We start from the raw sequence: 288,358 nt of genomic DNA on the forward strand, positions 1-288,358 counted from the left end.
ATGGTACGGTTATATAAGATCTTGTCTAGAAAAAATAAAACTGAGCAAAGTATACTGTATGTTCAGCACTATGTTTTAGGTCTTTGTTGTCATCAAATAATTCAGATAAAAGTTTACTTTGTTCCTCCTTTGAGTCTCATTGTATTCAAATAACCTAATCTCACAGAACAGATAACAAAAACAGTTGACAACAACTAAGCAGCAAGTCAGCTTTGAGAGCAAGTTATCACCTTAGTTTTTCCCTCTGAAAGTTGTAGAACTCTCAGGAAGAGTTCTGGCCTTGATCTGTCATCTCTGCTTATCTGTAGAGATGGAACAAATTTCTTCTTTCCTTTGAGGTACCAAGGAAGACTAGCTGAGATGTTTTGGCAGTGATGGGCATCCATTGCCTACCTTGTTATAATAATAATAACTGGTCAATGCATTCCATCCCCTCTCCACAGGACTGAAGGGGCACTGGAGGTTGGACAAGCACTGGTCACTTGACACTTAGTAATCTTTACCAGAGGCAGATGGCCCAAGGCCAGCCAAGGAAAAGGCACAGCTATGGTATTTATGAAAACAAGTAGTGAGTAATGCACCCCTCTGATGTAGGAAATCAACACAAATAACTTCAGATTCTCTGCATTTTATTAAGGCATCAGGTTTGTCAACAGACATGGAAACAAGAAAGTATGTGAGAGAAAATTCTGTTATAGAAATATTCAACTCAATAGAGCTTCAGATCAATGTCCATTTTAAAGAAATTGACCCTTGTTACTCTTAAAAGGTAATTAAAAGTAGGGCACTTATCGTTCAGCATAACTTTAATACCATTTCACCTCAACAAAATTGTTTTATGCAATTTATTATTCAATCCATTAAAAAAAACTGAAGCTGTGCCAAATGTCTTTTATAGTCTTTTATGTAAATAACAGTCCAAATAAGGTCTACACGTTGGTATATTTGGGCTTAATACTCATCTTTATTTCTTTTAGTTCATGGTTAAGGAGCCCTATTTTCCCCTCTGTTGTATAACCAGAGGAGGTTTCTAAGAAAATCAAAACATGAAATGTATACTGAAGTGTGGGAGAGGAAGAGTGCTGAAAAGAGAATGCATGAAAGATCTTTTTTATTATTATTATGAAAATGTGGCCTTAGCTTAGGCTTCTTCCCAACTAGCTCTTAAAATTTAACTCATTTATATTGATCAACATTCTACCACATAGCTAGTTATCTCTCTGCACTACTATATATGCAACTTCCTCCACATCTCCGGTGTCTCAGATTCTTTCCCAGCATTCCTATCTCTCTCCAGAAGTCCCACCTATCCTTTCCTGCCTAGCTATTGGCTGTTCAGCTCTTTATTAAACCAATTATAAGGTGCCTTAGACAGGTGAGGAAGGACAAGAGACATATTTTCACACACTGTACAAAAAGACAATTGCTGGTATTTTCCCCCTTTAGTGTAATAAAAAGTTTTCTCTAACATCAATAAACTATATACAATAAAAACAATTATCCGGTAAGAATTACATTGGCAATGTCCAGTCCATTTGTATTTGACAACTTTTGAAAAAGTACTCTATTGTCTATCCTAGCTTGGTGAACACACAATTTTGTACCTAAATCACTTCCTGTTATAACTTTTATTACCAACCTAAAAATACCTTTTTGAGTTTAAAACATTTCCTTAGATAAACAACTTCTTAACATTTACTAACTTTACATCTCTTTTGTGAGTTTCTTTTCTGACTTTGGTATCAAGAAAAACTGTAAAACTATAGCTATCTAGTCTTCAACCCCATCCATCAGAGCCCTGAGAAGGACCAATTATTATCCAAGTAAACAGGAAGTACAAATCAAGTCACCGAAGATGCATGTTAGTGGCAGAGTGCAGACTTGACCTCTGCAAGAGTATGAACTCAATCTAGCATTAGAAGGAAAAGAACGGAACACAAAAGCAGCAAGGGACCAACGGAACACATTTCCCACAAAGGAGCAATAAGGAGATGAACAAAGTTCTTAGCAGAGACACTGGAAGCCAGAAGATGACAGAAGAGCTTAGCTATAGAGAAAAATTTCACCTCACAAATGAAAAATTTCTGTAACAAATGTTATATTTTCAACTAGAAGTTTGTTTTTTCATTTTTTGAGATGATAATATAATTACATTTCTCTTTTCCTTCTCCTCCCTCCAGTTCCCCTTCAAATTCATGTATATACTTTTTTTGATTGCTATTGTATACATCTAGGTATACATATATATTCCTAACATAATGTGTTCAGGATGCATAATCTTACTTGTGTTTATGTTTTCAAGGGTGATCCTTTGGCACTGGACAACAAATTAGTGTACTTTTCCCTGGGAAAGGCTACTTCTCTCACTCCCAGCTTGCCTCAATTTCTTATCATTCTTTGTATAGTGTAGAGACCACTACCTAAAACCACAACCAACCAAACTACAGAGTTTTGGAGCCAAATTCCAACAGTTACATCTATAAAACACTCCCACAACTAAAGCTCAGGCAACATTGAAGAAGAGGGGCCAGAAAGATTGTAATGTCCAGAGGATCAGGAAGCTTGCGGTGAAATTGTGTTACCTAATAATAACAGAAGCCAAACCTGTAAGTACGTGTCATCAATATGACCACCCAAACATAAGCTGAACTTGAAGACACCAGTGATGAACATGCCAAACTGGATGGGAGAAAGCTTGTGAAGCCTCAACCCTACACAATGCAGACATATATTAAAAAAAATAGGAGAAGATATTTTTAAGCAAATGAGAAGTCAGAATTTTTTGTTACCAACATCATACTAAAAAAAAAATTAAGATTTGTTCTTCAAACATTAAACAAACTATACCCAAATGTAAACAAAATTATGTAAGGAGAAATGTTTAAAAGTTAAAATGAATATTAACTATGTAAAATTCATTAATAATAGAAATCTTGTGGGATTTAATATATTGAAACAATTTGTATACAATAATAAGATGTAAGGTGCTATGTAGTTGAGCAAACTAATTCTATAATCCTTGCACTTCCTGGAAGATTAAAAAATTACTAATTTCAAAAAATACTAATAAATCAAGAACATATATCAAAACGTCCATGGTAACCACCAAAAGACTAATGAGAGAATATGTAATGAGCTAAGGAAGGAAGCACAACAGAAATTATAGCTGTGAATATAATAATGAAGGAAAAGTTAGGACAAGGGAAATAAATAAAAGCAATACTAAGATAACAATATAAATCTAAACACAACTACAGAATACAATACACAAGTAGTTGATTATTAGGTTAAATGAAAGGAAACAAATATAAGCGTCTTCCAAGGGATATATTTTAAGTATAAAAATTCACTGATCTCAATATAAAAGAAAAGTGTAAGATTTATAAAAGCCACTGTAGTTATACTGATGGAACAAATCTACTTGAAAGTATGAAATAGAGACTGAAATTATAGCACAGAATAGATGCTGATAAGAGACTTTGGCATTTTCACCTAACTTCATGACAGCAAACTGTTGAGACAATGATTTATGACTATGTACTATGCTGGGAGATCCCAGACTCAGGAAATACAGGAAGCTGACTCAGCTAACAGACTGGTGGCCTCACTCTCTATAATCTTGAGCTGAAAACTGACAGGTGTGAATAAATTTATTTACCACTTTCAAGGGCAGACTGGGAACCTAGACCTGGCAGTACATTGACTCCCTATTACTACTCAATCTCGTTTTAAGGACAGCACCTCTAAAGACACACTTTTGATGGCATTAAATTCTGTTCTGTTCCTTAAATGGATGTAAAAGATTTTCCTTTATCAATGTGATGAAGATGTTTTCTTATTTTCCAGATAAATACCATAATGTATTAACTTCCCTGTAATCCATGTGGGAGAAAAACTTATAGAAATTAAGTTTAATGGATTGTTTTCAGTAAATCCTATTTGAAGGCAATGGCTTTTTGGTTACAAGATGATTCCTCAGGGCTATTAGCTCACAGGGCTTCTCTTAGCTACATCTTCATCTTCCATTCCTTATGCTGTTTTTTTGTTTGTTTGCTTGTTTGTTTGTTTATTTGTTTTGTTTTCCCTTGGGGACATTTGACCAATTGTTTAACATTCAGCTGTTTTGAGAGATGATAAGAAAGCAATTGAAATAAATAGTTCCCAGAGTAATAACTCAGTTTTCCAGATTTAGATTTCAAAATATAAAAGTGGAGAAGGCATCAGTTTGGAAAATGGGAGGTTGAAGGACTGTATCATGCATGCAAATGACTGACAGACTGGGTATCAACTTTGAAAAGGAGACTGTCACACAGGTGACAAAGGCAAGTACTGAAAGTACAGAAAATCTAAGGAAGGAAGAGTAGAGGAAGGAAGTCTGCTAGACACTCAGATGCATTTATTTTTGTCTCACAGGAGAGCTTTGGGTATATTACCTCATATTCAACATATAATTCCTAAAATGTCACTGTCACCTGTGTGAATACATAGTAAAAACTTAAAAGAGTTAGATGGTTCTTCTTCAGCAAGTATCCTCCAAAAAGAAGGAGCTGACAGACTGAAATTAGTAGGGAAAAACAACCATACAAGTTTAAAAATAAAGCAAATTGGAGTTATTTACTAAGTGGACAAGAGACTTTTCAAAGATTTAATTATGTCTTGAAGGCATTGTGTATTGAAGATGCCAGAAATATTGATTGATTCTGAGTCCATCAGGATTAAAACTACACTATATTTAGAAAGGCAGAGACATAGAGGATTCATTCTAGAAATAAATTAATTTCCAGAAAAGTTAAAGTATGAAAAATTTGGCATCACATACAGAATCTTTAACAACAAAAATAACAAACACAAAAATTAGTGGGAGATGTTGTAGTGAGATAGTCCTTCTGTAGCACTGACCACGCCCATTGGGGGGTGGAGCGATGGGCAGAGGTGACCTGAGGAAGGAGGTCGGAGGGGGCCAGGGAGGTGCTCTCTCTTTCTGGTGTGACTCGGACAGGAGAGGATCGGGTTGAATTTTCTGGTGTTCATCTGTCTAAGTTGTAAGTTATTTCTCCCTGAATAAACATCTATTCGGCCTATTTGTTTATCCTGATCCTTATTTACCGCAATAAGATGTGGCTTAGTTGGTAGAGTACATGCCTAGCATGCATAAGGCCCTGGGTTCAATGCCCAACACCACATAAATTGACTATAAAGGTACATACCTGTAATTCTGGAACTCCATAGGTGGCCACAGAAGGACCCAAAGTTCAAGGTCATCCTTGGATACTGAGTGAGTTTTAGGCTAGTCTAGGTTATATAAAACCTACCCTGTCTCAAAAATAATACTTAAAAATAAAATTATAGTAAGTGAACACCTAGTTAGTGTAAAGAGTGTTCAAAAGCTTAATATTATCATAAAATATGCATTATTCTCCCTTTGAAAGCAAAACAAGCTAGTGTTCACAGAAGACAAGTTTTAAAGCTTGCTTTCCAATGAACAGAGTTTACCCTCAAGATGTTTTGAAGTTTCTAGTTTGTCTGTGTGATCTTTCAACTAAACTGTTTCTATGAGATTTATGATGACTAATATTGTATTTTAGTGACATTTTATCCCAATAATCCAGGTTGTAGAAAATATTTTTTTCTTTCCTGAAAGTACAAGATGTTGCAGAAGCATGATTAGAGCAGGCTCTTGTATGAGCACACTTGTGTGGAGACCACCTTCCTGACTTCATGTGAAGTGATACATGTAACCACCAGACACTCCACTGTCTCCATCCATGCAATTTGTGCAATAATAACAACTGTCTTGTATAATTTAGAGACCACCCCCTGTGTGGCTTACTGACTAGCACAGTGAAATCAAAGTAACACCAGTTAATATTGCTACTGTTATGTGTGTATATACAAATGCCTGTTTCTTCGAGAAATCTTATTAATCAAAGAGAGATCAATACTTCCAACCTTTGAGGGGCTGGTAGTTTAATTGAGGAGAAAGGCAAACCAATACAATACACGAATTGCCTGGGCTAATTTAAAGGGAGTCATCAATACAATACATGAATTGCCTGGGCTAATTTAAAGGGAGTCATGCACGTGAGAAAAAGAATCAAAGTTAGGTGTTATTGTTTTGTTTTGGTTAGCTTTACCCAAGAAGACTCCAAAGACAAGTGCCTTCCTGTCTTGCAAAGTGACATGTGGTAGCTAAATACAGCAGCTCTTCCAGGGCATTTGTGCTATTGCCTGCTTCAAATATAATTTCTTGGAATGGTTCACATATGGCTGAAGTCACAGCTTCTATTAAAATCCCCTGAAGTCCTTCTTCCATTATCAGGAGATTTGGCTATTTGACTGTAGAGAGCAGAATCCTAGGATACCATTGGTTGTAGCTCATAGAGAGTAACAAGACACAAATGGGAAGGACCATTACAGTCTGACCCAAGGCTCATTTGAACACAGCCCTGACAGGCTGGCTGGCAGACAATGAACCACTATGGTCTTAGGTGGATCACTGTCTGAGGCTCTTTCAGTGGTTCTCACCCTGTGGGTCATGATCCCTTTGGCAAACCTCTACCTCCAATAATATTTACAATATGATTCATAACAGGAGCAACATTAGTTATGAAGTAACAATAAAAATAATTTTATGGTTAGAGTCATGACAACATGGGGAACTGTATTAAAGGGTTGCAGTATTAGAAAGGTTGAGAACAACTGCAATTGGAGAGACCAGGTGACTGTGCTACTCTAGCCCCCTGATTGGGTCATTGCAATACTCATCTACTTAGGCTTCCCACATTGGTCAGCATTCTAAATTTTGGACATTTCCTTTTGTGTTAAATTTTGGGTTTACTCAAATCACAAGTCAGTGCAATGGAACTCCACGTGCAGGAGAGTAGAATCATAGAATTGCTAGTTGGAGGGGAAGTAGAGTTCCACATCTGAGTATAAGTGCCTCCATGTCCCACTTAAAATACCTTAATTAGAGCAAGGCCATGCTATCGCAAAGCCACTAAAATCCACATTTGGAAGAAGAAATAGTAAAAATCTAAACTTCAGCTCCACTTGGACAAACTTACTCAGCATTCATAATATGTATTCCTTAGCTTTAGGTAGGTATTTTCCTTCCCTTTTAAACTATTAATAGAGCCTGGGATTATTGTTACTTACACAGATGATGCAAAACATTTTTCTCTGATTAACATAGTATGGCAAATTTGAAAAATGTAAAAATAAAGTTATAAAAAATGTAGCAATCCAATATTTCACTTTGGAATCATAAGTAAGAAATCCAGCTTTGAAGCTGCAGAGATGTATCAGGCTGTAAAACACCTGATGCTTTTTGAGAGGACCCTGGATCAGTTCCTAGCATCCACGTGGCAGCTCACAGACTTCTATATAATTTCAGTTCCAGGGACTCTATGCCTTCTTTTAGCCTCCAAGGGCACCAGGCATATATGTGGTACATAAACATACATGCAGGCAAGATAGTTACACATAGAAAATAGGAAGAAAGAAAGAAAGAAAGAAAGAAAGAAAGACAAGAAAGAAGACAGGAAGGAAGACAGAAAGGAAGGAAGGAAGACAGGAAGGAAAGAAGGAAGGAAGGAAAAAAGAAAGAAAGAGATACAGCCTTAGAGATAATGAAACAAGATTTAAAAAACAAATTTACCCTTGAAACCATGTTAAGGTTTGATTTTCTGTTTCACTTCAACAGATTAAAACAGAGTAAGAACAAAGTGTCCACTTGCAAGGAGGAAGGGATTCACATTTTGAGTACATGAAAAAATCTAATTTATCTTTTTCGGACTGGCTTTTCTTAGCCAGGGCTCGTTAGTAGTAATTTGTAACACTTTCTTTCCTCTAGAAAAGATTATGTCTCTTCTTTAAAGGTCATCTTAGTGACTGTGGGAACTCTACCCAGTGAAATAAACAAATACCCACTTCCTGCAACAAACCAATGAACCAACAAAGCCCAGGACATGCTATGAATACACTATTCATAATAATCTTGGAGACGGGTAAAAGCAATTCCAAGAACTGGTTGCAAGGAACAGTCATTTTTAGCACTCAAGGCTCAAATTTAAAGCAAAAATGTTTTCTAATATTCTTTTGACTTGAGGAAGCATCAAATAAGCTTTTTTTTTTCTTTTCTTTACTTTTTTCTTTCTTAGAAATAGGCTATGTTCTCGTATTCATGGATTCATTGAGGGCTTGGTTGTGTTGTTTTTAGTATGGTTATGTAAACCCTCTTGAATTGTAGAGATAAAAACATAAGTCTAAGATATGATAAAGACAAATAAAATTTCTATGTGTAGAACTCAAAAACCTAAGCACTATATTTGCTGAGTAGTTGTGACATAGCATACATTGGAAGTGTTCTGTTAATTCTTAGGGAGTATTAGTCATGAAATCACAATGCTGAGGAGTGGAGATAGAGTAGTGGAAAAACCCAGCTAGACTTGATTTCAGACTGTGCTGTTATTTTCTGTTTTGCAGAGTATTATTTTAAGCATTCAGAGTATTCTCTTGATTTATAACAGGATTTTTAGTTTACAGGGTTATGAAAATTAGAAATAACACAGTAACTCACTTGGGATAGGTATCAAGTAACTAGAATATGTATTGACATCACTTACACAGAGCACTTAAGATTGCATCTGAAGAGGGTCTGAACCACAGACCGACCAAGTGACTAGTCCAAGGAGGTACTAGAAAAAGGTAGCCATCCGTAATGCCCAGGGCTCCAAAATAACAATGAATGATTTTCTTTTTTTTAATTATTATTTATTTTATATAACCAAGTCCATTTAAATGAAAACAAACATTTATACACAATATTTGGGGATGTGGGTGTCATTCTTTCCAAACTACTTCCTGCTGGTAAGGGGCGCTGTCATGGGGATTCTAAGAAGATGCAGAAATCCTGCCTGTTGGGAAGTTCTGAGAAAGCAAGGGCTAAAGGTCTATTGTTTTTTTGTGTGTGTTTGCTTTTTAACTTTTTAATATAATCTCTATAACAGACCTTCAAATGTTTCATGAATGCATAAAGATCCACATCAAATTAAATGGCTATTTTCATATATACATTTCTCCACTCTATATTCGTGGACATTGAGTTTCTTGTATATATAACTTTGACATAGTATTTTGCTTCATAATTAGTTTAAGTTTTTAACTTTAATTATTAAATGATGTAAATGTTATATCATTACCCCACCATTGGCCACGGTTCCCAGTCCTGCTCAAATTCATGACTTCATTTTATTAAAGTATCATTTCATATATTATACATATGAATAAATATATAAATTCAACATGCTAATTGCATTTAGTGTTGCTTGTACATGATTTCACTGCTGACCAGTTGGTGTTAGGTAACTAAATGGGGGCTTATCTCCCAATCCCTGTAGTCACTAATTAGCTTTTCATCTAAGGCTGATGTCAACTAAAGGTAATTTTCTGCATGTGTATGAATATGACATGTATCTGTGGGTATATGTATGTGTGTGTATACATGTGGGACATGTGTGTGTGTTCAATGGACATGTACATGTGCATATGTGGACTACATTCCTCAATTGTTCATCACTGTATTTGCTGGAGTAGTCTTTTGATGAACTTGGAGCTTACCAATTCCATGTAGTCTAGCTTTTTCTAGAGATGCCCTGTCTCCACCTCCCTGGAGAGGCTACCTGGAATTTACTTGTGTCCTGAGTATCTGAATCCTAATCCTCACACTTGGGTGATAAATGCTTTATCCACCAAACCATCTCCCCAGTTCTCATGGTAAGTTTAAGTACAGGAAAATGTCAAGCTGAAATCCAGAGAATGGAAATCCAACGAAACACCAATAAAGAGCAGCAGTGTAGAGTGGCTGAGATGCAAGGATCTTAGGCTACAGTGCCCTGTTGCTATTTGTCATCATTTGAATTTATATCAGCATTAAGGCCTTCAAACTAGGAGGCTGCTTTGAGATAGAAGCAACAGATAAAGCAGTTTAGTGGTTTCCTAGGAACGAAAGGTTTAATCAAAGGAAAAATCAGCATGTCTTCACAAGCTGAAAAGGAACTCCCACACCTCATGTCAACAGTAGCACATGTTGGGACCAGCTGTCTAAGGAAGATGTCTGGTAGTTAAGACATACAAATATTTCTATGAATGTTATTACTCAACTTAAGAGTGGGGCATTTTGTGTTGGAGGGCCTGTGCCACTCTTCAATGCTCAACACTTTCCCCTACCTTTAGCACCAGTCATCTAAGGGGCAGAGACTCTTGCTGAAGACAAGGCAGTGATCTGTTGTGTGTCTTTCACACTGACCTGACACAGGGCATGCAAAATCTCACAAATGAAGGAGCTGCTACAGGAAGTGGCTGCTTACCTCAGTCACACCATGTACAAAGCCCCTTGGAAATGCAAATCCCCTGTGTGCATTTTCAGACATAGCTGAAGATAGACTTAATCATTGTAGACTTGATGCTGGGTTGATTCCTGAGCTTATTCTTTCTTTAGTATTGTTTCCTCTCCTGTGACTTTTCTTATCTTTGGTTTTCTCCTGTTGATTTCAGCCACAAACCTGAAGCATAGGGGCTGAGGAATCCTACTAAGGAGATAATAGATAACCCTACCTGTATTAGTTACTTGCCATTCTTACCATTGCAAAAAAGTACATGAAACAGAAACTTAAAGGAAGGGTTTGCTTTGATTTATACTCCCAAGGGATATAGCCCATTGTAGAAAGGAAATAAAGGCTGCAGGAGCAAAAGGCAGCTGGTCACATGGCATCCACCTTCAGGAACAGGAGAGTGATAAATACTGGTGTTCAGGGGCTCTTTTGCTTTCAACTTAGTCTTTGCACCCTTCACATGGGTTGGTGCCACCCACATTTAGGGTAAGTTTTTCTTTACGCTTCCATTAACCTAATCTAAATAATCCCTGATAGATTTGCCAAGAAATTCATTCCCGTGGTGATTCTGAACCCAACTAGACTGCCAATAAAGAATAACGGTTTTGTTTCCCTGTCCATCAGAACTAGGTGATTAGAACCTATTGCTGAAGACTCCATACTTTTTATTTGCGACATATAGAGAAATAAAGCTGTAATGGAGCTGGAAAACACATCCCTACTGACCAGCTTTCATAATGGCAGGAGGTACTCTAGAAAAGGCAGCATTGTTTTATCCATATGCTTACCCTATGATCTACAATATTAACTTGTCAAGCAAGATGTGCCTACTTGTACAATAGTGGCATGACTGTTGTAGTGGTTACCATCTACTTTCTGCTTAGATTATAGGCCCATTCCACAGGAGGAATGGATGTTTTGTATGATAACCTCAAACAAATACATATGGCTGAAAGTAATAGACTCTAGTGGGGGGTTATTACCACTGTTTAGCAGAATTAAAATAGCATAAAACTACATTCTAAATACCTATATTTGTATCCACAGGCAAATGCTATTCTCAGCCTAACTCATTTAAGTCTTTCTCATTAAAGACACAGTAAATGCAGACTTGTGGTTGTTCAAGGTGCTAAGATTAAGTGACCATTGACTACCCAGTCCTAAATAAAACACTTATATTTCCCTTTCTGTGGCTCAGAGGACATCGACTAAGGAAGAATAAAAAGAATACAAGAACAGAAAGATAGGCAATAGGACTCTAAAATTGATCTTATGGGCATGACAGACATTACAATCATGAACTCACAGCACCTGCCCTAACCAACAACCAGTTATGAGTGGGGGATGGGCCAAAGAAATCTATACTTCTCTGGTGAACTAGTGATTACTTATAGACTCTGGGAGAAAGGGAGTCAATGCTTCAGTTGTATACACACTAGTGAGTCCATAGAAATCGAAACCCACAGTCACACAGACATTCCTGATTAAACTCAGTGGGCCAAAAACTAGACAAAAAGACATGAATGTGATAAAGGAATTTGTAAGGAGGATGGGGGAGAGCCTGACAGATTGAAAGGTGGATAAGATAACAGAGGGTGAGAGTAATGACCACACATTAAATGCAGCTATCAAATTGTCAATCCATCATAAATATAACCACTGAAAAATGGCAGATGATTCTTACAGGGTGTACTAGAAACAAAGTTATAGTCAAGATAAACCTTCCTCCAAATATTTTCAGCTCCAAAGTAAATGATTTAGTTTCAGCAGTGTCTGAAATCTCCACCCACATCTAGTGTATTAAAACTCAATGTGGTGCAATGTATCTTAAAATTCATAAGTCAAACTTTCTCAGACACAGTATGAAATCCAAAAATTGGAAACCAACTCCAAGTACCAAATAATTACTCTTTTCACCATTTCATTTTACATTTGAGCATTTTAGTCGATCTTGCCTTTTGAATCCACTAATATAAAATTCTTAAATGGGAACTAAGATTTTTAGCCACTTTGTCTGTGCCAAGCACTTCCCTTCCTTTACTTAACTAATTCTGCCTGTTCTACAAAGAAGTTAGTTAACAAGAAGGCAATTGATTCTCCAAGAGTTGCTCCAAGATGGCATCTATCCTGTAAAGGTAGAATAGAGCTCAGATGCAAAACCAATAAAGAAGAGTGTAATCATATATCAAAATATTGGTTGGTTTATTATAAAGAAAACATATTGCCATTGTAAAAACTAATGGAAAATGTGAAAATATTAAAAATAAGACAAAATTAAAACTACTTTCACATTCCATAAATGAATACAACTTACATTTGAAGGTGTTCCCTTCTAGATATAAGCACAGTGTGACTTACAAGTTGGGGGATGGATATCTGCATGTGTGCATGTTTGTCAGTATGAAGATAGTTCCTGAGGTTTTTTGTTTTTATTTTCAGGTTTTATATGTTTATATATGTATTTGGAAAAGGCTATAGAGGTACAAATATTGATAACATAAGAAATCTTTCAGCAAAAAAAAAAAAAAGGTAACAGAAAAATCTAAAAGGCAGAAATAACTTGATATTGGTACAAAACAAAAATTTCTCATTGGTATTGCTTCAAAGGCATCAAGAAAAAGGCTCAATTATGGATTTAAAAATATACAGCTTTAAGAAACTTATTATTACAAAGCAAATGAATAGAAGACTCTTCCACAACAGAGACCCTGTACCAGCTACCTATTGTCCACACAAGATAGGGGTTTGGGGAATATATTGACAAGCAATTAATCAGGAATAATTCTTGCAGGAAGTAGGTGGAGCTCATGCACCCAAGTCTGAGAGCTAGAAAACAGCATAGGACTGACCTAACCCCCATGAATGTGGGACATAGGAGGACTAGGCTTTATCCCTAGTATACAAATGGACTTCGGGGGCCCATCCCACATAGAGGGATACTTTCTCAGCCTAGAAACAAGGGGAAGGGCCTAGGCCCTGCTCCAAATGATATGACAGACTTTGAAGACTCTCCATGGAAAACCTCACCCTCCCTGGGGAGCAAATAGAGAATGGCTGGGGTTTGGTGGCGATGACAGGGGAGGATGAGAATGTGAGGGAACTGGGATTGACATGTAAAACAACCTTGCTTCAAATTTAAATTAAAAAAGAAAAGTATTCTTTTTTGATACATAATATAATTAAAATATTTCTCCCTTTTCTTTCATCCATCCAAACTCTCCCATATACTCCTCCTGTCTTCTTTTTTCATTAACTGTTGTTACCTTTGTGTGTGTGTGTTAGGTAAGTACAACCTACTCAGTTTGTATAATATTACTTGTATGTATGCTTTCAATGCTAGTCATTTGGAACTAGATAGCCAATTGGTGTTGAATAGCCTCCTTGAGAAATAGTACCAGAAGTCAACAAGCCAGCTTCCAAAAGAGAGAAGCAAGCAACAGCTCTACCCATCTATGATTCCATAAATCATAACAATGATCAGCATGATATGTTAACCCTAAGGATAAAATAGTGGTACACATACCTTAGAGGTAACCAACAGCTCTCTAACTATCTGTTTCTAATTCATACACCAGACAAAAGAAATCTGATTAATATCTTCTTTTAAATTGATAGAAATTTATAACCAACATCTGGACATCCATATTCTTTTTTCTATATTAGTCAATTCCTGTCATCTTAGTTTGGGTTATAAAGAAATTCATCCTGAAATAGTAAATATTAAGATTCTTTTAAGTATCAGGACAACAGCACTGAAATAGAAATTTACACTTGACAGGTGTTGTATGTGACCTTTCTTAAAGTTTTATTACATAAGGAAAGTTGCAAATCCAAAGCTGGGACCTATAGAAGCCTAGAGAGAGCTCACTTTTTATAAATAGTGTAGCCTTATAATTCATAGTTTGAAAATTGTGCCAGGTTACATATAAGATCAGCAAGAGGCAAATAACTTATGAGTTATTGATAACACTCCTGAAAACAGTTGTTTTATAAGACCTATGACTCTTTTTTAAATTACCCCTCAAAATTAAATGAAAACTTTTGGTTAGAGAACATTTGGTTTCTCATATTGGTCACATTTTTATGTTTTATAGAATGTAGCTGCTTTTTTTAACAACTCTTACTAAAGTAGCATGCATACCTTTAATAACCATCAGCTATCTAGCTAGACTTAAATCTGTTCAACAAGAAGGAAGTTATATCTGATACTTACTGAAAAGCTAGCCAAAACCCCAGGGCTAGTGAAATTATGGATCTTGGAGAACCTTCAACTGCTGCTATACTAAACCAGCATGATCCCTAACTACATTATGAATATCTTCCCTTATACATGCAGATTAAATTTGCTCCACACCCCTCATCAAACAAACTTCTCTTTTCAATAGACAAAGACCATTGACAGAAAACTACAACTATTCAAAAGACAGAATTGTGTAAACTGCCTATTAAATTCTAGCAGCTCACTTACACTCTATATTCAGGAAAGGAATAGAAGACACAGAATGTCCAGAAAAAAAATAAAAATAAAAAGACTCCTGTACTTTTGCTTTTATTTGTGAAAGTTTGTCTTTGGTAGGACCTCATACTGCCATAGAACCCACAGCCATCAAGGAACAGCACCTTTAATTCTCTCTCTCTCTCTCTCTCTCTCTCTCTCTCTCTCTCTCTCTCGAGAAGTTTTATCAGAAAGGGAGGAAGGGGAAGGAAAAATAAAATGGTAAAGAGACACAGAGATAGAGCGAGAACAGAACAGAAGAGGGAGGCAGGAAAAGTCCTGTCTGCCCCAGGGGACTAACAGGAAAGAGCTCACCTTTAATTCTCTATCTGTGAATATTAGAAGTGGAAGGGACCTGAAAACTGAGAAGGCTAAAACAGAATTTCAGAGAAGTGAAAGTCAAATGATGGGTTTGCGTGGGGTATTATCCAAACACACATGGTTCAACCTAGTCTTTGGTTGCTAAAACATTTATACTAGGAAGACCTTGTTGCACCTAAATATATCACCTATATTTATTCCTATGTCTGTTTGCTAAGGCCACAAATAAGTCTAAAAAGAGCTAAAAGAGTCAAATATCCATTTATTATTTTTTTTTGTTTAAATGTACAGTATAGGCTTATTTGATTAAAGACTTTTTTCTCTTTTCATATTGAAAATAATTTTTATGCAATGTATTTTGATGATGGCTTCTCAACCCCAACCTCTTCTAGATTCTCCCCACCTCTCCATCCACCCAACCAACTCCTCCCAAAGCCTTCCCACTTCCCCAATCACTCATCCAACTCCTCCCAGATCCTTCCCACCTCCCCATCAACTCAATCAAGTCCTCCTAGATCCTTCCCACCCACCTACCCACCCATTATAATATATAAACATATGTTTATATTTTAATTGTTTTTCAAGAAACAAATAATTCTTTCCTGATCATTACATTCCTATTCTGGCAGAGAATATAGAAATGCCTACCACAGGAACTGAAATTTTATAATTTATTTTTAATTAAATTTTTTCATGTGATATATATTCTTTCAGTGAAATTCTTGCAATTATCAATCAAATTACTTTGATTCATTTTATGTTTTTGATAGCTGGGTCTGAGGGAAGTATTTTCATAGTGAGCATAAAACTGCAGAGAAATACAAGATTCCAAATATCTACTTTGAGTCACAGTGCCATGACAGACTTTGAAGAGTTTCGATGTACCAGGCATGTGCAACTCAGCCATTTTCCCCTGATGTTAGAAGGAGGTTTTAACATTTCCTGGAGAGCCAGATAAGTACTGACATCTTTACAGAGAGTCCAAATGAGTATAAAAACTTCCATATTTAGTGGAAAGTGAGAACACCATATAATGCACTGGGCTATTCATGGGAAATACCAGGGATCCTCACAGACAGCATCTGCCCCCAAAACAAACACATGTTCAGGACCTATCCAGTGCTGTTAGTGAATATGAACATGCTTTGAGGTCCTGACCTATTAATTAGCCTAGTCTATTAGTTTCGAGAAGTTGTTTGTTAGATGATCCCATGGTAATTGGTTTACCTATTTCTTAATTATTTCTGTTCAGTTTTACTTTATGTATTGAAAAGCTCTGTTATTGGACACACAAATGTGCATTTGTGTGATGTCATCCAGATATACTTGACATTTATTCTCATGAAGTACTCAAGCGGCACTCCATGCCTTTGGAAGCAATCTTCACCTTTAGTAAAATTCTTTGTAAAGCCGGTATCATTTTTATTTTGCTCCTTTCATACCCATCTCTTCCTTATGCCATTGCTTTTTACTCTCTGCTTCACTATAGTCCCATATTTAACTCTTATACTTTCTTAAACACATGTAGTTAATACTTTTATCTATTTGGCTATCTCTCATCATTAATGAATCTACTGTACAACATTACTGAAATGTCTGGATTATAGATCATTAAGTCATCAACTGTACTATTGGTTATTTCTCCATTTCATTAAAAAATTTCCCTTTATTTCTTCTTTTAGTTTGACACAATTTTAAAAAATACCCTTAGTCTATTTCCTGACTTAACAATGCCTCTTTATGTTTCTAGTTGTGGCTTAGCCCTTAAGGGGGTCCTCCTTACACTTTCAATACATTTATTGTACATACATTTCCATAAATCTCCACCTGGTCTTTTCTTTCTTTCATTTGCACCACTCTGTCTTTCTCTTTTTTTCCCCAGTGGCAGAAGCATAAAAATGTCACCAAGACAATTAAATCACAGGAACATAAATATAGCCTCACATAAGAAACCCTCTATTGGGAGGGGCTATGGCAGCTGGTCTAACACAGAAGCAGCCGCATTGAGAAAGGTTGTTTAAAGAAAATATTTTTAGTTTCTTTGGATTTCCATCTTGGTTTCTGGAACTGTGGCATCGTTGTACTCCATACCATATGTTGGGAATGTTTACATTTTGCAGCTGAGTTTCCAACTTAAGATAATTTTAAATTATCCCAGAGTCCTTAAGGGAGAGGTAGATAAAAACTAAACTTGTTGAAAAATACAGGAACTATATCTTTCCCAGCTCGTGGGCATAATTTTGATGCTCATACATACGTCCCAGCAGTGACTTGTAACTTTAAACAGTTTTTGCACTCTCTGGTAAGATAGCAACAGATGGACTATATTGGCCATTAAAATAACTCAAGTGCTGAAATAAAGCTGCAAAGTCACCTTGTTAGTGTGTGTCAGTCATATAAGATGATGATTCTATTGCAACACTGCTGTGCAAGCATGTGACACTTTGGCCACATTCAACAGTACATGGTTTAATTAATCTAAAGTGTTATAGGTTTAGAGTAATCTTGGACCTATTGCAGAATTAAATGGCAGAGAGATGAGGTATCTTATTTAAGTTGTAAAGCTAGAATTTGAAACCAGTGCTCTCTGAATCAGTGGTTTTCTCCTAACTGCAGATCTAGCATGGCTAAGGTTTTTGTCATGGGGCTTCTGTAGTGTTCATTAAGACACATGGAAATAATGACATTATCCAGAGGCAAGGATTTCATATTTTCCCCATTTTTCTTCATCGTTGTTGGTAGATTCTTGGAATTTAACTAGCTACAATGATGGTGTACAAAGATTACATTTCACAGATTGTCTTACTGTATGTGTTCCAATGTAACACAAAAATAAAACCCCCAGAGACAGATATTGGGGTTCAAGCCTCAAGCTGAAGATCAGAGAAGCAAAGCAGCCAAGATAGATGATCTTATGTTTACCCAGCTGAAATAGCAATCCTGTTTCCATGAATCCTCAGAAGCAAACACTATCAGTTCTTCTGTCCTCCTGCCTTTTATTCCTTTATCTGCCCAGCCATACTCTAATGATATGATTAAAGACCTATGATCCCAGGTGCTGAGATCACCTTTGTGTGAACTATTTCTTTTAGGACTGGATAGATTTCATGTAGTCAGTGTGACCTTGAACTAACAGAAATCTGTCTACCTATTAATCCTGAGTCCTGGGATTAAAAATGTATGCCACCATTGCATAGTCTCTATAACTAACTAGTATGACTTCTTTGCTATTTTGGTCTCCAGTGGCTTTAATAAACTATAAACAATATATCACCACATCCCAATGCAGTTTAGTTCAACCCAGTAAGATCATGTAGAGATTTTGAAAGCACTTCTGAGAAGGTCGCATGAAGAGCAAGGATTTCACCCATTTTCTTCCTTCCTTACTACACTTTACTTATTAGAATGAAAAATATAAAGTCTAGAATGCCAAAAGTTATATTTGCCTCCCTCAGGGAGGGTAGGGTGAAAGGTGGGAAAGAGTTGGACAGCATCAAGGAAATATAATACAACCCACAAAATTACTAAATCCATGTTTTTTTTTTCACACACAGAGGACAAACTTCTATCACTTTAGCCAGCTTATGAGCTAAGTCAAATCTACTCCTAATAAATTTTCTTTCTAAAATATTTCAGGATACAGGTTTATAATCTAGGTATCCATCTTACAACCATGAAAATGAAAAGAACACATTGCAGATGACAAAACAGCCAGATGTGAAATACTTGGATCTTAGAGGCTGTTATTGAGGCACTGAAGATCGCATACTTTTGTAATTTATTATAAGCTATAATATAAATTTTTGCTTTTTAAACAAAAACTATGTAGTTAGGGCACATAATTTGTATAGAAGTTGAGTCTCAAAAATATGTGGCAACATATATAATAAAATCCAATCTTCTTAGTCATATCTATATGAGCTTATGACATGATTTCTTATCCTTCCTACTGTCAAGTGCTACTTGGCCACTGTATACTCTCTGAAGCCATTGGGGCTGCCTTGCTATGTATCTCCTGGTTCTAGTACTTGTGTGACTTATCAAAAGAATGAGTTCATGGATTAACAATGCCTTAGTCCTTTTGGGTTCTTATAATAAAACTCTCTGGACTGCACAATTTATAGACTAGGAATGCATTCTTCATGATTCTGAGGCTGGCAGAAGGATATCTGTGTGTACTCATTTAGTGCAGAAAGGCACTAAACCCTATTTATAAGGCACAGATCCCATTAATAAGGACACAGGCTACATGGCCCAATCTAACCCTTTCTCCTCACATTGTTAGGGAAGTCCTGAGAGCATGGAAAAATGAAATAATGGTAAATAATGTTTCTCTGAGGTGAATATGTTGCTACATGTTGTTTTTACTGGCTACACTCTCTACACTACTGCCTTGCACAGAAACCCTTACAGTTGGAAAAATCCTAAATCATTATTAAAATTATCCATATCTCTTTTTTTTGTACTATCCATCACTTTTCCTTCTCTCTCCCATTCCCTCAGTTTCTCTTTCATTGTTAAAAGCAGACACCTCTGCATGCATTTCCTAAGCACTGGGCTTTAACAAGCTACTTTTAGCATTGGAAGAGAGCTGCTTTTTTATTTAGATGCATTTATTTTATTTGCTGTGTGTAATTCCTTGTCTGCATGTTTGTGTTTGTACCATGAGCATGTTTGGTACCCACATGGCCTGAGGAGGCACTAGATCTCTTAGAAATGGAGTTATATACAGTGTATGCTGGCAACTGAAACCAAGTTCTCTGCAGGAATAACAAGTTCTCTTAACCTCTGAGCTATCTTTCCAGCCCCAAGAGCTGTTTTAAATGTTCCATCCTCAGGGTCATCTCCTTGACTATTGGCCCTCGGAGATACTACATCTATAGAAAAGGCTGACTAGTTAAATGCTGTGGTATGTATCCTGTGTTTCAGTTGTTCTTGAATGTGATCATGCAATTATTGATTTTGGAAGCTGTAATGGATATTCTTGGTAATGAACATGACTACATCTGGAATTAATGAAAACACAAGTGGCTTAATACACCTGTGAAGGGCTTTTTTAATTAATTAAATCATTTAAAGTTAAAAGATCAACTTTTAATCTGGATCTTCTGAGGTAGAAAGCTCCACCTTGAAATTGGGCCACACCTACTGGCAGCCAATGTAAGGGATGTGGAAGAAGGAAGGAAGCTTGCTCTGCATTTTTGCCCACCCCCCATCTTTCTCTGTATGCCTCTGTCTCTCTCCTTCCCCCTCCTTTCTATGCTTGCTTTTTCTTGCTCTCATTACCACCATATCCATTTCTTTTACTTGCGTTACAACCTACTTCTTTGGGATTCTGATGTATACTGAATACCAGCTGAGACATCCAGCCTTGTGAATTGAACAGCTACTGGATTCTTGAACCTTCCTTTAGTAAACAGCCATTGTTGGTCTATCTGGACAACAGCCTGTAAGCCATTCTAATAAATTCCTTGTATAAATTCTATTCCACCAGAGAAGCCTGACTAATAAAAAATGTGGTGGTATATTGTTTATGATCGAATAAAACCACTGAAGATCAGCCATAGTAATTAACTATAGAACCTGCAGTGGTGGCCATAGGCAGATGGATTTCTGTGAATCCAAGATCATCCTTGGCTACACAAGAATGAGTCAGTCTAAAAGATTACCAGAGTTCATGCCTTTAATCCCAGAACTAGAGAGGTATGAAGGAAGAAGCAAAGGGTCTCATGAGAGATTGAGTTTCTAGTCAGGGAAGACCAGATCTCCATTTTTGCCTTGGTAGAGATAAGTGGTAGAGGCTGGCCTCTTTTCTTCTCTGATCTTCAGCTTGAACCCCAATAACTGTCTCTGGAATGTTAGTATTCATGTTACAACAGAATCCATGGCACAAGCTTCACATGTTTCTATGAGATATATCAGTTGTTGCTAAGGAAGCATTTCATTAACCTCTGTGACTAAGAACTGTTAGTTCAAGGGAGGGTTGCCCATGTTCCTCAGTATTTTTAGTTATATGACCCAACTGTTCTAAACTCTTGACATCTGAGATATTTTCTACTTCTTGACTTGCCATTTTCAACCTACATTTTACTGAAACTATGATTCCATACAGTTTTGCATATAAGAGAGGTAACATTGTTTTTATTTAAAGGTATTGCATAGTGTAACTTCTATCAGAAATATGAATCTATAAGAAAGAAATTATTAATAAATAATTCATTCTAACTGGAATTCCAGAATGCAAAGGACTGTATTCAATCAGCAAAACCACTTCTAGTTCTAGAATGGACATGTTTATAAGATGGTCAGAAAAGACAGAAATTAGAGAAAAAAGCAATAAATTACTTTGTATAAAAATAATTTTATGTTGGGAAAGCCTGATTATATAGAGTGTGGTGCTGGGTGATGCAGGAAATGAAAACAGATAAAACAAGAAGGAGCCAAAGGCATAGCAATAAGCTACAGTTCTGCTTAGAGTTATCAGACTACATAAATTCATTGGTAGGATGGAGAGTGATGAGCAATGTCCTTTCAGTCCCTAACCAGCAGCAAAGCTTAAGGAAAGCCATGTGATACTTAATCATGGAAGAAATGCTGACGCTCTCCAATGGGAGAAGCTGATCCAAAAAATGCCATGCATGCATTGGTACATGCTTAGCTTTTATAATGTGGAAAGAGAGGGTCAGGATCTCTTCAGGTAGCATCTTGAGCTAATATGTGTGTGGTGTGAAGAGAAAAAATCTGGTACCCCCAAATGTTTTTAAATAAACAATAAAATTAAATGACAGACTATTTCACCTACAGGAAGATCCATGCATTCATCTTACCAGGTAGCTGTTTTAATTTCTGAATCTGTCAGAAGAAATTTTAAGTACATTTTCTATATGTTTACAATCAATGAAAAGAAAGTATATCTTTTGAACATCCTCAGCAAAAGGCAGCTTTAGGATTGTGTACATTTTCTTTCTTAGTGAATTTTGAAAATGTATTTGACAAAGTTCTTTCCTGGTGAACAAGTGAACTATTAGAGTCTGTGTCTTCTCTCTGAAGTGTAATATCATGGAAGGGAGGGGAGAAGAGGGGGAGAGAGGGAGAGTATCAATATGTCACAATCAATAAGACTGGAAAGTTTCCAGACGCACTGGTTTGGAACTCAAAAGATAAATGAGAACCTCATTAGCTAAAGGAAACAAGTCTTAATTTTAAAATTAATAAAAATTTTTATCACTCATTACCTACTGGACTTAATAATATTATGGGATCACTTATGAGTCTTGATATCAGCCACTCACCGATTTCTTATTTTTATTTCCATTTTCCAGTTAAACACTTTGCATGTAAGCTCTATAGATAACAGGCACTGTGTAATTTAGGAAACAGAAATGGATGTTTAATGTTCCATTAAATTAGAAATTGAAGCTGTGTGATTTGGGCTATGCCATCCAGAAATAATAGAACCCAGAGAGATTATAGGCACATTTTACTTAGCGATGAAAGATTTGCCCATGTTCCTAGGAGGAAACATCAATGTCTATCATCTGGGTATGTGTTGAATGTTGAATTAGAACTCTGTTACTGCCTGTGACTTCATATATGAGCATTACAATGGAATTGCTCTAGGATGATGTTTGCAGTGTTAAGTCTCAGGTAGCTAAAGGAACTTATGCTGAGGCTGTTGATGGGCAATTGGGTAGAAATTAAGAGAGCATGTGTCTGAAGATATAGAATCTTCATTCAAGTGCTTTAAGATTAGTCTCAAATATTTAAGTCTTTCATTTAATCTGAAGATCTCATAACTGAGTATAAAGTATTGCCTCATTTACACTCTCTTTATCTCTCCACTCCTTCCATGTCCCCTCTACCAATATTTCTCTCTTTCTCCTGGAGAGCAAACATTAAAATGGGGGCCATTCACATCGAAGCTATCACAAATATGGCAATAATAAGTTTTCATGTAGAACTTATATCCTCTACAACCACAGATTCTGAGCTAAGTTTACAGCGCCAGGTGTAAGTTTTCTCCAGCTGATTGGAATTTAGGTGCAATTAGATAGCTGTTGATTACCCTAAGATGTAAGTGTCACCATTACCACACTTGAGGCAGTCCTATCATTGTTGAGATTTTCAGGATTTATAGCTAGGTTAGGATGTTGATTATTTTTTCTCTCTTGGCAGATTTCATTATACCCTCTGATACTATAAGAGCTATCTCTCAGGGAGGAGGCTTCCATTCTGTGACTGAAGGGTGTGTCTCTCCAAAAATAGTGTCTTACCCTCCTACTCTGAAGGCAATAAAAGAGAAACAGTGAGCTGGGCCCTGATCCCACCTCTGGGGAACTCCACTGCTATATGGCAATTCCCACAAGCAGTAAGCAGGTGAGAGAATTGCCTCCAGGCTATGCCCCTACCCCCACCACACACTGGACTCTGTCCCTCCAAGAATCACTCTGCCACCCAGGCCAATGCTCCCCATGGCAAGCTCCTCTCCATAACCCCAGCACACCACATCAGCACAGGTGCAAACCACACCAGTTGGCAAAACAGCTGAGTTACCTCCCAGCTAAACTGCCCCAAAGTCCAGACCCTAACTAAACCCAAGGCATACTCTGTGCTGCTCCCCATCCCATTCCTGCACTAGCAAGGCAGTTGGGCTATGCCACCACCTCTGGTGTTGTCCCCACCAGCCACCAAGCAGGCACCTGAACACCCATCTTTGTGGCCAGCCCTCCCCTGCAACTCTAACAGACTACATAGGTACAAGTGCAAATCACACCACTTGGAAGAACAGGCTCTGGCACAAGCCCCACCAGTTGGAAGAACAGATGAATAAACACTGGTATAAGAACACATTCAACAATCAAAAGAGCAATATGGTACTACCAGAACTCAGTGATCCTACAACAGCAAGGCCTAAACATTCAAATGTAGCTAAAACACAAGAAATTTAAGTTAAAAATAATTTATGAAGATGTTAGAGGCTCTTAAAGAGAAGAGAAAAAGAAAAATTCCCTTAAAGAAATTGAGGAAAAAACAAACAAAAAATTGGAGAAATCAATAAATGCCTTACAGAAAGCCAAGGAAGAGCACTCAGAAAGGTGAAAGAAATGGTTTAAGACCTCAAAATTGAAATAGACAAAATAAAGAAAACATAAACCAGAGGAATTCTGGAAATGGAAAATTTGGGGAAGTGAACAGAAACTACAGATGCAAGCATTACCAACAGAACGCAAGAGATGGAAGAATCTCAGGTGTTGCAGATACAATAGAGGGACTAGATTTATCAGTGAAAGAAAACGTTAAATCCCTTAAATTCCTAATGCAAAACATCCAGGAAATCTGGAACACCATGAAAAGACAAAACTTAATAGGAATGAAGAATAATAGGAATGAAAGAAAGAGAAGAATTTCAGTTCAAAAGAGCAGAAAACATATTCAACAAAATCAAAGAAGAAAACATTCTCAACCTACAGAAGGACATACCTGTAAAGTTATAAGGATCATTTTTCCTTTTTTATTTTTAATATTTTTCTTGTTTATATATCAATTCCATTTCCCTCTACCTCCCATCTTCCCATGCCCCCACCTCTTCATCCCCCCCATCCACTCCCCAGGGAGGGTGAGGCCTTCAATGATGGATCATCAAAGTCAGTCAATTCACTTGGAGGTAGAGTCTAGACCATCCCCTCCCCCCCGGGTCTCAAGGCTAAGGGAGTATCCCTCCATGGGAAATGGACTCCTGGAGTCCATTCCTGCACTGGGGATACATCCTGGTTCCATTGTCAGAGGTACCATGGACTTCCCAGGCCTCCTAACTGAGACCCACAAGGTCTGGGTCACTCCTATGCTGGTTTCCCAGCTATCAGACTAGGGTCCATGAGCTCTGCCTTGTTCAGGTCAGCTGTTTTTTCTGGTTTCTCCAGCCTGGAATTTACCTCTTTGCTCATCACTTCCCCTTCTCTACAGCTGGATTCCAGGAGTTTGGCTCAGTGTTTAGCTCTGGGTGTCTGCTTCTGCTTGGATCAGCTACTAGATGAGGGCTCTAGGATAGCATTTAAGGTAGTCATCAATCACATTATCAGGGAAGTTTAAGCACTATTGCTTAGATTGTTAGTTGGGATCATCCTTGTAGGTCTCTGGACATTTCCCTAATATGAGGTATCTCTTTAAAGCTATACTGACTTCCTCTATTATGGTATCTCTTTTGATTTTTTTCTAGTCTTTCCCGATTCAATATTACTGCAACCTCATGTTCTCCTCTCCCCTCCTCTTCTCTCCTTGTCTTTCTCCTTATTTCTTCTATCCTGCCTCCCAACCTGCTCCCAATTTGCTCAGGAGATCTTGTTCCTTGCTCTATGTCTAAAATCCATATACCACGTTCATCTCTTTGTGACTGGGTTACCTTACTCAAGAGGGTTTCTTCTAGTTCCATCCATTTGCCTGTGAATTTCAAGATTCCATTGTTTTGTTTTGTTTTTCTTGGAGCAGTACTACATTGTATAAATGTAACAAACTTTCTTTGTCCATTCTTCAGTTGAGGGAAATCTAGGTTGCTACCGGGTTCTGGCTATTACAAATCATGCTGCTATGAACATAGTTGAACAGTGTATTCCTCAGAGGGGGAAAAACAATGACATCAAATTGCAGGCAAATGGATGGAACAAGAAAATCAATCCTGAGTGAGATAACCAAGAAAGACAAACATGGTATGTACTCACTCATAAGTGGGTATTAGATATAAACAAAGAATAACCAGGCTACAATTCAGAACCCCAGAGCGCTAGGTGACAATGAGGACCCTAAGAGAGACATATGGATCATCCTAGGAAGAGGAAATAATGAGATCTCCTAGGTAAACTGGAGGTGAGGGAGTAGAGGGAGAGGGGTGACAGAATAGCAACATAAGAGATCCAGGTGGTCAATTTGGGAGCAGGACAGAGGGGAAGAGTAATGAAAGAGATATCTTGGAAGAGGGGGGCATTCTGGGGTTAATAATAAACACAGTGCCAGGGAAATTCACAGGAATCCTTAAGGATAACCACAGCTAAGATTTCTAGCAAAAGCTGAGAGGGTGCCTGAACTGGGCTTCCTCTGTCATCAGATTGGTGACTACTCTTAAATTGTCAACCTGGAACCTTCATCCAGGAAGTGATGGAAGCAGACACAGAGATCCACAGTGAAGCACTGACTCTGGGATTTCAGCCTTCATAATAGGGAAACCCACAGAGACAGCTGACCTGAGTTCCTAGAAGCTCATGGGCTCTGAACCAACAGCTGTCATGGGACAGACCTAGGCCCTCTGAATCTGGGCAATAGTTGTATAGCTTGGACTGTTTGTGCAGTCCCTAGCAGTGGGACCAGGACCTGTTCATGATGCATGAGACATCTCTTTGGAACCTATTCTCTATGGTGGTATGGATGCCTTGCCCAGCCTTGATGCAAAGGGGAAGAGGTTGGTCCTGCCTCAACTTGATATGCCATGCTTTGTTGACTCCTGTGGGAGCCTTTACCCCTTCTGAATAGAGATGGAGGATGAGTGGACTGGGTTGGAAGTAGAAGGGATATGGGAGGAGGGAATGAAAGGGGAGAACGGAGGGGAAACTGTGGTTGATAGGTGAAATAAATAAACAGATAAAGGAAAAAAAGAAATATCAACAGTTGATATTATTTTAAGGGTCTTCTTTAACCCTCTGATCAACAACTCAAAGGGATGTATCTTCTGCCCAGGGTTGAGATTTCTATTAGCTAGCCTATGGCTCCTGGGGTGGGGAGCACTATCCCACCACGTGAGGTAACTGTATTAAGGCTAAATACATGCAAGTATATGTGTATGTATTTTTAAGTACGCTCATAAAATAATGTTTCCCTATGCCTTCTTTAAACATCTGAAGTGTTATTTATCTGTCTAGTAGTCCTCTAGTCTTCCTCTATCCTCTGCTTTTTTTCTCTTCCCCCTCCTCCTTTACGTGTCCCCTGCATTTTCCTCTCTCCACTTCATAGCACCTGTATCCTGCATTGCGCTGCTCTAGAGTTCCTTCTCCCTTCCTCCTCAGTGTTCCCTTTTTACTTTCCACACTTCTACAGTTATGCCAATTTATCCACTGAAACCTAAAGATGTAGATCCACAAATAAGTGACCACATGCAATGTTTGCCCTTCTGAGTCTGAGTTACTTCATTCAGTATGACATTTTCCAAATCTGTTCATTTACCTGTGAGTTTTATGGTTTCATTTTTTTCTTTACTACTGTGTATAAGTTTATTGTGTATATATACCACATTTTCATTACACATTTATCAGTTGATGGATATCTAGGCTGCTTAAATTTCCTACCTATTGTGAACAGAGTGAACTTGGACTTGATTGATCAGGTATCACTGTAGACAGCTATCAAGTCATTTGGACATATGCAAGGAATGGCATAGCTCAGTCATATGATAGATCTACTTTTTAATTTTTGAGGTTTCTTCACACTAATTTTTATTTATGGAATATCTTTAAGTTTGTGTCTTTACACAGTTACCTAAATTCTCTAAGCTTTAGCTTCTTTATCTGACAGATGAATGTACTTTAAAGTTAACCTGAGGAGTTAGCATTGTAGAATAGAAATTACTTATCATAGACTCTCTAATGGGAGATGTCATTCTGTATATGTTTCTCATACTGGTTAATGAATAAAGCACTGTTGGCCAATAGGAAAGGAAGATAGGAGGGACTAGGAGACAAGGAGGAAAGAGGAAGTAGGAAGGAGGGGTCAAGATGGGTAAGAAGACCACGTGGAAATACATAGAAATGGGTTAATAATTAAGACAGAACTAGCCGATAAAAAACAAGTGCCTGGCCAACAGATTTGTATCAAATACAGTGTGTTAATTGGGGCTGGCATGGTGGCGGACAAGACCAGGCGGCGGGCAGAAAAACCATACTCCTTACAACTCTCTGTACTTACCACATCAGATAAATTATTAATAGTGTATTTCTTGTTTATAAGGTCTTCTCTGGCTTCATTACTACACAGCATACTTTATAACTAGCTTTAGTGTAAATGGAAGTCTGTCTGGAATGACTACTAATGTCCATGCCCTCTTTTGTCTCAGGAAACAACACCAAAACCCGTATGTGTAATATGTTGCAATTTGTTGACATAAGAATCCTTAAATATCAAAGCATTGTCATGATTGCATTCCTCCAGTGGGGTCTGTAATGAATCTATTTCCTGATTTTTTTTTTTTTTTTTTTTTTTTTTTTTTTTTTTGAGCCTCTAGAGGCCACTTCCCTTGGCTCAGGATTCTACATCCTTTTACCTCTACATGTCTCATCAGCTCTTTCTCTTTGGCTCTGACTCTGTCACCCCTCTTATAAGAATGTTGGGAAATGCACAGGGTCTACATAGAAAACCAAGAACAACATTATTCCCCTCTCAAATCTCTTATCTTAATAAACCAGTAAACATTATTTTTCTTAGCTGGCAAACAGTGTTACTGGCTCCAGAGATGAGTGCATGGGTGGCTTTGAAGGTTAAGTCATGACACTTACCATATCTGTGTTCTAAGTTTGTGTGACACTGGAGACTTACCTCTGTTTCATACTGCTTTCCTGGCTGCATGTTCATGTTCCTGTTACTTGGGCCATGTGGATAACACTTTAACTCTCCCTTCTATCTGGGTTATCAAATAACTATGTGGGATAACCATCACCAAGGCTTTTCTTTGTATATGAACTTCGCTTCAATCAGCTACATTCTCATTAACACCACAGACCTGACATTATTCACCAAAAATGCTTCTAAATCAAGCCACTAGTCATAACTGTCTTTATTTCTGTCACACTGTTATTTCCACTCAGTTATTTTATATCTATCGTCCCTTATTTTAAATCACAGAGGCAATAAAACTTTTATTGCTTCTCTCATGTCTGCATCTGTAGGATCTATATAACCTTACTTTCTCACTTGCCCAGAGCCAAATGGCTTTTCCAATCAGCAATGGTCTCACCAGAATCTGAGCTCCATGATGGCCTCTGGGACCACATCCAGTTACTGCAACACTAAGCCCTGTCTGTGATCTATCCTGTGGCATGCCTATGCTATCCTGTTGAACTTTGCAAGAGCTACTGGGAAAAGTTGTGCACCTAGCCAGAGCCATTTACTATTTCTTTAATTCTCCTTTGAAATGCCTCAAAAATCATTTTAACCTATCATGACTTTCCTCAAAACTCCAATCCTGTCCAATATTCCTCAGTCTGAAAATGTGACTCCTCCATTGATTTCCTTAAAAACTTTCAAATATACCTCACCCTACAGGAAAGCCACATCCATAGTCAACAGTACCTTCCTCCACATACAGAGTGTTCCATTTTCTCCTTCTCTTCCTAGACAAACCCTCCCCAGTGTTATCGGGTCACTAATAGCTCTCATCTCTATATTTTCTCTTTCTGCATTTCCAGTGCCATCCCCATTATTAATGAATGTTTTTGTTGTCTTGTTCCTTAGAAAAAAACTGTTCTCTTTAAAGCTTTCCCCATACATTCCTGTTATATAAGACTCTGGTCTGTTTGTTTTGTTAGCTCTTCTGATTTTACTGACATAGTTTCCTGGATTGTCATCTTTTGTTATGACTATCACATTACTGTTTGAGCCTCAAACTGTGCAAATGAGTTACAAATCAGTGCCTTTATCTCTCCCTTGAATGGAGGTCCTAGTAAGAAAGTTCCATCTAATCTTCTGTGGTCAGATGCTCCATGAACATGCTGGCGCTCAGCAAGTCTAAATTGATTTCTTCCTCCCTGTTCATTTTCTCTCTTACTAATTAATTCTCTATTTTATCTACCCTAGATAATGACATCCTCCTTTTACTTAAGGTAAAAACTTTAGTGATATATTAAACACTCTGATATACTTTATTTTCTCTTTCCAATTAAAAATAGTCACAAATTTTCACCAATTTTATCATGAATGCGTGTGAGTATGCCATCTCTGAACTTCACTTCTAAAACATCACTTATCTGCCACAGTCTCCTAATTATCACACTTTACTAAGACTTTAATCTCCTTCACTTCATCACTATGATGTAGAGCCAAATGCCTCAGACACAAATCTTCCTTGTAATTACAGATTTCAAAGGTTTTCCTTATCACAACTTCTCAAAGACTCTCCACTACTTCAGAAATGCTGAATTCTCTTGTCATATCTTTCAAAGGTTTCAATGTTATGATCATTTCCTACCTAAGCAGGTTCCCCTCAGCCACCCTTGTCTTGCAGTAGATGAATTACTTGTGATCCTAAAAAACCACTCCATTTCTTATTTTGTGTCTTTCATTATTTCTTCTAACTAAAATCCTCTTGATCTTTTACCATTACTCCTCAAATGAAAACAATATTACCAGGCATTGTGGCAATAGTAATCTCAGTTTTTAAGAAGGAAATACAGGAAGATTACCACATGTTTAAGGTCAACCTGACCTGTACAATGAACGCCAAACTACCCCAAAATACATGGAGAGATTATGCATCAAAAGAATAAATATATCCACATATAATTGAATAAATACCATACCTATCTTTCTGTACGCTATTAAATAACTGATTACCAACCTACAGTCCATAGATGCAGAGAGGTTTGATATAAGAGAAGAGACTGGGGGTAGGAGCATATGGATCTTCCTGGTATAATAGATGTTAGAGGTGGACCAGTGCTGGATAGGGACTAGAATAAGAGTATTAGGTGGGGAAGAGGAGGTGAGGTACAGCTGAAGGAGGCAATGCAAGGCAACTGTAGTTCAGGGGCATTGGAGGGAATGTAGTTGATATATAATACACAGTGATAGGAGATGTCATTCTGTAAATATGTTTCTCTCTTCAGAAGAGGAGGTGGAAAGAGTATAAGAGTATAAGAGGAGGTGGAAAGAGAATAAGAGCCAGAGATAATGGGAGACACCTGGAGCACAAGGCATTCTGTATCAACTGAGCCAAGTTCATATGAACTCAAAGAGAATGAAACAGCAAGCATAAAACCTATGTCGATTTGAACCAGATCCTCTGAGTATATATTATAGCTTTCAGTTTAATATTTTTATGGGACTCCTGAGTATGTAGATGAGTTGGTCTCTGATTCTTGTACTTGCTCTTGGGAATCTTTTCCTTCTGCCTTATCCAGCCTTGATGTGATGGGTTTTGCTTTATCATATTTTATTTTATTTTATTTATTTTCATATTTGGTTGGGTGTCAGGGTAACTGTAGCCTCATAAAAAGAGTTTAGCCATGTTCCTTCTATTTATTTCTATTGTGTGGAATAATTTGAGGAGTATTGGTATTAGATATTCTTTGAACATATTTGGCTATTATCTCTTAGATGTCTGTTATTTTCAAATGAAAGACAGAAAAGTAGTAGATCTTGAGGGAAGGGAAGATGGGGAGAAACTGGGAGGCGTAGAGAGAGAGACAAGTATAATTATGATATATTATATGAGAAAAGAATCTACTTCATAAAAGGAAAAAATGAATAAAAGTTACAGTAACAAAAAAATCAATATTAAACATCTCAGCCTTTTTCTCCTTAGTTATTGTTCTATACTTAGGCCTGTGCTTCATTCCTCACAAGTGCTATATAAAATTTGTTATTATTGGGACTGTTTTACAGTGAGGACACAGCCTTGTAGAAACTGAGGAAGTTGCTTATGTTCTATCACTAGTAGAACCGGGTTCTGAGCCCAGGTTTCCAAGGTGGTGAAGTCTGCCCTCCAGTATCTTGTACCAAACTGCTGCTCCTCTTGTTTGCTCACATGGGATCTTTCTCAGAGCTCACACTTCTTATACTTGATAGTTAATATGACAGATGCAATCTGCTGTCTATTGGTAAATTAAGAGCTTGCTGGTTCTCCTAGGTAACACTAAGCTACAGGTAACTGTCAACATGGGCCTGCTTTGACTCAGCCTCCTGTAGTAGACTAAACATATTCTGATCTCAAAGCTTGCTCTCTGCTATTATTATCATCAAGATCTCAGAACTAGAAGATATTAAGGTGATCTAAAATGAATAAAATAGCTGTGATGATGTCATTAATCCCAGAATATAAGATGAAGGACCAGAAGAAATATGAGTTATAGACTAGCCTGAATTACATAGTGAGATCCTGCCACAGAAAGAAAATAAAATAATCAAAGATATACTGTGGGTGGGTGGGATTTTTATGGACATTTATTTGTAGCTCATACTCGTGATCACAGGACCATTTAGATTGATAAAGCCATTTGAAAGCATTTGGGGGAATATATTTGGGTTATTTTCTTAGTTGTTTTAAGTTTTATTTGCCTTTGGAAGAAATGAGGACTGTTCCCCTTAACATAATTGGATTTACCAATTCTGTGATTCTACAATGGTATATATAAAATGAAGAATATTTAGTATAATTCATAAGATAAATTTTGAACTTTTAGTCTAAACTACAGCTATATTTACATGCTTTATAACAATCTCCCAGGAAGCCTGAGAGTGGGAGAAGCCTCAGATCTCAGATAGACATGAAATCAGAATGGAAAACAGTTATATTTTACAGTAGAATGGGCTACTGAGCCATACTTTCCAGTATTTGGGGTATATCAAAGCATTTTTAACTTATTTTGGAGTTAGAAAGTCACAAGCCAACTCTGTGTTAGAAGTATCTACATGTTAATAGTTTCCATGAAATCTAGCAGTTCATATGTGTCTGTAAGACTTTCATTTTTGTTTCAGTTTAGAAATACAAAGCTGATATATAATTGGATAGTTCAATTCTCTGCATGACTATTATCTAATAAAAATAGAATAGAACCACATATTTAACTTTAAATTTTCTACTAACTACATTAAAAGTGAAGCTAGGGATAAAAATCAATTTTAATAATATATTTTTATCTAACTCAGAAGATCTATATATTATTTTTCTAGTACTTGTTCAATATTACTAAAAAATTTATTATTTGTAAATATTGTCTTTAAAATCCAATGTTGTGTTTACCTATCTCAATTTGAATTAACCACATACTGAATGCTCAGTAATCACATATATCCAATGACTATCATATGAAATAGCTATACATTCTTATATTTATTTTATGTTTATTTGAATTAGTATTAAGTCTTACGGAAATATAATTATCTCTCACTATATTTGTGGTGTTTTGGAACTTTTTATAACTTGTTTTCCCTTCTGCTTAATAATATGTTTTGAAGCCATATATTACAAAATGAATTAAAGTTTAATTTAGAGAAATTATGTTTGAAGATTTTTATTTGTTTGGTTGGTTGTTTTATAGTATTGGTAACAAGGCCAGGACCGTATGCTTGGTAGTCAAGCACACTACTAACTGAGCCATATTCCCAGATGTGAAAATTATGCTATGAGTTTCTCAGGGTTGTCCTGATCTCTGGGAGTCTCATTTACATGGAAGTGTAGTATCACAATGAATAGGACACATTTCCAGTTGGAGAAACTGCTCATGTTTCAGTGGATCTTATTTTACCAACTCTTATGTCGCCCCTGTGCAGAGTAGTATGAAAGAGTTATTATAAATCTACAGAAAGCTTTGCTCCATCTAAGGGAGCAAGTGATTGACACAAGATCAAGTTTTGAACTCCTATTTTCTAAGTAAAGATCTTGCTTTCTAGTACAGAGAATTTGGAACATTTCTCCATTGTCTGATGCTAGCTTTCTTTTGTGTAATCTCTCCCTGTTTGGAGGCTGTTCAGTTCCTACTATTCACAGACAATGCCCTCTCTTAGTGCATGGTCTAATCCCTTTGGCTTTATTCTTACTGCTTACTCAGGTGTGAAGTGAGTGTTTGGGATGAAAGCTGACTCAGACACAGCCCAGCATGTTCTTTGTTGTAAATAACTAAGCATCCATGGCTCCTTGCTATTGTGTGTGTTATTGACTCTCCTTCCATCCAGAGCCTTGTTTACATCCCATACCCCCATTTCTTGATTTCAGCATCCCTGCAATGGGAGTTGACTAAGGAGTATAAGAATTAAAATTAGGGAAATAAATAATCACCCAAAATTGATGTGGTGGAAAAGCAACATATTCAAATTTCTCAGCCAAGATTTTTGTTTTTACCTCCCAAATTCTAGAGAATCTAGAAAGAGCAGCACCTTGCTTGAAATGCAAAACAGAAGAAATAGTTCTTTGACCCTAGATGAGCTCAAAGGACAGAAATCAAAACCTCAGAGGTCTTCTAGAAGTTTTACTTCACAGGATAGAAACTCATTTCAAATGAGGTTAGAAATCGAAGCAAGATGAAAGAAAGAAAAATAAGTATCTAAATTGGGACTTCTCAAATTTCCAGAAATATGCATGATAACAATTTGCTCAGAACATAAAAACTACAAGCAGTGTATGTAGGGTTGCAATTTTAGTGCCCAAAACTTTTGTCCATTTTAAAATGCAGCAATTTCAATGACATCCAAAGGACTGAGTGCTCAAACATGAATTGACAAGTCGCTTTGATCTTTCTAAATGTTTTCAAATGCTTCCAATTGCATAATTGAATAAATTAGAGGGATGCTGGTTATGTTTCTGAAGTATTTGGTCAATGCCAAACCAAGTACACCACTGAAGGAAAAGTAAAAGCCAGTCTAGTATCTTCAATTCTAATGAATTTGTGTTGTCATAAACTCATAATATATTGAAAATATAACTCAAAAATACATCTAATATTCTTAACATCTGCATACTAGAGCTTACTCTCTTGATCACATGGTAGATTGATAGAGGCAGCTCACTGTAACATAAAAGTCATAGAACAGAACATATCACTAGTTCATGACAAGAACAAAGGTTTAAAATTTAAAGTGTGATTTCTTCTCAATGCATGTCACCTTCACACTTTAAAGAATTAAAATTCTTCAGTAAAACTGTCTTAGCCAAGGTCTTCCTATAATTTTAATCACCAAGCCAGCAAATGTGTGACTCGTTAATATTTCTCTGGTTTCTTCCTCTTTGTAGCCAGAGTTGTAGTTGGGCATCACTGAGATATCCACAACCTCCCTCTAACATTCCTGAAAAAGCAACTTGGGACTGACAGTTGGCCCAAGAAAGGGGTCATCATCATCCCTCAAGTGTAACCAGGGTGAGAGACCTCTAGGCCCCAACATCTTCCTTTTTTTTTTTTATGCATATAGAGTATTTTTTATTTAATTTTATATAAAAAAGTCCAATTAAATGAAAACAAACATTTATACACAATATTTGGGAATTTGGGCGTCGTTCTTTCCAAACTACTTCCTGCTGGTAAGGGGCGCTGTCTTGGGGGATTCGAAGAAGATTCAGATATCCTAGCTGTAGTCTGTAGGGCTGTTTTGTCCAGCTGTTTGGAATGTAGGATCAGCTTGTACTCTGTTTCAGGCGGTCTGGTGTGATCAAACCACATTAGTCTGGAAGGAATCCACATCTTTTCATTTTCTGTGGAAACAAAAATAGAAATACTTTTCCCCAGTAACTTGTTCTTCAACTTAAATTTTGGAGTCAAAGCATTTTTTTTTTATTATTATTATTATTTTACATGTCGATCCCAGTTCCCTCTCCCTCCCTCCCTCCCTCCCCCCAAGCCCTCCCTCCCTCCTTCTCTCCCTTTTGCCCTCTCTACCCTCTCCCATGCACTCTAAACACCCTCCCCTCCCAACCCCCCACCACAATACAATATGTAGGGGAATGCCATCCAGTTGGGGTCATGTAGATCTGACAGGTCCTGTGAAGTAGGGACTAGGGATTCTCTCCTATCTCTAGAATAAGGCAGTTATCCCTCCATGGGGGATATGTTTGCAAAGTCCTTTTGTGCACCAGGGATACATCCTGGCTCCACTGTCTGAGGTCTCTTAGACTGCTCAGACCTTCTGGCTGAGACCCATATTCAGGGGGGTCCGAGTCAGACCCCTGTTGGCTTCCCAGCTATCAGTCTAGTGGCCCTTAGCTCCTCCTTGTTCAGGTAAGCTGTCTCTATGTACTTCTACCGCATGGTCTTGTCCTCTCCATCTGCTTCTGGGTTCTAGTTTGACTCAGTGTTTATGTATGGGTGTTTGCTCCTGTTTCCAACAGGACTCCATGGAGAAGTTAGTTGTTGATCTCACTCTCCGGGAAGGGCATTTATGATAGCCTTTCCACGGAAGCTGAGATTGTTAGTTGGGAGCAGTCTTGTAGTTCCCTCGACCTTTCTTTGTGTTCAACTTTATCTTCAAACCAATATTGGCTCCCTCTTTTATGTTCTCTCTCTCTGTCTCTGTCTCTCTCTCTCTTTCCTATTTTCCATTCCTAACCAGGCTCAATCCTCCTGGTCGCACATGCCTTCCTCTCCTCCCTCTCATTTTCTCCTACTTCTCTCTCCATTAGCTGTCCTCCCCCACTATACCTGAGGTCTGGGGGACTTGTCCCTTCCCAGTTCTGTGAGGGACTTTATATGAATCTCATAGAATACAACTTGTATCCTAGTTCCTCTGGTGATGTGAATTATAGGGTGGTGATCATTTGATCTAGTTCTAAAATCCATATATGAGTGAGTACATACTGTGTTTCTCTTTTTGTGACTGGGTTACCTCATTCAGTATGGTTTCTTCAAGTGCCATCCACTTGCCTGCGAATTTCAAGATACCATTTTTTTTTTTTCTGCAGAGTAGTATTCCATTGTGTAGATGCTCCTCATGGATACTTTATATTCCTGGAACCGAACAAACAACAGTAGAACTTTGCATATGGCCCTTTCACCCAGCATGATGTTTTACACATTGATTTGTGCTATGACAGCTCATAGAAGAACTTCACTTATCGGTGTGTCAAAATAGAAACAATCAAGAATTTGTGTAAAAATATTTATCTGAGTTTTCAGTCCTTGGTTTGTGGGTAGAATTGTTCAAATGCCTAGTGAGCCTATTGTAGGCTTTTAAAACAATGTTTACATGTTTGATTTTGGTCAAATTTATCTTTTTAGTGAGATGGTGGCCTGTGACAGTGCAAACATTAGCATACTAAGCTATCTAACCTAGCCATAGGTTGGACTTTCTGAGAAATCATCAAAGCATTCACAGAAGAACACTGGTTTATATCCCCATCAGTAGATAACAACTCCTCCTCCTCTTTTTGTTCCACACTTATCTTCAGTAGGTTTGTTGCTTTATATTCACCCCCAGAGGATTGCTTAATGCCTGTCTATTTGTGTAAGGATATAGTTTTTTACTCACTACCAATTCAAAAGCTAATTCTTCCTACAAGCCCCTGTCCAGCACACACACACACACAAACATGCACACACACATACACACCAGGGATAAAACTTCTGACTTGATTAAACTGCATCTTATCCTCATGGTATTCCCTCACTCTTCTCTTTTTGAATAGGAATATTCCCAGGTACCCTCTCACACTTATTGTACGTAACTTGGTATTTTTGTTTTTAATGTCCAGGGGCTTACAGCTAAACATTTCCTTGAGTCTCAGGAGACTTTTGGTGTAAATGCTAAAGAATACTGCAACTGCAGAGAAACTGAAGCATGGTATGTCACTACCAAATGTCCTGCTCAGTTTGCAGGAGCTTTGTTGAAACCTACATGCAGCATTGCAGAGAAATTTTGTTGTTGTTGTTGTTGTTGAACCCTCATGACCAAACTGCGCAGAATGTCAAATTAAGAATAAAGTATATGATAAATTACATATAGCTATGTACAGCTTTTGGAGAAAACAAACATGGGTGTGCATACTGCTCTGGCATTCGTTGGCTTTAGGATCCTCAGTTAGTGATTGTATGGAGGTTCTCATGTGTAAGATAAGGATCATAAAGAAAATTTTGTAGGATTGCTGTAAAAAGGTAAATTTAATCTTGTATGTAAAATGGCATGATTTTGTTCAATTTCTACAAAAATACATTATATATATATATATATATATATATATATATATATATATATGGCGTGAGATGCCTAGCACTGTAGGCATTAGATGATGACTGCTGTCAGTGCTCAGAGAGGAGAATTAGTTTACCAGGCACACCACATAAAAAAGTAAAGACTTTCTGACAGTGAGATTAGTTAGTACAGCTAGCGTGGAGAGGAAATATAGTACAATAACATGTCTAATAGTGATTTCTAAAATTTCATCCTAATAAAAATTAACTTACACACTTAAACACAGCTAATTCTAAAATCCCATCATTTAAAACCATGTGTCAAGTAATCCTTTCAATTATGCAGAACTTTTAATTTTGATTTTTAATTTTAAAGAGAGTTGTCATAGTAACTTCCAGCGCTGCTGGCAAATGGTACTAAAGAGATATGCAAACATTTTCATGGAGTTTTTCAATATAAGCTGAGAAAGCATTATACAATATTTAACAGAAATGCTACAAGTCATAGCAATGGAGAGTCCTCATGGAAAACTAAAATTGTGCTAGGTCAAAGGATTTAACTGGGGAGGATATATACACTTGGCCAAGAAAGCACTGTAACCAAACATTTCTGGAAATGTTAATGAATTGTTAGAATTAAACAATCACAAATCCATAAATAATAAAATGGAAGCAACAGTATGATGTTGGACACTTCTGTGTCATGTTGTCAGATCAGAATGTGCCTAGCTACTACCAGCTGGTGACTATAACACTGAGTTCCTGGTGCTTTATAACAAAACATTTGCTCTGGGGAAGGGTTGAAGCCCTCGGGTTGAAGCTGAGGCCAGGTTAAACAGACTGGAAGAAACTGTTCATAAGCCCAGCTCCAGACTATTTCCAGGAATGAGAAAGATTTCAGACATTTGTTGGTTAAACCTAGATAGGCAAGAAGGGTATGGTGGGATGCTGAACAGTGGAGCTTCTCCTACTCCCTTCTGCACTAGTGAAACAGCATGCCTAAAAGTGGGGATGTATTTCTCATAGCCATGAGTGCTAGGAAGTCCAGGATCACGGTCCTGCAATTGGGTTGTGTCTTTTCTTTTCTATCTTCACATTGCAGAAGGCAGAAGGCAAGACAGAGAGAGAGAGAGAGAGAGAGAGAGAGAGAGAGAGAGAGAGAGAGAGAGAGAGAGAGATTCACTGCCCAAGGCCTTTTCTCTGCAGCATTGTTCTATTCATGAAGGTGGAGCCATTAGGACCTAAACAGCTTTCCAAGTGTCCTTTTCAATTGTATTACATTGAGGATTAATTCAAACACATGACCTTGTGGAGACCCATCAAGAATATAACAAAGTCATTCACTTCTCAGAAACCTTAGCTTCATGGAGACTATTGATACCTGTTTCATAATATATTCTTCATGATTCCCCAAAGGTGAAAGTTCATAGCATTCTTACCTCATTTCTCATAGCATTTCATGAAGTTGTAATTCATAGCTATTTTCTGAAAACAAGACACAATTAGTTCAACTGTTGCATATATTTCTCTGGTTAAACTAAATGGCTCACAAGAACTTTTGCTTTAATGATGCAAAGATGTGTTTCACTCTTTTATGTTGCAGCTGTTTAACTCTGTGAAGCTGTGTTACTTTGCCTATCTAAAACACCAGATTGGTCTAATAAAGAGCTGAACAGTCAATAGCAAGTTAGGAAAAAGGATAAGAGGGCCTGAAAAACAGAGGAAGGAGGAACCTTAGAGAACTGAGGAGCAGGAAAGGAGGAGGACTCCAGGGGCAAACCACCAAGCTACACACAGCAGGCCACAGAGTAAGTAGTACGGAAAGGTATACAGAAATAGAGAAAGATAAAGGTCCAAAGGCAAAAGGTTGATGGGATGATTTAAGTTAAATTGGCTAGAAACAAGACAAGCTAAGGCCAGACATTCACAAGAAAAAAATAAGACTCCTTGTGGGTGATTTATTTGGGAGCTAGGTAGCAGGCTCCCCAAAGAATCAGAGTAAAGAATAAAATACAAACAACCACAAGTAAGGATGGGGGGGTGTGTATTGACAAGAATAGGAGGTAGATAAAAGAGGGTGTAGAAGTGAGAGTAATTAGAATACACTATATAGGGTATGGAATTGTTAAATGTCATCATTTATATAAAAATTGCAGTTAATACTTCTGGAGACATGGCTTACTGACTTTGAACACCAACTTCTCTTTCAGAGCACCTAGGGTCCATTCCCAGCACCCACATTCCTACTCAAAACTATCTGCAACTTCAGTTGCAGACCCTGTCTTCTGGTCTCCAACATCACTACATGCACACAATACACAGACATGCCTGCTGCAATAACACCCATACACCTAAAATAAAAATTACAAATCTCAAAATAGGCTTTCTTAAAAATTAAGCTTAAAATTAAAAACATCAATTAGAACTGACCCTGATGGCATGGGCACAGCAAAGTTGGTCCTGCCCTTCACCTGGCAGCAGGGGGTGTGGTTCCAACATTCTGGAATGACTAGCTTGGCTAATTAAATTAATTAATTAACCAATTTACTAAATTGTTAATTAGTATAGCATGACACAACAAGTGAAGAGAAATGGATAAAGACTCTGATATTTAGACAAGTTTTTCATATATGTGTCTTAGTTTAAGAACTACTTTATATATGGGACAGTACATCCCCAAAATTCCTAGCAAATGTTCATTTGTAGAGAAGCAAAAACTTCAATTTTCACTAGAATTACTGGACAGCATAAAGACAGTGCTGTGTTTATTCTCTAACTTTTCTGTATCTGTGTCTGATTGAGGAGAATGGATAGAGACAGGCATTTTGGTGGGCAGAGAGCAAGTGAGCACATCAGAGAAACATGTTTTCCAGCCATGGCAAATGGTTGCACCAGGCTGAAATCACCTTCCCAAATCAGTAGATCAATGACAATAGGGACACGGCACCAGTCCAGCTCTCTAGATCACAGATGTGGACTGCAAATGTCAAGTTAGCTGGGAGTGTTCTAAAATAACCTGGAATTGCTGCCGCAGAACAGACAAGATGGCAAGGCACAGAAGATCCTTAGGGTGTCGAAAAATAGTGTGTATCACAACGATGAGAGCATGCTGTCACTCGTTAGTCCGAATCTATGGAACCCACAACACCCAGAGAGAACAATGATAAACTAACCTGATGGGGAATGTGGGGAATGGTGGAGGCTTTGCATGCATGGTTAAGGCAGAGATTATACCAAACATCTCTATACCTTCCCTGGGCTTCTCTATGAATCTAAAACAGCTCCAGCAAACAAATCCTTTAACGTAGTAACTGTCGGGAGAGAGTGTCTTTAATGAGAATTTCTTAGCCTAAGCTTGTTTCTAAAACTCCAGTCTGACATCGTTAGTTTATACATCTTAATTTTTTAAATATTTTATTATTCTCTCATGTGTTATATACAGAGTACAGTTTCCCTCTCTCTACCCCTTCCACTTACCTCCACATCCAGATCCACTCCTCCTCCATTCCCTTAAAAAAAAAAAAAAAAAAAAAAAAAAAAAAGAGCTGCCCTTCCAAGGATACCAACTTAACATGACATAGCAAGTTACAATAACACTAGGCACAAACCCTCATATCAAGGCTGGACCAGGAAACCCAGCAGGAGGAAAAGGGTTCCAAGTGTGGGCAAGAATCAGAGACATCCCACACTCCCAGTGTTAGGAGACCCACAAGAACACACAGCTATATAACCATAATGGTATATGTAGAGGGCCTAGGTCAGACCCATGCAGGGTCCATGACTTTTGGTTCAATCTCTGCTAACCCCTACGAGCCTTGCTTACTTGATTTTGTGTGCTAGTAACTGGCCAACAGCTTTATATCAAATACAGGGTTTTTGTGTGTTATTTGGGGCTGGTACGGTTCTGGGACCAGACAGGCAGGGAAAACCTACTCTTAACATAATGGTGCCTTCAACGTGGCTAATAAAACTTAACAATTAAAACTTAACAAAAGTTTAAGAAAGGATTTTAGAAACAAAAGAACAAAGACAAGTAAGACTTCTTGGTAGCAACATTTATATGGTTGTACTCTGTTTTGCTAGAGACAAGCAGAGATTTGTTGCGGCTCCTTTAAGGGAGGTTTCCTGACTCAGCATAAGCGGCAGATCTCTGTGATTTCAAAGTAAACCTGATATACAGAGTTAATTCCAGGAGAGATAAAAGTTACACAGAGAAACCCTTTCTTAAAAAAATTAAAAAATAAAGATAATAGAAATAGAGTAATAAAAAAGCCACTTAAAGCTGGGAAGCACAAAAAAGAGTGTGGATACTATATGTTGTTCTGTTATCTTTAAATTATTTGACTGCCGAGGAAACAGCAACAACTGTTAAAATAAATGCTGCTGAATTAATCCAATTTATATATTTTAAAAATGCTTTGACTTCAAAATTTAAGTTCAAGGACAGGTTACTGGGGAAAAGGATTTCTATTTTTGTTTTCAAAGAAAATGAAAAGCTGTGGATTCCTTCTAGACTAACATGGTTTGATCAAGGAAGATCCCCTGAAGCATTGTCCCTGGGACAAGGCAGTCTTACAGAGAGCTACAGCCAAAATTTCTGCATCTTCTTAGGATCCCATGACAGCACCGTCTACAAGCAGGAAGCAGATTGGAAAGAATGATGCCCAAATTCCCAAATATTGTCTATAAGTGTTTGTTTTCATTCCTATGGGGTTGGTTATAAATGGTTAATGACCACAACCAATTTTTTAAAGGTAAAAAGGAGATTATGGTATAGATATGAATGCTTTGTTTTGGAATGGATTTTTATTTATTGATACAAATTTAAGGACAATTTTGTGATAAGTATATTTCTCCTCTTGTTTAGGTATTGTGTTTATATAGCTCATTCAATGTAGTACAGAGTATAGATAATTATCTATGATAATTAAAACTTAAAGTTAAGTTAGTTAGGTTTTTCAAGATACACAGAGATATATTTGAGATGGATAGGCATTCTTCAAACCTTTCAAAGACCTATAGAATATGGCATTTAAAATGGTTTAGGGTTTTACTTGACAGTGAGGCACAACTGCTCCTGGAAACACCACCTGTGTCAGAAAGGAAGATGGACATTGAAGAAACTCATTATTGAGTCTGCTTTCAATATGGCAAGACTAGCCATTTGGGCGAGATACTGCCCTTGTCTAGACTGTTTAACTTTATGCTGTATAAACTAGACATGCAGAACCCACAGAAAAGTGATTGGTGATTCAAGATGGACATTGCTACAGAATTCCTGCTTCATGGAAGAGTCTGACAGACAGGGGTGTGAGGGTGGTCAAATATATGTTTTATTTCTCATGTATGAAATGGTCAAAGAATAGATTAAGAAGAAAATTATCATATTTTGTTTTGATTCTCATTTGAAGAGACAGGAAGACCCTGTCTCATGATCTTTTATTCCACACATGAAGACCTATCACAAAAGTTTCTGTGTCCTCACCAGCCTGGTCCTGCTGCCACTTCCAGCCCCAAATGAACACACAAACACTATATTAATTATGAAATGTGGCTGATGACAAGGGCTTTTTATTGGCTAGCTCTTCTTAATTATTAATCCATTTCCATTAATCTAAGTGTTTCCACATGTTCTTATCTTATTGGGCAATGCCCTGTAAGTCCTCTCTTCCCAGGTTCTACATGACAATTCCTTCTATCTACCTATCCTAGAATTCTCCTAGCCCCTAGAACCACCTATATTCCTGCCCCCTTGACCACATTCTTTTATTCATCAACCAACAAGAGAAACATATATACAGAAAGACAATCCCCATCAAAGACCCAGATTCTTCCCATCCCAGAAGGAATGAAAATTTAAGAACTTTTACGGGCTAAAAGGAGTAATGAACACAGAGATGGTGATGAATGAGGATCTCACTAACATGAGCCTCCCCAGTAGAGTGAAAGGGAATAGTGCTTACACTGCTCTGAAAAAGGAACCTGACCCACTTCTAATAGCATCCTTGAAGTGATTAGTACCCTGCTGGGAAGCTGTACCTGGAACAAGATGACTCAAGCAGTAGCATCCATATACTGTATTATCAAAGAAAGGATGTTATGGACTATACAGGGCACTGAAGGATCTATGTCATCTTGTCTCAAAAAATCATTGACTTCTGCGCTACCCAGACCTATCCAGCAAGATATATTTCTAGTTGTGATACCATGGGTACATTGGAAGTAACTGCAATAGCTAAATGATGAGAATCCACACTCTCCCTCTCCCCTGACTACTGTGTTTGGGAACTAGGGAAATCATACCCTTCAAGTAGTTCACAGGTTTTCTGATTTTCCTTTTTCTTTTTCAATTTTGTTGTTGTTTTATTTTTCACCAGTTTAAGGAAGGTGACATATTCACAAAAAGATTTGCATTAGGTCTGAGGTCAAACTGTTGTATCAAAAGTTGCTTTAATTTTATTTGTGAAATAAAATAATTGTGATTGCATTGAGCCACACTTTTGTATAGCTCTTAGTACTGTTTATTGGAAATACAACCATGGTTGCCCCTGCATTCATCTACCTATAATACAGTCTCCACCACAGTCATGTCATAAATTTGTATACTCTATCTTAAAAAATCATGTTTCCTAATTCACTTTTTATGTTTTCTCTCATGAGCATTATTGAAATATCAGTCAATACCCTCTAGTCAACCAACACCAGGAACACACTTACAGTTAAACAAGTAAGATTTTTTTTTTTTTTTTTTGTTCGTTGCTTACTGATGAGCTATGGAGCATCTCAGGGACAGGATGTTGGAAATAATTTACTGCATGAGTAAGTGATATGTTAGATGATTTGACAAGTATCCAAGGAAGTAAGACTTTACTTTGTATTGAATGGTGTCGAGAAGTAGTAATTTTAATTATTTATTACAATTAACTTCATCCATAAGAAAGAAGGATTAGAACAAAGTAAATATGTAATTGGTTTAAAAATGAAAAGCTATCACTCAGTTGTCAAAACAGAGGAATACTTGGTCACACTCATGGTTTCAGTGACATATTTTTTTCTATAGTTATACATGATTATAGAGTAGTCTTATTTTACCTTGATTCGTTTTGTTCACAGTTCACAGTAACTAGACTGACACTGAATTTTTTTTTAAATAATTCATGTTTAGCAAGACAGCAAAGCCTGAAGTGCCAAACAATTTAAGCAATGCCAAACTCAAACTACAGTTCCTAGAATTTGTGAAGTTGGAAGTTTTTTGTTCAAGTTAGTTCCCACAGCTACTTATGAAATAACTCTGAGGCATAATACCAATTATAATTGTTCAGTCAATGGCTCAGACATATTACTGGCTAGCTCTCTCTTAAAAATTAATTTCAATTAATCTATGTATTGCCATGAGGCTGTGGCTTACTGGTAATGCTCCAGCATGTCACTCATTTAGCCACTACATGGTGCCTCTGACACTGCCTTCCTTTTATCTGCATCTTTGTTTGAATTTCCCACCTAGCTATATTCTGCCTGGTCATTGGCTGAAGCAGCTTTATTTGTTAATCAATAAAAATAACACATATTTGCAGCATACAGAAGGACATCCCATATCATCTCTCCCTTTTCTGACTAATTAAAAAGGAAGGTTTTTACTTTAACATAATAAAATTACATACAAAAACAGTTATCAAGCAAGAATTACAGTTACAATATTTAGTCTATTTGTATTTGGCAAAATTAAAGAAAATACTCTATCATCTAGCCTATCTTTGTGAACCTAAAGTTTTAGATCTAATTATCTTTTATCATAACTAAGGAAAATTGTAACAGTCTTCAACTCTATCAAAGACCCCCAAAAGACATAATATTAACTAAGTAAACTAGAAGTGCATCATAAGCAACTTTCAAAACTTTAGAAATGACAGAGATATCTGGTTGACCCAAAGTTCTTTTGTTACATTGGGGCATCCATCTTCAGCCTATAGGTCCATAGTATCTGGTAGAATTTTCAGTGAAGTAAGAAATTTTAAGATCTGTTCTGCCTTGTACTGGCAAAGTTAATCAGTTGCTTTCTTCTGTGCCCTGCAGAATGTCTGGCGGTTTCTTCTGTGAAGCAGAAACCCTAGAGAACAATCTCGAATTGTTTTAGCAAGTTCAGCAGTCACTTTCCTGTGGGTCCTGCATGTCCAATTTATATAACATGTAGTCAAGCAGTCCAGATAAGAGTAATTTCTTGCCCAAATGGCTAGTCTTGCTGCTAGCCTAATTGAAGGCAAACTCCATAAGGAGATATGCTTTTTTCTATGCATATCATTCTCTTGAAGTAATTGGTGCTGTCAGGAACAGACATTTTGCACTGTCAAAAAAAGTCTAAGTTCTTAAAATATTTTAAATGTCATATTCTGTAGTTATTGAAGTATTTGAAAATACCTATTCATCTGAAATGTATCTGCATATTTAGAAAACATAACTGTGACTATAAATTTGACTATTATATATGACTATCTATTAATCAATAGTTCTTAATTATAAATTACATTTTAATTGAACTGTATAAACATAATGCCTTAAATAAGAGTATAACAAAATTAACTTTAAATTTATATTAATAAACTAAAATCTATGCCATATAAAATATTCATTTTATATTATGTCTCCCTTTTCTTCCTCTAAATGAAAACAAACATTTATAAACAATATTTGGGATATTGGGTGTAGTTTTCTAGACTACTTCCTGCTGATTGTTGAGTACAGTGATCTTATGGGGATCCTGAGAAAATTTAGAATTACAGTTAAATCTTGGTTGTATTAGTTGCCAGTTGTCTTGCAGCTGTTTTAGATGTTGAACCACCTGGGCCATCCCTCTCTTTGGATAACTCTCGGGGGGGGGGGGTGTCTTACTTGATCAAACTATATTAGCCTGGAAGCGTCTCATCTTTTGTGGAAAGAAAAGCAGATTCTCTTTTCCAAAGCAATATATCCTAAGACCCAAATTTTGAAGTCAATATACTTTTAAAATATTTATGTTGGTTTAGCCTAGCAGCCCCCACAATCAAATGTCTCTCTGCAGTTAGCTCGTTAATAGTCAAAAATTAAAAGAAAACACAATATACATAATCCAGATTCTATGTATTTTCCATCTTTACATGGCACATTATATTTTTTTACTCTATTTATTCTTTAAGAACTTCAGTTTATGATCTTTAAATTATTATTTTTATCTATGACTCTATTTTTTTATCCTTCCTCTCTCTCAAGCCCATACACACTCATTAAAACCACTGTGGCCTGTCTAGAGGTCTTTTTTGTCTAATTCTTTTTTGTTTTTCTGTAATCCTTTTCTGACCAGTATTCTTAAAATGCTAAGTGGGCATTTCTAGAATTAAGGCAGTAGCTTTATCTGAGGGTTCCACGCTGCTCAGCTTTCCAACTTGGTAGGAGAACATACACTGGCAGCTCTGAGAGCCATGCTTTCTGCCCAAGCACCAGGGACTTCAGTGAGTCCATAAAACTATAATTTACAGCATACTGCTCACAACCCCCACTCAAGTGTTTGCTAGTAGGACCTCCTGAAATCATGAACCAGAAAGCTTTCTCTTAAAGGAGCCATACCTCTGCTTGCCTGTAGCAAACAGAGCCTACCCAAGAAATGCTGTTACAAAGAAGCCATGCTTGGCTCTGTTTTTCTATGTTTAGATTCCCTTTTTAAGCTTTTTTTCAGGTTTTATGTGGAAATTCTTGCCAAACATTTGGGTGCCACATATAGTTGGGAGTTTTCTATCTCTCCCATCTGTTCCTGTGGCCACTTATAAAAATAAAACTCTGAGATTTAATATCAATTACAATTGTTTGACCAATGGCTCAGACTTATTATTGGCTAGTTCTCTCTTAAAATTAACCCATTTCTATCAATCTATATAGTGACAGGAGGCATTGGTTTACTGGTAATTCTCCAGCAAAGCTTGGAGCTGCTTTTTTCTTTCTCAATATGTCAGCATATAATAGTTCAAGAGCAACACTATTCATAGTAAAAAACAAACGGCAAAAAATGAACAAACAACAGAAACCAGAAAGGTATAAGTAAACATATTTGAGACATCAAAGAAGAAATGACTAAAAATGAGATTAAAATATTATGTGTTAAGTCCTCAAAGTTTGCTGAAATCCCATCATTCAGGATTTCAAAAAAATGTTGTATGTCTGAGATGCTTCAAGAAAATGAGAAGGAATGATAAAGTAGTCCTGATGAAGTAGTTAAGTGTATTGTGTATCACCATCCATGGATGAGATAGGCATTATCTGAGCCCAGCCCTTGACTTGTGTGGCTGTAATAAATAAATGTTTATTGGAAAAAAATTATTTCTTGTCCATCATCACTTTCATTCATTTTTCTACAGCAGCTATAATGAACTAATATAGATGGGATGGACTAACCCCTGAGGAGACTATGAACCTTCATTATGTGACACAATTTACTCAGCAAGTGTAAATCTTGCTGGTCAGAGGATTAGGATTAATAACAACCTAATTTTAAATTTTTCAAAGTGACTGCCATTTAGTAGTTATTTGCACATAATCTTAGGTGGAAGTTCTCTTCTCAGGTTTTTATAATTTATTTTGTTTAAGGAAGTGGTTGGTCAATGTTAAATTTAAGAGTTGTTTCCATTCTTGTAAAACCCAAGCTACAAAATAGTCCAGGCAGAAGTAGTAATGTAAACTCTGTTTTTGTAATTAATCTTTTCTACCTGAAAATTATATGTAAATCTGAACTGGGTAGTTCAGTTCCCTAGATACAGCAAGCAGCTCAATATATCTAATGACAGAGAATGTAAAGAACTCTAATTTTAATACTCATCTCCTTTCCAAGTGCCCCAGTTTATTTGATGACTACATTAATTTACTAAGACTCCTGAATTTTCCATTAATTTTTGTCTTTCCTTTGTGCCCCAAGGCCAGTGAACTTTATGACTAAAGTCATGAAAATCAAAAGTACAATAGGTGGTGTCAAGGTCAAAGTAAGGAAGCATGAAATATGACCTAGAGTTATAACAAAGGTTTCTGATCAGTCTTTAATTCACCAGTAAAAAAAGCTGAGATTTCTGAATATATTCTGTTTCTTGCAGCCAAGTCTGACCCAAGAATGACTACTTCTTACCAATAAGCTGGTTCCCAGGTTTGGTCTCCCTTGATTGACTTTTTCTTACAGCTGACCAACTTCTAAATGCTTTGTTCAGAAAACAAGATGGTGGAACCAAAGCAAATTGAAATCACTTGTTACTCTGTGATTTAGTGGAAGTCCCATACATATATTTTGGAAATGTAGAGCTCTAGAAACAGGCTAGGCATTGGTGGTAAGAGTCTCTTTAATCCCAGCACTTGGGAGGCAGAGGCAGGTGGATCTCTATGAGTTAGTTCAAGGCCAGCCTGGTCTACAGAGTGAGTTCCAGGACAGGCTCCAAAACAATACAGAGAAACCCTGTCTTGAAAAACAGAAACAAACAAAAAAAACCCAACAAACAAGCAAAACAGGGCTCTATAAGTAGAACCTTAAGAGTTAGAGTGTAGTAATGTGATCTGAGTCTCCATGGGTCTGGGTAGAACTCACTACTGATTTTATGGTCTCAGTATGCTAAACCACTTTTTCTGCCTTTCCATGCCAACCAGTTCCCCTTTACCTTTCACCTGTGTGCATCTCAGACAGGAAGAATAATTTTTTTCCTTCTCCATTCTGCATATATTGCTTATACTCACTGTATGCTCCTGAAACAGATTCCTTACCAATATATCGCTTTCCAGGATCTGCTATTTACTTATAGGCAAGAACTATGAGTTATTCATCATGTGTCCTCAATGTCCAACACTGAAAAACAGTCTTTGCTAATTTTTGTTGAATTAATAAATTATCTATGATAAGGTATTTTTCTGAAACTAAAAGTTAGTACTTTTCTCAATAAGAAAAATAAACTAGCTCTTTTATTAGACATTAGATTTATAAATATTTTGTTTTACTTAAGGTACATATTTTGATATATTAAATAGCAACCATTTTTCCCTTATGACTTCAAGTTAGAACACAGTACAATTAGTCAGTCTTGCTTTGGTGACTATTACTGGTCAAATGGCAACTAGCTAATTTAATCTAATCATGTCATTGGCTAAAATAAGTAAATAGTATAAAAGGATGTTCAGTAATCTTTATCAATAGGTTTTATTTAGTAATTGAACAAGATGCTCATTGTCTAACAAAACTAAGTTGAGAGAAAATTGATAGATTATACTGAAGGGCAGGATGAAATTACAAAATAAGGGCTGCATTTCCTCTAATTGTGTCAATGCTAGAAGAACAAATTGTTCCTCAATTACAGTAACATAAATATATCTCATAAATAAAGATGTACAAGAATGTTCTGGACCTTTGCAGCTGCAACACACACAAATATTTCCCCCACAGAATGGAAAGGGAAATTCTGGGCACATCACATATAGCCTGGTTACGGGAGCTTGTATGATAAATTCAAATTAGTTGAATGCAACTCACTAAGATAAATAAGGGACGTAATTACTGTAATTTCAAATATATTTTTAAATAAAAGAAATTCTATTTCAGTCATTTGCAGTAGACATCCTACTTAGTGTTGATTTTAATGATTTAAAATAGTAGCCCTAGGGCTGCAACACTTGGATATGTTTAACAAAGTGAGTGATGTTCTAATGACCACTTGAGAAAAATAGCATCTCCTCCAGAATTTAATACCCAGTTGATCTGTCATCCCATTCACAATTAAGGCTCTGTGTTTACATGATTTAGATCCAGTAGGACTGTGAATAGAAATATGATATTGATTTTGTTGTGAGTCAAAGTTACCACATTGTGGAGAACAAAAAAAAAAAAAAACCTGCTCAAGTGCTTCCAGGTGTCACTGACTGTTGATTGCCAAATATGCCTAAAATCCCTTCCCCAAGCTCAGTATGATATAACTATCTCTCCTGACAATGTCCACCAATCCTTTTTAGTATAACATTTGCCAAATACTTTTTAAGCCAACTTCTAAACTTTCATATCATTAAAGAATTTACAAACCCATTGTTGAAACAGGAAATTATCTTATATAAAATAGATTGACATAAAGCAACAAGGAAAAAAGACATTCAATTATGTTATATTTAAACAAAGTGTGGGGAATATCTCAAACAGTTTTGAATTTGGACATTCTAACACTGTTGTAAGTAGGCACTGTATCTAGTGGGCATATTAGATGGGCAAAGGTTTCAATTTAATATTACATGAATATGAACAAACACAGTTCAAAGTATCATACATGTGACGGACATCTCTTTTCATTGTGCAGTATGCAACCTTCACAGGTCACACAGTTTTCACTGCATAACATAACAGCATTGTTGGAAATATGAAAAGACTTCATGTAATTGACTTTCAAATAAAAAATCACTAATAAAATTCAAAGATGGTAATTGCTTATAGATATAAATCAAATTCATCACGTCTATACCATCTACTAGCTATGTATTGCTGAGTAACATTTAAATTCCTCCATTCCTTCCTATGTAAAATGAGGACAAGTATAGCAGTACCAAACTCACATTTTTTAAAGCATAAGCAGGAGTTGCAAACATACATGTATTGATTATTTGCACAGATAAGCTCTGGGAAATAATTGGCTGATAACAACATTTAACTTGGGGAAGGGTGAAGTGATAAAGGGTGAGAAATAGAGAGATGAAGGGGATGCTTGCTATTTGGGAAATAATTTACTGTGGTTTTTCCACACATGTTCATTATGGCCATCACGCTTTTTTCTATCTTCTCTCTGGAACCCCTTTCCAGTCCTTAACAATTTCTACTGCTTTCAGGACATCCTTTGTCTGTTTGTCTTGTTTTGGTTTCAATGTCAACTTGATACAAATTAGAATCACTTGAGTAGGGAACCTCAACTGAGAAACTGTCTTGAACACCTTCATCGAAGTGAAAGACCTACCCCAAATGTGGTTGGTACTGTCTGACAGCATTAACTACCCAGCTCTTGGCTTCCATAGACAGCCACTGTGGGTTATTCTGATATCAGAGGCACCGAGCCTCAGGCACCAATCAATTATCAAATTCTCTGCCTCTCAGGTGGGAGGCAACTCTTGTTTCAACATAAGCTGACTTAACAACGTGTATGTAGTGTGTGTGTGTGTTTGTGTGTGTGTGTGTGTGTGTGTGTGTGTGTGTGTGTGTGTGTGTGTAAATATTCATTGTATTGGTTCTTTTACTCTACAGGAACATGACTGATACACTATATGAAAGAAATGTGATACTGTTTGAGTTGTTTCCTTTGTCAAATTTCTACAAAGCCATTTTAAATGTTCACTAAACTAATTAAAAGTAGGTAAGTTGTGCTTCTAGGGTTTCATCTTAACCTTGATTGACTGTCACATAGCATATGAATCTCTCCACCCATTATCTAAGAGCCTAATCATTGAAACTCAGACAGGCCAATAACTTAAATTGTCATGAGCACCAAACATTGTGAATTCTCTGCTCCACATTTTAGCCTTTCTAAGCCTAATGTGTCAGCTAATTAGGGCCTAAACAAACTTACTCTGAAGCTTCAGTTGGGAAATTTTCTTAAAGTTTTACATGAATATTTCAGTGAGAATTTCCTGGAAATTGCATTCCCATTGTTTTTTTTTTTTTTTTTTTTTTTTTCCCTCACCCATTCATTAGTCTCTCAAAGAGTCAAGATTTCAGGACATTAGCTGAGTGACCAGAATCATTTGGTACCCTGAAAATCTTAGCAAATTACTATTTGCTGTGCTGAAAAAAAATCATTTAAATCTATCTTACATTTTAAATAATCAGGAGAGAAGAAAATAAATTCATTTCTGAATAAGCTGTAAAGAAACTATTCTGCCAGAAACATGCAGAAAAATAGCAGAGCCAGCAGTTGAAAAAAAAATACATGCATGATAAAAAAATCAGACAATACAAAAGGCACAAATTGTGAGTAAATGACTGACCACAGGGGCTCCCAACATGACATTGAAAGTACCTGATCCTGATTAGTGTGCTTGTTTGAGAAACTATTGGTGTGTTAGTGTGCTGTAGTAGAGAATAAAAGTAATTGTAAACAATAGTGCCAGCCAATTACAGTTTCTATGCATTTTTATTTGTGAATCATTCATGCACATAATGTATATTGATCAAATCCAGCCACCATTCCCTCCTCTCCTGTTCTTCCCCTATTGTCATACTGCTTTTAGCTCCCAACTTTGTATGTTCAGTTGTTCAATACACTCTGATTTCTGTCTGTATGTAGATGTATGTACTGCTGTGTCTATGTACATGAATGTAAGATGGTCTAATAGAGCTTGGGTAGCCTCTCAGAGGCTGCATCCCTGGGGAAAATTGATTCATGCTCTTCCAAAAGCTTAGAGTTACACCTTGGCTATGGGTGGGACTTCATGACCTCATCCCCTTTCCATGTTGGGATTGTGACTGCCATTTTGTGCACATAGTCACAATCCTTATGAGTTCCTATGTGCAATGGCACTGTCATTTTTAATAAACAATATTTTTCAGCAGATGTTCACTACTACCAGCTCTTGCAGTTTTTCTACCCTCCTCCTCCCTGGTGATCCCGAACCTTGGGGTAGGACAGATAATTCATGTATCCTTTACAGCTGAGCACTCCACAGTCTCATCTCTGCACCTTGGCCAGAACAAGAAGGTAATTGGTTATTCCCATAAAATTTATGACACTCTTGTACCAGTGGGCATATCTTTCTCAGTCAGGCATTATTGTAGCACCCAGAGTTCACAACTGTGAATGTAAGAACATTTAAAATTATCTCCACACTGTGGTGATATATTGTTTATTACTTAATAAAGATTGCCTGGAAATCAGAATGTAAAGCTAGACACAGTCAAAGATGCCAGGCAGTGGTGGTACATACCTTTAATCCCACCAGCCACACTAGTTAGCCATAGAGATTGGGCAGTGGGTGGTTCATGCCTTTAATTACTTCACAAGAGAGGAATATAAGACAGGAGCATGACCTCAGAGCAGGCATTCATTCTTGGACAATTAGTTTCCAGCCACATTGAAGACAGGATCTCCCAGCCTTGGTAGACATAAGAGCTCTCTGGTGGCTTGGCTGCTTTGCTTTTCTGGTCTTAGCTTTAACCACAGTTAAAGCTGTCTCTGGGTTTTTATTATTTGTGCTACACCATCCATTTATTTTTCTGTTATTTCTCTAATTTTTTGAGATTCTAACATAATTACATAATCCCCCTTCTCTTTTTAACTATAAACACTCTCATATATCATTTCTTGCTCTTTTCAAATTTATCACCTCTTTTTCATCTCTCTCTCTCTCTCTCTCTCTATATATATATATATATATATATGTATGTATGTATATATGTATGTGTTCACACACACACACACACAAACACACACGCACGCACACACACACACACCCTGAAAAAAGATGGTTTGAATTTGAAAAACAATCAAGGAATAGTTTATGGGAGAGCTATATATGTTCTGTATGTACATACATATTCCTAAATATATAAGCATAACATTCTCAGTCTATATAATATTACTTACATGTATGTTTTTGTGATATTCTACTATGTAATGGAGACACTGAGGTTCTCAGGAGTTAAATAAGTTTTCTAAATTTACACATGTAGTAAATACTGTGTCTTGAATATAGATAATGTGATTATAGAATATATGACCCTATACTCCAGGCTTTAAACTGATGATGGGCTTGGGAACAACATCATCCCATCTCAGAGTTTCTCCTAAAAAGATTTGTATCAAGTTGCTGAGAATGCAGAGGGTAGAAAGCTTTCAGTATCAGTCTATTGGGATTGGAGTATCTAAAGTGAGTAGCCCATCCCATGTTTATTATCCCCTCTCTTGCTACTGAGACAAACCACCAAGAAATTTAGGGAAAGAAGAATTGGCTTTCCTCTTTCATTCAAATGTGGTCTACTCTTTGTTTCCCAGCACATGAAATGATGTTAACCACATTTAGGGTTAGCATCAGTTAATACATTTAGTTATCATCATTTACCACAGTTAATACAATGTAAGAATTCAACACAGCTATGATCAGAAAGTTGTCTTCAAGACCCTACAAGGTCTTTTCAAGTTGCCTATCAATAGAAATCCACACACAACCATTTTGAGCAAATCTACCCCAGTGAATCACATAGAATCGAGGTAAGAAATATCAGCCATTTCTTTATCCAAACAGGAAAATTCCAATATGAACTTTTAGCTTTAAAGCATTGTTTGCAGCCTGATTTTAGTTCAGCCTCTTCGTGTTTTCAACTGGTGTTGCTCCCAACACAAACTGCATTCATACCAAGGGCTTTAATCTCTGAAACAAATTTCTAAATGCTAACCACAAACTAAAACCCCACATCTACCTCTACTTACATTTATTAGGTGGTATATTATCTATTATTTGTTAAAGCTTGCCTGAAGATTCAGAAAGGAAGGTCAGCCACAAACCATAGAAGTGGGGCACATACCTTCAATCTCAGGACTCAGGATTAAGAGGTAGATGGTTCTCTGTTAGTTCAAGGCCACACTGACTTATAGAAACTGATCCAGTCCTAAAGAGAAACAGCTCACAAAAAGATGATCTTAATACTTGGGATAACACGCCTTTAATCCAAGGACTCATGAGAGGTATATAAGACAAGGACAGTGTCTCAGAGCTGTCATTCATTTGCTACTGACACTGAGGATAGGAATACAGTGAGTCTCAGTATTTTCCAGTCACATAGAGATTATATCAGTCTGGGATTTAAGCTTGAGGTTTGGTGGAGCCAAGATCACATTTCAGTCTGAGGTAGAGTGAAAGCTAGTCCTCAGCTGCTTTCTTTTTCTGATCTTCAATTTGAGGCTTGAACCCTAAGATCAGTCTCTGGGTCTTTTCTTTATTTTTGTTACAATGCATATTCTGTGAAGAAACAACCTCCTTATAATCTGTGTCAGGTTAGGCAAGTTCCAAAAATCTTTTCTACATTAAAAAAAATAAACATAGTCAATAGATAATCACACTTTCCCAGAAGCCAAAAGAAAAAGCAGGGAAAATATACTCACAATACCACCACCAACAACAAATCCAAAACAAACAAGAATTAACAATCAATGGTCCTTAATTTCCCCCAATATTAATGGTCTTAACTCACCTCTAAAAAGACACAGGTTAACAGAATAGAAACGTAGACAGAATCCATCCATCTGCTGCATACAAGAAGCATACCCACAACTTCAAAGACAAACACTGCCTTAGAGTAAAGGGTTGGGAAAAGATTTTCCAATCAAATGAACCCAAGAAACAAGTGGGTGTACTATCCTAATATCTAACAGCTTAGACTTCAAAGTAAAATCAATCAAAAGACATAAAGGCCATTTTGTATTTATTAAAGAAAAAATCCATCATGACAGTCTCAATTCTGAACATCTATGCCCCAAATACAAAAGCACCCACATTCGTAAAAGAAATATTACAAAAGCTCAAATCTCACATAAAACCTCACAGACTTATAGTGGGAGACTTCAACACCACACCCCCACCACTAGACAGGACCACCAGACAGAAACATAACAAAGAAACAAAAGAACTAAGAGAAGTTATGTCTCAATTGGGTTTAGCAGATATCTATACAACATTCCATCCAAACAGAAAAGAATATACCTTCTCATCTCCACGTGGAACCTTCTCTAAAATCCATATACTCAATAACATAGCAAACATCAACAGATACAAAAATATTGGACTAGCTCGACAACCCCCGTATCTTAGCAGACCACCATGCTTTAAAGTTAGAAGTCAACAACAACACAAAATTTACAAGTTCTATAAATTCATGGAAACTGAAAAATGTGCAATTGCACCATTCCTGGGTCAAGGAAAAACTAAAGACATTAAAGACTTCCTAGAATACAATGAGAATGAAGACAAAACATACCCAAACTTGCAGGATACTTTGAAATCAGGATTAAAAGGAAAGTTCATTGCACTAAGTGCCCATATGAAGAAAATGGAGGTTAGTCAAATTAGAAAATTAACAGCACAACTGAAACCTCTAGAACAAAAGGAAGGAAACTCACTGTGAGAAGTAGATGCCAGGAAATAATTACATTGAGGGCTTCAATCAACGGCTTCAATCAACGAAGTAGAAACTGGGAAAACAATACAAAGAATCAATGTAACTAAGAGTTGGTTCTTCAAGAACATCAACAAAATAGACAAACCTTTATCCAAACTAACCTAACAGCTGACAGAGAACATGCAAATTAGCAAAATCAGAAATTAAAGGGGGCACATAACAATGGACACTGAGGAAATCCAGAGAATCTTCAGGTCATACTTTGAAAATCTATACCCCACAAAAATTTGAAAATTCAAAGGAAAAGAACAAATTTCTGGATAGATATCACTTACCAAAATTAAATCAAGAAGAGATAAGCAATTTAAATAGACCTATAACCCCCAATGAAATAGAAGCAATCATTGAAAAAGTCTCCCAACCAAAAAAAAAAAAAAAAGCCCAAGGCCAGATGGATTCAGTGCAGAATTCTTCAAAGAGCTAATACCAATACTCCTCAGATTGTTCCACAAAACAGAAGTAGAAGAGTTTCATTGCCAAATTCTTTTTACAAGGCTATTATTACCATGGTACCCATGACACACAAAGACACAACTAAGAAAGACACAACCACGGAACAATATCCCTCTTGAACATTGATGCACAAATACTAAATAAAATTCTGGCAAATCGGATCCAAGAACACATCAGAGAAATCATCCACCATGACCAAGTAGGTGTCATTCTAGGGATTCAGGGATGGCTCAACATAGGAAAATCTATCAATGTGATCCACCATATAAAGAAACTGAAAAAGAATAACCATATGATAATCTCCCTAGATGCTGAAAAAGCCTTTGACAAAATCCAGCACCCCTTCATGGTAAAGGTCTTGGAGAGTTCAGGGATAACAGGAACATACCTTAACATAATAAAAGCAATATAAATTAAACTAAAAGCCAACATTGTAAGGAGTATGGGTTTTTCCTCCTGCCGCCAGTTTGTCCCGCTGCCGCGCCAGCCCCAAATAATACACAGAGACTCTGTATTAGATATTATACTGTTGGCCAGTTACTACTTTCTTATCGGCTAGTTCTGTCTTAAGTATTAACCCATTTGTGTTAATCTATGTATTTCCATGTGGTCTTCTTACCGGGAGCCGGCTGCCGCATACAGCTCTCTCCAGACTCTCCATCCTTTCCCCTCCTTCCTACTTCCTCTTCCTCCTTGTCTCCTAGTCCCTCCTATCTTCCTTTCCTATTGGCCAACAGTGCTTAATTTATTAACCAGTATGAGAAACATATACAGAATGACATCTCCCATCACAACATCAAACTAAATGGACAGAAAATCAATGTGATTCCTCTAAATTCAGGAACAAGACAAGGCTGTCCACTCTTTCCATATCGCTTCAATATTATACTTGAACTTCTAGCTAGAGCAATAAGACAACAAACGGAGAACAAGGGGATATAGATTAAAAGGAAGAAGTCAAATGTTCACTATTTGCAGACAATATGATAGTTTACATAAAATTCTACCAGGGAACTCTTACAGCTGATAAACACCTTCAGCAAACTTAAAAAAAAAAAATCAGTAGCCCTAGTGTTTGCAGATGATAAAGGGACTGAGAAAGAAATCAGAGAAACATTATCTTTTACAATAGCCACAAACAAAAAAATATCTTGGGGTAATGCTAACCAAAGAAGTGAAAGACCTGCATAGCAAGAACTTTGAGTCTCTCAAGAAAGAAATTAAGGAAGATACCAGAAAATGGAAAGAACTCTCATGCTCACAGATAGGCTGGGTCAACATAGTAAAACTGGCAATCTTGCCAGAAGCAGTCTACAGATTCAGTGCAATCCCCATCAAAATCCCAGCACAATTCTTCACGGAATTTGAAAGAACAATACTCAACTTTATATGGAAAAAAAATACCCAGAATAGCCAAAATAACCCAGTATAATAAAGGAACTTCTGGAGTCCCCACCATTCCAGACTTCAAGTTCAACTCTAAAGCTATAGTCCTAAAAACAGCTTGGTATTAGTGCAAAAATAGACAGGTAGACAAATGAAATAAAATTGAAAACCCTGATATTACCCCACACACCTAAGAACACCTGATTTTTTACAACATAGCTAAAATTTATACAATGGAAAAAAGAAAGCATCTTCAATAAATGGTGCTGGCATAACTGGAATAAGATGGTATCTCAGAGTTGTTTTGATTGCATTTCTCTGATGGCTAACGATGTTGAGCCCTTTTTAAAGTACTTTCAGCCATTTTGAATTCCTCTATTGAGACTTTTCTATTTAGCTCTGTACCCCCATTTTAATTGGATTATTTGGCATTTTGGTCACTAGTTTCTTGAGTTCTTTTTATAGTTTGGAGATCAACCCTCTGTCAGATGTGGGGTTGGTAAAGATCTTTTTCCATTCTGTTGGCTGCCATTTTGTCTTGTTGACTGTGGGTTTTGCCTTACAGAAACTTCTTAGTTTCAGGAGGTCCCATTTATTAATTGTTGATCTCAGTGTCTGTGCTACTGGTGTTATGTTCAGGAAGCAATCTCCTATACCAATTCATTCAATGGTACCTCCCAATTTCTCTTCTAAAATGTTCAGTGTGGCTGGATTATGTTTTGTGTATGGTGATAGATATGGATCTATCTTCCTTATGACAACATCCATTTATAACAGCACCATTTATTGAAGATGCTTTCTTTCTTCCATTGTATAATTTTAGCTACTTTGTAAAAAAAATCAGGCGTTCATAGGTGCGTGGGAAAAATATTGAATCTTGAAATTCCCTGGCAAATGGATGTAAGTAGCAGAAACAATTCTGAGTGAGGTAACCCAGTCACAATAGGAAGAACATGGTATGTACTCACTTATGTATGGATTTAGACATAGAGGAAAGGATCACCAACCTACAATCCACAGTGCCAGAGAAGCTAGGATATAAGGAGGATCCTAAGAGAGACATACATGATCTCTCACAGAAGGGGAAAGTGACAAGATATCCTGAGAAAAATGGAGCAGGAATGGGGAAGAGAAAAGGAATTAGGAAACAGAGAAGGGGAAAAGAGGAGAGGAGAGTAGGACATGAGAGAGCAGGAAGATTGAGTCTGGTGAAGACTGGAGCAGAGTAAGAAAAGAGATGCCATCATAGAGGGAGCCATTATAGGTGTGAAGAGAAAACTGGAACTAGGGAAATGTCCAGGGACCTACAAGGATGAACCAAACTAAAATCTAAGCAACAGTGGAGAGGCTACCATAAATACCCCTCCTCGATAAAGAGATTTATGACTACCTCATGTGCCATCCTAGAGCCCTCATCCACTAGCTGATGGAAGCAGAAAACACCCACAGCTAAACACTGAGCTGAACTACTGTAATCCAGTTGCAGAGAGAGAGAGAAATGATGAGCAAAGGGGTCAAGACCAGGCTGGAGAAACCCGAAGAAACAGCTGACCTGAACAAGAGTGAGCTCATGGACACCAGACTGATAGCTGGGAAACCAGCATGAGACATATCTGGACCCCCTGAATATGGGTCTCAGTTAGGAGGTCTGAAAAGTGTATAGTACCTCTGACAATGGAACCAAGATGTATCCCCAGTGCAGGAATGGACTTTGGGAGCCTATTTCCCATGGAGGAATAATCCTTTAACCTAGAAACATGGGGGAGACCCTAGACCCTACCCGCAAATGGTTTGAGAGACTTTGAGGATCCCTCATGGAAGGCTCACACTCCCTGGTAAGTGGATGGGGGATGGGATTGAGGAGATCTGTGGGTGGCATGGGAAGATGGAGGGGGAGGGAACTGAGATTGATATGTAAAATAAGAAAAAATATTTTAAAAATTAGTGACCCTTCCACTGCTTCTAAAGCAGACCGAATAATATCATAACATGAGAGATTTTATGATATTGAACAACAGCTCTAGTTAAAATAATTCATGTCATAATATCCTCTGAAATTACTGTCTACATTGAATTTTCTACACATACTTATGTAATACTCAAATGTAATGAGTAAGGTTTTCCTGCTGCCTGTCCCATTGCTCAGAGCCGTGGCACCAGGCCCAAATAACACACAGAGATGCTGTATTTGATATTATGCTGTTGGCCAGTTACTTGTTTCTGATTGGCTAGCTCTCTCTTAATTATTAACCCATTTCTATTAATCTAAGTATTTCCACGTGGTCTCATCTTACCGGAGAGTGGGGTTGAGACCTCTGTTATCTTGGGTCTCTACATGCTGACCCTCCTTACTCCTTCCTCTCTCCTCTTTGTCTCCTAGTCCCACCTATCTCGCTTTCCTATTGGCCAACAGTGCTTTATTCATTAACCAGTATGAGAAACATATCTACAGAATGGCATCTCCCATCACTCAAATGCACCTTGACACAGACTATAGACAGTTAACTTTCTATAAAAATGTGAATTCCCTTTTCACATGACACAACTCCCTGGCCAATAACTTCATTTCTTATACCCACACTGTATCCATATAGAATGAGGAGAAAGAAGTAGTGGGGTGGGAGTCTTCAACACCAGGATGAAAGCTGTCACTTCTGAACAAAGGTGATTAAGGTGCCAGTGTGCCTCTTCCATCCTTTCTTCAGCTTGGGCAGATGAAGACACTTGTGAACTTGTGGGAGACTGAGAAGGGCTATGATGACAAGAGATATGTCTTAGTCCATTCGTGCTGCTATAATAAACGCCTAAGAACAAGTGATTTATATAGAGTACAGACCAGAGATTAAAAATCCAAGGTGGGGTCCATAGTGTGTACCTTCTGAAGGAAGGAACTCTGTGGCCTCACAATGCAGAAGACAGAAGGGAAGAGTAATGGGTGCTGTCTTCAAAGCCTTCTTGTAAGGGTGCATAAATTCACTGTAAAATTTTAACAAGAGTTTCTACATGTGGAATCTAAATGGGATGTCTCCATCAAATCTCTTCTCAGAGCTCAGGGAATTGCAAGGAAAACTGGAAGATTGTTAAGAGACAGAGTGGATGAAGGACACCAGGAGAACAATGCCCTGTGAATGAACAAAGCAAGGTACATATAAACTCACAGAGACTGAGACAGAAAGCACAGGGCCAATGTGGGTCTGCACCAGGTCCTCTACATGTATATTATATATTTTATATTAGTATTTTTATGGAACTCCTGACAGAAAACAAATGGGTTTTTCATTCGTGAACCTGCTCTTGAGACTTTTCCTCTTATTAAGTTGCTATGCTCAACTTCAATATAATAGTTTTTGCTGTATTGTATCATATTGTTATCTCTTAGAAGTTTGTTATCTTCAAATAAGATTCAGAAAGAGGGTTGATCTGGAGGGAAAGAGAGGTGGGGAGGAAACTGGAGAAATAGAGGGAGGGGAAACTAATCAGAATGTGCTGTGTGAGGAAAGAATCTATTTTCTTTTTTTTAATTTATTATTTTACATGTCCATCCCAGTTCCCCCCTCCATCCCTCCCTTTCTTCCTCCCTCCCTCCTTCCCTCCCTCCCTCCCTCCCTCCCTCACTTTTACCCTCTCTGCCCTCTCACATGTACCCTAACCACACTCCCCTCCCATCCTCCCACCCCAATTCCATATGTAGAGCAATGCCATCCAGTTGGGGTCATGTAGATCTGACAGGTCATTTGAAGTAGGGACTAGGGCTTCTCTCCTGTCTCTAGGTTAAGGCAGTTATCCCTCCATGGGGGATGTGTTTGCAAGGTCCTTTTGTGCACCAGGGATATATCCTGGTTCCACTGTCTTAGAAAAGAATCTATTTTCAAAAAAAAAAAAAAAAAAAAAAAAAAAAAAGAAGAAGAAGAAAAGAAAAGGAAAATGAAAAAAAGAATATCTAAAACTCAAAGAATTTCTGATATATGAATTAGATGAAAAACTCATTTTAAAAAATGTAGGTCCATCTATGGGTCCATGAGTATATTTACATAAAAACCACTAGAATTAAGAGGATGGAGTGATGCTATAGTGTTTAAGATCACTTGTGTCCTTGAAAAGAACCAGGGTTCTCTTCCTGGCATCTATTAGACCACTCACACCTATCTATCTCTAAAGTGTCTAACACCCTCTCCTGGCCCCTGTGGACACCTGCATATACATGTCCATGCTGGCACATTTGCACATGTGTGTGTATGTGCACGGCGCGTGCATGCGCATAAACATTTCCACCTCTCCATGAGATGTTTTGTAGTGAATCTTTCCTTGTAACACAAAAATTAAAAGACTCAGAGACTGATATTGGGGTTCAAACTTCAAGCTGAAGATCAGAAAAGCAAGGCAGGTAGCCACTAACTCTCACCTCTCGCTCAGGATGAAAGGGTTGATCCCATGCAGGAGCTCTTCACCTAGTTTCAGACTCCTGCCTCTCCTCAGTGTGGCTGGGGAACAAATGCCTCATACTGACTCCTGATACTGACTTATATACCTCTCATGAATCCTATGATTAAAGGTGTGAGCTATACTTCTCCTTTAGACTGATTCACTCTTGTGTAGATCTGGTTGGCCTTGGACTCACAGTCCTAGGCTTAACAGTGTGTACCACCACCTCCTAGCTTCTGGCTGCTGGGATTAGAGATGTGTATCACCACTGTCTGATCTCTATAGCTTTGCTTTTCTGAATCCTCAGCCAAGCTTTAATTAATCATAAAAATATATCACTATGTTTCCACATCTGAACTTAACTATTTCATACACTTACAGTTTTGTCTTTTCCAGTATGCCATACATGTAGACTCACACAATAGCCTTTTTTAGCCAGCTTCTTCATCATGCCTAGTGCTTGTAACATCCACTCATGTTTTTGCTTTTATCCATCCCTAATTTGCTCTTCTAAGTGCTGTAAAGGATTCTGTCTTATGGAATACAATAGTTTATGCATTTTCTTTTTTTTATTTTTGTCTTTGTGCAAGATTTTATTAAATGTCTGTACAGGACAACATACAATCTCCAGATACAGCTGCCAAGACCCTGTTATGTTGTAGGCACTGGCTGGGGCATGGCAGGTGGTTCTGGCGTCCCACCCTTCTGCTCAGAGATGGGGGTGGTGGGCAAGATTTCCTCTTTAGTTTCCACAATGCTCAAATGATCAGGCAGAGGCTTCTTGGGGCCGATCTTACCACTTGAGTCCCAGAGCAGCATGATTTTCACTTTGATATCCAGCACACCCTGCCTGAGGAGCACATGGCAGACGGCAGTGTCAACATAGTAGTTAACAGGGTCTCCACTGTGGATCATCAGCCAATCCACAAACTTCATGTGTAGTGAGGTAGTCCTTCTGTAGCACTGACCACGCCCATTGGGGGGTGGAGCGATGGGCGGAGGTGACCTGAGGAAGGAGGTCGGAGGGGGCCAGGGAGGCGCTCTCTTTCTGGCGTGACTCGGACAGGAGAGGATCGGGTTGAATTTCCTGGTGTTCATCTGTCTAGGTTGTAAGTTATTTCTCCCTGAATAAACATCTATTCGGCCTATTTGTTTATCCTGACCCTTATTTACCACAATATTCATGGACTTGGCTCTCTGTCCTCATAGCTTCCCAGAAACCATGACTTCACAGCCCTTGGCCCCACTTTCCATAATGAATCGAAGCACAACATAACAGGCCCTTCGCACAGCAAGTCCTCCTAGGAGTTTGTAACGTAGAGACTCTGCCTGAGCAATGGCACACAGACCTCTTGTGGCCACCTTTTCTGCATAAAGCTCTACACTGCCCTCAGGGAAGCCGAACCTCTTCTTGCAGTTAACTCGATCCGATGACCCTTCTCACCAAGAACATTCTGTGTTCTGGTGGCTAAAATAATGATTTCTGTTCTGGTTAGTGTAACTTGGACTTCAACACCACAGTAGCCATCTTCAGCCAGTTCCCGAGTGAGAAACTCATTCAGTTCAGCTTTGAAAATTCCATCTGCCACAAACTTCCTTTTCTTGGAAATCTGCACCACCAGGCCGGATTTGCTGAAGAAGGCAGAGGCAGGTGGATCTGGAGTTTGAGGACAGCCTAGTTTATGTATTTTCAAGGTGACTGGGTTATTTCCACTTCCCAGTGCTTACAAAAACAGCAGCAAAATAATTGAAACATTTATATTCATTTTTTTATTTGAAAATAGTTTTCACTGATTTCTAACAAAACTACATTAAAAATTATAAACATATGCTTAACTGTTAGGAAAGCACCTTTTACAGTGTGGCTATTTTGACTTCTATTCTAATTTCTTTCCTGTTGCTGTGATTATAAACAGTTTGACCAGGAGAAATATAGAGGAGGAAGGCTTTATTTCACCTAACACTTACATACCACAGTGCATCACTGGGAGAAATCAGAGCAGGAACTTAAAGCAGAAACCATGAAAGGATTCTGCCTACTGGTTTGTCATGCTTAGCTAAATTTCCTATGTAGCCCAGGACCAACTTCCCAAGGACCATTGGCATCCACAGTGGGCTGGACTGTCCTTCATAAATTAACAATCAAGACAACCCCCCCCCCCAGAGATATTCCTACAGGCCAGCCAATCTGATAGAAGATTTTCTTCTCAGATTATTATAGACTGTTTTAACTTGGCAATGAAAGCAAACCGGCCAATCTTTTATTAGTACTGTAAGAGAATTCTAAGCTTTCAAAACATGTTACCACAATACCACATACAAAAATAATTCATAGTAATATTTACTTGTTATCATGTTTTTCTACTTTTAAAATATTTGTCTTGTTCTTTTTAGATTTTTTTTCCCTTGCTTTAATCTTCTGATGTTTTTTTATTTGATTGTATTTTATTGTGATCTGCTTTCATGGGACACAGAGACCCTCCTAACACCCACCATGGTTTTTTTTTTCCAAGAAAATGCTTCTTGGATGCTGCAACCTCCAACTTTCCTCACTTTCTAAGCTTCCTTCTCAGGATCCCCAGTAGCCAGTGTTCTCTTTTGACTGACTGCAAACTGTAATTGCTATTTCTCCAGACAGGGCCAGTGCAGGATTTGGCAATGTGATTTTTTTTTAAATGATAAAATTGGTGCCAGGCAGATGGCGAAGCACCCCTGCCTTCTTCATTTCAACATAATTCCTCAAGCGACAAGATTCAACACTCTGGATTCTTGAACCAATTTCTCTCTTCTCCCCCATGTTTTTCTACATGTATGTAAATGGACACTTTTGTTTGACTCTCTGAATAAAGGAATTAGTATTATTTTCTACAATCACAAGCTATATGAATCTCATAACTTTTAAGATAGTTTTCCAAATGTGAACTAGCAGCCTGTACACTCTGTCCCCTCTCAAACCTAGAAAGGTGTGTGTTTTATTTACTCAATGAACCCTGCTTCATGCCTGCAGGGTTGCCTCACTTACACTCATGACAATGTAATAAAGCTTAGGAGAGGAAATGAGATCAGTTTGCCTAGCCCCGTTTCACACAGCTACTAAGAAATGACTTGAAATTCAAATAAAGGTAGAAGTACTTCCCTAAAGTAGTCAATAAACATATATCAGATGATTTTTTTTAAATCTAGAAGACATTGGCTGTAATATTATCCTGTAGCAGTATTATGCAATACATATCTCCATGCATATGAATTCTTGGAATTGGATTGTTTGGGAAGGTCTTCTCTTCTTAACATGAGAAGAGAGAAGACTTCAATGAGAAAAATGGTACACACGCACACATAAGAAATGTTGCATTTGATCTTAGAGATACTCAGCTAACACTATAGCATCTAACTACATGGCATCTGAAGTACGGGCATGGACCCCGAATGCCAGTTGCGAACAGAAGTATGGACTTCTGTCAGATGATTCTATGAAAATGTCATTTATCAATGGTCCTCTTTCTGCAGGTTCTACCTTTATGGGTTTAACCAACCACAGGCAGGAAACATTCCTTAAACAATACAATATAACTAACACTTAGAGGATTTCTGATGTATGTATTCATTGTTATATGTGGTTGGGGAATGCTTAGGTATATGCAGAGCATGCTTATTGGTTATATACAAATAACAAAGCATCTGTAAAAAGAACTTGAGCATCTACAGACTTTTATTATGTGTGATAGGTTCCTGGTACCAATACATTGATGGTACTTTGGGGAATGACTAAGTTTGCATTTATGCAGGAACAGAGAATGTTTTTACATAGAGGTTTATTTTCTAAAAGAAGAGACACTTTTCTGGGGCTTGTCATCATGGAGAGTTGAGAACTGTGAAGTATATGAGTTCTCCCCAAAGGGAAATTTTACAGCGAAAAGCATAAAATGCAGTTATGAGAATACAGACAGGGTACATAGGTAGTCACCAATCATGTTAAAATAAGAGCAGCAGGTCCCAAAATTTTATAACATGGGATGAAATGTTCAAAGACTATATGCCTAATGTCTTTCATGTAAAAAATGAGAGACATTAAATTGAAAAAATAGAGAAAATCTTTAATTCTAACATTTTAATAAGAGAACTCAGACTATACAAATCATTCCAATTATAAAATAAAAAATAAAAGAACTATATTTACATATACTGTTATATCCCATGCTCAAACATATTAAACAATTTTCAAATTAGCAAATATGTTTAAAAAATAAAGCTTGTGATAGGTCATAAGACATAACTTTTGTGTATTGATAAAAGGTAGCAGTCTGACAGTGTTTCTTTATGGATATGTCTTCTATGACTTAATACTTTAATTTTATGAATTTTTCATAATTAAATAAGTCAAAATATGTTACTCAAAACTTCTATGTGAACTTACAGGAGGAAAAAAATGTAAAATAACATCATGAGATAAATGGTTAAATAAAGTGAGATACTTCACTTAATTAAATGAATGGTTGTCCCCAATATAATATTTATGAGGTAGCTTTATCACATTAGAAAATTCAACCATCTTAAATAAAAAAAAAGTTACATAGAGAAAGGGCTGAAATAAACTGAAAAATTATTATTTGTTGTATTAGAACTATGTACATTTTCCTTTCTGCCCAAATGCCATGCTTTTAATTTTCTACAATAAAGTGCATTATTATTATAATTGGAATGAAAAGTAAATTTTAATCCTGTATCCCTTGTTACACTAAAATCACTAAAATAAAAAAAAAATTAAAATTAAAAAGATCTAAGCCTAGCATAAAGTTGAAATGGTATCTGCACCTTTTCCATAAGCTATTATTTTTTCTTTTACTTTTTTCCATCTTTAGCAAGAAACCATTCCTAAGTTTGAGGTAACTTTCCATCATCTGGTCACTGCCTTCAGGGATGGAGAGAGCTCTATAGGTAGCTGGGCTATGATCAAAATCATGGGTCAGTCCCTACATAAATTTTTCATCTAACTTTATTTTCTGACAACAAATTCCACTCTCATGATGAAGAAAAATACCTAAAATTATCACCCACCACTACACTACCACTATGCACTAACACATTGTAAATTCACTGCTATGTTGTCATTTTAATGTTGACTTCATTACTACTTGTTATATAAAGAAAAACTGAGGCAAAAGAGAAAGTTAAATATTGTTTTTAAGGTACAGAGTAGCAGATCTGATACATGCACTAAATTTACTGAAACTAAATAATTTATTCTTAATCTCCATCTGAATATAACTTTAAAATATAACAGTTGTAGGATCTTAGCCCAACCAGGGAAGGATAAGTGCAGTGCTGGCCCATTCCCCAGACTCCCAGGATCCCAGAGACAATCACATACAGCGGAAGTCTAGTCAAGCAGGAACTCATTTACTGTCCCATAGCAAGCATCTATGTGTTGTCCTGAGGATCTCAGGTTGTCAAGCTTGGTAACAGACATTATCCACTGAGGCATTTGGTCAACCATGTTTTATGAAAATTCTTTTAATTAATATTCCCTAGTCCCACTTTGAGATTCTCTTTTTCTTCTTCTATAGTTAGTGGTTGATAAATATCGCAGGAACAAAACCAAACCAAAACAGCTGAATGATACACCAGGTTTGTGACCTGCAGTATGTTGTGGGACTCTTAAGTGATCCCCTGTGTCCTTTGGGGATTCACACATCTACCCAGAAATTTAATGATGCCAAAAAGAAGAAAATTACCTGAATATCTTATGCATATCTTATGCTATGCCTCGATGTACTCATCGCCGCTTACCAGACTGACCTACTTATATGGACTCACACCAATGTGAGATACACTGGAGAGGAAAAAATGCTACCAAACAAAAAACCCAAGAATCAGTTCATTTAGATTAGTCTGGGTTTAAAACAACAATAGTTGATTATTATAATAAGCAATACAATTTCCATCCTCACCATGACCATCTGAAATCTTTGTGCCTGTGTCCTTAGACCAGAAACCACTCAGCTTCTTGAACAATGGACTAGACAGAAACAGATTATGTCAGAGATGTTATTTCACAACGTTCATTTTCAGACTTAACTCCAGGTCTCTGCCAAGACTCTAATTGTGCATCTGTCCTCTATATATCCAAATTCAGAATGTGGTTCAGGAAATTACACTTCCAAACTACCCATCCCAACTCATAAGAAGGGTATATAAATAACATCCTCCCAACTGGTACAAGCCTTTGCAGAGCTTCTGTGTTTGTTGTGTCAGATACTTCCTCACACATAAGGCTTAGTTATATGGCTTGATTTGGCAATGGACTGTGAGCAGTTGTGACATATGCCACATCTAAGAATGACCTTTCAAAGTGATATCAAGTTTAAACACATCATCTTGGGTGTCCTTTCCTAGAAGAACACATTGTCTTCTTCCTCCCACTGGACTTGAAATAAAAACAAGTGCACGTAAAGCTATAGTTGACTCACATCTAACATAAAGCATAAGAGAATGGAGCTTTTATGATTGGAAATCACTGAGGTGTGGAACTCATTAATCAACACCGAAAATTACTTCTCCTTTTGTTTCAGCATTTCAGACTTGGGGTGTACTCTTGACAATGTAAAGTACCAATTTTATATGCTTACTCATAAAGATGTTCTCTCAGATGATGATATCATCTGAGTTTGATTATTCCTTATCAAACCTGAAATCCTGCTGATTACTTCTTAATTAAATACCTTTCTCTGTGTAATTGTTTGATTAAATTCTCAGAGTTTTATTATGAGTTACTATATTAAGTTTGTAATTCCTTACGAATTGAGAATCGATTGATGCCTCCTCTAAATCATCTACATAGCTTCTGCAATTCTCATTTGGAAAGCTTTGTTCTGAGGATGTGTTCCGCAATCAGTCTTCCTTTAAAATTATTAAATCATGAAAATAATCAATCTATATTTATTTTTAATAGCTAATTTCATTCTAACCTGTTCTGCATATAACTAATCTATACCTTAATTTTATGAATAGGTAATAAGAGATTAGAATATACTAACACTGAGTATTAATTTTCAAAAGCATCATTGGAGGTAAAAAGTAGAGAGTCATGGAAGAGTCTATTTTAAAAAACAGCTTTGTGTCATCTCTTTTTATTTCATAAAGAAAATTGGCATTGAAGAAATGTAGAATGAACTCAGAGGAGATAGTGTATTCATGGTCTACTGGAATTTCCATGGAATAAGCTGCAGAAAATTGGACATCAACAACTGGAAGAGGTGAGTGACAGATTAAATCTCTAATTTAAAAGCAGAGAAAATTAAAAAAAAAAACTTTCAAAGCAGAGCAGGAGAAAGTATGTCTAGCTTTTCAGGGATGGGTATAATCTGTAGAACATTCCCTTGACACTGCAGGGGAGTGATTGTAATATATTCAAGAAGAGAACCTTGAAAAACTGGCATTGTACTCTAAGTAATGGGCACCTTAAAGAGACCCAGAAGAGAGAAAGTAAGACAGACATTTAACTCTGCAACATCAGAACAGTGAATGGGAAAGTCTGCCCTCTTAAGCCCTTGACTGAAGAATGCTGAGATAATATCATAAGACTCCTGCTGGATGGCTTGGTGACTCAGATCATTTGTGAACTATGCTCCCTGGAAACCCAGAACAACCATCGAGAACTCATATCCTGAGATCTTTATGTCCCACCTACTCCCTTCCCTTCACAGTTATTCCTCCTCTATTACTGTATTCATAATGAGGAAACTCATCGATAGTGAATGTTTTTTGTGTACAGTTTTCTACTTTCAGGGGACACAGTGTATGATAAACAGCATACTACCAAAAAAAAAAAAAAAATGGTACTCACCCCTATTACAATTTAATCCCTTGTAAAAATTGTAAACACTTACACTAAAAGAGTGAGTGACTTTTAAAAGGCAAAAAAGAAACAAATAAAAAAAAAAGTCATTCAGTAGTTTAAGAGCAGAGGAACAAGTCATAAAAGAACATAAAAATCAATGCAACAAGACTCTCCAGAAAATACTAATCTCATGATAATGGCTTGCTAGGAGAATGAATTAGATAAATTCAAAGAAGTCAAAAGAAAGATTGTACATGTTCAAAAGAAAAAAGAAAGAAAACAAAAAAGAACACAAACAGCTAATGAATTCCAAGAGAATAGAAGCAGTTTAATGAAATAAGAAAGTCAATGTAGTACATGCAAGTATGACTCACATTCTAATTAAAAACACTAAAAATATAAGACAAAGATAGTATATTGAAAGCTCAAAGAGACAAACTTAATCCACATACAAAGTTAGGTCCATCAAAATAATTGAAGATTTCTCAACAGGAACCAGGCTGACTTGGAATATTATATTGCAGTTTCTAAAAGATAACTTCTGAGAGTCAGAAGATCAGGGAGTTTGCTATGAGATTGTGTCTCCCAGTAATATGAGAATCTATACCCATTAAGTATCACCACCATGACTACACAAACACGAGCTCAACAAAGATGACACCAATGGGCATGCCTCAGTGGATGGAGAAAAGCCCACAAGGCTTCAACCCTACACAAAGAACTGAAGACAACTGAGGAAAGCTGAAATATGGAAAGGTGATCTTCCCAGGGGAGAGCACACCAGTTGGTTGTCCAATGCCAAACAGTCAGTCTTAATATATACATTCAGTATATACATTCTTAAAATATACATTCAAGTAACTTTATATGGACTGGACAGATAATATTTAGGCAACACACACACACATACATATATGTATATATATACATACATACATACATACATACATACATACATGCATGCATCCAATAACAATTGGTGAAAAAGAGCCTATGCATCTGAAGGAGAACAGGGAGGGCTATGTGGGATGGTTTGGAGGGAAGCAAGAGAAGGAAGAAATGTGATTACAGTATAATTTTAAAACTAAAATTTTGACAAATGAGGAAATAAAAGATAACTGACAATCACAGTACTGTGTGCAGAAAAGCACATGTGCTTCTACAAGATCCCAAAGTAAACAAGTTCAAACTAATTGGGATTGAAAGATCTACAAGAAGGTGAGGTGAGATTGCCATTTCGACACATGGAGATGCTATAACCTGGTGGGTGACTAAATTAGTCCTCTGTTAAACAGAATGTATACAATAGAAAAGAACTGGGAAAAGAGGTAAGACATGCAGAAGCACAACGCAAGGAAGCATGCAGAGGCTTCTGGGACATGGAGGTCATTATCCCTGCTGGAATATAGACTGAATAAGAGACAGACTTCTGGATATATGCACCTGGGTTGTAGAGAGAACAAGCAATATATGTGTAGAGTATATTGATGAATGTTAATTCCATCTTTTGATAACCAGAAATCTATTACTGTGTTTAAATCAGAGGAGAAAATATACCATATTTTCTTTTCAACATAATTTAGATTCAAGGGACTGAGTATTTGGCTTAGTGATAAAATTGTTTGTCTAGTATGTTCAAAGCTTTGAGCTTACCCCACCCCCAGCACCCCCCCCACACACACACAGAGAAAGAGAGAGAGAGAGAGAGAGAGAGAATATTAATTAGGATTATTATAGTGACCAGGTAATAGAATTATATGTTAATCTTGTCACACAGTAACTGTGACTGGAACTTGGGTAATAATAGTGGGTAGGATAATTATGAGTTGATTTTGCATGATTCCCCAAATTAAATTTTGGCACACTTTCATGTTCAATGAATCAGTATATTATTAATGCACAGAATACATGCCACATAAAAAGACTGAAATGTCAGAGTGCTTAGGAGGGCCAGGGCCAGAGTGTGCAGAGCTGATCTTTGTGCTATGCCACGATGGCAGTGCAAAGGACTGTGCCAATAGTGCTAAATCAGGTGATGCAGAGAACCCATTGCAAGCTGAGAAATGGTGAAAAACTGAAAAAAAATTCTAGGATCCAGAGAGAGGCTGGTTCACCTAGGTGTGTGCAAGTCGAGTGAAAGAGCCATGAAGTTAAAGATTTTAAATTTCGATAAAAGACACATAAAATAGATATTCATAAATAGTTAAATGCAAGTACGCATATACAGGTGACCCCACCTTTCATCATCTAAAACAAACCTGTCTCCCCATTTGAAGCACCAGCATGGTACACTTGCTTATGAGAGAAGACACGTTTATGGAGTCCAGTGTGATTGACTCTGGTCTAGGTACACACATTATGGTGATGTGGAGTTTTGGATGGTTTTATGTCAACTTTTCACAAAGCTAATGTCATCTGAAAGAAGAGAACCTCAGTTGGGAAAAACTGCCTCCATAAGATCCAGCTGTAGGACATTTTCTTAATTAGTTATTGTGACTGAGAGAGCTCAATATATGTGTGTGAGTTTAGTGATACATTTGAAATATAAAACATTGACATTATTATGGATAAACACTTGCAAATGAATTAGCTAAACTAGCACCATATGTATTCGACCACCATTGTTTATTTAATAGAAACTACCTGTCATGAGGGAAGTACACATTGAAAATAAAAAAAAAAAAAACAATTAGGATAACTATTTCCATGTAATGGAATAAAATCAACAGACTAATTATATAAGTACTTATCTAACATAATATGGAAAGTGCCTGTGAAGTGAGCAATAGGTATGGTATTAAGTTAATAGAAACTCAGTGTCTTCATATATATATCCATCTGCTTCTGAAGCTTTACAAAAACCACCAGCTGTAATCTGTACTCCTCAAGCTTTGTGATATATACTTCAAGGAGCTATCACCTAAAAGATGTGTTACTAAGAATCTCTTAGTCATATCCATAGATAGAAAAGTCTATATTATCATTTTTCTGTTAACTTTATCTTGCTAGATTACACATTTACAGGAAGACTGAAAAAGCCTATTCTTTTTCACAAGATAACCACTTCACAAGTCAGGATTCATTTAATGGGTTGGAGAAATGATGCTAGAAGTTAAAGTCTATTTTCACTTTTAGCTTTCTCCATATGTTATGCACTTGTACCTATGTAGGAGTAATCATTCTTTGCTCAATTGTACTTTGAAAAGGCATTAAGCAAAATTCATTGCAAGGATAAGAATAAAGTATCAATTACTTTCCTTATTTACTCCCTAATAGTACCATCTCTGTAATCAGAATTACAGTTCCCATAAAACATTCAGAAACTGGAGAGACAAAATGCATCTTTGAGTTGATCTTGATCATTTCTGCACAATTCACTAATCAAAGAAAGGCTCAAAAGATAACTGGATTTGTGGGCTTGCCATTTGCTAGCTGTTTCAGAATAGCCAATTTTCATATTTGACTTCCTGATTTCTTTTCAGCCTTAAAAAATAAAATTATCTTTATAAAAGAAATCTGTATCAATATCTTCATCAATATCAAGCCAGTACTGACATGTAAGCTTCCTTCACATTGGCTACATTTCATGATGCTGTAAGATGCTACACAGGATGCTGGGGAAGAAAAAAGTCATCAACAATCCCACCCCGCTGTGAACTCTGCATGTAACAATGACCAATCCAGCAAGACATGCTCATTGAAACAACAGTTGTGGGGGTAGCCACCCACTTTTGAAAACTAAAGTTGAGGTCCACTTCACAGGAGAAAACTCAATACTAGTACTGTAATGAATGTGGCCAGGAACTCATGGCTGGGGAGTTCATAAGCCCTAGGGAAAATATACTACTACTATTTTGCTAAACTGACATGGTATCAAATTGCCTTTTAAAGATTTATCTTCATAAGATGAGAGCATCTCTAAGCCTCATCAGAGAAGTTCACTTTTGCAATTGAGCTGCAGTCCTCAACCCTCTTAATGCTAGTTATGGTGATCCCTCGACTATAAAATTATTTATTTTTGTTGCTACTTCATAACTGTAATTTTGGAACAGTTATGAGTTGTAATATAAATATTTGTGGTTTCTGATGGTCTTAGGTAACCCCTGTGAGAAGGCTGTTGCTCCCCAAAGGGGTCTCAACCCACAGGTTGAAAACCTCTATACTAGAAGGAAGTTAATTCAAAGATTCACAACTGGTTAAAGTACAGATAGCAAGCTACTGTGAAGTAACATCTGTATCACAATCTCTACCCCCAAAGCTTGGGGACCATTGTAAAAGCTGTGGTGGCAAGACTGTAGGCAAACTGTTATAAAACAGTGTCTTCTGGACATGAACTCATTCTAGTGGTTGTGTCTGCCTGTACTGGCTAAAGATAGTCTGAATTCTAGCACGGATGGTAGACACTCATGAAGCCCATCCTCACTGAGAATCTATTGGAAGTTGACAGCTACTTGGAGATAATGTTTTTTTCAGGGATGTGGCTCCCATTAGATTGTCATTGCTTTAATGGGTGGCTCTACACTAATGACACACAGGAAGCACTAATTGGGCCAAATAGATTTTAAAAAAAGGGGGGGGGGAGGCCACAAAGTCGGGATGGGAGGACTCTGGGAGGAGTTGGAGGGAGGACAGGGGTGAGTATGATCCAAACACATTGCATACATGTATGAAATTTTCAAAGAACAAATACAAAATATATATTTTTAAAAGGAAAGAGGGCCACTAACCTGAATCCCATGTGGGACACTGAGGTGTTTAAGATGATAAGATTTGAAAGTATTCAAGGACAGAGATTTTTTGTTCTTTACATGTTATCCATGCATATAACTGTCCTTTAAAACTCCTTTAAAGATGAATAAAATTCTAAAGAGCAATATTGGCTATGTAATTTATTGTTTCTAAGAGATCCAAATATTTCGAGGTCGTCAGTATAAAGTTTCTTATAATAGGACACTGTTAGCCTTTGAGCTGTGTGTCCTAAAATTTGTTAAACTTTGGACACTTTTTCCTCTTATCCTGCAATTAGTTTGACCTCTAAAATGATTGAGTGAAATTTTTTTTCTGAACCTAAATTCCTACTATATACTATATTCCTACTATATTACTATAAGGTAATATTTAAACACCCCAAATGCTTCAAAGTCAGCCAAGGCTAGATTTTCATGAGACCAAACTGACTAGTACTGCATCCATGGCTATATTTTACTCGGCATTTAGCCTAAAATGTGAAAGGTTTGCCTGTTACAAAAAGTTGAACACTCTGAAAAAAAATACTGATCAGCTATTTTGAAAATACTAAGTATTCTTATCTCCCTTTGTGAACCTTTAACTGGATTAAATTTGTGCCAGTGGTAACGAGTTTTTATACTCAAACTTTAAAACAGAGATACTTTTGTAAATGACAGAAAAGAAAAAAAGATACTCTTAACAGTTTCATGAAAACAATAGCCTGAAACCAAACAATGTTGGGAAGTTTGGGCACTCTCACCTTAGTTTGAAATGACATCTGATCATCATTTCATCTCCTTTGTGATGTAAAAGGCTAAGCACTCTTCCCTATTTCTTAACTAAACATGGAAGACAATAAGCACTGTGTTCCATATTATCCCAAGGTCCATAGAAAGGCTAGTTTCTTTTCATTACATTATACAGCTTCTTTACATTCAAACAAGAAAAGGAGTAAATAGGTTCCATACCATGCAGACAATCTTCCATTGACTATGTGTATTTAGAATTTGAGTAAAACTTCAGGTAAAGTTCATTTATTGTTATTTAAACTGTTCAGAGTACATGTATTCTGTAATGCTCATTCGAGATAGTTCCATTTTCTTTCAAGTCCATTGACAGACAAAATACAGACATCAATGTCTTCTGAATAGTATGTCTTCCAGCTAAGGCATATGTTGGTGCTGAGATTACTATACCATCATGAACTGAGTCAGTTTTTCAAAGAGGAATAATACCTAACTCAGTAAAGAATTTTAAATAAGCACATAAAAAGAAGTGACAAAGGCTCACAATAGGATTGCAGCCCAAGCAATTAAGAAAAAGCTTCATGAGGGATGTACATAGTAAGAAAAATACATTACACAAATATATGGAAAGCTAGTAGCATAATTCATTGACAACCTTAAGGATATCTGGTAAAATGTTAATTTCCAGTTTGAGTAATTGACACCAAATAATATTTTTGTCAACTTTCTTTGGACAATTCAATGGTCTTATTTGTTACATTGCTGACAAATTTAACACATGTTTTAGGCAAAACCAAATGTTTATTTCCAACATCATGGGATTTGTTTTTCCTTTTGCATTGTTTCTTTGTTATCACTATGTAGTTTCAACATATTAAGGAACACATTAAAATGGAGTCCTGAATAGTAACTCTGTTTCCTTTCTTAAATTCATTAGCTCATCTATCAGGAGCAAATTTCTGATGGTTGTTTTTCTTCAGAGCTCATTAAGATTCTCTCAAAGCAAATGGGCTCATCCAGGTGAGCTGTCAACTCTGCACTTACTTGTATTATCTCTAGTACACAAACTGTTAACCTTATTTCCTTAAACAACTTGTTTTTTAGGAAGGAAACAAGTCAGTCTGGTTAAGGAAAACAAATAACTTCTTTTGGAATGACAAGAAAAATAGTAGTAATGACTAACCCAAGAATGCAAAGAGCCTCCATGTTCAATAGTGCTTTGATAGAGTGTCCATTTCCATGAATGCCAACAGATGAAGACTTAATATGACAGCAAGGCTAAACAGTCTCAAACAAGTTTTTTAATAGAATAATAGAATTTAAGGAACGGCATTTGGCTTTTCTTTTAATTTGGAACAATGTTGGCTATTGTATAGTCTCATTCTTATTTATTTCTGGTGTTTACCTTGATATGCTTTTTATAGCCCTACAGAAGAGGACTGTTCTTTGGAACTTTAAGGAGCAGCAACTAATTAGCTACCTTGTCTTTATCTGGATTATTTACCAAACCAGCCAGTTACAGGTGGGAAAGAGAATTTATCCCTTTCATAAACATAAAATCACAGTCCTTGGATAGACTGGAACAACAGCTATAGGTCCCCTTCCCTTATGGGGAATCATCTTTGTGTTTGTTTTACTGTGTGTGCACTTTAGTTTTTCAATAAAATTCAGCTAAGTGGTGAATTTTGCTTTACTTGACATTTAGAAATTGAAGTCATTATCCTGATGAAATTAGTTGGATAATGGTTTAAATATAAATAATAGATCTTTTTCTTTATTTGAGACTAGAAATGGAATTGTATTTTGTAAACTCACTTGTGATAACATCCGTTCTCAAATGTTTGTGCAATATACACCTTATTCCACCTAGCACTCTAGACCTGGCCCTAATACCAACATGCATATCTATCAGAGTAAGGTCTGCTTTGGGTGGATATTTCTAATATTTGTGCATTAAGAAAGGGGGTGACTTCTCATTGCCTTGCCTAAACCTAAAATTCTTTAGAGTGGTTGGAATTTTTATTTACTGTGTTTTGTTTGAAAATAAGGTGATTAACCTAAAAATGTTAAATATTAGTTTCATTAGAGTTCAATAATCATAGTATATATCAACAATCAAGTTATATTTAATTTACCTACTTGAACAAAACATTTTAAAACTTGGTGTATATACTGATTTATCCATCTTCATCATAGGTCTTTCTTCCAGGGGTAACAAGGACATTTCTCATCCTTAGGAAGTCTGTCTTAAGGTATATGTATCCTCAATGAGACAAGACAATAGTCAGGATTTAGTTCATTTGGGATTAGTTTCTTTTTACCAGAAATTGTAGAATAGGAAACCAGTCATATTGGGAAGACTGCACTTGGTATAGGAGAGAGTGAAGAAAAAGTTCAGAAATCGACTTATAACCATCTGCTCACCTAAAGGTTAAACAATGGAGAAAAGCACGGAAGTATAGACTTTTAAAAAAATGTGAAATTATCAAAGAGGAAATAAAATAAACTTTCTTCCCCATAAATTACTGAGAAAACTTGAGGAAAAAATGCATATGACAGAAATTCTGTGGCATGAGGCTCTATGCAGATACTGTTCCCTGTTGAAACCAAAGAAATTATATAACCATGCAGTTCTCAAAGGTGTTGCCTTGAATATATCTCCTTGCATCTTTTTCACATGAGTTACCCTTTTAAATTATACATTTGCTTAAATGATTTGGGGGGGATTTTTAATTTAAGCATATACTACAAAACCCACAAAGAATGCAAGATGCACAATCTTAGGGTCTGTAATAGACTCGTTTGCCATCTGTCATGTGCAGGATCATCTGCTTGCTTCTAAATGTAAGTGCTCATCTCTAAGAAGACTGGTAGATTTATTAGTCAGGGTGCTCTAGTGTAGTGTGTAGCAGAAATCATAGAAGGAACGTACGTGTGTGTGTGTGTGTGTGTATGTGTGTGTGTGTGTGTGTGTGTGTGTGTGTGTGCTATGCTCTAATAAATCAGTGTCTGGCTATGAACAGAAATTCCACGGCACCAGAAGCTGCTCAGTCTATGAGGCTGGGTGTTTCATCTGGTCTTCAGAAGACACTAGAATCCCAAAGAACTACGTTCTCATGCCAATGAAGGAACGGACAAGCAGGAAAAGAGCAAAAGCTTCCATGTACTTACATAGATTTCCAGAATGTAAGGCCCAGACTAAAGGTGTGTCTTCTTGCTTCAAGATCCAAATCAAAGGTAGGCATGAGTCTTCCTACCTCAATATCCCAATTTTAATCGTGTATCTTCCTTCTTCAAAGGTATGGGCTAGATGTGGAGACACCCACTTCAAACCAAGGAAAAAATATCTCACAGGTGTGCCCTCCATTTCTCTATTGTAGTTCACTTCGTATGTAGTCAAGTAGACCAGCAAGAATAATTATCACAACTAGAGAGAAGATAGAAGTTGAGCTCAGAGTCTTGGCTACTTTGTCCTAAAGGAAAATGTAAATCAGAGGATTTATCTAAAATGTTCACCCTGCCTAGTCCACTGCTCCCCTGTCTGGTTTCTCTATCCTTTCATGTGCCTCCCCGAAAGCAAGTCCTTCTCAATGACTGCTCAAACTACTAACTCCGTGGGCATGAGAAAACCACTAGTCAGTATTTTCTCAGTTGAAACACTTTCACCCGAAAGGAAGCTAATAAAACCCAAGCCCTCCCTAAAGTTAAATAAACAGCATGGAGAAAGGGGTCTGCCTTTCTCCCTCCCATGGAACTGCTTGCAAGTTTCCCAGGAACTCCAGTAATGCTTCTCTGCATCATGACTTCTTCCGAATGGGGTTTTTAATGATGCAGATGTTTGAGTCACCCAATGTCCTACAAGGTATCCCAAGAAACTCAGTGGCCACCATTCTAGGATGGAGTAGATCATTACTTTGGTCTGGGCTTGGTGCAGTCCTTGGAGTGAATAGACATTTATTCATGTCTCCCCGGGAATCTTTTCCTTAGAACTAGAGCAAAGTTCAAAAATGCTGATTTCAAACCTGGTTATTCTTTTTCTTTCTTTCTTTTTCTTTTCTTTCTTTTTTTTTAGAGAGAGATTTAAAGTAATATAACTTTCTTATTTATTTATTTTTCTTATTTTACATATCAATCCCTGTTACCTCTCCATCCCTCACTCTCTCACACCCTCCCATCCCTCCCCCTAACTCCACATGTAGGGTGATACCTTCCTGGAGGGGTCAAGTAACTTGGAGTAGGGACTAGGCACTCCCTCCTGTCTCTAGGTTAAGGGAGTATCCCTCCATGGAGAATGTGCTCCCAAATTCCTTTTGTGCACCAGGGATACATTCAATACATCCTGGTCCCACTGTCAGAGGTCCCTTAGACTGCCCAGGCCTTCTAACTGAGACCCATGTTCAGGGGGTCTGAGTTGGTCAAATGATGGATTCTCAGCTATGAGTCTGGGGGGGTCCATTAGCTCCCCCTTGTTCAGGTCAGCTGTCTCTGTGGGTTTCTGTACTTGTCCTCCCTCCCTGCATTTGGATTACAGTTCAGTTCAGTGTTTAGCTGTGGGTGTCTGCTTCTATTTGATCAGCTACTAGATGAGGGCTCTATGATGGTGGATAAGTCAGTCATCAATCTCATTATCAGGGAAGGATATTTATGGTAGCCTTTCCACTGTTGCTCAAATTGTTAGTTGGGGGTCACTCTTGTAGGTCTCTGGACATTTCTCTAGATTCAGGTTTCTCTTCAAATCTATAATAGCTCCCTCTTTTATGGTCTCTCTCTCTCTCTCTGTCTCTCTCTCTCGCGCTCTTTCTCTCTCATTCTCTTTTTTTTAGTCTATTCCTCCCCTGACTCAATCTTCCTAGTTCCCCATGCTTTCCTCACCTCTCTTTCTCTTTCTCCTAGACCCCTCTCCACTCACTGCTCCCCAACCCCCAATATGCTCAGGAGATCTTGTTCCTTTTCTCTTCTCTGAGGGACCTTGTATAAATTACTTAGAACCCTCCATGTATCCTAGTTTCTCTGGCGGTGTGAATTATAGGCTGGTGATCATTTGCTCTATGTCTAAAATCCATTTATGAGTGAGTACATACCATGTTCCTCTTTTTGTGACTGGGTTACCTCATTCAGGATGGTTTCTTCAAGTTCTATGCATTTTTCTGTGAATTTTAAGATTCCATTGCTTTTTGGTGTTTTTTGTTTGTTTTATTTTGTTTTCTTTTTTTCTTTTCTGCACAGTAGTATTCCATTGTGTAAATGTACCACATCTTATTTATCCATTCTTCAGTTGAGAAGCAGCTAGGTTGCTTCCAGGTTCTTGCTATTACAAATAATGCTGCTATGAACATAGTTGAGCACATATCTTTGTTGCATGGATGTGGATCATTTGAGTATAAGCCTAAGAGGGGGATTGCCATGCCCTGTAGTAGACTGATTCCCATTTTCCTGTGGAACTGCCATACTGATCTTCAAAATGGCTGTACAAGTTTGCACTCCCACCAACAGTGTAGGAGTATTCCCCTTTTTCCACATCCTCTGCAGCATAAGTAGTCATTGGTGTTCCTAATTTTAGCCATTCTCATAGAAGTAAGATGGTATCACAGAGTTGTTGTGATTTGCATTTCCCTGATAGCTAAAGATATTGACACTTTCTTAAGTGTCTTTCAGCCATTTTGATTTCCTCTATTGAGAATTCTCTCTTCAGTTTTGCACCCCATTTTTAATAGGGTTATTTGGTGTTTTGTGACTAGTTTCTTGAGTTCTTTGTGGGTTTTGTTTTAATTTATTATTTTACATGTCGATCCTAGTTTTCTCCCTCCCTCCATTCCTTCCTCCCTTTTACCCTCTCTGCCTTCTCACATGCACCCTGACCACCCTCTCCTCCCATCCCCCCACCACAATTCCATATGTAGGGGAATGCCATCCAGGTGGGGTCATATAGATCTGACAGGTAATTTGAAGTAGGGACTAGGACTTCTCTCCTGTCTCTAGGTTAAGGCAGTATCCCTCCATGGGGGATGTGTTCGAAAGGTCCTTTTGTGCACCAGGAATACATCCTGGTTCCACTGTCTGAGGTCCCTCACTGCTCAGTCCTTCTGGCTGAGACCCATATTCAGGGGGGGCCTGAATCAGTCCCATGCTAGATTCCCAGCTATCAGTCTGGTGGCCCATCAGCTCCTCCTTGTTCAGGTCAGCTGTCTCTATGTGTTTCTGCAACCTGGTCTTGCCCTCTCTGTCTGTATCTGGGTTCTAGTTCGACTCAGTGTTTAGGTATGGGTGTTTGCTTCTGTTTCCAACATGAGGGCTCCATGGATAAGTTAGTTGTTGATCTCACTATCCTGGAAGGGCATTTATGGTAGCCTTTCTAGGCTGTTTTCAGGACTATAGCTCTATAGTAGAGCTTGAAGTCAGGGATGGTGATGCCTCCTGAATTTCCTTTATTGTACAGGGTTATTTTGGCTATCCTGGGTCTTTTGTTTTTCCATATGAAGTTGATTATCATCCTTTCAAGGTAAGTGAAGAATTGTGATGGGATTTTTATGGGGATTGCATTGAATCTGTAGATTGCTTTTGGCAAGATTGACATTTTTACTATGTTTATCCTATCTATTCAAGAGCATGGGAGATCTTTCCATTTTCTGGCATCTTCTTTAATTTCTTTCTTTAAAGCCACAAAGTTCTTGCTATATAGTTCTGTCATTTGTTTGGTACCCCAAGATACTTTATGTTGTTTGTTGCTATTGTAAAGGGTGATATTTCTCTGATTTCTTTCTCAGCCTCTTTGTTGTCTGTATATAGTAGGGCTGCTTTATTATTTTTTTTTTAGTTAATCTTGTATCCTGCTAGTTTGCTGAAGGTGTTTATCAGCTGTAGGAGTTCCCTGGTAGAGTTTTTTGGGTCACTCATGTAAAGTATTGTATCATCTTCAAATAGTGACAGTTTGACTTCTACTTTCCAATTTCTATCCCCTTGATCTCCTTTTGTTGTCTTATTGTTTTAGCTAGAACTTCAAGTACAATATTGAAGAGATATGGAAAGAGAAGGCAGCCTTGTCTTGTTCCTGATTTTAGAGGTATTGCCTTAAGCTTCTCTCCATTCAGTTTGATATTGGCTGTTTGTTTATTACATATTGCTTTTATTATGTTTAGGTATGTTCCTGTTATCCCTGATCTCTCCAAGACCTTTATCCTGAAAGGGTTTTGAATTTTGTTGAAAGCTTTTCCAGCATCTAGTGAAATGATCATGTCGTTTTACTTTTTCAGTTTGTGGATCACATTGATAGATTTTCATGTGTTGAACTATCCCTGCAACTCAGGGGTGAAGCCTACCTATAGACAACAACAAAAAAATAATGGAACAAGAGCTGATTAATTGAGGAAAATGAAATACCAATTTTGTGAAACTAGCAAACCATATAGTAATGAGTCCAAAAGAAAAGAATATAAGTAATTACTTTTGTTGTTGTCTTTATCAAATTTTAGCAGAAGATAAGATTTTATCTTTGACCACTCTGTGGGGAGCTGGGTTATAAGAATGACAGTCATAAGTCAACTCGTGGTGAAATATCACACAAATGAACTAAAATTTTAAAAAGTACCAAAGATGTTTTGGTCTCAATAAGATAATGATTGTCTCTTTATTCAATGTATAAAAAAAGTTAGATAGTTATTTGGAAAATTCTCTAGTTCATTATTTGTTTGACCTATGGATTTTAAAAGCATCTGTTAAAAGACAGAGAGATGTCACAGAAGGCAGAGGTGCTTGCTATGGAAGCTAGAAGACCTAAGTTCAATCTTTGGGCTTTAAGCAAAAGTGGAAAAAATAACTGATTCCACAAGATATATGTATGTATCTGTGTAAATGCAATCCTTGAAGTCCCAACAATGGCACTCCTGATTGTTCTAGGAAATGGCAAAAGGTCTTCCTTTGTTTATATATTTGGCCTCTGTTCTAGATTCAGAGACCTTGGAAATGAAATATGCTGTGAACTTTCTATAGAGAAAATTAAAGCTCCATTTTCCACTCTGCAGGAGAAGCATTCACCATAAAGCATGGGCACCTGGACAGCCCTCAGTGATTTGTGGTCCTTTAGCAGTTCACCCAAGCTCATTTACATAATTGTTTTCCCCTTTATTTCTGGATGAGCTAAGGATAAAAATAAAATTAATTAATTATTTAATATTCTAGAGTCACATAACTTAGTTGGACTTAGGAAATCTTAGCAGCTTTCAAATGCCATAGTCCTTGAAATAATGCATTATAAGCATTGTTTCCTGAAATGTGTTATTTGATGGCATTGATTTTCCAAGACTTTTGCAAATACCTTTATTTTTCTGAGTTGTGTTATCATGTATTATTCCAATGTTATTTGGATTTACCTTTATCTGTTGACAAAGAACATAAAAATGAAGTTTTATGAGCATAAATTGCTTTTAAATTGTTATACAAACAGTAGGAAATAATGTTCCCCTTTGATAGGATAAAAATATTACATTTTTAAAATCATCACATGGTCAAATTACAATGGCTATATAGACCCACCTTCATTGATGGAACCCAAAACAAATGATAAAACTAACGCACATTCAAAAGTTGGCCATTCTTTTTCTAGATCACCTTAATCTTACACATAGCACACAGTTAACTTGTTTGACTATTTGTCTCTATGAAGAAAAAATTGAAGTTTTTTGTTTGTTTTTTTTCAAGACAGGGTTTCTCTGTGGGTTTGGAGTCTGTCCTGAAACTACCTCTTTTAGACCAGGCTGGTTTTGAACTCACAGAGATCTTCCTGCCTCTGCGTGTGCCACCACCGCCCAGCTGAAAATTTTGAATTTTGTCATTATATCTGAAGTAATCCCATATGTCCTGAGACCTGCCCATTTTAATGTCATCCCCTTGAATTGGATTTTCTTAGTCTTTCCTAGTTCCTGTATGGATGTAGCCTTTCAAGGTGATGACATAAGAATTAATTGGAATAATCCAGTCAGATTGATAGTGCAGGCTATAAGCACTGTTATAGAGAGAAATGTGAATCTTAAGTGTCACAGATTACCCAGGAATCTGTGGCCACTTAAGAGACCAACTTCTATTGTGGTGTTTGAGACATGGAAGGAAATACTCATGGTGTCAGGAGTGATTTTAATCTCATGATTCCATATGATTTGAATAGTAACAGTAACATTACCTGTAGAAAAGCCACAGTATCCAAAATTTAAACAGACATGAGTTCAGAAAGTACTTAAGCCATCCCTAGCACATGACTATGAGCAAATTATTTGTGTTCTGTTTCAAAAAAGATAAAATGTGGAAAGCAAATGAAACTTTTAGCAATGAAATTTGAAATTTTCAATATTTTGGATTCAACAAATACACAAATTGAGTTGGGTTTCCTTATTTGGCAGCTTTTTTTGGATAGACTTCTCTATGGAATTACTACGGAAGTTGAAAGATGCAGAATCAAGCCTTGAATACTGTACACACACACACACACACACACACACACACACACACACACAAATTGAAGATGTCCTGATGATACTAGATGCTTGTACATGTAAGACTTACTTAAAGTTTCATGGAAATGATGACAGAATATGTAAAGGCATTGTTTGGTATAGTGATTTCTAACTTCTAACATTAATTGATTCATGTTTATTGAAACAAATCCTGAACAAAAATAATATTGTAGGAGGTATCACCTTCCTTGCTTGATTTCAAGTTATACTACAAAGCTACAATAATAAAAACAACTAGATACCATTAGGTCATTGGAATGAATAGAGAACCCAGTTTGAAGTCCACAAAAATATAGCTACCTAATATTTTGCAAAGATACCTAAAACATACTTTGGATAAATGACATTTTCAACAAACGGCACCGAGAAACTTGGATATGAGGATGTAGGAGAATGAAACCAGATCTGTATTTCAAGACCTGCACAAAACTGAACCCCAAATGTATCAAAGACTTTAGAATGAGACAGGACTCCTGACCTGTCAGAGGAAAAATTAGTGAGCACATTTCAATATGTGGAAAGGTAAGGTAAGGTAAGGACTTTCTGAATAGGACCCTGGTAATGGAAGAAGTAATGCCAACAATCAACAAATGAGATTTCATGAAACTAATCATTATTGCGGTAAATAAGGATCAGGATAAACAAATAGGCCGAATAGATGTTTAATCAGGGAGAAATAACTTACAACCTAGACAGATGAACACCAGGAAATTCAACCCGATCCTCTCCTGTCCGAGTCACGCCAGCAAGAGAGAGCGCCTTCCTGGCCCCCTCCGACCTCCTTCCTCAGGTTCTCTCCGCCCATCGCTCCACCCCCCAATGGGCTTGGTCAGTGCTACAGAAGGACTACCTCACTACAATTCCCCTTTTAGTCTAAAGAAAAGATTTAGGCTTAATACAAAACTATATACAAAACAGTGAATAACAAGTGTGCTCTAAGAAAAGGAAAATCGAGAACAAAATGACCTACATATCTAGTCCTAGGGTGAGGGCATAATGGAGTTTACAATAGAGTTGTCCTAAGCTGGAAAATGTAAGTCTAGTACCTAATATATGTAACTAGGAAGAGAGAATAATAGTTGTGATAGTTTAATCTTCAACCTCATCAAGACCTGAGAAGGAAATTAACAATACTAGAGTAGACAGGAAATGCGGATGGACAACTTCCAAAAGGTGCAGCAAGGACAGAAACAGCAAGCCACCTGAACAGTCACCCTAGGTCTCACAGCGACGTTGGTACACCCAGATTTGGCTAAGGCCAAGAGAACTTGACAGACCACAACAACAGCAGGGAAATAGAATGGCTGTCTTACCCTGACTTGGCAAGGTCAAGCAGTCTTCTATATTTGTCTCCTGCAAGCACATAGGACTGCATGTCCAAATCAGTGGTCAAGGTGGGGGGCAATTCTATGTCCAACAGGCCATTAGCTGAGGCGAGATTGAACTCCAGCAGGAGCAACAACAGTGTCCAACATATTTTCGGGAAAGTGCACGGTGCTGTCAGGAGCAACAGTGTCTCATGTCAATGGAGTACTAATATTAAAACATTTAAATGCCATGTTCTGCATGTCTATGAAGTGATTGAAGATTAAGCATCTATATCTGACTAATCTCATAGGTACAGGAAATGTGAGTGAAGATAATCTGTAATATTCGGGAACTTAGCTAAAAAGACTGATAAAAACTTTCCTGAGTAAAGCAGGAACAAATACTTAAACAATATAACTATTTACATATACCTACATGTAAATCCCTAAAATAGAGGTAGAGTATAAGTGTCAAGACAAGAGGTAGAACTATAAAGGGCAGCAAGATAAATATCCCAAATTGTATCAATATACAAAATGTCTTGAATACAGGAAAAGTATACATACATAGAATATGGTAAAAAATAATGTGCATAAAATATTATAAGTGGAAACATTTAACACAATATAACAAAATATAAACTTAATTTTACATAGCTTACCACATAGGAATACATAACAATGTAAGCTGTAAAATACTATCTCATTCATACTCAAATTCTCAAGGAAATAGGCTAATCTACTTATATCCCATCTAAACCATACCTTTACCCACCAAATCATCTTTTTTGTTTCACAAAGTATGTATTAATCAGGGGAAAAGCAAACCCACAAAAAAAAAAAAAAAACACTTAAAAAGAGTGCAATATCTTTATCCATTGCAGAAATACATATTAAAACTATGCTAAGAGTTCACTTAACCACATTTATAATGGCCATCAAGAATAAATATGACAACAAATACTGGGGTAGATATGGGGATAGAAGACTGTGTATCTATTGTTGATGGGAGTACAAGTCTGTGGCACCTTTGTTTGTCAAAACATAAAATATAAAAACAAAACTTACAAATAGGACTATCATATAACTGAGATATACCATATATTTGATATATACCTGTAGGACTCGATACCCCATTATGGAGATTTTTTTATTTCTGTTAATTGTGGCTTTATTTACAACAGCTAGAAAATGGAATCCACTGTTTCCATTGACTGTTGAATATATAATAAAATAATGGAATTATACCAGCTGAAATAAATGAAAATTTGAACCTATATTACTAGAAAAAAATATATACTAAGCCATAGAATCTTACACTGCATTGTTTCTCTCATGTGTAAATGTTAACTTTGAATCTTTAGTTGTATAGTATTAATTTGGAGTATTTGTGAAAGCTGAGAAATTAGAAATAAACCATTGTGGGTGACTTAAGTGATGGGGAATGATAGAACGAATAGAACATAGATAAAAAGCACCTATAGAGGGAATTCTGAGGGTGGGAAGGTACAATCATGAAAGAGAGAAGAGAGAGAAGGAAGTGAACAGGAGTGTTAACCAAAATGAAGAGCATGTAAAAAAAATCCATATGGAAATCTGTTATATTGAAACTCAATTAAAATTTCAGAATAAGAGAGAGGGAGAGAGAGAGAAGAAAGAGAGAGAGAGAGAGAGAGAGAGAGAGAGAGAGAGAGAGAGAGAACATAAAAGAGGGAGCTATTATTGGTTTGAAGAGAAAATTGAACCTAAAGAAAGGTCTAGAGACCTACAAGACTGCCACCAACTAACATTTTGAGCATCCGTGGAAAGGCTATCATAAATGCGCTTCCCAGATAGTGAGATCAACAACTAACTTATCCATGGAGTCCTCATCTAATACCTGTTGGAAACAGAAAGAAACACCCATACATAAACACTGAGTCGAACTAGAACCCAGATGCAGAGAGAGAGGACAAGACCAGGTTGCTGAAACACATAGAGACAGCTGACCTGAATAAGGAGGAGCTGATCGGCCCCCAGACTGATAGCTGGGAATCCAGCATGGGACTGACTCAGATCCCCCTGAATATGGGTCTCAGCTAGAAGGACTGATAAGTCTAAAGGACCTCAGTGGAACCAGGATGTATTCAAAGTACACAAAATGACCTTGCAGGCACATCCCCCATGGAGGGATACTGCCTTAACCTAGAGACAGGAGAGTAGTCCTAGTCCCTACTTCAAATGACTTGACAGATTCACATGACCCCATGTGGATGGCATTGCCCTACATGTGGAATTGGGGTGGGAGGATGGGAGGTCAGGGTGCATGTGAGGGGGCAGAGAGGGTAAGAGGGAAGGAGGGAGGGGAACTGGGATCCACATGTAAAATAAAAAATAAATAATAATAATAAATTGCAATTAAAAAGATAATGTAGATATACTACAGAGACATTTAGTGCTGCTCCTAGAAGCCATTGGTAATTAAACAAAAATTCTAGTGGCAAATGGGGGATACTTCTGTATGAGATATTGACCACCAAGGTACTAGAGGTCGCCAAACCAATACATGTCCTTACCACTCCTCTTGGCTGCTCACTAAAGCTAAATGATAGGACACCACTATTGAAGAACATACACACTTTGGTTAAAAGACATAAAAATATCCAAAGTGGAACTCAGATGGAAACTTTCTCCCTGTTAGATAGATTTTATAGTGCTAGGAGACACTATGAGGTTCTTGGAGGAGGGGGAGACATCAACGGTCTAACCTCATTGTACTTGCTATGAAATACAATACCAACCTCTCAGGCAAAATGAGCCCACTTGTGTTAAGGAGAACAATCAACCACTTTCTTACTGGATTTTAGGTCTGTTCCATCTGAGAAAATCCATACTTATACCACAAACCTGGCCAAAAACAGTGGGTAAGTCCTAAGTCCTAAGGGAGGGAACTTAACTACTCTTGTTTAACTAAATTGACTAAATTTAAAGATCTTTGTTTATACTCATAGTCCAATGCTATTCTCATCCTTAACCAAAATGACCTCACTTTCCAGTGAATTACAGGGAAAGCAGAGACTTATACCTGCTCAAGATATGAGAATAAGTAACAGTTGAATCTCAGCCCTTCTATGAATAACACAAAATATATTCATAGATACTCCAGTAAGGATCAGGGAATATTGCACAAGATGGGATAGAAAGACTGAAATACCTGGGAGATAAGATGTAGAGCCCTGAAATGCCATCTTTTAGGCATGGAACAACCAATGTCAGCATGAATGCATAACAGCTTTGTTTTCCTGCATTGGGCCTGCACCTGACTGGCCCAGTTGACAGTCCATCATAAATTGAGGAGGGGCCTGTGGGTTCCTAACATTCATGGCTGCAATCTTAGTTACTAATAGATTCCAGAAGAGGGGAAGCTAATAGCTAATGTCTTTCAGTTGCTTACCCATTCGTAAACCCACTGTGTTTCAATAGGTAATTCTAAACCAATAGTCACATAGATAGCCCTGGCTACATTTAGCAAGTTAAAAAAATGTATCAATGTGAGAAAATGATTTAAAGGAAATAGATTTGTTGAGAATAAATTTATAGCAAAAAGATTGGGATTAGTACTCTTACAAATGAATGCAAGAGAGTTCTGTTTCTCTTTCAGCCATGTGAAGACACAAGAATATGACTATCTGAACCTGGAAAATGTCCCTCATCAGTCCTGGACCTTCTGGTACCCTAATATTGGACATCTAGGCTGTAGAATTACAATTAATAAACTTCTATGATCTATAAACCATCCAATCCTTCCTTATTTTTGTAGCAGTCTCAATTTATACCCCATGAGCCCCTGTATCATCAAAGACTTGACTATTGACAGGGCCAATATTTGAAGGCCCAGTACAGTACAGTCACTCTGAATTTATGACTAGAAAGGTCATGTCAACCCAGGAGATGTATAGTTTTTTAGTGTATTCCTACACATTTAAACATATAAAAAGTAATACTTTGTGTGTTATATGATCTTAACATACAAACATATGTTTAATTAATATGTAAGCATAACTTCTAGTCATATGATTGGATATTTTATGTAAATTTACATCTAGGAAATTAAATATCAGTAGTTGCCTCTTTCCAATACAAACGTTGAATAAATTTAGATTTATATTATAGGATAATGATTTCTCCACACCCATGACATTCCACTGTTCATTAATGTCTTCATAATCACATGGCATTTTCTGATCATAAGAATTATATGTCCAATAAGTATCAATGATTGGTTATTAAATCTTCATGTAAATAGAACCATAGACATTTGTTACAAGTTAAATTCAGTGATACACTTTTCAAGACAAATGTAGGGTATGCATAGATATCAGATACCACTATAATGTCTCATTGAGAATAATGTGACAAATTTTTAAGAAAAAAAATGGAACATCGGGCTGGAGAAATGGCTCAGAGGTTACGAGCATTGGCTGCTCTTCCAGAGGTCCCGTGTTCAATTTGCAGCAACCCCATGGTGGCTCACAACCATCTGTAATGAGATCTGGTCCCCTCTTCTGGTATGCAGGCATATATGCATCCAGAACACTACATACAAAATAAAGCCTACAAAGCTTAAAAAATAAAAAAAATAAAAGAAATTTTAAAAGGAAGAAAGACAGCACACAACCCTGCTCCTGATTCTTATCATCATGTATCCCCAGAGAAGACCACACCCATGGGGCCAAGCAATCCCAATTCAACTGGTTATCGGACCAAATTCCCACAACATTCCATACCTTATTTGTATAAGGTGCACTACTACAAGATAAAGGCACATAGCTTTCAAGAGCTTCATTTTATAGTAGAGGTGATTTTCATCCCTCTGTGTGAAAGTATGTCAATGTCGTGTAGAAGAAAGAATAATCTGAAAATACACAATTTCAGAGTCTTGCATATAAATTATGTGTAGTCCTAGACTGATTTATAGTCTAGAGAAAGAAAGTTAACAATGCTATAAATACAGTATAAAAGACTTGAAAAGGTGAGGATACTGACCTTGAGGTGTAGTCCCTCTGCAGAAGTGAGGGGAAATGTCCATGGTGGAAGGCACACAGAAGGAAGGTTGGAATTGAGAAGCCTTTCTTCCCAGGTGCAGACAGCTGTGGTATTATAACCTCTAAGTTCCAAAGAAAATGTTAAACTTCTGTCTCACAAAAAGTTTGCTGTGAAACTTGGAATGCATATGCTCTTCTTGAAACCAAGTTCCAACAAAAGAAAAAAAAAAAAAACATTCCTCAAAATTTCCTGACTTACCACTCCATATCACAGCAGAAAGGCTTTGCTATAATCTGCAGGAAAAAGAAGCAACCATGAATGGTGCAGTAAGTCCTAATTTGATTGGGAACACTTAAGATGCACTCTGAGTCCCATCAGTCCTCCTCCCTCATTCTAACCCCACTGAAATTAGAGTAAGTCATGTAACAAGCCCTGACAGTTTGTTGGTAGACCACCTGGTCACACTGAAGGATAGGACATCTCAGCCGTAGACCAATAAGAACTAGAGCAATATGGGGACATAGTCACTTATCAGCATCTCTAGCTTCCAAAAAGTCACTATCTTTGTGTTCAGGATAAGCACTTGATATGCAAGCCTAACTATGAACATTGAATGTAAAAGAGACTGAAACATTTAATTCTAGCAGATATCAGGATACACTGAAGGATCAAGGCTATAACTTTCAGCCTCTTTGGAGAGAATTTTTCTGATTCAGGTATCCACAATTTACACATGTTTGCAAAAGTTTGGCTACATACTATCTGTAAAACCTGCATCTATCAGAACACTTACTATGCACAGGATATAATTGTTGATTAAATAATTACAAAAATAACATAGTGTATTATCTTAAAACCTAATGCTGTATGTAATATCTATATTCAAAGGGAATTTTTGCAGTTACATGCTTCTGTATATGAGAAATATATATTTAAACTAAAATAGAAATTCAAGACATTTTACAACTGATTGAAGGTTTTTATAAAGTTCAAGTACAAACCTTAAAAGTATAAATTTAAATGCTTATCTAGAAAATAAACCCCCAAATTCATAAACTCCCCAACTATCTTGGAATGATCATGTTTTTCTGTTTTCTTTTCTTTTTCTTTTTCTTTTTTTTTTTCTTTTTTTTTTTTTTTTTTTTTTTTTTTTTTTTTTTTTGGCTCTGTTTTTTCTGGGTTTTGCTCTACTTTATTTTTCTATTGAGGGCTAATAAGCCTTTAGATGATTCTGGTTTTTTGCACTAACCATAAAGAGTAACTTTAAAAAAACTTATGTAAACCAAGGGGCAAATTGTTCCTACTTTTTGAATGTTGTTGGACCCTGTTGTGATCATGTATGGGATGATACAGCTTTTAGCAAGTGGAATCTACTGTAAGGTCCTTAGGTCATTGGTGATGTTGTCCTTGGATGGAAACACTGGTCCCATAAAAGGAGTCCTCATGATCTTGTTACAAAAGCCTGAGCCTTTCCCTTTAGCTACAGAATTTATTCCTCATGTGAATATTCTCTTCATTATGTCACCCAGCCAAGAGCATCCTCAGCAAATCTGGTTGATACCAATAATGTGTCCATTGAACCTTCAAAACTTTTAGCTAAACACTCCTTTCATTCTCAGGTAATTTGATTTGAGTATTTCACTGTAGGTACAACGTACTGAGTATACAAGTAGATCAAGCAAATAGAAGTGAGACAAGAATTTTGTATTTAATACATTAATGCAATCAACTGGCTACTCTAATTACTTTGCAAAGGGTGAATGAATTGTATACAGTAACAACTGGAAGATTTTAAGACATAAACAGGAAATATAAAATGGTATTTTAACAAAGATAAAATAAAAACTAATAAAAGTTATCTACAGCATAAAACATGCAGTAGAAACTTTAATATTACAAACATTACACAGACACACTAATAGCTGAAGTTCCTTCAAAAATAAAGCAATTTCAATGAACTAAAGGGAATTATAGCTTTAGCTACAGACTTTCATCTTGACACATGAATCTATAAGACAAAGTTAAATAAAATGAAGCTCACAAATGGAACATTAACCTTAAGCTGCTTGCTGGTTTTGATTTTATGTTTGTTTTTGTAAATGTCATTTTCTCCAGGCACTGAATAGGATGTCCATTCCAATATTTAAACAGTGCCCGTGCTGACAGAATAAAGCAGGGTACCGAGTTACCACATCTATAAAATTGTACTAGTTCTTCATTTTATAGGGATTTAATTTTACTTAACTGGATTATCATTGATCCTCTTGCCCTATCAGTCTACTTTATTATGATTCAAATATCACAGTAGTCCTCTTCTTAGTAGAAAATCATGTTGTTTTACATATTCAACTTTATCTGCTTTTCAGAAGGATAATTTTGTTTCTTTCTTGTCTGGAGTGATCTACAAGATCATAAACTGTGGACAGTCTACTTAGTCAAATGGTTCAAATAGCAATGGGATCAGCTTGCTGAAACTGAAGCATCAATTGACTGCTTGATAATTTTCCTCAATAGACTTCCAAATGATCAATTGATGTTCTATACTGCTTTTTTAAAAAAAAAGTCAACAAAAGTATCTTGTCTGTTGTACAATGCTGTGGGTTAATAAGGGTTGCTCATAAGGTCAAGGAGCACAGCTCTGCACTCAGAATCCCCCATGTTCTACTGTACAGATTTTATACACCCATCCGGGATGTCCAAAAATAACTGTGCAGCTGAATTCCCATAGATCAATAAACCTACACAACATTTGTTTCCTAAACTGCCTATGTGCTCTCCCTATGCCACTTTGTCCTTGATATCTCCTGGATTTGTGACTAACATGGTAACAACATATGGCTGAAATGATAAAGATGCAACATACAACAACACAATTAAGTCGCCAAAGGCACAGATATATTTCCAAGGCTGTCAATGAGAATGTTTGACTGATGCTCTCTTACCTTGAATTTAAGAATAAAGAACTTCAAGAATCATATGATTTACATGGAGAACAAAACCTAACTCCCCTCAAATATGCCCTTTTTATTAAATATTCCCAGGTGAGGATCAATACACTTTCACCAAGACATTCCATTCATGAGCTGTTTTTATGCTTTTGTCATCCAATTAGTCAACACATATTTATTCAGAATCTACGTATACCATCCATGCTATAGGTCTCAGAGGCATTATCAAGAAATAGAACATGTAGTCTCTGTACTTCTAAAATGTGTGATCTACTTGGGAGAATTGTTTAGGCCACCACAAGAAAATGTGTGATTAGGTATCCACAGACAGGCAGCTTATTAGAAATATGCTTCAAATAATTTTATAAAATAAATAATAATAATAAACTGTGATATTTTTGAGTGATCAAAAACATGTTAAGGTGACTGAAGAGATGGCTCAGCAATTAAGGGTGCTTGTTTCATTTATAGATCTGAGTTTGATTCCTAGGACCCACATAATGGTTTACAATTGTCTGTAACTCCAGTTCCAGGGGATTTGATTTCTTCTTTGGGCTTCTTTGGGCAATAGGTACACACAGTACCCATTTATAACTGTAGGATAAAAATCCACATTCAAAATAAAATAGTTTTTCAAAATCATTCTAAAAATAGGCAGAACTTAAATTTACACATAAAAATGGTTTTGGGTTTTTCTTTTCTTTTTTGTTTGTTTCCAGTCTTGCACTATTACAGTAGCACTGACATGACAATTCACATATGTGTTCATGGAGACATGTCTTTTCGCTCTTTAGATATATATGTAAGGTTGGACTTTGGGTCATGTTTATATGTTTACATTTAAGTGTTAGAAACTGCTAGAAAGTTTTGTAAAATATGTGTACCATTTTACATTACCAATGTTGGACAAAGAGGCCAGGTTCTTCAAATTCATACCAAACATTTGTATTGCTCATTTTTAATATTTATTTTTATTACTTTTAGTTATGTTCATGTGCGTATTTGTGTGCCATGCACACAGAAAGGTAGAAGAGGCTGTTTTATCCTCTGGAGCTGGAGTGACAAATTGTTTTGACTCATAGTGTAGGTGCTGAACATTTGCATAGGTCCTCTTAAAGATCTATTTAAGTGCTGAGCCATCACTCTGGGCCCCAGTATTAAGATGGCTCACTGGGTCAAGGTGCTTGTCAGCTGCAATATACATTGTATTGGTGAATTTTCACGTGTTGTTTAAGCTTGCTAAAAAGCAAAGTTGAAGACAAGGAGATCCCCCTGCTGTCATCTTTCAAATCTGCCTCTCCTGGGGGAGAGCTTCAACTTTGTAATAAGAAAATAAGGGTTTTTAAAACAGTGAACACTTGAGGACATGTGGATGGTAAAGCTTCTAGGTTACTGGTGTTAATCCCATAATATAAAAATATTCACAGTGGGAATGGAAAGCCATATATTAAGGTATGGTTAACTAATGAATATAGAGAAAGTTAAATGCTATGTAATATCTTCAACTTCTCTAGTTAGTTTCTGCTGGATATTGTGAGCATAGACACTAGATTTGGTGATGGTGTGTATCTACTACTCTGTATTGTTTTTCTGGAAGCCTCGTGGGAGAAGACATTCTGCTCCACCTTAGCTCTTCTGACAGGTGGGAACTGCAGCTGACTACCTCAATGAATTTCCCAGCTGTTTCTATTGGATGGTTCTAAGCTCCCAATTTGATGTTATCTTTCATTAATTTTCTCAATTGGCCCCACCCCCTATTTACTAGAAGTCAGGGCAGCAGGAGATTGAAACAGATGATCATATTGCATCTACAATCAGGAAGCAGAAAATAATGAATGCAAGCTGTTGCTCAGCTTGCTTTCTCGACATACAGTTCAGGATCTCAGCCAGAGAATGGCACCACCCATAGTGGGCAGATATTTCAACTTCAATTAACACAATCAAGATAACCGCCCCCCCCAGGCATGCCCAGAGCCACTTGGGAGGCAGAGGTAGGTGGATCTCTGTGTAGCCTTGTCTATAGAGCAAGTTTCAGTACAGGCTCCAAAGCTACAGAGAAACCCTGCCTTGAAAAACCAAAACGAAAAAAAGGAAAGAATTTAGCCTTATCAGAGAAACTGCTCCACATATTGTTAAGCAGTGTGATATTTGCCCAAAGTATTTACCTGTGCCTCTATTAGGGATAAATCTTCCAGACCTCTGCTAGTTTTAATTATGCTGGATCCAGCCAAGGGATGCCTATATGTTTTTCCAAATAGGAATCTGTGACTGGGTGTTCAGCTGTTCATCCACACTACATCTTGGGACACGGAGGTCACCTGTGCCAGTTTGTGTTCATCAGTTGATTGAAACAGAAGACAGATGCCTCAGAAATTTCCCCTCTGTGGGAAAGAGACTCATTAGAATAACTGAATACTATTATGGCAGTGATGTGTGGCTAAAGCACTTCTTCAGTATATCAGGAGGAGTGGGAAAAAGGTTTTGCTGCTGGCATTTGCTACTGGAGGACTGTAGTAGGTCAAATGTGTCTTTGGAAGGTGGTAGAAGTAATGCATCAGATTGTAGTGAGATAATCACTTGTCTTCATCTGTGGCACTGACCATGCCCATTGGGGGGGGTGCAGACAGGGCAGAAGTGACCTGGGGACCTAGGTCTGAGGAGGAGACCAAGAGTTCTCTCTTGCTGGTAGGACAAGGACAGGAAAGGATCCAGAGGCATCCTTGGGACCAGGAACCTGCTGGTGTTCATCTGTCTATTTTGTAAGTTATTTCTCCATGAATAAACATCTGTTCAGCCTATTTGTTTATCCTGATCCTTATTAAATCATGATATCAGATTTTATGAGAGGAAAAAGTAAAGGTTCAGAACTATGGAGTTACTCATACCTCATCCATCACAAAAACATTTTATTGTCCTTTTATTGGATCATATTTATGATAATTGTAATTTAACCATTTATGGGTCCATTGTTAATAATCATACTAGAATTATTGGTATTGACCAGTTAATATTTGTAACCATTTCTGTTCACATTGAAAATGTTAATAGATTGAAGAAAAAAAAAAAAAGGTTTAGAGTTCATCTGATAAGGGATTTGGCATGATGTTAATGAGTGCTTGGTTTCAATACAACTAAAAAAGTAGAGTTGTATTTTGATGCAGCTAAAACTTCTGGAGATATCCTGGACCAATTTAAAGTGCTCATTCCATCTTAGACATCATTTATTCCTTTATTAGGAGGTATTGCAGCCATAGGAGCATGTGTATTGTTTGGCTTAATTTGCTTGCCTATGATATCAAGTTACTTGTAAACTCTCAATAGAAAGTTTGTTCAGGGGAACAGGGCATCAAGTTATGCACTCTTCCTTAACCCTTTATAAACAGAGACTGGTAAAGTCTTTTTGCCTATAGTCAACCTATTACAGGGCACACAAGATGGAACGTGTGTACTAATGATGGCTAAGTCTAGAAGGTTGAAAAGACAACCTACGACAGGTAAAGTCATATGTTCTGTGGTAGAAGCACAGGAATTAATAAATTCATTAAAGGGGAAACTGCAGGAGCCCACAGATAAGACTCCATTCCACCTTGAATTAAGGTCTAACCTCAAGGCTAGATGACAGGATGTTTGATCTAAGGCATGGTTACTCCTCAAGGCTAAATAACAGGATGTTTAGCAAAGGGCATGGTTACTGGATGCTCCAAACATTAAGGAAGTAATTACATTTGTTCTTGTATCATGGTAGAGAAGTCTTTTGCCCTCCCCTTTTGCTTTGGGTGTAAAAGTACTATACAGAATAAAATTCGAGGCTACTGTAGTATTTACTTTTGTCTTTTTTTTTTCTCAACCCTAACTCCCCCTTTCAGGCACATTTGAACAGTTTGACTGATTTCTGACATATAACTGTGAGGATATCATCTACCCTTGAAAACCTGAGTTCTGCCCTCTGATGTCCTTGTCTCATACATGTTAGTTCACATGCCCCTCCCAATAATTCTACTTACATTTGAACTTTCCGAACTTTCATAGCTTGAAAAACATGTCAGTTGCTCTGTAACTTTCTTTATAGATAAAATCATTCTCACACCACAGCCTGTCATCTAGATTCTTGAGGAAGTTACTTGTTAACCCATTTCTATTTAGTACCAATGCACAGATTACCACAAAAATGTGTTTAAACATGTTCAACACTCCCTCCCATTGACTCCAAGCACTTGTTAGATGAAATTGTAATGATTGATTTTTCATGGTGTTGAGGTCACATCGACTTCATCGACACCATGTGCTGTGTCTGTGGACATCTTTGACCCTGTGTTCTCTGTCTGTAGACATTTTGAGCCTGTGTTTTATGAATTCCTGCCTGAAACAGACCAAACAAGATTGTTTCCTAGAGCTTTTGTCATTGTTATGGACTGCTTAAAAAAAACATCACTCTGATCCTCACAGCTGACCATTCCCTGATATTTTTATCACAGCACTGATGTAACCCATTCAGGAAAGACATCCTCAGTTTTGGCACTATACTCAGTAATACTCCTAGTACTTTTTCACTGTCTTCTCTATCCAGTCCACATTTACTCACCCTCCTTTATATTCCTCCTAGTCCTCATAACCATCTGAAATTTTCTTCTTTCTTTGTTCACTATTTTTCACATGATAGTGCACTCTTTTCCTCAGCAAGGACTTACCTTCTTGAGTTCATTGTTGTATTCTTGATGTCTAAGATGATTCAGCTTGGCTTTATGGCTTTATTGACTGAAAAATTAGTGAACTGTACAAGTATTAATTTATTTCTATTTTCCTCAACCATACTTCAAACACTAAGAAGCCAAATAACATGCAATTTTTCTTTGTGTAACCTACAATACAGTGCATGAATTCAATTAATGTATTTATAATTGTTGAAAAAATAGTTACCCCCTAAAGGAAATTATTAAGAGAATACTTAAAAATCACAAACATGCATGCATTCATAAAGGACTGGAGTTTTAACCTAAAAATATTCAAACTATAATTAAATATTATATCATACTCATAGAATAACTGGTATTTCTACTATTGAGCTTTGTAAAGTATAAAATTCTTCAGTTCATAGTGGTGGTGGCAATTTACCTTATTGGCCAATTATTTTGCTTTTTAACTATAACAGGCACCTATATATGTCTCTAATTTGTTTATAGTAGCATTTATTTGTACTTGACCATGGGTAAAACCTATAACCCAGCCACCCATAAACATAAGTGTGTTTGAGATGGCCATCAGCTTAGATGTCAGAAAGTATTACAATGAAGCAAAATCTTACAACTGAAAGTCAGTTTACCTCCAGATTCTTTCTTAAAGACACTAATCTACTTGCTTTTGTTAGTTCAGACTTTTCTCATGATGAATAAAGAATAGAAATCTGAGTGTCGTGGACAATTTCTTTCTAAGCTAATTTATATCCTGATGGCAGAAAAAGAAATAAGTCTCCACAAGTGCAAAGTTGCTCAAAAATCAGCCATTCAAAACCCAAGTTGTTATCAGGATAGATGCAATGGTTGAAGGTCAGGTTTGAAGGATACTTGTTACATAGGCTTTAAGCCCAAATCTGAAAAACAAATGGAAGGAGAAATTGGACCTAGAAGAAAATGAACCTTTGAGAAACCTTTTCTTGTAGCTGGCCCCATGCACATGTCCAAATAGAATGCAGTTATGTAACTTCTACTTAGAGGGTTTGTAAATGTGTTATTGGGGTGGAAGCTGTCAGGCCCAGACCCAGCAGGGCACAGTCTCTTTGCAGGTCATGATATTCTAGCATCCACTCTTCTATTTGCAGATCCACAAAAATTGAAATTGTCAGTGTGTCTGCATTTAATTAATCCCTTGGAATTTAAAAGAGACTGATACACAAAACAGAGTGCCAATTTTGCAATTTAAACTAAAAAAAATGTAACTGCCATGCAGTTCAGACTATTTATGTCAGCAGAGAAATACAGCCTCTTAATGACATGAGGCAAACCACATGCACAAGTTCACTGGGTAAGCAGGGAGTTAGATGGAACAAGATGGGGAAACTGGCAGATCTCAGTAACCAATGTCACTTAGGTCTGACACATCTATCTCCCTGGCAAATTTTTTTGCCAAAAAAATCAAGACACTTACATTTGCTGGACATTGTTGGAAATGCCCTGGCAACTCTTCTCAATGTCCTTCCTTTGTCCTAGATCCCTGAATATTCATACATTCTATATCCATGTACATCATAAATGTCATTAAATGGAATACAAACACATGACCTGAAAATCAAAGATTTAGGCTATCTATCTATATGATACACTGTGGCATCTCGAGGATTCAGATTGTTGGATAAGTCAGCATATCTTTTAATGTGGTTTTTACCAAGAGTGCATGATAGATCTCACACACTCAGAGGCACTAGTATGTGAGAGTAAAGAATATGCACTTTGTAATCCTGTTCCCCAAATTTAGATTCTGGTTTAGTCAATGACCTGTGCAAAAATGGGAAAATTCCTAACATAGTCTGGTATTTTTAAATTATCCCAAGAATCTCTTTTGTGTATTATTTTCTCATTGCTGTGACCAAATAGCTAGCCATAAGCAGCTTAAAGAATGAAGACTTTGTTTTGCCTCCCAGTTTTAGGGTACAGCCCCTCATGGTTGGAAAGACATGGAGGCAAACGTGACTCTTGACTGTGGTAACAGGAACCTCAGGTAGTCACTTTGTGTATGCAGTCAAAAGGCAAAGAGAAGTCTAAAAATGAAAAAAGAGTCCTCCTTAATGCCCTTGTGATCAACCTGGTCATCCTATGATAGTTTCAATCTGAATTCACAGTGTGTCTTCCTTCCTCAGACTTTTCTAGAAAACTCTGGTAGACATACACAGATGTGTAGCTCTTGGTGACTCCAAATCTAATTAACAACAGAGACTGACTTTCATACCTTGTACTCTTACCCTTTGCAATGGATTGTCTAAGAGACAAAGACACATTTATGACTCCCACCTTGAAACTGATTTTCCCATCACTGGGACCTGGGAAGCCTTGTAACATCCTGCTGAACAAAATAAAACAAATGACATTGTATTTGTCTGGAGATTAAGTCTCTGGATTGCTTTTGTTCTTCATTCACTGCATTCCTGGAATGCTGCCAGCACCACAGGAACAAGTCCAGACTAGCCTTCTAGAGAATTAGTGAAGACATCACCCTGACATCCCAATATCCTCAGAGGTAGAAACTATAGCGAGGAATGAAAGAGAGGTGGTCATAGACTAATCCTCCAGTGAGCCAACAGTTAATTGCACATACACAAGTCCATCCAACTAGGAATAAGCCAAACCAGGCTCATATTGGCAGAATTATTATATTCTATTACTAGGTTTCAGAGATATTTTTCACATAAAAAAAGAGCTGGCTGATATATTTACATTTCTGTAAGTTAATTGTTCAATACATAGAACATGGAAAATAGTGTTATTGTATTAAGTGAGTTTAATGGATTAGAGACTTAAAATCACACTTAAAATTTTAACCACTTGTGATTGGTAGTTTTTATGTCAAATTGGCCCAAAGTTCCATCTGGGAAGAAGGAACTTTAACTGAAAATGCCTTCCTCAGCCTGGTCTGTGCATTTTCTTGAATAAGAATCAATGTGACAGTGTCCAGCCCACTGTGAGTGGTGCTTCTCCTGGGTATGTTGTCTTGGGTTGTATATGAAAGCGAGATGATAAAACACATGCAAAGAAGCAATACTAAATGAATTCAACTTTTTGTGTCTATATACTTGTTCGCTCATATGTAACAATAATTACCTAATAATTAAAGAAAAGGAGGCCATGAATTTTGACGGAGCTGGGTAGGGGAGTTAGGCAGAGAAAGGGGGAAATAACGCAAAATTTTAATTTTTGAAAGATGTTAATTCAGATAACAAAATAAGCAAAGCAGAAAAGTACATGAGCCTGAGGAATGATCCAGTAAATAGTGTTCTTCCTTGACCTCTGCTTCAGTTCTTGCTCTGAGTTCTTTCCTCAATTCCCTTCATGCTGTAGTGTAAACTGTAGGATGAAATAAATACTTTTCTCCCCAGGTTGCTTTTGGTCATGATGCTTATCACAGCTATAAACAAGCTAGGATACTACTGTTCTGTGATAGATTTCTATATGTGCAAAAATGGTGGCCCATGAAACAATATTTTCTCATTATTATTATTATCATCATCATTATTATAACTCAGGGTCCTTAATGTTGCTTCGTTCAGTTGGCTCCATTCTGGAGATTTCATACACAATTTTAGGATGACAATGGCCAGGGCTGTTATCAAAGTGAAGAGTTTTACAATACTCGGGGATCAAACATTTGGAGGGACTCACCTGCAGCTCAAATCCTTTGTTTTTACCCCTTTCTCTTTACCAGATATCTCCAAATTAGTACCTTGTATTAATTAGAGTTCTTACTTATCAGTTAAATATTCCCAGAGTTCCCAGAGTGGTTTTCCTTTTTTTGATTTTTATTTTATATATCAATCCCAGTTCCCTCTCCCTCCCTCTCTCCTTCCCTCTTTCCCTCTCTCCCACCCTTCCATGCCCCCAGACAACCCTCCCCTCACACTCACCCCCACTCCACATGTAAATACTGGTTCCACTGCCAGAGACTCTATAGACTGCCCAAGTCTCCCAACTGATACCCACATTCAGAGGGCTTGGTTTAGTCTTTTTTTTTTTTAAATATATATATATATATATATATATATATATATATATATATCTTTATTATTTTTTTTACTTATCGATCCCAGTTGCCTCTCCCTCCCTCCCTTCCTCTTACCCTCTCTCCCCTGTCACATGCACCCTGACCACCCTCCCCTCCCATCTCCCCACCCCCATTCCACATGTAGGACTATGCCATGCAGGTGAGGTCATATAAATCTGTCAAGTCATTTGGAGTAGGGACTAGGCCTTCTCCCCTGTCTCTAGGTTAAGGCAGTATCCCTCCATGGGAGATGTGCCCCCAAAGTCCTATTGTGCACCAGGGATACATCCTGGTTCCACTGTCAGAGGTCACTTAGACTGTCCAGGCCTTCTAGTGAGACACACGTTCAGTGGATCTGAGTTTCCAAGCTATCAGTCTGGGGTCCCATTAACTCCTCCTTGTTCAGTCAGCTGTCTCTGTGGGTTTCTGTAGCTTGGTCTTGTCCTCCCTCTCTGCATCTGGATTCCAGTTCAATTCAGTATTTAGTTGTGGGTGTCTGCTTCTGTTTCCATCAGCTACTAGATGAGGGCTCTATGATAGTGGATAAGTTAGCTGTCGATCTCATTATTAGGAAAGGGCATTTATGGTAGCCTTTCCACTGTTGCTCAAATTGTTAGTTGGGGTCAGTCTTGTAGTCTCTGGACATTTCTTTAGGTTCAGTTTTATCTTTAAACCTATAATGGCTCCCTCTTTTATGGTCTCTCTCTCTCTCTCTCTCTCTCTCTCTCTCTCTCTCTCTCTTCTCTTGTCTATTCCTCCCCTGACACAATCATCTTCCTAGTCTTTCATGCTTTCCTCTCCTTCCCTTCTCTTTTTCCATACTGCCAGATACTATGATACAAGGAGGATTCGGAGGATTCTAAGAGATTCATATAAAGGCCCCCCAGAGTGTTTTTCCTAATAAATAAAAGCAGAAGATACACAGACTTTTAAATTTTATGCACAAAAACTATGTAGTGTCGCTTTGGTCATTCTGTTTACCAAGGCAACACTGCCCAAGTTCAAAATAGCATATGCTCATTTTGATGCATGCCATGTCAGATATATTTTAAAAACCAGTATGATTTCTTTACATGCATCTCTCATTCCCACATAAAACCAAGAAGGTTAGTATCAATTTTTGACAGAAAACAATTTTGCCTCAGGGAGATTAAATAATTCCTAAAAATCACAAAACTAATAATTTCTCAGAGCCATCACTCCACCTGGAATGTTTTAAGTCAAAGAATATAATCACACAACTAATTCCATTCCTCACATGTAGGTTCAGTCCATAACATCAGAGTGCATAATAACCAAGATAGAAGCTATCTAATTGTCATTCCCATGTATGGTGCTCAATGTGTTCATATACAAACAGGTCAGCAATAAACCATTGTTCTCAGTTCTTGTCACAAGCCTGTTTATTTATATTCCATTGCTATAAAATGATTAGTTTAGAGGGAAGAAAATAAGAATACTGTGGGGGATCAAAATTGAGAAATGTCTCTTCTTTACAACATAGAGGTTCACGTATCTGTTAGTTGCATGGTAATTTTTAGACTCCTCAACCAAACTTTATGTCCCATGAATGAAATAAAATATGAAGAAAGGTCTAAGATAGAGGCAAAATTGTAAAATTACTGTTTAACTCCAGATAAGGAGACAGAAAAGGAGCAAAGAATTTCAAGAAAGCAAAGAAGTGAAGTAGAGGTTGACAGAGATACCCTCAGAGGCAAAGCAGTTAAAGTATATACAGGTAGGTAGCTATATTTGTCTTTCTTACTCCTTTCACTCTCTTGCCCCTTCTATCTATTCCCTTTACCCATCCTCCACATATACAGTCTTCATACTTTCATGTCATCACAATATATAAACATATGTTTCCAGGTTCCATATATGAGAGAAAATGTGATCTTTATTTTTGTAGATCTGATTTATTTCATGTAATATAATGATCCCCAGATTTCTCTGCTTTTCTGTCAAGGACATAATGTCATTCTTTAGAGTTGTGTGATTCATGTGTGTGTGTGTGTGTGTGTGTGTGTATGTATGTGTGAGTGTGTGTCTGTATGTATGTGTTTGTGTGCGTGTGTGTGTCTGCATGTATGTGTGTGTGTACACACACACACACACACAAACCACATGCATGTATATGGGGGTATCAAATTTTCTTTGTGTGTTGGTAGGAATCTTAGCTAGTTTAATACCTTCAGTACTGTGAATATCATTGTAGTAAACATGGGAAGGCAAGTACTTTGTGATATGCTCTATATCCCTTCCTTTACATACTCAGGATTGGTATAGTTCTATTTTTCAATAGAATCTGCATACTGATTTCCACAGTGGGTAAAGCAGCTTGCATTCCCACCTGTATAGTGCATAAGTGTTCTCCCTCATGCATGGCCCCATCAGCATTTTTGTTTGTTTTTTTTTTTTTTTTTTTTTTTTTGTTTTTGTTTCTGTCAATCATTGCCTTGATGATAACCATACTGACTGGGATGGGGATTCATTTTGCATTTCTTTGCTAAGAAAGTTGAACATTTGTGAGTGAGCATTTGTGTTTCTTCTCTTGAGAACTATGCTCAGTTCTTTTTTGTCTACTTAACAATTATATGATTGAGGGCTTGTGTTATATGTTATAGTGTCTTCAATAGATTCTCTATATTTTTCCATCACATGGATATCTGGTAAAGATGCCTTCACATGTGCCTTCACATTTATGTCTCAATGGTAATTTTTTTTAATTGTGCATAAACTTTTCAATTTCATGCAGCCTATCCCAAAAGAACCTCATTTTTTTTTTCAAGATTATAAAATCTAAGAGAATACTAAAACACATCTAAATGTGTTAAGGAAGACAATGTGTCACACAAATGAGCAATTAAGTAAAGATAAGGAATTATTTTGCAAAATAATGACCTAACAAAAGTTTTGAGACTGGGAGACATATAATAAACAGTAGAAAACCTTATCATTAACTTATATCAAGTTAAGAAAAAATATGAGGACTTGTAGATAATTAGGAAACAACCAAACATTATTAATTAGATAAGCCATCAAAACTGTAACCAGAATAAGAGAAAAATAAAGAAAATAGATTATTCAAACCAAGAAGAAAAATAACAAAATGTCTGAAATCATTGCATTCTGTGCAATAGTAACACTGAATGTAAACAACTCCCCGCTGAAGAGCTGCAGAGCGATGCAGTCTACTTGTTGATCTGTATGTTTCACATACCTTAATTAGGCACATACTTCTTTAGGCTGGAAAAATTCCCTCCTGTGATTTTGTTAAAAATATTTTCTGTGCTTTTGGCTGGGGTTTCTTCTTTTTCCTTGGCTGCTATTATTCATGGATTTTATCTTTATATGGTTGTCCAGATTTCCTGGATGTTTTGTGATTGCACTTTTGTTATTGTTGTTGTTGCTGCTGCTGCTGTTTAGATTTAACATTTTCTATGTCTGAGGTATCCATTTCTTTTATCATATGTTCAATGTCTGAGATTCTCCCCTCCATCTCTTCCATTCCATTGGTGAGGTTTGCCTCTGAGTTCCCAATTAGAGTTTCTAAATTCTTCATTTCCAGATTTGTCCAAGTTTGGTTTTTCTGTATTGATTCTATTTCCACGTTCATGTCTTGAACTATTTTCTTCATTTCATTCCATTGTTTGTTTATTTTTTTTCATAGATTTCATTAATAGATTTATTCAATTCCTCTTTAGGGACCTCTAAAATGTTCTTTAAAACTTATTGATGTTCTTGTCTTGTGTTTTAGCTATAGTGCATTTCTCAGGATCTATTATAGTTGTGTTGTTGGACTCTAGTGGAGATATGTCCTGGCTGTTATTGATTGTGGTTTTATGCTAGTGTCTATGCATCTGCATTTTGGTATGATTGTAATTTAGGCACTGATATCTGGTCTTACCTTTGTTTAGTGGGTATCCCACTTTTTTTTTCAAATCACACTTTCTTAGGAGATGAGCCACTCTCACCAACAGATAAGCTAGAAATAAAAAGATTATAACATAATAAAATCTACATAACAAGTACCAACATCATAATGAATCAGGTTATCCTGAAAATATTTTCTTTAAAATTCTTACCACTTTTGCTGGGCATTGGTGGTGTAGACCATTAATCTCAGGAAGCAGAGTTAGGCAGATCTCTGTGAGTTTGAGACCTGGCTAGCCTACAGAGCTAGTTCCAAGACAGGCTCCAAAGCAATACAGAAAAATCCTGTCTCAAAAAAGCAATACAAAAAAATTCTTACCACTTTTATTTAATATAGTATTTGAAATCTTAGCCATAGAAATAAGATATGAGAATTAATAAATATATAAACAGAAAAACAAAATGTTGCAGTATTTCAGTTAGCAGATGATATGGTTCTATAGTTAAAGTATCTTAACTAATAACATAGAAGTCTTTAATCTGGCCGAGAAATTTATCAGAGCTACATGACATATACATTCTACTAGATTTTTCATGTATTAATCATGAACTTGATGAGAAAGAAATAAAAATATCCCCCTCATGGTGTTTTCATAAAGCACATCAGAATAGATGTATCAAAGAAGCTTTTGTAATATAAATTGTGATACACAATGAAAGAAATTTAAGACACTGAAACATCCTATGTTATGGGTAAGGTATTTCCGCCTGCTGGTCTGGTATCTCTGCTATGCCAGCCCCAAAAAACACACAGAGACTCTGAATTTGATATAATGCTGTTGTCCAGTTACTAGTTTCTTATCGGCTAGCTCTGTCTTAAATATTAACCCATTTCTATCAATCTAAGTACTTTCACATGGTCTTATCTTACCAGAAAGAGGGGCTGTCATTCTTCTCTCTCTGTCCTCCATCTTGGATCCCCCTCCCTTCTTCCACTCTCCTCCTTGTCTCCTAGTCCTGCCTATCTTGCTTTCCTATTAGCCAACAGTGCTTTATTCATTAACCAATACAAGAAACATATTTACAGAATGACATCTCCCATCCTCCTCCTCTTAGTTAAATACATTAGGTACTAACTAGACTTAAGCTTTCCATCTTAGGACAACTCTATTGTATACCCCGTTATGACTTTACCCTAGGACTAGATAGTTAGGTCTTAAGTTTGTATGTTCTTGATTTTCCTTTTCTTAGAGCACACTTGTTATTCACTGTTTGTATATAGTCTTTGTATCTAGCCCAAATCTTTTCTTTAGACTAAAAGGGAATTGTAGTGAGATATTCACCTTGTCCACACCTGTGGCATAGACCACACCCACTGGGGGTGGAGACAGGGTCAGATGTGGCCTGGGGGAGCTAAGGCTGAGGAGAGGGCTTGGATAGCTCTCTTGCTTGCATCATAGGGACAGGATTACATCCGAAGGCATCCTTGGGACCAGGAACCTGCTGGTGTTCATCTGTCTATGTTGTGAGTTATCTCTCCCTGAATAAACATCTATTCGTCCTATTTGTTTCTCCTGATCTTTATTAAACATCAATAATCCTATGTTCACAAATAAGCAAATTAATAATATGGAAATGGCTATTTTGTCAGATGTGATCTCTAGACTTAATATAATCATCACAAAATATGAATGATATTCTTCAGATAAATAAAAAATACTTTTAAATTTATATGGAAGTATAAAATAAATTGTTGAAGTTATGAAAATATATGGTATCAAAATATATTATTACAGAGCTACAGTAATATAAACAGCAATGGTACTGTCATAAACACATCAAAGAAACAGACTAGAACATGCAGAAATGGACTCAATATATCTATGCCATTTGATTCTCAGCAAAAGCCCTAAAGCCACATTTTGGGGAAAAAAAATATAGATTTTTTTTCGACAAAAGATATCTTGAAAACTGAATATTCACATGTAGAAGGTAGACTAGTTCCCTATCTGTGTCCCTGTATAGAAATCAATTAAAAACTGATCAAAGATCTTACTATGAGACTTGAAACTACTAAAAGAAAACAGTGGCAAAACATTTTAAGACATAGGCAAAGACATGGTTTCCTAAATAGGACTCAATTAGTTCTGGAGACAATATCAAGAATTGACAAGAGGGGTCACATCAAATTTACGCTTCTGCATCCTGAAGGACATAATCAACACCGTGAGATGACTGCAGAATTAAAGAAAATCATTGCCAGCTAATCATTCAACAGAGTCCAGAATATACAAAGAACTCCAAACAGTTACACTGGAAAGAAAAGAAGTAATCTAGCCAATAAGTGTGCAGAAGAGTGGAACAGATGTTCTCAAGATAATATGAATGATGAATTATTGTATGAAAAATGTCCAACATCTTTAAACAGAAGAAAATTGTAAATCAAAACTACATTGAGATTCCAACCCACTAAAATCAGAATTGCTATCATCGGGAAAATACAAGAAGCAGATGCTAGTAAGGTTGGAGACTGGCTCACACAATGTTGGTAGGAATGTAAATGAGCAAAGCCACTGTGACAGTGGCTTTATTAAAAAGATAAATGATTAAAAAAAAAAAAGAACTAAAGTATTATCACAGCTTTTAAATAACTCTGCTAACAATTTATTGGTGTGTATGAGAGATGGCAATGGCAGTGACCACATCTCCAAGCCGGCAGCATGCAGACCAAGGCAGTGAGCACAGCTTTCACTGCTGGCGGTAAAATAGTCGCCGCCATCTTTGGCAAACCTTGACAGAAACAACTATGACTTTCATTTCAGCAATGTTGTTGTTTACCAGATAAAAGACTCGTGGACAGAAAAAGATAAAGATTTACAGTAAGACAGATTCATATTAAGAAAAAACCTCTAAAGGTTTACAGTGTGTTTTAAAATATACGTAGAAATGAAAAAAAATGGTTTTAAAGAGACAAAGAGGAACTGGGTGTTGTAGCACACGCCTTTAATCCCAGCACTCAGGAGACAGAGGCAAGCAGATCTCTGTGATTTACAAAGTAAACCTGGTATGCAGAGTAAATTCCAGGACAGATAAGAGTTACACAGAGAAACCCTATGTCAAAAAATAAAATAAATAAAATTAAAATAAACAGTAATAATAAAGCCACGTAAAGATGAAAAGCTCAGAGAGAATCTGGTTACTGTATGCTATTGTGTTGTCTCTACATTGTTTGACTGCTGAGAAAATAACAACTGATAAAGGAAATGCTGCTACATTAATTCAATTTATGTATTTTAAAAATGCTTTGACTCAAAAATTTAAGTTCAAGGACAAGTTACTAGGGAAAAGGATTTCTATTTTTGTTTCCACAGAAATTGAAAAGCTGTGGATTCTTTCCAGACTAATGTGGTTTGAGCAAGCCAGACCGCCTGAAACAGTACCAGGTGATCCTACATTCAAAACAGCTGAACAAAGCAGCCTTGCAGACTACAGCCATCTTCTTAGGATCCCCACGACAGCGCCCCCTATCAGCAGGAAGTAGTTTGGAAAGAACGACGCCCAAATTCCCAAATATTGTTTATAAATGTTTGTTTTCATTTAAATGGACTTGGTTATAAATGGGTAATGATCACAGCCAATTATTTTTAAAGGTAAAAGGGAATTATGGTATTGATATAATTACTTTGTTTTGGAATGGATTTTCATTTATTGATACAATTTAATGTCAATTTTGTGAGATGTGTATTTCTCCTCTTGTTTAGGTATTGTGTTTATATAGAAATATAATGTAGTACAGATTATAGATAATTACCTATGATAGTCAAAGCTTGGAGTTAAGTTAGTTAGGTTTTCAAGATACACAGAGATGTATTTGAGATAGATAGAAATTCTTCAAACCTTTCAAAGACCTACAGAATATGGCATTTAAAATGGTTTAGGGTTTTTCTTGACAAAGAGGCACCAACCTGGCAACACCACCTGCGTCAGAAAGGAAGATAGACATTAAAAAAACACGTTATGGAGTTTACTTCCAATATGGCAAGACTAGCCATTTGGACAAGATACTGCTCTTGTCTGGACTGTTTGACTTTATGCTGTATATACTGGACATGCAGGACCCACAAAAAAGTGACTGCTAATTCAAGATGGACATTGCTACAGAGTTCCTGCTTCATGGAAAACTCTACGAGACAGTCTACAGGACACAGAGAAAAGTGACTGACAAACTGCCAATACAAAAAGACAGTTTAAAGTTTCCTGCTTTGCTGAAGAGTCTGCCAGACACACTATGGCCTATGGGCTGAAGATGGAAGATTACAATAGAACTTCAGGTGACTGACAAAGCAAGATGTCTCTGTCATATCTAGAGTTTATATACTATCCTTCTGTGGTCTTTGAAGGAGTTGAAGACAGATAGTTATGGTTATAGTTTTCCTTAGTCAGGATTAAAGATAAGTTACATATAGAACTTTAGACTCACAAAGATAAAATAGATGATGGAATAGTTTCTTAAATCTTGATAAATGTTAATGGACTAAATAGTGTTAACTGTGATTCTTATTTGATAACTGTTATATGATATATTTTACTATGTTAAGGTTAAAACCCTTCTTTTTATTTAAACAGAAAAGAGGAGATGATGGGAGATGCCATTATGTATATATGTTTCTCATACTGGTTAATAATAAAGCACTGTTGGCCAATAGGAAAGGAAGATAGGAGGGACTAGGAGACAAGGAGGAAATAGGAAGTAGTAAGGAGGAGCCAAGATGGAGAGTCTGGAGAAAGCAGTATGCCGCCGGCTCCCTGGTAAGAGAAATACATAGATCAGCAGAAATGGGTTAATAATTAAGGCAGAGCTAGCCGATAAGAAACAAGTAACCAGGCCAACAGTATTGTATCAAATACAGAGTCTCTGTGTATTATTTGGGGCTGGTGGCGTGGCGGCGGCGGCGGGACAAGACCAGCAGCAGCGGGCGGAAAAACAGTACACCTTACATTATCCAGCTTTACCACTCTTGGTTTGTTTACTTATAGGTATCAGAGTCAGGATATATAAGAGAACTCTATATGTTCATGTCAATCACAGCACTGTTCAAATACAGCCAAGTCATGTGATACATCTAGGTATCCATCAGTCTATGAATGGTTAGGGAAAATGTGGCATGCGTACAGAAGAATAATTATTCAGCTATTAAGAAGAATTGAATTAATTCAAGAAGATGGCTCAAAGCCAGGAAGTGGTAGTTCACGCCTTTAATCCCAGTACTTGGGAGGCAGAGGCAGGTGGATCTCTATGAGTTCACGGCCAGCCTGGTCTACAAAGCTACACAGAGAAACCCTGTCTCAAAAAAATTAAGGAAAAAAAAATGGCTCACTGGGTAAAAACAATTGCTGAGCAAGCTGATCACTTGAGTTCTATCCTTAGATTCCACAGTGGAAGGCAATCAACTCCTGAAAATTGTTCTCTGACTTTCACGGGCAGATCTGGGTGCAAATGCCTGAAGTCACTCACTCATATGCACCATCATATACACACATTATATATACACAATAAAAATAAATTTACAAAAACAACAAAAGAATAAAATTATACATCAATTGCAGGATTGTGAATAGAACCAGCAGTATCATGTTAAGTAGAAAAGCCAGACTCAGAAAAATGGGTGTCTTGGGTATTCTGTTCTATGTTGTAGCTATTTAAAAAAAAAAAAGACACCTCCAAAGTAAAAAGGAGTAATATTAGAAAAGAGAAAGAAGAAATAGGGAAATGAAATCAAGTAAATAACACTTTTCCTCAATAGTTTCAAATAATATAAAAATCTACTGGTGTAACTCTATCCAAAAAAGTCAAAGACCTATAATGATAAAAATCTCAAGTATTTGTAGAAAGAAATTGCCCAAGATATCAGAAGATGGAAAGATTTCTCATGCTCATGAAACAGTAAGATTATCATAGTAAAAATGGCCATCCTACAAAACTCAGTCTCCAAATTCATTCAATCACAGACCTTGGAGCAACAATTCTCAACCTCATATGGAAACATAAAAAAAACTGAGGATAATATAAACAATCCTGAGTAATAAAATAACTACTGGAAGTGTCACCATTCCTGATCACAACTTTTATTTAAAAGCTATAGAAATTTTTTAAGAATATCATCAGCATAAAAATAGACACATTGATCAATGGGATAGAATTGAATACCTGGGGGGGGGGACCACACAACTATGGACACCTGACTTTTGATAAAATAAATAAAACAAAAACAAAAACAGAAGTACACACTGGAAAAAAGTAGCATCTTCAACAAATGGTGTTGATCTAACTGAATGTCCACATGTAGAAGGAAATTGATCCATATATATCTCTCTTTACAAAACCCAACTCCAAATGGATCAAAGGCTTCTACATAAAACCAAATATACTAAATCTGATAGAAGAAAAAAGTGGGGGAGTAATCTTGAACTCTTTAACACTGGAGAAATTTTTATGAACAGAACATTGATAATATACCCACTGAGATCAACAATTAATATATAGGACCTCATGAAACTGAAACTGTTTGCATGGCAAAGCACTCTGTCATATGGACAAAGAGCTTACAGAATGGGAAAATATTTTCACCAACTCCACATTCAATAGAGAACTAATATCCAAAATATATAAAGAACTCGTGGAACTAGACCTCAGCAAATCAAATAATTAAATTTAAAAAATTGGGTACAGATCTAAACAGAGAATTATGAATAGAGGAATCTTAAACAGTTGAGCAACACTTAAAAGAAATGTTCAACATCGTTAGCCATCAAGAAAATGAAAATCAAAACTACTTTGAGAATCTATCTTACACCTTTCAAATTGGCTAAGATAAATAATACTAAGTGACCGCTCATGGTGAGAATGTAGAGCAAGGGGGAATACTTGTCTATTGCTGGTAGGAGTACAAACTTATGCAGCCACTGTTGAAATCAATATGGTAGTTCCTCAGGAAGATAAGACTTGATATACCACAAGATCCAGCCACACAACTTTGGGGTATATACCCAAAGGGTGCTTCATCCTACAATAGATACTTGTTCAACCATGTTCATTGATACTCTATTAAGAATAGTCAGAAAATGGAAAGAATCTAGATGTCCTTAAACAGAAGAATGTATAAAGAAAATATGGTACATATTTGCATGTGAAGTATATTGCGGTTAAATAAGGATGTGAGGTAACCCAGACCAAGAAAGATAAATATGGTATGTATTCAGTTACAATAAATGTATTTACTTTAAATAAATAATAACAATGCAAAACCTATAGACCCAGAAGGTTAGACATAGAGGAAGGGCCTAGGAGGGACATATGGATCTCTCTGAGAGAGGAAGTAGAAACGATTTTGTAGGTTGACTGGATCATGGTAGCAGGGGCACAAGGGGGGTGAGAGTGGAAGGATCATCAGTAAAGGAGAATGGGAGATAAGTTTGAGGGAGGGAATAAGAGGAGAAACAGCTAGAATTAAAGGGCATTTGAGGGGCATTATGGAAATCTAGTACAACTGAAACTTCCTATAATATATGGTGATCCTAATGAAGTCTCCAAATAATGAGAGAGGTAGAACCCCAACTGCGCATCTCTTGTCAGCAAACTAAACTTCTAGTGCTGGGATTGGGCTTCATGCAAACAAGTTATTGCCCAAAGGGCTTAAGGGGAAATCCCCAATGATGCAATCTATTGCTAAGACAAACTCACAGTAAGGTCCTTCTGCAGAAGACAATTACCAAACAACTCATTGAACATGGAAAGGTAGAGCTGGTGCTTACATAAAACATTCATCCCCCATCTTCTAGTGTTCATGACATGGAAAGGTGATCTATAGGCAATGAAAACATCAACTGAACCACAAAGCTTTTTACCTACAGTCTGTCTTGCCAGCAAAATATGCTGGGACAATGGTGTCACAAACCTTGTGGGTGTAAACTACTGATGTCTGATTTGGCTTAAGGCACACTCTAAGATATAAAATCAATGCCTGACACAGCCAGTGAGACCTTGGAACATACAGCTGTAAATGAGATCTTTATGAAATCCCTCCTCTCAGTGCTCATGGAACCCCAAAGAAGAGGAGGCAGAAAGAGTAAGAGAGACAGAGGGGATAGAGGACACCAGGGAACAAGGTGCTCTAAAACAATTAAGAAAAGCATTTATATGAACAGAGACTGAACAGCAATCACAGGGTCTATAATGTTCTGCACCCAGTCCTCTGTATTTGTACTATACCTTTTAGTTTAGGACTTTCATGATGAGTCTTAAATGTACATACAGGTGGGTCTCCAATTCTTGTCCCTTCTCTTGGACTCTTTTATTTTTCTGTTGACCTGTCTGTAGCATGAGTCCGATATTGGGGTTAATGCTGAAGATCAGAGAAGCAAAGTGGCCAGCACTAGAGAGTTCTCACATCTACCAATGCTCAGACCAAAGGAGTGATCCGCCAAACTTCACATTGCATCACCAGACTTCACTGCTCCTCAGACTGCCTAGACTGCTCTGAGTGCCTGCCTTATATTCCTTCCTAGTGCTGGGATTGAAGGCGTGAGCTTTGTTTCTCTTTAAGACTGGTTCACTCTCATGTAGCCCAGGGTGGCCTTGAACTCACAGAGATCCAAACTGCCTCTGTCTCTGGAGAGCTGGGATTAAAACTGTGATGACCACTGACTGTTCTCTATGGCTAACTAGTAGCTTAGGTGTGTCGCTAACTAGTGGCTTAGCTCTGTATTCTGATCTTCAGACAAACTTTATTTGTTAGATTACAAACAAAATATCAGTACACCTGTCTTGTCCCACTTTGAAGTAATGGTTTTGTTTTACCATATTGTATTTCATTTTGTAATTTTTTATTATTATCTGTTAGAAAATTGTTCTTTCCTAATGAGAGATAGAAAGGAGGTGGATCCAGATGAGGGAGGAGGTGGGAAATTGTAGGAGTAGAGGAAGGGAAACTCTATTCAGATTATATTGTATGAGAAAAGAATCTTGTTTTAATAAAAGGAGAAAAAGACAATGTAAACAAAGAAACTCTTCTTCAGTGCTTCAGAAATCACCCATAAGACTGAATGTCTATGTAATGGGGGTGAGGCACTCTTTCCTGTCCACCAATCTAGGACTTGCTTGACTCTCACAAAACCTTGACTTTTCCATCTCTTGTGACACAATGTAGAATACTTCATGACATTAGATTCTCAAACACTTTTCCCTATTCTTTCACTGAGCTTCATTCAGAGAAGGAGTAAGATGAGGGAGAAATGAACAGGGTAGAACTGGAAGAAATCTGTGCAGTCTGATTCAGACTTAGCAACCTTCTAGGAATTGGTTAATTGAATATTGCATCAATTTGAGTCACGAAGATCACAGCACATTTGAGACATGTGTGGGAAGAAATTTATTTAAAAATGAGCAATATCGTAAATAGGGATGAAGTATTCAAAGAGAAAATAAGGTGTTTTCCCATTTCTCCGGAGAAAAGTAAAGTCTTTAGATTCTGAGGTGAAAGGATGTTGTAGTATCTCAGTGGAAGGAAATAAAACCCTCAAATTCATGGGACACTGTCAAGGTGTGGCTATGATATCCTCCACATAGCTTCCTAAGGTAGATTTTTCATCCAGCCTCACTTCACTCAAACAGGGTCCTACTGCTTCTCAATGAAGTATAGTCATTGAAGACCCAGATGAAAGAGAGAACCATTAATAAAGAGAACCATTATAGATTTAAAGAGAAATCTGGCACTAGGAAAATGTCCAGAGATCCACAAGAATGACCCCAACTAAGAATCTCAGCAATAGTGAAGAGGCTACTTAAATGCCCTTCCCCTATAATGAAATTGATGACTAACCTAAATGCTATCCTAAGAGCCTTCACCCAGTAGTTGATGGAAGCAGAAACAGACACCCACAGCTAAACACTTAGTCAAACTCCTGGAATCCAGTTGCAGAGAAGGAAACCCTCCCTGGGGAGGGCATTAGGGGTATGATGGGGAAGGTGGGTTGGCATGGGAGGACAGGAGGAAGAGGGAAGTGGGATTGGTATGAAAAATAAGACTGTTTTTCGTTTAAATAAAAAAAAGGAAGAAAAGAAAAAGAAGACCCATATAAAATACCCTTTTTCTGTAGAAGTCTTTTCTTTGTTCCTCTAAAGTCTCTAGTGGACATAAGTACAATGTAACTATTTGGTTTCCTGGCAACCCTCCCTTCTTGTTATCAATGGCAGAAATATAACTGTGTCTCTGTATTCTAGAATGATGCCTGGAACACTCACAAGATGCTGGATAAGTGCTCACGAAAAAGTAACAAATGCTGCTCTTAGTTAAGTCTTTGTTCCACCAGACCTAACTTGCCTTACTTGCAATTAAAAGTGGCAGTCACAGAAGGAAAGCTAAGGATGTCCTTAGGAATCCATGACAACACAATAAATATGCTGACCTTTGCAAATTCATCCCATTCTAGGAGCTGCATACATCAGCGTACCAGTGGAGTTTGTGAGCACATTTCTGTGATTTGTACTGATAGAGAGATAGTAAGGAAGTCTGGAATGGAGAGTTCACAAACATGCACAAGGTGATCCAAAATCCAAAGTCAGGGACATAATCCGGAAACTACATGAGGCTCCCTATGGCTGCCTTTCTAATGCATCATGCTGTTTTCCTCAGTAAACCCACTTCAACTAATTCCTCATTCTGTCTATAACACCCTCAGGAGCCTTAAACATTATTTGATACTAAATTTTCAGTTATATTTTTTGTTGTCACATTGGCCCCTAAGAATGAAGAAGTGCCAGCTCATACCCACCAAATTCTGGAGCTAAACAAAATTTTAACTCGATGTTTCTTACCATATGCTCTTCCAGGAGGTCCTTAATCCTGCTATTCTGAGACATTCTTTTCCCTACGTAGTGTGTACTGACCCAGAATCACAGATTACAGAAAGTACCAAATATGAGTAAAATAGGGGAAGGGTTTTCAGATAAATTCTTTTTCTTAATCATGCAGTGATAAAGTGAAGTAGTATTTATCTACCATTTCCCAAAAATAAAAGTTTGTTTAATTATATTACAGTCTGACATAAAATCTGCACTTCTATTGACTCCTGATAGCTCACAAGCACATGGTGCAGCCATTCCGATCCCATGTGAGATATCTATGTTCAAAATGATGTCAGCTCTTTGCAGACATTAGCTGCACCTGCAATGAAAACCAAAGTTATCTGGTGAGATTGAGCAATAGCTGCATATGCATAAAAATGTCACAAAGAGTTTAAATTACTTACTTTATCAAAATGATTACTACAATAAAGAAAATCCTTGCTTTCCTTCCAGCTTTATATTCATTAGTATAAAGTATGTCACCATTTTTAATTCCTTGATTTTTATTATGATAGGTTTAGATACATGGTTATTCTTGACAGTAAACTATTCTATCCTATAGAATGTCTTCACCAGGAGAAAACTATATTCATATATATATCTCCAGGTCCATTTAAATGAAAACAAACATTTATATTTGGGAATTTGGGCATCATTCTTTCCAAACTACTTCCTGCTGGTAAGGGGTGCTGTCATGGGGAATTCTAAGAAGATGCAGAAATCCTGGCTGTAGTCTGTAAGGCTGCTTTGTCCAGATGTTTTGAATGTAGAATCACCTGGTACTCTGTTTCAGGCAGTCTGGCTTGACCAAACCACATTAGTCTGGAAGGAATCCACAGCTTTTCACTTTCCGTGGAAACAAAAACAGAAATCCTTTTCCCCAGTAACTTGTCCTTGAACTTAAATTTTGTAGTCAAAGCATTTTTTTTATTTAATTCATTATTTTACATGTCGATCCCAATTCCCTCTCCCTGCCTCCCTCCCTCCCTCCTTCCCTCCTTCACTCCCTTTTACCCTCTCACATGCACTCTAACCACTCTCCCCTCTCATCCCCCCCATCCCAATTCCATATATAGGGGAAAACTATATTCTTACAGCTATTTCCTCACTTGTTCTTTGGGTCTAAGCTATTGACTGGAATGTTATGGCAGACATTGGCTATGGAAAGATGAATACATTAAAGTTTTGGTCTTCAAAGAACTCAAAATGCAATATTAGAAAACAGATACCAGAAAATACTGTTAGTACTTGTTTAACAAATCTAAAAACTAGTGTGTTATCATAGAGGAAGAAAGATCTGATTTTGGATGGATGGAGAGATGGGGGTTTAGGAGTACTTCAAATGAAAGAGATATTGTTTTTTTTTAAAAAGTGGTGACCACACATGGGCCCACAAGAAAGCTAGACAGGGCACGGGTCTGGCATCACTACCTTCATTTCTGCCTGTGTCTTTTACTTAGGCCAATTGCTTGCCTCTGTGGGCCCACATACTAATCACTCAAGGTCAGTCAGTCTGTATAACAGAGCTCACCGTCCCTCAAGCTATAAGCACAGAGACAAGTCACTGTTATTAACCTGAAGTCATCTTGGATTATAGAAAAAATAAAACCTCCTCCAGCCGACTTATTCTCCTTCCCAGGTCCCAAGCAATGACAGTTACCCCTGAGGATAGTCTGCATCCTGGATCAGAAGAAATAGTCTAAGAAATATCTCAGCACACTTTGGACCACTACTTAGTATCAGAACTTGAGACAAAGATAAATAAGACTACATCACAAGTACCGTTACTTTTTTAACCTTCCTTTAACCCCTTTCCCTAATTATTAAATTTCCTGTCAGTGCTCCCAAAGCAAATTTGGGATCATTAGACTCTTTATCTGTTCCTATTTCTAAAGTGGCCTCATGAATAAATCAATCACTTTTTACTTCCTCTCCCTGCTTCTCACCCATATAACATGTCTCTTTGATTGCAATGTTAGCGATGTGAAACCTGGGCTTTTACCCAAATCTCCAGTCACAACCATTTTAAGAAAGATAACCCATAGCACACTGGGAGTTTTGGAGACACTCTCTTTGAGGGAACTCCTAAGATTTGCATTCTTCAATTCAAATAATAAGCTTGTAGAAGAATTGCCCATTAAATACAAAATCTGCATAAATTTTGGCTCAAAACTCTTAAGTTTACTCACTTGCATAAATTGTACCCACAGTCTGAAAGAACAAGGCTCAACAGTAAACTATATCATTCACAATAAAGTAAGTTGCTTTAGATTCCTTGCTCTACAAATTATCTCTTAGGAACTTAATTCTAAGTTCACTACCCTCCAAAGATACAGACAAAATGGCAATGTTGATTTAGTATCATGGTTGTTGTGGTCATGTGTTTGGATGGTTGACCCATAACCATATTGGAAGTATTTCACTGTGAAGTCAGACTTTGAAATCTCATATATGCTCAAGTCACACCCAGGGTGCAGTTTTTCCTTTGCTGCATGTGGATCAAGATGTGGAACTCTTATTTCCTTCTCCAGCACCATGTCTGCCTGCGTGCCTCCATGTCCTACCAAGGTAACAGTGTACTAAACCTCTGAAACTGTAAGCCAGCCCTAATTAAATGTTTCATGATCTCTCTTCACAGCAATAGAAACACTAACGCAATGGAATACCCTTGATGGGCACATGTTGTTGAGCACTAGAGGATATTGAAAGTTAGAAATCTGGGTACACAAATAAAACATCTGAGACAGCAAGGATTATGAATAATGTTCTGTGGGAAATTATCAAGATCTATAAAGTTTATACAGTTTAGCCAACTGATACATACAATAAATAGATAGATTAAAGGCAGACACACATGCCTAGATTCATTGTTTTCTTGATCTGAAAAGAAATTAGAAAACAGAACTTGATATAAAATATATTTATTTATAGTTGGTCAAAGCATGATAAAAATGAAGTCTTCACATACACACACACACACAACACTCATTACCATCTTAATATATATATGTATATACATACATATATATATATATATATAGACATGAAACAAAGAGGTTGAAATATATATAAATTTAATTGCAAGACAGATAGACTCTATGTTTTTCTGAGAAAGGAGACCTAGGTTCCACGTTGTCTCTAAAACACTTTTTGCATTTAAGTCCATGTAGACAAAAATAAGGCCTTAATGATTCCCTGATTTTAATGCAAAACATAGACAGACATCGTCTCTAAAGGAATAAGTGATCATGTGGGAGTCAATCATGAGTGAGCATGTCCTATAAACACAGACTCAGGTTGTACCAAATACAATGTTCCAATGTGGGTGTGGCTTTGAGACATTCTTGGAGCCACAGAACAAAACAAAGGCATGTAAGGAGTATGGTTTTTCTCCCGCCGCCGGTCTTGTCCCACCGCCATGCCAGCCCCAAATAATGCACAGAGACTCTGTATTTGATATTATGCTTTTGGCCAGTTACTTGTTTCTTATAGGCTAGCTCTGTCTTAATTATTAACCCATTTCTATGTATTTCCACATGGTCTTCTTACCGGGGAAAGGGGCCAGTGTCTCGTCTCCCCAGACTCTCCATCTTGGCTCCTCCCTACTACTTCCTCTTTCCTCCTCATCTCCTAGACCCTCCTATCTTCCTTTCCTATTGGCCAACAGTGCTTTATTCATTAACCAGTATGAGAAACATATATACATAATGGCATCTCCCATCATCGGCATAAATGGAGACATTTTTCAAACACATTGGTGGGCACATCAGATAGACAGGTGAGGGCCAAGAGACAAAATCCTTTCACAGGTTGCAAAGCTGTGTGATGAGATTCTTAGCCCCTGGATTGGTGGAAACTAGTGGCTACTAAAGTGAAGCATTGTTTGCTTGTCTTGTCCCTGTGAGAAAATACTCTGACTACAGCATATTAAGGGAGAAAATGACTTATTTTGGCTCACGGTTCAATGATACATTCTATGTTGGACCACTGTCATAATGAATTACAACCACATAAAAAGTTCTTGCTGAGATGCTAGTGAGCCAGCGCTGTGTGCAAAAGAGCAATAGAGTTGGTCCTGCAATCTGCCATGGGCTGGCATGGGTGAGAGGAAGATGCCATCTCCCTCAGACCCTTGCTACCTGTGGCAGCAAAGACAGATGATCCCAGGGTCACGAGAGTGAGAGAATTAGACCTGCCCTACACAAGTTACAGCACACAGGAGAACCCTGCCTGGGCAGCACATTAGAGCAGACCCTGTTGTCAGGGTCGCAGGTGACCCAGCCCTGATGTTGTGAGGAGAGCTGATTCTACCCCAGCGGTTATGCTCCCTACACTAATCTAGAGAGATGTCCTGCACCTTGCCTGGGCAAAACAGTAGAGCTGGCCCTGAAGATAAGAGTGAGGGGGAGCAGAATCCAAGGGCCAAATTGAGAACAAGAGAACTGGCTCTGCTCCTTGCTGTAGACTGTATTGGGTGAGCGAACAGAAGCATGCTGGATAATTTGCCAGGGAAAGTGACAATGAGGGAAAGCTAGGGAGCTGACCAATCTAGCCGAGAGAGCTATGAGTTGGCCTCTCCAACATCTGCCAAATCTGTGAACTGTTGGAGCATGTGAAGGGGATGAACCTACAAATCCAAAATAGCAAGCTCTCCATCACATAGGACAACCACAGGATATCCAAGAGGAGCCCCAGTGAGAATCTATTATCAGTGGTGTGGCAGAAAGCAGAGGCCTCAAACCAGACCAATGACTCATGACAATGAACACTCTCAAGTAAAGATGAACAGACTAAAGCGTAACGTGTGTGACTCAGTTGGTTATACTACAGGCTCCATGACATGATTCTCCTTTTTTGTCGTGTTGTTATCATTGTTGTTTTTTGTTTTAGTTTCGGTTTGTTTTGGGTTTGGTTTTTCTTTTAAATTTGGTTTTATTGGGGGCGGGAGGTTGCAAGAGCAGAGCATGAATTCAAGGGGACAAGGAGTTAAGAATGATTGGAATGCATGTTGTAAAATCCACAAAGAATCAATAAAAGTTAAAAAAAAAAAAGAGTTCTTGATGAAAAAAATCTTCTACAGAGAATATTCTTTTAAATAATTCACACCCACATGCTGCATAATTCATTTTCTACACAAATTTGGTTCAGGGAAGAAATTCTTCAAAAAATTCTTCTCAATTTTTAATTACTTATTATTGTTTGCATGTGCATGATGTGTGTGAGTGTGGCACTCATGCCATGGTGCAAATGAGGAGGTAAGGTGACAACTTTGGAGTCAGTTCTCCCCTTCCCATGTAGGTCTCAGGTATTGAACACATGTCCCATGTAGGTCTCAGGTATTGAACACATGTTATCAGGCTTGTGTGCCAAGCACTTTCACCTCATGAATCATCTTACAGCTTAAAAAACACTCATGTCTTTTAGCTAGTAGTTAAGCATGGTTAACTGGGTTAAGTGATCATTTTGTTAAAAATCAGCCCATTTGTTCTTTTCTGCAGCCATAGAGGATGACAAATTTTCAATTAGAAAATATGGCCAATGTGCCATTTGCTTTTTAAAAAGCAGTTACATATTTTTCTTTTTATATTGGTTTTTTCTTATTTTACGTATCGATCCCAGTTCACTCTCACTCCCACTCTCCTTCCCTCCCATGCCCCCCCAATCACCCTCCTACCCCATTCCTCTCCCCTCTTCACAGGGAAGGGGGTGTCTTCGAGGAGGGATCAACAAAGTCTGTGAAGTCATTTGGAGTAAGGTCTAGGCCCTCCCTCCTGCTTCTAGGCTAAGGGAGTATCCCTCCATGGGGAATGTGCTCCCAAAGTCCTTTTGTGCACCAGGGATATATCCTGGTTCCACTGTCAGAGGTCCCTTAGACTGCCCAGGCCTTCTGAGACCCATATTCAGGGGGTCTGAGTCAGTCCAATGCTGGTTTCCCAGCTAGTAGTCTGAGGGCCCATTGTGTCCTCCTTGTTCAGGTAAGCTGTCTATGTGGGTTTCTGTACCCTGGTCTTGTCCTCCCTCTCTGCATCTGGATTCCAGTTCAGCTCAGTGTTTAGCTGTTGGTGTCTGCTTCTGTTTCCATCAGCTACCAGATGAGGGCTCTATGATGGTGGATAAGTTAGTCATCAATCTCATTATCAGGGAAGGGCATTTATGGTTGCCTTTCTACAGTTGCTCATATTGATAGTTGGGATCAGTCTTGTAGGTCTCTGGACATTTCTCTAGAGTCAGTTTTCTCTTGAAACCTATAATGGCTCCATCTTTTATGGTATCTCTTTCTCTTTTTTTCTTCTATTCCTCCCCTGACTCAATCTTCCTAGTCCCTCCTGCTTTCCTCTCCTCCCCTTCTCTTTCTCCTAGCTCCCTCTCCACTCACTGCCCCCCCCACTCCCAATATGCTCAGGAGATCTTGTTTCTTTCCCCTTCTGTGAGAGTCCTTGTATGAATCACTTAGATTCCTCCTTGTATCCTAGTTTCTCTGGCAGTGTGAAGTATAGGCTGGTGATCTTTTGCTCTATGTCTAAAATCCATATATGAGTGAGTGTATCCCATGTTCCTCTTTTTGTGACTGGGTTACCTCATTCAGGATGGTTTCTTCAAGTTTCATCCATTTGACTGTGAATTTCAAGATTCCGTTGTTTTGTTTTTTGTTTTGTTTTTTTTTTTCTGGAGGGTAGTATTCCATTGTGTAAATATGCCACATTTTCTTTATCCATTCTTCAGTTGAGGGGCATCTAGGTTGCTTCCAGGTTCTTGCTATTACAAATAATACTGCTACAAACATAGTTGAACAGATGTCTTTGTGTTCATGGATGTGGGTCATTTGGGTATATGCCTAAGAGTGGGATTGCTGTGTCCTGTGGTAGATTGATTCCCATTTTCCTGAGTAACTGACATCCTGATCTCCAAAATGGCTATACAAGTTTATACTCCCATCAGCAGTGGAGAAGTGTTCCCCTTTCTCTACATTCTCTCCAGTGTAAATTGTCATTGGTATGTTTCTAATTTTCACCATTCTGGCAGGAGTAAGATCGTATCTCAGAGCTGTTTTGATTTGTTGAGCACTTTCTTAAGTGTCTTTCAGCCTTTTTGATTTTCTCTATTGAGAATTCTCTTTTCAGTTCTGTACCCCATTTTTAATAGGTTATTTTGTGTTTTGGTGACTAGTTTCTTGAGTTCTTTGTATATTTTGGAGATCAGCCCTCTGTCAGATGTAGGGTTGGTGAAAATCTTAAAAACATATATGGGTTAATGTAAGTTATAAGAACTAGTTAGGAACAAGCATAAGCTAAGGCAAAGCTTTCATAATTAATACTAAATCTCTGTGTATTTTTTATGAGCTGGTGGCTCAAAGAAAAATCTGACTACAAAAAAAAATAACAACAACAAAAACAGTTACATTGATTGCCCTCTGGTTATCTAGACTACATTCTAGTCTAGTCTAGACTAAACTTTTCTTCTTCTTCTTCTTCTTCTTGTTCTTCTTCTTCTTCTTGTTCTTCTCCTTCTTCTTCTTCTTCTTCTTCTTCTTCTTCTTCTTCTTCTTCTTCTTCTTCTTCTCTTCCTCCTTCTTTTTTTGTAAAAAGCTAGTTATAATGGCTTGTAATTATCTGTAAAATACATAAAATAATGAAGGGTTTGTCCCTGCTGGAGCTTCCTGAGGACCGAGAACTGCATGCAGGTGAGCACATCCTGGAGAACCAGCCCATCCAGATTCTGCCAGCATCCTAGTCCCACTTCCAACCACAAGAGGAGGTAAGCATGGGTCTGTTTCCTGCCCACCTTCTGGGTCCCTGCTCAGGCCTCTTGAGGCCTGTGGCCTGAACACACACAGGGGAACTGGTCCCAGTAGAATTTCCTATCCAGAGTCTGTGAGCTTCCTGCATTCTGGCGCCCCACTCTGAGCCTCCTGAGGACTATGAGGACTAGGGATTGTGTACTGGGTAACCCATCCCAGTGGAACAACCCATCAAGAGTTTGCTAGCACCCTAGTCCTGACACCACCCACTGCAAGAGGAGAGACATCAGAGTATTGAACCTGCTTACACCCACTAGAAGACAACCTTTGACCAGTACCCACAAGGAGAGGGAGAGACCCCACCAGTATGCACCTGACTTTTCCATCAAAACTCTAAAGGCCAGATGGTCCTGAATAGATATTCTACCAACACCAGGAGACCACAATGTCAGCCCAGACTACTATACCCAGCAAAGCTTTCAATCAATATTGACAGAGAAACCAAGATATTCCATGACAAAACCATATTTAAACTATATATATATATATATACATATACATATAATATATGCATATACATACATATATATATATATATACATACATATATATATTAATCCAGACCCACATAAGTTCTGGAAGGAAAACTCTAACCCAAGTTAACTATACCCACAAAAACATAGGCAATATAATTCCACTTTATGAACAGCCAAAAGAAATATGTCCACACAAAATACCACCACCAACAACAAATCCAAAACAAACAAGAATTAACAATCAGTGGTCAATAATATCCCTCAATATTAATGGTCTTAACTTGTCTATAAAAAGGCACAGGCTAACAGAATAATATAAAGACAAAATCCATCCTTCTGCTGCATACAAGAAACACACCTCAACTTCAAAGACAGACACTACCTCAGAATAAAGGGTTGGGAAAAGATTTTCCAATCAAATGTACCCCCAAAAAATGGCTGTAGCAATCCTAATATCTAACAAATTAAACTTTAAACTAAAATCAATCAAAAGAGATGAAGAGTATTTTCTTATTCATCACAGGAGAAACCAATCAAGATGAAATCTTAATTCTGAACATCTATGCTCCAAATACAAAGGCACTCACATTTGTAAAAGAAATGCTACTAAAATTGACATCACACATAATACCTCACACACTTATAATAGGAAATTCAAACCCCACTCTCATCACTATACAGGACCACCAAACAAAGAAAAAAAGGAATTAGCAGAAGTTATGACCCAATTGGGTTTAAGGGACATTTATAGAACATTCTATCCAAACACAAATGAATACACCCTCTTCTCAGCGCCACATGGAACCTTCTCTATAATTGACCACATTCTTGGCAATATAGCAAATCTCAGTAGGTACAAAAAAATGAAATAGCCCTCTGTATCTTATCAGACCACCATGCTTTAAAGTTAGAATTCAACAACAACATAAATTGCAGAAACCCTATGAACTCATGAAAATTTAACAATGTACAATTGCAACATTTCTGGGTAAAGATAGAAATACAGAAAGAAATTAAATACTTCTTAGAATTTATTGCAAATGAAGATACAACATACCCAAACTTACAGGGCACTTTGAAAGCAGTACTAAGAGGAAACTTCATAGCACTAAGTGCCCACGTAAAGGAACTGAAGAATAGTTAAACTAGAGAATTAACAGCACAACTGAAAGCTCTAGAACAAAAAGATGCAAACTCACCCTGGTGGAGTAGATGCCAGGAAATAAGCAAATTGAGGGCTGAAATCAAGAAAGTAGAAACCAGGAAAATAATAGAAAGAATCAATGTAATAAAGAGTTGGTTATTTGAGAAAATCTACAAGATAGACAAACCTTTATCTAAATAAACCAAAAGGCCGAGAGAGAGAACATGCAAATTAACAAAATCAGAAATGAAAAGGGGGATATAACAACAGACACTGAGGAATTCCAGAGAATCTTCAGATCATACTTTGAAAACCTGTACTCCATAAAATTTGAATTTAATAAAAATGAACAATTTTCTAGATAGATATCACTTACCAAAATTAAATCAAGAACAGATAAGCAATTTAGACAGACCTATAATTCATAATGAAATAGAAGCAATCATCAAAAGTCTCCCAACCAAAAACAGTCCAGGGCCAGATGGTTTCAGAGCAGAATTCTACCAGAAAGTCAAAGAACAGCTAATACCAATACTCCTCAAATTATTCCACACAATAGAAGCAGAAGAATCACTGCCAAACACTTTATTATGAGGCTACAATTAGCTTGGTATCCAAGCCACGCAAAGACACAACTAAGAAAGAAAACTTCAGACCAGTCTCCCTCATGAACATTGATGCAAAAATACTCAATATAATATTGGCAAATTGAATCCAAGAACACATCAGAGAAATCATCCACCATGACCAAGTAGGCTTCATTCCAGTGATGCAGGGAGGGTTCAACATGTGAAAATCTATCAATGCAATCCACCATATAAACAAACTGAAAAAGAAAAACCACATGATCATCTCACTAAATGCTGAAAAAGCCTTTGAAAAAATCCAACACCCCTTCATGATAAAGGTCTTGAAGAGGTCAGGGATAACAGGAACATACCTAAACATAATAAAAGCAATATACAACAAACCAACAGCCAAAATCAAACTAAATGGAAAGAAAATCAATGTGGCACCTCTAAAGTCAGGAATAAGACAAGGCTGTCCACTCTCCCCATATCACTTCAATATAGTACTGAAGTTCTTGCCAGAATAATCAGTAAACAAAAGGAGATAAAGGGGGCACAAATTGGAAAGGAAGGAGTCAAACTTTCACTATTTGCAGATGATATGATAGTTTACATACATAAGTGAACCAAAAAACTCTACCAGGGAATTGCTACAGCTAATAAATACCTTCAGCAAAGTGTCAGGATACAAGATTAACTTAAAAAAAAATCAGTAGTGCTAGTATATATGGATGATAAAGGGGATGAGAAAGAATTCAGAGAAACATCACCCTTTACAGTAGCCACAAACAACGTAAAATATCTTAGGATAATGCTAACAAAACAAATGAAATACCTATATAAGAACTTTGAGTCCTTAAAGAAAGAAATTAATGAAGATGCCAGAAAATGGAAAGATCTCCCATGTTCTTGGATAGGTAGGATCAACATAGTAAAAATGCCAATCTTGCCAAAAGCAATCTACAGATTCAATGCAATCCCCATCAAAATCCCAGCACAATTATTCACAGACCTTGGAAGGACAGTAATCAACTTTATAGGGAAAAACAAAAGACCCAGGATAGCCATGAACAATAAAGGAACTTCCAGATGTATCACCATCCCTGACTTCAGGCTCTACTCTAGAGCTATAGTCCTGAAAGAAACTTGGTATTGGCACAAAAGTAGACAGGTAGACCAAAAGAATTGAATTGAAAACCCTGATATTAACACACACACCAATGAACACCTGATTTTTGACAATGAATCTAAAATTATGTAATGAAAAAAAGAATCTTCGAAAAATGGTGTTGGCATAACTGGATGCTGGTGTGTAGAAGACTGCAGATAGATCCATATCTATTACCTTGCACAAAATGTAAGTCTAAATAGATCAAAGATCTCAACATAAATCCAGCCACACTGAACCTCTTGAACACATTGGTACAGGAGACTGCTTCCTGAACATAATTCTATTAGCACAGATACTGATATCAGCAATTAATAAATGGAACCTCCTCAAACTCAGAAGCTTCTGTAAGGCAAAGGACACAGTTGACAAGACCAAATGGCAGCCCACAGAATGGGAAAAGATCTTCACCAACCCACATCTGACAGAAGGCTGATCTCCAAAATATAAAAAGAACTCAAGAAGCTACTCAACAAAACACCCAATAATCCAAATACAAAGTAGAGTACAGAAATAGAGAATTCTCAGTAGAGGGATCTAAAATGGCTAAAAGACAGTTAAGAAAGTGTTCAACATCCTTAGCCATCAGAGAAATGAAAATCAAAACAAGTGAGATGCCATCTTACTCCTGTCAGAATGGCTAAAATAAAAAACAGCAAAGACAGTTTATGCTGGAGAGGATATGGAGAAAGGACAACTCTCCTCCATTATTGGTAGGAGTGAAAACTTGTACAGCCACTTTGGAAATCAGTATGGCAGTCCCTCAGGAAAATAGAAATTAATCTACCACAACATCCAGCAATTCCACTATTCCACTCTTAGGTATATACCCAAAAGATGCACATTCATACAACAAGGACATCTGTTTGACTATTTTCATAACAGCATTATTTGTAATATCAAGAACTTGGAAGTAACCTAAATGCCCCTCAACTGAAGAATACATGGAGAAAATGTGGTACATTTACAGAATGGAGTACTACTCAGCGGGGGCAGGGTATATGGAATTGTGAAATTTGCAGGCAAATGGATGGAACTAGAAGAAACCCTCTTGAGTGAGGTAACCCATTCACAAAAAGACTAACATGGTATGTACTCAATCATATATGGATTTTAGACATAGAGCAAAGGATCAACAGCCTATAATACACACTGCCAGAAAAGCTAGGAAATAGGAGGACCCTAAGAAATACATATATGATCCCCCTGAGAAGATCTCCTGAGAAAATTGGGAGCATGGGGGGGGAGAGGGAGTTAGGAGAAAGAGAAGAGGAGAAGGGGAGAGGAGGACATGAGACAGCAGGAAGATTGAATTGGGGAAGAAGAGAGGAGAGTAAGAAAAGAGATACCATAATAATGTGAGTCATTATTGGTTTAAAGAGAAATCTGGCACTAGGGAAATATCTAGAGAACTACAAGGATGATCCCAACTAACAATCTGAGCCCTTCCCCCATAATGAGATAACTACCTTATATGCCACCCTAGAGCAAACATCCACAGCTAAACAGTAAGCTGAACTCCTGGAATCCAGTTGCAGACGAGGAGTGATGAGCAAAGGGGTCAATACCAGGCTGGAGAAATCCATAGAAACACCTGACCTGAAGAAGGAGGATCTCATGGACCCCATTCTAATAGCTGGGAAACCAGCATAGGACTGATGCAGACCCCCTGAACATGGGTGTCAGTTAGGAGGATGGAGCAGTATAAGGGGCCTCTGGTAGTGGATCAGTATTTATCCAAGGCATACAAGTGAATTTGGGAGTCCATTCCACATACAGGGATACTTTCTCATCTAGACATATGGCGAAGGACCTAGGCCCTGCTCCAAATGATATGACAGACTTTGAAGATTCCCCCATAGAAGGCCTCAGCCTCCCTGGGGAGCAGAAAGGGGATCAGATGGAGGATCGGGGAAACAGGACAGTAGGGGTGAGGGAACTGGGATTGACATGTAAAACTAGTTTTTTTCAAATTTATATAATTAATATTATCAAAAATAAAGGATTATAAAAGAGCTCCATTTTGAAAATTTAAAAAGAAAAATGTTTGTTTTATTTTTATTAGTGTTTATATCCATGTGTCTGTATGTGTTTATGCACACATGTGTGCAGCTGGCTAAAAGAATTTAGAAAGGGTATCAGATATGCTTTATGTGAAGTCATAGGAACTTGTTTTAAGAGCTTATATGGATTCTTTGAACTCTGAAAGAGAAACTAACACTGTTAAACCATTTAATCCATTGCTCCATCCTCAAGGAAGTCCCAGTTTGAAATCTCCAGAAAATGTCACTGAAATCTATCAAGCATTTGGAGGTATCTCATTGCACAGATGTTAATAAGGATAAGTCCCTCTCAGTATATGAATAAGAAAAGTTGTTGGGTGGGAGTGAGAAATAAGTACTTTTTAAAAATCTGGCTTTGCAAGCTGTATATTATTAGAGAAATGACTAAAGAATGGAGGGGATTTCAGTAGGCCTTTTGATTACAATGTGATCTAGTGTTTAGTGCCACAGGTTCTAGAACTTTACTTTTGACACACTTGTTCATCTTAACTAAAGACTTTGTTGCAAATAACAGAACCCCAAATGGAGATAATGTGGGAAACTGCACACCAATGAGTAACAGTCAACTCAACTAAGATTTGGTCTTCTTATGTCAAACCACCAGTCATAAATTCTTCTGTAGACAGCTTTTCAATCCACTAACACAGTTTGGATGTTTTCTCTTTACCCAAGTATGTTTTAATCTTAGTCTATCTAACAATGCCTTAAGTTTTAATGTGGTCATTGCCTATACATATCTTCAAGTATAAATTATCTTAAATAAGACAAATCTATCACTGACTAAATACTTTATGATAAAGTTATTATTACAACTCTAATTAGTTTATTTATCTTACAGATAAAAATCCTAGGGTTAAGAGAGGCTGTGGTACTTGACTGGAGATATATCAGTAGAGATGTTAAACACAAGTATAAAATGCAAACTGTTGAGCCCCTGCTCTTTAGTCTATTACATCCAGCCTGATACATATGATCTTGATTTATTCTTTCTGCTAAATTAAAAGCTTTTGCAAACTAAGAATCAAGTTTTGCTTTGTCCCTTCAAAATATTTGTCACAATTCCCTGCATTCATTTATTTCACAATGCTAGGATTGCCAGACACTAAGATTTAGGAGATGAATGGATGGGTTGTCAGACAGACAGATAGATGGATAGACAGACAAGTAAAATTGTTCAGAGAACAGAAATGGATGAATAAGGGAAGATTAGCAGTGGACAATCAAGAAGAAATGAATTATTTTTTCAAATGTGATACTTCAGTTCTAATTTATTTCAACCAAATCAAGTAATAAGATACACACTTACAGAAAAATGGCTAATGTCTCTCATGATTTATACTTAAAAGGATTTATTGCTTGTCTTAACTCCATGAAGCAATGTGAGATAAATAGGATTATCTGTGTTTTATTGTGTTTTCCACAGAATTTAATACCAGTTGGAGCTGTTAAAAATTTATAGATTCAAATAAGGAAGTCCAATATCTGCTGAAGCGCTAATCCCCTCTAAACGAGGACCAACTTATAAATTACCATTTTCTTTTCGAATATAAACTCAAGCAGCTGCAGTTTGCAGATGATGCTGGCCTTCCCCTGAAGCAAGACCATGGAAGAAGGAAGGGCTGGCTAGGCAGATATAGAGGAGGAACTGAAGACACTGTCATGCAGAGGTCAGTCCATCTTTTCATTAAGCTTATAAGCACATGGTATACCAAGTACAGAAGTGACATTGAAATTACTTCTCCTGTGGGAAGAAATAACTTAGAGATGAAGAAAGTGAATATGACCTGTCAATATTAAAGTACAAATCAATCGTTAGTAACAAAGTCACCTGAAGAAAGCATAATGACATTTATCACATTAAAATTTATTTATTCACACATTCATTTGTTTATCCACAAGTTTAAAAGATATCTACATTTATCAGAAAGGAAGTTTATTAGCAATAGACATTTAGATATCCAAGATGGCAATAAGTCATTAGGGATCTGTAGCCAACAAGAAATATCATGTCTCATCTCATCTCAAGAGCAGTTCCCATGTCAAGGGATCAGCTTACAAGTCACTTGTCCTATAGTCTTTTCTGTCTTCCTCCCCTTGAAGCTTCAAAATCATGTATGGTAGATTTTAATATGCAAAATAAATCAATGAGTGTCACTCGAAGACTATGTGTGTTGAAGACCTGGCCCCAGGCTTTTGTAGTGCTAGTGAAAGGAGCGTGAATGGTGTGTTCTCTATTTCCCATATTGGGTTGCCTTGTCCAGCCTTAATAGGATGGAAGTTCTTAGTCTCACTGCAACTTGACATATCATTTTTTGTTGATGTCCATGGAAGACCTGCCCTTTTCTGAATAAAAATGGAGGGAGGAGTGAATTGCAGGGAGAAAAAGTGGGAGAAGGAAGTGGGAGGAGAGGAGGGAGGGGAAACTTGTAAAGCAAGTAAATAAGTAAATAGAGAAAAAGAGATAGGTCCGAATGAAAAGAAGTCAGGTGGTTGGAGTATGCTCTTGAAGGGTCGAGTGGAATAAGAGGTCCTCCTAGTCCTCTCACTTTGCTCCCTAACTTGTGAGGTCGGCAGTTCCCTACCATGGTATATTGCAGCATTACTGTAGGCTCACAGGTCATAGAACCAGTCATGATGAATTGAAACCATGAGACAAAATAAACCTCTTCTTTTTAAAGTTGATTTATTTCAGGTGTTTATTACAGTGACAGAAAAAAATGATTAATGTCTAAACTACAAAATATGTATTGACCTAATTTCAGATTCTTTGTTATAGTTACTTTCTGTTGCAGTGGTAAATACTGAGAAAATCAACCTTCCCTGCAGAGGAAGGGGTTTATGTTATCTTTTTTTTTCCAATTGTCATTCTTGCTTATTTATTTTATATAACCAAGTCCTTTTAAGTGAAAACAAACATTTATAGACAATATTTGGGAATTTGGGCATCGTTCTTTCCAAACCACTTCCTGCTGGTAAGGGGCACTGTCATGGGGGATTCTAAGAAGATGCAGAAATCCTGGCTGTAGTCCGTAAGGCTGCTTTGTCCAGATGTTTTGAATGTAGGATCATCTTGTACTATGTTTCAGGTGGTCTGGCGTGATCAAACTGCATTAGTCTGGAAGGAATCCACATCTTTTCATTTTCTGTGGAAACAAAAATAGAAATCCTTTTCCCCAGTAACTTGTCCTTCAACTTAAATTTTGGAGTCAAAGCATTTTTTTTTAATTTATTATTTTACATGTCGATCCCAGTTCCCTCTTCTTCCCTCCCTTCCTCCCTCCCTCCCTCCCCCCAACCCTCCCTCCCTCCTTCCCTCCCTTTTACCCTCTCTACCCTCTCACATGAACTCTAACCACCCTCCCCTCCCCTCCCCCCACCCCAATTCCATATGTAGGGGAATGCCATCCAGTTGGGGTCATGTAGATCTGACAGGTCATGTGAAGTAGGGACTAGGGCTTCTCTCCTGCCTCTAGGTTAAGGCAGTTATCCCTCCATGGGGGATGTGTTCGCAAGGTCATTTTGTGCACCAGGGATACATCCTGGCTCCACTGTCTGAGGTCCCTTAGACTGCTCAGTCCTTCTGGCTGAGACCCATGTTCAGGGGAGCCTGAGTCAGTCCCATGCTGGCTTCGCAGCTATCAGTCTGGGGGCCAGTTTGCTCCTCCTTGTTCAGGTAAGCTGTCTCTATGTGTTTCTGCCGCCTGGTCTTGTCCTCTCCATCTGCATCTGGGTTCTAGTTCGACTCAGTGTTTATGTATGGGTGTTTGCTCCTGTTTCTAACAGGTATTAGATGAGGGCTCCATGGATAAGTTAGTTGTTGATCTCACTATCCAGGAAGGGCACTTATGGTAGACTTTCCACGGATGCTCAAAAACTTCCAGAGAACAATCAATCCATCACTGAGAGAAATCAAGACGGGCTCAAGGCCCTTCCCCTATAATGAGAATGATGACTACCTTAAATGCCATCCTAGAGCCTTCATCCAGAGGCTGAAGAAAACAGAAGCAGAGATCCACAGCTAAGCACTAAGCCAAACTCCTGGAAGCCAGTTTCAGAGAGGGAGAAGTGATGATGCTTAGGAAACCCACAGAAACATCTGACCTGAGCAATTAGGAGCTCATGGGTCCCAGTCTGACAGCTGGGGAACCAACATAGGACTAACCAGACCCCATGAATGTGGGTGTTCACAGGGAGGGCCGGGCAGTCTATGGGGCCTCTGGCAGTGGAACCAGGATGTATCCCTAGTGCATGAATGGACTTCGGGAACTCATTCCCTATGGAGGGATACTCTTTCAGCCTATATACAAGGGGGAGGGCTTAGGCCCTACCCCATATAACTTCACAGATTTTGATGATCCTTCATGGAAGGCCTCATTCTCCCTGGGGAGTGGATGAGGAATGGAATGGGAGGGGGGATGTTACATAATTAGTCTCCTGCCACATTGAGGGCAGGATTACTTCAGCCTGGGTAAATGTAAGAGCTACTGACTTGGCTACTTTGCTTCTCTAATCCTCAGCTTGAACCCCAATATCTGTCACTGGGTTTTTATTATTTGTACTACATTTTTTTTTATCAAGCAATGCCATTTTCATTGACAGAATATGGAGTTTGTGGTTTAAGGGTTTTTGTGTGTCATTGTTTTGAGAAAGGGCCTCACTGTTATAATTTAAGAAAAGTGGTGTTTAAGAGAAAGACACCATGTGACAGGGTTCAAGAAGAGGGTTTTGTTGTTGTTGTTGTTGTTGTTGTTAGTAAAAGGGATCATAAAAATGGGAGAGGGAAGGGGAGAGACTGGCCTCTGTGGAAAGGAGAAGGAAAGAGGGGGGAAGAGAGAAAAGAGGGAACATAAAGAACTATTTCAGTATCATGAGGAATTCTTAAAAATAAGTGGTGTTACCAAATCACACCTCACTTACTGACCTGCACTTGGAGTTTTTAACACATGAGTTTTGCTGCCTTGAGAATGTAAGATCTAGCTTCTCCTGAGTTTAAGGTAAACCTGGTTCTTCCAATAAGACTTAGTGTGAATCCCCTGTCTCACACGTATACCTAAGCCTCCAAATAAATTGTTCAACTCTTAGGTATCCACATACAAAATTGCCTTAGTCTTTTATACCACAAACCCTAGTCCGTGGAAGGTGCCACAAGAATATTTTCCCTTTACATTGCTGTCTCCTCTCTGTTTCTCTCTCCCTCTTGAAAATAAATCCATCTTTCTGAACAGCCAGTTACATTTGTCTTGAGCTCTCTCTTCATACTTAGATTTCAATTGCTGCCTCCCAACATCAGCCACCTCATCTCCATGTCCCTCTGAAGCTAAGATTGCTGGTTTCCAGTTTTTGTCAGTCCACCATAAAGCCACTGAATGTAAAGCTTTTTAGCATTAACCTCTCAGAATTTATTATTATACAATAAAGACAGGGATATGATAGCATGTACACATGTAATTTAGCTAAAAGCCACAAGTATTCATTCACAGCTCACAGGCACCAAGCTTAATTATGCTCAGAACTGCACACAACCTTTAAGAAAATGAAAGGCAGAAAACAAACTTAACTAACAACAAAACAGGAGAGCTTAAAAAGCTCTGCAATACATCCCGAGACTCAGAGCTAGTAGATGCAGTAGCTGCAGTTGAGCTTGTGTTTCCATCTAAAGAGAATAAACTACAGGCGTGACCATTCATTTCCTGAGTATCAATTAATACTTACATTAGGTAGGGATACTAATAGGTAGATACAAAACAGAAAAGAAGAGGGTTCCTCCTCTGGAAGAGCTTAGGTTCCTTCATGGAAATCAGACCAAAAGTGTAGTAAATGTAACTCCTGGTAGAAGGTAACCTGCCAAGTGAAGCCCACACAAAGCCTGGATAGAGGAGGTTTCCAGCCGAAAAGCAGAGGGCTTCCAGGAGGAAATGGCATTTGAACTGCACTTGAGTGATGGGTAAAATATAATGAGGGAGCTGTCAAAGGAGCAGAAAATAGGCTGAATGCCCTGGGGTCTAGGGAGAAAAAAGGGGAGCTGAGGAAAAGGGAGCTATTTATTACCACTTGTCACTGTTTGGGATTTTTGCTACTTCTATTCACAGGCAGCTCACATAAGAACACAGAAAGAACAGGCCCTTGCCCAGGATTGTCTACCAGGTCATTCTCTTAGCTACTGCTGCTCCCAAGCTACCTGCAGACATGCCTGGTGCTGGAGGCTGTCAGGGAAATATTCAAAGGTTTCTCATCCGCACCTGCACTCCCCTTCAGCTTACAACTCCAGCTGTCATTTCATTCTTCATGTTCACCCAGTCTCAAAGAGGCAAATAGCCCTGACCTATGTAGTTATCACCAGACTGTCAGTGCAGCCGAGACCCTTCACAGTCACCTGCACCAAGGGTTAAAAGGCTTTTCAAAAAGAAAAAGGGGAGCCAATTAGATCTCTGAGCAGGTGAGCACTTGCTGCCAAGCTTGATGACCTGACTCCCTGAGACCCACATGGACAAAGCAAAGAATTGACTCTCAGATCTTCCTGAACTCTCCCTAATGCCACAGCGCCACACACAACCAATAAACAACAAACATACAAATAAATACATAAATGCAAAAATAAAGAAACTGTGTGTGTGTGTGTGTGTGTGTGTGTGTGTGTGTGTGTTGTATGCACGCTCACGTGTGGGCACACACACATGCCTGTGAATAAATACTAGTCTCTCCTCAAATAGCATCAGATGTACTCGGTGAGCAGGAGACAGAGGCTATCCATCATAGCCTCTGCTTACCCTTTGTCTTATACACAGAGCATCTTATTTTACTTCCTCAACGAGTACGAACTTTTTGTAAAGAGGCATGGCATTTTATTTATTTCTTTTTTTCTGAAGTGATCAACCATTTATAATTAAAGTACGAAAACAGATGTTTGAAAGTCTGAACCAAAAAATGTGGCTAGTTAATAATAAAGCTGAAAGAAACCTCAGAATCCCCTGTCATTTCTGAGATTTTTCTAGCTAAATCATACTTCTCTTCAACTTCGTAAATAAAATAGAAGCTTCTCCAATTTGTAGAGAAATCCTACTACAACATTTATATGGTCATAGATCTTAAGAAATCCTCAAATTGATACCTTTCACTTTGTCAATTTGTCATGCTATTGACATCAGGCATTTAGTTTTGCTTATGGATAACTAGTTATATTACAAATAAACCGTACAAATCACCTTTCAAAGACACATGAAATACATCCAGGTTCATGAGGAGGAAGTAGGAGAACTCAACAGAAAGGAAACAAAATGAAGCAGGCAAGAAGAGGGTGACAGAAAATACATTCTCCGAAGCCCTATGTGTGCCATGGGAAAGTGATGCAGCTGTGCCCTCTAGTTTTCCAGCAGGCAGTATCATTTCTAGTTCACCACATAATCCTGCTTCTCAGCAATAAAATCAAACTGCTTGTCAGGAAGATAATCAATGACTTTTCACTGAGAAGCCACCGTTCCCATGTGGGCTAGGCATCCGCTTCTAATGAGCTAGGCCCTCAGCACCTCCATGACACATTTTGTATCTCATCTGGTGTTTACACTGGGGCTAGCTTGTGACTCCTAACCTGTGCACACAAATCCCTGAGGAAACTTGAAGTTTTTGCAAGGCCTTCAGAACCAGTGCCCATAAATTTATGACTGGAACAATTTTCCCAGTCACCAATGTTAAAATATGTGTAGAAACTGCTTTGGCTAAAATATATATATATATACTTCAGATAAACTTGATGAATGATTTACAGAATTTTATTTTCTCATTTTATGGTTGAGAGTAAATACTGAAATTATTGTCCATGCTTGAGAATGGAACAGCAGACTCCCTATGAGTATGCACAAAAATCGCATCTCCAAAGGCAGTGCCAGACATTGAAGCCATCATCCATTCTGACATGATTATTTTAAATCCTTATTTTATAGAATACAGTAGACAAATGTGTATCCAGAAGACTTAAAGGTGGGCCATCCTTCTGGTTGGGATGCCCTCCTCTTGCTACATAAATATGAAACTGCATATCATAACCAGCAAGTGACCTAGAAGAACAGTTGGTGCCATCTTATGACATATGAGAAGTCTAACATAGGTCTATTTCTCACTGCTGTTCTAGAGAGAGATTTAGGCAGTACATAGAAATATTCCTGCAATTCTTCCTCCCTTTCCCTCACATATAAAACAATTCATAACCAGAAGGAACCAAACAGCATTGTCAATATTGCCTTAACCAAAAATATCTAAATGATTTCACCATGAAGTTAAAATGCCATTCATGGAAAACCTAACTTTCAGGTTATGTTATTTCTTTCTGTTCCTTTCATAAAAAAAAAGTCACGACCACTACAGCTACATGAAATTATTAAAAAAAATTAATTTAAAGCAAGTTGAACTCTGCAAAGTTATTTCATTGTGCCTTTGTATTATTTTTCATTTTTAAAACAATCTTATTTTTATATACCAATCACAGTTCCCTCTCCCTCCAGGCCTTCTGTTCCTTCTCCCCACCCCACCACCATCCACTCCTCAGAGAGAGCAAAACCTCCCATAGGGAATCAACAAAGTCCTCCCCTATATCTAGGCTGAGGAAGGTATCTCTCCACAGTTATTGGGCTCCAAAAAGTTTACACAATATGGATAAACACTGGTTCCAATGCTAGTGGCTCCACAAACTGCACAACTAGAAAAAAACATCCTGAGTGAGATAAACCAAACCCAGAAAGACAAATGTGGGATGTACTCATAAGTGAATATTAGACAGAACAAAGGATAATCAGCCTACAGTCCACAACCCCAAAGAAGCCAGGAAGCAAGGAGAACCCTAAGAGAGACATACATGGATATCTCCCCCAAGGGGAAATAGAAAAGATCTCCAGAGCAAATAAGAAGCATGGGGAGGTGAAGTCGGGGAATAGGGAGGGGAGAAGGAAAAGGAGAAGAGAGCATGGGGGATCAGGAAAGTCAAGTTGGGAGAAGGAATGAGATGCCATGATAGAGGGAGCCATTATGTGGTTAGCAAGAAAACTGGCACTAGGGAAATTCCCAGGAATCCATAAGGATGATTCCAATTCTTCACTGACCTTGAAAGAATAATACTCAACTTTATATGGAAAAACAAAAGACCCAGGGTAGTCAAAACAACCCTGTAGAGTAAAGGAACTTCAGGAGGCATCACCATCCCCAACTTCCAGCTCTACTATAGAGCTATAGTCCTGAAAACAGCTTGGTATTGGCACAAAAATAGAAGGTAGACCAATTGAATCAAATCAAAAAGCCTGATAATAACCCACACACCTACAAACACCTGATTTTTGACAAAACAGCTAAAAGTATACAATGTGAGGAGAAAAGCATCTTCAACAAATGGTGCTGGCACAACTGGATGATGGTGTGTAGAAGACTGCAGATACACCCATGTCTATTGCCATGCACAAAACATAAGTCCAAATGGATTAAAGACCTCAACATATTCCAGCCACACTGACCCTCTTAGAAGAGAAAGTGGGAGGTACACTTGAAAAAATTGGTATAGGAGACTGCTTTCTGAACTTAACACCAGTAGCACAAACACTGAGATCAACAATTGATAAACAGGACCTTCTCAAACTTAGAATCTTCTATAAGGCAAAGGACACAGTCAATAAGACCAAACAGCATCCCACAGACTGGGAAAAAGTTGTTCACCAACCCTACTTCTGACAGAGGTATGATGTCCAAAATATACAAAGAACTCACCTGGCTGAAAGACACTTAATAAAGTGCTCAAGATCCTTAGCCATCAGGGAAATGCAAATCAAAACAACTCTGGGATACCATCTTACTCCTGTCAGAATGGCTAAAATTAGAAACACCAATGACAGCTTATGCTGTAGAGGATTGTGAAGAAAGGGGAACACTCCTCCACTGCTGATGGGAGTAAATTTTGGAGATCAGCATGGCTGTTCCTCAGGAAAATGGGAATCAGTCTACCACAGGACCCATAATTCCACTGTTAGGCATATACCCAAATGATCCACATACATGCAACAAAGACATCTGTTCAACTATGTTCATAGCAGCATTATTTACAATAACCAGAACCTGGAATGGAAGCAACCTAGATGCCCCTCAGTTGAAGAATGGATAAAGAAGATGTGGCACATTTATGCAATGGAATACCACTCAGCAGAAAACAAACAATGTAATCCTGAAATTCACAGGCAAATTAATGGAACTTGAAGAAACCATCCTGAGTGAGGAAACCCAGTCACAAAAAGAGGAACATGGTATGTACTCTCTCATGTATGGCTTTTAGACATAGAGCAAAGGATCACCATCCTATTATTCATACTGCAAGAGAAACTAGGATACAAGGAGGAACCTAAGATATTCATACCAGGTCCCTCACAGAAGGAGAAAGGAACAAGATCTCCTGAGCATATTAGGAGGGGGGGTGGTGGGCAATGAGTGGATAGGGAGTTAGGAGAAAGAGAATGTTAGTAGAGGTGAACATGTGGGACCAGGAAGCTTGAGTTGGGGGACAAATAGACTGGAGCAAGAGAGAGAAAGAGAGAGAGAGATACCATAATAGAGCTAGCCATTATAGGTTGAAAGAGGAAACTGACTCTAGAAAAATGTCCAGAGACCTACAAGGATGATCGCAACTAATAATCTGAGCAACAGTGGAATGGCTACCTTTAATGCCCTTCCCTTGAAAGACCCACAGAGTGTGGACCCTCATGTTCCGACTCAGGAAAGGCAATACCCCAAATCAATCACAAGAAGTGGTCTTGATGCAACAGCATGAGATCTTTTATATTCTAAGTGTACTGGGGTCCACAGTCATATGCCATGCAGGGATAGAGGACTGAGGACTCCGAGTACAGAACTGAGACAGCTTTTTAGGGTTTACAACAAAGCCTGCACATCATAAACCAATCATCTCATACCATCAAGAACCCACGCAGTGCGGGCCAAACAATTTAAGCCATCCAAGCCCGTGCTTTATAGACCAATCAGTTTTCTATAGCCCAGAGGCCTGCATTTGTGCAGGCTCCTAGGTGGGGTGACAAATGGCAGTTAGGTTAGGTCATTGGGGAGGGAGTTTCACAAGCAGTTTATGAAGTCAGATAAGCAGCAAGGAGTGTGACTTTTCACCTATTTACTGGCTGAGGACAGGGTCTAGAATTTTAGGTATTTAGTATTTTTAAACTTCTAGCTTCCTGGGGTCATTGGAGAGTTAGGATATATTTTTCCGTCCTTACACCTGATATTGAGATTGATAACTAACTAACTTATATGCCATCAAAGAGCCTTCATCTATTAGCTGATGGAAACAGAAGCAGACACCCACAGCTAAACACTGAGCTGAACTACTGGAATCTAGTTGCAGAGAGAGAGGAGTCATAAGGAAAGGGGTCAAGACCAGGCTACAGACACTCACAGAGTCAGCTGACCTGAACAAGGGGGAACTCATGGATCCCCCAAACTGATAGCCGGGAATCCAGTTTGGACTGACCCAGACCCTCTGAACATGAGTCTTAGTTAGAAGGTTTGAGCAGCCTAAGAGACCTCTAACAGTGGGACCAGGATGTATCTCTGGTGCACTAAAGGACTTTGGGAGCACATTCCCCATTCCCTTAACCTAGAAGCAGGAGGGAGGGCCTAGACCCTACTCAAAATAACTTCACAGATTTTGATTTTTCCCTCCTGGAAGGCATCACCCTCCCTGTATAGGGTGTGGAGAGGGGGTAGGATAGGGGTTGGGGTCATGGGAGGCAGGGAGGGCAGGAGAAGTAACTGGCATCAATATGTATGTATATATATATATATATATATATATATGTATATGTATATGTATATGTATATGTATATGAATTGTTGGTGTCTTTGTGTTTCAATTGCTGCAATGAAATGCCGTGACCAAATAGCAAGTTGAGGGAATAAAGATTTATTCAGCTTACACTTCCACATGAATGTTTATCACCAAAGGAAGTCAGGACAGGAATTCAAACAGGGCAGGAACATGAGGGCAGGAGTGAATCAGAGGCCACTGAGGAGTGCTACTTACTAGCTTGCTCCCTTGGTTCATTTCCCTTGCTTTCTTGTCAAAGCCAAGTCTATCAGCCCAGAAATGGTACCACCCACAATGGGCTGCACACTTCCCCATTGATAACTAATTAAGAAAATACCTAATAGCTGGATCTTGTGAAGGCATTTTCTCAATTAAGTTTCCCTCCTTTTAGGTGACTCTAGTTTGTATGGCAAGTTGACATAAAGCTAGCCATCACAGTTGGGTTGTACTCAATCAGTAATATTTCATTTCTGTAATAATTACATGAAATATCAAACTGTCTTCTGATATCATTAGGCTGAAAACATACCAAGTTTGTAGGAAGGGAGACCTATCCGAATGTGTTATGAAATTATAAGGAACTAATTAAAATGAAGGGCAATCAGAACACAACTAGGCTTTATCCCAATAGAAAAACTTGGCTTTTTGAGGAAGGGTATCTTTAGTTACCCTGCAAGTTGGGAAATGTCAGGATTTAAATTTGATGTAGCCATGATAATCTAATGCAAAATACAAGGGGAAAGTAAGGTATTTTCAGATAACTTGAGGAAAATTTTGCACACAACCCAAAGTTAGTGAAAAACCAGTAAAATAATGACATTATCTTGGATAGATTTGTGCATAAATTTGCCCTATATAATAGCAGAAACTCAGTCTTGCTTTTTCCTTATCTAAAATACTAGATTGAGGAACTCAGACTTCTACCTGGTTAAGAAAAGAATCAGACAATAGTGTGAAGATAGTGTCTTTTAAGTGACAGTTTTTAGGCAGTAGCTAAAATATTTACGTTTTCTAAGCAAAGATGCAGCCCATTGCATTTCCTAAGGTTGGATAAGTCCACAGGAAACATGGTTGACCATTCTACATGTGTCTCAAATAACCATGGTAGTGCAGGCAATATTCCCTAGGTGATTTATTTAATTTGAGAATTATGACCATGTTGGTAAAAAAAAAAATAAATGTATAAGCTTAAGGGAAATAACTTGTCCCTAAAGTGCATCAGAACTGTGAAGCAGAGTTTTCAGTTTCAGTCAGTAGCTACATTTTCATCACAAGTGCCATTTCCATGCTTTGCTTCCCTCTATCAAAACTACAGCAGCATTACCAGGATACACCAACTGATACAATTAGAATGACTCTATTTTGCAAAGTATAAAATATCGAGGGTTAATGAAAACATAAAGAAAATTGAAATCTCATACGATGCTTTCGGGAATGTAAAATAGCATAAATATTATAGAGTATAGTTTTGTGAGCTCTAAAAGGTTAAGCATATTAAATATGATCCATCAATTCTGCTTCTGAGTGTATACCCAAAAGAATTAAAGGCACAAATTGCAACACTTACACATCCACAAATATTCACAATAACCAAGAGGAAATAACTGAAGTGGCCATCAATAAATGAATGCCTACACTAACTGTAGCACACACTTGCAATGTGACATTATTCAGCCATACAAAAGGAACAGCATGCTGAGACTTCCTTCATTATGAATGTTCCTTGGAAACATCATGCTATGTGGAATAAGCCAGACACAAAAGGGCAAACACTGCATGTTTCTAGTCTTATGAGGTTCCTAGAATAAGAACCTTCTTGGAGACAGAAAGTAAAATGTACCAGGAACTGAGGGAAAGAGAAGAAAACAAGTTGTTATAGTAATGTTTCTCTGTTCAGGATGATGAAAAAGTTCTGGAAACAGAAGGTGATAACAATTTTAAAATATTCTGTGAGTGAATGTACTGAATGATACTGAAGTTAAAATTGCCACAGTGGTAAATTTTGTTATGTGTATTTTACCACATCCTCAAAATTCAATGTTAGAACCCACTATACCTTCTCAGCTCTTTCTACACACACATGTTCACACACACACACACACACACCATGATTCTATGACCTTTTACTTCCTTCATCCCTAAGCTACTATCTCCATCCCATGAACCCCTGGAACTGTCTCTCTTGAGAAATCTGGCATGTCTCTAAGAGGAAATTTTGTGATGCTTCTCATGTGATAGTTTCAGGACATCGATGTTGGACTTAATAGCTGTAACATGTTTTTGAATCAATGAATTGAACTGCAAAAATGGTGTGGGTTTAATGAGGGTCAAATTCTATTACAAGTGTTTAAGGACACAAGAGTAGAAACCATATAGAATCATTTAAATCTCTAAAGCAATTGAACATTGTTGCTTGAAAAACTGGGGATTTGAAAGAATGAGAACAACGTTTCTTCTACACATTTCCTCAACTTCCCAGCCCCCCAACCATAAGAAAATGTGACCATACAGGAAAAGGTATGTATTAATTCATAACTTCAAAAATTGAGTTTGGCCTGAACAAGCAAGCCTTTGATAATATCAGGAAGTGTTAGTTATGAATGCCTGGATAGAATGGAAAATTCCCTGATGACATTGAGTCCTTTGGTGGATTATTAAAGACACATTTCCTGCCTCAGACTGATGGATGCCCCATTACATCCTTGCCAGAGATGAAACTGCTATGTCCTCAACTGCTATGTCCTCTTTCCCATTACTGCTATGTCCTCTTTGACTTCCTCATTTCTTCATCCCACATATGTGTAGAGATTCAGAAGCAATACCAGAAAAGCATGGCTAAGTACGAACTACTTGCTATGGTCACTTCATTGCCACGGTGAAGGGTACTTTCTGACGAGACACTAGAGAAGAGCATGGTAGCTTTGTATGGTGTGCAACATCCTGCATCAGATGGAAATATTTGCCATCCACATTACTCTTCTCTTTCTACCACTTCGCTTAGCCATATGGGAGCAGATCCATGAACAACTCTACTCCCTGCCTCACAGGGTCTATGTTGTGTTATTTGCTAACAGCATTTCTCAGTAGTTTAGGAGCACATTTATCATCCATGCCAACACTAGCATAGACTGCAATGACCCAGTTCAATGACTAATTGGAACTAGATTACCACTAAGCATGAGGAGTACATCTCTTGAATTTTGCAAATAGGAAATTGAGGCGATGTGAACTGAAAAGACCTCCTTGGGTCATTAGTGATAAACAAGAAATTCACTCTCAGATGTCCCTGTTCTTGGCTTGGGTAGATGCTCCTCGAGTTTAGAACAGTCTTCAGTTGTAGATAAGAGAAACCTCACTTTTCATCTAAGGATGTGTGGCTTTAGTGGGTGACTTAATTTGTGTGAGGGTTCTAAGTAGAGGGGACAATATGTTTTAATCTATTTGAGGTATTTACTCTGAGTCATCACTCAGAATAGTGGCCTTCATTTAAATGATTGATATCATGAGAGCCACTACACATTTTAAACTCTTAAATTTTTATTGGACCTACTAGATTTTAGTTAAAACAAGGAAGATGCAAATTGTTTTGAAATGATAGTTTTCTCTCTTTTGTGACTGGAATTTGCCAGTGCTCCCAAGAAATTCCAAAGATGGTATTTTTTTTAAAGAAAAGCTTGACTACTGGTGCAGATTCAGCTCCCTGTTTGTTTGTGGAAATTAGTAAAATGTGTCTCAGAGGAGTGTGTGGCCTGGATTCCACAGTTAGTCTCATCCCAATGAACAAATATTTTGAAACACCCACTAAGAAGCAGCTTTTGATAAAAAGCATTGACTTCCACCCTTGGGTCTACAAAGTAACTTAAAAGCTCTGGCATCCCTGCTTTCAGTATCTGCTACTTCCTTCCAGCTGAAGATATAGAGGTAAGTCACGGTCCGTAATGTCCCTCTTGAGTCAGTGTGGAGTGCCAAAACTGTAGTACCCCCAGGACCAGCCAATTCCAGGTGAGGACAATTAGCCAGGAGGATAAGGATGCCCCTGTAAGAGAAAGATAATTCTTTTATGAAATAAATTATTGTTCTTCTCAAACAACAACAGCAAATAGGTTTCTAAGAGTTTTTCCAAACAAGTAGAGGCTCTAGGTTCCTAAAGACTTAATCAAAAAAAAAAAAAAAAAAAAAAAACTGCAATAGCTAGTCCTAACAATGACTAGCAATGAACAGTTTTATTCACAAGAGAAAATCACAGTAGTAGGCCATGCAGTGATTAGGTTGAACAAGAGATGGTTCAAGAGCACCAAATCCCTTTTGGGTATTTTCATTTATTTATAAGACTAGACAGAGGAAGAGGCTCCATCCTTAGGGAAAGAAACTGGATAGATTTATACACTGATTGAGCAGAGGGTTTTCTCACAACCTTGGACAATCTGTGCATGAACCAGGTCTACAAACAGTACATACATCCCATTAACCTAAATATATGTATGTACCACCACACATATGCAGGAGACCATAAATAAGAGGTTTTCTATGACAGGTCACTCAAGTACAGGCTGCCCATCTCTGTGCTTGCATCCAGTACCAATTTCATCCAGCATTTCCTCCTCAGCCAGGATGTGACTCTGATTAACCATGTGAGGGGGTGTTCACCTACCAGGAAGAAGATGGCATTTTGTCCCCTCCAATGAGTGGTACCCCAGGTTGCCTGTCTATAATATGCTTGCCTGTCTCAGGAAAATCTTCAGACCACTTTGCAGAACCATGACTGAGACTATAACCAGGCAGACCAGGAATGCTTGAGTTTGCAGACATTTTCCTCTGCCCCAACTTTCTCTTAAACCTATACTATCCCAAGGATGGATTGGAGCCATTGGACTCCTTTATTGTTCCTATTCCTAATGTGATCACATTCAGTAAGTATCCTTTCTCTGCTTATAACCATTATTTGTGTCTTCAATTGGTATGTTGGGAACAGGCTTGGCACCATGAAGGTGAAACTCTTAGATAACAAGGGGATTTCATGTGAAATCAACATGTGCACATTTCCTGGCTTTTGCTTCACATTTCCTATAAAATTATAACTACAGAGAAGGCAGAGAGGAAACTAGGCATTTGTTCTCCCAAGTTCAGCCATACTATATATCAATCCAATTTCCTTCATCAATTTTGGTCTCCTCTCAGTCTTTTCAAATAGAGATGGAATTCTGAGGCAGATTTACTGAATGTAAATACTTAGGAACAACTGTGCCAAGCCCACCAGAAGAGAAACCCATGGTTTATTGATGCCTGTGGTTGGAATGGAGGAAACTCCGAGCCACTGGGAATTTTCCCTGGGTGCCTGGACCTTAGGAGTTCACTGTCTTTTTAGATTGTGATCTGTTATTGTTGTGCAAAGCACATAAGTGTAGTTTTATGACTTATAGAGTTCCTGGTAAACTCACAATCTGGACCTTGGTTTGTTTTGTACTTTTGGCACCAATCTGTAATGCTTCATTTGAAGTGCTTGTCAGCTTAAAGTCTCAGCTGAGCCACTGGCTGAATGCTTGTTTGCTTATATGCTGAAAGTTCAGGTGTTTTGTGGTGTATTCACATTGCTTTTTTTCTGTAGAAACTTGGTTAGCATTCTTTAAATCTCTGTAATGTTTATCTCCAGTTTTGGAGCTTGAAACCACTTGGACTTGTCCTGGCTTACTATGTAGTACCAATTTTGTATTGATTACATTTATGAGACAAATTAGCTCTACTCTCTGAATTCAAATAACCACGTGGATGCTTTCATTGCTATGGGATAAAAATCAAGATTCTAGTGCCAGATTTCTTAAGGCCATAACCGATCCCTGTATCGAGTATCTGTTTCCTAGCTCTCCTCTGTTCTTTCCCCAATTCAACCTTTCTGATCCTTCATGTTCTCCTCTCCTCTCCCCTTCTCTCCTCCTTTTTCTCCTCCCTCCCTCACTCCTCTGATGATTCCAATATACTCATGAGATCTTGTCCATTTCCCCTTCTAAGGGGATCCAAGTATGTCTCTCTTAGGATCTTTGTTTCCAAGTTTCTCTGGGGTTGTGGATTGTAGGCTGGTTCTCCTTTGTTCTATGTCTAATATCTACTTATGAGTGGTTACATGTCATATTTGTCTCTCTGGGTCTCTGGGTCTGGGTTACCTATCTCAGGATGGTTTATTCTAGTTCCATCCATTTCCCTGCAAATTTCAAGATGTCATTGTTTTTTTTTCTGCTGGGTAGTATTCCATTGTTTAAATGTATCACATTTTCTTTATTCATTTTTTGGTTGAGGGGCATCTAGGATGCTTCTAGGTTCTTGATATTACAAATGATGTTGTTATGAACATAGTTAAACAGATGTCCTTGTTGTATGAATGTGCATCTTTTGGGTATATACCTAACAGTGAAATTGCTGGATCTTGAAATAGACTGATTGCAATTTTTCTGAGAAGCCACCATACTGATTTCCAAAGTGTCTGTATGAATTTATACTCCCACCTGCAGTGGAAGAGTGTTCCCCTTTCTCTACATCCTCTCCAGCATAAACTTTCATTGGTGTTTTTGATTTTAACCATTCTGATAAGAATAAGATGCTATCTCAGAGTTGTTTAGATATGCATTTCCCTGATGGCTAAGGGTATTGAGCAATTCCTTTAGTGCCTTTTAGGCATTTGAGATTCATCTGTTGAAAATTCTCTATTTAGATCTGTACCCCATTTTTAATTGGATTATTTGTGTTTTAGTGACGAGCTTCTTGAGTTCCTTGTTTATTTTGGAGATTAATCCTCTGTCAGATGTGGAGTTGATGAAGATCTTTGCCCATTCTTTTCATTGCCATTTTTTTCTTGTTGACTGTGTCCTTTGCCTTACAGAGGTATCTCATTTTCAGGAGGTCACATATAATCTAAGCAAGAGTGGAGAGGGTACCTTAAATCCCCTTCTCCTATAATGAGATTGATGACTACCTTAAATGCAATCCTCCAGCCTTTATCCAGTAGCTGATAGAAACAGAAGCAGAGATTCACAGCTAAGTACTGAACTGAACTGTTGGACTCCAGTTGTAGAGAGAAAGGAGTGATGAGTAAAGAGGTCAAAAATTCTAGGGAAACCCACAGAAACAGCTGACCTGAACAAGTGAGAGCTCACTGACTCCAGACTGACAGCTGACGGCGGGGGTGGGGGTGTTCATGAGACCAAACCAGGCCCTCTGAATGTAGGTGTCAGTTTGAGGGCTTGGGCAGTCTATGGGGCTGCTGGCAATGGAACAAGTGTTTATCCCCAGAGCATGAATGGTTTTAGGTAGCCCATTCCCTAGGAAGGGATACTCTCAGCCTAGATACAAGGAGAAGGGCCTCGGTCTTTCCCCAAATGATGTGAAAGACCTTGATTATTCCCCCATCAAAGACCTTACTCTCTCTGAGGAGTGGATTCGGGGTGTGATGGGAGGGAGAGGGAACTGAGATTGGTATGTAAAATAAGATAGCTTTTAATTTAAATAATAATAATAATAAATTATTAACAGAAAAAAGAAAATCAAGATTATTAGAACAGTGTGTACTTATATTTTTATCTCAGTAAATCTCTGGAAGATTCCTGTTGAATTTGTGCAGGTATGAAGCATCATAAAGCTATGCTATCTCAGGGACCCTTATGAAGAATCCCTGTTGATTCATACTTGTGTGATTTAAGAGCACACAACATTAAAAGTGTTTCAGCTGACAATTTTTTGGTTTTTGACTCTGTGATATCTGGCTTGAAAAGATGTATAGCAGAAGTAATAATCTTTTTTGATCTTTATTATTTTTTTTTTATTTTACGTTATCAATCCCAGTTCCTCCTCCCTTCTCCCTCCCTCCCTCCCATGCCTCCAGAACCTCTCCCATCCCATTCCCCCTCCCACACTCCACAGGGAAGATGATATCCTCCAGGAGGGATCATCAAAAGTTTTCAAGGCATTTGGAGTAGGGTCTAGGCCCTCCCTCCTTCTTCTAGGCTAAGGGAGAATCCCTCCATGGGAATGTCCTCCCAAGTCTTTTTGTGTACCAGGGATACATACTGGTTCCACTGTCAGAGGTCCCTTAGAAGGCCCAGGCCTTCTAACTGAGACCCATGTTCAGGGGTCCTGAATCGGTACAATGCCGGTTTCCCAGCTATCAGTCTGGGCATCCACGAGCTTACCCTTGTTCAGGTCAGCTGCCTCTGTGGGTTTCTGTAGCCTGGTCTTCACCCTTTGCTTATCACTACTGCCTCTCTGCAACTTGATTCCAGGAGTTCAGCTCAGTGTTTAGCTGTGGGTGTCTGCTTATGTTTCCATCAGCTACTATATGAGGGCTCTATGGTGGCATATAAGTTAGTTATCAATCTCATTATCAGGGTAGGTCATTTAAGGTAGCCTTTCAACTGATGCTCAGATTGTTAGTTGGGATTATCCTTGTAGGTCTCTGGACATTTTTCTAGAGTCAGTTTTCTCTTTAAACCTATAATGGCTCCTTCTATTATGGTATCTCTCTTTTTGCTCTCATCTATTTGTCCTCTGACTCAATCTTCCTGGTCCCACATGTTCCCCTCTTCTCCCCTTCTCTTTCTCCTAACTCCCTTTCCACTCATTGCCCCCTTCCCCACTCCCAATATGCTCAGGAGATCTTGTTCCTTTCTACTTGTGTGCGGGACATTGTATGACTCTCTTAGGTTCCTCCTTGTATCCTAGTTTATCTGGCAGTGTGGCTCAAAACTCTTGAGTTGACTCATTTAGCATGAATTGCACCCATAGTCTGAAAGTACAAGGCTCAGCAGCAAACTGTATCATTCACAATAAAGTAAGTTGCTTTAGATTCCTTGCCCTACAAATTATCTCTTAGGAACATAATAATCTTAATTCTAAGTTCACTACCCTCCAAAAATACAGACAAATTGGCAATGTTGATTTAGTATCATGGTTGTTGTGGTTTGAATAGGTACAGTTTCCACAGACTCATGTGTTTGGATGGTTGACCCATAACCATATTGGAAGTATTTCACTGTAAAGTCAGACTTTGAAATCTCATATATGCTCAAGTCACACCCAGTGTACAGTTTTTCCTTTGCTGCATGTGAATCAAGATGTAGAACTCTTATTTCCTTCTCCAGCACCATGTCTGCTTGCATGCCTCCATGTCCTGCCAAGATTAACAGTGCACTAAACCTCTGAAACTGTAAACCAGCCCTAATTAAATGTTTCATGATCTCTCTTCACAGCAATAGAAACACTAATGCAATGGCATACCCTTAATGGGCACATGTTATTGAACACTTGGAGATATTGAGAGGTAGAAATCTGGACAAACTAGAACATCTAGACAGCAAGGATTATGAATAATGTTCTATGGGAAATTATCAAGATCTATGAAGTTTATCCACTTTAGCCAATTGATACATACAATAGATAGCAGATAAAGGGCAGACACAGATGCCTAGATTCATGGTTTTCTTGATCTTAAAAGAAAACAGAAATTGATATAAAAATATATTTATTTATAGTTGGCCAAATCATGAAAAAAATGAAGTCTGCACACACACACACACACACACACACACACACCACTCATTAACATCTTGAAATATATATATATATATATATATATATATATATATATATATATATGAAACAAAGAGTTTGAAACATATATAAATTTAATTGCAAGACAGATGGGCTCTATTTTTTCTGAAAATGAGACTTTATACACTATTAAGTGTTCTAGTAAGTTTAAGATTTGATGATCTCCCATGGAAGGCCTCATCCTCCTTGGGGAGTGGATGAGAGTGGGATGGGGGGGTTGATGGAGACATGGAAGGATGGGAGGGAGAAGGAACTGAGATTGATATGTAAAATAAGATTGTTTCTAATTTAAATAAAAATGTATATACAAATATAACTGTTTGCTGTAGATTTTTATCTCAGCCAGGCCTCTACTGTAAAATGGTTAGGATCTGGCGCTTCCAAATATTAATTCTAGGAAGAAAAATTGAAAAGAAATCCCTTGCTGTGTGTTTGCAAGATAGACAGCAACATTAATTATGAGTTTAAAATAAACTCATAATTTGTTGTCATATAATTTAGATTTAACTTTTTATCCAAAGACATGATCAATCTATGCTGCCTCTGTAACTGAAGTACTCTTATCTTCTTAAAGCCTCCTGAAATACTATATTGGTTCTGTGGAATATATTCCATAAAGCTTGAAAATGATTTGAATATGCTGTATTTGGATGGAGCAATTATCATCTGAACTGCTTTACTAAGAGCACAATTTGTTTGTTTAAAAAAGACTCACTGAGTCATAACATAAAAGGTTTGCTGAATTATGAAGTTTTGTCTTTACATAGATGTTAGTAAAAGTTTTGTCCAAAATAGATTCTAGGAAGAAAACATCTTATTTATTTTTGAGTAGCCTAGGGCAGTTGAAAATTAGGGAACATAAGAATGCTTCATATCAGCCAAATACCTCTAATACATGACTTACATTAAAATACATTTATAAGATTGTTGATGTGGGTTTTTCCCATATGATGCAACTGATTAACACAAAATGTATATAAGGCTCTGATACATACAAAATGGTAGTGATGTGTGTTTGTCTGAGACATGTATGGTAAATTTCTTTTTCATATCTGGATTATGGGGAATGCCACCCACTACATAGAGTAGCAACCAGGACCTGGGTCAATTTTTATATTATGCTGTGTGTAACAACTGAAGTGACTGTTAGCAAATCTTACTGTTAGCAAATCTTATCAAGAAATTGACCTAAGTTCAACACCTGGGATCCACATGGTAGAATGAGAGAATTGCTTCTGTCATGTGCCCTCTGACCTTCAAAGGCATTCTTTCCTTCCCTCCCTTCCTTTCTCTCTCTCTCCCTCCCTCCCTTCCTCCATCCTTTTCTCCCTCCATCCCTCCTTCACTCTGTCCCTCCCTTCTTGTCTCTGTCTCTCTCTCACACACACAAATGACTAAAAGTAAAATACCTTATTTTAAAAACACATAAAAGAAAGTTCCCAGCACCTACATGGTGACTGACAACATCCGTTATTCCATTTCCAAGTGTGCCAGTGTCCTCTTCTTGCCTCCACAACACCAGGCATGCGTGTGGTACACATATATACATGCAGGCCAAGTAAACATAAAATAAATTATTTTTTTTAGTTTAAGAAACATGTAAAAGCTACAAGGACTGTGTAGGAATGTAATATGAGAATCCAAACCAGACTGCCGTTCTGGGCAACTGTAAAGAGTAAGACATTTATTGATGCCATGGACAGACAGGCAAGAGAATGACAGGGCCTCTGATGTAGTTTAGTCCACTTGGGTGCCAGAGATAAATGGCATGGCAGAGAGCCTGAAGCGAAAACTCAGGGCCCTGTGCTAGAATTGAGGAATCTCTTATAGTCCCCTGAGAATGAGGGTGGCTTCACTGCATGAGCCTGCCTGGCTCTCCAGTTCCCAGGATGCTGACAGAGAAGCTCGCTAGAGCAAAAGGTGTGGCCAACAATATTGCTTTTCATGTAGAGTATTTCCCAAGGAAAGAAATATGAGCACATGGGAACTCTGTTATTTGGAGAGTCTATACTGCCTCAGTAGATGGACTGTTGATGCCTGAAAAAAAGGAAGGGCTGCTGTAGGTATCTGACTTGAGCAGCATCTTATTTGGAGTCTAACACTACATTTTTAGAGATTGTACCTGTATGAGGAGACACATTTGTGTTTTAGAGTTTGTTCCATATAAAATATGTACATGCTTACATCCTCCATATATGTTAAGACAGGCTAGTTTTGTGATTGGGAAAGGCTGTCACTTTACATGCATCCATTACTAATAGCTGTCATAATATTAAGTATTTAGAAAGCTGATTTGGTAGGTGTAACACAAAATTCTAATAGGTCTTAATAATAAAAGCCTGTAATCAGATATAGGGGTAAAAGATGAAAGATCAGAGAGATGAAGAAGCAAGCCACAGCCACAACTTACCTTTCCAACTTCCCAGGTGAGAAGACAGTGAGTTCCTGTTTCCTCTCTCCTTCATTCCTTTCTCCACCTTACTTCCTGTGTTGGCCAAGCCATCTCACTTTCTGTCTGTTAGCTAGTGGCAAGCTCCGCTCTCTGATCTTCAGACATGATTTATTTGTACACACAAGATATCACCACAATTATGTGTGCACATTGTAAAATTATGATAAAAGCAGTATTGTTGCAGGGAGTACTTAGATTCATAAACACATTTCATCCTAAAACAAATCAGAAAGAGAAAAACAAAATATATTTATTTATAGTCTAACAAAACCAGGGCAAATAAAAACAATAATGAAACAGTCTCATAGTTTCTCTCTGCTTTTTTCTCATTCCTGTTTCAACTTTGTAGAAAAACATGAAAGAATATCCAGGGTTTAAGCATGAATTTAGTTTCCAGAATTGTGTGAAATTTCTTCTATGAAGGTATGACTCTGCACTGGCTGAGCCAGGGTTTCAGTCTTTCCATTCCCCAAACATGGTGGGTCCACTGTTTGCGTATTAAACATGGCAGGTCCACTGTTTTCATATTCTGAGTGGAAGACAAGTAGCAAGGATGCACTTGAGGATAACTCCTGCCCTGCCACAGCAGGCACACCATGTTCACAAAAGGCAACTGTATTATTAGTCCCAACATTATGTTTGTGACAGAAAAAAATTCTTTTCTTTTTTGAGACAGGATATCTCCATTAGCCATTATCCCTGCTTGTACTGGAACATTCTGTGTAGACCAGGCTGGCTTCAAACTCACAGAGATCTGTCTGTCTGCCTCCTGAATGCAGGGATTAAAGGTATGTGCTACCATGCCTAGAAAATGTTGCTATGATATGTGTAACATAATGAATGTTCTATAAATAATTTTGTAGCCATTACAACAATATGAAAATGTTGTTAGAAGTTCTGTTCATTGTTATGACTTTCAGATATATATTTTTTCAAAGAAATTATTGTATTTTATTCTTATTTTGAGATTATAATTACGTTTTCCCCATCCCTGTCCTCTCTCTCCTTCCCACATACTTCTCCCCTCTATCCTTCAAATTCATGGTGCTTTTTTCTTTAGCTGTTACTGTACATATGCATGTATATGTATATGTACATGCTCACACATATATATTTATGTATACACACATATATATTTTTATATGCATAAATATTCCTATATACAACCTGTCCAGTCCATATATAATGTTACTTCTATGTAAGTTTTCAGGGCTGACCATTTTGCAATGGACAACCAGGGAGTGCTCTTCCCTGGAGAGGAACCCCTCCCCTGCTTCAAGCTTTCCTCAGTTGTCTATAGTTCTTTGTGCAAGGCTGAGGCCTCATAGGCCTTTCCCCATCTGCTTTAGCATGTCAATGGCCATTGTCCTTGTTCAGCTCACATTTGAACAGCCATGTTGCTGAGATTTTATGGGTGTAGCTTCTGATAATGACATACAATAATTATATAAGTGCCATGAATAATTTTTCTGGGAGCTAGATATAAACTTATATGATGCCTATAAGAAGTAGATTTAGTAAGAAAAGATTTCTATGGTATTAGATTGACCATAAGCAAAATATTGTGTATAATGTATGTTATATCCAAAGATGTTATACTTTCATAGATACAGAACTACTTTTAGTAACATTTACAAAATATTAACTTTAAAAGGTCTAATGTCTTATGCTTCTTATCCTAATGTCTTATGCTTCAGGCTCATTAAAATTTCTGTTTAGATTTAAACACTTTAATGGGCATTTTATAGCTCTGTTAAATAGGGCTATCGCTCCTATGATACACATGAATCACTAGGTGGTAAGTATTTTAAATATTATGGAATGTTTGAAAATGTGAATTTATCTAAAGGATTCCCTAAGGTCAAATTTTAATGTTCTCATATAAAACTAGAAGCAAAACGCTTCCTTAAAAATAATGTTCTTAATAATATTTACAAAATAAATTGGCTTACAGAAAAATATTTTATGTTTTATTAAGATCATTGCTTATGCTTCTGCTGACTTTGTCAAACTTTAGACTACTTAAACAACCTGAGTCTTAGAGAAGCTTCACCCATGAAATGACAACAATATGGCTGAAACCTGAACAAGCACACCAGGTGGCATGTAAATATGGATGGAGGAAACTACAAAAAATTTTGTAATTATTTGTAATTACAAGAGAGGGAGAATTAGTATTTCCTAGAGATCAAGCCCTGTGTGTGTGTGTGTGTGTGTGTGTGTGTGTGTGTGTGTGTGTGTATGTGTGCATGCACATATGTTTAGGGATTATGTGTAATATGTGTATTAATGCCTAAACAGACCCAGTAGGCTGTATTCATTCTTTCTCTCTCTCTCTCTCTTCTCTCTCTCTCTCTTTCTGTGTGTGTGTATGTGTGTGTCTCATGCACACACTCACACACCCACAACAATAATAAAGAATAAGAGGCCATGAATTGGAAAGGAACTGGGAGAGGGACATATAAAAAGTTAAAAGGAAGAAAGGGAGTGGAGAAAATGATGAAATTACATTTTAATTAAATAAGAAAGAAAACCTAGTCTTTACAAAGTCGAGTTACATTCATTTATTTCCTTGTGTTACAGCATTTAGCAACTATCTCATAAACTATTATTTTAAAGTAATTCTAGTCATTTAATACCCTACATATCTATGACTAGGAATGTGTGGATCTGTAGGTTGGAATCTTATCTAAATATTATGCAAATGTGTAGAGAGTAAAGGTATGTAAATTCAATATTTGCAAGGAAATCAGTGAGTACTCTTTTCAGGCAATATAACTGGATTGCCAAAATGTAAAACAGCAAAACATTTCCACCTTTGTTATTTTGAATCAATACCATTCACATGAAAAACCTGCTACCTAAAACTTGATCTTCATACAATTACTTTGACCAATTAAAGGGTTTGTTACTACAGATACAAGATATATTTGTACATCAGAAAATGAATGTATTTGTAGTCACTAGCACTGCCCCCTCAAACTAACAGATCAAAAAGTTTTGTGTGTTAACATGGCAGACTTGTCATCTTAATAATTTAAAGATTCTAATTTTGCATCAAAATCAGATGCCGTGTGTGTGGGTGTGTGTCTCTGTGTGTATGTATGTATGTGTGTGTGTGTGGGTGTGTGTGTTTGTGTGTGTCTGTGTGTGTGTGTGTGTGTGTGTGTGTGTGACCTTTGTGTGGCTGTGATTGAAAATATGGACATTTGTCCCCTAAGGAGTACATATAATCATGTATACTCTATAGTTAGTTAGAGAATTTTCTTCCATTTATACATAAAAAACAAAATAAGTAAGATACATGTATAAATATAGCCAATTATTGACAAAGTTTTAAAAGTTCTGTGAAAAAACACTAGTATATCTCAATAAACCTGACATGATGCTGGCATGATGTTATTAATCATGGTTATTAACCTGCACTCAACTGAAATAACTGAACTGTTGTCACTGCCAGACATTTTGCAGAATTATAATAGTGGCTCTTCTAAGTCATTGTCCTCACACTTTTGATCCATCTCTGAACAATGACAAATAAATCCACAGAAAACAATTCTAGCAAGTACTTTTGATCACACTAGTATTAAAATATTCGCTCTTATTGGTTGTGTGCTTGTTTTTTCCTTATAAAATTTTGCAACTGCTATCTGTTGTTAGGCTGCAAATTAACCTAAGCAGTAGAGTAGTATTTTTTGATTTGGTAGCACATTAATCAGAGAACAGAAAGAATTAATTTAGGCTAAGCTTTCCCAGAGCCTGTTCTTTTTTTTAAGATCCTTTTTTAAAAGTTTTAATTGAATATACATATGTGTCTTTGGGGTAGTAGATATGTGCACATGAGTGCAGGTGCCTGTGACAGCCAGAAAATAGAATCAGACCACAGGAACTGGAATTGCAGGCAGTTATGAGGCCTCTGATATGGGTGCTGGGAACTGGGCTGAAGTCCTCTGGTGGAGCAGTAAGTCCTCTTCATTGCTGAGCCATTTCAATTATGTAGATCTGGTGGAATGGGGGTTTTATTAGCATTGATTGCTACTTATCTGTCACCTCCTCTCTGACATGGTATCAGATTAGATGAAGGGGAGTAGAGTTCTTCCTGGCAGTGAAATGAAAACAAAGCACAAGATGGTAAATGAGGAATGTCTTTGGAGAAAACTGTTCAAAGCCAGGGAAGGTTTCAGACAAGATGTTGGCAGAATAAAATTAAGTCGTTCTTGAAGTGCTGGCACCTGCTGGTAATCCTAGCACTTTTTCAAGTGCTAGGCCAGAGCAGGAGGATTGACAGTTTGAGCTAATAACAAAAATTTTGTTATCTATATCCTCTCCTCTAAAAGTAAGTAAAGCCAAGGATTATGAATTTCCTTTTATCTTTGTGTGTAGTATACATATATGTATATACATGATTGCATGCATATGGTCATGTGTGGGGCTATGTGTACATGTGTGTGGGACCATGCATATGGAAGCCCGAACACTTATTCATTTGAGGCAGGATCTCATAATCAAACCCAGAACTCTCTGATATGCCTACTCTTCTTAGCCAACTTTTGAAGGGGAGCCCCCTGTCTTAATCTTCTGTAATCAGAATTACAGGTGGATCACAATTACTTTCTGACATTTATGTGAGTTTTAGTGACCGTAATTCCAGTTGTCACACTTGCCATGCCAAACTCTTCAGCTGCAAAGCCATCCTCAAGCAATACTCCTTATGCAAAGTTACCTGACATTAACTGAATAGTTTCTAACCTGTTAATTGCATTCTGTTTACAATAGTGGTTTCACTAATTTTCATACATGTCCATCAAATCACCACAAATCCCTCAAGACTGAGCTCTGAAAACGAGCAGGTGGAAACTTTCCTAACCCAAACAGAACAGATGTTCTAGAGACCCAGGGGCAACTCCCTTCCACCATTTAAACAATAGATTCCAAAGAACTAGAACTTCCCCACAAATCTCATGACAGAGGAAGAGATAGCCTGAATCCCTGGCACTGGCCATGAGATGGGAGGTAGAGCTTGCTTTTCAGGAAAGGATTTCATATACTTCTGAGAATTTAACTCAACATATGTGCACTACTTAGCCTTTGTTTCATCTTTGCACAAAGCTGTAGCACTGTTGTATAAAAGGAGACAAACTAGGTATCTTCCTCCTCTTAGAGTGACAAAGTAATAAATAAATCCAGTTTCCTTTACCAACTTAATAATCCTAATTTTAAAATACAAGCAAATTATTCAGTGAAGTTAGTGAATCTAAGTGTTCTGACAGCAATGGCTTTCTAGAAATGAGACTGGAGGATGAAATTGAAGGAGGGAAAGGGAGAAATTGTAGTATCAGTCAGTGAAGAGAGGGAACCACTTGGAGAATCAACACAAGTAAGTAGCTACAGACCTCATCACAGGGTCCTTTACATTTGACATAACTTGGTCTTTATACCCATGTGAGCGAGTAAACCCATAAATAGGTAGGTATTTAAGAAGCACTTTCTATGTACAGAAATCTCTTCCAGGGCTTAGGAAAATAATGATTCAAACTCAAAACCTCTGACCATGTAGAGCTTACATTTTAGTAGAATGCTGGATGAGAGAAGCAAATAAACAACAAACACATAAAGTTAGACAAAGAAAGTTAATTTCAGAGACCAATATATGGTATCCAATGCATAATATGGCCAGTGGCAAGAAGGTAGCAAAATAAGTTGAAGGGGGTCTGTGAGGAACTTTTGAGGTGGTAAGGTCACAACTTTCTTAGTTGAATATAATAAAAATCCAAGTTATATTAAAGAGAGCAGAGAATTTATCAATCCAAGAAGGTAGATACAATACTAGGATATAATTGGGATTAAATGAGCAATTTGGGACGCAGGTTTATAGGACCTTACAGATGGAAAATTGAATCCAGAAAAGGCTACATTCTACTTTGCCTAGCATCTAGTCTTGGTTGATTTAGACTCATTTTCCCTACTGTCTTCTTCCCAGATTCCTGCCAACTTCCAGGGAACAATCTTAGATAGTTATAACAAGTCATTCCTAAAGCCAGCATGATGTCTGTGGGGAATGGTAAATGGTGGGAGGAAAGAATTTGTTGCAAACAGAAGAGAATAGTTCAGCTCTACAACACATGACTACTATGTCCCAGCTGATTCAAAATATCCTGTCATGACATTAAATTCATCTATGCATTTATCAAGTGCCAGGCCCTGACCACAAGAAGAAACACATGCCATTTCCAAAAAAAAAGAGTGATTGAACCACATAACTTTTACATCTAATCCCAAGTTTTATCATATTTTACCAAGTAATAGGTTTAATTGTCCCAATATGACCAACATAAAATTATGGGAGAATATATAATATCTGCACTGAAAATCCCATTTGGAAAGCACAAGAAGCACAGAAGACCAGCTACCTCTGGCATTCATCATATTCAGTATAATTGAAGACCCAAAATGCTAAGACCTTGCCTCCCTGGTCCATAAAGAAGTCCTTAGACAAACTGATTTCCCTGACTCTTGATGCCTGAGCATAGACATTGATAAAAAGTTGGGTGTCATAGCCTGTGTCCCAAGCTAGATTCAGCCACTTATCCTCAATAACGCAATAAAAACATCCAAATTAATAGTGGAAAGATTTAAAAAAAAAGTTGTATTCAATATAGCCACATTAGAAAGGGGGAAAAGAGTTTTAGTGACTCCCTAACCCTAAAAAAAATTATGGTTTTAAAAAGGGCTGGGGATAAGCACACATGAACAGACACAGTCAGCTTATGGTTCTGCCCACCACTGATCCATCATTGTCTGGGATTTGGTCTCATCCTGTAAGGTACGATAAGGAGCTGTTATAATTGTGTGAAATCTTTTTTAGGGAGATAAGTGTCCCCTCTGACTGGCACCATTTTCCTCTGCTGGGATGAAATTTCTGGAGAAAGCTCCATTTCTATGGAGTCCATTGTTTTGACGGTCTGATAGATTGAAAGGCATAAGATATTCTAAAATATCTTCTTCCTGCTAGACCAGTTACATGTCATTGGCTGAAATAAATTTAGACTCTTCTTAGGGTAATAAGGCTCTATCCACTTATTGTTGGTATAATTGTAGATAATTGTAGCTATAGTAAGTAAGGCCCACAGGGTAGAAAAATATAGGACAATTTTGCTGGGATGAAGATTCTTGCTCACTATAATTTCCTTAGTGTTCTGTAATATTTTTGTACTATCTACTACTTAATCACCAACATCAGAAATGTTGGCAAAATACATCTCTCAAAGTTGGCCCATTAACAAATTCTATTCATTAGGACTCTCTGAGTTTTAGTAATCATATCAACATGAAAACTGAGGATATGCTGTCTTTTGCCCAGACTTTAAGTGATCTCCCTAAAAAGTAAATAAACTTAAAGTACTAAGGTAGCCAGATCTAATTTAGTAGCAGGCATGGGAGCAGGGGAGAGCAATATTTTGGTATTCTAGTGGCAGCTTAATTTGGCTGAATCCCATGGAAGTCCATGAAAGCAAAACGGATGCCAAAGTAGGGATCCTGGAAGTCTCACTTCCTACTAGATTAGAATGGCTTTACCATCAGATTCTTCCTCAGAAGGTAGATAAGATGGCTGTTAGAAGTCCAAAATCTAAATCCCCCACTCAGTAACCTCATGAGAAAGGAGAATTTGTTTAGGAAGCAGCTATGACAGACTAGCCTTTTAAAAGCCCTGTTCACATCCCTTTGATAGAGATCAGCAAAGTAATGAGGAATCAGAATGAGTCAGCATGAGAAAGATGGAGACAATGTCTTCAGCAACTACTTTAGCCACCATTGCTCACTGTCTGCCAATCAGCCTGATGCCAGTCTATTCTAAACAAGATGCTGCTGTGGTCTATAATTAGATGCAATTGAGTATTACTGAAATTCTTTCCTATTTTCAGTGAGATACTGAGGACAAAAGCAAAGCCTGACCTCCTATTCCTATAAATTCACTAGTTTCCTCAAAAAATAGTTATTGTGTGAATATCATTTCACAAGCACAGAGTTAGGAACAGACTACATGTCAGTGTAAAACATAGCCACAGTCTTCACCTTCAAAGATGGGGAGTTGTGATTTAAATGGAGAATTCCATGAAGTCAAACAAGTCACATACTAAGTAATGTAGATAATTCTATAAAAAGACAGATATGTAATTATTCTAGAGGTAAAATTGGGATGCAAGTATCCAGTGAAGATATGTTTAAAGAAATGTATTAGTACAGAGTAAAATCTAGTTAGAATTTTCAAAAACTCAGTTAAGAGTAAGAACACTACACAAGAAGACATATGGAAAATTCTGAGACTGATACCTTCCCATATCTGATTACTACCATCATTTACATTAAGTGTATTCAAAGAAGAACAAAACACTCTAGAATATCTCTTTCCATTTGTCTCTAGGGTTTTACTTACATATTTTTACTATACCTAAAGTCAGAAGAGGCACAAATAGAAAAATGGCACAGTTTAGGAGTCAGAGGAAATAAGGAAGCAAACTTTTTTTCCTATCTATATCGAAACCATCATTTTCAACAATGTCCTATCTGCCTCTCCATGCCATGATTCCTATATACCATAAAGTGGCCTTAACATCTAAAAATAGCTCATAGGCAATGGCAGCTGGCAAGTTCCCTAGAAATAGTTGGCCTTGCCTCAAATGTAACTTCCCATGAAGTAGCTTGTTGCACCTCAGAGCAGTTGACCTGCTTTAGAATTCTGTCCTCTCCCATGTCTTTTTGGCGAATGCTAAATTAACTGTTACTGAGTTTGTTAAAGTCACTAGGGCCATGCACAAAAAGTAAATAGTAGTGCATGCCTAAAATGAATAATCTATTATCAGATACATTTACATAATTAAGCTTGCTCCAGAAAATTGGCAGAGCACAAACTGGCAAAGTGACATTGCATAATATCGACCATGAAGCCCTGGAATGTGATTCTAGCAGAACAAAATGAAGTCAGAAGTCTGTGTGTACAGATTAGATAATGCATCAGCTCAGTGGTTGAAGACAAACTACATGCATAGAATTTGCTAAATGTTTTTTCTTCTATTTGAACAGAATAAGACTTCAGACCAGGATAGTGGCTAGAGGCACTAACAGCAAAATGCCATGCTGACTGTAAGAAAATATTTCATTTCTGATAGGTTTTGTATCCTCTGGCTAGACACGTGACTATGCTTTGTATAATTTCTTCACTGCTTAAATAGTCTAAAAGTGGTTCCCTTACTCACCTAATGGATTATAAAAAGCACAGAGAAAGAAAACATCCTACTGTGAGAATGCGCACCTCATGACTCTATAATCAGTGATAGCCACAGGTTTGCTGTATGTATGTTCAATGGGAGAAGTTATCCTCTGACTTCCCTATGTCTGTTTCTCATATCACATAGAAACATCAAAGCAGTTCAGAAACCCTGGGCTCCAGTTTACTGTTCCTTGTAGAAGAGTTTCCAAGAGGGCAAGATGGCTGAAAAGTACTTTGGGACTCTTCATAAGTACATGCCTGGGTAAGCAGGTATGATAGTTTGAATGTAATTGGCCCCCATAATCTCAAATAGAGAGTGTCACTATTAGGAGGTGTGGCTTTGTTGGATGAAGTGTATCACTATGGGGCAGCAGGCTTTGAGATTTCCTATGCTCAGAATACCACACAGTGTGTAAGCTGACTTCCTGTTGCCTGCAAGATGTAGGACTCTCCACTACTTCCAGCTCCACATCTGCCCACACGCTGCCATGCTTCCTCCATGATGATAACTGACTGAACCTCTGAAACTGTGAGACACCCCAATTAAACATTTCTTTATAAGAGTTGCTGTGGTCTTCACAGCAATAAGAAACCTAAGGAAAGTCATAATTATAGTATCTTAGTACCAAAGGGAAAAGCTACCTGTGCAAAGAAAACCCATAATATCTTCTTTTCAACTGCGGCACCCACAAGAGAAAGAGGATGTAGGCCAGGTTTTATATTGTTCCCGTTTGATTGTGTGAGGAGACTTTCTACTCAGATGTCAAAGTGATATATATCTATGACATCTCCCCCCACCAGTTATGTGGAAAAGTAGAGCTAATGTCATTTCCTTTTCCTCTCTCATGCTTCCTACTGAAACTGCCCTCTAGGTCAAAAAAGATAACTTTCTTAGATGAGAATCTGTTGTTCTATACAGAAGCACTAATTTAAATAACATCAGTTACCAATGTTATGTGGTGTTCACTTAATACTTATTTAAATATCACCATTTTATTCATGGTGGTTCACTAAGTAAACCTCATACTGGTAAAATAAAATAAGATGAAACGAAAGAAAAAAAAAGAAAGGAAAAGTGGCTTCATGAGTTACATGGAAAGGCTACTTTGGTCAGCTATGATTAAACTCAATATTCCAAATCTAATGAGAAATGCAGGGTGACAATGACAGTATGGGTTCTGCTCAGGCCTTGGAGAGGCAGCATGGAGGAGGGGATGAGAGTCTGGAACCTAAGTGCTGCCCTACATCTGTCCAGTCTGTCTGTGTCTTGCTGACAGAGGGACCGTATCTAATGGGGATATTCCTCAGATCCCAGCCACAAACAGGAACTTGATGGAAGCAGAAGCAGGAGCCGACAGCTAAACACTGAGCCATACTCCTGGAATCCAGGAGGAAGAAGAGTTGAGCTAAGGAGTCAAGACCATTCTGGAAAAACCTACAGAGCCCTGATCTGACATAGTGAGAGCACATGGATCCCAGTCATAAAGCTGGGGAACCAGCACTGGACTGGACCAAACCTTCTGAATATGGGTGCCAGTTAAGATGTCTGGGCAGTCTATGGGACCTCTAACAATGGAACCAGTATTTATCCCTAGTTCACAAATGGACTTCGGGTGCCCATTCCCTATGGAGAGATACTCTTTTCAGCCCAGAATCACAGAGGAGGGCCTTGGCCCTCTCCCAAATGATGTGATAGACTTTGATGATCACCCATGGACGGCTTCACCATCCTTGGGGAGCTGGTAGGGAATGGGGGGTGGGTTGGAGGATTTGTAGTGGGAATGGGAGGATGGGAGGGAGAGGTAATGGGGGATTGATATGTAAAATTACTGTTTCTAAACAAAAAAAAAAATCTGACCAGTGAAAAGTAGCTAAAATGGGGAAAGTGAGTTAGAAGAAACAGAGGTGAACATGAGAATAAAAGAAAAAGAGACAAACATGATGGGCATCTCTGTTGTGCCTCTTCTACCAGCCATGGAACAAAGGGAAGAGGAATAAAAGGAAACTTGCAGCAGAAGATAGATAAGGGTAATATAAAGATTGCTGTAATGTACTAAAGGGAGGCACTGTCTCTGGCAGGATGCTACCTGGTGGGAATGCTGCTTATTGATTCCACTTGCGAAGACTCTTAGGTGCATTGCTACAAGACAAATCCCTTGGACTATGTCATTCATTGTAAGCAAACAATTCCAGCTTGCTGAAAAACAGACGAAATTTATTAAGAGGATATTAAGCAGCTCACTGAGCCCATGGGTAGCTAGTTCAGAGGGTAGGTAAAACAGAAAATAGTTACCAACAAGTGCAGCCATGCTTTTTCTCCATCCTTGCATTTCTCCGAACATTTGCTTACACAGAGGTTGATGGCCTATGGCTGCTCCACAGCTCCTCTGGTGGATATTATCACAGAGGTAAGACATGACCAGATGTCATCATCAGGAATATTGACAAAGGAGAAAAATCACATATTATACAATCATCTTCAAAGATGTCTTCCAAGGATGATATTTAATCTCAAAAAAAATAAGCTATTTAGAGCTAATCATTACCCTAAAAGTTAGTATTGCATTGGATAAATTAAGATACAACTAAGAAAATGACAAATATTAAGAGAAATCTGGCACTAGGGAAATGTCCAGAGCTCTACAAGGATAACCCCAACTAACAATCTAAGACCTTCCCTGATAATGAGACTGATGACTATCTTATATGTGATCCTAGAGCCTTCATCCAGTAGCTGATGGAAGCAGAAGCTGACTCCAATAGCTAAACACTGAGCCAAACTCCTGGAATCCAGTTGCAGAATGGAAACCAGCATAGGACCAACCCAGACTCCCTGAATATGAGTGTTAGTTAGGAGGACTAGATAGCCTATGGGGCCTCTGGTAATGATCAGTATATGAGTGAGTACATATCATGCTCTGATGAGAGATGTCATTCTGTAAATATGTTTCTCTTACTGATCAATGAATAAAGCCCTGTTGGCCAATAGGAAAACAAGATAGGTAGGATTACGAAACAAGGAAGATTCAGGGAGAGGTAGTAGGAGGGTCAAAATGTAGGATCAAGAGAGCAGAGGGCCAGACCCTCTCTCTGGTAACATAAGACCACGTGGAAACACTTAGATTAATAGAAATGGGTTAATATTTAAGATAGACCTAGCCAATAAGAAATGTTAGTAACTGGCCAACATCTTTATATCTAATACAGCGTCTCTGTGTGTTATTTAGGGCTGGCATGGCTCTGGGACCAGGCTGTCTGGAAAACTGCTCATAATGGTAACAATGCTCCTTTTTTGTGACTGGGTTACCTCTCTCAGGATGGTTTCTTCCAGTTCCATCTCTAGTGCATGATCAGACTTCAGGAGCCCATTCTCCATGGAGGGATGCTCCCTTAGCCTAGAGACACTGGGGAGGGCCTAAGCCCTACCCCAAATGCCTTGGCAGAGTTTGATGATCCCTCATGGGAGGCCTCACCTTCCCTGGAGAGTGGATGGAGGCTGAAATCGGAGGGTTCTGTGTGGGCTTGGAAGGATGGGAAGGAGGCGAACTGGAATTGTAATGTAAAATAAGAAAAAAATATTAAATAAAAAAGAAAGAAAAAACAACAAAACTCAAAAATTGCAGAAGGAAAAGTGATGAAAATAAACTCTAAAGAATAGGACTGGAGAGGTGGCTCAGCTGTTAAAGGCTAGGCTCACAACAAAAAATATAAGAATAAAGGAACAATGGCTACTTTCTATTTCTGATGCTAAGTTACATTTCATCTAAAAGAAATACTAAGCTTGGAGAAAGCATCTTATAATTGCAAAACAAAACAACAACAACAAAAAAAATACAGGCTGAGTATTTTCTAATTTCAGTGTGACCCTAGCTTCAAACACACTGGGTGGTAGAAAGACAGCACCAATGCATCCCTCTCAAAACCCAGACAACACAGCAACACAGCACACCATGTAGCTCTTGCTTAATGATTTCTAATCTATGTTACCTTCAGAAAAGGGCCTACACAAGATGGCCCAGATTTATAAAAGTTGCTCCTGTAGTGATTGTCTTGAAAGAGTTTGTCTTGACTAGTATATGAACCACAGATTTTTCCAGGGTGTCTATGATAATTAGCCTAGATTTTACTGTCATGGGAGCTATAGGTAAAAGTCTCTGACATCTTTATTTCTCAAGATAATTTTAATAACAAGGTACCAAAGTCCAACCACCCTAGCCTCAAAGAGACAACTTATCTTTGCACTTGAACTATAGCAAAGGTGGGGTCACCTTTAGGCAAACAGATTTAAGAGTACACTCACTATCAAGCTACCTCTTTCTTCATTTGTTTCTTGTGGCTGTATTTCTTCCGATGTTGACTCAATTTTCTCTTACTGTGTTCTTCAAGTAATGAAGTCATAAACAGATACCCACAATAGTCATAAATAAGTCCAGGAGAGGCTCAGCTTCCTGGCTTGGATTGCCTTTCCAACTCTGTCTTATTTGTTCAGATTTGCCCCTGATTAGGGCTTCCCTCCCTCTCCATTACTCCAATTGGCTCCATTTCTTCTGTTCTCTTATTGCAGTAATATTTGTTTTTATTACATTTCTTTGTTCTTTGAGAATTTTTTTTAAAAAGAGAGAATTTTGCACAATATATTTTGATAGTATTATTTCCCTTTTCCCAACTCCTCTCAGATGTTCCTCATCTCCCTGCTCATCCAACTTAAAGTCCCCTCCTTAAAAACAAAAATTAAAAACTATATGCATAGACATTTGTACCCACTCATATAAGAAAGAGAAACATGGAGTCCAATATGCATTGTACAATTACTCCTTAGCATGGGGCCTGCTCTGGAATATGGTTGATGTACCTAGTGTTACTCAATTGAAGAAAACTAACTTTTTTCCTCTCCCTGAATTTTGGCTTGGGGTGGAACTTATTGCCCTCTTCCCACTCCATATGGGACAGGCCTTAAACTTATAGCTGAGAATGATGTGAACTTCTGATATGTCTGCCTCTACCTCCTCCCTGGTGCTGGGATTATGGACATTCACCATCATACCTGATTTTATATGTTTTTTATGTCATGTTGTAGATTTAAGGGCTCTGTGCATGCTAGGCAAGTACTCTATGGATAATCCTAGCCCAGTATATGGATACTTCTTAATGAACAATGTATGTGTATGTGCTGTGACTTATGTGGTTTCTCTCTTATTAATTATTACTGCTAGTATTATATTTTCTTTCTCTTACTTTATTTTTTCCAAATTCCTCTAAACTGGTTTTTATATAAATAAGTATTATTGTTGAAGGCCTCTAATTTTACTATTTTATGTGTACAAGTGCTTTTTCTGCTACATGTATGTAAGCTATCTGCATGCATAGTGTACCACAGAACTGGAATTGCACACAGTTGTGAGCTGCCAGTTGTGTGCTAAGATTCAAAACAGACTAGGTTCTCTGAAAGAACAGCTGGTGCTCCTGGAGTTCTTTCATAATTAATAATAATAATAATTTCTTACAAATGCAAAGATGAGCACTTTTATTTACACAACTATATTCTACCAAGGACAAATTCAGAAAAGTTGACATTATGTGTAGGTCGAGCTAATTTTTAACATACCCAGATACCAATAATAAACTCTGTTGATAATATATAGCAAGCTAACAAAACTATAAATTTGTTTTTATATATAAATAATTTGCTAAAAAAAGTGTTGTCTATTTACTCACCTTACATTTATCAAACATTTGCTGTCTGATAGAATTAGAGTTGAAACATAAAGATGCAATGATGATGAACAGTCCAAACACATGCAACAGATGAAAGTTAAGAACACTGAAAATCATTCTGCAGGATTCTAAAGAGTGCAGCTAGCAGAAGAAGCATTCATTATAAGGGAGAGCAAGGCAATGTATTTTGATAGTTCTGTAAAGGCATCTCTAAGGAAGTGATATTTAAGCTAAAGGGGAAAGACATAAAGAAGGGGCTGGTATGTAAAGTTCTAAAACAGACAAGTGTTTGGAACATGTACAGAACTTAAAGAAATGAGACACTAAGGGAGCCCAGGAAGCATGTGGTGGCTAACAGTGAGGAGAGGATCTTTGGCCAGCGGAGACCCTAATACAGCTGTCACCATAGTAGTTTTGTGTTCAGAACAGGTGATCTTAAGCCTTCTCTAGAACAGGGTCAAATATCCATTGAAACAATTCTTAACTTTGCCATTCACCCAAAATTAAGAATCCAGGATTGGTAGATGCCCCACTATATCATGTAGAAGCCTAAGCTAAGGTGCAAAATACCAAGGAAGAAGCAATCACAACAGCATATTTATTTTTAATAGGTATAACAAAGAGTTTTAAAAAGCACCCAATTAAAGTGCATGAGAACTAACCAGCAATATTTGAAGCTAAATCGTGTGCACAATTACTTAGTTACAACTTAATTATTATATCTCCCAAACTTCAAAGAATTGAAAAATAAATATGTTCTATTACAAAAGGTGGCGTACCATTAATTCTATGTGAGAATCTGACCTGGCTTGTTTTATGTCAACTTGAAACAAGCTAAGTCAAATGAGAGAAGGGAATCCCCATCAAGAAAACAGGACTAAAGGCAGAGGGTATTTCCTTAATTAGTGATTGCTGAGTGGAGGGCCAGCTCATTGTGGGTGGTGCCATCCCTGGGCTGATGGTCCTGGGTTCTATAAGAAAGTAGGCTGTGCAAGCCATGGAAAGCAAGCCAGTAAGCAGCACTCCTTCATGGCATCTACATAAGCTTCTGTCTCAAGGATCCTGCCTAGCTTTAGTCCTGTCCTGACTTACTTTATGAATAGCAGTATAGAAGTGCAAGCCCCATAAACCCTTTCCCCCAACTTCCTTTTTGGTCCTGGTGTTTCATCACAGTATGGAAACCCTAACTAAAACAGAATCCATGCTTTTATTTTATACCAATTTTGATAGAGAGCAAATTTAAAGTATGTTGAAGGTAAACATGTTCTTTGTTAGTCCTTTAATTAATCTGCAACGGTCAGATAGGATAAGAATAAGAACACAGATTTCTCTACAACTCTCCATCTACACCAACTAAAACTATTTTCTTTGGCCTGGGAGAATATAGTTCATTCAATCCAATGCCAGTGTGTATAAAATTCTGAAATCAGAGCCCCTAGGCTTGTTAAGTATCATGTTAAAAAGCTTTCTGTTCTGTGCAAACAACTTCTCGGTGTCAGGTATGCTCTCTTTCATTATGTCCCTTAGGAAAAAAAAAAGGAAGTGGGATATGAAATGATCAAGTTGATAAATTATATGAAAGAAATCCATCTATTTATCAAGATCAAAAAGGCTAATTAAGTGAGAAACACTGGATAACAATGAAATTCATCTTTTCCTTCATGCTGCTAGAAAAAAAAATAGCATAAAATGTGAAGTCCTGGGCCAAAGAGAATTCTGAATTGCTAGGAAAGGAAATGAGGCACAGATCTAAGTCTTCTGCAGAACATTTAATTGTTGCTTTATGGAAAGCACAATCTTCCATCACTATGAAAATGGCAGCAGAAGCCTCCTGAGATAAATGAGAAACTGGCCAGTGGCATCACTAATGTGAAAATTCTCAAATGCAATAGGGAATATTTTTATGGAATAATATAAAAATTCTGCAGAGCTCTGATAAAACCCAAGTGTTTTTTATTGTTGTTGTTGTTTTCTTTCTTTTTGTCTTTTGTTTGTTTGCTTGTTTTTGTTTAGTTTTTGAGACAGGGTTTCTCTGTGTAACAGCCCTAGCCATCCTGGAGCTCACTCTGTAGACCAGGCTGGCCTTGAACTCACAGAGATCCTCCTGCCTCTGCCTCATGAGTGCTGGGATTAAAAGGCTTGTGCCACCAGCTAGGCAAGTGTTTTCAATATCTTAATTTTCCTCTGATGTTTGATAAAAAAGTTAAAAAGGCAGTTTCTATAATGCTTTTCCCATAACTCTAAATTAAACTTTTAAGATAACTTCAATGTCAGCTTTCTGATTAAAACCAGTTATGCTGATTGGCTGGATCTATTAATGGATTCAAAAATCAAATATGAACCAAGAATTTGACAAGATGTTTGCCGGAGATGGAATCTAAACTCATCTCATCTATGCTGAACATGTAGATTTCCATGGTGCTCAGAACTAGTAACAAGCATATGGAAAAGAAAAGGGTAATGGGAACATTGTAATATGATGGTTTGAATTGGGGTTTGCCCTATGCCTTTTGCATTGCAGAAAATCAGGTCAGGCCAATGAAATAGTGTAGGAATCCTCTTCTTCTTCTTTTTTTTTTTTTAACTACAGTACCTGAAATGTTCACAGATATTAAAACAGCAGTATAAGGAAGTTCTTAAAGAAACCATATTTCCATAGCTTCATTTTCCCTCCATTACCTTTGGATCATGCGTATTTGATGACTTCACGTTCTTAACATGTGGATAATGACTCCCATATCTCATCTTTCAACACTGACATATCTTAAGAGGGGCTGCCACATGGTCTAGACTTCAGACCAGGATTGTGAGCAACTTGGATTGGCGGAAAAGAAACAAAAAACCTAGACTTGGCCTCTCCGTCTTCAGCTCCAAAATCACATAAGAACACTTGCAGCCTGGAGGGTTTTAATTTCTTTATAGGCTCCTGGGTGCATACTACTTTTTTTAGGTGCTTTTAAGATTTTAGCTACCCCTCTCTCCCCTTCTCCAATACCCCATCCCCCCTTCCCACTCATCAAAGGTTGTAGGGCCTCCTTTGGGAAGTTAACAAAGTCTCCCTTGGAGAGTCAACAAAGTCTAGCATACCAATTCAAGGCAGGACCAAACCTCTTCCCCATAACAAAGCTGAGCAAGGTATCCTGCCACAGGCAATGGGCTTCAAAAAGTCAGTTCATACACCCAACATAAGTCCTGGTTCCACTGCCAACAGATTATGCCCTATAACTGTCACCCACATTTTAGAGGGCCTAGTTTTGTCCCATACAGGTTCCCCAGCTGTCAGTCCAGAGTCTGAGATCCCACTGGCTTTACTAATGCCTTCATTACTAAAACCTCAGCTTTGAAAATGGACCATATAGGGGATAGGGGATAGTCTAATATGATATATAGGGCAAGAGCCATTGCAACTCTGGAAATAGCAGATCTGAAAACAGTCTATGCTTAAATGACATCTTTGAAACTGAAATCTAAAAGATTAGTTGAAATATATCATCACTGTCCCTATGTTTGATAGATACTTCAAGGTGTCCGTGCATGCATATATGTGTGCATGTGTGCATGCATGTGTGTGTGTGTGTGTGTGTGTGTGTGTGTGTGTGTGTGTGTGTTAAATGCAGACTAGTTTGGCCATGAACTCATGGAGAACTGTCTTCCTCTGCCTTCCAAGTGCATGTGCCACCATATTCAGTCAAAAATATAAGTTGTTAATTTCTGGACTTAAAATGACTCTAACTTGGTAAGAAAAGAGATGAGACACAGATTTGAGTCTTTTGCAGAACATTTACTGTTCCTTTGTGGACCTAATATTCCATTTGCAATGAAAGTTGTTTGTAAAAGCCACCCAAGGTAAACAAAATAGGTATCAAGTGTACTTCAGGGTAAACTGATTTCCAAAGTTTAGCTTACCTGTTTCATGTTCCCAGTGTGAAAAGGGCTGGAGGAAGGAAGATGGACAGATTCACCAAATCTTCTCTGTAGTCTATGATCTGTAGGACCCAGAGAAGCCAACTAAAAACTGGAGAATTGTAGATGGCATTGCTCATATGTTTGGTCTCTCTATAGCTCATGTCAAATGCTTAGAGCTACTATGCCCTGTGAGACATAGCCTGCTAAATAATTAGGCAGAGGTTAGCCTGATATTTGTTAGTCTGCTCTATTAGCCTGCAGCCAAATGTAAATAAATGTAATAGGATGTATTTATTTATAAAATGGAACCATGCCAAAGAACTAGTGTCCAGACAATTTTCAGGAGACTTAGACTAATTTGCAACTGCTCATCTTGTATTTGCTTTGCATTAAGAATGTCTATATCTGATCTAAAGCTAAAAATGCCTAAAAATTTTATTGTACTATTTAATATATTATCCTCTTGGGGCCTCACTAGCAAATTTTATTACCTTTATAACTACTACATGTAAACAATTAATAATTATTAATTTTTCCTAATTATCTTATGCAGTAAACTAAGATCTCATAAGTGAATGATATTATCTCATAACTGAATGATATTATTAGACTTTGACACCATCACACAGTAATAAATTAAAATGCACCATGGAAACAAAATACTTGTTAGTTTCCCTTAACAAAGTATAGAATGGCATTAATTCTAACATAATACCTTGGTATTTAAGTTGATTCCACTGCTGTTTTTATTACACAGTACCCTGCTGTCACCTCTTGGTATTAAAAGGCTGCATTCCTGGGAATACATAGTTTAATTCTACAGCCAGCACTGTTGAGACAAAAGGCAAAGATAGCAAGTAAATTGCCTTATAATCACAGCCTACTAGTTCTTAAAATGCCCATGGATTGAATAAATTTAATAAGCAATTTCACAATGCAATGTAGTGTATAAGAAATGCCTGTCTAATACTCACATTCAATTGATTTTCTCTTTTAGACATCAACTGATTAAGAAAGAATATTCTTAGAGTCCAGATACAACCCTGAGTCCAAATGAGGGCATACAATGAAAATTTCAATGTAACTTCGAGAAGAAGACACCTACAGTCCAGAGAGATTGCTCAGCCTTAAAAAGGCTATTCCTACAAAGGGACCAGAGTTGATTCTCAACACCACACAGCATCCCACAACAATTTGTGAGCCCAGTCCCAAGGGATCTGATGGTCTCTTCTGCCTCACCAGGCCCCAAGTGCACATGGCATACATAAAAGCAAAACACCCATATACATTAGTAAAAATGACTAAATATTTAATTTTTTCACTTATAAAATAATTGTATACAATAGTTTGTTTTATTCACATTTAAAATGAGTGAATTGTTATTTTTTTTATATTTATTATTTTTCTTATTTTACATATCGATTCCAGTTACCTCTCCTTCCCTCCCTCCCATGCCCCCCCCCGACACCCTTCCCATCCCATCCTCCCACACACACACTCCACAGTGAGGGTTATGCCTCCCTGGAGGGATCATCAAAATCTGTCAGGTCATTTGAAGTAGGGACTAGGCCCTCCCTCCTGCCTCTAGGCTAAGAGAGTATCCCTCCATGGGGAGTATGCTCCCTAAGTCCTTTCATGCACCAAGGATACATCTTGGTTCCACTGTTAGAGGTCCCTTAGACTGCCCAGGCCTTCTAACTGAGACCCACATTCGGGAAGTCTGAGTCTGTACAATGCTGGTTTTTCAACTATCAGTCTGGGATGTCCATGAGCTTCCCCTTGTTCAGATCAGCGGTCTCTGTCGGTTTCTGTAACCTGGTCTTGTCCCCATTTCTTATCACTTGTCCTTCTCTGCATCTGGATTCCAGTTCAAGTCAGTGTTTAGTTGTGGGTGTCTGCTTCTGTTTCCATCAGCTACTAGGTAATGGCTCTATGATGGTAGATAAGTTAGTTATCAATCTCATTATCAGGGAAGGGCATTTAAGGTAGCCTTTCCATTGTTGCTCAGATTGTTAGTTGGGGTCATCCTTCTAGGTCTCTGAACATTTCTCAAGAGTCAGTTTTTCTCCTAAAGAAAAAGAGAGAGAGAGAAGAGAGATACCATAATAGAGTAAGCCATTATAGGTTTGAAGAGAAAACTAAATACATTTTAAAAGAAGTATAGAATTATGTTAGAGTACCTATTCTTTCCTTCATTTGGGAAATGTTTATGTCCTCCAATTCTCCAATTATACCAGCTCCATTTGTTGAATGTTCAAACACCAATTTGTATGAAATCTGGAGCCTAAAACTGTCCAATTCCTACACTCTATCTGTCTTCTGGGAAAGGGCTGGGAAGAGTCTCAAAACCTTATGTAAAACTCGGAAGCAGAAATCTAACATCATATAAAATATGGTGGAAGACATAACAGAAGAAATGTCAGAGCCAGGGGATGGAGAATATTACTGTGAAGTATTGTGACATGCTGTTGTCTATACAAGACTCATGCAAGATCAAACCAGCCAAAAACCCAGACTGGAGGGGGTAGACGATTTCTAGGCTTCAGTCTTAACAAAAGAGGTATTGGTAATGAATAATTGCTGTGGGGGGGATACAATACTTTTTTTTTTCAGAGGATGTGGCCTCTAATAAGTTCCCCAAGCTCCAGAAGAAAGTTCACACCCTTGCACTGGGCTTAGTGAGTTGGAAGAAAGAAGAGAAGGAGGAGAAGGAAGGGGGAGGGGGAAGAAGAAGGAAGGAAAAGAATGAGAAGAAAGAAAACTTGGAAATGCTCATCTTGCAGAGGATGAAGCAGAGTTGGAGAGAGAAAGGGCAGTAGATGTGATCATAAATGATCATATGTCATTACACAAACTTCTCAAAAACAACTAAAAATATGATCTGTGTGTGTCTGCTGAATGAGATCACCTGGGCTCAAAGCATTTTGTTCTGTTACCAGCTGAGCAGCCTGTGGAGACTTAGGGAAACCTACCTCATTCCTGTGATAAGGACATTACTTATGCCTCACACCACTTGGATATGAAGATGATGACATGCATTCCAAATGTTGTTAGCTAGTTTTCATAAAGAATAGTGGCTTCTAACTAAACCAAGAACCTGAACCCTAGAATCCATTTTATTAGTGTGTATGTATTAGAGTCTCTCTCTCTCTCTCTCTTTCTCTCTCTCTCTCCTCTTTCCTCTCTCCCTCTCTCTCCAATTCAACACATTGCAAAAAAAAAAAAAAAAAAAAAAAAAAAAAAAACCAATATGGCCATCATGCTTCCTTTGACTGTTTAAACTCCTCATTAGCAAATATGCTAAAGCAAGGCTATTAATCTCAGTAATTATATGACAACAAGAATAGTTTGCACTGATGGGTCAGTGTGGGAAATGGAAAGGCACACTTTTATCTTAGCCCCCAAGCAGTCCTCTGCACAAACTATTTCCATTTTTAATCTCCCATCCTTTCTGATTTATGAAGGTGTTAAGTCAGTTTACATATATTCTATAACAAAAAAAAAATGAAGCTTCATGAACTCAGTCACATATCATTATGTTTGTGTCATTTTCCACAAAGGCAACATATCATTGCCTTTACAAAGTAGTTTTCATAAAAGTTTGAAACCATTTCCATAAAACAGACATATTGAAATGGACTAGATTTTAACTGGGAGGCTTATGGATGATGGCAATGTCAAGATCTGTCTGTTTGATTCTGATTCTTCGCATCTGTGTGGAACCTGCTGAAGATGATAGAAATGATTGACACAATCCATTTCAAGCTTATGAATAGAGCACACCTTCCTTTAAATGCAGACTGTTACAAAGGAGAAAAGAAAGTCATGCATCAGAAAGAAGACACAGGATAAACTCATGAAACTCTGAAAGTACAGCCACACTGCACTAGATCATTCCTCCTCACATTCAAAGGCCACCTAAACTGGCCGTCAGTACACAGAGAGTAGGACACAGGCCTCCCCCTCACCGAAATTTTCTGTGATATATTTTTCTCTTTTATAAATCAGATAACTACACTTTTGTTGAAAAAATAAAAATACAGCCTTTTGAAGTACTGCAATGTGATGTTAATTTGGATTTCTTTACTAAAAATGCTGTTAGCTTATTTGCATACAAAATGCTACATTATTTCACAAAGAGACAAAAGGTGAAGATTTAAAAATCACCTAGCTCAGCCCATTCCCCATAGAGGGATTCTCTCTCAGCCTAGACACAAGCTGGAGGTCCTAAACCCTGCCCCAAATGATGTGACAGACTTTGAAGATCCCCATGGAAGGCCTCACCCTCCCTGGGAAGCAAAAAGGGGATAGGATAGGGGGTTGGCAGGGCACAGGGGAGGAGGGGAGGAAGAGGAAACTGGGATCAACATGTAAAACAAGCTTGTTTCTAATTTAAAACAAAAAAGAAAAGAATATAAAGCTACAACTTCTAATAAAAGAAAATTGGCTTTGCAAAAAATATAAATAAAAATCACCTAGCTAATTTTATTAAATAAATTCTTATTAAACTACTGGCTATTATCCCCTGAGCAGAGTTAGACTAACACATAAAACCGAGTCCCTCCTCAAGAAGATTACTTCATTCAGAGACATGGAGCACATTTGTAAATACAGGGTTCTGATAATGTAGTTTGTGAGAAACACTCCATATAAATTAAATAGTTAGAAATACAAGAAAGAAAGAAACGTTGATAACCAAGACCAAAAAGCAAGCTGTGGAGGAAAGTGTTTATTTGTTTTATCCTTCCAGATCATACTCCATCATTGGAGGAAGTCAAAACAGAAACACAAGCAGGGCTGGAACCTGGAGGCAGGAACTGATGCAGAGGACATGAAGAAATACTGCTTTCTGGCTTGCTTCCCATGGCTTTCTCAGCATAGTTTCATATAGAACCCTGTATCAGCAGCCCAGGGATGGCACCACCCATCATAGATTCCCCTCCCCTCAGAACCACATAGGGAAAATGCCTGACAGCTGGATCTTATGGAGGCATTTCCTCAAATGAGGCTCCTTCCTCTCTGATGACTCTAGCTTGCATCAAGTTGACACAGAACACCTGGCAAAAGTTTTTAAAAGTGGTTATTCATTCAGAGTATTTTATCAACCATGATGAAGGCTACAATTCTGTTAAGAAATATGTATGACTCAAGGCTAACAGAAGTCTTAGTCCTCTTTCAAGACACACTGCTGAGGAAATTTTGTAATTCCCTCTGTAGTGAGATAGTCCTTCTGTAGCACTGACCACGCCCATTAGGGGGTGGAGCGATGGGCGGAAGTGACCTGTGGAAGGAGGTCGGAGGGGGCCAGGAAGGCGCTCTTTTTCTGGCGTGACTCGGACAGGAGAGGATCCGTTTGAATTTCCTGGTGTTCATCTGTCTAGGTTGTAAGTTATTTCTCCCTGAATAAACATCTATTCGGCCTATTTGTTTATCCTGATCCTTATTTACCGCAATATCCCTCAATGTTACTTATAATTGATTTGTTACATTTAATAGTTTTCTTATTAAAAAAAAAAAAAAATCACCTGTTCATTTTATACCCTAACATCCAGTATATTACAAGCTCCTAAAGAGAAACTTTTTCCACATTCATCTTCATCCATAATCACTCACTTGGCACTGGCAATTATTTGCTTAAATATTGAATGAGCCCAAGATTAATCTTCAGAAGCTAGAGAATGCTCTAAATGTAATCCATTCCTTCTCCACTTTATACTGTGATACTATTGTTTATAAGAGTCTGAAATAGGATTGCAGACAACTGTGTGAGGAGCTTAGAGAGTGGGTTTATTTATTCTCAGACTATCAGAAAGTGAAACCTCTAGACTCAGTCAGAACTGATTCAATTGAGTGAGCAGTTTTTAGGAGCTAATCTTGAATTATTTTTAAGACTCTCAGCTCCATTTGCATAAAAAATAGAAAACCAGGTAAAGACTAAATATGTTAAATCAATATCAAGAATCAATTTTAGCACTTTTCTTTGCCTTCAGTAACATTATTTTCATTGCCCCTTGCATTGCCCAAAGGAAAAGATAAAGTGTATAGCTCACTTTTCCTGTGGATCTGAAGATTAGGATTCAGAGAGAAATCCTTATTGCACCCACACATACCTCCCCAGAATTCCAAGGTCCAATATATTGGTTAACTATAGACAAAGAATCATTGTTTCTGTAATGTGTTGTTCAGTGAAAAGAGCAACTAGATGCCATGAAGAAAGTTTCCACTTTCTTATTGCTGTTTTTGAACAAGCTGTGGAGCCCAGGACAGGTCATTTGTTTAGTTCTTCAGTCAGATGACGCACTTATAAAATCTATTTCCTTTCCAATGCTGTTTTTTTACGACTCTAAAGGTGAGGTCTCTCCTTAACAGCTATTGAAATAAGAGCCAGGGAGCTGTGCTTTCAATATTTGGTCTGGTTCAGTTTTGTAATTCCTACTCCTTCACTCCCCATTTTTAATTTCTCCCACACGAGGTTTTATTTAGAAATATAGCACACTTTCACTATACAGCTTTGTTCCTTCTGATTGTGTAAACCAATCAGTGGTTTCTATTTTCGCACTGTTTATAACTTCTAAGAAGCTGAGTGAATAAAACAGGAAATTTTATTTTAAAAATAGAAAAGAGAGCTCTGTAGATGCCTCAGTCAAATTATTAAATAAGCCAAATTACTTTCACCTGGGTTTGCCTTTCCCCATCCACTGTGCATTTTTGCATATTCAACCCTCACAGTATTATTTTGTCTAGTCTGCATTACTCTTCATGTAAATCCATTAGTAGAACAGCAGTCTCCAACTCTACTGTCTGCCTGAGTCTACCATAACCAGAATGAGTATAATTCCAAAAAAAGGGAACAGTGAAGTACAGATTAAATACAAAATTAGACCCAAACTGATTTCAAAGAAAATAACTGTTAAAAGCCCAGCCAGGGACTACACAGATCTCCTACAGCATTTCTCCCTCACCCCAACCTATAGTCTCAGCAGTCAACAGTGAAAGTATTTTCTTCCTACAAGCTCTGGCAATGGACTGGGAATCAGGCAGGAAACCTTCACTCTTCTTAGTCCCAAAATTCCAATTCTCCAGTCTCATTCCCAGCCCTGTAGCAGACCAACTGCAGAAGAACCTGTCTTCTCTCTCTTCTACCATTCCCTGTGGCCTCCAGCTTTCCTTACTCCCATGAACCCTCTCAGACCGCTCCTCTGCCCTTCTCTACCACCCCACATTATTGCATGCCAGTTCCTATAAACAAGAAAGAATTTCTACTTGGGAACCCAGAATCCACACCTAGAGGAGACTCAGAAGCACTCTCTACCAGGCAACCCATAGCCATGACACTTCCCTAAGAACCAGGAAAGGTAATGGGGACCAAGAAATGTAAAACCCACCTAACAAAGACAAGACCAGATATTGGCACCTAGAATTACAATCATCCAAACCCAGAGGACTAGATACTAGCATAAAAACAAAATAAATAGCAGCCAGGATGTTTTGCCCCCACTAGAGTCCAGCAACTCTACTACAGTAAGCCCTAAGAAATGCAATATAGCTGAAGCACAAGACAAGGACTTCAAAGTTACTTTTATGGCTATGTTATGGTGTTAAGGCTATATGGATAAACACATTAATGAAATATATGAAAATGTAAACAGGGGGAATGAAATGAAGAACACAGTTCAAGACGTGAACATGGGAATAGAATCAATAAAGACAACCTAAACAAGTAAAACTGGAAATTAAAAATTTGTGAGCTTGAACAGGAATCTTAAAGGCAAACCTCACTGACAGAATACAAGAAATGGAAGAAAGAATCACAGGCATTGAAGATAAAATAGAAGTAAGGGATACTTTAGTCAAAGAAAATGTTAAATCTAAAAACAAAACAAAATCTAGTCATAAAACATCTAGGAAATAAGGCACACTATGAAAAGACCAAATCTAGAATAGCAAGAATAAAGGAAGACAAAACCAAGATCAAAGTGTTTTATTGTTAACAGAAAATAATTTCAACAATATAATAGAAGAAAATTTCCCAAACCTAAAGAAAGAAGGTTTCCATCGAAGTATTTATGAGATTTCTGTGTGTGTAATGTGTGTGTGCATGTGTGTGTCTGCATCTGTGCTTCTTGAGCTTTTGCTTTGATTCTATTTTTTTTTTTTACTGTTTGCTTTATTTTATCTAGTTTTAGATGCCTATTTGTATTCTAATGAGAAAGAAAAATAAAGGGTATTGATTTATGGGAAAACGGAAGGTGAGGGAAGAGTTGAGAAAAAGGAAACTACAATCAGAATATGTTGCATTTTTTAAAATTTATTTTTAATGAAAAAAGTAAAAATCTATATTGTATAAAAAATTATTTTCACTAAAAAAAATTTAAAGGACAAATAAAACATTTTTTTTTCTTATCCTATTTTGTTTAACTTGTAGTCCTTGCTAAAAAAAGAACTCTTTAAAATCGGGAACTATCCAACTCAGTGTCATCAGAGTCTTATTTGCAGTATGCTCAGTTGGTACATGTTAAATTGGACTCATGGAAACAGCCCTGTAAATTCAGATATGCTGATACCTCCTTGTGTAGAGAGATTACTCACAGTGTAGAAGCCACAAAACTATCCTGGCATCAGCCTTAGCTCATGCCTAGGTGCTGTACGTGCCTCACACAGATGATTTTAAATGATTCTCACAATAACTCCAAGAATTCAATGTCACCATCACCTCATTTAAAACTAGTCCTCAGTTAAATTGCTGAGGGCCATAAAAGGAAGGTTTGGATTTACTTGGAATTCTGAGCCCTGAATGTTGGACTTAAATAAAGTTTCATAGAATCCTAACCCTGCTTTCTCGCATCATTATAAAACATCTTCCTGGAAATGTCTTGTCTTTACTGTACAGCCCCTCCACTGGTATTTGTCCATCATGAAATGAATAACTTTGTTCTGCTGTTTCTGCTACCATGATAGTCTTCCTCACTGTAACCAAGAAACAACAAAGTCAGTTGACCATGGACTGATACCTTTCTTCATTCTCTTGAGGTATTTTACTCTGGTATTTTTGTAGCAATAACAACAAAAGTTAAGGTAAGTAGGTAGATGGAAAGTAAATAATGGTGATAGAAAAAAAAAGATAGATAGATAGATAGATAGATAGATAGATAGATAGATAGATAGATAGGGAATGACTCATGACTGGGAAGCCCTACAAGAAGGCCTTGTAAACTGGAGAGCTAAGGAATCTGGCAGCTTGGCTCAAAGTCTGAAGGCCTCAGAACCAGGGCAGCCAATGATATAACCTTCAGCCCAAGTTCAAGGCTTGAGAACACAAGAAGCTGGCCATGGAAATTCTGGTTTTCAAAGGCTGGAGAACATGGAGTTCTGATATCCAGAGTAAAGAAGCGCCCCCCAAAGACAAGCAAAAATATTGCTTCCCTAGATTCCAGTGCCCTCTAATATAGTTAACTGATGCTTAAAACTATTCCTCATAGAGAAAACACTTAATGTACTAATTTATCTGAAAAACTCATTGAAAATATTTTCAGTCTTATGAAGTGAAATTGGAAAGAGTTATAGGCAGTCATCATTGGCATTTCTCTTAATTAAGTGGCAGTAGAGTGAATAAGGAGTGATTTGCATCACCTTCTGGACAGCACCAAATAACTGACATCCAAAAATAAAAACTAAATGTTACTCATTAACTTGTTGAAAAAATGACCAGAAGGATTTATATGAAATAAATATTAGATGAGACTAAAAACTATTAATTTTTTGTCAAATGTAATTGCAACTAAGTACGACACATAATTTAGGGATATGCATACAGAAAAATCTAGGGATGAAGTATCATGGCATTAATTATTTATAGTAAAATACCAAGATGTTAACATATATATCAAAAGAATTAAATAAAAATAATTCAGCTGAGAAATGGAAAATGTGAGTAAAATGTTATTATCTATTATGATGGTTAATCTTATGTGTCTTCTTGACTAGGCTGTAAGATGCCCAGGTATTTTATAATACATAATTTCTTAGAATGCTTATGAAGACATTTCTAGACTCAGTTGACTGGGTGAAGGACGCTGCCACTCACCATTGTGAATATGTATCTTCCAGTTGGCTGAAAGACATGAATTTCTCTCCCTCTTCCTGAGATAGGCAATCAATTATCATTATCTCCAGTTTTGGAGGTCCTGATTCTTGAACTCTAAAATTCTGGGGTTTGTACCAATGACCCCAAATCCATCCTTAGCTCACAAAATTCTCAATTCTTGAGCTTCACATTGAAAGTCATAAGGTGGGAATTCCCTGTCTCCCAGTCTTTTTAGATTAAGATGGAATCATGTCATTAGAATACACAATTCTCAAGTTCACAGTTAACATATAGTGGAGTTTCTTAACTTTCACAATTGCATAGGTTGATGACATTGGGCATGTGTGAGGCTGGCTGTGTGTGTTGTTGTTATTCTTGTTCTTGTTGTCATTGTCATGGAGTCTTGGGTAGACCATGATTAATTTTAACACACACACACACACACACACACACACACACACACACACACACACAAAGAGGCTTTTTGTAAGGAGTACGGTTTTTCCGCCTGCCGCTGCCGGTCTGGTCCCACTGCCACGCCGCCAGCCCCAAATAATGCACAGAGACTCTGTATTTGATACAATGCTGTTGGCCCTCTTACTTGTTTCTTATCGGCTAGCTCTGCCTTAATTATTAACCCATTTCTGATGACCTATGTATTTCTCTTACCGGGGAGCCGGCAGCATACTGCTTTCTCCAGACTCTCCATCTTGACTCCTCCTTCCTCCTTCCTATTTCCTCCTTGTCTCCTAGTCCCTCCTATCTTCCTTTCCTATTGGCCAACAGTGCTTTATTATTAACCAGTATGAGAAACATATATACATAATGGCATCTCCCATCATCTCCTCTTTTCTGTTTAAATAAAAAGAAGTGTTTTAACCTTAACATAGCAAAATATTAACACATCAGTTATCAAATAAGAATCACAGCTAACAATATTTAGTCCATTAACATTTAGCAAGACTAAAAGAAACTATTCTATCATCTATCCTATATTTGTGAATCTAAAGTCCTATATGTAACTTATCTTTAAACCTAACTAAGGAAAACTATAACCATAACTATTTGTCTTCAACTCCATCAAAGACCACAGAAGGATAATATATAAGCTCTAGAAATGACAGAGACATCTTGCCTTTTCAGTCACCCGAAGTTCTTCTGTAATCTTCCATCTTCAGCCCGTAGGCCATAGTGTGTCTGACAGACTCTCCAGTAAAGCAGGAAACTTTAAACTGTCTTCTTGTATTGGCAGTTTGTCAGTCACTTTTCTCCGTGCCCTGCATACTGTCTCGCAGACTCTTCCATGAAGCAGGATCTCTGTAGCAATGTCCATCTTGAATCAGGAGTCACTTTCCTGTGGGTCCTGCATGTCCAGTTTATACATCACAAAGTCAAACAGTCCAAACAAGAGCAGTATCTTGTCCAAATGGCTAGTCTTGCCATATTGGAAGGAAACTCCAAAACGAGTTTCTTCAATGTCCATCTTCTTTTCTGGTGCAGGTGGTATTGCCAAGAGCAATTATGTCTCACTGTCACGAAAACCCTAATCCATTTTAAATGCCATATTCTGTAGGTCTTTGAAAGGTTTGAAGAATGCCTATCTATCTCAAATACATCTCTGTGTATCTTGAAAAACCTAACTAACTTAACTCTAAGCTTTGACTATCATAGGTAATTATCTATAATCTGTAGTACATTATACAATATGTTTCTGAATGAACTATATAAACACAATACCTAAACAAAAGGAGAAATATATACATCACAAAATTGACCTTAAATTGTATCAATAAATGAAAATCCATTCCAAAACAAAGTATTCATATCTATACCATAATTCCCTTTTTACCTTTAAAAAGAACTGGCTGTGATCATTAACCATTTATAACCAAGTCCATTTAAATGAAAACAAACATTTATAAACAATATTTGGGAATTTGGGCGTCGTTTTTTCCAAACTACTTCCTGCTGATAGGGGGCGCTGTCATGGGAATCTTGGCTGTAGTCTGCAAGGCTGCTTTGTCCAAGCTGTTTTGAATGTTGGATCGCCAGGAACTCTGTTTCAGGGGGCCTGGCTTGATCAAACCACATTAGTCTGGAAGGAATCCACAGCTTTTCATTTTCTGTAGAAACAAAAATAGAAATCCTTTTCCCCAGTAACTTGTCCTTGAACTTAAATTTTGGAGTCAAAGCATTTTTAAAATATATAAATTGAATTAATCCAGCAGCATTTCCTTTATCAGTTGTTATTTTCTCAGCAGTCAAACAATGTAGAGACAACACAATAGCATACAGTAACCAGATTCTCTCTGAGCTTTTCATCTTTACATGCCTTTATTACTCTGTTTATTTTACTTTTATTTTTTTATCTTTTGACATAGGGTTTCACTGTGTAACTCTTATCTGTCCTGGAATTTACTCTGCATACCAGGTTTACTTTGCAAATCACAGAGATCTGCTTGCCTCTGTCTCCATAGTGCTGGGATTAAAGGCGTGTGCTACAACACCCAGTTCCTCTTTGTCTATTTAAAACCATTTTATTTTTTTTTTCCCAAGCCTATGTATTTTTTTTTTAAAACACACTGTAAACTTTTAACACCTTTTCTTAATGTGAATCTGTCTCTACTGTAAATATTTATCTTTTTTTGGCCATGAGTCTTTATCTGTTAAACAACAACATTGTTAAAATGAAAGTCTTTGTTTCTGCCGCGGTTTACCAAAGATGGTGGCGGTTACTTTTATCGCCAGCACTGAAAGCTGCGCTCACTGCCTTGATCTGCATGCTGCCGGCTTGGAGATGTGGTCACTGCCATTGCCATCTCTCATACACACCAATAAATTGTTAGCAGAGTTTCTTAAAAGCCCTGTGCTTTTTTGCGGCTATTACTGAGTCAGGAATCCTCGCTTAAAGGAGCCGCGCAAATATCTGCTTGTCTCTTGCAAAGCAGATTCCAACCGAGAAAAATGCTGCTGCCAAGAAACCTTGCTTGTCTGTGTTCTTTTGTTTCTAACACCGCGTTTTTAAGCTTTTGTTAAATTTTAAGTGGAAGTTCTTATTAACCACGTTGGGCGCCATTTGTAAGGAGTACGGTTTTTCCGCCTGCCGCTGCCTGTCTGGTCCCACTGCCACGCCGCCAGCCCCAAATAATACACAGAGACTCTGTATTTGATACAGTACTGTTGGCCCAGTTACTTGTTTCTTATCGGCTAGCTCTATCTTAATTATTAACCCATTTCGGCTGATCTATGTATTTCTCTTACCGGGGAGCCAGCGGCATACTGCTTTCTCCAGACTCTCCATCTTGACTCCTCCTTCCTCCTTCCTATTTCCTCCTTGTCTCCTAGTCCCTCCTATCTTCCTTTCCTATTGGCCAACAGTGCTTTATTATTAACCAGTATGAGAAACATATATACATAATGGCATCTCCCATCAGCTTTTATTCATTTGCTGGTGGCAGGTATACCCAGAACTCAGGATTCTTGAATACAGTGCCCACCACCTCAGTCAGGGGCTTATAAAGGCAAAGAACACAAAGTTACATTCTGTTTAGGTACAAGCAGAAGGTCCTCTCATGCAAAACATGCTTTTGTTTATAGAAGCAGAAACAGAAGGTTTGTTACAGTTATACAAATCCAGGCAATTATAAAAATTAACCCTTAGCACAGTGTTTAACATTTTGAAGTCCATTTTTGCTTCATATTTCTCTTAAATTTTAAACATAAATTTAGCCATCAACATAATATAATGTTAGCCATGACACCCACACACACATACCTTGAGTTACACCCTAAGTCAAATACTTGACTCTGTAGTGGGTAACTGTGTATGAGGACTTAATAACTTAATAACTTAATAAACATGAGCTTATGTATCTACCTGGTTGCAGCATTTGTAATGCAGGGGCCAACAGGAAGCAACAGGAGTAGAGGGCTGGCTGTTGTGGGAGATTTGATCACACTGTGAACCTGAGTTTTCATTTGCCTTAATTAAATAAAATCAACCTTGGGTCATGAGCTAGAACCAACAAGTTGACAGAAAGTAATCATAGAGTCAGAGGGAGTGAGTTTGGAATATGGATAGAGAAACACACAGGAAGTGGTAGGGAGGATTTTTGAGTGTGGTGGCCTTTTTTGTTTTGGCTGAGCAGAAGGACACTCTCTTTCTGAGATAGTGGTGAAGAGGGAAGGTCAGCGAGTTGCTTTTCAACCTCTCTAAGATAGCAGGTTTTCAGCTCTGCCTCCCAAGTCATATGGATATATAGAATGGCAGAGATTTAGTTAAAAAACAAAACAAAATAAAATACAACAACAACAACAAAAAGCTTACAGTTTGTGGCAACAGCAGCAGACAGATCCCAGGGACATAAAAGTCCCTCCTGGCCACTGCAGACAGATCCCTGGGTATAAAAGTCTCTCCTGGCCACTGCCTGAGAAGCAGGCCAGTAACTACAGAAACAACAGTAGATTCAGGTGTAGCCACTGTGCAGACAGAAAAGCAACAGGTAGTGGCCCTGTGACAACAGACAATAGAGGTACTAGCATTTCCTCCTCATACTTTCCATCTCTGTGAGGTGTTTGCAAAGTTGGCCAAATTATCCCTGATGGTTTCTGAGTAATTTGCATATAAACAATAAATATTTCTCTAAAGGCATACAGTGACATCCTTGTTCTGCATAGGGCAGGCAGTTCGAGCATTCTTTCATGCTGTAAATCCACCTCAGCTAACAAAGTCACCTGTTCTTCTAGCTTGGCAGTAGATTTTTTCTTTCTTTTTTTTTTTCTCTTTTTTTATTTATTTTATATAACCAAGTCCATTTAAATGAAAACTAACATATATAGACAATATTTGGGAATTTGGGCGTTGTTCTTTCCAAACTACTTCCTGCTGGTAAGGGGCACTGTCATGGGGGATTCGAAGAAGATTCAGAAATCCTGGCTATAGTCTGTAAGGCTGCTTTGTCTAGCTGTTTTGAATATATGATCACCTGGTAGTCTGTTTCAGGTGGTTAGGCTTGATCAAACCACATTAGTCTGGAAGGAATCCACATCTTTTCATTTTCTGTGGAAACAAAAATAGAAATCTTTTTCCCCAGTAACTTGTCCTTCAACATAAATTTTGGAGTCAAAGCATTTTTTTTAATTTAATTTATTATTTTACATGTCAATCCCAGTTCCTTCTCCCTCTCCCCCTCCCTCCCTTCCTCCTTCCCTCCCTTTTACCCTCTCTGCCCTCTCACATGCAATCTAACCACCCTCCCCTCCCATTCACTGCCCCCCCACTTCCCCTGAGCTCTGGGGGACTTGTCTCTTCCTGGTTCTGTGAAGGACTTTGTATGAATCTCTTAGAATACACCTTGTATCCTAGTTCCTCTGGTGGTGTGAATTATAGGCTGGTGATCCTTTGATCTAGGTCTAAAATCCATATATGAGTGAGTACTAACTGTGTTACTCTTTTTGTGACTGGGTTACCTCCTTCAGGATGGTTTCTTCAAGTGCCATCCAGTTGCCTACGAATTTCAAGATACCATTATTTTTTCTGCAAAGTGTATTCCATTGTGTAGATGTGCCACATCTTCATTAACCATTCTTCAATTGAGGGGCATGTAGGTTGCTTCCAGATTCTTGCTATTACAAATAGTGCTGCTATGAACATAGTTGAACAGATGTCTTTGTTGCATGGATGTGGATCCTTTTGGGTATATGCCTAAGAGGGGGATTGCCGGGCCCTGTGGTAAACTAATTCCCATTTTCCTAAGGAACCACTATACTGATCTCCAAATTGACTGTATGAGTTTGCACTCCCACCAGCAGTGAAGGAGTGTTCCCATTTCTCTTCATCCTCTCCAACATGAGTCATCATTGGTGTTTCTAATTTTAGCCATTCTGGCAGGAGTAAGTTGGTTTCTCAAAGTTGTTTTGATTTGCATTTCCCTGATAGCTAAGGATGTGGAGCACTTTCTTAAGTATCTTTCAGCCTTTTTGATTTCCTCTATTGAGAATTCTTTCTTCAGTTCTGTATCCCATTTTTAATAGGGTTATTTGGTGTTTTGTTGACTAGTTTCTTGAGTTCTTTGTATATTTTGGAGATCAGCACTTTGTGGGATATAGGATTGGTGAAAATCTTTTTCCAGTCCAGTTTGGTCTTGTCCACTGTGTCCTTTGCCTTACAGAAGCTTCTAAGTTTGAAGAGGTCCCATTTATTAATTGTTTCTCTCAGTGTCTGTGCCCCTGGAGTTATGTTCAGGAAGCGGTCTCCTATACCAATTTGTTCAAGGGGATTTCCTACTTTCTCTTCTAAGAGGTTAAATGTGGCTGGATTGAAGTTGAGGTCTTTGATCCATTTGGACTTGAGTTTTGTGCATGGTGACAGACATGGGTCTATCTGCAGTCTTCTACACACCCTCATCCAATTGTGCCAGCACCATTTGTTGAAGATGCTGTCTTTGCCCCATTGTATAATTTTAACTGTTTTGTCGAAAATCAGGTGTTCATAAGTGTGTGGGTTAATATCAGGATTTTCAATTTGATTCCATTGGTCTACCTGTCTATTTTTATGCCAATACCAGGCTGTTTTCAGAACTATAGCTCTGCTTATAGTAGAGCTTAAAGTCAGGAATGGTAATGCAGCCATTAAAGGCTAGGCTCACAACCATAAATAGATTTTTTTTCCTAATGTAGACAGATGCTGGGTTATTTGGCATTCTAGGTTGTTGAAGTTAGTGTCAGTCATTATTATACCAATGTCACCAAGAGTAGCTCCTGCTGGTCCCAACCCTTAGCTTATTATGTAGGCTATGGGGAGTGGGACTGCACATTTTTCCCTGAACATGGAGGCTGGAAGGACCTGTGTTTATTCATACATGTCTTTTCTCCCTACTTGACCATCATAAACGTACTTCTAGGGGAAAAGGAATACCAAGATACAGAATTACCGGGATTGATGCATATGCCAGTTGGGCAAGCAAGAGTTTAACCCATCATCACAAGCAAATCAATCAGTTTCAACCAGGAAGTAAAGGAAGGGAATGTACTCATGACAAAGTGGTGGCTAGGAGCTGATGACATTCATGGCAAGTTTTCAGTTGTTTTTTAGAGACACGAGCCCCAGCAAATCTGTGATCCAAAGACCTAATGCAATCCCTGAACAGCCAGGCTCTGAACTCAGATCCAGTGAAGGACAATACACCCTGGATTTGGTTCCTGAGCCAATGAAAGAGACATTTTATCACTGAACCCAGAGCCAGAGAAAAATGCCCTGACTCTGAAACTATAGCCAAAGGAACACATTTTGCCCCTAGAATGAGAAATTATTAAATAAATTTGTTCTGGTTCTAAAATAGGAGCCAAAAATCTAAAAAGAAACATGGTTTGACCCTGAAATCTGAGCCATCTTTGTCCCTCACACAAAACCAACCAATCACTGATGAGGAAAAAGCAACCAATCCCTGAGTAGGAAAGTAGTAACCTCTAGTCTAGAGGCATGCATGACCTTTACAGCCCAGGGGAATAGTAACATAGAAACCTCTAGTCTAAAGGCACAACTTCCCATAGATCTTAAAGGAGGGAAGTAGTAACCCCAGCCTAGAGACATAGCATGACCTTTTCTGGACTTTAGCCCATAGGAGGAGTCAATCCCACAACTATAGATTTGGAAGTCCTCTGGGGCAGTCAATCACAAACCCGAAGGCTTGGAATTCCCCAAACCTTCTCCTCTATAAAAACTCCCTTCTCCCATCACTTAGGATCTCTCTCCTGCTCTGCTTCTGTCACTGTTATCTCTGCAGTCCTTGCTGCTCCAGAGGGATGGAGAGACCCAAGTTAACTAGCTATAAAGACCCTTTGTTTTTGCATCAGATTTGATCTCATGGTGGTAATTTGGGGATCAAAATTTGGGCCCAAGAATTTCTAAAGGGGATTCTAGACATATATGCCATGAAAGAGCAGGATGGAACATAGACCAAATAGCATTATTAGTCTACATTCTGTGTCAATATTATCTTTAGTTTCTAGTGCTGCAATGAAACACCATGACCAAAAGGCAAGCTGAGGAGGAAAGAGTTTATTTTGGCTTATACTTCAACATTGTTGTTCATCACTGAAGAAAGTCAGGACAGGAACTCAAACAGGGCAGGATCCTAGAAGTAGAGGCCATGGTGAGGAGCTACTCACTAGCTTGCTTCCCCTGGCTTGCTTAGCCCACCCTCTTATAGAACACAGGACTACCTGCTCAGGGATGGCACCACCCACCATAAGCTGGGCCTTCCACAACTGATCACTAACTGAGAAAACGCCTTACAGCTGGATCTCTTTGAGGCATTTTCTTAACTGAGTCTCCTTCCTCTGATGACTCTAACTTATGTTGAGCCGACACAAAAATTCAGCCAATACACAAGCCTTGGTGATAGTCCATTTTTATGCAGCCAGTTCATTGTCCCCTGTGATGTGCTTGACCTGGGACTGATGTATCCAGGTGTTGACATCACCTACCTTGACAGCAGTGAGGATGGTCAGAACGACAAGGTGTGGTCCCTTCAGCAGGGTCCCAGGTTCCTTCAGACATAACAGCTTTTTGTTGAAGATAATGGGCAATATACTCTCTTCTGTAACTGCTTCTCATCTTAGGTTAGGATGTTGTTGTCAGGGAACATGAAAACTGAAATGCAGTTCAAAGGCCAAGAGTTAAGAGTTCAGACTGCTTGCTGACCTAGCTGAAGAGATAAGTAGCAATCACATTGGCTGGACTGGTTTACATCAACTTTTTGAGTCTATTTGACCTGTTGCAGGTTGATCCAAATTCCAACTCTCTGAAGCTCATATGAATTTAAAGTTTACAAAAAGAGGTAAAATGTAACAGGAATTAATAAAATACCCAGAGACTGATATTTGGGTTCAAACTTCAAGCTGAAGAACAGAGAAGCAGAGAGTCACTACCTCTTACCACTAACTACCTCAGGCTGAATGGGCTGATCCTGCTGTCTCTCCTCAGCATGGCTGGAGAATGAATTCTCCTATCTTCAGTGTGGCTGGAAAATGAATGTCTGATACTGTGTGACCTATTCCTTTCTTAAATACCTCTTATGAGTCCTGGGATTAAAGGTGTGAGCTCTAATTCTCTTTTAGACTGATTCACTCTAATGTATCCCTGGGTGGCCTTGAACTAACAGAGAACTGTCTGCCTTTATCTCCTGAGTTCAGGGATTAAAGATGTGTGCCACCATCTCCTGACCTCTATAGTTTGTGGTTGACTTTGCTTTCTGAATCTTCAGGCAAGCTTTAATAAATCATAAATAATGCATCACCACAGTAAAAGTTGCAGATATATTAGCATTACCACTGTTTGAATCTCTACAGAAATTCACATTGCAGAGAAAGCAGTGGAACCACACCTTTGAGTCATAGTAAAAGCTTTGGAATCCCCCCCAAATGATTTGGGGTTAAAAGCATCAGTACACTTTCCTGTGTTCAGAGAGCTGGATACGTACAGACTGCACAGGGTTGTTTTTAGCACAATGAGAAGCATCTTTCAGTCTATACTTAGAAAACAACCCAAGGAAAATTTAAAATTTGAACTTGTGTGTATAGAAGTCAGCACTTTACCAGTGCCAGTTTAATAACCTGTCAGAAGTCCATTGATTAATATATTAAAACTCTGAACCTTTGAAGTCTCAACACCATATATCATCTTTAAATTTTATTATTCTTAATTATTTTTTCAGACTCTTACATATATAAACCTTAAACTTTTTTTCCATTCAGCCATTTCCATGAGACACAAGTGATTGTTTACTGAAAGTAATCATTGCAAAGCAAGTTCTTTTAAATAGAGGAATAGTAAAACATGTTTTATGGGTTTGTCTTTCTCACCAGGAAACCTAATAGCTCTAGAAAAAGCAAGGCCTGATTTTGTCACATGAAATGCATTGAACATGCAGTTACTGATAAACTGATAAAGCTATGGCTGGCCATCAACACCATCAGAGATATGAAAAGGACAAATTTGAGAAGGAATTATAAACTAAATGATTCCTGTATCAATACAATGACAGCCACTTACAAGGTACCTGGACCATTACCCTAGGCTCCTCATTGGCAATCTCCATGGAGACAGAGTGCCTCAGTTTCCAGCACACAGGACAGCAATAACTCTTTGACTGCCACACAGGGCAGTATCAGCATTTGACCTTTGACTACTAAACCCAAAAGATCCAAGAGCCTTTCCTGTGGGTGAGGAATATGAGAGGCTAGCCTACCTTAGTGAGGCAAAAGAAGACAGTCAATTCTCCAGTGTCCTGATTGTCCACAGTCTCACTGGGACCCTAGAGGTGGGCTAGGTAAGGGGCACTTGTGCACAAAAAGACTCCTCCTTGATCCAGGAGTCTTTTTCTTTGGCCAAGACCTTAAGGCTGCCTCTAGGATCTGGCATTTTTGTCTATCATGGAAGCCTTTTTTATTCAACACTTTAACTTCCGTATTCAGCAGCTCTCTGAAGAGTTTTGAGAGTCATCTATTAAGTTTTTAAGTATATGTAACTTCGATGTGACTTCACTTGTTTTTAGTTACTTGTTTTAGGCTTAACCTTGAAAACAGAAGGTTAAACAAAGTTTGTCCTTGTCGATGAATTACATTTTAAATCCTAGCCTTTTCAGAGTTGCTCCCCATTTTTTTTTTCTGGTTGCTCAGGCATTATATAAAGGAATATTCCTAAGGTAAAAGAGAGAATTGCCTACATTCCCCATCTGTAAAGCTTTCTATTTGTACTTTTCCCTTGCATATAAATGCATGTAAGTACTTTAATATTTCAGTTATGAAACATATGTTGTTTTTAAATCTTTTTTTTAAATAAACCTTGCTTTTATTATGTTATCCCCGTCTGTTATTCTTATTCTCAGGGTAAGTATCACCACAGAAAAATCCACCCCAACAAAGAATATCATGGAAACCTGCTGTTTTTAAAAACATTTATTTCTTTTAAATAAGAGTTGAATCTGTTACATATACTGCATATTGTAGTAAATTAAGATTACATATGTATTGGATTTCCAACCATCAATCCTCCTACTACAATTTTTATGCTTTTGTTACAGAATTTACAGATCTTTAACTGTACCTAATAAACTTACAAATCTTGAGTTGCATAAAGCTTAAAAAATATTCTTACAAATCTTGAGATAAGATTCAAATGTTAGCAAAACTTTAAATACTAAACAAAACAAAATAAAAGAAAGCAAAAAGAGTACAATATGGCAATAATTCCCACTTGGAATATCTGTCCTTTTGTTTCGTTTCGTTTTGTTCTTTCTCTGTCACACAATCAGGTGGCTCTCCTGTGACATAGGATAGAGATTTTGTAGGGAACCAAATGAATATTCTTGGGTCTACAGGAGGGAAAGCCATAACCCAACTCCAGAGCCAAATTTTCATTAAAGTAGACAGAATGAAACATTTTATATTATCTATACCTAATGGGCACCAAATTGCTGGACAACTGAATATGATGACCAGAGGGAGGGGCCAGAGTAACCTGCAAGCAAAGAAGGTTTAGAGATCAGAAATTACTGAGGCCTGGGTATAGACAGAGCTACTAGTTACAGGAGAGAGCTGTGAGATGCACCACAGTGAGGACAGTATGCCCACGGCAGCTGGGGTACTTCTTCACTCTCTCCCTCACCTGCTTGGTCTAGACCCCAGTTCCCACATCTGCAACACGTTTATGAACACACCAGAAAGCACAGGTCCATTAAAACTGTACCTTTAAAAGGATACAACATTCACACACTCAGGAAAAAGACCAGACAAAAACAAACATTTGGTGACCACTGTCATTCATATGCCTAATAGCTGTTTTCCTTCTAAACTTTTCCAAGGGCCAGAAGTCCAACAGTCCAACTGTCCCAACAGTGGTCCCTCCAATTCAGGAATTAATGCTGTCTGCAGCTTTTCCGTGAATTCCCCCCCCCCTCAAAAAAGTGTGCTTACTTATACCTCCAGAGGTCTGATGATTTATCTTTACTCACAGTCTAGGTGCTGGGAACCTACAGGTGTCTCCCTCCAACCACTGGGCCCATCTGATTTCTCATCTCCCAGTCAGGAGCCTCCAAAGTCCCAAGGCCAGCCAAAAATTAAGCTGAGCAGCCCTTGACATTTGGAATTTCATTATTATTTTTTTTGCTTCATAGTTATCTTAAAAACAGAAATTTTAAACTTTTAAGCATAAAGTCAACATATCATTAGCCATCACTCATCACTCTGTGTGTGTGTGTGTGTGTGTGTGTGTGTGTGTGTGTGTGTGCGTGCGCGCGCGCGCACTGTGCATTACATATAAACCTATTCATTGTAGAGAATACAGACTAATAAATTTGTGGATGTTATGCATTGTTTTGAAGTTTCTTTTCATAATCTTTCATGTTGCTGTTTGAAGATTTGCATTAAATAGGAAAAAATAATAATAGATAACCAAAAGATTACCAAATCAAAACAAGGAGAAAAAGGCCAGGTGCAGTGTTGCATGCCTGTAATCTCAGAGCTGAAGAGGTTGAGGTGGGAGAGTTTAAAGTGCAAGGCAAAAGCTTGTATAGCAAGACCTGAGTGTGGGGTGGGGAGAAAGAAGGGGGAAGTGGAAAATGGGAGGAGTGGAGTGTTGTTCAAGGAAGCTCCTTAAACCAGAAGGTAAATAACTCAAAACAGGTCAGGAAGTCCCTGAAACTGACAAGATTCAGTAGGCCCCTCCCTGCCAAGATTAAAAAGTAAAGAATACTGTGAGTCACTCTCAGATCAGATAAGCTACAAAGACTTTCAAGTAAACTTGGCTTCAAAGAAGACCCCAAGAGCAGACCAGCTGCCTGGAAGAAGCAGAAAACCAACCAAGCTGCCTGCAAGAGGCTTAGACAAACTGAGCCACCTAGAAATGATACTCTTCAACCTGTTGATCTGTCTACAGGCTGTTCAAAGTGCTCTATGTCCCCAACATTTGTGAGCTGTCTTTAATGCTAGGATGGACTTTTGTGTAGCACCTGTCTTTCAGTCATTTCTGTTCCTGTAAGTAACCCTTCACCTATATTCTTTTACATGGCATCAATAAAAAAATCATTGGTTCACCAAGCTGGACATTGGTGGCATGCTTACTTTGATCCATCATGAGCTCCCAATATGGGGTGAGTAAATTTGTGTTGCCACTCCCCAGATAAAGTTTGTCACACAAGAAGGAGAAAGATGGAGATCTTAATATACAGCCCTTTCTTGGAAAATACTTAAATAATGTTTGTTTGGTTTCCTATCCAAATAAATATAATTCTAAATAACTAAAAAAATTCTTTGCTAGTGAATATTTAGTTATAATTCAAAGCAAGTAGTGATGACCAAGTGGTTTCTATTTTTCTCAAAAAAAAAAAAAAAACATTAACCGTAGACATGTATTTTCAGGCATTAATGTAGTTTATTATCAGCTATGCTCCATTATTTGTTTTCTGTTTATTTTCATTTTAATTTTTGAATTAAAATTGCTTCATTCTACATATTTTATAGTTATTTTCCCTCTATGGCAAATGATTATCATGTTTTGCATACAATGTTTTTATTTTCCCATTCATTTAAGTAAAAAAATTGAGTGGCCTTAAAAATATTATCAAGAATTATAAAGTTGACAGCTGAATGGATGAAGACTGGAAGATATTGGGCTTTCTAAAAAAGAAAAAGTTAAAATCAGTTTTGCCATGTAATTTTCTGGAAACTTTAATCCTAAGACATGCCCCCAGAAAAATAATGTAAATAGAAAATGAGTTAAGGAATATTACTTTATAATCCTCTAAGTAAGTCACAATGCACATTAGCAAATTAAAAGCTTGCAATCATTTGCAGTAAAGATTCTTATTTAATTTTAACTCAGCAGTTTACAAATTTACTTAAGCTTCTCTGGAATGAACAATAATGTTCAATTGCACAAGGGTTTGTTTCTGGGTAATTAGGAGGGTATGTTTTTCCCAAGACTATTGAGAATTGTTTTTAGAACATTGGATGTGAAAAGTTATATGGGGAGGAGAGCTTCCTGGGATTTATGTAAGACCAGGTAACATTTCAGGTCTTACTCTCTCATTCTCTGAGGTCTTCCAGGGGTCAGATAGCAGCCAAGGAAGCAGAATCAAGGTTCAAGCTGAATGGGAAGAGGAGACTTGGAAAGAGATGAGAAGTTGACTTGCTCTGGTACAGGTTAAGTCCCAGAAGAATTATAACAGGGTAGGGAGCTAAGGAAGCTGTAGATTCTGTACAGACAGCTGGTAAAGGGCTCTTAGGCCTCAGCAAAGGGAAATGGGTGATTTGGGAGCTTCAAAATTAGTTTAGAAGGATTTATTGTGAGTTTTAGGGATCTTGTTTGCTTTCAGGATGCAGTCTCAGGATTAACCTTCAAATGTGGATTATCATTTATTTTTCTGACATCTTCCTGCATTTTGCTGGATGTTCAAAAATAGTCCACATGGTGACAACTGCTGTCCAGAAGTTAAATTAAAATGGAAATTTAAAGGATTATTTTCAATGTCTGTAGAACATTGTTTCAAATCTGCTTATTTATTAAAGATGCTTTTTAATATGAAATGGGTCAAAATTCAGACAGGATCAAATGGCCAAAACCAAAAAGACTACTACATTAGCAATCTTATAATGGAATTATTTTGTGAGCACTAAATTAAAAGTGGAAAAAAAAACAATATGGGGCAGAATTTTACTTTATGAACTAAGAAATAGCTAAAACAATAGCTTCGGGCCAGATACCCTTATTTCTGAAATTAGAAATGATATCACACTGCAAAACATTTGCTACTGGACAGTTATGGGGATAACATTTTTTGTGAGGTCTCCTTGCCTAGCACACAGCATGCTATAAATATCAGCCATGCATTCCTTCACAGAAATCATTGTGTTTATTTCCACCCTATATTGCTCAACGCGGCAAAGCTGAGAGACTTATACCTTTCTGTTTTATGGACAAGGAAACAAAACTAATATACCTTGAGAAGTTCAGACTGACTCACTGCAATAGACAACCACTGAAGAAATGGAAAGGAAGCCAATATTTTTCCAAACACATAAATTAAACCATAAGCCAGAATAGAAAAACATATTATTTATTGCCTTTGATTTTCTAAACACAAATGTGCCAGAAGACCACAGCATGGATCACTAAGAATGTGAGAACCAATGATGTCAATCAGTTTTGTAAGTGATGAGCCCTACAATATTCCTATGTCTTCTTACTCTCTGGTTCTTCCAATAGCCCACTAGATTTGCAATGATAGTGGCAGAGGATATAATCGCCACCAAATCAAGTGTTACAGTCTGTAGGCATTGTTATCATCCGTGCTCAACTTCACTTGGGAGTGCAATGAAATAAGGAGACTGACTGTAAGCATGGTTCAAGGAGGATTGAAGAACTCTATAGATCATTTTGAATCAAGTGAGTCTTCAAAGTTTGTTTTACAACCTTTAGTGAGGTGTACCCTCTTCACTGTGGCAAGGAGATGATACCTTTCTTTATATACCTAAAAATTGAAATTCAGAGACTGATAGCTCCCCTCAAGCATTTCTACATTTTTAATACTTTTTTTAACTCTATATAGGTTTCTTTCTCAAGATTTGTTTTACTTTTATTAGGCATCCTAAATGTGGATAAGCTTCAAAATTCCTGTCCTCACTGTCATAGTCTGTAGGTAGACTTCTTTGTCCCACCAGCTAGTTCCCAAATAACCACACAGAGACTTATTATTAATTATAAATGCTTAGCCAATAGCTCAGGCTTGTTACTAACTAGCTCTTACATTTTAAATTAACCCATACTTATTTTCTACCATCTACCTTGCATAAGGTGGTAACTTTGTTCAACACTGGCAAGTTTATATTGTTTATTTCCTAATTGCATCGTGCCTCCTGAAACTCCTCCCTTCTTCTTCATGCTCTCGTTTTGTCTAAAAGTCCCATATAACTTCTACCTGTCCAGCTATTGGCCAGCCGGTTCTTTTATTTCCCAATGAGAGTAAATATATATTTACAATGTACAAAAATTGTTCAACATCAATAGTCTATACATTTGAAGATTACTTCTTCACATGCCTTAACAAAATCTGGGGCATTAAAGAAACACACATTAGGGTGTGTCTGTGATGTTGTTTCCAAAGAGATTTTGTGGAGGGGAAGGGTACCAGCCCATAGGGTAGATTCTTCTTCTCAACTTCCTGGTGGGTGCAAGGGCTAGGGTGCTTCTACTGCTAATACTATATCCCAATCCATCTTAGATTTCATTTATCTGAACTTCGAGACCAAGTAAAGCCTCCCAAAAGTTACCTTTTGTCATGTGTTTGGTAAAGGTGTTGAGAAAAGTAGTTGATACAATACACTTACTTGTTCAACCTGGGTATCTGTGGTTTAACAGGAATGTCTACTACATGATCTCTAGAACACATGTGGTTCTCTATAGTTTATGGTTCTGAATTGATTTCATCATTTATGGACCCTTTTGTTCTAGTTCAATGAAGATTTGGTGATATTTCAAATGACTTTCCTGTGACCCCTAGAGCCTGAGTTCTCAGACCTAAGAGGTCTTACCCTTTGTATATGGTAGTTAGGTCAAAATTTTAATTATAAATCTGAGGTCTGAAAAATGCTTGAATTTTTGTGGGTACTAACCTGACCTAAAATCACGGTGCAATTTTCATTAAGCCCATTTCTTCCAAACCACTGGCCCATATATTCTACAGGCTTTTGTTTTGTATAATAATTTTATTTTCAAATTCCACTACTTCTATCTAAATAACTACAGTGGTTTGGATATGATAGATGCCCCAACAGGCTCATGTGTTGGGACAACTATTCCCAAGCTAGCTGGTGGTACTATCTTAGGAGGTGACAATAGGTCACTGGGGAATGACTAATGTATAAGCTGGCCCATTTTCACCCAAATACCTCTCTTACCTTTGAAATGCAAACACCAAGGGAAATAAAGCCTCTTCCTACTAGGTTCTATGAAAGAATTGGGCCTTATCAACAGTGTGTACCTTGCTCAATATTGTACAAGTGCCTTCATCCCTGAAGAATGGAGGCTGCTTACCCTCTGGATAAGTATAGCAGGGAATTATCTATTTACCAATTGAGTGTAAGATAAACTTTGATGACATGTGGTACTATTGCGGTAAATAAGGATCAGGATAAAATCCCACTTCTGACACCAGATATTGCGGTAAATAAGGATCAGGATAAACAAATAGGCCGAATAGATGTTTATTCAGGGAGAAATAACTTACAACCTAGACAGATGAACACCAGGAAATTCAACCCGATCCTCTCCTGTCCAAGTCACGCCAGAAAGAGAGAGCGCCTTCCTGGCCCCCTCCGACCTCCTTCCTCAGGTCCTCTCCACCCATCGCTCCACCCCCCAATGGGCGTGGTCAGTGCTACAGAAGGACTACCTCACTACATGGTACTGTGACATTCTTCTGCTTAAGGACTAGTAATTGTCATTCTTGAACACATGTCTGTAACACTGTTTGTCTGTTTGTTATTATACATGTGAAATTTCAGTGTCTTTATAGCCTCTTTGTAGATCACTCATGGCGCCATCATGCTCTTTTTTAACACTTATTCAATAATAAGAACTTTATTTCTCTACTGCATTGGAAGAGAGATTTTCTGGGTTAGAGGATTTTGCCTTTAATTCTATTTCCTCAACAATGGGTATTCTAGAACAGCAGGTCAATCTGTTCTCAAAGGTTTCTCATAGAAAAATGGGGGAAAGCAAGGATAGAGGAAAATGCAGAGTGTAATCACCAGTTTTCTCTTGATATGTTTATGTGTTCAGTGTGTTGGTGTTCTAAGAATATTTTTTAAGTCATTGATTCTCCATCCTACATTTTCACCAACCATTTCTTTCCTCTAGTAAATCCTTAAGGGTCAATTCTTTTTCTGTGTGTTCAGTGATAACTTTCTCAAATACTCAGTAGTGCTTCCTTAATGAGTCTCTCTCTAAATAAAAGTGAAGGGGGGGAGGAAGAGAGAGAGAGAGAGAACTAGAAAGCAGGAGGAAGGAAGGAGGGAAGGAAGGAAGGAAAAAGAGAGAAAGAGAGGAGGCCAAAGGCAGGATGGATCTTTCAGTTATCAAAGACACCAGAGAGGGATGACTCAGGTACAGTTGGCACCCTGTTACTGGAGAAGCACACAGATTAGCTTATGTCTGAGTAACAAGAATTTAACAGCATTTATTGGACCCTAACAAAAATAGATCTCCTGGGATACCTTTATCACATGAACAGGGGAGACACACTGACATCAAGTTACCCCACTATCAATATGAAAGAATGAGTGCTTGCTGAACATGATCTTCATATTTGCACATTCCTAGTGCTATTCAAAATGTTATCATCTAAGTTAGCATCATTTTATTGATCTAAATAAAATTGAAAAATATATCCAAAGTCTAGAGTAAGATTATCCTTTCGTCGAAGCTTTTAGGGAAAAATTGGCACAAGATTTTCTGGTAAGACTAGTGCTATTAATGTGGAAAAACAATCAAATTTACATTGACATATATGAGCTTCAAAGGTAGATATGATTGTAGACCAGGTTCTGAATCTAATGCTGGGTAGATCCACAGGATTCCAGCTACTATTAGTCAATTGAATCAAGTAAATTCTGATTTATTTGCTGAGACCTTTTGAATATAGTTACTCTTAGGTGGATCCAATGGACAAAAACCAAAGTATACAGCTCATGTTAGGTTTCATGACTCATTGAATTATCAGATACTGTATGGTTTCATCTTAGCATGTAAAATGAAGAAATTTTGCAGATTGGCCAACAATATGCTTATACATGATTCTTCTTAAAAATAATTTGGTATTTCTGAATTGTCATTTTATAGCACATTAAAATTATGAATCCTCTCTTTTGTTTGTCTGCAACAATGCTTCAGAGGGTGAGTGTACACAGCCTAAACTAGTGTGCTTGATTGGATGATAGAAACCATAGCTATTGATCCTCTGCAATCTTAATACCTCTGTGTTTGACATGCTTATTGCTCATAAAATATTAAGATTTGTATATTAAATGAACTCTAGTAAAATTATTGTAAAATTAAGTCCTGTATTATATTTTAGGCATTGCTGTTGCTTTTGTTTGAAATATTTTTCATTTTTCTTGAGGACAACAGATTTCTAACATGAGAGGCCTATTGGAGGCTCCATATCTGTTGGGAGTGGAGCAGACTTTGACTCCAGTGACCCCTCTCAAGGTGCTCACACCTTAATGGATCCAAAGAATGTCTTTGGGCCACTCCCTAATCTAATATAATAAAATTAAGCAAAAACACAGATCTGAGATCCAAGTGATCAACTGAATCAAGCTATGTTTTTTTAAAGCTGTATTGTAAGCATATTTAAAGAAATAAGAAGAGAATTCTAAATTAAAACAATAGCAAATATTTAGATCATGATTACTTTGAGATAAACTTAAGTACATTGTCACAAATAAATCTCCCAACACTATTTTCTAGAAAAGCAATGCACAGATGTTGAGCCCAAGATCACAAAGCTTGGAAATACCAGGACCAGGATATGTTTTATTTCTAATTTTATTATCTCTGTGCTATTAATTTTTAATAAGTAATTCCCCCAATAAGTTAAACGGATCTATTATGATTTAGTTAAGTAACAAAACAGTGTTTTATTTATGCAACTCATATAAGGACCCCTGGGGCTTCTGCCTTTCAAGTTTTGCTAATGGTTTCTGGTAACTCCTACAAGTTTAATAAAGAAATGCCTTAAATGTTTTGGGATAGGAAACAAATTCAGTTTAAAGCCAAATTTTAATTGTATACATTTTTGAGGGTATAGGGGAAAGAAAACTCAAATGGCTTTCCTGAAGTTAAGAGAAACGTGGTATTATAAATACTAAATTTTTTAAAGGAATCTATTATATAAGCCATATAATCTTCCTTTTTGTTTTTCTCAAAGTTAATACTTTCATTGATGATGAGTTTAGAGACTGTTTTTCCCTGTGACACAATTCATCCACAATGCTAAATAAGGAAATCTATTAACCTAAAGTTAAAATGTTGGATTCTAAAATAAACAAACCATCTCTTTTTTCAAAGCACTTGCTAATCATATTAGAGCTATACAGAATCCCTAAGATCTGATTCAGCTGTTGGCAGGGGTGGGGAGTAACATTATTTTTCCAAATCCACTCTCTGTAGTTAAAGTGTCACCTGATGATTTCAATCTCACTCATTTTATTAAAGTTATTCACTCCACCACTTCTTTCTAACTCCCTTTGACACCTATTAACATAACCCCTCCCAGCTAGATATTCTTTTTTTTTCCTATTGCTACTATTGTTAATAACTCACTGAATCCAGATAGTGCTGACCACGTATGAATAGAAGTAGGGACCATCTACCTGTGCAAGGACAACCCACCAGGAACCAGACCTCCAAAGGAAAGTGACCCTTGCCCTCTCATCAGCCATCAATTTCCAATAGCTCCTCAGCTAGGGGTGGACCCTTGAGAATCCTCCTACATCTGCAACAAAATTTTGACTTCTTTGTTTTTGTGTAGGCAATTTCAGGCAATTGGAGTTGATAGATCAGCCATGTCATTTCCATGAGGCAGTATTTCACAGCTCTCTTCCCCATTCTCCATCTCTTATACTCTGCTCATTCTTCCATAGTATTTCCTGAGCTTTGAATACTCTGTCTGCTCATTCTTCCATAGTATTCCCTGAGCTTTGAATACTTGTTATGAGTAGTTTTCCTGCCAGCCTGGTCCCACAGGCCGCGCCAGCCCCAATTAACACACAGAGACACTGTATTAGATATAAAGATGTTGGCCTGGTACTAGTGTTTCCTGTTGGCTCTTTATCTTAACTATTAATCCATTTCTATTAATCTAAGTATTTCCATGTGGTCTTATCTTACCAGAGAGAGGGCCTGGAATTCTACCCTGTTGGCCCTACATCTTGAAACTCCTCCCTCATACTTTCTGAATCCTCTTTATCTCCTCATCCTGTCTATCTTGCTTTCCTATTGGCCAGCAGTGCTTTATTCATCAACCAATAAGAGAAACATATTTACAGAATGACATCTCCCATCACCTCCTCTTTTCTGTCTATAATAAAAAGAAGGGTTTTAACCTTAATATAGAAAAATATATAGCAAAACAGTTATCAAATAAGAACCACAGTTAACAATATTTAGTCCATTAACATTTAGCAAGATTTAAAGAAAATATTCCATCATCTATCTTATCTTTGTGAGTCTAAAGTCCTATATGTAACTTATCTTTAGTCCAAACTAAGGAAAACTATAACCATAACTATCTGTCTTCAACTCCTTCAAAGACCACAGAAGGATAATATATAAATTCTAGAAATGACAGAGACAACTCACTGCCTGGTCAGTCACCTGAAGTTCTTCTGTAAAGTTCCATCTTCAGCCTATAGACCATAGTGTGTTTGGCAACTTCCTTATTGGCAGTTTGTTAGTCATTTTTCTCTGTGTCTTGCAGATTGTCTGGCAGACTCTTCCATGAAGCAGGAAATATGTAGCAATGTCCACCTTGTATCAACAGTCACTTTTCTGTGGGTCCTGCATGTCAGGTTTATATAGCATAAAGTCAAACAGTCCAGACAAGAGTAATTTCTTGCCCAAATGGCCAGTCTTACCATATTGAAAGCAAACTACGTAATGAGTCTCTTCGAGGTCCATCTTCCTTTCTAACGCAGGTGGTGTTCCCAAGAACGATTGTTCCTCACTGATAAAAAAAAAAAAAAACCCTAAACCATTTTAAATGCCATATTCTGTATGTCTTTGAAAGGTTTGAAGAATGGCTATCCATCTCAAATATTATCTTGAAAACCTAACTAACTTAACTCTAAGTTTTGACTATCATAGGTAACTATCTATAGTCTGTACTAAATTATACATTTTTAATTGGGCTATATAAACATAATACCTAAACAAGAGGAGAAATCTATATATCACAAAATTGATATTAAATTGTATCAAAAGATGAAAATCCATTTTAAAACAAAGTATTCATTTCTATACCATAATCCCCTTTTACCTTTAAAAAATATTGGCTGTTGCCATTTACCATTTACAACATAATCAACCCCATTTAAATGAAAACAAACATTTATAGACAATATTTGGGAATTTGGGCATCATTCTTTCCAAACAGCTTCCTGCTGGCAGGGGGCACTGTCATGGGGATCCTAGGAAGACACAGAAATCCTGGCTGTAGTGGTCTGCAAGGCTGCTTTGTCCCAGCTGTTTTGAATGGTGGATCATCTAGGAGATTGCTTCAGGGGGTCTTTCTTGATCAAACCATGTTAGTCTGGAAGGAATCCACAGCTTTTTGTTTTCTGTGGAAAGAAAAATAGAAATCCTTTTCACCAGTAACCTGTCCTTAGACTTAAATTTTGAAGTCAAAACATTTTAAAAATTTAAATTGAATTAATCCAGCAGTATTTCTTTTAACAGTTGTTATTTTCTCAGCAAACAATACAAAGACAATATAATACCATACAATATCCAGACTCTTTTTGTGCTTTCCATCTTTATGTGGCTTTTTATTACTCTATTTCTTCTATTTTTATGTTGTATTTGTTGAGACAGGGTTTTTATGTGTAACTTTTGCCTGTCCTGAGAATAACTCTGTATACCAGTTAACTTTGAAACCACAGAAATCTGCTTACCTCTGCCTCCTGAGTATTGGAATTAAAGGTGTGTGCCACCATATCCACCTACTCTCTCCAGTTGCTCATACAAACCATTGAATTGTTAGTAGTGCTTCTTAAAAGACTTGTGTATTTTTGCCACTTATACTGAATCAGAAAACCTCCCTTAAAGGAGTCATGCAAATCTCTGCTTGTCTCTAGCAAAACAGAGCCCAACTGAGAAAAATGTTGCCACCAAGAAGACTTGTTTGTCTCTGTCATATTGTTTTAAAAATCCTTTCTTAAGCTTTTGTTAAATTTTAAGTGAAAGTTCTTAAGCCACATTGCAGCGCCATTTTGTTAGGAACAGGTTTTCCCACCGGCCTGGTCCCACATGCCGCGCCAGCCCCAAATAACACACAGAGACACTGTATTAGATATAATAAAAATGTTGGCCTGGTACTAGTGTTTCTTATCGGCTAGCTCTGTCTTAAATATTAATCCATTTCTATTAATCTAAGTATTTCCACGTGGTCTTTTTTTTTTTTTTTACTGGAGGGCCTGGAGTTCTATCCTGTTGGTGCTACATCTTGAAACTCCTCCCTCATACTTCCCAAATCCTCCTTATCTCCTCATCCTGCCTATCTTGCTTTCCTATTGGCCATCAGTGCTTTATTCATTAACCAGTAAGGGAAACATATTTACAGAATGACATCTCCCATCAAATGCTCTGTCTGCTCATTCTTCCACAGTATTCCCTGAGTCTTGAATGGGGTGAGGTTGATATAGATGACCCCTGTACACATCAATACTTAAGAGTATTTTTTTAATTTCAGAGTAAGTACTTCTGAATATTTACATAATACTTATTCTCAGCACTTTGATCACTTATGAGTCTCTACATTATCCACTAATTTACTGATGATAAAAAAAAAATGGAAGCAAGGTTGACCGAAGCAGAAATCTATGGATATAAAATAAATGTAAATATTAAAAAGGTAGCTTGACAAAATGATCATTTAGCTAATGAGACCAGCAGGTTCAACCCAAGTACCTATGATCTCACAGGGTAAAATACAAGGCATGAAATCTCTCTTATGGATTAGGCTTCAAATCCAGCCAGTGTCCATTGTGTCACTATTGCAGGAGTGGTTACAACTTTCTAACTGACTGGTATTGTAGAGGGCAACATCCAGTGCTGAGTAAGACCACTCATGTCTTTTCTCTTCTAAAAGTTTACACTGAATCTTCCAGAATTATGAAAGCTAACTACCAGCGAGAGAGATTCCTAATCAGGTTTGTGATTGATATCTTGATGTCCTCCGATCAAAGTGGGTGATGGCTTTAGCTGCAGAGTCTTATCATTTAGTATTGTGAGTAACCAAGAGCAATGGCCGTAACCCTTGTTGTTTTGGGTGGCTCTGGAAACTTCCTGGTGAGTAACTTATAGGGAGGTGTCTTAAGGCTACTGCTCAGTAATAACCCCATACACTGTGGTACTAGGAAGGTATCTCTGGTCAATCACCCCTTTTGCTTATAAACTCAAACAAACTAATGAATTTCCATAAGGCTTCTTCATAACGTAGTTTTGACTAGTCCATTCCTTACCTTCTTGTTCAGTCTTATTCCCCTGCTCAATCTACAGTTGAAACTTTTACCAGGATTATTATGTCACTGTTTGTTTGTTTGTTTGTGTTTGTTTTTCATGTCACTTATGTCTTATCCTCTCTAATTACATTTTTAACTTAGATTACAAGATTGCAATCTTGCATATAGCTTTTCATATACTCTTCTTTTAAAAACCTATTCCCGTGCCTTTATTTCCCCATCCCCATTGCCTCCTATGTTTGAACCGTTTTGTCCCAAGTACTCCCCCTGTCTACTTTCATTTCACCTATTTTTTACTACCTACCATGCCTTAATGTGTCTGTCTGCAATGGTGCAGACCTCCCTTCTGATTTCTGATAACATAAAAGCAATTGATTATTCCTCAATTTCCAAAAGACTTTATCTACACCTGGGATGTGCAAGAGCTTTGTTGCAAATGTCATTGAGTTAGTAGAGAATTGATCTTGGTCTAGTTTAATGCTCTTTATCTCTACATGATCTGAACAAATTGAACATTTTAAAGGGAGAAAATGGACAGAGGACCAAAAGCAATAGCAGTTTATCTATTCCACCCTTGTCCCATTCTAGTCACAGCACAAAATATGCCAGTGAGCCAAGCTTTTCATTCCCTAAGGCAAAGGCACTAATGATGATGCAATAATGGTTCTCCCAATTACTCTTAGGCTTGCTGAGTGCTGTGTGGAAATGCACTCATTTAGGGAAAATTGTAAGAATGACATTGATTCTCAGAGACCCAGCACTACAGTCCTCTCATGGCTGATTCGCTCTCTTAGCTGCCTAACCTGAATCCTTTTTACATCCCACTATTGTGTGAAAAAATAGTTTATTTCTCCCTATCTTAATTATCCAACTGCTGTTGAAATGAGGCTCACTGATGATTTGTTCAAATGTTTTATTCTGCTTTGAAAGATCAATTTTATTTAATGGTGAAAGTGAAAAACATCTGTGGGTGGGATGTGGTTAAATGCTCTATTTTCCTGACATACAAACTCAAGGGTGTTATCAATCAAAACATATCAGCATGTAAACCTAAAAATGTAGTTAGGAGCCATAATTACCTTTCCATGAGGTGTCATAGCAATGTAATGGAAGTATCTCTATATAGGTAATATTTAGGAGCCTCTGCTTTGTCCTAAAGCCTAAACTAAGCGCATATATAAAAAAGCATTCTGTACCAGCCAAAGAGACATGTGTATTCATGTACATCCTTACTTTGTTGACAGCAACAGTTCACCTTTCCAGATGTCCGTGTTTCATGAAGAAGCAGGCTGTTCATAGAAGGGGCTTCTGCTGCTTTCCAGGAGCTTCAAGATCTGGAAAGATGGCTTAGTGGTTAAGAGCACTAGCTGCTCCTCCAGAGACCCTGAGTTCAGTTTACATCACTCACGTGGGATATGGTGTTCTCTTCTGGTATGCAGGTATTCATGCAGACAAAGCATTCAACATAAAATACATAAATAAATAAGTATTTTCTGGATGTAGTAGCACATGACTTTAATTCCAGAACTTGGGAAGCAGAGGCAGGTGGATCTCTGAGTTTCAGGCCAACCTGGTTTACAAAGTGAGTTCCAAGGCAACACAGAGAAACCCTATCTTGATGGAAAAAGAAAAAATAAAGACCCATTCCCTCTTGAACCAGATTCACTCTGCTACTGGGGTCGTGCCAGTCACTTCTCTCCTGTTAAGGTGTTATAAGAAGATGCATGCTGTGGTGACACACATGAACATCTGTTGCTTTGAGTGATGAAGAAGATGAGAAGTCCAGTTCAACCATGATTGTTGTGAGCCTTATTCACCTTGTGAGGATGATGGACTATGTAACTGCCACCATTCACTAAGCCATTCAGGCATCACTTCCAGGCTTGGTCATTGCTACCATTATTTCAGCTATGCCTTAGAAACAACCTAGATGACCCTCAACTGAGGAATGGATAAAGAAAATGAGGTACATTTACACAATGGAGTATTGTTCAGCTGTTAAAAACAAGGACACCAGGAAATTTGAAGGCAAATGGATGGGACTAGAAAAAAATCATCATGAGTGAAGTAACCCAGACAAAGAAAGACAAACATGATTTGTACTCACTCATAAGTGAACAGTGGTTATAAAATAAAGAGAAACCATGCTACAGTCCACAGCCCCAGAGAGGCTAGGCAACAAGAAGGGTTCATGGAGGGACACCCAGAACTCCCTGGAAAAGAGAAATAGAAGAGATTGTGTGAGAGGACTGAGGGTATTGGAATAAGAGATTAGGTTTGGGGGCAAGAAGGGGAGAGTACTGAATGAGACTACTGGAAAGGGGTGCATTTCAGGTTCAGGAAAAACCTATCACAAGGGAATTTCCCAAGAATCTATAAGGAATATTGCAGCTTAGACTCCTAACAATAGCAGATATGTAGCCTGAACTAGTCACCTTCTGTGATCAGATTGGTGCCTTTTCCAATTGTCATCAGAGAAGTGTCATTCAGCAACTGTTGTAAATAGATGCAGATGCACAGACAAACATTAGGCAGACATTTAGACAGACAGACTGAGATTTTTTAAAGGGAAAAGATGAAGCACTCTATGAGATTTTTGTTATTATAAATACATCCTTCAAAAAAACATAGAGAATTAAATGACTCATCCTAGGTCACACTATCAGTCACCAGGGCTAAGAAATAGATGGAACTCTGGTAAGTCAACTCTATAGACGGGCTTTAGCACTCTATTCTGTGTGTAGTGGATATCTCTAATAAAATCAGTTAGACTATGAAACACTGTGCTCTGCTCTCTATTCAGACTTAAGATGATTTCCTTCCCCTTCCAGAATCACCAGGCAGACACTGTTTTCCCCTGCGGATTCTAGTTTTCACTCTTCCCCTGGCCCTCACCCTGTTCACTAACTGCATCTGTGCTTGGCTTCCCCAGCCTTGGATAATCTGTAAATACATATTCATTGGAACTCAGCAACAATTTTGTTAGCTGATGAAACAAACACATTTTTTTCCAACCTGGAAATTGTCCCATTCAAAAGGGCTGATGATGCACCAAATATTGAATGGTTATAAATCTTGCCCTAGACCTAAAATGGCCTGCAATAGCTGAATGAACCGTTTTCCTCCAGTTCAAATATTTAAACTGCTTTGCAGTGTGAACTATCTCTTCCTCCATGGCAAAAGCAAGATTAGTCAGAGATAATTATGCAGATTTCTTTACTAGATTTCTTCAACCTAACATTCTAGATAACACTTGTCTATCTATAGTAGGGAAAATTGGTGTCCATGGCCAGGCACCCACTGGGCAGACGTTTTTGATTAGGTTCACTGTGTTATGAATGAAACTGAATAATTATGCAGGTGGTGTGACCCTCATGACATCCTCATCCCAAGCTATGGTCACTCTTCCACTTTGCCCTGGGCTCACAAGCAGTATCAGAATATTTCAGTAACTGAGGAGAATGCTCATGGGATCCATTGCTGCCTCTTCGCTTGCTGGTGGGGAGGTGAGTGGGTAGGCATTTGTGTGGGTTGGAATGCTTTCATACATAATTGTGAAGCAGTTACAACCCCAGGATCTAATTCTGTCCAAAGTCATGAAACAGATTTTAAAATCTCAGTATGTGTTTAGAGTTAATGGACACAGATTTGAAAGACCCCTTTATATTTAAAATCTATGAAAGTAAAAAGAAAACATCTGAAAAAAAGAGAAGTATAAAAGAAAAAGAAAAGAAAAAAACAGCGACATAGTCAAGGTCTGTGTGGATGCACATCCACTTAGTACCCACTGTCCTCTTTCCTTGTGAAGCCTAGGTTACACTTCAACCTCTGTTATAAATAAGTTCATAGTTTTGACCAAATCGCCTTGTGATTAGCTTTTGTTTATTCATAAGAGATGGCAAAAGAGTTCAAAATATACTCAAAGACACATGTTTTAACAGTCTTTTTGGAAAATTGGTTTAGTTTTATATACATACATATATGTCTGCTTGTGAATGAAAATGGCCAGAGAGGTCAGAGATTTGGGATTCCTGTGGAGCCTGAGTTATTAGCCATTGTGAGCCATCCAACATGGCGTTTAGCAACCAAACTCTGGTCCTTTATTAAGAGCAGCTGATTAAGAGCTCCTATCCACTGAATTATCTCTCCAGTCATACAAATGAGTTTTATATCTTTGTGTATCTAGAAGATACTTGTACAACTTTGTAACTCTGACTAAGTATATGCTTTCTAGCCTTGCTAACAGATATGCCTACAGGGCATGAAGCAGAGAGTTATAAAATAATGCACAAAAAATTTATGACAATCATTCTCAATAGCACACATGTTGACCTGCTTCCCTGGGGACACCTTTGAAATGTCTAGTTAATAGAGGTAAGGCACACTGCTAACAACCCTCCCCCCCCCCGCAAACATGCCAAGAACAGATCCTACAACAAAATATCAATGTTACCAAAAAAAAAAAAAAAAAAAAAAAAAAAAAACCCTGAACACATTTCTGGCTTATTTCAATGAGTAAATCCTAGCAATATTAGCTACTTTTGATCCTATGAATCATCAAATTGAAATAAGTAAAACTAAAAAAAAAAAACTCTTAAAGAATATAAACATCCTTTGTGTACACATTCAACTGAAAAAACAGTGCTCTTAGACTTTTTGTTGACATAATCAGAAAACTTATGGGGCTAACACGAGGTCTGAGAGTTCATACCCAAATTCTGCAGACACAATCCACCATTATATTCCAAACCCAAATTTAGTCAAATGACACAAGACTCAAATATTTCCTAGTACTTTATAAACCTGATCAGAATGGGTTCCAAATTTAATGTGCATTAAAATTTCTCATTTTCCAAATTTATAATCTACTGTAGGTCAACCAGAAACCATTTACTCCCAGAAATCCTGTGTCATAATTACCCCTTTCCAATCCAGTGCACTAAGTTAGATTATAATTATTAGTTGCACTTGCAGCTTTTATTTGGACTCCAACTCCAGCCAACACAAAACGAATGCTTGGAATGCATATGACCACTTTAACTTGACAGGATTATTTTTAACATTCAGTAGACGTACTTGTGTAAAAGTCGAGGATTGCTTGTTTTTATGCAAATTATAAGACTGGATAACTTGTGAAATATTAATCTGTGAAAGTATGTAATTTACTCTGACTTCCATTCCAAGAGAAGGCGATATTACTTGAAGGTCAGTAAGAGATAACTAGTCCTAGAGCATTTTCCCCCAAGAACCTGGAAGACAATCTGAAACAAGTTTTCTTGAGGTTTGTTTTTTTATGTCATTCTAAGCCTAGGAAGGAGCACAACAAAGGGATAAAAAGAATGAAGCTTGGACCTAGGTAGATTTTGTGGCTCATACACCATCCCTATCCATCCAGCCCATCTACCCACAAAAGGACTCTGGAGAGGTTAAGACTCAATATCTCATTTGAAAACTGCATTTTAGGTTAGTGATATCTCTATCACAGAATTGTAATAAAGAATAAAAGAGAAAAAGCAGTTTCTAGGACCATGGAAGAGCTCAATAAATGTTGTCTGTGACTACTGCCTATGTCCATTTACTTTACCACTGTAGACTTGGTCACCAGGACAATTCTACTTATAGACATTATGGACTCAATTAATGGGTACTGTTCGATGAAATAGAGGTTACTAGCCAGTGGAGTGACCTGGGTCAATTTATTCAAACCCTGTGAACCTCAATACATTCATCTACATAAGGAGAGGGTTCTTCTGAAAATTAAATAATGTCATGTTTAGGTCAATGCCTTACATAAAACATTTGTATAATAATTAATATTTGTTATTACCATTAAAAGTCCTATTATTGTTGCTGTGTCTACCATGAACAAGTCTTTTTATTCTAAGCTTTGGTTTCTCGTCTAAAATCACAGTCATTGATTGAATATTTTGAGAGGAAGTGAAGAAAGGTACATAAGCAATGCTGAAGTCATTCCAGGACAGTGTGATAAAGGGAGAAGTGGGCAAAGGAGTGAAAGTGTTTACAGAAGAGTTACTTTTCCAGCAACAAATAAATGAATAAATAAATATTTTTAAAAAGATTCTTAAGCCACAAGAGATGTCTCCCAGAGTAAAGACCCTGCCACCAGGCTTGACAACATAGTGGAAAGAAAAAGCAGACCCTTCCAAGCTGTCCTCTGACCTCCACAAGTGCATTAAGGCACACAAACAAGCACACACACACACACACACACACACACACACACACTCTCTCTCTCTCTAAAATGTAATAAATATGCTGTTGAATGAATATATTTTGAGCCCTTTTTGTTCTAGGAGAGTCATTAAGAGTCTGTAGAAAAGATTCAACCATTCTGTTTCTCATTATCCATCTGACATGCAGATTCAGTACTGCTTCACTATTATTCATCCAGTAAATATTCATTGAGGGCCCCTCATGTGTCAGACATGTTTTATAGTCTTAGAAAATAGCACCCCGATTTCCAAACACAGAGTTTTCATTTTAGAAGTTTATCAATTTTTATGAAGCAAATGAACAAAAAAAATCTTGTGAAGAAGAGTATGTGGAAATCAAACACACATTAAATACATTCTAGGGAAAGGATAAGGGCTATGGGGGGAAAAGTCTGATTTGAAATAGGATGGTCAGTGTGAGTTTCACTTAAGTGATCTTTAAAGAGAAGTTAAAAGACCAATCACCTCTATGTCCTCTTGCAGAAAAATCTACATTTCCCATTTGTTGTCTTTGTGCCTCACTATGTAAGACTTCCTTCTACACCTGTGTACTTCACTGATCAAGATCACTGCCATCTGTTCTTGCTTGTCTGAGCAAGATTCTTTCCCTAGTATGACACTAAGATAACCATCAACAAATTGTCTCAAGAGAAATCCACGATGTGAGGATAAAGCCACCATGTGAAACCCAACACCCTGAACTCACATTCTCTAGTTTTTCAGTATAAGGTGAGCCCTTCACATGGACAGTTCTCCCTCTTAAATTCCTTGAGTAGGATTGTGTACTGGTACTACAACACCATCACTGGTCCACCAATTAGGATTCACTTCTATTCTGAAAAACATTAAGATGTCCAGGCTCCTTGTCTTAGTTAAGGTTACTATTGCTGTGATAAAATACCATGACCAAAGCAAGTTAAGGAGGAAAGGGTTTATTTTGCTTTACATTTCCACATCACTGTTGATCACTAAAGGAAGTCAGGATGTAAACTAGAAACAGGGCAGGAAACTGGAAACAGGAACTAACAATGCAGATGTCAGAAAGGAGTTCTTACTAACTTGCTCCACATGGCTTGTCTAGCCTGCTTTCTTATAAAACTCAGGACCACCAGCCCAGAGATGCCACCACCCACAATGGACTGGACCCTACCCCCATCAATCACTAATTAAGAAAATGCCCTACTGGCTTGCCTAAAGCCTTATCTTATAGAAGCATTTTCTTAATTAAGGTTCCCTTCTTTTAGATGACTTTACCTTGTGTCTTGTTGACTTAAAACTATCGAGCACACACCTGCAATAAGATAGCTAAATGACAGGATGTCCTAGTATGGAAGAGCTACCCTTCAGAATGAGACCTTGTCTGTTCTTTCCCCAACTGTGTCACCCCTATAAAAGTTATGAGCCAGGTGACATTATAGCAGAGGCTTCTGTAGAGTCATTCCACAAATGAATTCAGAGAACCCTCTGAGAAATCAATGAGGGATGCATCTCCTTGACATGGCATTCAAGAAAGAAGTAGAAAATCTGAGTCAATATGTGACAAGCTGTAGCTTCAGAAATGTCCCCAAGCCTGTTTCCCTGATGGTAAGAACACATCCTATTCAATGGCTGCTCAAATTAACACCAGATAACTAAGAGGCAGAAGGCCCCAGAAGGCTAACACTATGCCACATTTTCTCCAAGAAGAGATGACAAAGCTAAAATCTCTCATAATTCTCTACTTTTCTTCATAATAATATTTCACAAAGACTATGATAGAACATGGAACAATGTTGACAAATGATGCTTCCTAATTATGTTTACATGCACCATTCCAAGGGATGACAATTGGGAAACACTGCAGTTGATACACAGGCCTATGTGCCATTCCTTGCATCATGTTAGAACCTTGCACTTTTGACAAAATTATTAGTATATAATCTTATAACAGTCATAAATCACACATTTATTGTTGTTGTTATTTGAAAGCTCCAGGGTCCAAAATGGCCGTAGGTCATATCTTTTGGAACACCTACCCTCATTGGAACACCTAATTCTCCTCATTTGGGCCTCAGATAAATTATTCCTTCACTTCCAAGACATTTTCAATTATGTACTGTTATATAAGAATCTCAGAAAGTAATGACTGAAAATAATGCGCTATTATTTCTTTGTATTTTGGTGTGGTTGACTGAATTCAAATTTCCTAAGGCCTGGTATATTCTAATTGTCAGATAGCAATTGGGGCTGTGGTCATCTGACTGACTGCACTTCTGACATTCTGCACTTAACTCATATGGAAGTTGATGTCCATTGTCATCTGAAGCTCAGCCAGAGCTATGAAGCAGAATACCTAGCTGCAATTTCTCCAGGTGACTTGGGTTTTCCTCCTAAGGCAGTGATTGAGAGCTGAAAGGGGGTATGTCAAGAACTAGGATTTTAAGAAATAATATTGAAAGGGCTACATCAGGCTACAGTTTAAAAACCCTAGAACATCTCTTCACCTGCATAATATGGGGCAAGCAACTCACTAGGATAACCTCATATCCAAAGGCAAGAAAGTCACTAGGGTAAACTCATATCCAGGGGAATGAGAAATAGACTCTACCTCTTAATACAACAGCAGATTATTTCAGTATAAAATTTTAAGTGGTGGTGCCTAGTTCAAGGAAGTTAGGTCACTGGAAGTGTGTCCTTAACAACTGTATTTATCAAGGTTCTCTTGAACAACAGTTCTCTGTGGATGCACGGAATCAAGATTTACTAGACTCAGTACAGGTTAAGTGAGATTTACTCTGGGGGAAATCACTTACAAGAGAGACCCACAAGTTCCAGCTCCAAGGATTCACATCCAGGCTGCTCTCAGTAACCCGACCCAAACCAAGAGAGAGAAAACAGGGGTCCAGTCCCCAAACTTAAATCCATCATGTCTTCATCTGTTACCATGACCAAATGGTGTAGTCAGTGCAACAGGTGTGGGTAGTCTGATATCTCACTACAATTCCCCCTTTAGTCTAAAGAAAAAAATTAGGTTTGATACAAAACTCTATACAAAGACAACAAATATCAAATATGCTCTAGAAGAAGGAAAATTAAGAACAAACACACTTAAGACCTATTGCCAGTGAAGCAACAAGAGCAAATGCCAAGAACTACATATCCAGTCCTAGGGTAAAGGCATAACCAAGATTACTGTAGAGTTGTCCTAAGCTGGAAGGTTTAAATCTTGTATCTAAAATTTCTATCTAGTAAAAGAGAGCAATAATTGTGACAATCTAATCTTCAACCTCATCAAAGACCTGAGAAGGAGAATAACAACACTAGGGTAGGCTAAAGTTAGTTCACTAGAAAATATGTAAATCTATCCATATCCTATCCTAACCATACCCCTCCCATCCATAACCTAAACTTATCTAAAAGCGATACCTGAGTATGAACATCACCTTCCATACCCAACCCTAAACCCTAAACACTAAAAACCAACCATATGCAGGTGAATATTATCCCTTAATGCCAACAGTAGGGAAAAGGGCCATTGTTTTCTTAGGATTACTTCCTGCTGAAATGGGATGAGGATGACTCCATGGGATCCTGTAGGAAAAAATAAATAGAACAACAAAAAGTCTGAAGAGGAATAGCCATAACATTTGCAGCTAGTCTCTGGGTGGCTGGAGATGCTTGACTGAAATTCTTTTTTTTGCGGGGGAGGGGTTCAACACAGGGTTTCTCTGTAGCTTTGCAGGTTGTCCTGGAACTTGGAACTCGCTCTGTAAACCAGGCTGGCATCAAACTCACAGAGATATGCCTGCCTCTGCCTCCAGAGTGCTGGGATTAAAGGCGTGTACCACCAAGCCCAGCTTGACTGAAGTTCTTATCTGAAGCTCTGGCAAGGGTATAATAAAAGGTGCATCATTTTAGTTTGCTAGTCTGGAGTTTTTTCTAGCTTTATAGTCCCAAACGCTTTTTAGGGCAGTGTTTTTTAGTTCAGAAGCATCAAGTTGAATGCAGTAGAATAGATGAAGTAGGGCCCCATCTTCTTTCAGGAGAGTTTAAATATTGCTGTTAGGAAATTTTGTGTTCACTGAGGAGGACTTAAATATTAATATCAGCACAGAAAATATAACTTCTATAGGCAAACATACACAGAAAGGTAACAATAAGGATGAAATTAAGAATGAGGAAAATTAGGGTTTTAGAGAAGACAGAGTTAAGACAATAGCAGTCCTAGGTTTTGTTTTCTTCTGTCTTACAGCAATGGCATTTTAAAAAAAATTGAAACAAGCTTGTTTTATATATCAATCCCAGTTCCCATACCCTCCAATCCCCCTGCCAACTCCCATCCCATCCCCTTTCTGCTCCCCATGGAGGGTGAGGCCCTCCATGGGGATCTTCAAATTATGTCATATCATTTAGAGCAGGGACAAGGCCCTTTGCCATGTGTCTAGGGTGGGAAAGTATCCTCTATCTGGAATGGGCTCCCAAAGTCCATTCATGTACTAGGAATAAATACTGATCTACTACCAGAGGCCCCATAGAATGTCCAGTCCTCCCAACTAACACCACATTCAGGGAATCTGGGTCAATCCTATGCTGGTTTTCCAGCTATCAAACTAGAGTTCATGAGCTCTTTTTGTTTAGACGAGCAGTTTCTGTGGGTTTCTGCAGCCTGCTCTTGACCTCTTTGCTCATCACTCCTCCCTGTCTGCAACTGGATTCCAAGAGTTCAGCTCAGTGTTTACTTGTGGGCATCTGCCTCTGCTTCCATCAGCTACTAGATGAAGGCTCTAGGATGACATGTAAGGTAGTCATCAATCTCATTAAGGTAGCCTCACTACTATTGCTTGGATTGTTAGTTGGTGTCATTCTTGTAGATCTCTGAACATTTCCTGGTGCCAGATTTCTCTTAAAACATATAATGGCTCCCACTATTATGGTATCTCTTTTCTTGTTCTCCTCTATTCTTTTGCTGAGTCAGTCTTCCTGCTCCATCATGCCCACCTCTCCATTCCTCTTTCCCCTTACTCCCTCTCCCCTTCCCCATGCTCCCAATTTGCTTGGGAGATCTTGTCCTTTTCCCCTTCTCCACTGGACCATGTATGTCTCTCTGAGGGTCCTCTTTGTTTCCTAGCTTTTCTGACTGTGAATAATAGACTGGTAATCCTTTGCTCTATGTCTAAAAGCCATATATGAGTGAGTACATACCATGTTTGTCTTTTTGTGACTGGGTTACCACACTCAGGATGGTTTCTTCTAGTTCCATTCATTTGCCCGAGAATTTCAGGATTCCATTGTTTTTTTCCCCACTAAGTAGTACATTGTGTAAATGTACCACATTCTCCCCATCTATTCTTCACTTGAGGGACATTTAGGTTGCTTTCTGGTTTTGTCTATTACAAATAATGCCGCTATGAACATAGTTGAACAGATATCCTTGTTGTGTGAATGTGCATCTTTTGAGTATATGCCAAAGAGCAGGAGGAATGTGCCCCGTTCTCCAAATTCTCTCCAGCACTGGTGTTTTTGATTTTAGCTATTCTGACAGGAGTAAGATGGCATCTCAGAGTAGTTTTGATTTGCATTTACCTCATGGCTAAGGATGTTGAGCACTTTCTTAAGTGTCTTTCAGCTATTTTAGATTCCTCTCTTGAGAATTCTCTATTTAGTTCTGTATCCCACTTTTTAATTGGATTATTTGGTGTTTTCTTCTTCAGTTCTTTGTATATTTTGGAAATCAGCCTTCTGTCAGATGTGGGGTTGATGAATATGTCTTGTTGACTGTGTCCTTTGCCTTACAAAAGCTCTCACTATTTGCAGACGATAAATTTATATAAATGACCTGAAAAACTCTACCAGAAAACTCCTACAGATGATAAACACCTCAGCAAAGTGGCAGGATACAATATTAACTCAAAAACAAAACAAAACAAAAAAAAAACTAAGCCTTAATATGTACAGACGATAAAGGGGCTGAAAAAGAAATCAGCAAAACATCACCCTTTACTATAGCCACAAACAACATGAAATATCTTGACATAATGCTAGGAAAACAAGTGAAAGACCTAAATAATAAAAACTTTGAGTCTTTAAAGAAAGAAATTAAAAAAGATAACAGGAAATGGAAAGATCTCCCAAGCTCTTGGATAGGTAGTATCAACATAGTAAGAATGGCAATCTTACCAAAAGCAATCTAAAGATTCAATGCAATCCCCATCAAAATCCTAGCACAATTCTTCACAAACGTTAAAGAACAATATTCAGCTTTATATGGAAAAACAAAAGACCCAGGATAGCCAAAACAACCCTATAAAATAAAAGAACTTCAGGAGGCATCACTATCCCTGACTTCAAGCTCTATAGAGTTTTAGTCCTGAAAACAGCTTGGTATTGGAGCAAAAATAGACAGGAAAACCAATGGAACAGAATCAAAAACCTTGATATTAACCCACACAACTACAAACACCTAATTTTTGACAAAGAAACTAAAATTATACAGTGGAAAAAAGAAAAGCATATTCAACAAATAGTGCTTGAAAAACTGGATGCTGACTGTAGAAGACTGCAGATAGATCTATATCTATTGCCATGTACAAAACATAAGTCCAAATGGATCAAAGACCTCAACGTAAATCCAGCTACACTGAACCTCTTAGAAGAGAAAGTGGGAGGTACCTTTGAATGAATTGGCACAGGAGACCGCATAAGACCAGTAGCACATTCACTTAGATCAACAATTAATAAATGAGACATCCTGAAACTGAAAAGCAATGGCCTTTTGATTTGAGACAGAAACTGAATTTTATTTAAACAGCATGTTTGAATATGAAGAAGGAGGGCCAAGTCCAACTCCAAAGCCAGATTTGATTTTATGTTAATAGGGACTACAATAGTGCTGGAAAGCCGGGAACCAGAAAACAGGAGTTTAGTATTATTATTTCACCATATGTCAGATTCTTCTTGTATGATAGGTTGTGACCCCTTTAGCAAACCTCTATCTCCAAAAATATTTACATTATTATACATTACAGTAGGGAAATCACAGTTATGAAGTAGCAACAAAAATAATTTTATGGTTAGGGTCACCACAACATGAAGAACTGTATTAAAGGCTTTCAGCATTAGGAAGGTTGAAAGCCACTGCTCTGGAGGAACAGAACCAATAAAGTTTGTGTTTGTGTGTTGTGTATATTATTATGATAGAGGACTTACTAGGTATGAGTTCTAATGTATCTTAATAATAAAAGCCTGAAATCACATATAGGGATAAAAGCTGAAAGATCAGAGAGATGAATGAATAAGCCTAATGTGGTGGGAAAAGATATGTTGCTCTAATTGGTTTAATAAAGATACAAATGTCCAATAGCTATGCAAGTAGAGGTTAGGCAGGACTTTCTGACAGAGAAAGTCACCTGGAAATGTAGGAAGAAACATGATAAATGTCCTTGCTGAAGACATTTACCACCACATGATAGAATGTAGATAATAAATATGGGTTAAGGTGTTAGAGCCAGTTAGTGATAAGCCTAAGCTATTGACCCAACATTTGTAATTAATAATAAGTCTCTATGTGGTCATTTGGAAGTAGGCTGGTGGGATAGAATATTCTGTCTTCACCTAATGTTTAATCTCCATAAACTAAGTAAAACAGCAGAAGAATCACTTGTGAAGAGAGTCTCAAAGAGGAACTGGGGGCATGTTTGTGCTAGATTGTCCTTACTAAGTTAATTGATGAAGGAAGATACAGCCCACTGTGGGTGGAACATTCCCTAGGCAGGAAGTCCCAAACTACATAGGGGTGAAAAGAATAGGTCTGAACACAAGTAAGTGAGCATGTGAGCATTTATTGCTCTCTGCTCTTGATTGTGGATATGGCATGGCTAACTCTATGAAGTTCTTGCCCTGACTTTCCATGATGAGGGGCTGTAACCTGGAATTCTAAGCTGAAATAAACTCCTTCTTCCTCTAAGTTGCTTTTTGTTTGGGTGTTTCTTTTCTTCTCTTTCTTTCTTTTATTGAAAATAGATTTTTTTCTTATTTAATATATTCTGATTACATTTTCGTCTCCTTCTATTCCTCCCATTTCCTCCCCAACACCCCTCCCATTGGGATTTAAACAGTCTTCTAAGAGATAATAATAATAAAATGTAATAAAATTAATATAAAACCAAAACTGACAGGACAAAAAGAACAAAACAAATAAATACAAGGAAAAGAGCCCCAAAGAAATAGCTATAGACACTGAAACCCACTCATTCACAGACCCAGGAATCCTAGAAAAAATGCTAAATTAGGAGCCATACTATATGCAAAGGGCTTGCAGGGTAAAGATAGATAGATAGATAGATAGATAGATAGATAGATAGATAGATAGATAGATGGATGGATGGATGGATGGATGGATGGATGGATGGATAATTTTATACACACACACACACACACATAAAGCTCTGACACTACGTTATGAGTCAAGGAACTTACAAAGATGCTAGAGAGTTCATTGTATGTTGGCCATCTATGCTGACCATGCAGCCTAACCTTAGGAGTAGTTTCCCCAGTGGCAATCCCTTGGAGAAAAGTATATTTTTATTTGAAAGTAGTTATTAGAGACAGCTTCTGGGTTAGGGATGGGGGTATGTGTCCACTTCTCCTTCCCTCTAGGGCCTCATTTTTATGAAAGCAACAGAACAAAACTGGAAAAAGCTATAAATGTGCACATTTCGTTTGGTAATTTATTGACAAAAGCCAACATTGTGCAAAGCATTGGGGCATTTTCTTGCAGGCTGGGGACTCTAGCCAGCAGTGGCATGAGCATAAAACTCCCCAATCTGAACATAAAGTTTCTTTTAAAAATTTTCATTATTCAAGTGATATTATTTAGAAGTAAAGTGGTTTTGCAAAATGTACCCTGCTACTACCTATCATTCCCACTCCCAATAATTTCCATATATTACCATGACACCACTGAGAAATATGCAGTCAGAGTAACCACAGAAAGAACACAGGAGGTGGAGTGGGAGGAGGTTTAGGATTTGATTAGCAATCAATGACACTTTGCAAGTAAAATATATATACTAAATTTCTCTTCTAGAATCCAGTCAGGAAAAAATCATTTTAAACCCCTAACAAATTTATTCCCTTTATTTTCTTATTTAAAGTTTTAATTATTGTCTCTTTCATTTTCAAATATACATAATGTCAGCAGTTAGCTTAGAATATGATTACAATAATTATTCCATCTTAAGTACAACTACATATCTCCTGCTTCTTTTTGTTTAATTTACAGAATTTAAAAAAAAAATGTTTTTGAAACCTTGTTTGTTCAGAGTAAGTATGAAACTTATTTCAAAATTTCACTGGAAGTGAGAAGGAAATACAATAATTTTTAAGCAAATTGGGAATGCAGTAGTAGGAAGACCTGACCCTGAGAGTCATTCTATCAAGCTGAAGAAGCATATCTTAAAACAACTTCATGGAGCTAGAATAAAAGGAGAATGATGACAACAGCAACTCAGGTAATTGCCATAGGTCATATAGGAAGTTAATACATGGCCCCGTTCAACTATGTTAAAGTGAGAAACATTTAAAGCAATTCAGGAAGAATTATCCCATTCTTCCCATTCTTCATATCTCTGTTTGTAAGTGCTGGTCTTGTCTTTCAGAATTTTCCTAAACAACATCAACCACAAAAATGAAACAAGAAAACCTCCCCCCCGTCCCCAACACACACACACACTGGAGCACATATAGTGTTGGAGAGCTATTTCCGGGCATAGGGCTTGCCCTAGAGTGCGGTTGATAAACCCAATGACACACCACTGGAAAGAAATTATTTTCCCTTTCTCAGCAGGTGTCACTCACAAATAACTTCTTGGTTAGAGTTGGGACTTTATGTTCACTTCCTCTTCTCTGTCCTGGGACTTTGTCTGATTTGGAGGGGAAACAAATGTGATTAAAAATAAATTGAATACTCCCACCATCAGTGAAGGAGTGTTCCCCTTTCTCCACATCCTCTCCAGCATAAGTTGTCATTGGTGTTTCTAATTTTAGCCTTTCTGGCAGGAGTAAGATGGTATCTCAAAGTTGTTTTGATTTGCATTTCCCTGATAGCTAAAGATGTTGAACACTTTCTTAAGTGTCTTTCAGCCTTTTTGATTTCCTTTATTAAACTTGTACAGCCATTTTGGAGATCAGTATGGCGGTTCCTCAGGAAAATGGGAGAGATAACAAACATAAAAGAGGGAGCCATTATTGGTTTGAAGAGAAAATTGAACCTAAAGAGAGGTCTAGAGACCTACAAGACTGCTGCCAACTAACAATTTGAGCAACCGTGGAAAGGCTACCATAAATGCCCTTCCCAGATAGTGAGACCAACAACTAACTTATCCACCATCATAGAGCCCTCATCTAGTACCTGTTGGAAACAGAAGCAAACACCCATAACTAAACACTGAGTAGACCTAGCATCCAGATTCAGAGGGAGAGGACAAGACCAGGTTGCAAAAATATAGAGACAACTGACATGAACAAGGAGGAGCTAATGGGCCCCCAGACAGATAGCTGGGAATCAAGCATAGGACTGACTCAGGCCCCCCTGAATATGGGTCTCAGCTAGAAGGACTGAGCAGTCTAAGGGACATCAGACAATGGAACCAGGATGTATTCCTGGTACACAAAAGGACCTTGTGGACACATCCCCCATGGAGGGATACTGCCTTAACCTAGAGACAGGAGAGAAGTCCTAGTCCCTTCTTCAAATTTACATGACCCCACCTGGATGGCATTGCCCTACATGTGGAATTGGGGTGAGGGGATGGGAGAGGAGGGTTGTCAGGATGCATGTGAGGGGACAGTGAGGGTAAGAAGGAGGGAAGGGGAGGGAGGGAGAAGGAACTGGGATTGACATGTAAAATAAAAAAATAAAAAATTAATTAATAAAAAAATAAAAAGGAAGAAGAAAATGCTTTGAAAGGGACAATCTGCCTCCCTTTCTCCCCACAGTTCCAGGGTTTTTGGTTTTTTTTTTTCCTCCTAAGTAAAAAAAAAAAAAAAAAAATACAGGTAGCACATATAATTTCACTACAAGGTCTGAAACCAACCTCTAACATGAAGACACAGTTATTCATGGTGTATAAAAATTATTTATTATTCTTCTCATACTTTAACCCATCTCTAGATTATGCTGTACGGCTAGTTATTTTTTCCATTAAAATGTATATATTCAGCTCACAATATATTTTCCCGTCTATTTTTATTGCATAGTTAGTCAAATCTGCAGATGTATTATCCATGAGTAGAAAGGGCCAGTTTCACTATGAGTTGGATCCTGGATTGGAAATAAAAGATATACTAACGGAGAAAAAACTGACTTGTGACCTCATAGACCTTAGAAACTAACAAATCAGGTATTTGGTTGGAAGAAATAACATGTCTGGTGGGCCAAATGGCCACTTCCAAAATATGTCCATTCCTTAAATCCTATAAGTTGTGAATACTACATTTTGTAGTGAAAGATGTGTATTAGGCAAAGATTCTTGAAAGGAAGCACTCATCCTTAATTATCTGGATTGATCCTGAATATAGCCATTGACATAGTGATAAGGCAGGCCACCTGAGGATTAAGTTAACACACAAGGAGAAGGTGAAGCCAAGTTGAAGGGCAAAGGAGATGGCTTGGCTCATTAAGTTCTTGTCATGAAAGCATGAGGACCAGAGTTTGAGCCATAATCACACACAATTCAAATAAAAAGCCTGGTAGGAGGGTGGAAGTCCCACAATAGCTCCAGTCCTAGGATGGTGGACACAGGAGATCCTTGGACCAAGCTGGCTACCTAGACTAGCAGTTATCAGAGATCCTAAGAACAGCTGAAAGATTGTGTGTCCATGAATAAGATAGGGCATATTCAAGCAGGACTCTCAGTGTCTGCTTCTGGATTCCATATGCATGTGCACCCATATATGCATCCAAACACAGGCAAACAAGCATTCACACAAAGTCTACACATCACATACACACACACAAAAGATGGAGACAAGTAAGAGTCATCAGCCACAGAATAAATATCAGAGCCATCAGAAACCAAACAGAGTGAAGAGGTCCTTCCACAGACTCCAGAAGCATGGCCCCCAACACACATTCCTTTCAATATTCTGGACTCCAGAATTCTGAGAGAATAAATTTAAGTTCCCAACTAATTTGTTCCTGCAGCCCTAGGAAACTAATTCTACACACAAATTACTTATAATTATATTATGTGATAAATGTCAAAAACGAATAGTACAGGATGCTGTAGGAGTACAACATGGAAAGTTTTTTATTGAGTGTGGTAGAATGGAAAATGAGGAAGGAATAATATAATTATAGATTCATATATGGAAATTCTGATTACTAATCATGATGTTTAATATGGCTATGCATTTATATACATAAGCTCCAAGAAATGGTTCCCAAAACATTGAAGATAGATGGATGGTGGATGATTGATAGATTAATATATTATATAGGTAGATAAGCATATGTGAGGAGGGCAGATATGAAGCTTTTATGCCTTTGTGGGATGTGTGTGTGTGTGTGTGTGTGTGTGTGTGTGTGTATATATATATCCTTCCACTATGAGAAGATAATCTGATGTGATTTGAAATAAAAACTTCTTCAATAAAGTGACAGAAGTGTATCAGCATGACACTTTTTAACTATGCTTTTAGACATGATAATAGGCTGCTTTATTGTATCTTTGTGCCTGCATAAAATGTATTTTATCATGTTTACCTCATTACCTTATGTTGTTCCTTTCCTTCTCCCACTGATCCCGCTCCCCACTCCAACAAATCTCCCTTTTACTTCAAGTTTTTTGTAACCTAGTGAGTTCCATTAGGGTTGCTTACAGGGGCCTGGATGAGGAGTTAATTACAGGAACATAGGCACCCAAGTTTATTTACTGGTCCAAGGTCACCTGATATAGACTAGAGTAATTAAATCAGTATAGTTGGAAAGGCCACAGCACTACTAAAGCTGTGACAATTTTATTGAGAACAATCAGACTTTATGCCTTCATCAGAAACAGAATATGATGGCAATGTCCAGTATCAATCCAACTGTAGTTGGATACAGTGAACTTTGCAAGTCATACAGGGTACAAAAGACTAATGTCTAATCCCTGCCCCATCAAGCCTTCATGCCTTCTTGACTACTAGGGGAACATACAGTGAAACACAAAGTGGCCTGAATGCATCACTGCCTGAGGTCTCTCGGGAACTGGAAGACACAATGTGCCCCAGAAGTTATGGACTCTAACCTGAAAAAAATATACAACACATGACTCTCAAGGCAACTAGGCCACGACAACTACATCATTCCCTACACATAGATACTTTACTAGTGGCTACACTACTGACAAATTTTTCCTTTTCCTAGTAACCATTAACAATTGCCTAAAGATCCTTGGGACTAGTAAGATTGAATCAGGGGAGGATTACAAGAGAGAAAAAAAAAAGGGAAAGAGAGAGTTATCATAAAAGAGGCAGCCATTAAAGGTTTGAAGAGAAAACTGACTCTAGAGAAATGTCCAGAGACTTACAAGGATGACCCCAACTAACAATCTGAGCAACAGTGGAAAGTCTACCTTAAATGCCCTTCCCTGATAATGAGATTGATGACTAACTTCTCTACCATCATAGAGCCCTCATCTAGTAGCTGATGGAAACAGAAGCAAACACCCATAGCTAAATACTGAGCAAAACTGGAATCTAGATGCAGAGAGGGAGGAGTGATAAGAAAATGGGTCAAGACCAGGCTACAGAAACCCACAGAGACAGCTGACCTGAATAAGGGGGATCTAATGGACTCCCAGACTGATAGCTGGGAAACCAACATGGGACCAACTCAGACCCCCTGAACATGGGTCTCAGTTAGAAGGCCTGGGCAGTCTAAGGGATCTCTGACAGTGGAACCAGGATGTATCCCTGTAGGATCTGTAGGAGCATATTCCCCATAGAGGAATACTCCCTTAACCTAGAGGCAGGAGGGAGGGCCTAGTTACTACTCCAAATGACTTGACAAATTTTGTTGATCCCTCCTGGAAGGCAACACCCTCCCTGTGGAGTGGAGGAGGGTAGGATGGAAGAGAGGGAGGGGGGAGAAGGAACTGGGATCAGTATGTAAAATGAGAAAAAATGATAATTAAAAAAAAATTTTTTAAAAAGATCCTTGGGGAAGCAGGGATTCATGTGAGACTCATACATCAAGAGCATGTAACAAGATGCTGAATGAATTATCCAAAATCTAGATTGTAGTTGCTGGTAATGTTGGCATATATTTAGTTCATTTTTTTTAAGTCACCAAAACTCTTCCCAAAACCCAAGCAGAAAAAAATATATAACCAATAAAACAAAAGAAACTGAAAAGTATCAATACCATCAGCTTATAAAGAACTGTATGACCCTGGAATATGACTTCAGAGTATGCACTATACAAAGACATAAAATAATCAGCATTTCAGTGGCAAAATAAGCAGATAATGGAAAAGAACAACGATGGTAATCAATAAGGCAAGCACATGCAGAGATGGAAAATATACAATCTTACTTCCTCCTCAAAGCATAGAATACTTTCCTGAGGGAAGCCCTGGCTGGAGGATCTGAGATGGGTCAGCAAGAGTGAAGAGCTTTTACTGCTCTCCAAGTTAATGTGAGGGCAAGTGTTCATGGCCATGGAATAAAATCAATGATCCACTGAGTTAACCTCTCCAGCTATTGAAAAGTATTTAAGTGTTTTTCTGGGCCTGGTGGCACAAGCACCTAATCCCAAGACTCAGGATACAGAGGCAACTGAATCTCTCTGAGTCTGAAACCAAGCAAATCTATATAGCAAGATCCTATCTCATATATATATATATATATATATATATATACACTTTAAGTATATATCATAAAACAACAAAAAATAACATGTAGCAAAACTTCATTGAGTATGTATTGTGTAGCACTTATATAATACACAGATATAAAGTAATATGACCAACTAGGGATAAATTAATCATGTTTAATCATGTTTTTATGTATAAAATAGTGAATCTTCTATAAGAAATAAATTCAGACAGGTTAAAATGCATTTCTTTGTTAAATAACATACACAAAACTAAATAATGTATACATTTGGGGTGGTTTCGCATGTTTGAATGTGGAATTCTGTGAGTATATGTGTTCATGTGCATGCCTGTGTACACACATGCAAATGTGTGTCTGTGTGTGAAGACCTCAGGTGTCTTTCACAGTCATTCTCCAGCATCTTTTTTTGAGAAAGTATCACAGTCTTTTGAGACAGAGCTCACTGACTGACTAGACTGCCTGACCATATATATGTCCCAGGGATCCTCTCATCTATGGCTGTCCAGAATTGAAAAATGTAAAAATGAAAAGAATATATAAAGGACTGAAATAGTACATGTAAAATATATGTAGTAAATAACCCTTGGAACATAAAAATGTTACAATTTTTTTTTAGAAGTCTTAGAAAACTAATGATAGGAAACACACCAGAATCTGAGGGTTATGGCTTTCAGAGTCCTTAGGGTCAGTTCTTTCCTGGCTTTATAAGCTAACTCATCACAAGATTGTGATGTTGTCACCTATAGACTACAGAACTGCACTCCAGACAAAAATACTCTTGAACTTTCCATTTAATGTACCTCTAATCAATGATAATAACAGAAGCCCAAGCCAAGAAAACCAAGGGCACAGAACCATGGCTCTGACAGCAAAGTTATGACTTTTAACTCCTGATCCTCAAATATTAATATACTCTCATTCTATTCTATCATATTAGGTAAGTCTTGAATATGTCACTCTTTTACTTGCTTGAATGGTGTGTGTGTATGTGTGTGTGTGTGTTTGCATTAAATGTACAAGCAGAAGCCAGAGATTATTATTAGGTCTTTCTGGGTGGCTCTCCATCTTATATTTTGAGACAGTCTCTCAATGTGCCCCAAACTCACTGGACAGGCTGGCTGGCCAGATAGTTCCACTGGGGTTACAGATACATGCCACCACTCCAGATTTATATGTGGAAGCTATGGGTTAAACTCAGTTCTATGTTCTTACACAGTAAACACTTTACCCTCAGCCATCTTTCCCATTATGTAACTCCTATTTTTAAATTGCAGATCTTAGAAAGAGATCTTTGTTTATCATGTACCTCCCCATCCTTTCAAGATCTCTTGTACCCTTTCAGTCCCCACCCCAGCATGAGAATCAGGGGCACAAATAAGCCCTGGCTGCTCACAAGGTAGACAGACTTTAGTGGGACCTGGAGCATAAAAAGAAAGAGAATTTAGAGGTGGGAATATAAATGCTGTTGTCCCCGTTTGCCTCACCCTGGTCCTGTCTTATGTGCCATGGAAGTTTTTCTCAGCTTCCACTGAACCATTCTTAGAATTGGTACAGTAGTCAATACCTCTAATGTTCACATAAACTTTTATGTTCACATAGTTTATCTTCAGGAGAGAACTGAATAACAGTGCAATCTCCATGCCTCTCCTTGTCATCTTTCTAACAAGGATGACTTCCTTCCAAGTGCTAGTGGCCATTTAGTAAAGTGGTATTTGAGACCTTTGTCTAAGTGTATTTTACCAATAAATAAATAAAGATAAGCTTTCCAATAATCCAAGAATACCTCATCATGAGAGCTATACCCAGCCCTCACGATGACTGGCTGGACAGTGATTGTTGTGTTTCAAAAATTGCTTCTGTGTTTATCCAAATGGTCATACTTGAGATGTAGAGATCCCACTGCTAACCCTCCTTTTTACCCCACTTCAGGCAACACAGATGGATACATGGCCAAGAAAAAGCAATCATAGTATCCATGTTCACAGTGAGTAGCCCAAGAGTGTGTCTGGCTCAGACCAAGTCCTACACAGGATTTTGAGGAGTAGCTGAGAGACAAATGCTATTTTCTCATTTGTTTCTATGTTATGAAACTAAAGCCCTGAAAAATGCCAGTAGCCATGATATATGCTGCAAAGGAAAGGTCACCTAATAACTGCAGAAAATGAAACCATCAAGCAGAGATGAGAGACAGTCAGAGGCATACCTGGTGGTTTATGACACCTCTGTTTGGTTACACAATGTAAATAAATTTTATAGTACATTTTCTGAGATGCTCCTTCTTCCAGAAGCATTCTGGTTTTGCTTTAAATATATTGAACTGAGTATATTTCTTGCAACCAGAAATCCTGATAGCTGAACATTTTATCTTGTAGTGATTCAACTTGAACAACTGAAAGTGTTCCACCCTGTTGATGGTTGGGCACACTCTTCATGTACTCCCTTAGGTGTTGATGGTGACGAGGACAAGGTCAGCAGTCGGCCACTATCATTTGTTGATAACTTAGGGTGTGTCAGGCTGTATGGTAGGCACTCTTTCAATTCATAATTCTACTAGGTAGGTGTGCTATTTACATGTTACAGGTAGGTAATCTGAGGCATTGAGAGACTCTATAATGTACATTCAGAAAGCCCAAACAGATCCTTCTTGTTTGGAAAGCTGGGTATTTTGCTATGGCTTTATACTATGTACACCACATTTATATAAAGCAGACCAAATCTTTGAACGGCTCTAGAATGATGCTGAGGGATTCAGTGGTTTTCTTTTGATATCCCAGTAACCCCCAACACTGGAGCTGCTGTACTCTGAGGGATTCAATGGTTTTCCTCTGATATCCTGGCAACCCCTAAAGACCAGAATTGCTGTGACTTGGGTTTGTATTTTAGCTAAAAAAAAAAAAGAAAGAAAGAAAGAAAGGAAGGAAGGAAGGAAGGAAGGAAGGAAGGAAGGATGGAAGGAAGGAATCTCTTACTTTCTCAAAGAATGTTCAGATTTTTCCAGGTTGATGTTATAAAGTCAAGTAAAATGGAAAGAAAATCCAAGTGGCCATTTTTGTTCACAGTCCAACATTTTTCTCTTGCTTATAGGAACTATTAAAATTAAATATTAAAATCCTGACGTATTATTATGTTAATAATTTTTATGACACCGTTTTTGATTTTTTTTGTTTTTTGTTTTTTTGGTTTTTGTTTTGTTTTGTTTTACAAAGACAAATCTCAAGAGAATGGCGAACACTTGGCTAAGTGCTTTTATTTCTCCCCCTAGGATGTAGTAATCAGAGTGATTTTCAGCCAAAGAGATGGCACCACTCTGAAGTAACTGAAAAGATTCAAATAATTTACTAGCTCTTCATCCTATTCCTAGCACCAAGTGAAATGAAAGGAATGAGGTGAAACAGAGGCACCTGTAGTCTTCAGCTTCCGGGTACACACTCCTAAACTTGGATACAATATACATTATGCAACCATGTTGCTTTATCATCCTTGCTACAGCCAATAACTCAACAATAGCCTTATGCCAGCCAAGGGGACAATAAATGGCAGGCAGTAGTATGTTTTATTCTGCATTAGTGCCTTGCTTCAGCCAGCTAATGATTCTGACTTCCCAGCCTGCCTCCTTTATTACTGAATGTGAATTGATAAGCAGCCACTGTCCTCCAGAGCATAGAGCAGCTCCTGTGGCCCATGTGGTATGTTGTAGCCTCACAGCTACATAGGAAACACAACATACACAGGACTCCCAAAACTGGGAATTCATTCACTCAAAGTACTCCACATTCTGAGAAATGAGCTATTTCTACCCCCCCCCCCGATGCACACTCTTGTTCTAATTCATTGCTTAATTGGTTTCCTCACCAGACAAGTAAGTCACAAGAAATTAAGTCACAAGAGAGTAAGAATGAAGCCCAACTTGATCACAGAATCTAACCCAGTGCCTTGTAGATAGCAGATACTAAATAAAAACCCAATATGGCTTATATATATATATATATGTATGTATGTATGTATGTATATGTATATATCATGCTGGGTCGCTGGGTCACATTTGTACTCCACTTTCCTATCAGTAACTGCATGAATTTTAGTGTCTGACAGAAGAGCAGATTTTAAATGGGATGGAGAGTGTGGTTGGAGATTTGGCAATCATGAGGAGAAAGAAAAAACAAACTGTGTAGACAGAAAGAAGAAAAAAGCCACAGGATCCAGAAGAACTTGATAATTATGAAAGGTGTGACAAAAAGTTGCTTCCACACAATTTTGGTTTTGTAGCCTGTAGTCAGCTAAGCTGAATCTTAAGGAGGATGAGGAGTGGGCTTAGTTCAGAGATAAATGTGTTCTTAGCAACGTGGCTATAAGGCCATAGCAGCCTTCAAACTTTATTATACAGACTTGAGTCTTAGCTCCTTCAGTAACAGCAATATTTAACAGAACCAGATACCTCCATTCCTAGTAATCCCCCTATTCTGGTGCCTCCTAGGAACCGTGAAACAGTTAGTTGTACATGTTTTATTTGATTGGAATTTTTGCAGTTTTGTTCCATTATTTTGTTTTGGTTTTTTTTTTTTTTTTTTTTTTTTTTTTTTTTTTGAGACAGAATGTCACTGAGTAGCCCCAGCTGACCTCAAACTTCAGCCATCCTCCTAGCTTTGGAGGACTAAGGTACAGGTGTGTGATATTTTGCCTATTCCAGCTCTGTCTTTGAAAATGAGAACACTTTTGCTGTGGATCAGACATTCAACTACATTTTTCTCACCTGACAAGCAGTTCAACAAGCAGACATTTCCATTGCTCCCATTGTAGAGACTAGAAAAGCAAGGCCATACCTTAAAAAGATCAATGATGCGTTTAGATCCAGAAGTGTCTCAGTCCAAAGCCAGAGCATTAGTCATGCCCTTGATGAGTTCATCCCTTAACCTTTCAAGTGGTAGTCATTGCTATTGGTTCCCAGAATCCTCACGATTACCTCCACACATGCCTGAGATTTATTTGACTACATAAAAAGAGAAATATATAACTGCAAACAAACTGGTTTATTCTTCCTATATACATATGCTGCCACATTGGCCCTGCTCTTCATGCTGTCAAATAGTTTGGGACATTTTCCAAATTTGAAATGCTGCCTTTATTTTTCCCAAGTCAAATAATAACTGCCTTGCTTCTAACAGAAATAGGATGACAGAAATGTGTTTGTTTCTGCTTTTCATTTTTTCCAGATTGTATCAGAAAACACAAAGGGAAACAAACAATAGTCTTGCAGTATATTAGACAATGATGCTAGATAATGAATGTCTGAATAATGGGGAAAACATAACCTTGGTAAATAAATATAGAATTTGTTTATGTATTCATTCATTGTGTACTAGAGCAGCTGTCTATAAAGTGTTATAGCAGACTTGAACATAGTACCTGACTCGATGTATTCCCTTGGTCATTGGAATTAGAGTGAAATCCAGTCCTGAAGTGAAGATTTTGTTTTGGAAACCAAATGCTCTCTAAGTGATTTTCTTAGCTGAAAAAAAAAATTGCTATTCAATTTAAATTATACTATAAAAGAAAAATATGTACTACATAAAAAACAGAGAATTTGGATCCAAAATGCTAAGATTAGTCTCAAACTCAAATAATAAAACACTGAGGAACAATAATTCAACCTTACAGCTTGAGTTCACATTAGGGCTGATCATGGAGGTATGAGTAGTCATGGGGGATGGGGCATATTAAATTATCTGAACAAAAGGAAGAAAATGGATTGTCATTATATTGTGGTCCAGAGTCAAAACACATGTGAAAAAAAATGTTACCAATGACCAATAAAATTATGCTAGCAAGAGCATGCTAGCAGAGAGTAAGAAGTGAGACATTGGAAATGGCTCCCAAAATCAAAATTCAACTAAAAGATATCCTGAGGAACAAGCTTTAACATCCTTACCATACAGCCAATATCAGTCAAGAACATAGAAGCATTTATTATTGAAAAGAACTCATGATTGTTGGAACACACATTCTCACCCATCAGTGCAGCTAAAGATGGCTGAGACCCATTTTTACAACTAAAGTTGACCTTAATCCTCCTCACACTTTTATGTTTTGTCTCATGCTTTTCTGCTTCTGTTGCTTTCTGAGGGCATTTTATTATTTTCAGTCTTCCTGAGTTGTAGCCTATTTCATTAAGTTTCAGTAGTCCTTGTTTTCAAGAAAAAAATGTTTCAAATATATAGTTTTCCACCAAATGCCTTGTTAACTGTATTTCAATGTTTTTATTTCTAGTCAATGTTAAATATTTCATAAATTCTATCAAGCAATTCTTTAGCCCATTAAGTATTTAGAATTGTATTTAGAAATGCATTGAGTCAGCACGGAGCTATTTTTAAATGTATTTCTTACTTACTATATTGTAAATTTTAATATGTGGTGGCTCAAATACTCTTTGGAAATTTTGAAGCTTTTTTGTTGCCTGGAATGTTATAAGTTTTTTTAAAGTGGGTTTCATGATTGCTAAAAGCAATGTAAATTTTCTGTATGTTGGGTGCTGAGTTCTCAATGCTGTACCTGTTAAATAAATGTGTGGGTTAATATCATGATCTTCAAATCAATTCCATTGGTCTTTTTTTGTGCCAGCAATAACAAGCTGTTTTTGTTACTATTGCTCTATAATAGAGCTTGAAGTCAGGGATGGTGATGCCTCTTTTTCTTTATTTTACAGGGTTGTTTTGGCTATCCTGGGTCTTTCATTTTTCCATATAAAATTGAGCATTGTCCTTTCAAGGTCAGTGAAGAATTATGCTGGGATTTTGACAAGGATTGCATTGAATTTGTAGATTGCTTTTGGTAAGATTGTCATTTTTACTATGTTATCTTACCTATCCAAGAGCATGGGAGATCTTTCCATTTTCTGGTATCTTCTTTAATTTCTTTAAAGACTCAAAGTTCTTGTCACACAGGTCTTTCACCTGTTTGGTTAGAGTTACCCCAAGATATTTTATGTTGCTTGTGGCTATTGTAAAGGGTGATGTTTCTCTGATTTCTTTCTCAGCCCCTTTATTGTCTCTATATAGCAGGGCTACTGATTTTTTTTTTTTATTTTTTGAAGTTAATTTTGTTTCCTGTCACTTTGCTGAATGTATTTTTTAAACTTTTATTTGTATTTTATAAATATGATAATACCAGTATTATAAGGTATGCTTCAGCAACTTATGGTTGTACCATGGTTATATGCAGTTATCCAGGTTATGCACTTTGGGGAAAGAATCCTGTAGAAGTGATGTTTCCAGATATACCCTGTTGATTCTTGCTGTTAATACTAAATTTGATTGCATGGTCATCTCTTATATGCCAGTATCCTCTTCACTAAAATTACAATTTTTCCATTTGTAGAGAGATGGTCAGGGGATAAGATTTCATGCCTTGACAAGTTTTTATTTGCTAATTTTAACTATATTTCCATGATTACAAGTTAACTACCTTCTGAAAGTGCATAGAGCAGTGAATCTAAGCAAACCAACCAGAGCTGTGTGTCCCTTTGTGATCCAGCCTACATGGTGATGAGGCATCATTTCTACTGAAGTATGGCTACAAGTGAATCATGATACAACTCAGAATCAAAATGAAAGGAATTATAATGAATTATACTGAACCATCCAATTTAAAAGGAATTTTTGTCACTTTTATAATAGAATAGCAGCATTCCAGATCATTTATTTTGTATATACACATATTGCAATTGTGTATTCCCATATATATATATATATATATATATATATATATATATATATGGGCAAAAATTTTGAATATATAAAAGAAATAGATAAGATATATAATATATATGTATAACATATACAGGAATCAATTAGCATAAGAGAACATGCCTATATTGAGGAAAGATTGCAAAAGCTGGTTGATAAAAGGAAAGTAAATAAAAAGGACCTGTGGATTAATGATAGCATTTTATATAGTCAAAATTACAAGTGACTCAATGTTTGCTGCTGAAGCTTGATTTTAAAAAAAAAAAAAGTGCACTAAAAGAGTATGAATATAGGATTGTTTGCTAAGAATTTGCTGGTGCCAGTCTCCATGGCAACAGGACTTGCCACAAGTGACCCAGAAAGGTGGCCAGTGTTTCCCTGCCCCTGTCCCCCATGCTGGTGCATTTCCTCATTTACATTCCCTGAGAGAAAGCAGTTCTGGAGTTTTGCGCCATACTCTGAAAGGTGATCTGGCAAAGGCTGTGGCATAAACAATATAGCCAACCATGACATCAAATAAGCTAATATCATCTCAGTGTTATAGACACTGATAAATTTAAGAAAATAGTTAATATTTGAGCCCTATATCACTAATAACAAATTTGCTACCCAAAATTTGGAGATTTTTAAATAGTGCACAAATGGGATTCCAGCCCATTTGTGATTTTAATGTATAAACTTTGGCCAAATCAGGTGTCTGCTTTCCTCCAGTGGAAAGGCTTACTACTAAACATCCCCATTTGGGTCTGAATGCATCATTCATTACTTATGAGGACATGTCTGTCCCCCATGGGACACGAATTAACCAATCAGGGGCAGGAAATCTTGACTCTGGGGTTCTATTCCTTTGTTCTGCCTTGTGTCTCTATTCATCTTCATTAATTCCAAGGAAATCTTCCTAACCACCTCTGCCCAACATCAGATTTCTGGCTATTCTTTTCTTTTGGTTTAATCAAAATCTATTCATAACCTATTAAGTTATGTGGTGACAATAAAAACTAAGGCTCAGGAATTGGACTACACTTCTCAATGTCTATAAAGTCATGGCTCTATTTAGGATCATCTTGCAAAAGCTACTGTGTATCAGCCACTCTCAGCTGCTAAACCTGCTTTACTCTAAATTGCCTATCATGTGGTTTTTATAGGATAGACAATAGTTTTTAAACAATAATGTAGAGGTTCTCATTCATTTATGTGTGTGCATTGTTTATTTGTATGTAAATATATATGTATATACATATATATTAAAAACAAGGTAAAATTTTGAATATATAATAAAATAGAGGTGTATAAGCATCTGAATTACTTTTTTGTCATACTGAAGAGTTAGGACTTCGTGGTGATACATTTGAGACTGTGTGTGCAAATTTTTCTGTTCAAATGAGAGGAGTGAAAAAGAAAAGAAAGGAATCAAGGGCAGACACACTTTGGTTCATCATTTAGTCAGTGGTGTATTTTTTTCAATGTATATCATAAGTGAAAGTAATCAACAGTCTCTTCTGTCCGGGCTTAAGATAAAATAAACAAACAAACCAACATGTACACACACACACACTCATGCACAGGCGTGCCTATACATCTCTTTCTGAGTGGTAACCTCTAAGAAGCAAAACAGGGAGAGGCTGGAGCTACAGTAGGTGCAGTTGGGAGTAGGGTTGAGTTCTACATTCCCAGTTGCACATACGCTACCAGCGCTATACTCCTACAGCAATGTTCCTCTCCCAGGATGGGACAGATGAGCATATGCTCTTCCAGAGGAACCATTAGCATTCCTACTATTATAACCTTCATCTTTGTAAGAGGAAGAGTGCTTAAACCATAAGAGCCTCTACCTTGGCCCCATGATGGTAGACTGAAGACATTATTACCTTCCTTATTTTTTTCTTTTTCTTTTTTCTTTTGAAGGAGAAAGCCCCACCCCTGCTCCTCCTGTAAGTCTGAGCAAGAAAGATTCCATAGCTTTCATTCATTTGACACCATTTAGCAGCCTGTTCCATTCCTGGTTCTTTACCTAGCTGCTGGGTGTACATACAATGAGGAAACAATACAAGATAATGTGGCTCTGCGATTTTTCTCCCTCTGCAGTCCATCTACTGACAGGAGAAACAGCAATTTGTTTCTGATTGTCTTTAAAACCCTGCCTGATCACAGCGCTCTATTTGTAAGCCTAATTCAGACAACTTTGCATGAACAATGTTTGTGAGGAAATCTGTGCATGTGTTAAGATGGTTGTGGTGATTTGTGGAGAGCATCAGAACAAAAAAAAAAAAAAAAGAAAGAAAGAAAAAGCAAATCCTAAGGCAATCTTGATGAAGCTGAAATCCCTGGAAACCATCCAGCCTCCTTTGTTGAGGAAATCCCTCTCCAGAGCTCAGAGGTTGGGGTCTTCCTGTAGGAGGGATGTGTACTTATTTTCCTGACACAAGAGTGAAAAGAAATGTTTTATGTTCAGACTGTTGAATGGCTTCAAAGCGATTTGGGAAGCCAAGGTTAGAAGGGTCAGTTTTTAAATTGCAGTTTAGGGATAATATTTGAAAGGAACTATACATGAAGGCAGAAGCAATTTTTGGAATGTTTGAAAATATGAGGGTTTTTTGTTTTTTTGGGGGGTGTGTTTTTGCAGGATTTGGCATTTTTTTGTTGTTGTTGTTTTTTTTTTTTTCTTGTTTGTTTGGTTGGTTGGTTTTCTACTTTTTTTTCCCCTCACATGTTAATTTTGCCTCTTATTCACAGGAACCCTGGGTTCCTCTAAATGTTTACTGTGATGGATGCACCCTCATTGCAGGGAACCAATGGTGCCTAATCCAAGTAGTTCAGATTACCAAACTGGAAACTGAACTAGATTTGTTCAGGAGATGTTTGAATTTGTTTCTGATTTTTATGTGAAATCTAATGATGCTTCAGCTGTGGGGATGCATACATACTGAAGCTGGCATTCTTACCTTCTGGGAGTGAGTACACTTGCTGAATCCACTTTAATACAGTTCATACATTGTTGCACACATTACTGAGTATTCCCATGCCCAGGAGTAAGCTAGAGCTGTGTTGTCCAGGGCAACAGCCACTAGTCACTTGTGGACACTGAGCCTTTGAGCTGTGCCAAGTCCTGATGGAGAGATGCTGTATGTGAAAATACAAAGCTTTGGTCTAAATCTTTGTCAAACACCTCATTGGTAACTTCTACAGTGATTAAATATTTAAAACAATATTTTTTGACATAATTGAATTATATAAAATAGAAGTTTGGCTATATTGCATCTGCTTCCTTTTAATTTGTTTTGATATGGCTACTGGAAAACTAAAGGTAACACATGGGGCTCTAATTATAGGGAAGATAGCCAGCTGTTTCAGGTTACCCTACTCAGACACCCATTGGGGGAGGGAGTAAGAAGACACAGCACCAACCACTCAGGCATTAGGAGTCAGTGAGTAGCACAGCATGCTTTCAGACACTTTTATTAAGGAAGTTAGACCTACCGTTATACCCCCTCCCAAGGTCCTTTTGGCTCAAACAGCTGATTCTGCTGCATGTCCTTTCCCCATTGGTGTCTGTGGGTCAGGTGTTTCTCCTTCAGTGTTTCTGGGCCTCGAGGCAGGCTTGGTCTTGGCAGCTTGGCTCAGGGAGGAAGTGCCTATCTCACATACACATACAGGCTGGTTTGAACACCGGGGACACGGTGACTGTGGCTTGGGTAGGTTGGCTGCAGTTTCTCCTTCAGCCAGCACCATCCCAGACTGGGAATGCAGAAGCAACAGCTTGCCTTTTAAATGGCTTCATATTTTGTTCACTGGGAAACAAGTCACTAAGAGATAAGGATAACAACTACAGAATCTCACTACAAAACCTAGCCCCACTTTTGAGTTAAGAAGTGGTCTTCAGATAACTCTGTAAAGTCTGTATGATGGTTGAGGATGCCAATGTGATGCAATAGTCCTGAATCATCTGGAAAATCTCAAATCTGGGGTTGTCTAGACTAGACTGGATCATGAATGTGTCTGTGTGGGACCTTCTTAATTAGGTTAATTGATGTGGGATGACCCATGCTTGGCACTATTTTGTGGACTAAGAGAGAGAAAGCTGAGCACAGGATTCATTGCTCTCTGCTTCTTGACTCTTGACATGAGGCGGCCAGCTCTGTCAAACTCCAGCTACTATGATGTTCTTCCTATACTAGACTCTAACCTAGAAATGTAAACCAAGAAACCCTGGTTTTGTGGTTCCAGAAAAAACTAGGCTAGCTGCTAAGGGAAGGAAACAATTAAATAGTCCTACACAACTACAGTACCTATGAGCCATGACAATTACCAGCATGGGAAGACATGCATAAAAGTGCATTCATATGTCCGTTGCAACCATTAGCTATCTAGTAGGACTTCAGGCCCATCCCTTGGCTAGTGATATCATGGATCCTAGAAAAGTATCTACTACTTCCACTTTGCTGTACCAGCATAATTCCTTACTACATTCTAAATTTTACCTCTATGCCAAAGGTAAGTAGAGGTACCACTCCTTAACAAAGAAGTCTCTCTTTACAGGAAACTATCACATGAAACAACTGGTAATAATGTAGAGGTTAACAGATGTGGGCAGGATAGTCCTGGTGAATACATCTACACAACAGTTCTTGCATCTACATCTCAGGGACCATAATGGGACTGAGGAAAGAATGTAAGAACTAGAATACAAAGAAATCTGCCACTTTGTATCTTAGTTCCTCTTGTGGTGTGAATTATAGGCTCGTGATCCTGTGATCTAGGTCTAAAATCCATATATAAGTGAGTACTAACTGTGTTACTCTTTTTGTGACTGGGTTACCTCCTTCAGGATGGTTTCTTCAAGTGGCATCCACTTGCCTACAAATTTCAAGATACCATTATTTTTTTCTGCAGAGTAGTATTCCATTGTGTAGATGTGCCACATCTTCATTAACCATTCTTCAATTGAGGGGCATCTAGGTTGCTTCCAGATTCTTGCTATTACAAATAGTTCTGCTATGAACATAGTTGAACAGATGTCTTTGTTGCATGGATGTGAATCCTTTGGGTATATGCCTAAGAGGGGGATTGCCGGGTCCTGTGGTAAACTAATTCCCATTTTCCTGAGGAACCGCCACACTGATCTCCAAAATAGCTGTATGAGTTTGCACTCCCACCAGCAGTGGAGGAGTGTTCCTCTTTCTCCACATCCTCTCCAACATGAGTCATCATTGGTGTTTCTAATTTTAGCCATTCTGGCAGGAGTAAGATGGAATCTCAAAGTTGTTTTGATTTGCATTTCCCTGATAGCTAAGGATGTGGAGCACTTTCTTAAGTGTCTTTCGGCCTTTTTGATTTCCTCTATTGAGAATTCTTTCTTAAGTTCTGTACCCCATTTTTTAATAGGGTTATTTGGTGTTTTGGTGACTAGTTTCTTGAGTTCTTTGTATATTTTGGAGATCAGCCCTTTTTCGGATGTAGGATTGGTGAAATCTTTTCCCAGTCTGTGGGCTGCCGTTTGGTCTAGTCCACTGTGTCTTTGCCTTACAGAAGCTTCTAAGTTTGAAGAGGTCCCATTTATTAATTGTTTCTCTCAGTGTCTGTGCCCTTGGAGTTATGTTCAGGAAGCAGTCGCCTATACCAATTTGTTCAAGGGTAATTCCTACTTTCTCTTCTAAGGGGTTCAATGTGGCTGGATTGATGTTGAGGTCTTTGATCCATTTGGACTTGGGTTTGTGCATGGCGACAGACATGGGTCTATCTGCAGTCTTCTACACACCCTCATCCAATTGTGCCAGCACCATTTGTTGAAGATGCTGTCCTTGCTACATTGTATAATTTTAGCTGTTTTGTCGAAAATCAGGTATCCGTAAGTGTGTGGGTTGATATCAGGATTTTCAATTCGATTCTATTTGTCTACCTGTCTATTTTTATGCCAATACCAGGCTGTTTTCAGAACTATAGCTCTGTAGTAGAGTTAAAGTCAGGAATGGTGATGCCTCCTGAAGTTCTTTTATTGTATAGGGTTGTTTTGGCTAACTTAGGTCTTTTGTTTTTCCATATAAAGTTGATTATTATCCTTTTGAGGTCGGTGAAGAATTGTGCTGGGATTTTAATGGGGATTGCATTGAATCTGTAGATTGCTTTTGGCAAGATTTCCATTTTTACTATGTTTATCCTACCTATCCAAGAGCATGGGAGATCTTTCCATTTTCTGGTATCTTCTTTAATTTCTTTCTTTAGAGCCACAAAGTTCTTATTATATAGGTCTTTTACTTGTTTGGTAAGCGTTACACCAAGATACTTTATGTTGCTTGTGGCTATTGTAAAGGGTCACAGAACTGATAAGGGACAAGTCCCCCAGAGCTCAGGGGAAGTGGGGGGGGCAGCGAATGGAGAGAGAAGTAGGAGAAAACGAGGGGGAGGAAAGGAAAACATGTGCAACCAGGAAGATTGAGCCTGGTTAGGAATAGAAGACAGAAAAGAGAAAGAGAGAGAGACACAGAGAGAGAACATAAAAGAGGGAGCCAATATTGGTTTGAAGATAAAATTGAACACAAAGAAAGGTCTAGAGAACTACAAGACTGCTGCCAAATAACAATTTGAGCTTCCTTGGAAAGGCTACCATAAATGCCCCTCCCGGAGAGTGATATCAACAACTAACTTATCCATGGAGCCCTCAACTAATGCCTGTTGGAAACAGGAGCAACACCCATATATAAACACTGAGTCAAAGTAGAACTCAGATGCAGAGAGGACAAGACCAGGTTGCAGAAACACATAGAGACAGCTTACCTGAACAAGAGGGAGCTAATAGGCCACCAGACTGATAGCTGGGAAACCAGCATGGAACTGACTCAGGCCCCCCTGAATATGGGTCTCAGCCAGAAGGACTGAGAAGTCTAAGGGACCTCAGACAGTAGAGCCAGGATGTATCCCTGGTGCACAAAAGGACTTTGCGAGCACATCCCCCATGGAGGGATAACTGCCTAATGTACAGACAGAAGAGAAGCCCTAGTCCCTACTTCACATGACCTGTCACACCTACATGACCCCAACTGGATGGCATTCCCCTACATATGGAATTGGGGTGGGGGGATGGGAGGGGAGGGTGGTTAGAGTTCATGTGAGAGGGCAGAGAGGGTAAAAGGGAGGGAAGGACGGAGGGAGGAATGGAGGGAGGGAGGGAGAGGGAACTGGGATCGACATGTAAAATAATAAATTAAATTAAAAACAAATGCTTTGACTCCAAAATTTAAGTTCAAGGACAAATTACTGGGGAAAAGGATTTTTATTTTTGTTTCCACAGAAAATGAAAAGATGTGGATTCCTTCCAGACTAATGTGGTTTGATCAAGCCAGACCACCTGAATCAGAGTACCAGGTGATCATACATTCAAAACAGCTGGACAAAGCAGCCTTACAGACTACAGCCAGGATTTCTGAATCTTCTTCGAATCCCACGTGACAGTGCCCCTTACCAGCAGGAAATAGTTTGGAAAGAACGACGCCCAAATTCCCAAATATTGTCTATAAATGTTTGTTTTCATTTAAATGGACTTGGTTATGTAAAATAAAGAAAAAAAAATAAAAATACATTTTGTGCAGGGGGAAGTGATCGGGGCAGTGAATGGAGAGAGAAGTAGGAGAGAGGGGGAGGAGAGGAAAGCAAGTGTGACTAGGAAGATTGAGTCAGGTAGGAATAGAAAACAGGAGAGAGAGAGAAGAGAGAGAAGAGAGAGAGAGAGAGAGAGAGAGAGAGAACATAAAAGAGGGAGCTATTATTGGTTTGAAGAGAAAATTGAACCTAAAGAAAGGTCTAGAGACTTACAAGACTGCCACCAACTAACATTTTGAGCATCCGTGGAAAGTCTATCATAAATGTGCTTCCCAGATAGTGAGATCAACAACTAACTTATCCATGGAGTCCTCATCTAATACCTGTTGGAAACAGAAAGAAACACCCATACCTAAACACTGAGTCGAACTAGAACCCAGATGCAGAGAGAGGACAAGACCAGGTTGCTGAAACACATAGAGACAGCTGACCTGAATAAGGAGGAGCTGACCGGCCCCCAGACTGATAGCTGGGAAGCCAGCATGGGACTGACTCCCTGAATATGGGTCTCAGCTAGAAGGACTGAGCAGTCTAAGGTACCTCAGACAGTGGAACCAGGATATATCTCTGGTGCACAAAAGGACCTTGAGAACACATCCCCCTTGGAGGGATACTGCCTCAACCTAGAGACAGGTTAGAAATATTAGTCCCTACTTCAAATGACCTGAGAGATCTACATGACCCACCTGGATGGCATTGCCCTACATGTGGAATTGGGGTGGAGGGATGGGAGGGAAGGGTGGTAGGGTGCATGTGAGGGGGCAGAGAGGGTAAAAGAGAGGGAGGGAAGGTGAGAGGGAGGGAGAGGGAACTGGGATCGACATGTAAAATAATAAATTAAATAAAAAATTAAAAGAAAAAAAAAAAGGAAAGAAATCTGCCACAAAACGGTCCCTCCTAGGAATGGTTGCATAAATAAGACTGGAATAATGGGTATGGTAACACAATAGGGGAAATGTTTGCAGGGTTATACCTCTAGATAAAACACGACAGGCAACTAATGATTGCTGGGATTAGGAGAATTAACCCCTCCCAAAGATGAGCCTCCTTATTGTTTGATCAATACAGAGTGATACACAGGAACAGCAAGTGTTATTTATATACATTGGTGCATAAACACTCACTTACTTATGTGTACATGTGCAATAATAAAGAAATAAAAAGAGGCTGGCTATCACCTTGAGAGTTGTGGACATGGGAGCTGTTCTAGAAAGGGTGGCTGGGAGGGGCTGGAGAGTGGAAAGGAAGGGGAAATTGTGTTAGTCTATTTCAATTAAAATATTATTTTGAAAAATTAAAGCACCCTGCCAACTTGTTACATTTGGAATCATGAGAAGGTTATCACAGATTGCCCAAGTGGGACCAACATAAAGAAAGGGAGTCTTAAAAGTCCAGGAAGAACAGAGAAACGTGACAATGGGAGACAGGGCAGCAGAAGAGGAAGTAAGAATGTGGCAATTATGTAGCAGCAGGAAAACAGAAGCTGCTGGTGTGGCTTCAGAGAGGAAGAGGACCCTGAATGGAGGATGTGAGAAGCCCCCACCACTGAGGAAGGTGAGGGAGTGGATTCTTTGGAGCCTCCAAAAAAAGGAACACACCCAGTGAACATGTTCAGCCTAGAGAGACCGTGTTGGATCAAACCATAAAATAGTAAGTATGTAGTTTCCAAACAAGCAGTGTGGGATAATCTGTTAGGGCAAGGGTAGAAAGCAACACAGCAGGAGACGTGATATACAAACTCCGTGCTAAACATTCCATCTTCTACATCCACCAGCTACCACACAGAGCAACACTCCTAGGTTTTGCAGCTATTTGCATACCATTCAGGAGTGAGAGAGCCTGGTGTTTGCTGAGCAAGGTCTGTGCTCTACCACTGAGCTTTACCCCTGTCCCCTCTGCTGTGTTTTGTAATGAGTGCCCCTTTGCATTATAGTTGTCCTGTTTCTATGTCCACTACACATCTGGGTGCTTCCTTCTACCCCCACAGGCACTGATGCCACTGAAGTGGTTGGGATTATTCCTCTATTTGTCTTTGAGGCTTGTGGCTATTTTATTATAGTTTGTCCTTGGGTTGTTTGCTTTACTCTTATGCGACCATTCCATTCACAGGTAAAATGGGTGATCGGCCACTTCTGTAATCATTTCAGAATCAGAATAGAAAATTGCAGCTTCGAGGTAAAGTAATTTTCTTCACATTGTGAGTAAATAGCCCATGTATGATAGAATTCAGGCATTTCCAACTTCAAAAACCATATTCTTTCTTTTACGATCATGCCTAAAGCCGCAGTTTTCGCCTATTGACACAGTATTGACAGAGCAAAGAATGATCACACTAAGCTATTTGCCATTCACTGGTTCTGTATGTTTACTGGTCACTCTCTGTAGAGCAGGCTTTCTCCCAGGGGCTGGGAATTCATCAATGACAAAGTAAGCAGTCCTGCCTTCATGAAACACACATTCTGATGTGATATAAGGAAGAATATAACACAGTATGTCTGAAGCACCAGCCCAGGCTCTACAGCTTGACAATGTCTATCAAATTGTAACTATTATTTCTATGCATTATTTTACACGTCACATTTTAGTACCCTACCACATGCATTTATCTAGGATTCCAACAGATCTTCCCAGTCCTTTTGCTACTGGTCCATTAAGGTCTTTTAAGGCCTTAAAGAGGACTAACATGACTTGTTAAAACTGCAAGACATAGCAGCTGCAAGACAGCTCAGCAGTTAAAGCACTTACTGTGCAAGCAAGATGACTGGAGTTCAGATTCTAGAACACACAGGAGTGTCAGGTATGGCTCAAAGGCTAAGATACCCATACTCAAAGGCTGAGGTAGAAGGATTGCTACTACTTTGAGAGGCTAGCTTCTTATAATGAGTTTAGGCCAGCCTCACCTCCATTTTGAAACACTGTCTCAAAAGAAGGAGCAGGAGATGTTCTTAATGCTTCATCAACACAGAAGATGGAGTGCAGCAGCACACATGGAAATCCCAGTGCCTAATAGCTGAGACGATTGCCACTCTTTTTGAGAAACTAGCCTGGACTACATGGTGAATTCCCAGCCAACTTTAGCTACAGCATGAGACTTTATCTCAAAAGGAAGAAGGGAAAAGAAAGAAAAGGAGAGGGGTTTTCTTCCTACTGCTCAGACAAATAGCACAGATCAGGATGTGGTGGAAATCCCAGCATTTGAAATACTGACACAGGAGGATTGTGTGTTCTAGACCAGACTGGGTACAAATAAAGAAACTGTCTCAAACAGACAAACAAAGCAGCAAAAGATGAACTATACTCAGGACATGTATCTGACATAAGAAGCATGCAATAAATACTATTATTATTGTCATCATTTTGTATTGTATTGGCTAAATTTTATTGTTTACCAGTGAAAGTTATATTGATAAAAATTGTTATGAGAATTGCAATAATTTAAAAATACTGAATGTTTACAATACTTCTTTTAATGTATTTTTCTGAAATATCTATGGAAAGAGGAGCAGAAATTGCCTATATATAATTTGCAGACAAAATTTCAGATACTTTGAAAGTGGCATTTTCAATTTTAATATTATTATTGCAAAAGATAACCTAAAAGATCTCTTCCCATCCCTTGAGTAGTGTAATGTGTTCAACATCACTCTCGAAGGCTGGATTTTAATAATGAAATGTTGTTTTCTATGGACTATGGAGTATTGTTTACTCTTGAAAAGTTGTGGGGCTAGAGAGATGGCTCAGTGGTTAAGAGTACTGACTGCTCGACTGCTCTTCCAGAGGACCTGGGTTCAATTCCCAGCACCCACATGGCGGCTCACAACTGTCTAACTCTAAGATCTGACACCCTCACACAGACATAAATACAGGCAAAAACAATGCACACAAGATAAAAATAAATAATTAAAAAAAGAAAAGAAAAGTTATAGCACCATCTATGCTATGTAACTTCCCACCAGCCATTGAGAGGGCTCTGCTACCTACTAAGAGAGGATATTACATTAGTGCCTGTTCAACTCTTCTTCCTGGAGAACTGCCTTTTAAAAGCAGGCTTGCCTGTGTCTCTCTTACTGTTAACTTTATGTGTCTACTTAAAGCAGGAATCCATGTAATTTTAATATCTTCCAGCTTCGGTTTCTTTTTATGGAGATTCAGCACCAGAATGATTACAAGGCATAACCATTCCTTGGAAAGATATCAGGCCCAGAATAAATATTCAATAATATATATTCAACATTACTCATTACTAATGCCAATACTTTTATGATGAGATCAACTTAAATTGATAAACTGTGAATAAGAAGGTCTTCTTCTATGTTCTAGCCAATCATTTAGCTAGAACAACAAAATGATTGGCAACACCAAGATGATTGTTTTCGGGCTTCATTTGCACCAACAGTGATCCTGGATCTTGGGCCATGTCTGCAGCCTACATGCAGAACTGGAATTTGCCAGTCTCTATAATTGCAAAGCTAATGCCTTAGCATAAATCTCTTTCTATAAATAATCATCTTATAGGCTGTTTTCATGTAGATTCTGAACCAATGCAGTCTTCCAAGGAATTTTATTGCTTGTGTTCCTGTTAGAAAACTTGAGAACCTATGGTTTCAAGAGTTCTTCCTGGAGACAAGGTGATAAAGGACATAGACACAGGATTTAAAGATACTCTGCCTCTGCCATTAGTTCCAGTCATATAGTGTCATCCCACCCAGCCTCCACTTCCTTTAATGTAGATTGGACACATCAGAATTATTTTAAGGCACAACCATCAATTAGAAAGCTCTTGGCTACAGAATCAATGTTCAATAATGTATACAAGAAGTGATAATTACTAAGGACAATGTTTTTGTAGTTAATTTTTTGAGAATTTCATACATGCATGTTTTTTATCAAGGCCACCTCATCCTTCATCTCTAACTCCTCCCATATCCCATCATCACATTTCCCTCCCTACTCCATTCTTTTTAAAACCCAATGAGTCCAATCAGTGCTGATTGTATGCACATGAGAGTGTAACTATCCATAGAACATGGGCAATCTGCCAGAGGCCTCAACACTGACAGAAACAGACACACATATCCTCCTTACAACAACATCAGTTGCCAATAAACAGCTCCTCAGCTAGTGGTTCGACTTCACAAGCCTCTCCCACATTCATAGAGAAACTTGGGCTGGTAAAGTCAATATACTGTACCTTTTAAATACATTAGGATATATGGTCATTAATTTGTCAATTTCTCCATAGACTCATTTGAACTAGAAAAAAAATATACAGTTTTCATTCACTAATCCATATTCAACAAAGAACTCTGGCCTATTTTTATCATTTCTCAGTAAGTGGTGATCCTCAGGTGATCAACAACGTTGTTTAGCTACATTTATCTCTATAAAGTTATTCATAACAAGATCATAATTAACTATAATTACCTCCAGAACTGAATTGTAATCAATGAATGGGATTATATTTCTATATTATAAAGGAATTTCAGGGGTGAAGCATCATGCCTTTTTAGAAAAATATTCATTTGCTTGTCTTTTTTGCAGTAAATTATAATTTAGAAACTATTTTTCTACCTAGACTCAGTAGGGAAGCCCACAAGCCCTCTGCTCCCAACCTGGCATTTTCCTGGGTAATGCTCCTTAAAGGGCTAGAAATGTCTTTTCCTTCAGACAGAGTGACAGACTCTCTGCCAGGCATGGTCCTTTTTCTAGTTTCTTCCTGACAGCTCCTCCATAAAGTGGGCATTAGAAATCACATTTTAGTCAATTGAAAACTCAGGCTTAAAAGGGTAAGTTAAATTACCTCATGTCACCATTATTCAAATTAAGTCTGAACTCCCTTCAAAGTCTACTATACCTGATACCACATCACCTCCTTCTGATCAGCAACCATATATTTTCTCTTTCAGATCAGAGTTCCACAACATGAGCAAAATGGCACTATCTGTTTGGTGAACAAAGTTTACTGAGTATAGCATTTGTCTGTTTTCTTTATAAAAACTAAATCCATGACAGATAACACAATGTATAATAACATGAATCTAAGTCTGGCCCCTCTTCCCCAAACCAAGACCTTCAAAGTATTGATCAGCTGTAATACTGAGCCCTAATGTTCACCCATGCAAGTTCTGACTCTATCTCATTTCTAATGACTTTTCTCAAACCTCCGATATTCAATCTTGTGACTCTGTGTCTTTGTTATCATAAAAGTTATATTATATCCAGTCATTAATCATTTGTACACTTTTACGTTAATGACTATCCCCACTTTAATCATTCTTTGAATTCTATAACTTTCAGCCTATGGTTCCTTTCAATTTCTCCCCATTTGTCACCACAATTTAGTTTTATTTTCAATCAACTTTCAGCCAATTATCTGCCCTTTATTGTTTTTTAAACCAATTTTCATGTATCTTAGACTGGCCTTGAACTTGCTCTGTAGCAAATAATAGACAGTAGACTTGGACTTCTGATCCTCTTACCTCACCTCCCAAGTGTTAGAATACAGTTATGTACCTCTGGGCTCACCATGCATGGTAAATGAGCATTGTACCCACTGAGTTGGTTGCCCAGTACTCAGCCATCTATATATCATTTTAATAGAACTTTTACCAATACCCTACAGTTTTATCTTCATTTTGTTACTCCTTTCTGACAAAATATCTAGCCCTCCACAAGTTGAACTATTTTCTTCAAACCCATACCTGAAATCTAAACCTTACTAGAAAAATACCACACAATGAATAGCACTTCATAGGTGCAATTGTTTTCACTAATAATTGTGTAATGGCCATCTCAAACTGACATGCAGCACTCTCCTGTAACCTTGGAGTGTCCCTCTTTATTACTATGTCATCTTCCCTACTTTCCTTTCCTTGAGAAGATTATACCTCTTATTTCACATAGAAAGCAAACTAGCAAAACCATGCAATAAATCCCTGCATGTCAAAACTCTCTTCCCTACCTTATACTTAAGAATCTATCAAAAGTGCCCCACCTTATGCATGGCTGACTTTATACATGTGCTGACTTGATCCTTCCAACCTGTTATGACTGGGAATTTTTAAGTATTCCTAAAATATATCAACACACTATTGTTCAGAGTTAGAGCCTTTGGGAACTAACTGGATCATAATGGCTCTGATGTCACTGACTGAGTAATCTATTCATTGAGTCACTGTTTAATGAATTTGGAAAGAGTCTGCTATGAAAATGAACTCTCTGCAATTCCCTTGAGGTAAGCAGATTCACTCTGACAGGTGTTCCCATCAATAATGTTCAGCCTCATGAAAGGCTCAAAGCAAGAGGGTCAAGACATTAGAGAGTGGATTTCCACAGAGCCAGTCTAAATACCATATGAATGATTGACATTTTTCTCAGACAGACAAATTCTCTCCTCTTCAAGTGCATCCCTCCTTTCAACTTCCAAACATGTTTAAGACCCCCTCTCTTAAAAACAATTGAGCAATATGAGAAAATGGAGTTCACTCCAGTTAAAATCACCCTGCAGCCAGGGTTGAGCTTCCCTCCTCTTCATCATCTTTCAGCATCTCAAAAGAGCCCCTTCCCTCCTCCTTTTCCTTTTCTCCTGACTCCTCAGGAGTCCTGTCTTCATTGGATAGAATGGACTCTGGAGCCAAAGCCAGATTGTTTCTCTTATCTTCTGTAATGCCACGCTGATTTATTTTTCCTGTGTCTCTGGAAACACTTTGACAATACTAACTGACCCTAGCTTACCACACACCCCAGCCCATTACAGGAATTTTCACCTCTCTGTCCTATCCATTAGACAACTGTCTGTACATGGTTTTGTCTTATCGCATGATTTTAATTACCATCTTTATTAGTGGTTTCCAACTTCCTCATATTGTGACCCTCTAATACAGTTCCTTATGTTATAGTGACCCCATACATAAAATTGTTCATTGCTACTATATAAGTATAATTTTACCACTATTGAGAATTGTAATATAAATATCTGATATCTGGGATATGTGATATTACTCCCAAGGTTGAGAACCACTGAGCTATATGGTGATGACTCAAGAAATTCACTTTCTATGCCACTATTTTCAGGGATACATAGGACTATGTGTGAGGCTACAAAAATTTCTTATTTGTAATGAAGAAGTAGATAAAACTCAAAATGCCTTAACTGGATCAGATTGGCTTCCTTTCTGAAAGTCACAGATCTTCAAGAAAGAGGTTAAATGATAATGTGTTTTCCATTTGTGATTCTCACTCAACTCCTCCTCTTTTGTGTTTAATACCCAAATATTAACACACTGTTATTAATTTTACTAGCAATTTGTTAATTTCAGAATGTTCATACTGCTTAAGATACTCCTATATTATCTTAGCATTCCCTTCACAAACTCTCATCCCTACTGAATTATCCAGTATCTTTTCATCTCTCTCTCTTACATACTACTTGCTATTATCCTTCTTTAAAATCATTAACATACCATGCTATCTCTGAATTTTGACCTTTACTATTCTAGTCATCCTACCATAATCACTCAATTACACTAGACAAAATTTATTTGCAAGCCTTTCTTCAAAATGCCTCTTTAGACTAATTTTCCTATGACAAGTGTATCTGAACCCCCAATGAAAATAGGGGGAAGCTATTTACTATACATAATCAAGACCATTTGATTTTAGTAAAATGCCCCATCCTTTTAATGACTTATCTAATGCCCAACTACAACCATATATTCTAATTCTGTTGGTTCAGGAGCAATGCCACTCTCAATTATACATGCCTTCATTATCTGGAAAAATATTTGCTGACTTGATTTTTGTAGACAGATATATGCAAATAGAGACAGATTCTGTTGTTTACTAAATAAAATAGTAGGAAAGGCTAAAGGGTCCTCAAAACTGAAAGCCAGACATACACTCTGTTCCCAAACATCCATATATATATATATATATATATATATATATATATATATATATTTATATATATATTTAAATCCTTAAAAATTTAATGAAAACCTAAAGGAATAATAGTATTTTTCACTTAAAATAAATATACATAAAATGACTTGGGAAAACAATACCAACATATTATATGGAAAATTAGATTTCAAACTTACTATGAAGATAAATGTCACATTTTTATAAAACTCATATCTGGATGTGCTTCTACCAATAAACAGGAACATTCAGAAGTACATCCACCAGAATATCATCAAACAGCATTATTTCTGGGATTTGCAGTTATTCTATGCATATTCTACATCATGAGTATGTATGGGTCAATTAGCATGAGTTACTTTTCTTGTTTCTATGACAAAATTTCTAACGAAGGCCTCTTAAGCAGTAGTTCTCACCCTGTGGACTTTGACCCCATCTCTAAAAATATATACAGTACAGGTATGAAGTAGCAACCAAAATAATTTTATGGTTGGGGGTCACCACAACTTGAGGAACTATACTAAAAGGTCTCAGCATTAGAGAGTTGAGAGCTGCTGCTCTTAAGGAAGGAAAGATCTATCTTGGCTCATGATTTGAAGGGATATAGTCTGTCATGGAAACATAGGCATGTCAGCAAGAATATAAGATGACGGGTGACACTGTGTTTATAGTTAGGAAGCAAACAGAGATTAATACTTGTGTTTAGGTGGCATCCTCCTTTGTTCATTTTTATTCAGTCCAGGACCCCATACTATAAAACACTGCAAATAACATTCAAAGCAGGCCTTCCCTCCTCATTTAAATCTCTCTGGAAAAGTCCTCATAGCTGTGCCAAAAGGTGTATCTCTTAGGTGATTCCAAATTGAGTCAAGTTGAGAATGAATATTTACCATCATGGTCAGCTTTCTATTAATATAGCATTACTATAGTAAATACTGTTGTTTGAAGATCTAAGTAAATGATCAGTTGGCTTCATTCATTGGGCCTCTGGTAGTTCAATGTGGTAAAAGCATATGACAAATCAAAATTATCACAAAAATGAGAAGTGACAAAGGATAAGAGTAAATAAAATTATGGGGTCCTATTATTCCATTTAAGAGTGTATCTAATTGATTTGAAGGCTACCACTATGTCCCATTTTTAAAGAATCCTCTACCTCCCAACGACACCACAGGATGAGACCAAAACTGAATTATAGTATGGATCTTTAGGGGATATTCTAAATCTGAGCTATAGATATGTGACATTCTTATAGTCAGGGGAACATTCTTTTAATTGAAACTTTTAAAATAAAGTTTTGTAGGGATGTTTTGGCTAATCTCTTTCCCCTGTAGGGAGAGGCTGGGGGACAGAGAGAAATTTTATTTGTTCTTGACCAAATAAGTAGAATTGCAAAAGGCAACTCACACTGAGTTGTGGCTGTCAGGCAGGCAGATGGCATGTTGTCACTGTTCCTATAAGACAAGGCTAATGGCTGAGGATCCTACCATCTGTTGTTTCAGAGATACTTTGCAGGTCTTTGAAGAAGGCTTTTAGTTTTATAAATTTACCAGGAACACTTCTGCTTAAATAACACATTTGACAGGAAAGATTAGCTACTTCTAGTTATTCTGATAAAGTCACTCTCAAATCAGGACTATACTCATACATACTTAAAAACTTGCAAACAGAAAAGGTCAGAAGTAAAGTATATCCTTTCTGGCTTTGCAATATAGATATAGATACATAAAGCCCCAATATTTGTTTGCAAATACCATGGATGAATTCTAGGTTCAATTAATGATCCATCCCTTAAACTACATGGGAAGAGCACCTGTAACAGAAGCTCTGCCATAGTAACCATTTGATTTGTTGGCATGGAACAATGAAAAAGCAAAAGGCTTGGCTCACAGATATTCCTGTGCCTAAATACTAACCATTCATTGGAATTGTTAATGAATTGTGACTATGTCCTATATTTTCTCTGGGCCTCAGTTTCTTATGTTTTTGGTTCTGAGCCTAGCTTTTAAGGCCTGAGCTGTCTCTCCACCCCTCAACATCAGGTTTTTTTTTTTTTTAACTTACACAATGACTCTTGTGAGATAAAAGGAAACCTAACTTTGAATTCCTGACTCACTGCCCAGTATGCTTCAAGTGCTTGGTTTGTGGCAATGTGAACAGAGTGTCTCATTGACTAGTGTTTAGAGCTCATTCTGCAACCAGTCAAGTACCTTCTACAGAGTGCACACTGGCAAGACAATATAAAGAAAGACATCCTAGCCCTCTGGAGTTTACATATCCATCATAGGCTGAATAATATCTCCCAGAAGATGCTCACATCTTCATTCCCTGAATTAATGAAAATTAAGTGGGAAAATGTTCTTTTCAGATGGTACTAAATCATGGATCCTCAGATCAGGATAGTGTCCTGTGCAATGATAAGGATTCTTTAAAAAAAAAAAAGACATGAAAATAGAAATGAAAAACTTGGAGTTATAGAAGAAAAGCAAAGGCAAGGGAGTGGATATCTTCTTTGCTCAGAAGGAGACAGCTCTGCCAATACCTTGGTTTTAGCCCAGTAAAATAGATTTCCAACTTCAGAACCATAAAGCTGTTATCTTCAGCACTAAGCTTATAATCATTTGTTACAGCAGCCATGGGAAGCTAATAAACTGGGAAGAATTAAACTACTAATTACGTAATAATTTAATACAATTGTGATAAGTGCTTAGATGATCAAGTAAATAAAAATGAGTTAGTGAAAGCAAGTCTGGGAAGCAGGACACCTCCTTTGAGAGACAGATTTTTCATTTTAGATTTCCAAAAAAGGAAATACGTCCATGAAGTGAAGGGAGAGAAAACTATTCTAGGCACAGAAAAATCCTTGTCAAGAAAGAGCTAGCTCAGAATAGCTGGAATATAGCCCAAAAGGTGTGCGAGGACCATGAAAGAAAAGAAGGCAAAGTCAGCAAGAGAGGACCAAGTAAGAGGGGTGTGACGAACACTAAGGAAAGATTTTACCTTGCAGTGCTTTGCTAGCCTCTTTCAGATCAACCCTCTTCCTGGGGACTTTTAGAAAAAGTGAACAAAACTGGTTTGGGGTTGCTTTTTTTTTTTTTTTTTTTTTTTCTTAACCTACTAAAAGCAGTTACGAATTATCAAGTCCATGAGTGTCTGACGAATATTCTAGACAGAAGGAAGTTCAGAGATAACTAGAGACCTGGCAACATTTTTCTACCAAAAACATTTCCTAATTCAATAGGAGCAGCAAAACACCTATAAAACTGAGCAGAATGTTGTAGTGGCCCAGTTACATTAATACCAGTTACAGAGCAAAAGCATCTACTTCGAAAATCCCAATAAACTTGGCTCTGCCAATCCCCATGGGTCAATTAGAGATAAGCTAGAAAACAAGAGAGATTTCATACATATGATCACCTTGGGAAGTGCTGATAAGATGGACAGTGATCCCAAATCATCTTCAGGATACAAAAAAAAAAAAAGAAAAGAAAAAGAAAAGAAAGAAAAAAAAAGAAAAAGAAAAAGAAAAAAAAATTCCTTAAATTTAAACAGAATAGGGAAAAGAGGTGTGCATAATTTAGCAGCCTTAGCCAAAGTGTTACATGCCTGGTTATTGTCTCAATCTGAGTCCTGCCAGGTGGTTAGTTGTTGTTACTGTCATTATTGGGGGGAGGCATCTTGTTCCTGTAAGATGAATACACTGTCTCAAAGGTACAGCCCTGTCTTTGTGGATAATTGCCTTTATTTAAGGAGGAAGCTTTCCATTTCTTGGAGATAGTTTTGAGCCCTTAACATAAAAATGTTTGTCAGGCAGTCCTGTTTTTAATTTATTTTCATCTTTCCCCTGTGGCACTAAAGAACAAATCTAGAGTTTGTACATGCAAATATGTATTGGGAAAAGGGTGAACGAAGCAAATCATTTTTAAAAACCTAAGCACAAAGTAACAAATTAAATGATTTGAAAGCTGAGTAGACTTTTGTAAAATCTCCTAGACTGGAGTTGGAACTGAGTGTCCATGAAGAAGCTGAGACCCCATTAAGCATTCCACATTTTATTTGAACCTCAAAGGCTCTATCCATAAAATAAGGAAAAAAAATCACTCCTCAGAATGTTTTAAACCCAACTCTGGGCAGTTTTTGACCACCGCCTAATGAACATCGTGATATCCACAACTACCTACCATACAAAACGTAATAAAGGTCACCATATTCACCACCAATACCTACCATGCAAAACCATGCCCTCTCTTCAGAGAACCATGAGCTTCTAGAGTCTTACATGCCTCCACCAATTTTATATAAGGAATGTCTAAGAGAAAGAGAGAGAGAGAGAGTTCAGTTCAATTAAATATTAAACTGAAAACAAACTACAAAAAATAAACAGACCCATACATCACCCAGAATATGGAGTTCTATGATATGGGATTTTCCTTACAGGGTATAAAGACATAAAAGATAGAGGTGATTTTGGAAAGGGAACCATAAATATTATAATAATTCAAATGAAAAGTTTTAGGATAGTACACATAATAATGGGTATTAAGATATTGGTATATAGGCTTAACAGGATGTTAGGCTGTGTAACTGAGAAAAAATAATGAGATCAAAGATAAGAATAATACACTCTAAAGAAAAATGGGGCAAAATCTAGCACTAAAGGCAGGTTTTTTTTTAAAGGTAATACAGAAACTTACTGTAGAAGATTCCCTAAAATATTTCCTCATACATATCCAAAAAAGTATTTATATGGAGTTATACTATAATGAGGGAACAGTGTCCCTACTGGATACCACAGGTTAATAAATGAATGTCAGGAAGGGGTTACCTCTTTTGGCATTGTGGCCAGTGAGGTCCCACTGAACATAAACATTATTGGATACTACTAATGCTCTTGGTTACCCTCCAGAACTTGATATAAGACTATGTTGCTAAAGATACCACAAACATGAGTAGTAAAACTTGGGGCCATGAAGCTAGTACTCATCTGGAAGCTCTGGAAGCTTCATCCCCACTGGCTAGCTTTCATGGTGATGGAAGGTGCTACGCAAGAGGCCCAAAGACAAAAGTCATTATCAGTCTTACACAAATGTGAGCTACAATAACAACTGGCCTTGCAAGACACACCCACTGATGTGATGCAATAGTAGCAAATGGCACCAAAATGTTGTTCTTTAGTTACAGTTATAAGAATAAAAGGTGGAGAAGGGGAGGGGGTGGTCCCGAGTGAGTGGAGTCCCAAGGTAAGGGACCATGTCGCGTAGCATAGCAGGTTCCATAGCAGGTGAGGGTGACTAAGGCGGAGGGAATAACATGCCAGGCAGATAGAGCTTGAATGGAGAGTTTATTTAGAAAGGGGAGTGAGAGAGAAAGAAAGGGACATAGAGGCACCAGGAACAGGAGGGGGGAGAAAAAGAGGGGGGTAGCTGGTGGCCAGCCAAAAGCAGGAGAGAGAGAGAGCAAAAGAGACCCCCTCCACATTGCAATCCACATCTGGTATTATTACTGAGGCCGGCGGATAGATAGGCCCTAGGCCCTAGGGGTGAACCTGTCATTAATCTATTAAGTGGGCATAATTTTAAACCAACTCCTAATGATTTATTGTTATGCCCCATATAAATATATTTCCTGGAGCTGAAGAGATGGCCCCATAATTAAGAACAGCTCTTCTGGGGATCTGGGTTCAATCCCCTCGACTCATGTGGCAGCTCACATGTGTGGTAATTACTTTCAATTCTGATAAAATGCAGAGTCATAGAGTCAGAAACCACTAGGAACAATGGAAACAATGGTGAAGAAAATTAAATTTGTACATGTCATCAGACCAGAGAGAAGAAAATATATTAGAACCTTCAAATCTGACGGGAAAAACAAACATGGAACTTCGGTTAAATCCTATTTGAAAAAGTAGAAGACACAAGACAAGATTCTTCTGCTCCCAACATTATGAAAGATAGTAATTCTCAACCTGAACTCCATGAAGGAAAAAATTAAGAAAACATAAATTTCTGCTATTGGACTCATAAGAAATATACACAGAGATGTAACAATAATTATAGGAGAATAGTTCATGAATTTGAGAGGGAGTGTGGCAGACAAGGCGGGAATTAGTTGTAGGGGCAAGGAAGGGAAAAATGTGATGTACCTATAGTGCTCATACATAAAATAAATATGCAAAAATATTTTTAAAAAGAAATAATAAAAATAATTTTATGTTAAAAACAAAAACATTCATAGAAGAATGCAACAAGACATAAAGGAGATACAAAGGCGAGTATGTAAGTAGTGTGGATGACAAACAGCAAGAGGAGAATTTAAAACCAAGCAAAGACGGAAATATGTTAGAAATAGTTCTCTGTATTATCCGAAAATAATTTAAACTTACATTATGTCAAAATGCACAAGTGATCTCTAGTCTAATTGTGGGAAAATGGAGAAATAACTCATATTAGAATTGTTGATAGGGGACAGGAAAAAATTCAGTTAATCCAAAAGAAGTCAAATGTTTAAGATAGTCAAAAGAAGCAAGAAAATAAATACAAAGCATGTAAAAAAAAAAAAAACTCAAGGCAAATAAGGTAATTTACAAATCCAAATGTTCAATGGTTAACAATTAATCCAAGTGGATTAAGCAAATCTAAATAGATTGTACTTGCAGGAAAACACAAAGGTAATGATTTAAAATGTTTTTCTTTTTTAATAAATCCTCAGAACATTGTAAGTTTCCCTGTGGGACTGTCTTTCAGAGCTCAATTCAGGCTTTCAAATACATAACTATGTCTTATAATTAGATTTAAATTACTGCACTGTGCAAGGCTCTGTTATACCTTTTTCCTCCTCATCATCCCCTTAATTTTTAGCCTTGTTTTTAGTTAACAAGACAGGTATGTTAAATGCACTATATAGAAATTTCCCACTTTTCTTTTTTAATTCTTAGTTTTTATTCAACACATTTTGAAATTCTCTAATCAAATGCGTGTATATTTCAACCTTTTTTAGTTTCCACTTTTGCATGTCCTTTTATTTAAAATGTTTTCCTGAAAGCAGAACCCATCTCTGCTCCTTAATGCTGGGATTAAAGGCATGTGTGCCACCATGCCCAGCTAATTATTTTCCTTTAGTTTCACGTTTTCATAATATCTAATGCCAATGCCCCAAGCATGATGATACTAAAGTTCTACCTCTTTTAATCTGGTAGACACTATGATTGTGATCAGGCATTGAAAAACTGTGATTTAAATTATATTTAATGTTTATTTTTTTAAAAAAATTGCTCCAAAAAACATAAAAGATCTCAATATTACAGCTGAAACTTCTAGAAGAAGGAGTAAGTATATACTTGAGGACATGGGTTCAGGTAAGAGCTTTCTGAATAGGACCCTGGTCACCAAGTAATTAGAACAAATAAGGAAGGGTTTTGTGGAATTTAAAACTTCTGTGTTACCAAGGAAATAGTTGATTGGCTGACCATGCAGCCTACAGAATAGGAAGAACTCTTTGCCCATTATATAGCTGACAGAGGATTACTGTCTAGAATGCATGAAGAACTCAAGAAACTAAACACCAAATAAACAACTCAATTTAAAAGTGTGCTATGAAGCTGAGCAGGGAGCTCACAGAAGAAGAGATAAAATGCTTAAGAAATAGCTTTTAAGAGTCAGAGACACCCTATTTCCTCCTACTGGGTATATGCCTAGCCTTGTTCATCTTGTTACAATGAGGTCAGTTGATATCTTTGGGAGACCTGCTCTTTTCTGAAGGAAGTGGAGGAGCAGTGGACCTGGCAGAGAGGAGAGGTGGGGAGAGGGCTGGGAAGAGAGGAGGAAGGAGAGGCTGCAGTTTGGATGTATTGTATCAGAGAAAAATGAATAAACTTAAAGAAAACCACACACTCTCTAAGAAAGGAAAAGTATTCATTCTTAATCCATCAGGAAGATGCAAATTGAAGCTACTCTGAGATTTCTCCTTACCTCGGTAAGATTGAGAAAATAAAAGACAATAAATTCTACTCAGAATGTAGGGAACAGGAAACCCTCATACACCATTAGTGGGAATAAAAATTGGTTTCAGCTGATAGGAATATAAGTGTGCTAATTAAAAAGACAGATATAGATTTATCATATGACCTAATTACACCACTCATCAACTTATGGGCATATACTCTGAGGACACTGTATCCTACATTTTAGACATGCCCATCCTAATTCATTGAGCTTCTAGTGAAATTAGCATGGGAAAAACCTAGATGTCCATCAGCTGATGAATGGATAATAAAGATTTTATATGCACTGAAATTTTATTCATTTGTAAAGAAAAATGAAATTATGAATTTTTCAGGTAAATTGGTAAAACTAGAAAGCATACTGAGTGACGTAACCTGAACCCATAATATCAAATGACACGTGATCTCACTCAAGTAAATCTTAGTGTCTAATCCTTAGATTTGTGAGTTTAGTTTGGGGTACCTGTAGAATCCACGAAACTAAAAATTGGTGAGGAGGAAGAGTGATCCTAAGAGATGGGGAAGTGATATGTGATATGAAAGAGAGAGGGAGAATAATGAGAAGGGACAGGGGATGGGGAATAGTCAGAGCAGGAGGTAGGGAGAGGGATACGTAACATTTGGGAAAACTAATATATACAAAGGTGAACTCTGTGTGTGTGTGTGTGTGTGTGTGTGTGTGTGTGTGAGAGAGAGAGAGAGAGAGAGAGAGAGAGAGAGAAACTGTGTCTGTGTCTGTGTGAATTTTTAGAGTTAGCCAACAATGTAAAAGTGGGTGTCCCCCCACATCTATGGGCAACACAGACTAGAATCGGTGGACTATAAAAAAAAAAAATAAGGACATGAAGTTGAGTGGGTTTGGGGAGCCTGTTGGGAGTTATGAGGAACAAATATAATCAAAATACAAGATATGCATATATAAAATCATAAAAATTAATAAAATATTAAATGAAATTTGGCATTGTTGTTGAAAAATGTGTTTGCAATAACCTGAGCATACGAATGCATGCTTTTGCTTTTTCAAGTATATTCCTTGTAAAATCTAAATACAAAGCAAATACTGCTGGCAGAAACAGTGCAGAAGCTTTTCATTTGCATTGAGATACACTGCCAGTTTAAGATATGCAAACAATTTTGAAGCTCTAGTATGCAAAAAATTCATATATCTCAATATTTTTCATATGAACAAAATATTATTCAAATGACAATATTTTAAACATAATGGCTAAATTATACGCAATTAATTGTGATCATTTCCTTTTTAATATGGTCACTAGAATGCTGAACACTACACATATAGTTCCTTTTTCATATCTGTTGGATAGAACCAACCTAGATAGAAAAATAAGAGTAGGATCTCTTGTTATATTGTCATGGGGATGGAGAGATGGCTCACTGGGTGGAAGAACCTATTACTCCTGCAGAGGACCAGACTTTAGTTTCCAGCATCTATGTCATTAGGTAACTTAGAACCACCTGTACCCGTAGCTCCGGAAGGTCCAACATCTTCTGAACTCCACAGGTTCTGGCACTCACCCACACAGACATACACCCACACAGACACATACATGCATTTATAATTTAAAACAAAATAACTATTTAAAACATATTGGCTTAATATAAAGTAAACAAAAGTCACTAAATATTCCTCTATTTGAATCTGACCCATTAAGTCCAAATTTTACTCAGTCAAAAACTGCTAAGAACATTGCTTCAGCATAAATAAAATGAATCCAAAAACAAATCACCATATAGTATTCAAGCTGCAATGTAGTACCTGCTTTTGTTTCAAAAGCATCCTTCACTTTCTAGGTGGGCAGCAAGCTCCTTGAGCTGTGAAGTCACATCTTTCATTTCCTTAATCCCACCCAACACTACTTGTCCAAACATGTATTAGTCACCCAGTAAATACTTGCTGGTAAACTCCCAGGAGTCCCTCAGTGTAAAAATTTAAGAGTACCCACTCTGTAAGAAGTATCTCATTTGAAAGTTGACTCTTTTTTCACTGATATGGCTAAGTTGGTTGCTGATCAAAATATCAGTATATTTTGTTCTAGTAAAGCAATGAAGCTTTGATGTTCTGGAAATTTGTGACGGAAAAGCTACTGTTGAAATGTGTATGTGTATAACCAGCAAAGCAGGCTTAAATGGCAGAAGGGAAATGATACAATTACATTATAATCTTAAAAGATAGAAGAAAAAATTAAAAATCAAATCAAAGCCAGAGAAAATATTTGCAAAGCAGGAAAACCAAAAAACATGTTTTTCCATGGGATTTTTTTTCTTGCTTTCATTTTTTCCTTGTCAGTTTCATATATCCCAAGCTAGCTTTCAGCTCCCTATGTAGTAAAGGATGACTTTGAACTTCTGATGCTCCTGCCCTCCATCTCACAAGTGTTGGGATTGTGGAACTGTTCCTTCATACTCAACTTAATAAACTTCTATCTGTCAAAACAGAAACATAATTTTATAACCTACCTAATGAAAACAATGTATGTTTCCATTTAAAATGAAACAAAAGTGTTTCAATATGTGTTGCCCTGCAATGACAAGCTTACTTAGAAAATACTAGCCCCTACCTGCTGAAACTATTCAGACAATGAGTAAATACCATAGTAAAGGAAATGATAAATAAATAACATCATAAATAACAAAGGAAGAAGAGAAAACAAGCAAAATTAGCTCTGAGGCTCCCTCCCAAACAATTGGTTTTGATATGAATCATGAAGTCATGAAGCTAAATTCCCACAGTTTTTTTTACATGCAAATATTTATAGCAACTTATCATTGGTCTAGTTCAAGATTTCTGGATTCTGAAGCACTATAAACACTGGGCTGTGCTGAGATTTATCTCAGATATGCTGTTGTTGCCTAGAATTAGGGGCATCTTGGGGCTGGGCAGTGTGTCCAGGAGTAGGATCCAAGAGAGCTCCAGGCCATTTCATACCTCCCTGCCCTTGGCACCAGCTGCCTCAATAGCTGGGCATTCAGCCAGAGCACAGCACTATGGTCCCATACACCTAATTCTTTAATCTAATCATTTAAGGTACCTATATAGTTTTTATTCTGAAATTTATGATTAAATGTTATAGTTGGAAGCACACAGAAATTTCCTTCATTTGCTAAATTTATTTCTAAGTATTTCAAAAACAATTTGACTTTGTGTCCTGCAACTTCCCTGAATTCATTTGCTAGTTTTCATGCAATCATATACAGTAATAAGATAATGTAATTGCTTCATTTCAAATTTGGATTTAATTTCTTGTGCCCACATAATTGCTCTACCAACACTTACAGGGAATATGGAAGCAGCAAGAATGTGTGTGTCAATCTTGATGATGATCTCAGAAGAAACTATTAGCCCTGCCCCTTACTGAATATGGTTTTTAGTCATCTTTTAAAGTTATCATGTAGGAGTGAGTGCAGAAAGTGTGTGCGTGCCTGCATGTGTGTATGTGTGTGTTTAACATTTGTGTATATTTAACAAGGTGGGGTTTTTCCTTAATACTTCACAATAATTTTTAAAGACATAACATTGACATAATATCATAATTCCTTTCCAAGCTTACCAGTCAGCCAACCAATTATACCTTCTCCACTCACAAGAGGCTGGGATTTGTTCTGTATGAGGGACATACAGTGCAGTGATTAAAGAGTGAGCTTCCAAAAAAATCTCAGCGATTAGTTGATCTAATGGTCGTAACAAGCTATGTGCCTTTGCCCTCTATGCTCACAAGATGATCACTACCAGGCTTAGCCCTCCAGGCCTAAGCAGGAGGAAATGTGGTAAGTGGCCTCCTTCATAAAAGATGCACAGATGTTGATAATTGAGGCTCCCCAACAAAAGTGCAAGTCCCTGCTTTATAATCCTATAGAAAAGCCAGCCACTGACTAACCCATCTGTACTTGTACACACACACACACACACACACACACACACACACACACACACACACACTGCTCTTATTTAGAACATCAATCTTAACTATGGGGTTTATAAGCAGCAGGTGGCATACTACCCCATGGCAGCATGGACCCAGAAACTTCCCAGAGTTGGGGCAACAAATGTGGCCACATTAGTCCTAGCCATGCCACTTAGCAGTTTAAAGACTTGTGTGGTCAGAAAAAGACAGAGATATGCAGTAAGTATAGCATGAATAATAAAATTCTGAAGACAGATATTGGGGTTAAAGCTGAAAATCAGAAAAGCAAAGTGGCCAGGCAGTGTGACTGCGTACAGAATACACTGCAATCCTGTCTCCACCCACCTTATATTCCTATATAGTGCTGGGATTAAAGGTGTGTACCACCACCACCCAGCTTCTATGGCTAACTAGTGTGGTTCCTGGGATTAAAGGTGTGTGTCACTACTGCCTGGCCTCTATGGTTGACTGTGTTGCTAGCTTTGTACTCTAATCTTCAGGAAACCTTTATTTGTTAGATCAAAAACAAAATATCACACAAGTAAGGACAGATTCAGACAAAAAAAAAAAAAACCTCAAAACAGTTTGCACATATGCTTAGTAGAGAAAAGAAAAACACAGGTAGAGGAAGTTCTTTAAAAACTTTAAAAGGAATAAAATATATAATAAGCCACATAAAGATGGAAAATACACAGAGAGTCTGGCTGATGTATATTATTGTGTTGTCTTTAAACTTTTTGGCTGATAAGAGACTTTGGATTATGGAAACTCATAGAGTACACCAACCTATATATTTTTAAAATGTCTTGACTTCAAAATGGAAATAAAAGATATATTACTTTAAGGAAAAGGTTCTAGTGGAAATAAAGACTGTGGATTTGCTCAAAGTTAGAAAAAACCAAGTTTGATTGAGGAAGACTTCCTGAAATCCTGTCTATAGACATGGAAAATAAACGTGGAAGAACTGCAAGACATGTAACATATTTTACTTGCTCAAACACATAACAAAAAACATCATTGTTTGACTTTTGAACAATGCACAGTCATACTGGTATCAATGCAGATGTATGTGTTACCTTTAAGTTTGTGTATTTTCAGAACAAGGAAACTAGACACAGATAAAAATTATGGCCCAGGTGATCCAGCATCCAGAACAGCTTTCAGGCTACTGACTACGATGATCTAGCTTCACAGAATACTACAGTCAATATGTAACAATTATCCTAAATTTTCTCATGGTACCCCAAAGATCACCAGTACCCCCAATCAACAGCAAATATTCTAGAGAACTATGCCCGCATTCCCAAAAATAAATCATATCATAGATATTTATTATTGTTTAGAGGGGTTGGTTACAAGTTCTTTTTTTTTTTTTTTTTTTTTTTTTTTTTTTTTTTTTGGTTAAGTTTATTGAGAATTCTTTTTTTAATTTAATTTATTATTTTACATGTTGATCCCAGTTCCCTCTCCTTCCCTCCCTCCCTCCCTCCCTCTCGTTTACCCTCTCTGCCCTCTCACATGCACCCTAACCACCCTCCCCTCCCATCCCCCAACCCCTATTCCATATGTAGGGCAATGCCATCCAGTTGGGGCCATGTAGATCTGACAGGTCATTTGAAGTAGGGACTAGGGCTTCTTTCCTGTCTCTAAGTTAAGGCAATTATCCCTCCATGGGGGATGTGTTAGCAAGGTCCTTTTGTGCACCAGGGATACATCCTGGTTCCACTGTCTGAGGTCCCTTAGACTTCTCAGTCCTTCTGGCTGAGACCCATATTCAGGGGGGCCTGAGTCAGTCCCATGCTGGCTTCCCAGCTATCAGTCTGGGGGGCCTGTTAGCTCCTTCTTGTTCAGGTCAGCTGTCTCTGTGTTTCTGAAGCCTGGTCTTGTCCTCTCCATCTGCATCTAGGTTCTAGTTCCACTCAGTGTTTAGGTATGGGTATTTGCTTCTGTTTCCAACAGGTATTAGATGAGGACTCCATGGATAAGTTAGTTGTTGATCTCACTATCCAGGAAGGGCATTTATGGAAGCCTTTCCACGGATGCTCAAATTGTTAGTTGGTGGCAGTTTTGTAGGTCTCTAGACCTTTCTTTGGGTTCAGTTTTCTCTTCAACCCAATATTGGCTTCATCTTTTATGTTCTCTCTCTCTCTCTCTCTCTCTTTCTCTTGTCAAGTTCTTATGGGTAATTGTCAGCAAAAAGCTAAACAAAGGAGATTAGATACAGGGATCTTGTTCTGAAAAGAAAAGGGAAGGATATAGAATGGTAGGATAAAAGGGTAGATTATTGATTCTACATTAACCCTAAAAAACAACCCATAATCTGACATATTTTTACATTGTTATGGATTTTGGTTTATTTATACAAATTTAAAGTAAATTTTGTTATATTATGTATATATTTCTTCTCTTGTTTATGGTATTATGTTTATATATCTCATTTTAAAATGCAATATTATTAAGAACTACAGATTAACAGATATCTATAATAGCAAATTTGTAGTCATGTTAATTAGGTTTTCAAGGTCATAAAGAGATATATTGCAGATAGATAGACAATCTTCAAAGACTTGAAAAACTTACAGACTATGTCATCTAAAATATTTTAAGAACTTACGTTTTTCTTAATAGTGAGACACATCTTCTCCTGGCAGCACCAATTACTTCAAAAAGGATGATGGGCATCAAAAAAGCAACACAGAACCTACATATGTAGCTTTTTTTGTTTTGTTTTTACTTTATGACAAAACCTAGCCATGTGGGCAAAGAAACTGTCCTTACCTCAATTGCTGACAGTTACTGTACCAATGACATAAGAAAGGTAGCTGCCAAACTTTGCCAAGACAAGGTATGACAGTCCTTCAAAATTCCATGCTTCACAGGAAAGTCTGTCAGATATGTTGCAGAGGAACTTTTGGTGATTGCTGAGGCAACTTGAAGTCCCTGTCATTAAATAACAGTTCACCCTTCTCAGGTCTTTGATGGTGTTAAAGACTAGATACTTTTAACTATAGTTTTCTTTAGTTGTGAAAAAAAGATAAATTAGATACAAAACTTTGGCCTCACAAAGATAAGATAGATAATATAGTATTTTTTCTAATTTTGCCAAATACAAGTAGACAGGTTATTGTAACTATAATTCTTTTTTTGACTTGTTGCTACTGAGCTATAAATTTCCCCAATCCCTTTCCTCCCTTCTCTCCTCCACTCTCCTCCATGCTCCCAATTTATTCAGGAGATCCTATCTTTTTCCCCTTGTTAGGTGGACCCAAGAATGTCTCTCTTAGGGTCCTCTTTGTTACCTACTTTCTCTGGGGTTGTGTATTGTATGCTAATTATCCCTTGGTTTGTGTCTAATATCCATTTATGAGTGAGTACATACTATATTTTTCTTTCTTGGTCTGTGTTACCTCACTCATGGTGCTTTCTTCTAGTTCTGTCCATTTGCTTGCAAATCTCAAGATGTCATTATTTTTTACTACTGAGTAGTGCTCCATTGTGTAAATTACCACATTTTCTTTATCAATTCTTCACTTTAGGGACATCTATGTTGTTTCCATGTTCTGGCTATTACAAATAATGCTGCTATGAACATAACTGAGCAAATGTCCTTGTGGTGTGAATATGCATTCTTTAAGTATTTGCCCAAGAGTGGTATTGCTGGATCTTGTGGTAGATTGATTCCAAACTTACTGAGCAACCCCCATACTGATTTCCAAAGTGGCTGTACAAGTGTGTACTCTCACCAACAATGGAGGAGTGTTCTCATTACTTTATATCCTCTTCAGCATAAGCTGTCATCATTAATTTTGATCTTGGCCATTCTAACAGGTATGAGATGGAATCTCAGAGTGGGTTTGATTTGCAGTTCTCTAATGGCTAAGGATATTGAGCATTTTCTTGAGTGTCTTTAGGATATGTGAAATTCCTCTGTTGATATTTCTCTATTTAGTCCTTTACTCTACTTTTTAATTGGATCATTCAGTGTTTTGGTGACTAGTTCCTTGAGTTCTTTGTATACTTTGGAGATCAGCCCTCTGTCAAATGTGGGGTTGCTGAAGATCTTTTTCCATTCTGTAAGTTGCTGTTTAGTCTTGTCAAATGTGTCCGTTGCTTTACAAAAAGCTTCTTAGTTTCAAGAGGTCCCATTTATTAATTGTTGATCTCAGTGTCTGATGTAACTGTAGCTCTTATTTAATGAATACTTTTGCTATATATAATCTTACTATGTTAAATATAAAAATCTTTTTAATAAGACAAAAAATGGAAATGCTGTGAAATAATCCTTTTGTACACTGTAAAGATTTGTCAGATGAATTGATTTAATAAAATTCTGGTTTTCCAGTAGCCAGGCAGGAAGTATAGGCAAAGAGACCAAACTAAGGATGATGGGAAGGGGAAGGGTGGCATGAGAAGGCACCAGCTAGATGCAGAGGGAACAGGAGATGACATGCCATGGAAATATAGGTACACCACATAGCCAAATCTAAATAAGAAATATGGGTTAACTTAAAATGTAAGAATTAGTTAGTAATAAGCCTGAGCTATTGGCTGAGCACTTATAAATAATAGTCAGTAATATTCAGCCTCTGATTCAGTTATTTGGGACCAGGTGGTCAGGAGAGAAATATCCGATTACATAAGTCTGTTGGTGGAACTGTGTAAAATGACAGGACTGCTTGAGGACAACTTTAGCACTAGGCCATGGAGAGCACTGGATTAATCTCTCTTAAATTAACTTATTTTAGTGTGCATAACAAGAAGGCAATAACATTTTATAAAATAAATGTTGATGTTCCCACAACCTTACATGTTAAGAAGTATCATATGTAATATGTTGACCCTCAGAGGTAATCCTTCAACACATGGTTAGGCTGTGACAGTAGAACATTTTGCTCACGCTTTAGCCTCCATCTTACCAAGTCTCCTTAATTTATTTGTGTAAATCTTCAGCCTTGAGACCTGAGAGTTTAATGTTCATGTTATCCTGTACTGGTTCTTCATTATATCTTTCTTGTTCTTCTGCCTCCTTCTCCTTGTCATTCTCCTCCCCCCCCCCACCCTCCTCGACCTCATCTCCCTCCTCCTCTGCCTCATCATCATCCTCCTCCTCATCTTCCTCTTCTTCTCTTCCTTCTTTTTCGTCAGCTGGTTCCCACCATGGAGCCCTGGCTGGTTCAGAATACCTTATGTAGTCCAGGTTGGCTGTGAACTCACAGAGATCCCCCTGTGTCTGTCTCTGAAGTGCTGGGATTAAAAGTGCATATCACCGCTGCCAGCTGGTCCCCTCTCTTTATCAGGGAGCTGACTGGTCTTCTTTCTGCTGCCCTGATACTGATCTCCAAATGTCAATATTATTTTTTAAAGTCTATCGATTTCCCTTACAGATTTAACCACAACTATTCTAACCAAACAGGTTTTGGTTAGAAAAAAAGAAACTATTTTACTTTCCATATATAATGGTTTCAAATAGAGAGAACAAGAAGAATGGAAATAAAAAGGGTAAGAAGGTGAGGAAGCCATCCAGGATGTGCTCAGTACATTTTGACTATTCTGATCTAAATGGGACATTCTCCAGAGCTCATTAGAAGTTGCTTAGAACTTCACAGGTGTCCTTATATCCGTCTGCCTGTTGTTATTGAAAATAATGGCTCTCTCTCTCTCTCTCTCTCTCTCTCTCTCTCTCTCTCTCTCTCTCTCTCTCTCTCTCTCTCTGACCTTCCTAATCTCCAATGAGTCTCATTGCATATCTCAAAACTAAACTTTCCAGAACAAGAGGGGTCATCTTCTAGCCATGAAAATCTTGGTGTTTATCTTGTGTGGTCACTGGGCAGCTTTAGAACCTTGTTCACATCTGAACCATTCCCAAACATTCATTCTAGGGACTAAGCACATAGTTTAATCTTTGTTAATTTATAGATGATTCTCTTAAAATAACCCTAATACATGCCTCTGCACCCATGGGGCTGTAGTTGAAATCAGCTTCCCCCAACCTTGTAAAAACCACTTCAAATGAAAGGTACAGATAACCCCCAATGAATTCTGTTTGCATTGTTTTTCTTCTGTTTTGAAATTTTATTTCTGTTTTCAGAAGCTACTTGGGACTTTTAAAGTTTCATTTTTGGTTTTGTTTTTAGAAAAAAGTATAAAACAGGATTCTTTAGGAGACAGACATCCATCTTTGCTTCCATTGCCTTCATTTCTCCTGCAAAACCACAATTGTCCACCACAGGCAGAAACCGTTTTTCTAATCCAGTGCTTCCCAGACTTCCTAATGCTGTGATCCTTTAATACATTGGCCTCATGTTGTGGTGGCCCCCACCATAAAATTATTTTTTTGCTACTTCACAACTGTAATTTTGCTACTGTTATGAATTGTAATATAAATATCTGTGTTTTCTGATGGTCTGAAGTGACTCTTTCGAAAGGGTTGTTCAACCTGTCCAGGGGGTCATGAGCCCATAGGTTGATAACTACTGCTCTAATCCATTTTTCTCACCATAGCCAGCCAAAGTCGTCTGTCTAATATGATTCTTCCCATATCACTCTGTTTAAAACTCATAGCTCTGTTTCTGCATAATTGTGATGTGGACTCAATTATTAAAAGGGAATCTATTGCTAATCCCCTTTTTGTATTTTATATTCCTGCCACATCCAATTCCAACATGCACTGTGCAGTGTCTGGTATCAATGGGGCTCAGTCAGCAGAAGAATAAATGAGATGAGTGGCTTGCTTCCCTTCTGGATAAACCTAAGGTGGGCTTCTCTTCCTCTGTGCCCTGCTTCCTCCTCTTCCTGTGCAGGACTCAGGACTCACTGCACAGTGGGTGTTCAAAGATGCTTGTTGACTAGTGAAATTAGCACATTCATTTTACCACCCAAGGAAGAGTTCCATGGAATCTTGATTCCTGGCAATTTAAAACATTTTCTGGGTGTTATAATTATTGGCCCATTGTAGGATAAGGAGTGAGTGGGTGAGAGAATTCATTAGATCATTAAAACACAATAGACAGAACATAATTAAAACATTTAGGCAATTTCTGCATCACAGAACGTGAATAATCATGGGTGCAAAACAAACCCTCAACCAGTTGGTTGTCTGCAGATGCACCATTTCCTGCCTTCTCCCAACACTGTCAAGGGCAGTCCCAAACTCTCTCCTTGTCCCCTCCCCCCCCCCAAGAATGGAGTAAGCTCCATTCTTAGCACAGAGCTAGGAAGCAGGGGCACCAAGGATCAAGGTAGGGACACCTGCTGAACACTTCCAGCAGTTTGTTGATAGCCTCACAACTGTGACTGCCCCTGTGCTCAAAGCGCTGTGCACATCTTCTTTGTTTCAAATGAGGTGTGTGTGATTACCACCATTTCATGGATGGAACTGAAGTGTAGGGATCTCCCAGACTACACAATCAGTTGACAGTCAGGCTGAGAAATAAATGGTTGAAATCAGACTCCTCAAAATTCCTCTTTTACTCAGTATGGAACCCTGAATGGTCAGGAGAGTTTCCCTCTGTGGTTCTGGAAGCGCTTGATCTTCATTGGGTTCGAATGTGAAGATGCAGCCTACCTACCCAACCCAGTACCATTGACACAGAAGCTGCCTAAGGATGCGTAGTGGGTGAGAAGTGTTCATTCTTGTTCTCGCCGCTCCCATTCTCCTTGTAGTCTTTGTTTTTATAACTCCCAGTGTTCATTGACTCTCTCTGCACCACCTTTTCTCTGGCCCAGCAGTCCTCAAAGATCACTAGATGCCCTTGAGTTCCTCCTACTGATATATGGAGTCCCTGGAACAGCAGCAACAGGTGATCACTCTGCAGGTCGGAACTCAACATGTGAATTTGGAAAGGACAGGGAACAATTCCGTTCACAGTATATGTAGACACATCTTTCACTCCTTCCCCTTGACAACGCTCTGAATCACTCAGTGGATGTTCGAAGCAGAGAATGGTGCAAGCCATGGTTAGAATCTGAAGATAAGTCCCATCAATCAAAAAGGCCAGAGACAGAATTGCAGTTGCCTAGATTTTTCTGCCTGAAGGCTTGGAGGAAATTTGTGCCTGAAGAAATAATAGAGATAATATCATAGATGTTCAGTCAGTGAAGGGAGTCATGCAGAGGCAACATAAAGAAAAATCCATCAAGGTGAAACGTGAGCAAAGCTGTGTTTTATCAGCAGCGCTGAATAGAAGCAGACTTGGCAAAAAGAGAGAGTCCCTGCAGGGCCAATGAGCAGCTGTCAGCTCCCTCAGCTCATAGGATTCTGCCTCCTTCTACTCTATTTTGTGCCCCTCACTTGCTATACTGAGCTCTGAGTCAATATTTAATTCCTACACAAAAAGAGAAAGGATATCCCTTCCTTGGTGCTCAAGTCCGTGATGATTAAGAACATGAACTTGAGTGTGTATTTCACTGTCTTCTGTTTCCAACATAAATAAAGACAAAGTTAGAAGAAATGGGTTTCCTTCTTGGTACCCACCTCCAGATCCTCTGCTTGGAGGAAACTAGGAATATACTAACACTTTTTGATTCCAAGGCTTCTTGCCATCACTGCTACTGACCCATATGAGCCTCTCCAGGGTTACTTCAGCATGATAGTATGCCAGTTTATCTAAAAACTGTTTGATTATTTGTTCTCTTGTCTTCTGGGACTTTTCTTCTTCTATCTGGTAGTTTAGTGTCATGGGACTATTGATCTCACCACCCCGTTAAAGTTTTAAAAGTTTTAAAAAATTAAAAAGGGTTACATGCATCTGATAAAATATTCAGACATTTCCCAACTATCCTCAAAGATAAATATCCATAGAGGTAGGTAGGGGTGTGTGTGTGTGTGTGTGTGTGTGTGTGTGTGTGTGTGTGTGTGAAAAGAATCTTTATGTTTTAAAACACAGAACAATCTAAATAAATGACTGTGTTTTAATTATGGTGATACAGAAATCCATGCCTGTAGCCAATGGTTGAATGTAGATATACATAGTCCTTTACTGTAGAATTCCTGTAATCTCTTTTTCTATTCTAAGAAGATGCCACCAGGGTGAGTGGCTCTGAATTAAGAAGTTAGCATTGCCAAAGTGTAATCATGGGTGCTCTTCAACTCTTGATGGGGTTGCATTCTGACAAAGCCATTGTGAACTGGACATACTGTAAATCAGAAATGTGTTTCATGCACTTCTCAATATCAGAGCTTAACAACTAAATAACACAGAGCATTGGTTGTTTGCCTGCATGATGTTTGAATGGAAACTACCACTTGATGTTACTGCCCATTAATATCAGAGTGTCACACTACATGTAACCAGAATAGGGAAAAATGAAAATTCAAAAGTTAGACTACATTTCTTACAAAGTACATATTGCTTTGGTATAGGTATGAAGTTGAAAAATTGTTAACTCAGGATCCATGTGCATGTCATCATTTGTTTTATTGATGAAACATAAATTTTTATGTCTGTTTCCATTAAGAGTTCCACACAAAAATGAATGAACACACAGTGCCAGCTCACTTAAGTTAACTTGAAGTATTATACTCTGAGAATAGCTTCCCACAAGTCTTCACTGTCCTAACCCATGCAGCTGATTCAAGAAACTTATAAATAACAATAATATTCTTATTTGTTATGTATAATATACAAAGAAGAAAGTCACCAACAGTCACCTGACCCCTTATTTCCAGAGAATTCTCCTTCTTAGATCCATACATAAATGTATTGCTTTAAAAATCTATTACTTTGTTGTCTAATTTTAAAAGACATATTATAATCAAAGGGGAATTTGAGCAGGCATGTCTTGCATGGATGGATAATGTTGCTCCCAGAAAACATGGATTATTAAGTAAAACTTTCAGTGCATGGCATGGGATAGCTCCCTATGAGTTATTAGTCAAGAAGTCCCCCCAAAGATTTGAGCAACAGTAGAAAGGCTATCATAAATGCCCTTCTCTGATAATGAGATCGATGACTAACTTATCCACCATCATGGAGTCCTCATCTACTAGATGATGGAAACAGAAGCAGACACCCACAACTAAACACTGAGCCAAACTGGAATCCAGATGCAGAGAGGGAGGACAAGACCAGGCTCCAAAACACATGGTGACAGCTGACCTGAACAAGGAGGAGCTAGTGGGCCCCCAGTCTGATAGCTGGGAATCCAGCATGGAACTGGCTCAGACCCCCTGAACATAGGTCTCAGTTAGAAGATCTGGGCAGTCTAAGGGACCTCCGTCAGTGGAACCAGGAGGTATTCCTGGTACAAAATGATTTTGGTAGCACATTCCCCATGGAGGGATACTCCCTTAACCTAGAGACAGGAGAGAAGTCCTAGTCCCTACTCCAAATGACTTGACAGATTTAAATGACCCCTTCTGGAAGGCATTACCCTACATGTGGAGTGGAGGGGGCTTGAGAAGGTGGGAGAGAGGGAAAGAGGGAGGGAGGGAGAGGAAACTGGGATCGATATATAAAATAAAAATTAAAAATAAATAAAAAATAAGTCCCCAGAGGCATCCCAAACAACACAGGTTATTATCATTGGTCTTGGTTGCCTGGTAACCAGGTAAAACAGAAAGACACTATTGCTGAAAAGGCCACTTGCTTTGGATGTAGACAGAGGAAAATCAACTTCAAACTGCCAATTCTTTTCTTACTGGTTAGCTTACGTAGTGCCAGAAGATGCTATACAGGCTACTGAAACAGAAAAGACACAATGGCCTTACCTAGCAATGGACCCTGTACACTGCAACACTGACACTCTAACAAGACATGTTCATTAGTACAATGATTACATGAAGATGATGGAGTAACCAACTACTCTCTGCTTGGATATAGGCCTGCTTCACAGGAGGTATTTTATGTCTGATGTAAACCTTGTCAACCAGTATGACTAGGGATACTCCTGGCCCTAGAAAATGGAAACGTATTGTTGTTTTGACAAATGGGCATGCTGTAAAACTGAATTATAAATATTTATAGTAATACTTGTAGATTTATGCTGCTCTGAACTTAGGTGAGAGAAGCTTCTTTTTGTAGTAGGTAATGGTTAGCACAGCATCATAACTAGTCCACGTGGCAAGTATGTATAACTCTGAGTGCTCAGCTGTGGCTGGTAATCTATATCAAGCCCCACCCTACTATCCAAGAGTCAGGGAAATCCACACAAGAGGAAGTAGAAAGAATGTCAGAACCCAATGGATGAGGAACAAAGCTGTGAAATGCTGACTTCTGGGAATGGCAGAGCTGTTGAACAATCAACTCACACCAGCTCTGTGGCTACTTATACAAGAATCAGCCGATCAAAATTTCAACAGCTTAGAAAGGAGGGGTGCCCTTGTCCTATCCCCCACCGCCACCCCCACCCCTGTCCATTGGAGAAGTTATTGGCAGTGGATGGATGCTGAAGGGAAGAGAGGCTTTCTCTTTTGAGAATGCAGCTGCTAATAGATTTCTTGTGCCACAGTGGATGGCCATACATTCATTTGTATGTGGGTAATACAAGTAGGATTCAAAATTATTAATAACAGAAATTTAAATAAAAGATGGAATAGGGGGCAGTAGAGAGAGTTGGGAGAAGACAGTGGTATTTGGATCTGATCAATATACATTCTACAAATGTATAGGACTTTCAAAAACCAAGTATTAAAATATGTAGTTTTATGAGTGTTCTGAAATTTGACTCAGTTTATCCATAAAGCTCCTACTTGAGAAGAGAGTCAAAGGACTAGTATTAAGCTCATGATATTTAGGGGGAAATGCCCAGTTTGACAGTGTGTCCTTTCCTGTAGAGGTTAGTTCTGAAGCTTGAATAGAGTCAAAATTACACATAACCAAGTTATTCTTGGCAAATCTCTTGGAAAGGTATTTGTTTGTTGAAATGCAATCTCTTAATGAGACTGAAAGAATGCATCACTGACTGCAGCTGAGGTCCAGTCAGAGAGAAGCGGCTGTATTTCCAGGCCACTCTGTGGAAAGAATGCAAACCACTCTTTCTGCTGCTGTCACACAGCTTGTGCTATAAAAGGCATTTGGGAATGAGGACAGACAGATTCACACCTCCTATTCATTCTTCCTCCTGGGCATCCACAGTGCAGTGGACAACAGAATCGCTAGCACTAGAAAACTCTTTCCCCTATGTTTTACTGCTACTCCTTTCATCCCACATGTATGGCCAAGTGTATACAGGTCATAAGCTTAAATGATATGGCTGCACTCCATCACAAACACCAGACATGAACAGGGATGAGATGTGCTTAGGCCTCTCTTTTAACCCCCACATAGTAATAAATCCATTCATTGGTCTGCTAGAACATCTCTCCCCTAAGATCACAATGTACAAAGCAGTAATTAGTTTTCCTGTCTTTTAATCATTGACAGACAGAAAAGGTCTAATAATACTAGCCAAACAGCTATATGTTCCTTCTAGATAATTTCACTAATTTAGAGAACCGACATTGCTAAAATCAGGTCATACTAACCAGTAGAGTTACTTCTACTTTATTGTGCATTTCTAATGGAAATAAATTCAGTAATGCTTTGCTTTGAAATTCCAAAAATAGAACCCTCTCTGACTAAATTCTGAAGGAAATTTACCATACAATTGGGCCTGCTCTTATTTATTCTCCTCCCAGTATGAAATAATTACAAATAGAATTTTTTAAAAATCTTCTGTACAAATGTAAAAGGGATGTTCTAAGTCATAAGAATGGATTATCAAGATAAAATGTTTATTTGCAGAGTACATTTTAATTTGAGCTAGGCTCAATAACTATTGTCAAATTTTACTTGACCTAACAAACAAAAGCTGTAATATAATAATATCCCATAAGAAGCCATAGTGAAAGAGCTATAAGAGGGTGGTATTCTGCAAAAATTTTGTAAGTATTAGGCCATGTAACTTCAGTAAACTTTTTGAAGAATTCTCTCTTGTTATCTTACAGGAATTCTGGGATCCCTCACTGTTCATATTTGCATATAACTCCAAGACCAAAATATAATGTATGCCACCTCCCAAGCATACATGGTCACAAAGCTCTCATCCTAGAACATCTCAAGATACTTCTTTTCCATGAAGCATGACCTTGAAAAACACAATTTTAAACACATGTGGGATGAACCAGCATCAGAATAGTTCATGGTGGTGGAATTGTTCTGAAGTATAATAGTCAATGCCTGTGGTCTTCCCCGAAAGACATTTATAGAGCTGGACCCTGACTGCCAACCTATAGATTAATAAAGTAGATGTTTGTGGAAGGTCTCAGAAAATTAGATTGAAAACAGTAAAATAAGAAGGATACAGTATGAGTAAGAGTTCAGAATTGCTGTCATTAAGTCTGTATCCCTAAGTATCCACCAAGCACTACTTTGAGAACAAACTGGCATATCTTGCTCAGTTAATCTCTCTCTATCTCTCTCTCTCTGTCTCTCTCTCTGTCTCTCTCTCTCTCTCTCTCTGTCTGTCTACATTATTAAGAGTAGGCTAGCTTCCCCTCTATTAGTTGTGGTCCTACTAGGCTAGACATAGCTTGTCTCCATGATCAATATTCCAAAAGTCTTACTTTGCCACAATCTTTGACAAGTAGAATCTTAAGGCCAGACAAAATGCACAACATACACTATACATTACTACAGGATGAAAAAAAAACAGTGTATGATGATAAGAATATATGATTTCACATTGCTTCCCACATCCCCTAGTCAGTCAAATAAGTATCATCTCAGGGATGGTTGTTCATCCTCTCTAACCACCCCCTGTATTGATGGGCCACAAATAACTATCAATACCATGTTCCTATCATAGGCTCAGCCAAAGCTCTTGTGTGAATTCTTTTTTTTAATTTCAAGTTTCATAGTGCCCAAGCTGGCCCTGAGTTTGCAATGTAGCCAATGCTGGCCTTGAACAGATTCTCCAGTTTCTACATCCAAAGTACTATAATTAGAGGCCTGTGCCAGTCCTGGCTTCTTAATGCTGTACTTTAGTTCTAAGTCATTATCTCTTTCTCTTAGTACAGAGCTTTATTCTTGAAATCTCAATTACAATTGAATAATTATCATCTGCCTGAAACGTGTGCACAAAGGAGTCTACCATCAATTTATTTCTACTACACAACAACCACTCAGTGGACTCATTATTTCATTTTAGATGCACTCTTCCATGGCTCTAAGTTTTTATTGTATGTCAGCAAAGCCAGTTCCTTTTAGTCATCTGTCATAAAGGAACTGAAAGGTCTCCTCTAACTTTTTCCCCAATTTTGTTTTCCATTACTCCTACCCCAGTTGTCAGATGTTAGAATGTTCCTTGTCCAAACTTCACTATCATGACTTTCACATCAGAATCTTCAGTCCTTCTTCAGGATACTGTGGTATTACTAGTCTTTGTCACAGGTCCTCATCGAGGTTGCATAGCCTTCCATATCCAGATGATGTAGCCCCTCCACCCCCATACACCATTAATTCATAATTTAGGTTCTAGTACCAACTGTGATAACATCAATAAGTAAGATACCTGAGAACTCATTAAGTCAGAAGGACCCACTCTAAGGACTAGTACTCAAATAAAGTATTGTCACACAAACTTCCTGCTGCTCTTCTGTATGAGGACAGGCCTGTGAAGGTTAATCTTCATTGTCAACTTGACTGAACTTGGAATCGTTCAGGAGATATGCTTCCAGGCATGTCTTTGAGCATGTTTTCAGATGGGGTTAGCTGAGATTAAGGATGCACTCCAAATATGGATGGCTTGATTCCATCAGCAGGAGCCCTCAAATGAATAAGAAATAGGAAGTCAGAATTGGCATTTACCACTCTGTTTCCTAACACAAATGTAGTATGATGAGCTACCTCACATTCCCATGACTATTCCTTCCTAGTCATGAAGAACTAGCTCCCCTTAAATGATGATCAAAAAATCACTATAATAAAAACTAAATATATCTTTCTTCCTTATGTTTTTGGTGGGTAGGGGGTTTTGTAAGGAGTACGGTTTTTCCGCCCACTGCCCGGTCTTGTCCCACCGCTGCACCAGCCCCAAATAACGCACTGAGACTCTGTATTAGATATAATTCTGTTGGCTCATTACTAGTTTCTTATCGGCTAGCTCTGTCTTAAGTATTAACCCATTTCTGCTGATCTATGTATTTCTCTTACCAGGGAGCCGGCCGGCATACTGCTTTCTCCAGACTCTCCATCTTGACTCTCTTTACTACTTCCTCTTTCCTCCTTGTCTCCTAGTCCATTCTATCTTCCTTTCCTATTGGCCAACAGTGCTTTATTCATTAACCAGTATAAGAAACATATACAGAATGACATCTCCCATCAGGGTATTTAATCACAGCAGAAAGAAGAGTAACTAATGCAATAGTGTGTAAGGACACAGCCAGTGCCATCTGTGAAGCAGTGGGCAGCCCTCTTCAGGCAATGATACCACCAGAGCATTGATCTTAGCCTTCCCAGCACTCAGAAATGTGAGCAAGAAGTTTTTGATGCCACTAAGTTACTCAGCCTAAGGAATTTGCTATAATGGCTAAACAGAATGAGACATTTCCCAACATGCCTTATATCTTTGTATCTGATATTAATGACTTCAGTTCACAATTACATAGCAACATATTCTGGACTGAATTGGGGGCTCTACATCATTGTCCAATCATGGCTACATAATTTGCACTCACACAAAAGAATGCATTGTGTCCTCTGTTCTCTCTCAGCTCCTGACTATATGGGGATAATACAAAATCAACAATATGTGACCCTTCACAGCTCATTAAAATCCTCCTATGACAGCATACAAATAAAATATTGATAAGCTTCAATTCCTCCACTGATTATAAATAAGATACCTAGCTTTTCTATGCTTGTTTCTCTTCCTGTTAAACTGCTATAATAGGCATCTCACAAAGATCCTGAAAGAGCCAATCAGATAAGGCACACATTCTGCTGCATGTGAATGATGTTTGCTGTTTTTTTCTCCTGTGGAGAATTTAAATTTTACATTAGTGGGTCTCATAATTTGAAAGCAATAACTTGAATTGCAGTAATCACAAAACAAAATGTCACAATAAAGGAAGAATACATTGCACCACTATTATGATAAAGCACAGGAAAGACCTTTGTGGATTCAATGGCAGGCAAGTGGGACGAAGGCAAAGGGACAAACATGGCAGGAAGACAGAGCTTAGTGAGTTTTATCAGAAAGGAAAAAGGGGAAGGAAAGAGAAAATAGGTTTTTAAAGAGAGGACAGAAGAAAAGAGGGAGACAGGAAAAGTTTTGTCTGCCTACGGGAACAGCAGGAAAGAGAGAGGGAAAGAGAGAGTGGAAAGAGAGGAGTGGGAAAAGAGCATAAGTGGGTGGAGATCCTTCTTTTAAAGGGGTCCTCTGCACCTGGGCTGACCAGGATACTGACTGAGTGGATTCTGCCAGGTGACAGGGGCAGGCCAGCATAATGCCTGAATCCTTACAACCACTGTGTGACAAAATCAAGTTTTAAAATGTTTTTCTATGTCACCTTAAAGTGCGTCTCAGTTAAGAGCACCAGCTCTCTTCCAGAGGGCCTAAGTTCAATTCCCAGCAACCACATGGTGGCTCACAACCATTCATAATGAGATCTGGTTTCCTCTTCTGGCCTGCGGGCATACATGTAGGCAGAACACTGTATAAGTCCAGCAATGGTGGTGCATGCCTTTAATCCCAGCACCCAGAACTCTGTGAATTTGAGGACAGCCTGGTCTACAGAGCATGTACAAGGACAGGCTCCAAAGCTAAACAGAGAAATTCTATCTTGAAAAACCAAAAAAGAACTAATTTAATTTTTTATAAAATTGTGTCTCTATTTCAAGATCTTTTTCTGCAAAACAAAACATAAAGGAGGCAAAAGCAAAGCAGAAGGTGAGATATGTTTAGCAATATACTACAAACTGAAAGGAAGGGAGAATTAAAGAACAATGGAGGCATTATGCAGAGGTTTGCTATGAAGAAGCAATTAAGCTGGCTTGAAGAAGTCCCTGGCAAGATTAAAGGCAAATGCAGTTAAAAATTGGAAACTTTGAGTCACAAGTACAATAATAATGTTCTCTAAACATTCTGTCCATGATGGAACTAAAGAAATAAACCATTTAGGAGAAATTACAGAGCTGAAATGCTGCATTGAAGTATGAAATTAATACCAATACATTTCTGCTACTTCTCAAGGACAGCTCGTTCTCAGCCATTGAAAGGACTGCTGTCATAGCAAACAAAACCTAGTATCCATCTTCCTTTAGAAAATCCATTTTCCCATATGGATTTTCCCCATAGCTTTCCACAGCACACCTAAGAATAAACCTCAGAGATGGGTAGGCACCCAGCATCTCCGAGCTGTTCAGTTCTCCACTCCCCAGGATAGAACCAGCCAACATGGCACAAGGAACATCCTGGAGGCCTCAGTACCATTTTACCTGTAGCTGTTCTTTACAAACTAAAGCCAAAGACAACACAAGAAGAGAGAGAGAGATGTATGGGTTGGCTTACCAACCCAGCTACCACCCAAGGACACATCCAAGGCTTTTAGTTGGCCCACCCCAACATTTACCCCATCTGTGACCTGCTAGAGTTCATGAAGGGCCAGGTCTTGATGAACCATAGCTTCTAGATTTCCATGACTTAGGTCAACAGCAGGGTATCAGAGGGAAGTTTCAACGAGGATCCAGTATTAACAGTGTACCAGAAATCAGGGGTCTTGGACCAGACCAACAGCTCACTGCAATGAACATTTGCAAGTAAAAGTGTTTGGGCAAAATCTTATACTCATGACACACAGCAGCTCCTAAGGCCACTACAACAAATGAATGTGTGATTGGGAGGCAGGAAACAGATATGTAAAATATTTTCTTTCTTTCTTTCTTTTTTTTCAGGTGAGACTACAAGGTAGAGGATGGGCATGGAAGGATTGATTGGGAAATGAGTGAGATTGGGTGCATGATGTGAAATACCCAAAGAATCAATACAAAAAAAAAGTTAGAAAAAATACTCAACACACTCTTCCCAATAATTGTTGCAAAGCTTAGCATTTGCATACTTTATCCTCTGTGACTCCAGGACAAAGTCTATATCCACTACCAGTGGGAACATGCTCGTTTCCACTTTCTCTGGCCCTGTGCAATTCTGCATCCCTGACTTGAACACTTTTTAAAATGCAGTGAAGATAATCCTAAAACTCCCTAGAGGTGTTACTGCTGGTTTTCTGTTCTGATGACTGCCACCTTAATACAAGTCCTAATAAGCCCAGGCCTGAAGCTTGCCAGCTGCCCCCTAATATGCATGGCAGTTTCTGAACTGCTGAGTGCAATGCCACCTTTCTGTGCCCTCAGCCCCCTTGGATAACTCTTCCTACTTCCTATCCTCCCAATTTCTTCTTGAGTAGTGTGTATCTCATTCCTCACCATGCTTTTCCCCTTCCAAGCCTTGAATCATTGTGCTTATCATCCTCTGAACTGTAACTACTCTCTCTCCACTTTCTCTTCTCATCAAACCACAGTTCTTTGCCTCTGGAATACTGTCTGGGTCTCAACTTCAATAACAGTGAGTTTCTTCTTTTCTGTGACTTAGACTGGAGTCTGAAGAGCCCACAGAGAACCCTAGAGCATCATGCATTTGCTTCAGTGGTTCTCACCACCTAAGTAACATCACCTCTCAGAATTCTTAGACTAATAATCCAAAATTCTGCCTTCTTAAGAGTCCCCCCCCACCCTGAAAGATTGCATGCATATTTAATCCAAGGCCCACTAGACTACACCAACATCCTTATGTGTTAGGTAGTAACATAAGCTCATGAAATGTACATTGTTCCCTTTTTAATTTGTTTAGTTCTTATGAAATGGGTGGGGATTTAGCACAATTTTCTCCATTTTTTCCAAAAGGTCTAAGAACTAAGTAATTCATCTAAAGTCATACAGGAAGCAGCCAAGGCAGGACTCAAAGCCAATTGTGACTGAGAGTCAGAAAAATGTTTTCATAGATTTGGGAGCTGTAGAATAGAGAACATGGCAGAGCTGGTGTGGTTGGATATGGCCAACCACATTTACAAGTTCACTTTCCACTGATGAAGTAAAGCGTTGGCAGTCTGGCTGTTAGCCAGAAAAAATCTGCCTGCATTTGGTAGGTTGATGGAGCTACTGAGCCTGAATCACTCATGAGAAACTGAACTGTAATACCAATATTCCTATGACAACAAACTCATTTGATCCGATGAAGTTAATATCCTCATCTCTTCTAGACACATCTCTGACTGGGTAAAGTGCATCAAATGAACTGAAAAGCAAGACATTCCATCTAGCTCAAAAAGTGTTTTCTTCAGGGTCTTCATTCCTGGGAGAAAACTACGTTGTGACAATGAATATTTCTGTCACCTCTTTGAGGGGGACTCCTTTTTAGTAATTGCTTCTTAGGAAATAGCAAACTTGGGTTCAACTCAATAAGCATGTTAAAATACCAGCAGGCTTCCCCATTTTGTCCATGAGTATCTAATGAAAGCAACCCTTCTGATAGCACAAAACCTCCCTGAAATTTATTTTACACTCACATTATCTCCTGCATTGCTTCCATGCAATCTGTCTTCTTTTAAGGTTGTGTAACACTATCAATTGAAACATAGAAGAAAACAAAGGCAATCCGATGGTTGTTTCAGTAAATCAGTATGTGGATACATCTATACAAATGTTTCAAGCCAAGATGTCCAACTATTTTGGCTTATTATGAATTAAAACATAGAAATGAGTGAATAATACCTGGGAAGGATTTTAGGAACTATGAAGTCTTATTTTCTTCTGAGGAAGATGAGAAGTCAACTGCCCTGTAAAGTTTCCCCTTTTGCACGGAGTGAGGAGGACTGAACCCCTGCCCCACCCTACCTACTGCACTTGAGTAGAGAAAGGCAGGTTCACAAGCAATGGCCTTCAAGACTTTGGATTTGGGGAGTGAAACGCCTTTAATTATGGCAAATCCTGGCACTTAAGTTCTACTGACTGTTCATTCTGTTGGCGTTGTAATTTTCTTATTAATGAGCTTGGTTTCCTTTGCTTATTTCTTTGGATTCAGAAAGCTTTCACTTTTTTCTATACAAAAGCCTGCTAGGTACTATTGTTTTCTATCCACAGGCTAGTGAGTCCTTATCTTAAGATATCGACCAGATTTCTTTCTTATACCAGCCAAAAGCCACCTGCCCAAGGGTGCTGCTACCTACAATGGTCTCAGTTCTCCCAAATCAATCAAACAAGAAAATGTTTCTCTGCACATGCCCACACACAGCCTACCTGAGAGAAGTAATTCCTCAACTTGGGTTCCCTCTTCCTAGGTAACTCTAGCTTATGTGATGTTGACAAAGCCAAGCAGATCAGCTCACCTTTGTAGCATCCATGAACCAGAGTCATGAAATGAAGACTCTTGTCCGGCATACATACAATGTATGTATAGAACAGCAGTTAAGTGACATGACCATAATATACATGATAATGATGAAACTGAAATTTTCCAACACACTGTAGCAAAATATCTCATTGACTTCCTTCCCTCCCATCTCCCTCAATTCACTGAAAAAGTACAGACAGAAAACTGAGCTCAGAAATGGTTTAACAACTCCATTTCTAAACACACTATTTCCTAAGCTTTGGAAGCTATTGCCCAGTGTTATTCTATTTCTACTTTTAAATGTTTCAAGTACTTCAAAATGTCTAAAGAGATTAGATACTCGACATAATAATTTGTTTGCTATTGCACACTTCAGCAGGAACTAAAATTACATAGGTAGCAATAGTTACAGCCTGAGATATCATCTACATGTGACCACCTGAGCCATTCACCATTCCCTACCCACATCCTTTCCTCTGCATTTAGATCAGTGTATAAATATAGGCATGGGCTATGCTTTAAAATAGCCATATAAATTCTTTTTATTATTATTATTATTTTTTTATTTTTATTTTACATGTCAATCCCAGTTCTCTCTCCCTCCCTCTTACCCTCTCTGCTCCCTCACATGCACCCTGACCACCCTCCCCCCCACCCAATTCCACATGTAGGGTAATGCCATCCAGGTGGGGTCATGTAAATCTGTCAAGTCATTTGAAGTAGGGACTAGGACTTCTCTCCTGTCTCTAGGTTAAGGCAGTTATCCCTCCATGGGGGATGTGTCCACAAGGTCCTTTTGTGCACCAGGAATACATCCTGGTTCCACTGTCTGAGGTCCCTTAGACTGTTCAATCCTTCTAGCTGAGACCCATATTCAGGGGGGGTCTGAGTCAGTCTTATGCTGGATTCCCAGCTATCAGTCTGGGGGCCCATTAGCTCCTCCTTGTTCAGGTCAGCTGTCTCGGGAGCCTGGCTGGGGCTTCACCTAGGCTGAGCAGAACTGGAATAGGCCTTCAGAGGTCACTGCCACCCTTGAGTCATTGTCATGGGAGAAGGAAGGGGTTTCTACAACTTTGATAAATGGGCACCTACATCAAGAATTCACCTACTATCCTGGGTCTAGAAGACAGAGAGAGTTCAGGGTCTTCCTGCTTGCTCTAGGAACTGACTTGAGGGCTCTCTTCCATATCTTTCTATTCTAATTTTTAAAAAGAGA

General features: G+C 37.9%; 1 pseudogene; it reads right to left on the reverse strand.

The window, feature by feature from the left end:
- Positions 1–64,155: 64,155 nt before the first annotated feature.
- On the reverse strand, positions 64,156–193,830 carry LOC127233550 (40S ribosomal protein S3-like; annotated as a pseudogene).
- Positions 193,831–288,358: the final 94,528 nt, after the last annotated feature.

The sequence above is a fragment of the Phodopus roborovskii genome, unplaced genomic scaffold, assembly GCF_943737965.1.
Source record: "Phodopus roborovskii unplaced genomic scaffold, PHOROB, whole genome shotgun sequence".
Lineage (NCBI taxonomy): Eukaryota > Metazoa > Chordata > Mammalia > Rodentia > Cricetidae > Phodopus > Phodopus roborovskii.